Source organism: Polypterus senegalus, chromosome 5 (genome assembly GCF_016835505.1).
Source record: "Polypterus senegalus isolate Bchr_013 chromosome 5, ASM1683550v1, whole genome shotgun sequence".
NCBI lineage: Eukaryota > Metazoa > Chordata > Cladistia > Polypteriformes > Polypteridae > Polypterus > Polypterus senegalus.
The window spans coordinates 149,386,552-149,674,909 of record NC_053158.1 but is presented as its reverse complement, the minus strand read 5'-3'; the positions used below and the strand labels follow the sequence as shown (position 1 = coordinate 149,674,909).

The 288,358-nt window shown below is 37.0% G+C and overlaps 1 protein-coding gene across 3 annotated transcripts; it reads right to left on the bottom strand.

Annotated features, from left to right (window-relative positions):
- Positions 1-74,143: 74,143 nt before the first annotated feature.
- Positions 74,144-228,109, bottom strand: vstm2a (V-set and transmembrane domain containing 2A). Of its 3 annotated transcripts, none has more exons than XM_039753490.1 (5): positions 227,552-228,103; positions 225,980-226,146; positions 119,106-119,156; positions 107,649-107,988; positions 74,144-76,186 (listed from the first exon to the last, which is right to left on the bottom strand). In XM_039753490.1, the coding sequence occupies exons 1-5, from the start codon at positions 227,628-227,630 to the stop codon at positions 76,098-76,100; spliced, it is 726 nt and encodes a 241-aa protein (XP_039609424.1). In that variant the 5' UTR covers positions 227,631-228,103; the 3' UTR covers positions 74,144-76,097. The 3 variants fall into 3 exon arrangements, with proteins under 3 accessions (XP_039609424.1, XP_039609426.1, XP_039609425.1); XM_039753492.1 differs by having other exon boundaries at positions 76,095-76,306; positions 227,552-228,108; XM_039753491.1 differs by lacking the exon at positions 74,144-76,186 and adding an exon at positions 76,339-76,449 and having other exon boundaries at positions 227,552-228,109.
- Positions 228,110-288,358: the final 60,249 nt, after the last annotated feature.

Below are 288,358 nucleotides of genomic sequence, written 5' to 3'. Positions count from 1 at the left end.
CTAATCTCTTTGCCTTTCTTCACAAAAGTGTTCATGTCTATTTATAGCAAAACCTTTTTTTATCTTAAATATATATATTTTGGCTTCTGTTGTTTGCCATTGTAAACACCCCCACTATACCCGTCTCCCACATGTGTTACAGTACCGATCCTAATGCCAGCATTTATCTTTGGTGTCCACATTTGTTTGTGCCTTCACTTCACTGCAATGAAATAGTGTTTACTTTTAGAGAAATGCTGGGGTTACCTCACTGCTGTCTCGATTGCAGCTGATATCTCCACTGCTTTCTGGAACACTAAATATACACATTTGTGCAGCTCCTACTGAGATTGGAATTCATGGAGACATGGCTGTGTCCTACCACATTCTTCTTTTTGTTTGTTCCTCTCAGTTTACTTCCTCAGATTATTTTCTTTATGGTGTTTATGGCTAATCTGTTAGTTGTCTTCTGAAATGGGTGAGTCCCAGGACTGAATGTCAAATGAGAAAGTGTCTTTGATTACTTCTAGAAAACTTTGGGTCATTGTTGCAGATATATGCTCGGATTTTGTAATAAGCCCAACTTCATATAAAATATAATGGATGACACAAGCAACCCCAGACTTGTCGTTCTACTATGGAGCAACTTGCATTATATAAACATGTAGCACATGTTCACATGAGTGCAGTAGTTTCTGTTATGTGCTAATGGAGAAGGGTGGTAGAAAAATAGCACTTTCAGAAAAAGGTATGACTTTATTTTGAATATCAATTCAAATGCCTTTTTGAATCCCTTGCTAGATAAAATGCCAGCTCCTGTTTGCTAGCACATTCCTCACTCACTCTCGCTGAAAATTTTCTGATTTAAACCTGGTTGAATCTTTCCAGTTGCTGAATCCCTCTGCAAATATTCCTTACATCCTGGCATCAATCACAATCCAGACTTGATTATTTTTTATCTCCCATTCACTGGCTTCCCTTCTCACTAACATGCTATGGTCATTCTGGTGGATTATAGGTGTACTTTGTTTCATGTGCACCCTTAGTCCAAATTAATGAATTGTACAATAAAAATGATTTCCTCTTAATAATTAATTTTTCCTCTTTGTGGTTTGAAATTTTGTATACAAGTGGATTCATAGTTTGTATGTCTTTATTTGTGACTTAGACAAAGCAATGTAATATAAGTGTTTCATTAGTGAGAAACAGGGTTGGGGGAAGTGCCTAAAACCAGTTTGGCAAGTGATTCTCAGCAGGATATTCTCTCTCAATCAACTCCCACAGGAAAGCCAGACTACCTAGCTGGCAAGAATCAGCTCAAAAATGGCAATGGGGCAGGTGCGAAACCATTATGACACCCCAGAAATCTATTGGTCTAAAGTTGCCTGTTTGGTTTTAAATCAGAAGCCTTAACTACCACAACACCTTATTGGCTTTAGAGTTTGGAGAAAGAATCTATAAATGTGCTTGCTTTACCCCTCCCTCTCTCTCGTACACCATCTGATGAAGGAGCACCTCACACACCATGAACTGAACAGGACAACACAATGAAGAGAACAGCTCGGCAGCCATATTGGGACAGGCATGCGGCCTATTCTGAAGAAAGCCGACCAAAAAGATGCCTTAACTAGAGACATTTTAACTAACAAACAAGTCTGTGTGCCGCCTGAAACTACACATCAGCATTTATCAGGTTGTATGGTTGCCAATATTCACTTGTACTTTGCTTATTGTTATTATTTATGGATATTATTAATAATATATTATTTAAATTGTACCTTAACTCCTGCTTATCTTTTACTACACCTAATTGCCTGAGGTTATGAATCTAGAAGGGAAGGTGGGTGAAGTTATATACTACAATACCTTATAAACAGTGGTAAGTCTGTGAGATCTGAGGCATTGTGACAAAGGTTACACATTAATAATACAAAGGGAAAGTAGAGTAATATAGTACTCTACCAAGACAAAACACTCTTAGGTCAAAATATTACTGTCATTTCTGGTTCTGTTGATGATTCTACATATATGTGGATGACCATAAAAGCTTTACTGAGGATTTATCATTCGTCTATGCCAGTAGCTAGGTTTGTGCTCCTTGAAATAGAAATCTCAAATTCAAATTGCATTTCTCTTCTTTGGAGGAAGCTAGCCGAGAGAATGACTATTGATTGTAATATCTGAATTAAATGATTTACTTCTACAGAAACTGGAATTCAAGATCCACTGCAGTTTCTGTTCCTGGAGCAAAACCTATTAGATCACTGCTGTTAAGATTACAGAAATCTGACACATTCACATCCATTGCAGCCATTTAAAAGCAACAACCCTTTGGAGATTAATAAAATTTTTTTAATTTTTATTTTGAGTTATTTTCTGAAAACTCTAAACATTCCCCTTCCTTCCCATTTCCTTGCTTTACTGAAAATGATACAGACCCTATTTATGGCCATTCTGAACTTTTGTGTATCCTTCACCAATCCTTCATCCTTCAGTTAATTTGGCCATGATCATCCATTTTTTTAAAAGAAGGAAAGGAACTATCAGACTCTTCTGATTGTTGCCTAATTTCTTTGAAGCTCCTTGTGCATCAACTGCAGCTGGTTGTTCACAAATCAACTAGTCCTGACCTGACCTGTTTAATTTATTCTTACCATGCAGTAGAGAACATCTGTTATCTCCTGCATATTATACAGTAGACGTAGCTTGAACACTGTCAAACAGCCCTTCTTTAAAGATGTAGAAGGATTTCAACTGCATGAAATGGAATTTTATCTGGCAAGTTTTCTACTCAAGTGGTTTTACTGAAAATTATATTTACATTATTAAAATGCTCTTTCCCTATGATGGTAATTCTCACCACTTTGACTAATTCAAAACAGTTTCACAGTCTTAAAGGTGCCAGAAAAACGGGTCCCTTATCTCTCTTACTTTTAATCTTTCACTTGAGTCCTTTGCCATCACTCTTCACAATCTTGACTTAACCACTCCTATTGCTGCTTATGGCTCCCATTATAAAAGATCTCTATATTGGAATGATATCTTTCTTTTTGTTTAACATCAATTATTGATTGATTACAAAAAAAAATAAAATAAAATAACCGAGGTTCCAATGTATGTAATTATAACGATAAAAAGTCACAAAAAGTTTTGGGGATGGCCAACCCATATACTTGAAAAAAGTTTGAGAAGGAAGATAAACATGTCTTTACAGACAGGAGTCCAAAAACAAACCAGTTTAAAGCTACTCTATAAATAGGGTTGAGCAGTCAAAAAAGGTGGAGTCATGGAGGTCAGAATAGGAACTGCCTTGGCAAAAAGCTGGATTCTGGGTACTGGATCAGACGTCAATAGAGGGTGCTGAAAGTGACGTCAACAGGGCCCAGACTGGTGGTGATGAAATTGAGAGGCAGGTTCTTCAGCAGGTCTGCAGAGGGACAAAAGGAGAAAGGATCAGGTGATAGCACCTTCCCCAGGTCAAAATGAGAAATAACACTATTTGAGCCTGTAAACTGTCTTCTGTGCACACGTGTGTGACATATATTAAATGCTAAAATTGCTACATACTAAATTAAACAATTAAATTCACTCAGAAGGGCATTTGAGAAGACATTCATGCATACAAAACTAAAAATGATTGTATTTTTTCCATATAGATTTCAAAAATACACTATTAATATGGTATTAATATTAAGTATGATGGCAGAGTATTAAGTGTTGGAACTTCTAAACATGTCTATGGACTAAGGCAACACACCAACATTAAGGAATCTGTGAATTAGAATCTCATTAGATTATTAAACTTACAAACAAGCAATCATGGAAATGTGTGTGCTCAGTACTGGTATTTCTTATTAGAAGAAGTTCAGTAAAACACAGACTACCAAAGTTCCATAGTCTGATGCCCCTGACAGAAAATTACAGTAGTATCTAGTAAAAGAATCTAGTCATGTTGAGAATGTCCTTGTTCCCCTGTGATTATTAGGCACACTGAAACTGTTTTAGTTTTATAATCTTATAGGAGTTTTTTTTTCTTTTGTAAGAAAAGATTTTTATGACATCTTCTATTGTGGTAGCTTTTGATTTATAACTTTCAGCTCCCCTTGCTCATCCTATTATTGACCCACGGTCTGTTTCCTTTCTGAAATAGCTTTTTGTTCTAAGAATGCCTTTTCCCCTAAGCACATTACAGACTCTATCCATATACCTCATCTGCTGAAATACTGAGAAAGGTTTTCACAATATTTCATCCATTCATTTTCAGACCTGCGTAAATAAACACATTTTGTTTAATGCCCGCAGTAGCTGCATGATTAGATTTTTTTTGAAGTGCTAATGTGCCTTTCTCTCATTTCTTTGAGCGACTGCTTCTTAGAGGGAGTTTTAGCTGTCTCTGAAAACTAGTCTGTGAGATTCTGTCTGATCTTCCATGATCATGTCTACTACCTTAGTGTACTGTACCTTTTTTTCTTTTTTCTTTTTTGTAACTTTAGCTTGTTTCAGATTAACTGCACTCATAATTCATCAAGCCTTAAGTAATGCTTTTTTATTTTGTTGATTTTATTAAACTGCGGTGGGTTGGCACCCTGCCCAGGATTGGTTCCTGCCTTGTGCCCTGTGTTGGCTGGGATTGGCTCCAGCAGACCCCCGTGACCCTGTATTTGGATTCAGCGGTTTAGAAAATGGATGGATGGATGGATGATTTTATTAAAATCAAATAACATTTCCATACAAATAACTCAAGTTTTACAAAAATAGGTTTGTTGATTTGTTTTGAACCTAAGTACAGTAATTCTTTTTTGTTGGGTCAATAGTCTTATGTCTTTGCTCAGTTTCTTTTAATTTGCATCTTTGCTGTATTAAATATGATTTCTCCTGCTCCTTGTTTATTCTACTTACTTATTTGGCTATATCTTAGTATGCTTCTCTTTATTTTTATTTTTTGCTTACTTGTGCTCACACTTTTCTGTGATGTTTCATTGTGCATTTTGCATTAATGAATCTATCTTTAAACAAAACTTTTTAGAATATTTTGTAACCCCTTTTCTGAATCTGTATCACATGCCACTCACACACTGTATGTGTGCTCATTTTTCCAAATTACCTAGTTTCTTCTGAAACCATATTGCTTGTTCAACTGAAACCTGCTATTGATTATCTTGAGAAGATCCACTGGAAAACAAGTCTATATTAGATCAAATTAAGGAAAAATATTAAAGCTTCAAAGCAAAGTGCTAAATCTCAATCATCTTTGGTACAATCTATTCAAGCTAGAATCACAATGAGCTAGCAACTATGGGTACAAATTAGGAAGTGCATTTAATGACACATACTTCTGCTGGGAAGGTTTATTGTGACCAGGCTCTTTTGCATCAAAAAAAAAAATTAATCCTTGCAGATAAACTATACAAAAATGCAGTGTTGTTTTTGACTTATAGCCCCCATCTAAAGTTTTACCAGAATTGTCCTTTATGTGTATAGACTTCTCTAACATTAACTTACCTAACTAATAATATCCACATTCTTAGTCTAATGACTAGCGAGACATGCAATGCAATGCTTATGGCTGGTCTGTCTCCATTATATGCCATCATGGAAATACCTTTTGATATAATCTTCATCTGACAAACTACAGCAATATAGATTTAAATGTCAAGTAACTAAGAGCTTCACAACTACCCACTGCCCAGGAAAATCTATTGGCTATGAATGAACTTATTTGAAACACCTCAAATCAAGAACAAATGGCTTTGAGGTGAAATTGGATGAGATACAATTTCATGGAAAGAATATGCAGACTACACACTGCATGACTCAAACAAAAGACACTGGGGCTGTCTGGCTGTGACCAGCCGTTTGCTGTACAACGTAAGGCTGGAAAACAATTTAAATAACAATTTTCTGCTTACCTGTCCTTTTCACACCAGGAATCTGTGCTTATTTAAAACAAGGGCATTACACTGCTGTCTTTTCCACCACAACTGGAAGGAGCACACCTTGGTGGCCTTTTCAGCTCCATGATATGGTCCTCCTCAGCAGAGGGTGAAGGTAAAGGTGGAATTCAGCCTCACCAGTGTAAAGTCTTGTGCTTGATGCATCTCTGATACTGATTTTCTCTATGTATTTTCAAATTATTGTTGCTTCCTTTAAGTGTGCAAGTAGCGCTGAACTTTTTGTACATTTTTGCTAGCTTTGACTGGAAAAATCTTAAACGAGAAGTGGAAATACAACATAAAAAAATGCAGTGTTCATTTTAATGGTGGGGATAAAGCCCCCATAGCTTAACTGTAAATTTCAGTTGGCACAAGTGCGCATATAACAAAAGGTAAACCACAAACACTGCAGGGCCAATAGAGCTATCATCTTAGCTGGTAACAGGCTGGCAGCACCAAGTAACAATTTCACATACTGTATTAAAAAAAAATCAATCAAAATATCTATTGAGTGTTTTAGGAAAAATGGAAAAAATCACTTATGAACACACAGTCAGGGATTGTTCTAAGTAGTTTATTAATTACTGAGGGAAGCTTATTACTTATTTTGCACAACACCTATGCCCCACTGGCCCTTAAATGCAATTGCCTTCCTCCTGTAAATCAACTGGAGAATATGCAAACTTGACAAAAAACCTAATCCCACCTAGAATAAAATTGCAGCCTGAGTGAGGTGGCAGTGCTGGCCATTGTACAAAAAGAAAAGGAATTGTATACTGCAAATGTATTTCCCTGTATAAAATGCTAATGTCCGTCCATCTGTCAACTAATGAAACTAAAACAGTGGTTTTGGCCTAAATTGAAAGCTTATGACCTGATGCATTCTGTAAATTCAAAAAAAAAATCAGGTAGTGGAAACCTTGTGGGCACTTTACTGGTTGGCAGAAAAGTTTATTGTAATTAAAGTATGATCCTCGCAAGCTACTGATAACCCCTCAGGGCATGGTAAATACGTACATAAATTCATAAAGAAGTGTACGGTCTTACATTTGTAAAGAGTGGGTGAAGAGTTTGGTGTTGTTTATATCTAGCCTTTTGTAGCATTTTGCTTTAGGGCCATACACATTTCACAAAAAATAAATCTAATCCAAATGAAAAGTGTTTAAATCATAACGTTAAGTTAAAGTTTTCTTTATTGTAAGAATTATTGACTTATCCAAAAATTTGTATTTATGATTATTTAGCATACTTTAAGAAATCCTGTCAAGGAAATTTTCTTACCCCTTTGGCAGATGTTTTTGCTAAATATAAACAAAACAACTCCCATTTAAAGTTTTTTTTGGCCCATTTTTTGCATATGCATTTTTGGAAGCGTAGGTCCACGTATTTCACTTGCATATCTTACATTTATGTCAATGTATAAAAAGTTAATAAGGACCAATGTGGTGGAATAGATTAGTGATTCATGGTAATTCCATATAATTCCAGAAGACTGTCTTTGAATCCCATTCTCATTGTCAGTGTGAAGTATGCATGTTTTCCCTGTGTCTGTGTGTGTTTTTTTTCTTATAGCCCAAATTTCTGAATAAAAGGTTAATTGGTGGCAATAAACTGGCCTGGTGTACATGTATATGTCGAGTGCCAGAATTAATCTGTCACTCCAAGAACATGAATTAGACAATGCAAGTACATATGATGAATATATGAATCATGTTAAAAACAGTAGTTTATGTCTAACATATGTAAAATGGCACACAGTACACGTTGGAATATAGTTAGCTATTTAAATTCTATTGCAATGGGTGCTGTCTGTTTTGAAAGGTTTAATAGTTACCATATTAACATATATTGCAGATCTCATAAAATTATCTTAGCTCAGCTGAAACTGGCTTACATATTCATTTTTTACAGCTGCTGACAATTAAGAAAACAGCTACCAGGCTAATGAGGTAAACAGTCTATAATAATAAACTAGTAGTGATTTTATATGCACTCTGCAGTAAATTCATTTTAGAACTATGCATCATATAAAATTACTTTCATTTAATTTTAAAATTTGCAAGTATCTTTCTCTCTCTCTCTCTGTTACACACACACACACTCAGAAGGATGGAGTTAACATAGAGATAGGCGATATCAAATCCCAACAAATCTAAATAATGAATGTCTTATTTTCTCACTTATGCCTACTGTAAGTAATCAAATATGTGCAACTAACATGGGGCTAGATGAAATATGTACTGTAGATATTAAAATGTTTTATGCATATTAGTTAATAATCTGTAAATATTTGTATAAATACATTGCCATTAGAATCTGTATATTTTTCTGTCTGTGTCTGAGGTTGCCAGTACTCTGAATAAGATCAAGCAGATTTGAGAAGAAATGCATGTAAGCATTAATTCTGTTTGCACTTGAATTGTTTTCTATGATTGTGGAATGATTGAACATATACTCTCCTACATTATTTACAGATCAGAGACATGCGAGGCATGCTATATGGTTGCGAGACATGGACGCTATCCAGTGACCTGAGATGAAGACTGGACTCCTTTGGTACAGTGTCTCTCTGGAAAATCCTTGGTGATGAAGTCCCGAATTAGGTACATTACCTGCATTGTGAGGGAGTGTCAGTTACAACAGTACGGACATATGGCACATTTCGCCGAGGGTGATCTAATTCATAGGATCCTCATTGTTGGGGACCCGAGTGGCTGGCCCAGGCCAAGGGGTCGCCCACATAATACCTGACTGCGGCAGATAGATGGTCATTTCCGGAGGGTGGTACTGGACCATGTGTCTGCCTAGGGGGTTGCCACCCGGGATCCTGAGTTGTTTCGTCGTGTGGTGGGTGCGGCAACACACTGTACCAGTGCATTCTCCCCAACTTGAACTTGAAACACAGCTGATGTCTATAGTCAGGAAGTCCCCATACATATATTCAGGTGTGTTCTGGTATGGACAATCTTCAATTTTTCAACTGAAAACAATTTATATTAAATTTAAATTATTTTGCTCAAATGAACCAGGATGAGCTGAATTTACAGGACTTTAATTACAGGCACTGCAAGCATCCTTTTGCATTGTGCAAGTAATTTATGCATTTGTTCCAGTTAGTTTCTTTTCTAGTTACTTTATAACCTGGGAATGTGAAATAAGCATAGATGCCACAGAACATGTTACAATTCATCTATAACCTGCAAACAGATGGATGCCATAGGACAAGGAATTACAGAATTAGTTTAAATCTTGAGAAAGGAAGGAGTGCGGAGGTACTTATATTTTCAAAAATCAGAGTCATTTGTCAACAGGATGGGATAGCCAATCAAATGTGTGCAATGTCACATTTCTTGAAACCCCACGTGTACATTTAAACATAAATACAGCTAGCCTGAGGGACCAAAAATAACAACAGAATGGACAATGTCAGAGATCAAGAAATCATCTTATCATCTGACATTGGATATTAGAAAATGTAACCCTATGAATAACATCAATCGCTAAATGAAAAGCGAACCAGGCCATTAACCCCTTCACACGTCTGACTTTCAGTAATCTTTTCTAAGACCGTTTATATGCAGACTTTGCTATTTTATTTTCTATTGTATTTTCTTCTACTTGGTATTGTTATATGTTAGTATTTTCTACACTTTGTCTTTTATCTAGAATGACTGAAATAATTAAAGGGTACCAAGTGTGAGATAAATGGTTGCTCTCATTCACAGGGTTTATCTCAGCTATTGAGATCACTCCTCAATAATTACAGCATCTGCGGTTAAAGTAAGACATTGTTTGGTTAGTAAGTACTTGTAGCTTGCAACCAAAACAGTTGCACTTATATGCATGTCACAATGACACCCGGATGTTTGTTAGAGCGGATGATAATGAATCCCTCATTAGAAAATCTTATGCAGAAATGATTGCAGAACGACTGGCAATTGGTACTACTTGAGACTTTGTCTGGATAAGATTGCTATGTATGTGTATGTGGATTTTAATCTTCAAGACCAAGAGTAGATGAACCAATAAACGTTCTTGGTAAGTCTAACAAAATTCACAACATAAAAGGTGCTGGCTGGTTTTGTGTACAGTTGGTATTTTGTTTAGACGGGTAATATAATTTCTGAGTGCAGAAGAAACTGGGCTGTTTTAGATTACAAATATGTATCTTTGTTGAGTAAGTAATATATCTGGTAAGTCTTTTTTATAAACTGAGATTTTATCTGCTGTTATTGCATTTATCATTTTCAAGGACAGTTGGGCAACTTGACATTTATGCTGGCATGTGAAATACTTGGGAAGCCAAGCTATAATATCAGAATGCTATAGCTGAGGTGACATTCATCTGTTAACCATCAAACAGGTTCCCATTTATTTAATTTTTTTTCCAGAATCTGGCACCTCTACATTTTACCAGTTTTCTGTACTGTACTGTCATTCCCAGCTCTTACTTTAAAGACCTATTGTTAAGGGGCTCTTTAAATACAGCATCATGGAGAAAGAGTGAAAGACAGAGTAGCATAAAGGCATTCCAGCCAGTAAAATGGATTCTTTAGGTGAAACAGAAGTTTTCACATCTTGCAATTTCAGATGCAATTTCCTTTTCTGTGAGGTTGTGCATCACGATGCACAAAATGTTCACAGAATGGCAGACCATAAAGAAATGAAGAATTTTCCGAGAGCAGTATCTCTCTCAAAATGTAACACACATTTGAATGCATAAGTAAATGTTTTTTCCCCCCAATCAGTTTTGCATAGAAGTGGAAGTCTTTCAATTAATCATTCAGTCTCTCTTATGTATATGGTATTGATGGCATACAAAATCAAGAGGTGCTTCACAGAACAAAAAATCTAATAGTCTCAAATATACAAATTATTCTGTATGATAAAAATAAATAGGAAGGGGAGCCTAAAAGTTTACCTGACATCATGGAAACAATGAAAAATTTCTGTGACAAAACGTAAATAGTAGAAATGGCAGAGGCACTCTTATAATATCCAATACATCGACATTTGCATAATAAATATTTCAATAATAATAGTTAAAAATACGCACATTTGACAGCTAAATGGTTGCATTTTCATTAAGTTTTGTGCATTTCCTTTTTTCATGTTAGCCTGTTTTAACATTGCCAGACTCTTTTCTGTTTGAGTCCTATGACTCCATAAATACCAAGGGTCTCATTTCCAATGGTTCATAAACACAAAACAGTGCATTCACTACTTTTTAAATAACTGGTTACAATTTACCAAACACAGCATGTTCAGTCACATATCAAATGGTATGGGGGACTCACTAGTACATGGTAAAATAGCAGAGGAAAAAAACTAACTGTATTTCCAACTACAATCCAGCAAAAAGTTAAGTAATTCATCTCCAACTTGTTAAGCACACAGATGGTGGAATGAAAACACTCTGCTCATAAGGTTAAAGATTTTAATCCAAAAACAGTAAGCAACACTAGTTATCACAAACACTTTCCTTTCTCAGCAGGAGAAGTAGGATGGAGTCTAATCTGTATGTGGCACATTAGCCCAAGCAGGAAGCACTTACACACACACATTTGGCATGTACATTTTATTATTCTAGTACAGGATTCCAAGAAAACAAAGCTTAGCCAGATAGCATCAGACACAATTTCAAAAGCAAAAAACAATTCTGAGTTTTTTTGTGAGGTTATAATAAAAAAAATGATAGTTTTTATTGTGGAGGACAGGCCGTGACCATAGGACTAAGGAAATCTCACATAGCATTATTGAAATGGAATGCAGCCTACATCCTACATTTTAAAAATGTAGTTTTTTTATTATAATGTACTAGTATATATATATATATATATATATATATATATATATATTTCTTATACAGTGTATACAATATATATATTGTGAACACAGTGAACACGGCCAAAAGAGAACGTGGCTGTTCCTCTGAAAACCTCTCTTAAACAGTGATACAATGGGAAACATGCACAGCTTTTCATCTCATCTCTGTGGGATCAGCTGCTAGCCTGCTGCTTGCTGCTTGCTGCTGTACCACATAATCTGTATCTCACGCGGGGCTTTGAACATTTAAAAGACCACAACGCCGCTGCAGTAGTGTCTTACTGTCTTGTCTCTCTTCCCCCAGACATCCTCTGCTCCAGTCTGCGCTCCCAAGCTGCCACGCCCCTTTGAGGAGGAAGATTTTGTGTTATTTTGATCAAGAGGCGGAGCTATGGTGACCGGTTTGACAATGTGCCCGGATCCTGAAAGAGAATTATGTTTGTTCCGCCGGTATTCGAATAAAGTCTCTTGAAAACCTTGAATCAACCTGTGCAACTTTGTCACCCAAGTGTGACAAGATATATATATATATATATATATATATATATATATATATATACTAGCAAAATACCTGCGCAGAAAGGAGAAGTAGTGTGTTAAAGAAGTAATGAAAAGAAAAGGAAACATTTTAATAATAACGTAACATGATTGACAATGTAATTGTTTTTCATTGTCATGAGTGTTGGTGGCATACACACACACATATATATATATATATATATATATATATATATATATATATATATATATATATATATATATATATATATTGTAAAAGATTCAGAGCAAAACAGAAAAAAGGTTTGGGGTTTTCCGGCCCCGTATATTGTCTACAATCCACAGCTCAAGTTAAAAAACGGGTCAAACAGAAAAACAAAACATTCATCTGCGCGGCCATTTTATATGGGAGGAGCCGGAAGTGGAGGAATGCTGGGAAGGAGGCGTGAGGGATGACGGGACTGCTGACGTCAGGGAAGATGGCGGAGAAAGGGTTGAAGTGGACGTACTGCAGTACAGTGCCTTATGGCGGGAGCGTCTTTACTTCTGGAAAAGAAAGGAGAAAGGTTAGTACCCCACCATTCCCCGCCGGCGAACGTCTTTCGATGTGTTTTAAGGTCCCTTCGCGGCCTCCTACTCGCGCATGCGTGACAATATATATATATATATTGTCACACACGTGCGAATAGTAGGTTGTGTGGACAAAGTAATGGTAATTCCACACCAGGCCAGGGGAGGGCGGGGTGCATTAAACCTTCTCCTGCTATCTCTACAGACCAGCCTGAATCAAGAACGTTACTTCCAGTTTCGGCGCCCAGGAAAACGTCACTTCCAGTTCTAGCGCCCAGAAGATTGTCACTTCCTGTTCCGGTGCCCAGAAGATTGTCACTTCCGGTCCCGGCTACCAGACTGATTTCAGAGAAACATCACTTCCGGTTAACATTCGTCACTTCCTGTCTGACCATTTAAAACCACCATCAAACCTTGATCAGTTCTGTTTTGGACTCCGTACTGTCAACATCATTGAATGAACTTAAAAGAATCCTTTGCAGCTAGGAATATTATACGGGTGGCTGCTCCAAACCTTTTCTATGTGTGTCAAGTTGCTTCTTTTTACAATATATATATATATATATTGTAATGGATGGCCGGCCATTTATCCCGGCCAATACCCCCAAGCCGCCAGGTGGAGCCCTCCTTGCAGCGTGGAGGTCCCCAGAAGACCAGCAGGGCATCATGGACATTGGAGTTTTATGCAAAGCCCTGCTGGATGCCGTGGGGGCCACAGGAGGGAGCTGCAGGGAGGACCGAGGGCTTCTTCGTGCCCTGTGACCCGGAGGTTCGTCACAGGAAGAGCGACGGACTTCCGGGTTGAAGAAAGGGACTATTTACCCTGACCCGGAAGGGAAAAGGACTTGTGGACTATTGGGCAGAAACACTTCCGGGTCAGAGATTATAAAAGGACTATGGGAACTCCCAGACAATGAGCTGAGCTGGGTGGTAGGAGGGCAACGCGTCTGGGAGCTGGAGGATTGGTTTATTGTATTATTGTGTAGTATTGGTAATTATATGAGTATTGTGGAGGAGAGTGTGCTTTGTGCACTGTGGCGACAAAATAAAGTCAACTTAAAGGACTTTTACCTGGTGTCTGGAGTCGTGGACAGGGGTTCAAGGGAGCAAGAGCGCCCCCTATCGTTCACAATATATATATATATATATACACACACACGCATATAAACATATATATACATATACACACACACACACACATATATATATATATATACATATACATATATATGCATATATATACATATAAACATATATATACTCAGCAAAAAAAGAAACGTCCTTTGACTTTCAACTGTTTTTACTTTCAGTAAACTTAATGTGTAAATATTTGTATGAACACTAAAAGAGTCAACACAATAAGACATAAACTAAAAATGTTTCACAATGTGTCCCTGAATGAAGGGAGGCTCAAAATCAAAAGTACCAGTCAGTATCTGGTGTGGCCACCAGCTGCTTGAAGTACTGCAGTGCATCTCCTCCTCATGGACTGGACCAGATTTGTCAGTTCTTGCTGTGAGATGTTACCCCACTCTTCCACCAAGGCACCTGCAAGTTCCTGGACATTTCTGGGGGGAATGGCCCTAGCCCTCACCCTGCGAACCAACAGGTCCCAGATGTGCTCAATGGGATTGAGATCCGGGCTCTTCCACTGCGAGGATGATCAGCTGTCCTTCCTGTCTCCCTGTAGCGCTGTCTTAGGCGTCTCACAGTGCGGACATGGCAATTTATTGCCCTAGCCACATCAGCAGTCCTTATGCCTCCCTGCAGGATGCCTAATGCACGTTCACGCAGATGAGCAGGGACCCTGGGCATCTTTCTTTGGGTGTTTTTCACAGTCGGTAGACAAGTCTCTTTAGTATCCTGCGTTTTTAGAACTGTGACCTTAAATGCCTACTTTCTGTAAGCTGTTAAGGTCTTAACGACCATTCCACAGGTGCATGTTAATTAATTGATTATGGTTAATTGAACATGCATGGAAAACATTGTTTAGACCCTTTACAATGAAGATCTGTAAAGTTATTAGGATTTTTAAAACATTATTGTTGAAATACACAGTCCTGAAAAAGGGACGTTTCTTTTTTTGCTGAGTATATATACACATCTACATATATAGCAAAATACCCACGCTTTGCAGCGGAGAAGTAGTGTGTTAAAGAAGTAATGAAAAAGAAAAGGAAACATTTTAATAATAACAGAACATGATTAACAATATAATTGTTTTGTCATTGTCATGAGTGTTGCTGGCATATATATATATATATATATATACATATATACATTGTGAACGATAGGGGCGCTCTCGCTCCCTTGAACCCCTGTCCACGACTCCAGACACCAGGTAAAAGTCCTCAAGTTGACTTTATTTTCTTGCCACAGTGCACAAAGCACACTCTCCACCACAATTCTCATTAAACTCACAATAATACAATAATAAACAATCCTCCAGCTCCCAGACGCGTTGCCACCCTTCCACCCAGCTCAGCTCGTTGTCTGGGAGTTCCCATAGTCCTTTTATAATCCCTGACCCGGAAGTGTTTCTGCCCAATAGTCCACAAGTCCTTTTCCCTTCCAGGTCAAGGTAAATAGTCCCTTTCTTCAACCCGGAAGTCCGTCGCTCTTCCTGTGACGAACCTCCGGGTCACAGGGCACGAAGAAGCCCTCCGTCCTCCCTGCAGCTCCCTCCTGTGGCCCCACGGCATCCAGCAGGGCTTTGCATAAAAACTCCAATGTCCATGATGCCCTGCTGGTCTTCTGGGGACCTCCACGCTGCAAGGAGGGCTCCACCTGGCGGCTTGGGGGTATTGGCCGGGATAAATGGCCGGCATTCCATTACAACATACATATCTACATATACACACACACTTGATGGCGAATAAAGTATCCATTATTCATAAAGCTTCAATTGGTGATCTGTTTTTCTGCGTTAACCTCATATTTTTTCATACTTCTTCTCAAATCAAGGGGGTGCGAGTGTAAAATGAATTGGGAAGTGCTGATATATATATATATTGAATATATTAAAATAGTTTTACTGCCAAATAATGCAAACAGTACGCGGCACGTGTTTCGCCCTAATTCTGGGCTCATCAGGCAGTACACACTCACTGCACCCCCTTCTCGGGAATCGAACTTCGGACGTCAGCGCTAGAGGCGAAGCATCTCATGTTGCACCAGGGTGTGTGGTTCGTTTATTTGACAGTATGTAGATCGGGGTGTGTATGTATGTATATATATATATATATATACATACATATATTACTTTTGAGAATGCAACGTATAGTGTTGTCCAGGAGGAAAGCAATGTTGCCTCAAATCAATGGCAACCTTTTGTAGGGTGTGTCCCTGAGACTTATTAATTGTCATAGCGAAGCAGAGCCTTACTGGAAATTTGAGGCATTTCAATTGAAATGGGAGATCAGAGGGTATAACGGTGATGCGAGGAATACATTCAGAGTGTGGCGCTCTGCTGTTTTTTTGTGTAGCTGCCTTCACACAGCTTCTCTGCTGCTTTATAAACGAACGCCATATAAGGCCATCGTTTCTCCTTGCTTCGCGGTTCTGTACTGTTTTATTGTTCGTTTATTACGATTCTTATAGTTATTGTGTAGCTATTCGAGACTTACTTTACTGTTCAGGTACCCATTTCCTTTATTTAATCCGCGGCTTGTACGTTATTATTTGCTCGTTTATTACGATTATATAGATATTTATTGATTCCCTTCTTTAGCTGACTGCCTGCTCATATAAGACGCTTCGCTGGTTTTTTGTGAAACAGCCTTTACACAGCTTCTCCGCTCTTTTATAAACGAATGACATATAAAGCCATCACCTTGTCAATTGTGTAATGCATTTTTGAACAGGTTTGATGCATGGAAGTGATCACTCGTACTGCATTCAGTAAGTTCACGTGAGCTGCTCTCTTGTGTGATTTTGCGATGTCCACGGCTTAATTTAATGTTAGCTAAGACCTGGCACTTAAAAATTTCTGGCTGCACTCCGGTTGTAATATGATGAAGCTGCGCGAGATCACTCTTGAGAATGCAACGTATAGTTGTCCAGGAGAAAAGCAATCTTGCCTATAATCAATGGCAACTTTTTGTAGGGTCTGTCCCTGAGACTTGTTACTTGTCATCGCGAAGCAGAGCCTTACTGGAAATTTGAGGCATTTGAATTCAAATGGGAGATCAGAGGGTATAACGGGGATGTGAGGAATACATTGAGTGTGGAGAAACTCTAGAGACAGCGTGTGTATTAACTTGTGGATTTTTCTGTGAGTATTTGGTGGCAGCGTGAAGAAATTGGTTCCACAAGACCGCGTTAGCTATGGAGCTCAGCTCGGAGCATAGTCTTTTCCTACCTTGTCAATTGTGTAATGCATTTTTTGAACAGGTTTGATGCATGGAAGTGATCACTCGTACTGCTTTCAGTCAGTTCACGTGAGCTGCTCTCTTCTGTGATGTTGCGATGTCCACGGCTTTATTTAATGTTAGCTAAGACCCAGCACTTAAAAGTTTCTCGCTACAGCAATTTGAACTCCGTTACAAAGTGATCCAAAGTCTTGTTTATACCTTGTGTCTTCTCATTAAACTTGTATCTCGCGAATAAAGTATTCAGCGTTTTTCTTCAGCGCTCTTTGGGAGCTGTTCCTTCTTTTCTGCGGTCACAGTCAGTTCACGTGATTACATGTGAGGCGTGATGATGTCACATGCAGCTCCGCCCCCCACGGCAGTCGAGCTAACCTCCATTACAGTATATGGAGAAAAATAGGTTCCAGTTATGACCATTATGCGTAGAATTTCAAAATGAAACCTGCTTAACTTTTGTAAGTAAGCTGTAAGGAATGAGCCTGCCAAGTTTCAGCCTTCCACCCACACGGGAAGTTGGAGAATTAGTGACGTTGGAAAGTTCAATATGGCAGCTGACACTGGCATCATACCACCGAAATAAGTATGTACATTGGTTTCCATTAAAAGTTCAATATGGCGGCCGAAAGTGGCATCATACCACCGAAATAAGTACCAAACTTCAGCCTTCTACCTACACGGGAAGTTGGAGAATTAGTGATGTTGGAAAGTTCAATATGGCAGCTGACAGTGGCATCATACCACCGAAATAAGTATGTACATTGGCTTCGGTTAGCGCATTGGAAGCCGCCTACTAAATTTCGTGAAGATGGGGCCATGAATAAGAAAGTTCAATATGGTGGACGGTGTTGACCTTTATGCGTAGAATTTCGAAATGAAACCTGCTTAACCTTTGTAAGAAAGCTGTAAGGAATGGGCCTCCCAAATTTCAGCCTTCTACCTACACGGGAAGTTGGAGAATTAGTGACGTTTTGAAAATTCAATATGGCGGCCGACAGTGGTGTCATACCACTGAAACAAGTATGTACATCGGTTTTGGTTAATGCAGGGAAGCCACCTACCAAATTTCGTGAAGATGGGGTCAGCCTTCTACCTACACGGGCAGTCGGAAAATTGGTGACATTGGAAAGTTCAATATGGCGGACGACAGTGGCGTCATACCATCGAAATAAGTAAGTACATCGGTTTTGGTTAGCGCAGGGAAGCCGCCTACCAAATTTCGTGAAGATGGGGCCATAAATAAGAACGTTCAACATGGCGGACGTTGTTGACCGTTATCGACCGTTATGATCGTTACGTGTAGAATTTCGAAATGAAACCTGCTTAACTTTTGTAAGTATGCTGTAAGGAATAAGCCTGCCAAATTTCAGCTTTCTACCTACATGGGAAGTTGGAGAATTAGTGATGAGTCAGTGAGTCAGTCAGTGAGTCAGTCAGTCAGTGAGGGTTTTGCCTTTTATTAGTATATATATATATATATATACTATATATACAGTATGTATACTATATATATATATACATATATATATTCTCTTAAGAAAGACACAAAGACATCATAAAGGTTTGGGGCAGCCACCCATGTAATACACCTTGGCTGCAAAAAGGGTTTGAAATAGTTGTGAGATATTCACATGACTGAGTCCAAAACAGAACTGATAATGTGGAGACAAGATGGCAGATTTAAAGGCCAGGGCAGGAAGTGATGTAATCAGGGACGGAACCAGAAATTATGTCATCTGGACTGGAAGTGACATCATTAATAGTCCCAGACCCCAGGCGTAACATCTTTGGGACCAGAAAGTGACATCATCGGTGGCGCCCTAACCGGAAGTTATCAGAGGTGGCTGAACCATGTGAGATTTCCTTTAGAATGGTCTACAAAGGATTGAGAAAGACAGCTAGTGCACCTTGCCACCCCCTGGTCTGGCATAGAATTACTATTACTTAGGCCCTTTAGCTGTCTCCTACTCGCACGTCACAGTTAGAAAGCGTCATAGAGCCCACAAAAACAAAAATGGAATTAAAATACACTGAACAGAAACTCAGATCATCCAGCCTTAAGAATGATTCTCATTAATAGCTTATTTACTTCAGACAGCTCAGGAGATCCTTCCACCTCAATGTCTGAGTCTAGAATGAGACACTTCTCTCTGTAAACACCTCTTTTTATATTGCCCCAATCAGAGGTGGGGCCTTCCCTGGGCTCTGCAGGCAGGGTCAGTTGTTTTTGCTGGGGTACTTCTTGGAACTGCAGGTGGAAAGGAATGGACAGTTAGTGACAGTGATTCCTCTCTGTGTGGGGTGGTATCACCTACATCGTTTAAGGCCTGAAGGTTATAACCAGATGCACATGATTAGCTATATAGCTATATACTTTTATGCTTACAGTATATCTATTTTTTTAACCAGAGGCTACTAACTATTGGACATGCTACATACAATTTGTACATGAGTGAAACAATACTACCATAGATCAACTGTTGTTTTTCCTAGTGCCTTGGTTTTGTTGATGGTCATTGCACAACAGAATTTTACAAGAACATGTATTCTTTTGCATTGACACAGATTATCAGTAGAAATAATGTGAATTTTTAGTATTTTTTGTATGCTCAAGCTTCTTTTCTTTTTGCCACACCCATAACCATGCAATGAAGTTGCAACACTGAATTATGTTTTACTTTAACTTATTATAAAAAATAATAACATTTATAGGCTGCTCATTTACCTGGAACATGTAACAAACTGCATATTTTAGGCATTGTATTTTGTGTTATCTAAGTAGTTTTACAATTTAAGAGAAAAAAAATTACACAAATGTCTTTTCATTACTCATTTTCTGTATCCTCAGTACTTTGACCATTACATGGCTGCAAGATGATTGCTGAATACTACGTTGTCAGAATTGGCCACCAGGAAGGAACCATGAACAATGCACTTGGTCCACTGCATTTCCAATTGTATGTTGGGGGCATTTATTTGCTTGATAGTTTATTGATTATTCCCTTTGCATCCTTTACAATTATGTCTGAGTGATGTGATCAATTAAAAATAGATTATTTGTTAATTATTTAATAGAATATTATCCAGTTAGCAAACATAAACTAAAATGTCAAAACAATTTGAACACTACTAAAATTGATTTGTAAATAAATGAATGAATAACTTTTTATTAATTCTTTTCATATGTACCTGTAATTATAAAATTAATCCTATCTATGAACCAGCATTGAATGGAATTTGAAGGGGGAATTGCAAAAAAATTAAGAAGCGCTATATTTTTAAATTACTTACAGAGTGTTGTTAGGCTGGATGGAGAGTGCAAGTATTATGATAAGTTTTTTAGTAATAGTTTCTCATTGCACATACACATACGCCAGTCCAAACAGACCCAGTGTCTTGAAGGCTTTTTTTCCTTACCATATGTATATATTTTGCCTCTCCTTTATTTTGTTTGTCCCCTCAGACACTTTTTGTTATATGTTCTAAAACATTAAATATAAATACCTAGTTTAAAATGTGTGAATATATGTATTTGTTGATTTAAATCAAAAACAAATATATTTAAAAATCCAGGCAAACACATTTCCTATTAAATGTCTAGCTTCCATTCCAGTCTGGAGTCCCTTTCTCCTCTCTCCTGCCACTTCAGGATTATTTCCTCAATGTCATCTCACGGTTGATCTTGAGGAACTGATATGCCAGCATGTATGAGAAGAAAAACAGCACAGCGGCATTCAGGTGAAAATCTTAGACACCCCTAAAGACTTGTGCAGGTACCGAATGCACATCTTCCACATGCCCAGAGCACGCTTTATAAGGCTACATGTGCTTTAGTGTGAGGTTTTGTACCTCTCCTCAGCCACATTTTGGGGATGTTACACTGGAGTTAGGTATTTATGAAGAGAACTAGCCACCAGAAAATGCACCATCCTTTGCCATCTGACACATTCCAAAGTTTGACCAGATATACTCATCATGTGTACTACCAAGCCACTTGGTCACAATGTCTGTAGAGAGTCCCTTATAGCTGTATATCACCTGGACATTTAGCACACAGAACCCTTTCTGACCTGTTGTAGTATGAATTCAAGTGGCAGGGAGTGTGAATAGGGATGAGCATTCCAACCTCTGCAATGGGATGAAAACCAATCTTTGTGACTGTGGCGGATGGCTGGGGACCCTACCCAGCCGGGATGCCAGGAAGGACTAGGAGAGAGACAATACCTTTCCTGGGACGTGAGAGGGCAGACGTCCTGGTTAACCTGGGGACCATGGGAGCAGAGCTTGGAAGCTCAACCTTGTTGGCGCCCATGGCCACCGACAGGGGGCGCCCGGAAGATGGCTACAGATCCTTGGATTGCAGCACTTCCGCCACAACAGGAAGTGCTGCCAGAACAGGAACTAAGTACACTTGGAGTGCCTCTGGATGCAAGGGCAGCAGTTCCGCCACACCAAGAAGTGCTGCCGGAAGATCTTCATGGAGCACCTGGAAAACATCCGGGGCATTATAAAAGGGGCCACCTCACTCCATTATTCGAGTCGGGAGAAAGTAGGCACAGCTTGTGAGAGGAGGAATGAGGTTGACAGAAGAGAAGAAGAAGGAAAAAGAAAGGGATGGAGTGCTTACTAGAAGGGCATTGTGAGGTGCTGTTTACTCTGAAGAAAATATTAAACGTGTGTGTTTATTGACATCTGGTGTCTGTGTTCGGGGCTAAATCTCCACATGTCATGCAAGGCAACCTGTCCTGCTGGAAACTGTATGTAGCTGCATGTAGAGTGCAACAGTAATCTAGTCCCTACATGTAGAGATTTAGACACAGTAGCCTTGCTGAGGCTAAGTGCGTCACTGACAGTCTGCAAGAATCCACCGGTGGCGCAGAAAAAGAGAGCTGTCAAAAGCTGCACAGTGGGACTGAGTACAACTTTGCAGCATGCTTCTCTTACCAATTTGTCCTGCACCAAACCAATAAGCATCATAATTTCACCCCTGGGCAGCTTGTATTTTTTTAGTAAATGTTGATTATTACTAAGATGAATCAAGGGGTTCATGTTTGCCCAAAACCAGCATCTAGACCAGCAAATTGACTTCTTGGACGGTGCTGTCTCTAACAGTGGCACCAGTTGAGTTGCACTATTCTTTACATGGGTGCTATTGTAGTTGCCACTACTAAGGGGAGATTCACCTTCCAACTTTAAAGGATTTGACCAGTGACATGGTGGGTTTGATTGGTTACTCATTAATTCACTACATGCGTTGAAGGAACAAAGAGACCCTTTTGTGGAATTTTATAGCTTACATTATAATTACAGTACATATTGAATCATTGTCCTATTATTATTAATAATAATATTACATTGTTCAAATAAGAGCGTCAGTGTGTTTTTTTGTTTCACTTAGGACAACTTCTGTGCCTGTGTGATGTAGTTGCAAGAAATAAGGCAAAATAAAGAATGACATTTCTGCAAATTTGTGAACGACAGAAACCTAACATGCATATGAATATCCTAAGGCATCAATAATGTTGTTTACACTTTAGTTGGGTACTGTAAGCTCAGTGACCCTGTAGTTAGGATATAGCGGGTTGGATAATGGATGAATGGATGGATGTAAGCTCAGCTGCAAGCTTTCTAGACTTAATCTATCCAATCTCTCAGATGAGTTCAACAGTTTTGCTTCAACGTTTGAAGCAATACCGGAATAGCTGCCACTGCTGGCTGGCCAAAGTGTCAAAGAGCCCTGTTAGCTTTTTTTTAGAGCCTACAATCTAGAAAGCATTGTCTCCATTTACAGTAGATTTTTAAATTATCTTCGAATGCCTGATCAGTACAGTTTCCATAATAAGAAATTAAATAACCACTCATTGTTTAAAATACACAAGGCCATTTTGAAGGTAAACTTTACATGTACTAGGAAACACACTGTTATGTGGTGCCACAGTAGCAAAATGATATTCCAAGTCAACCACTAAATAAGTTACATTTGTTTAATAATATTTTTGACTGAAGTATACAAAGTGCTGAAATCTTTTGGGGGCGACGCTTGAATTCTTACATTCGCAGTTTTCATGGGACGGTTGTGGCATTGTTGTAGCCAAGGCTTTGTTTGTGCAGCTCTGTATTCTTGTTTCTTGATTGGTAAAAATATGAATTTTACAGTATAACTTTTTTTTTAAAGAAGTTTGTTTTCATTGAATCAATAATGTACCATAAAACATTTAAATTAAGGATTTAATAACTATTTGTATAATTTCCCTTTGTAAAATATAGTACTTTTAAAATGTTTTATATTGGCATAGCCATATGAGTGTGGGATATGACAGTGGAACAAGGAAATAATGATTTGAAGAGGTATTCACTCAGCTAGGACTTTATTTCTTCCTAATTACTGAACACTGAAATGATATAATAATATTTAAAATGAATCTGGAAATTATCCCAGTAATTAGGTACATAGTACTAAACAACAATGTATGGATAGTATCATCTATGGTGCAAATTAAAAAAATATAAAAATAAATCTTAAAAATCAAGATCAATTCTGCTGCTGATAGAGACTGAATTTGGTATGCAAGTTCATTACACTGGTGTTGTGTTCCGCTCTGTAAATTTTACTATCTTGTCTCTTGGGATTTGAAACATATGGCTAGAGTTTGTTTAGTGCAGTTTTAACATATATGTATTTAACTTACTTAGAGTAAACATTGAAAACTCAGGAGAATACATGCTGTTTAATGAATAATCCATCTGCATAACCCATCTTCAAATTGGAAATCTAAAAAGCATAACCTGGCTGTGATAAAATGATACTAATTACCATAAATAAAGTCTAAAATAATATGTAAAATGTAAATTTGTTTATTAATGCATGTTACACTTGAAATGTCAAATGCATAATTATTGTAGAATTGCTGACAATGCATTTTAATACAATTGCTAAATTTGCATTTCCTGTGTAATCGTTTACTTTCTGTACTGAAAAAATGATCAGAGGTCTACACAGATCATATTCCTTGTTAATTGCCCTTATTAATACTAAGTTGGGGAAGGACTGTGAATAATTACAAACTGTGTGTGTTTCCCACCTCTTATGCATGCAAGATATTGAATAGACACATAATAGTGATAAAAGCATGTACTAGAACGCTATCAGAAAGTTTAGGGTTAAATTACTTTGTCTAGCAATTATTCTATTATAAGATTTGCTGAGCTGCTTGGTAAAGGATGGGAGTTTGACATCAGCATGGGCTGAACATGTAAAAGCGCAAGTACTGTTCAGTATGATGTCCAGTGAGAGAGTTGCTATGGATAAACATTGACTAATGGCAGAATCGAAAAGACCTGGATGGGAATGGTCAAAGGTACAGAGGCCATGATAGGAAGGGTTTTATCCCTTACTCATCGATGCTCCATTGGCCCAAAAATGCCTCAGGAAAGTGTGAAAATGACATACATACCATGGCAATTTCAACAATCTGGTTATCACTCCAGCCTTTTCAGCCAGAGGTCCTGCCAGAAAGACTGACCAGCTCACTGCATAATGCAAGAAGACCTTCTACCTGAGAACTAAGCACATTGGTTACCTAGGTATTGATAATAAGTACTGATACTGTTTCCCAAAAACAGTCCATCTTAGTGACTAAAGATGTTGATAAAGAACAAGTGCATTTATGAGTGTTTCCTGAAGCTCTTCATTATTTAACTTTTAACAAGTGAGTTTAAAGTACTTCTTTGTTGGGCTCCTCCCCAGTGTCCACATTAGAGGAGCAAACTATTGATAACAAGAACATCAAAGTATGTGACTGGTTACATAGTGATTTTTATTAGTTAACTCATCATCTAATTAATTATGTGTTCAAATTGTTTACAGGTTTTAAAGCTATGAAGACTCCCTTTTGTGCTAACTTATAACCTACATTATATTTTTATGTTTACTGTATGTTGCAGCATTCAATTATTGTTATTATTATTACATTGTCCAAATAAGAGTGTCAGTGTGTGTTTTGTATTTCACTCAGGGTGACCTCTGTGCCTCTGTGATAGAATCGCAAGCTAGCCTAAATAAAGAGCAAAGTTAAAAATAATGAGTGGGTTGGATCAATCGTTAATTTACGAAGAGATTAAATACTACTTTAGTTATAAAATGTTTTGTGAAACTATTGTTAATTAATGAATGATCTTAAGTACAACATAATGAAATATTTAGCATTATGAAGCTTTTGGGAAATTAACCGTAGATTGGATCTGGGGTAAAGGCCCACACACATATGATATCAATTCACTTCAACTTTAGGTATATTTTAGGAATTAAGAAAATGTATGGTTAAAGCATAATGAGTGAATAAAACATTATGCCTTCTCTCCCTATTGATTAATACATAGTTTGTTTGCTGTCTCTGAGTAAGGTAATGATAAATGACTTGTGTAGTTAATCCTGGTGTACTCTGTCTATGATCGGTGTCAGTGAAAGGTATTGTACTCTGTCACCTTACCAATACATAAACAAGTTGAGGGTAAATTGGGGATATTATAGGTGAGAACAGGTCCTTGTTTATTAAGCCTATGACACAACTGACAGCTTAAAAGAAACTGCATTCATCAACCTTTTTTTTATATTACAATTTATACTGTCATCTTATTTCAGTAGATTGTAGCTAAATTGTCATGAAACCACAGTGTTTTATGGCATCTTTTAATGCCAATAAAAAAGCCAAAAAGGGTGTATTTATTTTAAAAATACTGTACATCACAAGTAAAATCTAGTACAGAAAAATATAACAAAGCTGGAAAACTTTCGGCTCCTCTGGGCCGTATAATGAAAATTCTTGTACTACACCATACCTATTTGCTGCCCTGTAGAAGCAGTTAAATAAACAATCTGGTTCCATTTTTGTTTGCTAGGAACACTGTGCTATCATCCCTCCACACCCTACATCTCTAGGAAAGCGTCAGACACACTGGATATCTGTTGCACCATCTGTCATCAAGTACCCATGGGCAGAGTTTCTTAAACTATGGTTTGCAGTCCAGTTTTTTTTTTCCATTGGGTTACATAATGTTTGAGAAGTAAAATTAGCCTTGCTTATTGGCACGAGAATTCTCTGGCCGAGTGTTGGCCAGCTTTCTATTTAACATACTGATTATTGTGGTAATATGTAATGTGAGACATAGCCTATAAACAATGGCAAGACACACCACAAACAGCTTTTGTTTATCTGGTATGAAAATATATTAAATATTCCATGTGACACCACAAACCCCCTAATAACTTGTGAAACCATCAAACGTAGAAGACTGACATCAAAGATGTAAGGAAAGCGGGAGAGAGAGGAGGGAATAACACACACTTTTGTGTTGAAAAGTCCACAGTATTAGATTTAGATTTGTCAAAATAAAAACAACATATGTGGCAAAAGGATATGACCATTTTCTGGATGTGGTGGGAGGTGAGTCAACAGGGTGAGAGTGTGTTATGTTAAATACACTAGTACTAGTGTATTATCGCATGTTCAGTGTTACTATAAAATGTTTATAGTAACCTAACTTTCAGTTTTATTACTGGGCAGCAATCATACAAGCTATAAAAACCTGGACACAAATAGAAGAACATACACAGGCCTGGTCCGCAATAGAACTAAAATCCTGCAGTACTTCTTTATATTCCCTGCTCTGTGCCCCAATAAATGCAAGCTATCGGCAATATACTAATAACCCAATTGTGCTTCACTCACTCAGAATATGGAACCAATGTAGAAAGCATTTTAAGATGGAGAAGCTTTTATCTGTGGCACCTCTGCAAGAGAACCACCTCTTTCAACCTTCACAACATATGCAGTTTTCAATATCTGGAAAAAATTTGGGATTAACTTGCTTAGAGATCTTTATATAGACAACATCTCTGAACAATTACGTTCCAAATTTAAAATTCCAGCTACACATTTCTTTCACTTCAAATTAGGAACTTTGTTAAACAGAACCTGGCCGATTTTCCTCATCTTGCACCCTCGTCCATGCTGGAAAAAATATTGCTCAATTTCAAGGACTCACCCACCATCTCTGCAATATATAAAATTATTTTACAGTCCCTCCCTTTCAAAGATCCAAGAGGACACTGGGAAAAAGATCTCTCAATTAATATATCAGAAAAGGAGTGGAAAATAGCAATGCAGAGAATTCATTCAAGTTCCATATGTGCAAAGCATACAATTATTCAACTCAAAATTATATATCGAGCACATCTGTCTCGCCTAAAACTCTCCAAAATGTTTCCAGGGCAGGATCCAACCTGTGAATGCTGCAATCAATTCCCAGCCTCACTGGGTCACATGTTTTGGTCCTGCAACAAATTAACATCATTCTGGACCAAAATTTTTAATTACCAGCTTTTGTGTCACAATCCCTTCTAACCCACTAACAGCTGTGTTTCGGGTTCTTCCAGATGGGTTTAAGGTGGAGAAGGACAAACAAACTGTGATTGCATTCATTACATTTTTGGCACGCAGACTTATTTTGCAAAACTGGAAGAATCCTAACTCTCCTCTTATAAGTTAGTGGGAAACCAATGTTTTATACTATTTGAAATTGGAAAAAATGAAATACTCAGTTAGAGGTTCTGCAAAGATTTTTTTCAAAACATGGCAGGATCTAATCATTAACATTTTAGAATAAGCTCTTAAAACACAGAGGAAGCAATTATTTAAAGCTTTCTGCATTTCTTTTTCTTCTCCATTCATCTCTATTGGCTTATCAAACTCATCAATTTAGGTATGTTTACAAGCCTTAAGTTTTACTCCGTTGAACATGTTCTCTCTCTCTCAGGGGTGGGGGTCGACTTGTTCTCAATCCTACTTTTTGTAAAAATTGATTGATTTGTATGGAATGATTACAATAAAATTAATACAATTTAAAAAAAAAAAAAGTTTAGTAAATATAGATAAAAATCACCACATTTATTTCTGAGGCATGGAGTTCTCCCAAAAGGAATTTACTCTGCATATTTGTGAAAACAAATGTGATTTTGATAGGTTCAGTCCCTTATACCAAACACTAATGTAGTCACTTTTCAGTGTTAGACAGATATTAATTTACTTTCAGTCTACCTTCTAGTCGTCATGATTAGTCATGAGTTTTGAGTAGTAATGAAAAAATCATTGTTAGTTCAAATGACCAAAGTGTGAAAACGCCAGAAACCTGCAGAGCTTAGTCTGTGTAAGAAGGTGATGAATTTTGCAATCTGGGATCATCCCAGGACAACGCAATGGCTTTATTCAGAATAAGTGGAGCCAACTGATCTGGATATATAGTGAAAGATGCCTCCAGTGTACCTCCCATCAGAGGTGTGCCTGACACTACCTACTGTAAAAGGACCAGGATGACTTGTAGGAAATATATCTCTCATTGGACCTGAAATGGTCTTTTAATTTAAAAGAACAGTTAAATTATATTGCTAGAATAAGGAAAGCCTATTAAGCCCTGCTTAGTATATTTTTTTCTCTTTAATCATTGCCAAGAGAAATGGAAAGAAGTGTTCATATTATTACTTAAGTTTAATATGGTAAAAAAATCAATGCATTATTTTAACAAAAACAGCTAATACTATGATTATTATAACCTTTATATATTATTTACTTATGTAATACTACTGACCTTTTCAAAGTTTTATGCATTGTAATAGTTATTGAGGGAAAACTGGATACATAAATATGTTATGTTGGGTATTAGGACCCCCATTTACTTTGACTTTCAATGTAACTCCTTCTTCCTCAACAGATTTTACAACCAAAATTGTTTTGCAGCTTTGCAATAATACATGTACACACTCAGTCACAGAGAATAGTTTTATTAGGAATCATTCAGAATTTTCCAGGATTCACACACTAGGTTTCTTTGCTCATAAACAAATAAAAGCACCATGCAGCTACTTAAAAAGAAACATTTCATTTAGATGCTTCTCAAGGTCAAATATGTGTAAAGTTAATTTACAGATTACAGAAAAGACACATTATGCATTCTATGACCAAAGTATATTTTACCTGGTTGGATTACACAATACAACAGTTATTTTAAATATACCACATAAAACTATAGCTGAATGCATCTTTCTTTGTATACACTTCCTTGGCTAGATTTGTGTTGAGCTCTGTTAGACAAAATGAATACAATCTTACAAGTGTTTTTACTTCCCACTTTACATGCACTCCTGGTGGAAGAGAGAAAAAAGGAAACTAATTATTTCACAAAAGTTCTTTTCTATCTGCTTTTCAGTATGCAATTGCTAGCAGCAAGCAAAAGAGAAAATGACTGTTAAATTCTCCTCTGTACAATGTGCACTCTGTGTAACCAAAAGCAAAAAGACAGTTTTAACCCATTCTGGTGTGTAGTCAGCTGCGGCTACAGTATATTTTTCCTTCATTTCATCCTTGAGGTGATCATATGCTAGGACAAAAATCTGAATTGCCTGTGAAAAGAATTAAAAATATTTTTTGGAAAGAGTGTCAGTACATCTATGTAGGGCAACTCGGGGCCTACTGTAGCAGAAATACTCCATACCCTTGAAACACGATTTCAGAATAGATAGGAAACATTTGCCTTAAAAATGAGAAAGTCATCATCAGAAACTTGTTGTAGATCATTACAATTACCCCCATTGTCGACTCTCCGGGAGGTTATTTTTCCTGGAATCTATGAGTACTAGACTCTTTAGCTTAAGATATTCATAATTTATCATTTACTTATTATTACGAATATATATATTGTGATGGACGGCTGGCAGCTCAACCCGGACAAAACCCCCAGGACGGTAGTGGGCGACTTCTCTGCAGCTTAGCAGTGCCCCAGATTCCCGCAGGGCACTATTGGAGATGGAGTTTGGCTTCACAGCCATGCTGGGTACCGTGGGTGCCGCCAGGGGATGCTGCAGGGAGACACGGGAATTTCCATTTCCAATATAGCCCAGAAGTACTCCCAAGTCATGGGGATAGAAGGACAGAAGTACTTCTGAGTCCAAGACTATTTAAAGGACAGATGGGAACCCAGCAGGTGAGTGGGAGTTGGGAGGGAGTGTGACAGAGCTGCTGGGAGGAGAGGAGACAAAGTATTATGTTTCTGTAGTGATGTATTTGTTTTTGCTGTGGGATGGGTGCTTTGGATGCACTACAGAGGGAAAAAAGAATAAAAAGAATACTTCTTAGTGCTTTTACCTGGTGTCAGTGTCTGTCTGTTGGGTCTAACGGGGCGATAGCGAACCCTGGTGTTCACATCTGGCATAGCCGGCAGGATTCAGGCAATCAGTTTGGTCAGAAAACCTTTAAAATTAACATGAACACTAACCCAACAGAGAGCACTGCAACACAACGGAGGCCTCACTTTATATTGGTCCAGCATGGGGAAAAAGAAGACGAGGCAAATTGGCAGCACAACTAGGAAACCCACATTCGGAATTGTCGACGTCAGTGAAGAGACAGGAAGAGATCGTCGTATTCAGGGAAATAATCTTCCGGATATTAACATCCAGGATGAGGTACGTGCCGGGGAGGGACTCGAGAAATTTTATGAGTTAATAAATTTTGTCACGTGCACGTACCTCACAGATGAAGACTGGTGAAGAGCCTGGTACAAACCTGAAGACGAGGAATGCCTCTCCGATAGTCAGCCGAGTGACAAGGAGGGTTTCCTGCAGTTTGCCAAAGCAGGACATGTGACCTGCCCCAAAGGATTGTGGGGAGGAGAAGGTCAGCGTTATCCGAACTCCCTGAAGGGGAAGGGGGAGGTGAGTTAAGCACCACCCGCTATATACAGAGTTAAAGAGGGATGAGATATGACTGAACAGCCCGCCGATAAATTAGAACAGGCGGATCGTAGTCAGCCAGTGGTGGCACCCCAGAATTCTAATATTAGAAACTCCAACTCCCAAGAGTCTGTGCGAGTCCCAACAGTACATGCACTGGGAAATGGCATGGTTGCCAGCTCACGGCTGGGGCTTATGAAGGTCAGAGCATGTCACCAGTCGATCAAAATAACAATATTGATGTGCAGGAGCTGGAAAAGCTGATCTAGCCCGTACAAAGTTTCTTCCAGGTTTTAAAATCAATGAAGAAACTGATCAAGGAGGAACAATGGCTGAAACGCCTTTGAAACGGGTGGAGGAGTACCTTTGGCGATTTAATCAGGAGCTCCCTGAGATGGTTAATTCGGCGTTACAGGTAAGTGCTACCAGTACTGTACAAGAAAGAGGGACGCAGAGTGAAATAGCCCCATGATCTATTATTAGATTAGTAGCAGGTATCAAGTAACCTCAAGCCCTACAGTTGAGAACATAATGATGACCAAGTGTCCGGTGGAAGGATCGAACGAGGCGGAGCAGCGGGGTAGTGTTGACTCACGGATTGATTCGATCCTTAAGACATTGGCACCGGTCATTCATAAATCATAAGAGGTACAAACAGCAAAGGGTCTCTCTCTTTTGCATAGAGAGACCCAGATTGTGAGAAAGCCCCAGATCAAAAAGGAGATCCGAAAGAGAAATGAGGGTCTCCTGAGATAATACAGCGTGGAACTGCGAGTTTATGTGCGACTGATGGTTCATCCTCAGCTGTTAGAGGGGCGGAGCAAGCGTTTCCAACTTGTTTTTAGTCTCGTAGGATGAGACTATCAGGGAGAAGGTGGCTGTGCTATGGATGCCCCCAACCGGGCCATGTGTGGAGAAATTGTCCACGGAGAACTGGGGAGGATGTTAAACGACGTCATATGTACAATGTCTCCCCATGGTTCTCCTGTGACTGCTTCACAGCCCTGCCTGGTACCGTGGGTGCCACCAGGGGACACTGGAGGGAGACACGGGGATTTCCATTTCCAATATAGCCCAGAAGTACTCCCAAGTCATGGGGACGGAAGGACAGAAGTACTTCCGAGCTAAAGAAAATACAAGTCTCCATCTGACCCGGAAGTGCTGGTGAATCACATGGACAGAAGGACAGAAGAACTTCCGGGTCAAAGATAATTTAAAGGATGGACGGGAACCCAGCGGGCGAGCTGGAGTTGGGAGGGAGTGTGACAGAGCTGCTGGGAGGACAGGAGGGAAAGTATTGTGTTTTTGTTTTGATTTATTTGTATTTGCTGTGGCTAGGGTGCTTTGGAGGCACTACAGAGGGAAAAAAAGAATAAAAAGAATACTTCTTAGTGTTTTTACCTGGTGTCAGCGTCTGTCTGTTGGATCAAACAGGACAACAGCGACCCCTGGTGTTCACTGTATATATATATATATATATATATATGCGTATTGTAAAAGAAGTTTGACACTTCAACAATTTTACTTAAGAACACTGATATTTTCTATGATATTCTGTTCATAAGAATTACTTACGAAAGCTTTGAAATTTCTTAACATTTTCTTGTCCAGAGCCTCCTGGCTAGCCAGTACTAGAAATGCCCCACATATCATAAACCATTCGACTCATCTTGATGCGTAGTTATGCAAGACAACAAGCATTTTGGGGTTTCTCCATAGTTTTGGCAATCTAGATAAAAAAATAATAGTTTTAGGCTATTTTGAACCATGTTGTGCACAGGACATTCCACCCCAGTGATAAACAGTAAACAAATAGGTGCCTTCAGCAGAAATGATCTGGAGAACTTGAAGTTGTGCATGCCAAATCAACTGATTCCAAGTGTTTATCTCTTAATGGGATATAAGTGGTCAATTACTCCTTTTCACAAAACTTCAAAAAAATGGGGATCAGTAATATAGGCTTGTGTAGAGTTGTTTATGCTATTTCGTATTTGCTGATCACAAATACAATAATATATTTCCTTTTTGATTCTTTACCGGTGGTTCTAGCCCTCTAACAGCCACTTTCAGAAGGTTAATAATAACAAATTTCAAGTATGGGAGGTATTGTTTTAGACCATGTCTTGGTCAGTGGGTACGGATATGATGTTACTTTTGATTTTTTTATCCTTTATTAGGGATAGCAAAATACCCGCGCTCTGCAGCGGCGAAATACTGCCTTAAAATTTTTATTAGGAAGAAAATTAAACCTTTTTAAAGTGAGGGAAAATATACCAATAATTATTTGTTAAGGATCTCTTTGTATACCACCTTGTTAGTTCGGCCCTCTGGTTGTAATATGACCAAGCTGTGCGCGGAGCTTACTCTTGAGCATGCAATGTACAGTTGGCGATGTGAAAAGTAATCTTGTTTCAAATCTCACAGCTTGGATTGATGCTGTCATAATCGGTTTGACTTTCATGGTTTGTTTCGAATACGACAGTATTTGCAGGACTTGTGTTGAAGTGACATTCGGCATCTGTCAAGCGTTGTAAGCACACAACCAGTTTCATTGATAACTTCACATCTAGCTTTTGAGAGTTTAAACATTCATAAACATCAAAGTGTCCACTACTGAAATCGTCACCTGTGAATCTAAGACGTTTAAAAGGCATTGGCGCTTGTTGAAAGGTGTAAAATATTTGACCATTTCGGTACACTTGAAAGCGACAACCAAGCAATTCAGCGGCAGCCATCAACTCACATGCAGAACCATAGGTGAAGGGCTTAAGCATTTCACTCTTCTAGTGCTCCTGTGTAGTATAATTATCTCCTGTAGTGTCATCAGTCCACACCTTGGACCTGTCCCAGTCATTCAATACATAAGACACAATGTTCCTCCGGATATCAAGAGTGAGCCTGATATGGCCGTGCAATATGTAACAAAGAAAATGGAAAAGGTAGGTGCCATCTCTGTTCATGGAAACCACTCAGTAAGTGACAGTTCTTTGATCGATGGTGATCACCTCGATAGACATGTTAATGGGGGTACGGTTGGAACGATAAAGGAAATGGGTATCTGAACAATGTAAAGTAAGTCTAAAATACCTACGCAATAACTATAATCGTAATAAACGAACAATAAAAAAGCGGAGAAGCCGTGGATTAAATAAAAAGGCTGTAGTTATCAGCTGGGAGACATGAATTCCGTGGCAAAGCAAGGAAGGGAATGTAGAGACTGTAGCGATCGACGGCCTTATATAGGCAGGCAGCCAACAGCGTCGGAGGCGTTGGGATGGGGAACCCAACGCCCCTCACACCGTGAACGAGCTGCAGGCTATGGACGTATATATGTACGTAAGTAGGATTCAGTTAGCGTTGGGAACCCGCGTACCAAATTTCTTGAAGATGGGCCCATAAGTACTAATTATTTTTGATTTAGTTCTGCCCATGCCAGCGCACTCGCAGATTAAAACAAAGACAGTGCGACATCTAGATTGTAATTCTGCTTCAAAATTTATAGATACCTTGAGTAAGTCGAGTGTAATTGTGGAAAACCATTTAGATCAGTTAACATCAAATGTAAACGTGGAAAACAATTTAGATCAGCTAACATCACATTATAATGTGACCTTGAGAGATGCTCTGGACACAGTGGCTCCCCTTAAAACAAAAATGATCAAAGCACATAGAAACTCTCCCTGGTTTAATGAAAACACTCGAGCTCTTAAATTAGAGTGTCGAAAACTGGAGCGCAGATGGAGAACAACAAAGCTACATGTCTTTCAAATTGCATGGACAGAGAGTGTTAATAAATATAAAAAGGCCCTCTTTAAAGCTCGCTCAGAATACTATTCTACATTAATAGATAGCAATAATAAAAATCCTAGGGTACTTTTTAGAGCAGTGGCTAAATTAACAAATGGGAATTCAGATCAACAGTGCAAAATACCAACAGATATTAGCAGTACAGACTTTATGAACTTCTTCAATGAGAAAATTAAAAATATAAGATCCCAGATCTCAGCATCACAGTACAAACCAAATACTAGCTTAGCAGACCCTGTCTCACATTGCATTCAGCACTTTAATAATTTTAATCCTGTAACTGAGCAGGAAGTCTTAACTTTAATTTAAAATGAAGCCCACTACTTGTTCCCTAGATCCAGTGCCAACAAAACTAGTAAAAGTGCAATGGATGTTCTTGTAGCACCTATTCTAAACATTATCAATAATTCATTATTGCATGGCACAGTACCTGATGCACTAAAAGTGTCAGTCATTAAACCTTTACTTAAAAAGTCAGACCTAGACCCACACATACTAAATAACTATAGGCCTATTTCAAATTTACCATTTCTCTCTAAAATACTAGAGAAAGTAGTCGCCAGTCAGCTTCAGTCACACCTTACGCATTACAATTTATTTGAGAAATTCCAGTCTGGCTTTCGCACTGGTCATAGTACAGAAACGGCACTAACACGGGTTGTAAATGACATTCTGATATCCTCTGATGAAGGAAATTCCACTGTAATTATGTTGTTGGACTTAAGTGCAGCATTTGACACCATTGACCATTCTATTTTACTGCACAGGCTAGAAAACGATGTTGGGCTTACAGGCCCGTGCTCGCTTGGTTCAGTTCTTATTTATCAAATCGATTCCAGTATGTACAGAAATGTGCTGACAGTACTCCATCATTATACACAGAAGTTCAATATGGTGTCCGCAGGGCTCAGTACTGGGACCTTTACTGTTTTCACTTTACATGCTTCCACTGGGATCTCTCATTAGGAAACATAATGTTAATTTTCACTCGTATGCAGATGACACCCAGTTATACCTTTCATTTAAATCAAATGAAGTTTCTCCGATGTTGTCTTTAATTAGTTGTGTTAGTGAATTAAAGGAATGGATGAATGAGAACTACTTGTCTTTAAATACAGATAAAACAGAGATGTTAATTGTTGGAGGGAATGACGCTGATCACAGCAATATTTTGTCGTCATTTAACTCAGTTGGAATCCCAATTAATTTTACTGAATCAGCCCGCAATCTAGGAGTTATCTTTGACTCTAGCATGTCATTTAAAGCATATTACAAAGTCGTCCAAAACATGTTTTTTCCATCTTAAAAATATTAGGAAATTAAGGCGCTTTCTAAATAAACAGGATTGTGAGAAATTAATTCATGCATTTATCTCTAGTAGGATTGACTACTGCAATGCGGTGTTCACTGGCTGTTCAAACTGTTCTCTATACAGCCTCCAGTTAATCCAAAATGCGCTGCAAGAATTATTACAAGAACAAGAAAATATGAACACATAACCCCAGTTCTTAAATCTTTACACTGGCTCCCAGTTAAATTTAGGGCAGATTTCAAAATCCTCCTTTTAACATATAAAGCATTAAATGGCCAAGGTCCGCTTACTTGTCTGAACTTATCATGACTTACAAACCTGAGCACATTAAGATCTCAAGATGCCGGTCTGCTTAGGATTCCAAGGATTAATAAAATAACAGTGGGAGGTCGAGCTTTTAGTTACAGGGCCCCTAAACTGTGGAATGGTCTTCCTGCTTCCATAAGAGATGCCCCTCGGTCTCAGCCTTTAAATCCCGGCTGAAGACTCACTACTTCAGTTTAGCATATCCTGACTAGAGCTGCTGATTAACTGTACATACTGCATCTCTGTTGTTAGTCATTAGCACTATAACATAAGTAACATGATAATTATATTTGAATACTAACCCTCACCTATTCTGTTTCTTTCTCGGTACCCAAATGTGGCCATTGGTGCCACGGCCCACCTGCCAAGTTGTTTGCCTGCCTATGGTAAAGTCATCCCTGATGGAGGATCACAGGAATCATGGGAAAGAGGGGTCCTTTCATCGGAGCAATGTTTCAGCCGTGGCATGGCCAAATGGAGATGCAGCTAGATGGATGAGGTCTCCAGGACTCTAAAAATATCGAAACCTAATTATGTCATATCATCTACTGTTAAACCGTAATTCTAAAATTTTTATTATGCTGTCTTAAGGAATTGTTCTGTTGTGTATATTGTATTGTATTGACCCCCTACTTTTGACACCTACTGCACGCCCAACCTACCTGGAAAGGGGTCTCTCTTTGAACTGCCTTTCCCGAGGTTTCTTCCATTTTCCTACAAGGTTTTATTGGGAGTTTTTCCTTGTCTTCTCAGAGAGTCAAGGCTGGGGGGCTGTCAAAAGGCAGGGCCTGTTATAGCCCATTGCGGCACTTCCTGTGTGATTTTGGGCTATACAAAAATAAACTGTATTGTATTGTATTGTAAGTAACAAAGACAGTTGGAAAGTTCAATATGGTGGCCGACAGTGGCGTCATACCACCGAAATAAGTAAGTACATCGGTTTCGGTTAGCGCAGGGAAGCCGCCTACCAAATTTCGTGAAGATGGGGCCATAAATAAGAAAGTTCAACATGGCGGAGGTTGTCGACCGTTATCAACCGTTATGACCGTTACGTGTAGAATTTCGAAATTAAACCTGCTTAACTTTTGTAAGTAAGCTGTAAGGAATGAGCCTGCCAAATTTCAGCCTTCTACCTACATGGGAAGTTGGAGAATTAGTGATGTGAGTGAGTGAGTCAGTGAGGGCTTTGCCTTTTATTAGTATAGATCTGCCCTTCTATGGATATCTATCAGATGGTGAAAAATTACAAATTTCTGTTGCAATCAAATATTTAGACTTTAAACATCTAGATTAAAGCACTCATTTTAATATTTAAAATATTTGATGCAATTATTCCAATTAATTGTGCACTTCTACCTCATGAAGTAAATTACAATTTGTATTAACACAAATTATGGTGGCTAACACTAATTCAGACTTTTTTCATTTCAAAACACTGAAACTCAGAAGTGTATTTTTAATGTATTGTTATATGTTAGGAAAAAAGAAAAAGAAAAAATTCTGTTGCATAAGTAATCTGTCCCCAGGGTTTAATATTTTGAAGAGCCACCCTTTGTTTCAAGTCTTTTGTGGAACTGTACCTATCAGTTTTGCATGCTGTTTGGGAGTTTATGTTGCATTTTTTTCCAGACAAATTTGCTTCAGGTCATTTGGGATAGTCGGATGATGTTTGTGTACTGCAATTTACAAACAGTGTCACAAATTATCAATTGAATTAAAATCAGGACTTCAATTGGGTCATTGTAGGGCATTCATAATTTTGTCATTGGGACACACCACGTGGCTTTATGTTTAATATCTTTGCCCAATTGGAAAATAACCGTTCACTCAAGCTTTGCTTTTTTTTAGTAAACTGAATAACATTCTCTTGTAGTATCTGCTTGTGTTTTTATTTATCCATTTTCCTTTTATCTTAATCAGATACCCAGAAAAGCAATCCCACAGTATAATCCAGCCACCAGCATAATTCTTTGTAAGAATGATGTTTTTTGAGGTGTTGGTAGTGTTACAATTGCTTCCCAGGTATCAATTTGAATTTTGACCAAAACATTCTCTCTTTGCCTCATCTGATTGCAAAACTTATTCACATATCTCTCTCTTGTTGCTTAAATGCTTTCTAGCAAACTTCTAACATGCTTTCAAATGGTTCTTTTTGAATGATGGCTTCTTTTGTTCCACTTTCACACAGAGGTCAATGTAATGCAGAACTGGTGCACCTTTACTCGAGTCTCAGCTACTTAATTCTATAGCTCCTTTGTTACATGTATTTCCCTTTTGAAATAAAATAAATATTTGCTCTCATCTGACCCAGGCAAATTACAAACAGCATTTAACAAAATTAAAAAAGAACTATCATCACATGTGTGATTTGCAATGCCATTTTTGTAAACAAAAAAGTAGCAGAACACAAACTTTGCGTTTAGATCAAGTTTCAGGTACTGTGAAGGCATATAGAGGCAGCGAGTCCTAGAGCTTCATGTATTGTTCATTTAGTGAAAAACGTTTAAAATTTGAAATTGAGAAATCATCAAGTATAATAATAATTATTATTTTTTTACATTTATTCAGCTCTTTACTTACTACTAAAAGCACTTTGCAAACTCTGGATGCAAACCTATGGTCGGCATAGTTGTACTGTGCTGCATAATAATATGATTGATAGTTTAAAATTACAAACACAGAATTTCTGAAATTGAACAAGCTCTACATTCTACAAAAAAAGTTGTTATGTAGTCCCACAAAGCAATCAGAGTTTTAAAGAAAATTCCAAACTTTTTGTATGTTTTCATCAAATGCAGTTGTTCTAATTTGTTCTTTGCTTCGACTGTTAATGGTTGATAGTTGTCCTTGTAACAGCCATGAAGCTACAGGATCAAAGCGTGTGAGTGGAGGGCCAACCAATCATATGAAGAGAAGTGTGGAGACAGTGCTTGTCAGTAACGAGGCTGGCTCTGGAGTAACAATTAGATTCATTTGCGAAAACCCACATTTGCACTCACTTGATTTAGGGTGACCTAACCAGGGGTCATGCTAAAGCCTGGATAGACCATTTTGAGCAGAGCTTTCCAAGGTTCTTTTCTGATGGCCATCCTGAATGATTCCTGTTTCTGTGAACTGCTGATCCATCGCTGTAAGAAAGCAGTGCAAGCTTTAAGGTATTTTCTGTTATATTCTAGTACCCCCCACAGGCTCCCCTTCTACATCTACACTTTGGCTCTTGAATAGGTGGAGTGAAACAGGACAATACTATTTTATACAGATTGTGGGTACAGTCAGATGAGTGAAAGAATTGCTAGCAGGAAATGGCTAAAAATAGGGCATTTGCTTTTTTGTTTTGAAACAATGAGGAACTTGTGTTGGGTGGAATGTTAATATAGTTCCAGGGCAAAATGTGGTGGTGTACCCTGTTTATGTAGAAAGTGGCCCTTGACATAATTACTTTGTAAGCACAGAAGTAGAGAAATTACAAAGAGGAGCAGACAATAGATTAGTATCATTGCCCTTGTGAATAGGAGGAGAAATGTAAACCAGCAAAAATGTTTATCGACCAGTATTTCACAAACTACTTGGAGGCTATCAAGAGTCCCTCCCCCTTTCTCAGATTTTATGGTTGGTATGTTGCTTTACATATTCATAAAAGTAAAAATTAGAAAAAATACAAGACATTGAATGTTTTGTAATTATCCAAATATACTCTTTACATTAAAAAAAAATGCTTAAGATAAAAAAAATTAGTGATAATTGTATAGTTCAGAAAATTACAACTTATTGTAACAATATTCCAAACCAATCTGCTCATTTTATGTAATTCTAAGAAAGGCAGGTTATTTACCGATCACAGCAGGACTACATGCCATATACACTCACCTAAAGGATTATTAGGAACACCATATTAATACGGTATTGACCCCTTTTCGCCTTCAGAACTGCCTTAATTCTACGTGGCATTGATTCAACAAGGTGCTGAAAGCATTCTTTAGAAATGTTGGCCCATATTAATAGGATAGCATCTTGCAGTTGATGGAGATTTGTGGGATGCACATCCAGGGCACGAAGCTCCCGTTCCACCACATCCCAAAGATGCTCTATTGGGTTGAGATCTGCTGACTGTGGGGGCCATTTTAGTACAGTGAACTCATTGTCATGTTCAAGAAACCAATTTGAAATGATTCGAGCTTTGTGACATGGTGCATTATCCTGCTGGAAGTAGCCATCATAGGATGGGTACATGGTGGTCATGAAGGGATGGACATGGTCAGAAACAATGCTCAGGTAGCCCGTAGCATTTAAACGATGCCCAATTGGCACTAAGGGGCCTAAAGTGTGCCAAGAAAACATCCCCCACACCATTACACCACCACCACCAGCCTGCACAGTGGTAACAAGGCATGATGGATCCATGTTCTCATTCTGTTTATGCCAAATTCTGACTCTACCATTAGAATGTCTCAACAGAAATCGAGACTCATCAGACCAGGCAACATTTTTCCAGTCTTCAACTGTCCAATTTTGGTGAGCTCGTGCAAATTGTAGCCTCTTTTTCCTATTTGTAGTGGAGATGAGTGGTACCCGGTGGGGTCTTCTGCTGTTGTAGCCCATCCGCCTCAAGGTTGTGCGTGCTGTGGCTTCACAAATGCTTTGCTGCATACCTCTGTTGTAACGAGTGGTTATTTCAGTCAAAGTTGCTCTTCTATCAGCTTGAATCAGTCGGCCCATTCTCCTCTAACCTCTAACATCAACAAGGCATTTTCGCCCACAGGACTGCCGCATACTGGATGTTTTTCCCTTTTCACACCATTCTTTGTAAACCCTAGAAATGGTTGTGCGTGAAAATCCCAGTAACTGAGCAGATTGTGAAATACTTAGACCGGCCCGTCTGGCACCAAAAACCATGCCACGCTCAAAATTGCTTAAATCACCTTTCTTTCCCATTCTGACATTCAGTTTGGAGTTCAGGAGATTGTCTTGATCAGGACCACACCCCTAAATGCATTGAAGCAACTGCCATGTGATTGGTTGATTAGATAATTGCATTAATGAGAAATTGAACAGGTGTTCCTAATAATCCTTTAGGTGAGTGTATTTTAAGGAACATTTTTGTATGATTAAACCATTTAAACATGTCAGTTTTATTTGAATATGTCAAGTCTTGTGAAAGTAGTACAGGTTTTAAATAAAGCAGACTTTAAGGTTTCAGTTTTAGGCATTACTATTGGGTGTTACTTTTTGCTGAATTTGAGGTATTTAACTATTTTTACATAGAACATGAAGAAAACACTTATATTTAACAGGAATATTTTGACCATTTTAAATTTCCAAGTAAAATTTCCCTCTAATATATTGTAAGAACTGGAGACCAGAGGTGTGGAAAGGTTTGGGGCAGCCACCCGTTTAATGCGGTTTCCCGGCTGCAAAAGTCTTTGAGGCATTTTCAAACAGTTATTTACACAACAGAGTCCAAAACAGAACTGCCTGCCTAAGCAAAGGCAGTGAGCTTTATAGCACAGAGGGCGGAAATGATGTCGTCCTCTGGGCCGGAACTGGAAGTGACATCATCCTTGGGGCCGGAACCGGAAGTGACCTCATTCTTGGGGCCGGCACCGGAAGTGATGTGTCCTTCCTGGAAATGGCGGCTCCTGGTGGGATTTCCCGGGTAAGACCTGCAGAGAACTCAGAAAGAGCGTCAGCGTACCCCGCCCCCCCCTGGGCAGATGTAGAAACAGTATAGTCTAAGCCCTTCAGCTGCTTCCCATGCACACGTGTGTGACAATATATTAAATAGAACTTGCAGCCTAAGAAAAGAGTGATGATGTGTGACTTTTTGCATCTAGGTTTCTTAGTCATCTGAGTAAAAATATTAAGGATTTATCTGTTGATATTCTAGATCAATAAGCAGAGGAAATAGTATCTGGGACAGATGCCTTTTGACCCAAGTTTTCTCAGGCTTTCAAAAGAACTTTAATGCTGAAAGGTTTTACAGGTTATGTTTAGTTAATATGATAGGAATGGATTTGACCCTACAACATAATGAAAGCACGTACTGACAATGAGATGGTGCAACTGGAGAATGTGTAGTGGGTAAGAAATATGTACATCACGGGTCAGGTCACTGCCACCGCCGGGCTGCGAATGAAACAGTCACATGCAGCATCTGCTCAGGAATACACCATCCTTCTCATGGCCCTAGAAATAGAAGTGTCAGTGTGCCAAATTCACAGTATGTGAAAATAAACTCCGGTCACGGGTCTGTGCAAAAAGAAGCCTCATTAACTAATATTGCATTGTTTAATTCGAGATCTCTTAATAGCAAAGTATTGGTGCTGTCAGAATTTATCATTGACACCAGACTTGATATGCTGTGTTTAACAGAGACTTGGCGAAAACCGAGTGAATTTACGTCTCTCACGGAGGCGACACCACCTGGTTACACTTTCCTCACAGAACCTTGTAGGTCAAGACAAGGCGGAGGACTTGCAGCAATTGTCAGAGTGGATTTAAACATCAAAAGAATACCAATTGATTGTCCATTGTCTTTCGAGTGTCTGGCTCTTAAACTAATAATGGAATCAGGTCCTGTCTTACTCATTATTCTTTATCGTTCTCCAAAACACAATGCATCGTTCTTATCTGATCTGACTGAACTATTAACCCACTTAAGTTCCTTTTCCCAGAGAGTCATTCTTCTTGTTGATTTCAACATCCATATTGACATCCCCACATCTAAACTGAGAAATTAATATATATATTTACTGGAATGTTTTGACTTGACACAACATGTTGATTTTCCCACCCACTCTGGTGGTCATATATTGGATCTGATCTGTACATCTGGACTATCTGTTGCCAACATTTACAGCACTGATTTGGGACTCTCTGACCATAAAGCAATGCTTTTCAATTTCTCATTACCTCTCCCTCCTCTTACCTGTATACAAACAAATTTCTTACAGAAATCTTAAAAATATCTGTCCCTCTATTCTTTCTGGATCCATTTCTGATCTTTTACTGTCTTCACCTATTCCATCAACACTAGATAGTCTTGTTGATCACTATAACTCAGCCCTTCATTCAGCATTAGATAAAACAGTTCCTTTAAAACATAAGAAGGTTTCCTTCAAACATTCAGCTCCTTGGTATATTTCAGAATTGCGATCTATGAAAGCAGCTGGCCGACGCCTTGAGAGAATGTCACGTAAGACTGGCCTCACCGTGCACATCCAGGCTTTCTCTGACCACCAAAGAGCTTGCAGAGAAGAACTAACTGCTGCCAAGAGCACCCATTATGGCAGAGTAATAGAAAGTGGCTACGATAACCCAAGGGTTTTGTTCTCTGTAGTTAATAAACTACTCCAACCCGCATTTGCCCAACTGCCTCTCCTGCTGAAGTCTGTGAGAAATTCCTCCACTTTTTCCGTAACAAAATTAAAGATCTAAATAATTCAACTAACATAAATACATCATCTGTTTATATCTTTCCCTGTTTTCCCACTCCATACAGCTCCTTCTCTAAGTTCTCACCAGGCACATCTGCTTTTGTTAATGACCTGCTTTGTAAGATGAGGCCGACTACTTGTGTACTGGACCCCATCCCCAGCACACTATTTAAGTCCTGCCTTTATGCCATAATCCCAACTATTACAACAATAATAAACTCATCCCTTGACACAGGCTTTGTGCCGCTCACTTTTAAAATCGCTTCTGTAAACCCAATGTAAAAAAAGTCTGGTCTTGATGCTAACAATCTTAACAATTTAACGGGGGTTTGCTAGAGGCAATCCCAGCCAACACAGGGCGCAAGGCAGGAAACAAACCCCAGGCAGGGTGCCAGCCTACCGCAGACTCAACAACTACTTAACTCCTAATAATTTGATGGAACCCTTTCAGTCTGGTTTCAGAGCACAGCACATCTGTGAAACTGCTCTGTTATGACAATAATCAATACATCCCTCGACACTGGGTTTGTGGTAGCCACTTTTAAAATCGCTTTTGTAACACCCATGTTAAAAAAGTCTGGTCTTGATGGTGACGATCTTAACAATTTTTGGCCTAATTCCCACTTACCTTTTCTGTTAAAAGTTCTTGTGCATGTTGTAGCCTCCAAGCTCACCAATTACTTAACCTCTAATAATTTGATGGGACCCTTTCAGTCTGGTTTCAGGGTGCAGCACAGCTGTGAAACTGCTCTTCTTCGGGTAACCAATGATTTGCTTATGGCAGTAGACTCTGGACAAACCAGCATATTAATTCTGTTAGACCTCAGTGCAGCATTTGACACTGTCAGACATGACATTCTACTGTCCAGAATGGAAAACATGCTGGGTATCTCTGGCATTGCCCTCCAGAGGTTCAAGTCCTATCTGACTGATAGGCAAGAGTTTGTTAGTCTTGGCAACAGCAGATCCAGCTCGGCGCCAGTCACACAAGGAGTTCCTCAGGGCTCTGTCCTTGGCCCTCTTCTCTTCTGTATTTATATGCTTCCCCTTGGCCATATTATTCATTGCTATGGGCTGGGCTATCATTTTTATGCAGATGATATTCAACTCTACTTCAATGTTAAAAGTGGAACTTCATCAGAGCTTTCTTAGGCTTTCAACCTGCCTTAGTGAAATTAAAACCTGGATGGAGCAGAACTCTTTAAAATTAAATTGCAACAAAACTGAACTCCTGCAAATTGGGACTAAAGTGAAACTTAATAAAATGAGCTCCCTACCAGTTCCTCTTGGCAGTGATCTCATCAGAACTGTCTGCCCACTAAGGTCCTCTGATTCTGGCAATCTTGTTGTGCCCCACGCTAATCTACACTCCATGGGTGACAGGACCTTCAGCTGTACAGTCCCAGACTCTGGAATGACCTACTGAAATTAATTAGATCAGCTGACTCCATGTATTCTTTTAAAAAACAACTCAAAAGTCATCTGTTCAGGAAGACTTTTAGCTCTACCTGACTTTATTATCCTTCTCTCAGTTTACCTCTGTGTGTGTGTGCTAGACCCTCAATTATGTTGTCTGATAGATTTTTTTATCTGAATTTACTATCTTACTCTTCTTTATTAATCTGGTTTAGTACAATGCTATATACTGTATACCCTGTCGTTCTTTCTTAAACTCTGTTAAGAGCCTTGAGCATAGGAAAGGCACTATATAAAAAAATGTACTATTATTATTATTATTATTAAGAAGAAATTATATTTTCGTTCAATCACTAAATTTCTTCCTGCCGTTTTACATTATTTTTAAAATATCCCTAAAGAGTCTATTTGAAGGATTTTGTTTTCAAAATAATTTATTTCAAATGGTGGACTGAACAGTCTTATTAATTAATTCAAAAAGAATGAATCTTATATTAACAAATAACACAGAATTTTTTAAATTAAGCTTTGCAAAAATAATATTGTGTGATAAAGCACATTGACATTGTTACAGTATTAGCTCTCATGTTTTGCAGCTGTAAACTCACTTAAAAAAAACATCACTGCTTTGGCTAATCTGGTTTCTAATCAATTTCCACCCTTCTTGACTTTACTTAAATAGAGGTGAGAGGAGGTTGGGAGCATGCGCTGATTACAGTACATTACTGCACCCACCACACGGCAAACCACCCAGATTGAGCCTGTACATTGTGAGGTTTTTTTACAGTGGCTGGAGTGCCAGTCCTGCCACCAACCCCCAAATTTTCCCAGCAAGTTGGAGAACCTGCTTGCTGGGATGGATGCAGATTAACATCATACCCAGGGTGAAGCAATTGCAGGTTAAGGGCCTTGCTCAGGAGTCCAACAGAGTAGAGTCACTTCTGGCGTTTATGGAATTAAAAGCAGCAAACTTCCAATTGCTGTCTCAGACCCCTACCTTCAGAGCCACTACTCCACACATTTCTTAAATAGCTACTCTGTAAATACCCTTGTTGCTGTAACTCTAAAATTCTATTCCAAAAAAAAGCACTGTTTTGTTTCTTCTAACAGGAAAGACTCTTGTTTACCACCACATGCAATGCATTGCTGCTTCTCTCCTGTGACTCACAGGATATTCATATATCCTTTTTGCCTTAAATATTTTCTCTTTCCATTGTTATTGACATTATTTTATATTGTTCTGTGTATTGCTGCTTGCTATTGCGTTTAACATATTAATCCCAAAAAAATTTCATATTTATTATCACTTGCTTTGATTCACTATTCACTATTCACCATAGACAAATCTGAAAAAAATGTTTATTCTCTAGTTATTGCTGTAAGGCAAAAAATGTGCATAATCTAACATAAAACTATAATGTATTTGAAACAACTTGGAGTAAGAAGGATAAATAAAGTACCAGTTTCCAGATGAATAATCAAAAACATGAGATGACACAGAACAGAAGAAGCCAGCTGCTGGAGAAAAAAACAATACTGGAAGATAATTCACTTACAGTGTTTTCAAAGATACAAAAGAACCAAAAATATATGTAACATGTGAGAATAATAAGTCATTTTATCTTCTTCTGCATCCTATAGGTTCTGACATACACAAGGTCAGTGATCAATGTATTACTCAAGTCAGTTGATATGATGCCATATACAGTGCCCTCCAAAATGCTTGGGACAAATACACATTTTTTCTTGCTTTCCCTCTCTGCTCCTTGGTTTAAAGTCACAAATTAAACCATTTAGATGTGATTAAAGTGCACACTGCAAACTTTCATTTAAGGGAATGTGTATACATTTTGTTCACACCATGTAGAAATTACTACATTTCATTACATAGTAATGTTTGGAACAGTTGGTATCACAAGTGTGTTTCATTGCTTCATTAGTGCAGGCGTAAGATACCTTAGGAGTCTGCAGTTGCCAAAACGAGGACAACAGCTGTGCCAATGAAAACCAAAGAAGCCATTATGAGGCTGAAAAACAAGAACAAAACCATTAGAGACATTGGTAAAACCTTAGAATTTCCTAACTCAACAGTCTGGAATATCATGAAAAAGAAAGAACCCACTGGTGAGCTTAATAATCACAAAGGGACTGGTATACCAAGGAAGCCCCCACTGTTAATGAGAGATGAATCCTCACTTTGGCAAAGAAAAAGCCTCAAATGCCTATTCAACAGATCAAAAACAATCTTCAGGAGGTAGATGTGTAAGTGTACTACTACTATCAGCAGAAGACTTCATGAACAGAAATACAGAGGCCACACTGCAAAATGTAAACCACTAGTTAGGCACTTAAACAGAATGGCCACATTACAGTTTACAAAAAAGTATTGTGGCTTGGGCATGTATGGCTGCCACAGATGTTGACACACATATCTTTATTGTTGATGTCATTGCTGACAGCAGTTGCACAATGGATTATGAGGTGTAAGGCTGCAACTAATGATTAATTTGGTAGTTGACTAATAGTTACATTTTTTTTCCGATTAGTCATTATTATTTCATGCCTGATTATTTTGATGCCTGTGACCTGTGGTTGAACATCCTGTTCTGGGCTCCAGTGCATGACTTACCTCATCTACTCAACTCTGTCCACCTGTGAATGTCACCCTGATGTCTCTGCATTAACATGATTAAAATTAATAATAATCAAATTAAAATAACAACCAGAGAAACATATGACTTTGAAAATAATCAGGTGTTTTTATATTAGTGTAACCATCACAATAAAAAAGAAACACATTAAACAATACAAATTAAAGTGCACATAGTCTTTAAACAAAAAAAAGTGCATTTAACCAAAAATGGCCACGGGTGTGTCTTAAAGTCCAAAAGGTTAAATAATGCTTCAATTCAAATAAAATAAAACAATATTGTACAATTTATAAAAGATTCAGTTCATATATTCCTGATGGCAGTGCAGGACCGGAGCATTTCGACATGCTCTGGTGTGAGGCTGGCTCTCTTCTTTGAGACAGTGTTCCCAGCTGCTGAGAAGAGACGCTCAGAGTGAGTAGAGTTAGCAGGAATACAATCTAGTAGAGATCTATTTGAAGTTCTCTCAGCTGAAGTTGAAGCACCCTCAACATCTGGTCCTGTTGCTTTTTCATGCCCCGTGGCAAGCTGGTTGTTTTGAGTAATACTCCCATTCATGGACTGGAGGGCTAGAGCCTGTATTTTGTTCTGAACACAGAATCTCTCTTCTGGTTTCAGGAATTTCAACTTTCGAAAACGTGGGTTTAGTGCATTTGCATGATCAGTTTGTTTGGATCATCATCTTTTAAGCTGACCTCTCTTGACCAACATGCAGTGATCTCCTCTGAAGCAGCTGCCTGAAAGGCCTGCACAGCAGCTGTATCATAAGCAGTGTAGGTGGATTTCAGAAGCCCTTTGACCAGTGGAGGCAGAGCAGAGACAATCACATAGCTTTCCCCACTCAAGTAGACTGTAGCGCATTCAAAGTCCTGGAGTGCTTTAGCCAGCTCCTCTAAAATAATCCACTGATCAGCTTTGAGGTCTAGGTGTTGCAGTCAGTAACCATTTTTGTTCCAGGAGGAGAGTTACCATATGATAAGTGCTATTCCAAGTGCTATTTTGGTAGAGACATCTTGGACAGGTTTGTACTCCTGGGTCCCCATCTGTTTCTGCCTGGTCTTCAGCTTGCTTGAAGCCAGTTCACTTCATTTAAAGTACTCTACAAGACACCTTGCTGCTCCAATTGCTTTACTGATCTGAGTGTGTTTCAGTGTATTATTGATCACTAACTGCAAAGTGTGGCCTGCAAAGTGGACGGACATCCACCCATGTTTTTCCTGCAAGATGTTAGCAGCCAGGATGACATTGGAGCCATTGTCATGAACAACTGTAACAATTTTGCTTGGCGGGATCTCAAACTTTTCCACAGCCTGCTCAGTCCATGCGGCGATGTTTGTCTCAGTGTGTCGTTCTTCGAATGGCATGGTTGTGAGGCTTATAAAGTGGCAAGTGATACCAAGATAAGCCTCTGTGGCAACACTGGTCCAGGCATCAGCTGTCAGGGCAATCTTGCTCCTGGCTGATTTAAGAACAGTTTTCATCTGAGTAATAGCAAATTCATACTTTCCCTCAATGAGCTTTGTAAAATGAGTTCTGGAGGGTAAGGTGTAGCCTGGATCAAATGTGTTGATCATCTGCTTGAAGACCTGATCTTCAACCATAGATATAAGTCGCATGTCATTGACAATCATGTTCAGGATGCTTTCTGTAAACACTTCAGCCATTTGAGCAGTGCAAGAGCCTCTCTTCAGGGTAAACTTGTCTACACGGCTTGGCTTAGTACCACTGAAACATAAAGAGCAAAAGAGAAATATGTTTTAAACATCACACTCTGAAGGAAAAGTGTTGTAGTTTATCACATCATGTACTATATTATGCCAAAATAAAAAAATAACGGACTAAAATATGTAACAAGCTAATTACTGATATGCTCCAAAACACAAGTTACCTAACCTTAGTTACAGATTATTTACTATTCATATGAACTCAAATATTATACGAATAAAGAAGAAAAAAAAAACTAGAACGGCTCAGCTACTCTTATTCACTCGTTTACTATAGCTCCAAACATGTTAGCAAACATAACTGAAATTATATTTACTTAACTATCATTATCGAAACCTTGATATACACATTATAGTACAAACATCAACGTTAACACGTGACACTAACTTTACTCGCTAAAACTTACCTATCAAGAGACGATGGCATCACAGCTCCAGGATGCTTGCGTTTCAGATGCTCATGCATCGCGGTGGTGCTCCCGTGAAAAGAAAGCTCCGCTTTGCATAATCTGCATTCAACTTATTTTTCTTTTTCGGTGAAGTGCTCCCACACTTTAGAAAGATTCTATTTCAATTTTTTTCCATCTCCTTCCCCCAATTCTAACCAAATCGCCATTGCAACCACGTTTATTTTCCTCTACATTCTTCTTCTCCTCAGATGTTCTTCTTCATTGGTAGGACTGTGTGCCGTCTTGACAAACAATAACAAACGATACTGCCCCCAGACATTCATGTAGCGCATTGCAGTTACAAAAACAAATGTGGTTCTTTGTGACTGGAACCTCTATTGAAGGTTCTGATTATGATGTGTCGACAATAAAAAAATCTGCATCGTCGATTTTTTGTAGTCGATGTCATTGATTATGTCGACTAATCATTGCAGCAATAGTATAGAGACATCTTATCTGCTCAAGTTCCAGTGAACTCAAACATACTGCTAAGGCAACACATGAGTTTTACAAAGCTAAAAAATGCTAAATTCTTGAATGGCCAAGCCAGTCAACCAATTTAAATCCAATTGAATGTGCCTTCCATATGCTGAAGAGAAAACTTAAGGAGACAAGCCCCTGAAACAAGCAAGAGCTGAAGATGGCTGCATTAGAAGCTTGGCAGAACATCACCAGAGAAAATAATCAGGACCTGGGGCCTCATGCATAACACCGTGCTTAGAACTCACACTAAACCATGGCGTATGGACAAAAGCGGAAATATGCATACGCACAAAAAAATTCAAATGCATAAATCTGTGCGAATGCCAACTTCCACGTTCTTCTGCTTCATAAATCCTGGTCAGCATGAAAAGTAACGCATGTTCACGCACCTACTGCCCCACTCCAACTCCTCCCAGAATTACGCCTTTTTAAATATGCAAATCAATATAAATAGCCCTTAAGCTTAGTGTTCTGTGAAAAGGCAATGGCAAAAGCATGGGGGAAAATAGAAGAATTTCAGCAAATACCAAGTGGAGGCAAGGAATAACATACTATTTGTTGGTTTAAACAGTGGTGTAAACAAAAAAAGGAAGTTGATTGAGTGACATTGAGTGTCGGAGAAACTCGAAAGTTCAAGTTCACAAAGTTACACAGTGCCCAAAATAAAAAAGAAGTTGTCAAATATCAAAGTCACCATGAAAATGCGAGTCATAGCCCACCGCTTGAGTGTCATATGAAAGCTTATTAGGGTACAGAGAAAAAAAAAAAAATAGGGACACAGTGAGAAAAAAGCTTGAAATGTCAACTTTAATCTCGATATTTCCACTTTAATCATGTAGTTTATTTTGTCATTAAAGTAGAACATCATAAATGTCATCTTTAAATCATTTCATTTACTAGTTTCTCAGATCCCATCGTAACTAAACTAGCATGTTAAATGCTTTGTTTTGTATGTGTTTTTCTATGTGCTCTGTGTGTGTGAATCACTACATGCTTCTTAAACAGGCTTTCTCTTCCTCCGACAGGACACAGAATCCATTATATTCGTGATATTACAGCTCTCTGAATAATTAAAATACTGAGATGTATACTTCATATCGTTTTCATGATGATAGGAGTTACAGAATGTTATTAAACATGGGAACACGGTGGCGCAGTGATAGTGACAAGCTGGCACCGTGTCCAAAGATTGTTCCTGCCTCCTGTAAGATGCTTGCTGCGCTGTGTGCAAATTTCTATGAAATAATTTATTTCAAACGTACTAACCTCCAGTTCCTGTCATTCCTTTTTTTTCTCCAGGTAACCAATTGCCACACAATCAGCTCTGTAACAGATGTTAAGCCATCTGTAAGCTTAGAACGCCGATTCTTCAAAACTTTTAAGGAACATTGAAATATCGTCATAGTACATGTTTAATAATTCTATCCATCTATCCTTCCAGTGTTGCGCCAGCCCTAGCAAGAATACAGCATGAGGCAGGAACAATCCCTGAAATAGCTAGCACTGCGACACCATGTCCTCACATGTTTAATTATTAACAATATAGATTATTTAAATGGTGATAACATTTTATCTGTATAATATTTTGCTGCATTTCATCTTAAAAATGATATTATCATCATATGTAAATGCACACTCTATAAAGTGGCTCAGGTTGTGCAATATTATAACTGTATCGCAAGTTTACAGAGGTAATTTTACTAATATGTACAAACAGTTCTACAAGGAGCACTTGATGGACTGATTGAGTGCGTTTATAGTTCTTGAAACTGTTCCTGAACCGCGATGTCCCTACAGGAAAAGCTTTGAGGTGTTTGCTGTATGGGAACTTTTCAATAGACAGTGCGCATGGCTGAGGCAGCGTGTGCTTGATGCTGTACTGTATACCAATAATTGTCTTTCCGATCAGCTGCTGTAGAGGTGTGATTCCACACTCAGATACGGTGGGATAAATACTGAGTGGTGCATTGAGCGGAACAACGCTAAAGCAGCTATGGTATTTGAAATAGTTTGGCCATTCTATGGACCATTATATTATTACAGGTTAATTACAATCAGATGCCTTAAACTAATAAACAATATGCAGTTAATTTCACTGTATTTGATAAAGCTGTTTCAGGAATGTGTATCTAAAAAGAAAGGGTGCTGCCAGTTTGCCAGTTGGCAGAGTGTGTGACTTTATGCCAAGTTTAGGTTTTATACATCGCGATTTGAGTGTGGAAATGGGAGTACGCAACATTTTTGTGCGTATGCACCATATATTCATTAGGCTCCTGGTGAAGTCTATGAATTCAGTCATTGCATGCAAGGCATATACAACAAAGTACTAAATAGGAATGCTTTAATATATTTGCCATTGCTGTGTCCCAAACATTATGGTGCCCTAAAATGGGAAGAACATGTATAAAAAGTTACATTTTTATCATGGTGTGACGGAAATGTATGCAAATACCCTTAAACTAAAGTATGCACTTTAATCACATCTGAATTATCCATCCATCCATTTTCCAACCTGTTGAATCCGAACGCAGGGTCACGGGGGTCTGCTGGATCCAATCCCAGCCAACACAGGGTGCAAGGCAGGAACCAATCCTGGGCAGAGCGCCAACCCACTGCAGGGCACACATACCCACACCAACAGCACACATTAGGGACAATTTAGAATTGCCAATCCACCTAACCTGCATGTCTTTGGACTGTGGGAGGAAACCAGAGTACCTGGAGGAAACCCACTCAGAGAACATGCAAACTCCATGCAGGGAGGACCCGGGAAGTGAACCCGGGTCTCCTAACTGCAAGGCAGCAGTGCTTCCACTGCGCCACTGTGCCGCTATCTGAATTGATTAATTTGTAATTTTAAACTGTAGAGCAGAGGGGTAAATCAAGGAAAACTTTGTTTTGTCTCAAACATTATGGTGGACACTGGATTCTAGACACATTGGTAATAAGAGTTGCTGAGTTATGAACTGATGCCTACATGTTGATAAGCAAGCTCAGATGGAAGGAGCTCCCAATAGCTTGACTTTCAAGACCCGAACGAGAAGTGAAACTGCCATGTGAATAACCCAACTATTGCCTCAGAAAAGTTTCTTCTGAATTCGGTGAGAGATCTGGGACACGGAACCTGAATATACAGTACCTTTTTTAAGATTTCAGTAGTAGAGGCAGCTGCTCTGTGGCAAAGAAGATTGTCCATGTCAGGATCGCAGCAACTCTAGTACTAGCTGGTGGTTACCACTGGTAAGGAAAGCTGTCAAATTTAAGAAAGATGACTTCTGTGCAATGCTAGCAAGCGGGTTTCTGGATTTGACTTGCAGTGTCTTGCAGGCCAAAAAAGTTTCATTTGCAGAGGTGGCTGAAACAAAGACTTGTGAATGCTGAAGTTTAGTGAATCCATGAAGAATTACATTTGGATGCCTTAGTAGAGGTTCTGACAAATCAATCAATAACTTAAGGCAGACTTGTTTTTGTCCATCTACTGTAAGGAATTTTTGACCTACACTAATTTGAAGGGTGGAAGAATAATTTTTGCAGAACTTATAAGGAATCAAACTCAGGATATTGAATTTGTGAGGCAGCGACGCTAACCACTGCTAATAATAAAAGTGTTTTTAGTATCTTCTTAGGAAATAAACACATGTCAGAAATGTTTATAAATTCTACTTCCTTTTAAATATAATACTTGGTAAGCTATATTTGTTAGGAGCTTATGAAATATGCTTTGTTGTAGATTTTTAATCAGTGATTAATTTTATTGATTGGTAAAAGACTATTAATAAAAAGACAGCCTTTAAACTGATAGGTTATACAGCATGACATTTATAAATAGGAAAGCTTCCAAGGACCCTTTTTCTTACATTTCATCAAAGCCATTTGTTAGGACTAAGTTAATCATGTTTATTTTCCACTTCATCCATTATGCATGTTTAAAATCTAATCATTGATAAGTATTGCTGTAGAATTGGGTTACAAAATAATAGGGTAAGCAATCTAACGATGAACACGTCTATAGCATATCAACTAATGTGTAAAATGATATAAGCATTTGGAAATATTAAAAACAGCAGGAAGACAATATTTTTAAGTGTGATCAGAGATTTTGGAAAATCATCATACCTCAGTAATGAATATGAAACACGCATCTTTCCTTTTATGGTTTTAAAATAGTTTTATCTATCTACAAAATTCCATATACAGTACTACTGTATGTTTGTAATGCAGTGCTGCTATTTTTACATTTCTTTTTGTTGACTAAGCTGCATCTGCAACTCACAACCAAGAACAAAAAAAGATGAGACCTTCAACCAGTATTTTGTTTTTTATTTTAAAAAGCATCTTTCAGGACTGCATCCCCAAATGAATTTAGTACATATTGGCAGGCTGACAGGCTTTCCTTTTAAAAGAAAGGCCCATGGCTAAGCTTTGTTTGCCTTGAAGCCTCATACTAACCTTCATAGACAAAGAAGCCAAAGTTTACATTGCAGTAAAAGATGTAACAAGAGTGTACAACACGTTAGAAAGAGTTTCAAGAAAAAAGAGAACATACGATAGTGAGTTTAAAAATTATTTTTTGTACTTGTAACCAAATTTTTAAGTATACTCCAATTTTAATTCAGTCACCTTTTCCAGTAAAAATTCTTAATTTTCAATACTTGTTTGTTAATATAAAAGTATTAATTTAATTGATTCTTTATATTTTTGACTGGTATTGGTGTTAATAACATTAAATGACTGCATATAGTTTTAAAATACTAATAAACTTAAAAACAGGCTGCATATATACAGTATATTGTAACAGCGCTGCCAAGTTACATCAGCCAGGAATAAGTCATGAGCTGGCATGACATCACCAGTATATAAATGGCAATTCTTCAAAGTCGCCAGCTTTTCCAACAATTGCAGCAAAAGGTAAGCTGTCCTTTTAAGGTGAGCGAGCCCCCTCAAAGAGTCATGTAAACAGTAGAGAGTCCATCCATTGTGGAGCTTAGCGCTACATTGGAATCAGAAGTGAGAAGAGAAGACCTACAGTCCAAGGCCTTTGAGGCCTAAAAACGACCTGCTTGGTTCTTCAAAGGAACTGTTGGAGAGTCTTGAGACTCAGATCCATAATTTGGAGTGCCATTCGCAGCAAAATTTAGAGGACTCTACAGCTCCACACCGCTTCTCCATCTCCTAAGATCTATTAGCCTGGGTGTGCAGATGTCGGTGGAGCTTGGAGCTCATGGAGTTGGGGAAAAGTGTGGTAGACGGAGTTGCCACTGATCCCAAGTGAGCTGAGAAAAGCAGGTGATAAAAATGCGCAGGCAAAAAACAATAAGATCATAGAGGCATTATAAAGCGACCAAGGAGGAAGCGTCAAAGCTGAGATCTAGACCTGAAGAACAGTTTGCAGCTTCAGTTCAGTGAAGGAAAACAGCCAAGAAACTGGTAACATCTCTGTCTCCACACTAGAAGGTTTGTCTGTTTGCTTACAGTTGACCAGCATTGAATACCGCTGCTGTACAACATTACAGTACAGCACTCAACATCCCAGCTGTACCATTAGATACCACAACGCTCATGTCACCCGCTGCACGACTGAAGTGGGAGAGAAGACCATGCTGCCATTTCAACAAGTGTGTGTGCTGTTGCAAGGAGTGTGGGACAGTGACTTTAGTGGGTGGACTATGTCACAACGCTGACAAGTTGCATCTGCCAGGGATTTGGTGTTAATAACATTAATAACTGCATATAGTTTTAAAATGCTTAATAAACCTAAAAACAAGCTGCCTATATATATTGTAACAGCATTGCCAAGTTACGTCAGCCAGTGATAAGTCATCCAAGTATGAGCTGCCATTAATCACCAGTGGCAGGGGCGACATATAAATGGCAAGTCTGTAAAGTCACATGCTTTTCCAACAGCAGCAAAAGGCGAGCAGTCCTTCTAAGGATAGACACCTCAAACTGCCATGAAAGGAGTAGCGAATCCATCCACTGTTGGGCTAGGCACCAACACTATAATATATACATTTATACCCATTTTTCACTTTACTGTATGAGAATTTTTCCTTAATCAGACTATCTTACTTCTAAGTGATTAACCTTCATGAAGAGTACCCATAAATCAAACTAACTCAGTCACTGTAATGTCAATTCTCAAAGATTCACCTGTGGCTTTCCAGATATCCCAAGTTTTAATATTTGTTTTCCAGGAGGGGGCTATTGTGCCTTCCTAAACTTTCAGCAGGTGGCAGGTGGGATTTATTTCTTGACTTCCTACTTCTATACAAAAAACAACTAATTTGATTATATCTCATAGAGAGCTTAAAGTCATAGGGCTGAACTCTTGTCCAGTGCTGGATACAACGAAACAAGGAAAGTGATTTCTCTGAACTGTGCAAACAGAGGAGAGACTTTTGAACTATGGACCCACCACTGATGTCCGCAATGTGTGCAATATGAGGTATGGAACAGTGATGAACAGTTGTTAGGTAATTGTATTGAGTTTCAATTCCTGCAACTTCTAGCTGTAAAATTTAACGGTATCAGAGGCAACAACATTTTGCAACTACAGCCACTAAATTTCACATGCTGTCTGACCTGAAGTCATGTTGATTCTACTGTGACACTGGCCTAAAATCTGCCCAGGACAAGAGCCAATCCTTTGCAAGGCTCACATGTGTAACTTTCATGCTTACACAGAAAACAAAGTGAAATCACCAATCAATTTTATCTACATGTTTTTCGGGATGTGAGAAGAAAAACACAGTTTCTGAAGCAAAACCCATGTCTCCCTTGAATAACTTGCAAACTCCAAAATACTGTAGAACTATTAGACAGCAAATGGAACTATGGGGCAGCAATGCTTACTGCTGTAACATCGTTAAAGTGGTTTTAGTTATTGACATTAAGCACAATACTTTATCTGTTTTCATAGTGAAAACTGGCATAGGCACACTCATTACTCCTTTATTTGAGGTATCACTTAAAGGCTTTACTTGTTTCAATAAATCACACAGTAGAGGCAATGGTGAAATGAACAATTTTTTTTATAATGAATTTGTATATCTTTCAGATATGTAGTCAATGTTATATTCTTTGAAGTTCTTTTATTAGGCGGTTAAATCTAAATTAAATTTAATCATGACTGGTGTTCTATCTGTCCAAAGCAAGAATGGAAGAAAGTCATCTGGAACCAAAGCCTGTCAGCAACTGGACAAAAGGGAGGACACAGAGCCCTGAAAACAAAAAAAAGGATGAGTAATTGAAGAGTGCAGGAGATCCAAACGAATAAGCAGAATAGAACAGCATGAGAAAGTGGAAAACTGTGCTGATTAGATCAGTGAGTGAGGCCATAAGCCTGGTTTCCTTTTTATGATGTGCTAGGGACCTTAACATCAGGCTGACAAGGGGGAAATTGCAGTAGGGACTGAACTGAGTTAATAAATCAAGGTTCTCCAGCATTCACCAAAAAGCCTTACCTGGTGTCCTGAGTGGTGTCTTCAAAGTTCATTGTTATCAATCTACAACTCTTTACTAACTGAGTCTTTGCTTCCGTGGACTTAGACTTGACTGTTACAGATTGTGAAAGCAACAAACATATTACCTAATTGTAGCTGAGTTTACCAACCTTTTATCCAAATGATCTATGTCAGTGGTTCTCAACATGTGGTATGCAAAAAGTTACAGAATGGTATGCAAGAGAAAAAAAAAGAAAAAGTTTGCCCTAGAGAAGAGCTGTCACAGTTTCAGTTATGCGTGAAGAAATGCATCATATTCTCTCCCTCATTTGTTGGTCAGGAATCGAGTCTTCGATTCAATAAGTCAGTCCCATTAGGCTTTGGTTTTGTGTTTTATAATTTGTGCTAATTATCCAGGAAGTAACTACTTAACGAAATATTACTAAAAAAATCAATTGTTTTGCACATTTTGAGCGTATTACTGGATAGCTAACATGTGGATTATGTGAAATGAGTAACATGAGGGTTTTTTTTTTTTTGCCTTTCACTTTTTTCACATAATTTCCTGTTGTACAGCATTGGGTACTATTGGCTTATGTTATATCATAAACTATTTTTCATTCCATTCTGAATGAAAATATGAAATAAAATAATTTCTTGTCCCCAACTACATGGGTTAAGTAACATAAAAATAATATTTTTTGGTGAATAATTCTTTTAATATTACTTGTAGTTGCTTTATGAATTTCTTAAATTAAAAAAATATATAATAAATGATTACATGCTGCATCATAACATTTTACCCACTAAATCTTATAAATAAATAAATACTTTTGATTTTCAAATCCTGGACCTGCCTATGTGAAGTTTGTTACTTCTGACTGTGCCTGTGTGCATTATTTTAGGTGTTTTCATTTAGGTTTTCCATCCATATTTAAAAATGCCTATTTAAGTTAATCAGCTGTTCTAATGTATGTTTGAGCATGTCATGCATTAAAAAGGTGTCATATCTAGGAGAACGCACTTGTAATATTGCTGGTATATCTGCCGTCGTCCCAAAAAAACTGAACTCTGTAAGCAAGTTGGAAAATGGAAGAATTTATTTATTTATTTTTTTTTAACTGAACTTACTACCAATACTTCTTTCGGCTGCTCCCATTTGCCACAGAGGATCATCTTTTTCCATATCTTCCGGTCCTCTGCATCTTACTCTCTTATACCCATCATATGCATGCCCTCTCTCACGACATCCATAAACCTTCTCTTAGGCCTTCCTCTTTTTCTCTTGCCTGGCAGCTCCGTCCTTAGCATAATTTTCCCAATTTACCCAACATCTCTCCTCTGCAAATGTCCAAACCAACACAATCTCGCCTCTCTGACTTTGTCTCCAAATTGTCCAACCTGAGCTGACCCTCTAATGTACTCATTTCTAATCCTATCCATCCTCATCACACCCAATGCAAATCTTAACATCTTTAACTCTGCCACCTCCAGCTCTGTCTCCTGTTTTTTGGTAAGTGCCATCATATCCAACCCATATCACATAGCTGGTCTCACAGCCGTCCTGTAGACCTTCCCTTTCACTCTTGCTGATATCCATCTATCACAGATTACTCCTGACACTCTTCTCCACCCATTTCACCCTGCCCACACTCTTTTTCACCTCTCTTTCACAATCCCCATTACTCTATAGTGTTGATCCCAAGTATTTAAATTCATTTAAATTTAAATTCATCCACCTTCGCCAGCTCTACTCCCTGCATCCTCTCCATTCCATTGACCTCCTCATTTACAAGCATGTATTCTGTCTTGTTCCTACTTGCCTTCATTCCTCTCCTCTTTAGAGCATATCTCCACTTCTCCAAGGTCTCCTTAACCTGCTCCCAACTCTCACTGAAGATCACAATGTTATCAGTAAACATCATAGCCCACAGGCACTCCTGTCTAATCTCGTTTGTCAACCTGTCCATCACCATTGCAAATAAGAAAGGGCTCAGAGCCAATCCCTGATGTAATCCCACCTCCACGTTGAATGCATCCGTCACACACCTCACCACTATCACACTTCCCTAATACATATCCTGCACAACTCTTACATACTTCTCTGCCACTCCTGACTTCCTCATACAATACCATATCACAAATACTCAATACAACTCCTTCTGGTCTTCTTTATATTTCTCCATCAACAACCTCAGAACAAACATTGCCTTTGGTGTTGCTCTTTCCTGGCATGAAACCATACTGCTGCTCACTAATCATCACCTCCCTAGCTTCCACTACTCTTTCCCATATCCCCCAGGAGTTACTACTGTTCTGCACATCCACCCTTATTCTTGAAAATTGGTACCAGTACATTTCTCCACTCTTCAGTTATTTTCTCACTTTCAAAGATTCAATTAAACAATCTGATTAAAAACTCCACCGCCATCTCTCCTAAACACCTCCATGCTTCCACATTTATGTCATCTGGACTGACGGCCTTTCCATTCTTCATCCTCACAACTGTCCTTACTTCCTCCTTGCTAATCCATTGCACTTCCTGATTCACTATCGCCAGATCATCCAACCTTCTCTCTCTCTCATTCTTTTCATTCATAAGCCTCTCAAAGTACTCTTTCCGTCTGCTCAACACATTCTCCTTGCTTGTAAGTACGTTTCCATCTTTATCCTTTATCACTCTTATCAGCTGCATATCATTCCCATCCGCACCATGATAGAACAATTTGAATCCACCTCCGATCCACCTGGCCTCACTCCCCATCTATTTAGTCTCTTGCACGCACAATATATCAACCTTCCTTCTCTCCACTACATTAGCTACCTCTCTTCCCTTACCAGTCATACTGCCAACATTCAAACCCTCAGTTCCACTTTCTGTACCCTGTTTCTCTCCTCCTGCTTCCACACATGTCTCCCTCTTCTTCTTCTCCTTCTTTCGGCCAACAGCAGCCCAGTTTCAGCCAGCACACTGTTGGCTTAACAGTACTGGTGGCAGCCATTGTTAACCTGGTCCTCGACCGATCCGGTATGGAAATCTATATTGTTGTCCATTTATTAATCTTTCAAAATTTTACACTGGATGCCATTCCTGCGGTAACCCTCCCCATTTATCCGGGCATGGGACCAGAATGACGAAACACATTGGTTTGTGCATCCCCTGTGGCTGGGTTGGAACTTACCACCAATATATTAGACTAAATTCCATCTTAACTTCTTGCTTTGAAATGGTCATGCCAGGCCACTTAAATTTATATATCTTCCTATGAGATTATGGGACAAAAGCAAATATGTTTTGAAATGTCTCACTGAATGATGGCTTAATTAATAATAATGAAATTCAGTCAGATCATTCTGCAAGTCTCTGTCCTGCTGACTAGAAAATGCACAAAAAAAGCTTCCAATAAAATGACCTTAAATAGAATTAAAGAGATTGATCTTTGTTCCATATTTGTCATCATATAACTTGGTCTGCCTTCTTTCTGTTCATAAAATTACTATATGAAGTTCTGTTCTTGTTATTTAAATAGTATAGTGTTAGTGGTTTAATAGGTAGATTGCACTCAATAATTATCTGTGTAATACAAAATCAGTTGGAAAACAAGAAAAACTAGGACAAATTGTTTTAATTAACTTATTTCAGTGGTTTGCCCTTGTATTGCTGCAGGGCAGTGGCTTTGCAGCCTCAGTTCTTGGGGACCCCTGTGGCTGTAGATATTTGTTCCAATTTGTCTTCTCTCCTTCATTTTCCAGTTAATATCTTTCTTTAGTTAATTCAGAAATATCCAGCAGAACCTGTTTATTGTTAATAAAACATTTTAAATGTTTATAGCAGTTTTGAAAGTGGGGAAACATTACTTGCAAAGTTTGCTTGTTCAGATTTAGCACTTTTACATTCACCACAAGAACAAGGTTTTGAAAATGCATGATGTATAAAGCACATTGTTGCAAGGCATTTGTGCTTTCTCTATGGATGTTGCATCATCCCAAACATGGTTCCAACGAGTTTTATTTGGTAGCACATTTTCCTTCCACAGTCCAAATAAGTTTTGGACTGCCTAGTCTTGTAGTCTCTAGTCTTGTGAAACTAGAATACTGCAACATTATATTAGAAAAAATGGATTTATTGGATAGATGGATGGATTTATGTTAGTTAAAACAAATTTAGACATTATTCTAACTTTACTGCTCTGTTAAAACATCCACTGTCAGCTTTTTCTTAATGTTTATATCTAAAAAAATATTTATGCAATTAATGTTGCAAATGTACAGTACAACAGAAAATCTGATGTGGCTAGTACATGAGTACAGTATAGAATTTGAAATTACCAAAATATATGAGAGATGCAACATTACTGATGATTATTTTTGACATTTTAGTGTGCTTTAAGGGCAAATCTATTAAAGAATGTATGTTACTAAAATACAAAATAGTTTGACTTAAATAGTTTGGTCTAGCTTTCAAGAATTATTAGTGAATCAATTCACATATATTTATGTGTATTTTGTATCAGTTCTATTATTCATAGTGTTTTTCATTTAAGATATGTAGACTATGAAATGAAAATTTTAACTTGTCCACCCAGTAACATTCAATAAAATGTAGGAATTGAGTACATTTTAAGTTGGTTAATTAATTATTAGATTTGCTTTCAGCAATACCGGTAATTACTCAAATAATTCTACAAGACTTCAACTTTATTTACTTTGCCTTTCTCTGTTGTAGGAAATGGGTCTCCGACCTTTAGACTTGTATCAAGATAAATGAAGCACACTTCTTGTTTTAGAAACAGAAGACAATTTATTAAGAAACACAATGATTATCGAAGTATGCTAAATATGTATATATAGTATATAAATATATATATATATATATATATATATATATATATATATATATATATATATATATATATATATATATATATATATATAGACTATAGACTAGACAGAAAATATATAACTCAGGCTGGCTGTTTTCTGGGCACAGATGACTAGTTTTACGATGCCAGGTCTTTAAAGATAATGTCCAATGTTATGTGGAGATGCTGGTTTGTTGTTTTTAGGGGTTAAAGTGAAGGATTCTTCTCGCATTACAGTGCACTCCTCTTTGCTGCACTGCTTGTCAGTGCTATCTATGCTGCTGCTTTCTCGACTTAATTTCTACTGTTAGGCCCTTTGCTGTACCATCTGCAGCTTAAGGGAATAACTTTTATATAACTCTTTCTGGCACAAGAGTTGAAATGCTGAAGTACCCTTCTTGAAGTAATGACTGATTATCAGACTTCAGACTGACTCAATGTTTAGCTTGGCAAACTAGATCTCAGTTCTAAGGTTTGTCGGAAGAGCAACTCATAATTTTTTAGGTTTCAGAGACCAGGTTTCAGATTGTTGTTTTGCATATTTCCCCATTCCCGAGAGAATCCCTGAGGTGGTGCCCTGACAAAATCTCCAGGGAGTTCAGTAAGTGTCCAGTGAATATCCCAGAGAAATTCTTCAGGATGTTGCAGAGTTTTAAGGGAATGCATAATTTTTTTAAGGGATTAAAGCCACTTCCAGTTACAAAATCAGAGTCTTCTAATAGGTGAGTTATTCTGTCCATTCTAGTTTCTATCTCTTGAATTATTGGTCTTTGTCCTTGCTTGAGTCAGTTTTGAACATTGTGGCTCAAGAGTTCTTCAAAGTGGCCTCTGAAGAGATGTCAGTGCAACTCTGATTTACAACTTTGTTATCAGATGAAGTCCAGGCAGGTCCTGATACAAGCTGGTGTTCAGTCACTTAATTTAGAATGTAACTGGGGAAATGCACATCTTGATGCCTGCTTCTCTTTTATATCTGAGTTCTTAACAGGCCTGATGTGCCACTAAAGCCTAGCAGAATTGACAAAGCCCACTTTGTCCAACAGATATTAAAAATAAGAGGGAAGGAATAGAGCCTCCAACTAATAAACTGAAGGAATCAAGTTCAAAACTTGAAGTAGCAAAATATTTTTGAATGAAAAGGTAATTACTTTTATCAAACAAACAGACATCCTCGTAATTAAATCAAGACAATAAATCTAATCAATGATGCATTGCAATTAGAGAATAACTGCTGGGACTGCTGTGTTTTCTCAAAACTTAAGGTAGAACTGGGCACTAATTTAATATCAGTACCACACCTTCAGGATTTGCTTCTTCTTGCACAAGTAAAACTACATTTGTAAATACTAGTGCATGAGTGTCTGTTCAGCTTATCAATCTTTTCGATTCCTTTTTTCGATGGCATTTCATTACTTGTGCTCCTCCTTCATCTGCACACACACCTTCTATTAATATATGTCTCTCTATTATAATAAAAAAAATTCTGGGACGAGACAAGACTTTTTAGCCAGGGACAAGACGTGACTTTTTCAGAGAGATACTTTCACATCCTGCGAGACAAGACTTTGTGCCAAAAGACTTAACCACACCTGGGGCCCGAAATAAAAGACAAAGAGTAGATGACAAAGTAGAACGTTGTAAAGAATTCAAAAACGTTGGGGCGATACACATGCAGAGCAGGTTACAGATAATGAAAGTACTAAAATTCGAAAGTCTCAAAAAAATGATAGTAAAGATCGCATTAGCGCAAACAAACAGAAATTATTAATCAGTGAAATAACGGAACAGTGAAAAGAGATCGAATATATTGTTCAGATTTAAACTTTAACACAGAGACTTATATGTCGTCTAATTTGTGTTGCCATCAGGGAAAAGTAATGTTTCTTCCCAAAGAAGAGGCATATCCGCAAGTATTAAAAGATTTGTTGTTTGGTGAAAGTGAAATCCACATATGCGAGTGGCAGAGACGCGAAGTGGCTGGTGCATAGCACAGGCCGGGGGGTTGGCGAGCAAATGCGAGCAGGGGGCAAAGTCCCCTAGTATTGTAATAAAAACAAAATGAAATGAAAAGGAATGTGTTCCCAGCAAGGAAGACTCAGTGTCATGGAAGATTTTTTACAATGTAGCAATAAGAAGCCACTTAATACATCTCATAAATAGCGCAAGGTGACTAAATGTTCCTCAGGAGTACTCCTGGTCAAATGACAACAAATTCCTGAAGTCACCTTCTTGTGAAGTCAACTTCACTAGAAAGGAATGTGAGGAAGAGATACAACTAGATGTGTCTTCAGACAGAAATGCTATGGGAACAGGAATGGAAATTTCAGTTATAAAAGGTATAACCCTCTCTGATGTCCCAGAAAATTGTGGCACTCATAAAGTTCACATGCGTGACAATATGTATATGTATACATTCCTAAAAACTATGTATTCACTACTATAATCCAATGTTTTCTTTTTCTCTCTGATTTTTATGTTAAGGTATACTCTTCTTCTCCCTTTTCACAACTCACAGTTTACATGTTATGAAGTCTAGTCTAAGTTTTACTATGACTTCCTAAATATAAAAAACCTATTCTCTAGGCCAAGTCTTTTTCACATTATTATGTTAATGTTTCTAAAATGTTTTGTCATGGAACAAAACAAAGGCTTTAAAAATAAATTAATTATAAAAACTAATTTTCTAAATATTTAGCTACTTTTATTTAAGATATAATGTACATATGCAGTATTCTGAAGTAACCATTTATTATAAGTCCTGTAATTAGTTTTTTGGTTATTAGTTTACCAAGGTTTACCTATATTCAAGTGAGATATAGTGTTGGCTAGTGCGGCATATCACAAACAATACGTCATTAAAACAGAATTAAAAGTCACCAGTCAAGTGGTTGTGTAAAAGAGGGTTTCTAAGCCACTGAAAATCCCATAAAGCAAAGTAAAGTCCAATGTTAAAGAAGTGAGAAAGTTCTTGTACAGTGATTCTGTGTAGATTGGGGATCCACCATGGAGGCCATCAAAAGGCCTTTAACAATTGTAAAGCAATTATAATGCTTTGAAACATAAATGCGGGACAGCACGGTGATGCACTGGTAGCATTTCTGCCTGACAGTAAGGAGACCAGGGGTTCCACATCCCGTGTTTTTATGTTCTTCCCATGTCTGCTTGAGTAGATGCTTTGGTTTCCTCTCAATGAACAAAGACATGAAGGTCCTAATGCTAAATTGGTCCTAGTGTGTGTACGGTGTGTGGGTGTGTGTTTGCCTTGCGATGGACTGGCTCATTGTCCAAGGTTTGTTCCTGCCTTGTGCCCAATACTAGCTGGCATGGACTCTGGGACCACCTGCAACCCTGGTCTGGACTGAGTGGGTTAGAAAATGACATGACATGAAACATAAATGCAGTATGACAATATTCACAATTTGCTTCTCAAAAATAAATCAGACTTTATTAGAGATTGACATATAAAAATATTTTTTGAAAAAATAAAAAAGATTTTTAGGAAGCGTCTATGTTTTTCAGGGCAATGATTCACATTATTAGCTCCAATGTTATGTACATGCTATGTTTGTCAATAAGTGTAACACTGCATATCACTCAAACACAAAAACAAACTACATAGCATTGTGCTTGGGAATGTCTATTCAGTTTACAGCCTGAAAGACTGTGAGGGGTAGAAGACAAAAAAAAATAAAACTTCTGGCAGAAAAGCCTGGGAAAAACACACTGTTATAGTTTGCAAGAGACTTAGGGCTTTACATTTGGGGGTTTACATTTCAATCAGTACAATGACCCAGAGATACAGGAAACATTATGCTGGAATGTCCTGCAAAACAATCAAATTTAATGCTTTGGTTTGGTCAAAGCCTGATTTTTAATCTAATTAAACCTATAACAGATAAGCTAAATTGCAGTGTTCTAATGTGCAAACCTGCCTTACATTGCAACATGAGCAACTGACATATTATTTACAAAAGCATTCAGATTGTTTCTGTTTAATACTTCTTGTACTTTTAGTAATACAATTTTGTTTCCACTACTGTACACTGTATCCTCCAGATATAATCACCTGACTTTAATTTTAAAATGCATTTTTGAACTTCAACTCAATCTTTCAAAATATTAATGCATGTTTCAAAAGTCCTGTTCATCAGTACATTCATTTTAACATTATTTTTTTTTATTAAAAGCTTACAGTTGCAGCTACAGTTTGTTCATAGATTCTGTTGTAAATCCCATGTAATGGAGCTGTCACCTGATCCCCAAAATCAATTTTATCCTTTAATCTCATCTAGCACATTTTTGCATTTATTTTAATTTTGCCCTTGTACAGCTTGATATATGTGATTGTTTATCTTAGTTAATGAAATTTCCACAACCTTTCACTAGATTCTTTCAGCATCTCTGTTACCTCCTTTTAGTTAAGAGTTGTCTTTCTTGGTTCTCACTGTGAATTTTGTAATTTATTCCAGGCAGATGTACCCCCACTTAGTACTTATAAACCATGGCTGTATTTCCTTTCATCACTTAGTTCAGGTGGAGTTTAATGTACTGAAAATAAATAATACCTCCTGTACTTCTGTTCAAATTTTGGATAAAGCAACCCCAGAAATATAGGACAAGATGGTCCTGACACCTTCAGACTTCTCTATCCTCTATGTTACTTGTGTAGAATCCTGGGTATGATGGCTTCTTTCCAAATGCCATTTCCTTTGAAATCCAAAATGGCAAAGAAAAATCACAATCGGTGCCTCAGGGCAAGGCCAAGGGTGAAACATTGAACTTTTGCAAGTGATTTAACTTTCTCATTATATACTATTTTTCACCTGGCTTTTATATTTTAGGGAATAAAAGGTATTACACAACAAAACAATTGAGACTGGGGATTCTCTGTTCACATACAATATAAATAAAAGTTATTTAGCAAGAAGACTGAGCAGGGGTCAGACGTTTGTTTATTCATTATCAAACTGGCATTTTTTCATCCTTTATATAATAAGAACATTAAAAATGTCAAGAATTGTTAAAGGAGAAATGATCTGTGAAAGCGCTTTAAAATTATTTTTTCAGCTTATTTAAAGACACTTTCTGTTGTTGTACTTTGTTTCATAATGCTTGTGTTGTCCTGGGACTGTGCTCATTCTCCCATGATTCCTTCACCACACCTAAACTATCATTTTGTTTCCAGCCTTACTCATTAAACATTTATTTCTTGAATTCAATATAGATGTTTTATTTGTAAATTGTAGTGCTGAAACATTAACACTGCCCAATCAGTGCCAACATGAATATGATAAAGATTGTCGTATGGTTTTAACTTCATGTATTTATAGTACGAGCACTGAGCTTATGCCAGGCTCTTCTTTCTAATCACTATTCATTTTCTTTCCAGGTCATTTATATACAAAGAATCTGAGACATGTCATCCTTTCTCAAAATTACCAGCCATATCTTGTCATTTAGTGATGATCACATATGTCTTTGTGTAGATGCTAATGTAGTCCTAATCTCGAAAGCTGAAGGGTCATTAGTTATTTCTACTTCTCATTTTCCATTGATGGAATTTGTGTTTCATAAATTAACCCCAGATCTTTATGTAATTGATAGGTACTGGTTATGGGTAGAGAATTTCTCTTTTGTTTTATTACCGAGAAAAAACAACTTGTCACGAATAAATTATATATATTTTTTGCCAAACCATTTTCCACTATATAACTAATGTCATCTTAATGTAAAATTTTCGTTGATCTGTACTCATTATTATTAGTATCCATTCTTCAATATCCATCCAACTACAATACCTAAAATTGTACTTTGATAACTTTGTGTCAAATAATAATTGCTATGACGATTTCTCATTCATTTTATTATTTTATTACTCATGTATTCCAATACATTCATTCACAACATGCAAGTTTTTGGGTTACAAGAAAAAACAAAAGTACTTGGGTAAAACTGAATAAAGATAAAGAGGACTTTAACATTACACTTACTGACCAGGTATTTAAACCCAGGACTCAGGAGGTGAGAGGTAATAAAGATAAACAAATGCATCAACAACTTCTGATATAATCTTTACAAAATTATTGGTAATATGTATGCTTCTTGAAAAGTGTGAAAATAGTACTGTATACAGTAGATATGTTATAAAACGGCACTATATACATAAAATATATTATTATTATTTTTTTTTTTTTTGCAAAATGAGAAAGAAACATTTTAATTTTGGACAGGGTGGTCCAGATCTAATTATGCAATTTTCATTATGCTAGAACTTATTAAGTTTATTACATAGAGAATTCACAACTGAATGAAGGACAAGCGAGACATTACATGGAAAATCAGTGAAATAATTCAATGTAAGTCCATTTTCGTTTATTACAAAATATTTCAAACAATTCTTTTGTCTTGCATTGTTTTCCTGCATTGCATTAAAAGTTGCATAATTAGATCTGGACCACCCTATAATTTATGTAGCCTATTCTAGTACAAAATGCCTAGACCATCTGTGATATACTGTAATAAATTTTGGCAAAGTGTAAATAAGGAAAACATCAGATGTTAATAATAATTTTATAAAATAAAATGAACATATTTATTTTATTGGATTAAATAAATAACATATTTTTGAAAAGTAAGGAATTGTTTTAGTCAAATTATTAAAGAATTAAAAGGATTATAAACTTATCATAAAGAAAGGTTTGTATATAATGTTTATTGATTTAGAGAAGGCTTGTGATAGAGTGCCACATCAAGAGGTCTAGAGGTGGATGAGAGAGAAAAGAGTACCAGAGAAATAAGTGAGGATTGTCCAGGATATGAGTGAGGACTTGGGTTGGCTTCAAAATCAATACTAAACCATACTTTCTCTACTGTTCTTTTTCCAGTTTTCTGTGGTGGCAATCTACGCCACCACCACCTGATCAAAGCACCATGATGTCCCTACATTGATGGATTAAATGTCCACATTTCCACATGACCATCATCGTCAAGTTCTTCCATGTGAACCCTGAATAATATGAGGACTGATTGAGGTAATTTATGTTAAGAAGAAAGCCTAGAGGGGGCTGGGCGGTCTTGTGGTCTTTCTCCAGCCGCCTGGAGTTTTTTTTTTTTTGTCCCCCCTGGCCATTGGACCTTACTTTTATTCTATGTTAATTAGTATTGCCTAATTTTATTTTTTATGTATTTTGACTTTTTTTCTCTTTCTTCATCCTGTAAAGCACTTTGAGCTACATCATTTGTATGAAAATGTGCTATATAAATAAATGTTGTTAAAAGCAGTGTTGGGGTAACAGATGAGATACCAGTTAGAGTAGGTCTACACCACAGATCTTCTTTCACTCCTTACCTCATTGATCTGGTTATGGATGATTTGTCATAGGATAAAAGACCAATCCCCTGGTCCAAGCTTTTTGCTGATGACATTTTGTTGAAAATGAAACGGGGGAGGAAGTTAGAAGAATGGAGAAGGGCTTTGGAAGATAGCGAATTGAAGATAGAAAGGTAGAAGACAGAAGTTAGCCTGCAGGGAGAGCTACTGAAAAATGGATACATTTAAATATCTAGGATCAGCGACAGCCCATGATGGAAAATTAGACGCAGAGACAACTATTAGAGTGCAATGTGGATGGAATAACTGGAAGAAGGTATCAGGCGTATTGTGTGATCAAAGAATTAAGGCAAAGGTTAAAGGTAAGACCAGCAATAAGGTATAGAGCTGAGATATGAGCAGTTAAGGTAGTGCAAGAGAAGAAGTTAGATGTGGCAGAAATTAGACTGTTGACATGGATTTGTGGAGATAAAAAAATGACAGAATAAGAAATCAGACAGTCAAGGTATAACAAAAATGGGAGAAGTACCTAAGAAAGTACAGTAAAGTAGGTTGAATTGCTATGGACATGTGATGAGGAGAAACAATGAATATGGTGGCAAAGGAGTGAAGGAAATGGAAGTACAGGGGGAAAAGAAAGTGAGGTAGGCCAATGCAGAGGTGGATCAATAAAGTAAAAAGATCTGAAGGAAAATGGTCTGACTGGGGATGAGGTACAGGACCAAGCTGCATGGAGAAGGTTGATCAAGCACATCGAGCCCACATCGAAGTGGGAAAAAATGAAGAAGAAGAAGAACAACAAAATTAGTAGAAAATAATGTCAATGTTTAAATAACTAATCAATAACTTACAGAAACCTTGCTTAATGCAAAAAAAAACTAGTAAATCACTCATAACTACAGTGTATTTTCTTTTTCACACAAACATTTAATGGGCTGACATTTTACTTTTGCTGTACAGTTAACAAATGTTTGCACAGTTCCTATGGCGTAAGACAGTGTTATTGTTGTTGTAGCTCTCTGCTTAAAGCTAACAATTGCATTTTATTTCTCCACTTTAAAAATATCTGATTGAAAAGTAGGAAATGTTTTAACTAACCTGAACAATGATAGATAGTGTGTAAAAAACAACACTTTGGGTTTATAATGTCAAAGCAGTATATGAAAAGCTCAAGAAATCATTATATCAGGTGTCTAGATAAGGTATAAAATGCTCAATTTCATACTTCCCAGTAATGTACCATTCCATATTATGGTATTGAGTGAAAAATGTAATCTGTTTGAATTTTTAAGTTCATTTTGATAATGCAATTATAGTAGCTTTTTATCTACATGTTGGATGTAAACTTCATGGTAAGCTGTTTTAATCTCTCATGATTCACTTATCTGCATTCTCTAACCTTGGGAAGTCCACTTACCTGCTAGTGATGAAAGTGTTCTATTATGCACTTGTGGTCTGTAAGTATCTAAATTAATAAATATAGATATCAGAAACAGAAATTACACTGATACATCTTAAAAATAACATTTTACCTGTGTATGATGAGTAATTAGAATCTTTTTTGGGCATATTTGTGCTCTTGGTTTTTTAGTCAGCACAACATTTAATGGTTTATTTGTTTTGCATCAGCAGTAAAGCAATTTCCATGCGGTTATATCTAAAATCAAACATTCAAGACAATTAGACTGATTTAGGTCTTTTAAATGAAATTCTTCCTGATAATCACAGTTGATATGTCATGGTGGAGAGTGGGGTGGGAAGGTAGAAAGTATATTTGCGATGTGTTTTTTAATGCCCCTGGTGCCCACAGCCTTGGCATTACCCATTTTCTGGGACATCGATAATCATGAACCAAGGATGGCTTTGTGTAATAATGACACAAACAAGCAAGACTGGTGCAAAGTACTTTTTGCAATTTATTCACAGCAATCAAAAAAAGCAGTTCCCAAATAAATAGTCCATTACAGTTCAATAGATAAATAATACAATAAATTATCCTTTAAATCAGTGCTCATTGTGAGAGTTAAAATCAGTCAATAAATAAATAGATCAGAATAACTGACAAAATCCAGTTAAAACTGGGTTCCTTTGTCTGCCTTTTTCCTGTGGGCCTCAGTGAGTCTTTCTCTCTCTCTCTATCTTGTCTCCTCCACTTACCCATCTGGTTTCCACAGCTAGCTGAGACACCAGCAAGTGTGGTCCTTATTCAATCAGTTTTTGTCCCAGCTACCTCTGCCAGAACTTGCTGGGACACCAAATGCCTGACTTCCATCATCCCACCCATAAGGTGTCCATAAGATGTTCCAAGAAGCCAACCGACTACTCCAGCTCTTCTAAAGCTCACCAGGAGCGATTCGACCATGGAGTTCCCTAGGGCCTCCCAACCCCCTTGCCTCATGTTCACAGCACCTATTCATACTCAAAAACCTTTCTTCTTTTTGTTCACAATCTTTTCTTTCTTTTTCCATTCTCTGTCCTACTCCGACACCTAAATATCCTGTGGATGTAGTTGCTTTGCTTATCAACCTTCAGAGCATCAATGGGGAATGGCTGTGATACTTTCATGTAGACGTAAATATGCAATGAGACAATTTTCTCATTGTACACCCTGCGGCCTCACAACTATCCAGCAGTACGCATCCACATGAACCAAGTCTGAGCTGCACTGTTTTTATTAAAACTCCCGCATTACCATGGACCCCTAACTCACTTTACAACAGTTTGTTGGTTAATGTGTTAGCTCTGCTTTAATTGTCACATTGATAAATGCATTGCACAGTCTTTATTGAGTCATAATACTGTATGTCCATTCAATGTAAACCAAATAATCTTATTAATGTTTTTCTAATACTCATTTTACACATTTATATGTAATTTTCATGTGTAAGAGTGAAAAATATATTTGATATTTATGTGTATCAGTCATTCAGTTTTCAATTGGAAATTTTTTTTGCATTCTGTTGACATACAGAGGACTCAACAAAGAAGCACTTTAAATTGTAGCATTAAATACCTGAATAAGCCATTTGAGACATGGTAACAAGCATGACAAGTACTTTTGGTTACTCCTTTAATTTGTTTGTAGTTCACTAAGATGCATGGCTTTTAGAAAACCCAATCCTGTATTTCAAAATATTTTATTATACCACTTGAATGTCTGAGGATCACAACAGATTCCCAATACTACTTATGTAAGTATGTAATACTATATGTAATACTACTTATGTAAGGCTTCATTTTATAATTATGATTTTATCAGTTCTTGTTTGTATATAGTTTGGCTTACATTTGTATAATGTGCACCATTAATTACTAGTGTTTGGCTACCTAGAACACATGTAGATAAACAGTTTTCTTTTTGGAGTTTCTCTGACACCCTTCTGTACACCTTATTTTGTTCTTTTTTAACGTTAGGTATTTGCCTTTAATTGTTGATTATGATTCTCTGTTAAATTATCATTTTAACATAAATTGTCAGTCTTGTAAAGGGTTTGACACATGCTTTGTAGTATGGAGGGTGAAAATATGATAATTTGAAATGAAATTAGATATTGATAGATTGCTTTACACTGCATGAACATATTTTTTGCCTGTCTACCTGTAAAACATAGATGCTTCTCATGCTCATTCATTGAAATGACATTGCTTACCTCATTTGTTAGGCTTCTGGGATCCTTGTTCCAAAATTTTTGTTTTGTTTCTTCCAAATGGCTTTCAGGGTTATAGTTATGTTTCTTCAAGACTACTGGATTATTGTGTTAATAAAATTTCACCACCTACATTTAAAGAAAGAACAGCCATCCAAAATATTTTACCGTGTATTTTTTTTTCTAGTAAAACTCAACTTGCACTACAACTCAGTGTTTATTAACTTAAACACAAAATTATATTTATGAGTTTCATTAAATTTGAGGAGAAACTAATGTTGAGGTTGAAGAGAAAGAATAAATGGAAACAAAATAGATGCTATCATTACTTGTGCTATCGCAAATGTATTTTATTTTTTTTTTAAATAAAGACAGACTAGCGACCACCTGTTCATGAATGTTTAAAACAGTAGAAAAAAAGTATTAGTATTTATTTTATTGATTTTCATCTGTTTGAGCTGATACCAGTGGACAACATTTTGATGGAAATCTGCAAAAAGAGTTCTATTTCACAGGAGACATTCCTTAAGGTCTTATCAGTACCGTGTTAAAAGTAATATGTAGAAGAATACACTTTTATGTTACATAAAATAAATATTTCAAAAAGAAGATTGCAATAAAAAAAATTCTAAATGTTGATTTTGGAAATACTTCTAACAGCATTCACTCGTAAAATGTAAGACTCTAAACCTTGTACAGTAATGTAGTATTAATTAGTTGGAGGTTCATATGGAGACAAGAAAAGGAAAAGTTAACAATAATCAAAACAAATCTGTAATGAAAAGGTTTCTGAAGATATAGTAATATTTATGACCTAGTATTTTGGTAGAAACTTTTTTTACAAAAGTAATTTAATAACAAGGTAGAGGAAAGTCAACACTCGATGTATCCATGGCGTCTAAATGTATAAATTGACCACAATGTATGCTCCTGTAGTAAAAATTTAAATCCTTGCACTAAAAATGTTTTTTTTTTTCAAATGCAATTTTAACAATTAACATTGATAGACAGTCTGTTCTTCTTCATTTCTGATATTTATTGTTATAGGAAATTTCTTTTGTGTTTGACTTATTGTTGACACTCCTGTAGCTGGCATGTCCTCTATTTATATGATTTTTACATGCCCTCTGTTTTAAATATTGTCATGTTTGTCAATAGAATGTCTCCAATTAGTGACAATAAAGTTAATTCCTGTACTGCAATTTTAAATAATTGTAAGTGGTTTTAAATCATAATTTATTAATGTTATGCATTGTATAAATGATTGAAAGTAATTTCAAAAATATATTCTGCACTTAAATTGTCTGAAGTAACTTGAGCCTACATTTTCTCAGGTGGTAGCGTCTGCTTTACCATGGCATTTTTCTAATACTCTAGTACATATAGATATCCACAGTAGTTAATGAAAAGTTACGAAAGATCCAAGTGTTGTATATTTCAATGGTGTGTGGCATAAAATCCTTAGGTATACAGTAGTTGTCTTTTATGATTATTGAATTTACTCTTTATCATTGAATCCTGTTCTTCACTGAAATTTTAAGTCAATTAAAACTGACATGGTTTCATTTAGCATGTTTTGTAGTTCATATATTCTAAAAAATATAACATTTGGTTTTGTTAATTTGTAAAGTTTTCATTTTCTAAAACAACATTTCCATTTTTAAACAGTTTTTACATAAATCTTTAATTGATTTCAACAACCAAAACAGATAAAAGTGTAATCTTTATTATAATCATGTAGTTATTGAAACAAAGAATTATGTGCTATTTTCTTTATTAATACAGAATATTTCTGCAATGACAAGGACCAAGAATTGTTTTGCAGAACATTTAATACAAAAGATCCTACAATAAAGCATCAGCTTTTTAACTGCTTTAGGATAACAACATACACATATATATGTACCATATATTTATATATATATATATATATATATATATATATATATGTCTGTGTATATATCAGAGACAAATGCAAACATTTTTTCCCTTTTACAGATACATGTATAGCATGTGGAAGCAATACATTTTAGGTTGTCTTTAAAGAAAATACATTGCCCAAAAAAAAAACACATTTAAATATATAATACACAAAGGTCATTTTTAAACTCCACAAAGTGACACAATGGCTATAAAATATTGAAAAAACAAAAATCTTGGTGAAAAGACAATAATATATTAAGTAGACAACAGCAGTTCTCAATTGTCATGAATTTATGATCAGTACAAGAGGTTCTCTTCTTCATTTTACTTGAAAAAGGTGCTTCTTGTGTAGATTATTAGAATACATTGGGTGCAGAGTGGTGGTTGGAAGTTAGGGCCAACTGTGCTGTCCGCTCCGTGGAAATAGCAGGCAATTTTCTCTTTGCTTTAAGAAGAGAAAGTGATATTGGAAAAAGTCAGCACTTAAACTATAGCAAAGCACCCTTGACAAAGCCACAAACAAGAAGCAGGACAGCAAGTCCGTAGCTTGTAGCTATCCTCGCACCTGCGGAAGAAGTTATAAGATATTCGCTCATCTTGCAGATTTCCAATGCTTCTTATTAGGCCGTTAAATACAAATATTTATATTTTTATAAACACAGTATCTTGCCATCTTGGCTCTTGTGCCCATGACTCTGTTGGCATGCACTGTAAATAACAACACACACAAATTTCCTCAGTTCCATTATTAATGAGTGGACTAATTTTAAATCCATTGTTTCCAGATTAGCACATGTTATTTTATACAAATTAAAACATTGTAAATGAATATTCTGAAATTTAACCCTGAGCCATTAAATCCATTATATTCAACTTTAAATATAGAGAGATTATAAAACTCTAACACATTTTTAAACCATGTAAGTTAGCTACAGCAGATGGCTAGTATTTTTAGAAGGTTACATCAAGTTATCTTTAGCACATCTAGTACATAAAGAAAGCTAGTGACAGGAATTAACTGAAAGAAGCATTCACCATTATTTATTGAGAATATTAAATATTTCTTGGATTTATTTGGATTTATATTTACTACATTTTGTTCAAAGAGGAAATACTGGCCTGGCATACTAAACTTATTGTTCTCATTCAATGCTATGGAAAGATATTGCCCCATTAGATTTGCTGCATGGTTTTATAGTTTTCACTCTGAAAGTTAAGAAAATCATCAAACAATCTAATTTATGATTAAACTGATCCTGAGTGAACGAACACAACAAAATGTAGCTGCTTCTTTCCTTTTTTTATTAAATAACTTATTCATACCCCAAAACACCAGGGCCCACTGTTAGCAGAGATAACTGCAATTACACTTTTTTTTTTCTGTGGTTCCATGGATGCATTTTTCAAAGAACTGTGAATAAATTTTGTCCCATTGCTTGTTACAGAACATATTTTACTATGTGAGCCTCTCACTGTACAGTAGGATTTGCCACAATACATCTATCAGGCTTTGTTTAGACTTGGACTGGGCCATTCCTAAGTTTTATTTTCTTCTACCATGACTGTTAGTAAAAGACTCTTACTGTGCAATGCAACTGGGCACATTACAGCAAAAACAAAATCCGCTTTTCACCTATCTGTCTATAGAATATCATTCAGCTGTCCTTATTTAGGGATTCTTGTACAATTACTTTGATCATATGTAGTGAACCTGAGTTTCTGACTTGCAATTTTGGGATGAATGCAGTTCTTGTGCAGTGCAACTACTTAATATTAGAAATGCTTATGGATCACCTTTATTTGGAGTTGAGATGTAACATCAGTGAGAAATAAATGGCATTCTTTTAAAAATAATTTCAAAGGATGAACATTTCTGGGAAGGGTGATTAGTAGAAACATTTTAAACATTTCCAGACCTGTAGTTTTTATGAATGATTTTTGATTACGGCATGATGTGATTTAAGAAGCTCATAAAATAAATATATAAACACACACACAATGGCCTGTACATGCACCAGAATGACTAAAAAGAAAGAAAATTAACAAGAAAGAAATCTTCTGATTTGGCTGTCACAGTGAGGTGTTATACATGTGCATTACTGTTGGCATAAAAGAGCCCCAGTAGTGTTTCCTGACACATATCTAATGAATAATTCATTGGCTAAAATTGTCATTGTCATTGTGTCATAGAGAGGATTTGCAGCATTGTTCATAATGACACTCAGTTTTGTTTTAATTCTCTCCTTTGCTACTACCTACAGGGGGTGCATAACTAAGTCTGCTCTTTTAATTAGTTTGTTGATTCATCAGGCCTCTCATGAAGTGATTTTACCAGCCTAGCACACCACACATAGAAAATCACACTGGCCATTACAGAATTGCAAAATATGTGAAGGATTTCACTACACACATTAAAGGATTGTAGTCTCCTAAGAAAAAGGAGTCTTCCCTGCCCTCTCTTATATAGTTCCACTGTGTTATGAAGTACACCCAGCCTACTACTGATGTAGACCCTTAAGTACTTATAACAATGCACCACCTCCACATCGACTCTTTGAACAGTGACTTGGTGTAAAACCTCTTTGGTACAGCAAAAGTCAATAACCAATTCCTTAGTTTTGCTGATGCAGACAATTCTTTCTGTATCAAGAAACAAAATTCTCTATCTGACTCCAATGCTTTGTCGATCTCTCTCAATACGGCGTGTATCTACAAAATGAGTGCAAAAATAATATGAGAGTGCAGGGAAAAAGTTAGTAAAATTAATAATAGACAGGGAATGCCTAAATAAGGCCTGAGTGTTAATCAAAACATTCAAAATAACTAAAAGTTGAGGTCATTAGTGAACCAATTACAGTACTTATTCAAATACTTTTTTTTACAGCACTATTCATGTAGTATGAAGTCAATATTTTATTTTATAAGTATACAGTCATTTGGAATGTATTTCCATGACTTTCTTACAGACCATTCTTTTAAAGGTATATTTATTATTAGGTCAAAATAATCGTAGAACTTTGTAACTATAAAAATGAGTAAAATCTGCAGGGCAGGTACAATACTATAGAAAAGAAAAGAAGGTAAATATATTAATTGTGAAAGGGATAAGCTTAAGAATTAATTATATGTAACATAGTTAAACATTACTGTAAATAAATTACAAAAGGATATGTTCCAAAACAATAAAAAATAAAAGTATAGTACTACAAATTTCATGTTTTGTAGTTATCAGAGCTTATCCCCATGCACCCTAAATAGCAGCTGACAATAAATAAAAAAAGATATTATAATGAGAAAATGTCCTATACTGTTATTAAAATTAAACTTTGTATAAGTATAGTATAATATACAAAATCAAAAAAAGGGAAGCAAGAAGAAGCTAGATAAACTCCACTGAATAAAACCTTGAGAATAAACATACTCTATCTATAGTAGCCTCTTTTAAAACTGAAATCTACTTACTGCTCTAAGTATGATACATTTACAATGGGAATGTCTGATACACCATACAAAAGGGCAGATGCTGCTTAAGGTTAAACACAGAAATGCGTGCCCTACACTCCTAAAATGTAAAATTCACAGAACAATTTTATAATTAAAGTCATATTTAAAACTTTTTATGCATGTTTATATTGTATATTTTCATTTAACTCCAATGAAAAATAATAAGTAATAATGGTGAATGTTCACATTTAAATTACAGTCATTTAAAAAAGGAGTAATTCATTGCATGACTTGCTACAGATCATTTTTGCAAAATACAAACTTTTGAAGTAGATATCTGATTGTAAAAAAAGAATAAAATATGATAATACATTTTTCTCTGTAAGATTTTATTCAGTATCTATGATGGCATTTTTTAAGGATTTTTACTTTTAAAGCAGCCATTTTCACTTGACTTTTCTATTAAAATATTGGTTGCTAAAGCAACAGCACACATCTTGTAGACCTTACACATTATACTTCCACACTATAACTGCATTTTATTATCCCATACGCCATTGCTGCTGGTACAGGCTCTTGCTCCCTCTGACCCTTAGTTGGATTAGGCAGGTTCAAGAAATGGATTTAATTTAACCAACTATTATCTGTGACTATACCATAATATTTAAATTAACAATGCTTCAAAATACACACTTGCTTCTTTACTTAAATCTTACCAAATAAATGAACTGCATTAAAATGCCAAAATAAGGTTGAATCCCGAGTTATATGTACATTTCCTACTACTTTCTCTCAGGCATATTTATTTAGTTATTCTCAATATTAAAGTATGTATTATGACAGGTAAAGCCATTCAGGGGTTGAAATCATTTATATCATATTCCATAGTATATTTTCTCCCACCCTCTAACAGAGTAGTGTAATATGAAATAGTAGAGCAATACAAAGTGTAAAAGCAGATGCTTATATTTGGTGTACTTCATAATTGTTCTGTTTATTTCTAGATGGTATTCATAGAGGTAGAATCTTACTAAATCTGACATATATTATACAGTGGTGGTTTAATTTTTAACTTCAAAAGCTGCTTCACTATCAGACATCCCTGAGAGTACATGGAAGTTCAGTGAATTATTCACTCAAAATACATTCCTCCATGGAAAAAGACATTGAATACACTGAAGTTTATGTTCAATATCTAGTTTTCTTTTACTTTCTTAAGAAGTACATTAAAAGTTATTTTAATGATACATTTGAGATCATTAAAGAACATTGATAATACATTACAGGTTTAATTTATGTCCATGCTAAGGGGTGTTAAATGGAAAGTGTAGTTCTCAGTGTGAATCCCAGACTTCAAAGGTATTAATTAATGCCAAGCTGAGTGCTTATATGTGAAAGACATAAATTGTATAAGCCTTGAAAGATGACACTGTGTACAACAGAAAATTTTAATGTAGATGAAGACAATTACCTGTATGTGTTTATAATATTTTTCTTCAAACATGAACTTAAAAATATAAAGCGCAAGCGACTCTTATGTCATACGTATGTCCTATTACCTTTTGAGAAGCTGTCTATCACAACAGGCAAAATATTGGCAATGTGCTTACTTCTGCATTGTTTATGTTATTGTAAATATAATTATTGAAAGATGTGTTAGGATTTTATCAGCACCTCAGTCCCACCTACAGATTTACTTCCTGATTTGGGAAATGTGCATTATTTTGCATATGTCTAATTTTATGACTTTAGCTGTCTCTACATCTAAGTTCCTAAAAGTAATGTTCTCAAATTGTACTTTAGAAAATACTATGGTGAATTCTCCCCATATTTATTAAATTTGCCTAAATTACTATTTCCATACTTAAAATAACCCAATCCATTTTGTACACCACAATTTAGTCCATTACAAAGTCTCAGGCACCTGGAGGTTAGTCCAGCAGCAACACATGACAGAAACCAACCTTGAATGGCATGCCAGGCCCACACATTTGGAAAGTGGTGAAAACACATGAGATTTAGTAATTAAAGCTACACATGGGCCAGGCCAAGATAAAACCAGATTCCTAGAAGTGCAAAGTAACCCCACCAACCACAGCACCATTCTGCTCCATGTTTTTTTTTTAACTGGTGAGGATTAAGCTCTGTACATTTAAAACCAAAAAATATATATATTGTATTACATACCAAAGTAATTTTATTTTACCATAAAGTAAGCTTGATAAATTTAAAGAAGCAAAGTAGTGTACTGTATTGTGCACTGATTTAGGAAATGGTTGCATATGCACTAGTAAGGCTTTGAAGATGTAAGATGTTAAAATTCTTACTTCTATATAATTCTTTCATATAACAGGTACATTAGCTTTTGGTCTTGTTAGACATGGCAATGTATCAGAAGCAAAATTCAACAACCTAAGTATGGCTAAATTAGTACTGATTTCTTTTTTTTTTGGTTAGGAATGTACCAGATGGTTGATCTATTGTGGTGTGTGGTAAGCAAGCAGAACTACTATGAAACTAATGAAACTTAAGCTTCAGGGCCCCTAATCCTGGATTGGACTCAGAAGCGACTTTAGTCTACAATACTTAAACATTTTGGGTGTGTACTGTATGAGAAGGGTCTTTTATAAAATAAGAATATTAGTAATATCACGTAATTATAAAAAATAATAATAATACAAATAAAAATAAAATGTAAACTGTGCTTCATGTAGTATGTATTCTCATAATTGTCTAAAATAAAAGATAACATTGACTATGTTCTTTTTTTTTGTTTTATTTCACAATTTTATGATGCATCATGCATGTATATAACATGTCCCTAATTTTCATCCCCCACAACTTGAAAACTATAAGGCATTGGAAATCTTTATTCATACCAATGACTTTAAAATTGAAGAAACTCCAGAACAGCAACTTTAATTAAAATCTAAGATTTAGTGGTTGAATTAAAAAAAAAAAAAGTTGTGATCTGTCGTGGAATATCCCCGTTGAAGAAAGTAATAATTGTTACCTGAACCTCACTGCTGGTTGCAAAGGGGCCCCTACAACATTTCAAGCTTTAGGGCCCCAAAAATATAGATCTGCTACTGGTGTTAAGACAAGAGGGTGTTTATAATTGTTTAATTTTGGTTTAACTGTAACCCTTTAGCCTGTGTTGCTGTACTGTGCTCACATAAAAGCAGGCACCTGCTAAATGAATATATTGCAATACGGCATATTAATCAGCAGTTACCTCCTGCAGCAAGGCTAGAATAAAAGGGGAATGAGTTAGCATTAGAGGAAGGATTCTTGTGTGTTTTTGAGTTGTGTTGGTGAAGTGATTGCTGGTCAAAGAGGAAAGGAAGTGTATAGGAAAGGCAGCATTGACCACACTAATGGCTGTGAGAAAGTGTAGAGTTGAAGGCTGCAAAGTTCTGGACGATGACTGCTCTTGATTGAGCAGAAGGAAGGAAACTCTAGAGTCCAGAGTCTTGTAGATGTACAAGGAGCCCTGGGAGCTTTTGTGACCATTCTGGGGGCAGTTTGGATACAGCTTCTAGATCGGTGATACAATGTGCTGCATCTTGAAAGGAGCCAGACATAGTGGCATTCAGGGATGGGAAGCAACAACAACTCTGATCCATTTTTTGTATCAGGAATGCGATGGGCTGCAACAGTTTCGGTCTCCTGTCATCCTGACAGTTGAGAAAGGAACATAATTAAGGCCTTTAACTCTCCAACACTTGGGTTTTTAACTTTACTTTTTGAATCACTTATTAATAGAATTTTTTTATTGTATTGTTTTCCACTTTGGGGTATTTTGAATCACTGTTCTGTTAATAAACTGACATAAACCTAATTTCAAAGTCTTGTTAGCCACTGGTTTGTCTCAGTCATGACAAGCAATGCCCTGGGGCACAGGCAGATGCCAGGTTGTGTGCACCTTAAGCATCATTATCATATAACCTGCACAGAAAGTAATCAAAAGCCAGGGAAAAACGCATCTCAACAATGAACTGAAATTCAAGTGCTTCACTCAGTAATGTTTACTCCTTTGCTATTATTCTGTTTCTGTCAATTAATCCTTTATTCTAAAATGCTCATGAATTACATATTGTTAGACATCGCACAGACTGCACTCGGAACATGTTCATGACAGAAATTACCTGTTCATATGTCCATTTTTTTATTTTATTATTTTTGAAGGCTGGACTGGTATATACTGTTTTGTGTGCTATAGTGAACTGAAAAATAGTAATGTCAAAGAAAACGTGACATTGTTATATATCGGTTCCAGAGTTACACAAATAAAATAAAAAACACATATTTATTCTTTAACTTGTAGAAACAATCTTTGAAGTCTTTCAAAACAAAACTAAAACTTAATTAAGAAAAAAAAAATTCAAGTCCAATTGTAATTTCATGAAATTAAAAGAATTCAAAGGGATCCTGCTGAGAGCTGTTCCCTTCCAACAGATGGGTATAAGCCAATTGCATCAAACAATCAATCACTTCTAAAGGTTTTATTTTGCCATGAGATATATGACTCAAGTATGAAAGAAGCTGATCCTGCTTTTGTTTATGTGCGAAAGTGTATTTTCTCTGTAACTGAAGCATTTCAATTACTACCCCATATGTCACAAAATATAAAAATGGCTGAGTAAGTGAGTAAGAGAGACAGACACTGTATTTTTATTAGTTGAAGAGAAAGATAAATAGCTGTGATCGAAATCTCTCTGACTAACAGAGTATTAACAAGTGTTTCAATGGATAAGAGGCATGTAATCAAGATAGTACATTGCTTGCTATAAAATACTTTTCAGCCTGCCACATGTGAAAGATTTACATAACATAAAAATGGAACTAAATTCCTTAATGAAAAAAAATTAGCTTACTTGTGAAAAGATATGATTTTGTATTTGTAATTTTCTCTGAAAACACGACAAACAGGTCTTTTGAAAAAAGTCTTTGTTTTCCAATCAAAGTCCCCATGAGCTCTGCGGGGGAATGAGAATTCCGTCTATGATCAAAATACACCCCCCAACCCTAGCAATGCCTATGCTATGACACAAGGTGACTGTGTTTGTCGCTTATTCATGATCAAAGCAATGTCAGTCACTGATCAGCATAACCAAATGAGGAAATTGTAGGAGGTATTTCTACTGCAGATTAACAGAAGTGTGGACTTCAGTTGCTAGCTTTGACTTTAGTGTATTACCTACACCATTTCACAAAGTGCTTGCACTTGTCTTTAAGTGCAGTTTTTATGTACTCTGTCTTTCATGTATAGCAGCAATCTGATGCTACTTACATTTCCAAACAAGATGTAGGAATCACTCAGTGACAGAAATTCCTGTTCTCATTTTTTGGTTAAGGTCTAAGTTGGTGTACATTAAGTTATTAGTAGATAATTTTAATTTAGTACACCCAAGCAATATGGCAAAGTCATATAAAGATTATAAACAGAATGAGAGAAACACAGTAAAAAGTATATATTGTACATGTACAAAAAATACATAGTTGTTCTCAAGGAAAACAATAGTCTCAAAAGAACAATAAACATGGACAATGTCTCTCATGACACTTTAAACAACCTGTGAAGCACCTTCAGCACAAGGCTGATTCAACCACAGTGCTAATGGAAGTGCTGGTGGTGGTATTTTTTACCAGTTTCCATTAACTGTAACAACATAACTACTGGTTTGACTAACTTTTCTTCCATTTACTATGTTAAGTTTTAGACCATTATGATTATTGTTATGTTTTATTATTAAATTTTGATTGTTTTCTGTGTAGTTTTTGTTTATCTACTGCTACAACACTGCCATTTCCTCTTATATTCAATAAACTATTAGTCTATTAAATAAATCAGGATTAAAAATTGACAAATACATGCTAAAATGGGGAAAAGATGATAAATAAGTACATATTTTACCTAATAACAATCTTAGGCATGGCCTTGAGATTAATGAAGCACCAATAACAGACAGTTACATCTTTACTAATGAGATTGCTGCCTTATCAAAGATTACTCAAAGGAGCAGTTTCTTAAAAATTATATTCTAACATGATGTGGCACACGTGTCCTGAAAAGCAGTATGCTTTTGTGAATATTTGTCTATGTAGGAATATGATTGTAGAGGAAAATTAGTAAAGCATCTAAAAAATTAATTAGTCAACTCAAGGATAAACTGAAATCTTATAATGCTTTCCCAAGTGCAATAGATAAGAACAAGGACATTACTGATATGTGAGAAAGGAATAAGGCTAAGCCACATATTCAGACATTTCCATTGTAACATTGTAGAAGTCGCATTTTGCAGCAAGATCCTCCAAAAGAACAGTGTGATGAGCGTAGCTTCTAAAAAATGTGCCTCCAATGAGCACAATCACAGAAAATTTTGTAGACTTTCAGCTAACAATGATATGTGTCCTAGTTTGCCTTATTAAATGGAAGTTAGATAGCTAAGGCTTTGACTACTGTAGTTCCTTTTTTTTAAAGTGCACAAAGAAATTATTGAATTTCTATACCACAAAAGAAGGTATTTATGACAAATGAAGGACCCATCATGTTTTAGTGCTTTCTCTGAAATAAATTTAAATAAGTTCCAGTTCATATATAAATCTTGCCAATAATATTTTGAATGATGCTTTGAAACGGGGCACTGTATAACCACAGTAAAACTGCTTATGTCCAATTAACAAGTAAATGTTGGGGTGCATCATCAAATTAAATTAAGGGAAATATTGCAAGTTTTGTTCTCATGTGATTTAAAAAAGATATCCTTGTTGTAACTTGATAAAAAGCTGGACTCCACTGGTGTTATCCATAGTTAAATACAGTAGTTGTTGTAGTCAAATTAGATGAACTGTATATTTTCTGGATTTGTGCTTATATTTGACAAGGGGGTTAGAAATTACTTATAAGCCAATGTAGTGTACCACCCAACCACATATGAGTTTGATACATTCCAAACATTTATTTATTGTTTTGTCATAATCTTTTAATATAATTTAAGTACTTTGAGTCAGACAAATACAGAGTATCTCTCACTACATGTGGGCCAGCAACATTTCTTCAGCAACATTACAATTGGTCTAAACTGGAAAAAGGAAGACTGAAACGTATTTTGATGACATACTTTCTCTGAAAGATTGTCATCTGTCCTGCCTATTATGTGCCCATTTTATTAGCAGCTGCAGGAGTTTTACTCCAGGAGCTCATCTGATTAAAGGAAAGACATTTGTCCATACTATAGGCAGTACAGATGAATACAGGAAAATGAGAAGAAACATAGGTCAGTTTTGAGCAACTTCATTAGAAAATCTGAAATGATGCCATGATTTTTTTTATAGAAGAATCTGATATCTCAATCCTTTGGTGTTTGTAAACATTTAAACTATTTTATAAGGAAATTAAAAGAGTTATGTTTTAATTAATGTGACAACACTTGCTAGCTTCCAGTCCTTAGGAATCTCTCCGTCCCCTGAAAAAAGAAGCATGAATGGTTTATAAATGCACTCAGTAACCTCTTTAAGTACTCTTAACATGGCTTTCTCTTAGCTTCATTTTAGTTTGATGCTCTGTATGTTCTGTATATTCAATTAATTATCATTATCATTCATGGTGGTTCTGAAATCCATACTAATCCCTACTTTCTCGTCTGTTCTTTTTCCGGTTTTCTGTGGTGGCGATTTGCACCACCACCACCTGATCACTGCACCCTGATGTCCCTACATTGATGGATTGAAGGCCAGAGGTCCACATGACCATCATCATCATCAAGTTCTTCCATGTGAACCCTCAATACCACGAGGACTGTTTGAGGTCATTTATGTTAGGTAGAATGCCTCGAGGGGGCTGCCTGTCTTGTGGCCTCGGAAACCCTGCAGATTTTATTTATTATTTCTCCAGCCGTCTGGAGTTTTTTTCTCTTTTTTCTGTCCTCCCTGGCCATCGGACCTTACTTTTATTTTATGTTTATTAGTATTGCCAAATTCTATTTTCTTATTTATTTTGTCTTTTTTCTCTTTCTTCATCATATAAAGCATTTAAGCTACATCATTTGTATGAAAATGTGCTATATAAATAAATTTTGTTGTTGTTGTCTAATTTTAACTGTTCATGGCAAATTGTTACATTTTAGCCTATTTAATCCACACAGTACTTCTTTCTTCTCCAACTTGATAATATCTGTTACTGTTTGAAGGTCATTATGTTCTTCACAAATGTAAACTTTAAAAAATTCTAATTTGGACCATTCATTATTTCACTCTCTGTATATTTTAGTTTGCCTATACTAGTGTTGATACACCTCTATTTTCACTACTGTTCTTTTAAAGGCATTTTGACTCCTCTCAGTATTTCTCTTTAACTGCCTTCCAGCCTTCCTAATATCCTTTGTAATCATTGCTCTCTCACTCAACTGTTTTTTCCATTACAACTTCTTTTTCAGCTCCTTGTTAGCTGCCATTGAATTCTTTTTAATCTCTTATTGCTCTTAAATTTCTGACTAAACATGTCATGCATTGTATGTAAAACGATTTTAAACCTGCTTTTTGATCCGCTAACTGCTAAAAAGCTTATGGCAGGTTTTTTTTTTTTTAGACTTTGCTTCATCTTGCCTACAAAATTTCAGCATAACAGCTTTTGTTTTTGAATATGCACTGTACCAAAACACTGTCAAATATATTATATTATGGTCGCTAGATACTAATGATTCAATTACATGTACCCCCTGAAATGTGTCCTGATTGTAACAAAAGAATAAATCTAGACAGTGATTTAATATACTGTGTTAAAAAGCAGTCATTGATTACATCTAAAAAATTTGGCTAATTAAAGTTTCTCATGACTATAATCTCCCACTCTAAGTGTGTTTTTTAATATTATTAAAATGATGCATAACAACACAATAGTCTTTAGGTTTGCCTATCCTTCCAGAAATGCACAGCAATCTATATAAATACTCGTCCCGTTTATCTATTATTTAGGCATAGTCTCTGTTATTGCTGGGATATCATTATTATGTGCAATATTATGTACATACAGCTCCTAGTCACTCTGTTTAATTCCACATACTTCTAGCATTAAGGCAAACATTTTTAATATATTAATAATTTTATTTAAGCTATTTAACTGTGTGCTAGAACTGCCAAAGTTATTTTGTAATAAAGAATTTTTATTTATACCACTGTTTGTCCCTGTGTCCTAAACTCCCATCTCTCATTGCCTAGTTTAAACAATTCTTGACTGAACTACTTGTCTGTCTCCCTAATACATTAATGACTGTTGGGTTCAAATGTAACTCGTCATGGCAGAGCAAAAAGAATCTCAATGTTGCACTAACCTATGCCCCTGTAACCTACACCAAGATCTGAGCCACAATTTAAACCTTGTGATTTCCTCTGTTTTATCCGGACTGGCTCGTGGCACAGGCAGAACTTTAGAGCAGCCCACCTTCTCAGTTCTTTTCTTCAGCTTTGTACCAGTCTCACTGAATTTGGATTATAGACCTGGCAGCCGGCCCTCATGAATGTCATGTGTTCCAACAGGGGCAATGACAAATGGATCCACTCCTGCTCTGACCAGAACCTCTGTCTGTGTGGAGTCTACTTTGTTTGTTACCCTTGAGTCTATGTGGGCTGGACATTCTCTAGGGTGACTGATTTTTTTTCCACATCTCATTGATGTGTATGGTATGTTAATTAGTAACTTTAAATTCAATGATTGTGTGTAAGTGTGTCCTTTAGTTGACCGATTCGCTGTCCACACATGATTAATTCATACTCTGTCTGCAGTGCCGCCAGGATAAACACCCGCTCCCTGTGACCCACTGGTGAATGATCAGGTTTGAAAGTGGATCATAATTTTTACATTAAAAAACATGCAAGTAAATAACTAATAAGTAATAGACCATGCTGTAGTAAATGCTTTACCCAAATATAAAATTAATCCACCAAGTTAAGAGAGCTTTGCTTCACATAAAGAGGTTAAGTCCTTATGCAAATGTATCAAAAAGCTACCCTTATCACTTCTAGATGCTTCTTTAATAAAATACTATAGTGGGTGTTATGGATTTAACATTTCTCTCTTGCATTGTTTAGTTGTATTTGCAAGTTAATTTTCCTCTGAATACCTCCTAACTCTTTCACAGAACCTTGCTGCCTCTCTTACTAGAACATAAGCTCATTTATTTGTAAACTTTCTGACCGAACACTCCTGATTTTTATTTTATTCTGCAACTTGTTGTCTCTTTGAAACTGATACAGCATTGCATTTTTCATTGCTTCTTCCTGATGCACACTGAAGCTGCTTTTGCTGCCATATGTGTCATGTCCTGAGTAGATCTGTCTCTAGTTTTGGTCTCACTTTTAAAGGCCTATCTACTGCATCCTTGCCAACATCTGCTTTTTCCTTATTTGATCCTTTTAACTCGCAGATGGGTTATGAAATCTATTTTTTAATAAATATGCTTTTGCTTGATCTTTCAGATTTTCACTTAGAATTGGATTCATTTGCCATGATTTTGTATATACAGATTTTTACTTTTTCATTTTTATTCATCTTACTTAAATTTCTGCTTTTTATTTTATTTGTTTAAAAAGCTTGTTAAATGTTAATCAGTATTATTATTTTTGTTTGTTAATGCAAACAGAGAGTACATTTTTCTATGTAAGGAACAGATCATAAATCATTTAACACTAATGTTTCACAAGGGATTATAATGTATTTATAATGAAACATTTCATTTGCAACTTGTACAACGGGAGTGAATAAGTGTTTAATATTTTATAAAACTGACACATAATCTTTAAACATCTCTGCAATAAGACAGTAAAAGCATTAGATTGCTAATCCTTCCTTCAGACTTTGTGTAAGCAAACATTTCTTCTATGTCATGCAAGGCTAGAGCAGTATCTGAAAATGCTGAGGAATAATTAAAAATAAAGTTACCATGTTCTTTCTGAAAAAGACAATCATAGGTTTACAGGGAATCACAGTAATCTAAAATGATAACGTTGTTCCAAATCATTTTTCATTATTTATTGGGATTCATTCTGTATTTAAGAGTTAGTTTCAGGCAATCTGTTAATCTGCAGAAATAATCATTTATACTTTTATTCTTAATATCAACCAGAATCTGTTTGCAAACCAACATTTTCTCAGAACATGTGGCTGCATTATATATTGGTGCTTAGTCGTCTTGTCATTTTTTTCTGCATGTAAAAATAATTTTGATAAAACTTTAACAAGGCATCTAATAATATTTACAACTTTGATATTACTCTGTGATTGACTGGCCCCCTTTTCAGGGTTTGTTTCTACCTTGTGCCCTCTGCTAGCTGGAATAGGCTCTGGCAAACCCCACAACCTTGTTAAGCGTTTTAGAAAATGACTGACTGACCTTGATATTATTGACACAAAAGTAGTGGCTTCAGTTTTTTATGGCATTTCTACCTAGCAAAGTCCATTAAACTGTGCTTTGTGATTGATCTATGTAGAATATATAATCAAACATAGTCATTTCACTTAATGTTCACAAGTTACGGTTTTACAATTGTTTTTTCAGGCATCATTGAAGGGTCTTTCAGCTTATTTGAACTTTGACAAAACTTTAATTTGAAAATGAGTCCATTTTACAGGATATTCCTTTTGGATGAAAAACAATCACCTGGAAGATTTTCAATGAGCTACCTCTAGCTCTAGACTGGAGATATTACATTTGTCAAAGCCACCAAAGTTTGATTCCTTTCAGATCAAAAGGTTATGTTCCACAATAGTAGCACACGAATATTGATTAAGAAAATAAAAAATGTAAATTGTGTAATCTCACTGATTAAAGTTATACATGCTCACTGAAGCTATGCAGCAACATATTGTTATCCTGAATGATTTAAGTGCATCTACAGTTCATGAGCTGCCTGCAGGTAGTAATTCTGTGCCACAAGCTGATGCTGCCACCATAAATCAGATCATCTACACAAGTAAGCCAAAGATTCATCCTCTGAGCCATTAGGAGAAAGCTATTCTTTCTGCACTTCTCATTATGCTGAGACAAATTAATTCTACAGATATATTTCTAACTTCACTAAATTACAGCAGCAGAAGCAAGGTGTTCAATTTAAAGAATGCATGACTTAAAGGCAGTAATTAATTTTTTAATTAGGAAATGAGAAGACAAACAGCCAAAGTGATAGTAATTGGGAAATTCTAACATTTAAAATTAAAATATGCTACCATATAACTAAAAAGCTCCATAAATCCTGAGTGGGTTTGATCAAAAGCAGGAGGACTGATTATGTAGCTCAGACGTACCTCCTTAATAATTCCCTTTGTTATAGTGTGAATGCTTGATTCAGATATTTGGATTGATGGTTAATTTTGTTCTTGTTTGAGAAACAATCAATCAATTTCATTTACATTCAATTATTTCCTGAGCCGAAGTTTGTCTAATTTGGTGTCACAGGAGCTAAGGCCTACTAACAGTATTGGGTGCAAGGCAACAACCAGCTTTGCATACATGCCTTTCCATTAGAGTGAAACAGGCAGTTGCCTAAGATGGCAAAGTTTTTGGAGGGAGGCAATTTGTTAGCTAATAGTTATTAAAGCTCAAACTCAATACAACATGAAGGTAGATTACTCCCACCACCCCCTTTCCAATCTCTGCTTTAAAGTATGTGTAAGATTGCACTCAAAACTGCTAGGAGGGCCCAACTACCCCCCACACACACTTTTTTAACATTTGCTTCAAGGACACTTGGGGGTGGACCTCTCCCTGCTTTTCCATTCAATATCCATATAGCATCTGCCTTCACAACTCTGTGGCATGGGGGGGACATTCCCACTTTTGTCTAGTGCAGCAAAACAATACCAGCACATGCAGTATTTATATTAATTATATTTGGAATCAATCAATGCTTATTCAGTTTATTATTGGACTGAGTAATTTATAAAAAATATACTGAAGTGTGAAATCTAAATATGTGGTCTATCACGGATTAACATTATATTTTGATTTTGGTTCCTTCTTTTCTCGCAGTGTATCATGAATTTGATTAATGGATTATGTTCTGAATTAATAAAAATTAATAAGTGTATAACAAAAATCATTCTGTTTCTGTGAATACTCAGCAAATGTTCTCATATACATATTGTGCACTTTTTACTGAGGAAATTATTATTTATAGTCATTTCAGGTATTGAATTTTGCCTATGTTTTTATCTAGGAGTATTGAAAAATAATAAATTAACTTTTCACTATTTTTCAAAATTGGTTCTTAAAGAACAAAGGTATACTAGTCTGTCCGTATCCTAACAAATAAGGGCCAGTTTCCTCAATATCTTACTTTGGTGAGAATGGCTTGTGAGACTCTCACTGGCATTCTTAAAATATTAATGCACACAATTGTGGAGGAGAACTGGATCTCAGTTTCGAATTGTGCAGATTATCTATGACAGCAAGCACATTATAAGGAGCAATGTTATGGCCAAGTTGTTAGAAAGTAAATAGGATGCAGCAATATGTGTAAAATCTTATATATAAACGTTTACACGTGGCAGTGTGTGTTTCTGTCCGGCCCAGAAGTGAGAGGTGGAGTCGGGGTAAGGGCTCCACTTCCAAGGAAAAGGAAAACTCACTTAGCCATTAATAACACAAGCGAGGCCAGTTGTTAGCAAAACGTAACCTTAAAAGAAAGATAAAGTCGCTTAACGGCTAACATCGGCAAAACAGTATCTCTTTTATTTTTCCTTCTGCCGCTAATACACAAGCGAGGTGAGCATGTTGGCAAAACAAATCCTCCTAAAAGAGAGATGCCCAGAGTAGTTCCTTTCAATTACCTGACATCTCTACATTTTAATTTTTTTCTGACGATTCCAATTGTTTCTAGGACTCTGGGCTTTTTACAGCACAGGCTTACACAGCTAGTATAATATAAAAGTGTGCAGTGTTTAGAAGACAGTCGATATCCCCATCTTTTATACTTGCTGACACTTGTGCAACACCCAGAACAGGAAGAGATACAGAGATACTTAAGAACTTTGCATCACTCAGATAGTACTCTACAGCTTTCTCCCAAAAAGTGTGTGATGGCAACTAATCAGTCTGCCCTACCAGCTGCAGTTATGTTCTGGGCATTTTGCATACACTAAGGTATCTCAGAGCTTTTGTGCTTCATATCACTAGAATACAAACTGCATGTTGATCATACTGTTGTCTTTGCAACATCTCCCTTCTCCCAAGCCAGAATGTATTTATACATATTGAGCAATGTCCATAGTCTCATCACTGAAATGTTTAAAAAAAATGCTATTTTTATTGACCTTTAAATTTGTATCTTAAGAAGAGTTTTCATTTTCTTGCATATTTTGTGTGTACTTAGTGTATCATATTTTGAATGGCCTCATTATTTATTTATTTTTTATTTTGAACTGTTATTTTTGTGAATGCTTTTAGACAGCTATGTTTTTAAATGATTTTTTTGTCTATCAGGTTTATGCTTCACTGTTGTAAGTTTCTCTCTTCTCACCAATATTTTTGTAAGCTTTCAGGAAACTGACAAAAGCTCTTTATGAGAAACTTTTAAGAAGAGCTTGAGTGAAGATTGTTATCAAGAAACAAGGCCAAGCTCCAATGATTGTTACAAACTGTAAAACTGGATCCAAAAATCTAGAAAATATATTCCTCAAGTTAAATGAACATTTGCTGAGAACAGTGCCTCAAGCGTTTTAACGCTTTCTGTATTAAAAGACAGTCAACAATTTTTAAAAATTATTTAAACTAGAGTATAGGTTACCATGAGATTCTGAAAATGTAAATTGGAGATAAAATATCACCTATTAGTACTTTTCAATGACAATTAATTTACTTTTCTTCTACCTACCACACATTACATTTAAACGTATATATATTTACTTCATTTTGCCAGTGGTCTGAAATTTAAAGTATTATGTGAACAACCATTTGAGTCAAAGTTAATGTTTTTATTATTTTATATACTGTATTAGATTATGAACCTTTTTTTTCCAAAAAAGATATTTAATGTGGCAGGGATAAGTAAAAAAGGTATTGCATGTTACAAAAAAATAAAATTTGCTTTATGTAGTGGTGTGTTACATACTAACAAAATCTCTAGGCCTGAAAATTGTGCCAGTGGCCCTAAAAGAAATGAAAGGAAATGCATTATCTACGTATATAACCTACCACTAAACTTGTCCAAGAATTTAGTTTAAATAGGAAAAGTACCTGATGACTGAAACATTACAGATGTGACTTTTGAATTTCATTAGTTCTAGAGCAGTAAGCCAATATTGGAAAAAAATGGAAATAAGACATGTGCTCATCTGTATCTTTGGTAACAGATTTGTAGGTGCTATCTATAGGCATTACATTTACAAATTGAACACTAATTCTCAAAATTCTACTTTATAAAGAAATGAGAAAGACAATGAAAACATTGCATGTGTTGCTCAAAATATCCAGACAGCCTAGTAGCAATTGCAAAGTCAGTACATTTCTAAAGATGCCCATTAGAAATTTTGCGACAGTGACATTTTCTTATTTATATTACTGAGACAGAATCTATAATAGTAAATAAAATAGTAAATATTCAGGGTATAGCAAGAAAAGCAAACACTTAGAAAGTGCAGTTAATGCTTCATGTAGATAAAAGAAACATTAATTATGAATAAAGATGGGTGATGTTGATGTACAGAAAGTTTATACATATATATATTTAATATAAATATGTTAAGGTTTTATGTTGAGTCAATGCACAGAAGCAATTTAAAAGGAAAATAAAAGGTTACATCATATCATTAAAACTACTGAATATACATAAGGGGTCTTTTTTTATTCTGGAGTGTTTTGTGCATTTTAGTTGCTATTACAAAAAAAGAGAAAGAAAAATACAGTATTGAAGTCATGAAGTGAGGGGCAACTAAGTGTATTCTGGGACTAAGGGCATGTCTGTTTTTACAGGCTAATGGAATTAAGCCATAGGGCAGAGTTGTCTTGCATGATTCAAATGTAGTTTTTCAGAATTATCGAAAGCATTGATAAAACCGGTCTACCAGGATTCTCTCAGTGAAACAGTTAATTGTGAACCAGAGAAATACCCTAAAAAATTAATAATTCTTCACCCAAACAGTTGTAGGAGTTTGGAGCAAAACTAGCAATCCATGTAGTCAAAGTGGTGGATGACATCTATCATCTGTCTATAAGAGATATTTACAACAATTAGCCATTAGCTAACCAAACAATGGTAGACTGAATGGTTTAGTTTTGAAAATGAAACGCCAATTTTAAAGTGGATTCTTCTGTCAATAATGCTATAATGCAACGCTGTGTTGATAGTAATCATGCCTATAGTATTTGCTCAATTAGCTTCCACATATAAAAAATACTTCAATTATTTTCACAGAATAAAGTGAATATTTCAAAATGCAAATATGCACAAATGGCCATAGTTACCTTTGATACCCTATGGGTCATGTACCTGCGACTTGAATAGTTTTATGGTTAATAAAACATATAAAAATGTATTAAATTACAAACTGAAATTCTACCTTGACTATTAGATTATATAAAGTATGGTACAGAATGAACCTTAAAAGTTTGTCTGATATTACTGAAAAGGAACACCATTAAGTCTGTTTATTATTCATTTAAAACATATATATATATAGTAAAAACACGGTTCTGCAAATATTTCTTTAAATATTATAAAATATATTGTGCAATATATTGCAGTATTTCTTCCTAAATGAAAGCAATTAACGCTAATGCAATGTTTACATAATCTTTTTTACGTAATGTGAAAATATTCAATACAAACAAGAAAATTTAGGATCATATTAACATTTTACTTTTACAGCGCATTCAATTTTTATATAATAGAGAACTTTCCTTTCTATTTAAAGTAACTCAAGAGTGTTTGTGAAAAATGAGTAGTATGGTTTAATTTTCAAACTGATATATTTTATTAACAATTCAATGAAATTAGCACATTTATCTATTGCCATGCAAAACTGCCTCACATTTATTTTTGCATCCTGCATTCACCCCCCTGGCCCTCCCATTATATTGTAGCAAAACTGTCTAAAATAATGAGTTTTCATCACTTCAACATTCAGCCAAGCTGAAGAGAGGCTCTGCCAACAACGCAAATGCTTACTGTGTTTGTATATCTGCTAAATATACTGTGTTGTGAATGATAATAGCGCTAGACTAGTTTTTGATTCATTGACAGAGCAAAACAGTAATACTTCAAAAGTTAGATTGTTTCAATACAATGAGACAGTTCTTGAAAGTTTGTCCACCATGACAGCATGCTGATGATCACCCATGTGTGTTAGTAAAACCTGGAAAATGGAATACAGAAGAGGAGGGATACTTGGAAATATTCAAAGCAAAAGTGTTGTGCATGTGAATTATGCCATTTCCACCTGCTCGATATTTTTTATGCCTTGAATGCATGCAAAAACCTTGAACTCAATGCCCTAGTCAATTTCAGTTTTTACAGAGCTTGAATAAACTGCATATGCTACAATTTGCCAAATTGTGCAACACAGTAAAGGGTCCTTTATTGACAAGCATGACATATGTCATTCCTTTACAACATACATATTTTCTTTAGAAGGCAGGAATTAAACATGTACATAAATGTCACCTTCAGCATGTTCCTGAAATTTCCATTTTAGACTTTGTTGTTGTAATGGTTCTATGTGTAACTAAGCTTCTAGAGCTCTCTACAGGGAATGGCACTATTAGGATTGTTTGAAAGGACACATAAGAATGTAGACTACATACCTTGCATTCCACCAACAGACTTACAGTATAAGTGCAGATGGTTCTTATTTGTTATATTTTTTTCAGTTACAAATAGCAAACATACTCATACTGTATTACAAGAAAAATGAATTTTTCACAACTAATAGATTTAAGTAAGACATTCAAATGTATGCAGTGAATTTCTGCAGGCTTTTTACTTAAGTATAAAGAGAACCAATAAAGAAAAAAAGTTTGATTTCATCTCTTTATAGATATGGAGTTTTCCATATATGGTATTTACAAAGTACACTATATCCATTAATCTTGTTTAATTTCTTTTGAGACAGTTTGCAACCAAGAAGCACATTACACTTCACTACATAATTTCCTTCAGTCACACCATAACTTGGTGCAGCTATATACAATAACTGAATTACAAGGAACATACCTGTCCTAAACCGCCACTCATATACTGGCCCATGTTGCCACATGTCATTTTAATAAATAAGTACTTCATTTTCATATTGCCATTCGTTTCATCTTTAAAGCACACGTGTTTATGAATATTCGTAGATATATATTTTTTCAGCTGGATTCCACGTGGAAAGACTATGATCTTATGCAGTATTTTTAGTGATATCAGTGTATCTGTTTTTTGTTCATAGTTTTTGGAAGATGTTTATCCTGTTGTGAGAATAGTACTAGAAAATAGTACTGCAACAAAGTGAGCAATATTCTTACATATCTTGCCTCATTAACTTCTGAAAAAAAATAAGTGAAACAAAAAAATTAATTGCATTTTCATACTTTGAATGTGCAATTTATTTTCCTCATTTAGCTGGTTGTTGCAGTTATTTATTTCAGGTGAGTTACTGATATGTAAGATGGTCTGACTTAAAACAGTAATCCTATTCATCTCCTTTGACCAGTCATCTGTTTGAGACAACCTGTCCTATCTTACTTAGTAAAGCAATGCATCTTGTTGAGGCTAGTCCTTACTCAAAGCTTCATTCTGCATAGAACCTCAACACCCATGATAGACTGCTAGCGTTCCTTAGTGTTCTTAAACATTTGTGCCATTTGAAAAATGTTATCTTTATGGCCAAAAGCTTTGTATCTACTTCTCTGAAGTGATGTTTACTTGGTAGGCATTAAAATTAACACTCTCTAGCAATTTTACCTAAAGATTAGTAGCCAGTGTCCTGATAGCACTGTTTAAACCACTCAATGAAATAATGATTCTGTATTAAGGATTATAAACATGTAGAGTGGTTAAACAGATTAATTGGAAGCTGTGCTCTATTAGCACCGTATTTTTAAAGTGAATTAGGTTAATTGGGTCCATAGCAATTACATAATTTGCTGCTCACATTCAACTTAACGGAAATCTGTCAACTGTACAACTGTTCTGGGTATTTTCCAAAATGCAATTGTTTTACATAACACTATTAAATCTGATGGTAGCTTTCATTACAATGAATATGTAAAGTATGCTAAAATAAATGATTTTATGTCAATGGTGTGATGCGCCTGTAGCTTTAAGATGTCTAATTAGCCAGATCAAAAGTTGCTAACAGTATGACGACTGCCAGAAGCAAGGGTCTTGGCAATAAATTACTTGGGTATGGGGAAAAAGCATGTCGCAGTTACTGACCCATTTTCTATTTTCACCCTAAGTCTGCAAGAGAATACCCTGAAGAAGAAAAGTCACATTATTTGCACGCTCACTACAAGTCCATCTCCTCCGGCTGACATAGTATATTGAAGTTTAGACAGCATCATTCATTCCAATATCTAGTTTTCTCATCCTACTTCAGACTTTTTTTTTCAATGGCAATTCAATGGCATACTCTCACCTGGGTCTCTAACATTTTAATATCTCTTTGTCAACAGTGTAACTTTTGTTGCATTTAATATATTGAAAGTGCTGCAGATGTGTTTATTTTATTTTCTTTGCCTTCATAATTACTCAAAGCATTCTGGGCATATTATGGTGCAATGCAAACCAATATTACGTAATGTATCAATGGATGTGTTTTTGCAAGATATTTAGCAGTGCTGACAGCACATACACATATTTAAGCCATCCATCAATTACTGAGCTCTCATTTTTAACAGAGGCAGTGTGGTAAGGACTAATCCTCGATGGGATACCATTCCATTGTAGGGACCACTTACACATGTGCATAATTATTTAGCCAATTTAGAGAGTACCAATCAACGCACTGCTTTTGCATATGTGGGTAAACCAGATTGTATGCATTAAACTCATATAAGCAAAGATACAAAACCAATACAGGTGAGGTGAGGTTGTAAAAATACAAGCAAAAGAAGAACTGTTTTTACAATTACAGGTCACTAATGCCAAACTAGCACTTAATATCTAGTCACTTAAATCTTTAAAATAAAGTCCAAATCTGAAGCTTAAACAAGACTTATCTTGCACAAATTATGCAACTTGACAACTTATTAGCAATCTTAAAACATTGTCATTTCTTCAGCATACTGTTTGGAGTGGTCTGTTATGAGTTCACTGTTATTCCCAAACCCATTCCATCCAGTGTACTTTCAAGTTTTATACTCCCTTTTATATAGTTATATCTAATATTTTTACTTCCTATGTATAAAGTATTACATACATGTATTTAATTAAAGCTCATCTGCCATATACTGTATTTCTTAAGGTGTTCCTACATTGATTTTTCTCATTCCAGAGTATCTGCCTATCCCCCACTTAAGTGTTATCTCTAATAATAAGCAGATTGTTAGTTACATTCTTATCTATATCATCTTTATAAATAACAATAGGGGCATCCTTATTACTGAATCCATAGGACCCTTGTTTTAGTATCAACTTATATAGAAATGTTCTATGAATGGTTAAGTGCTGCTCTGTGTAGGTCAGAGCCGACTATACTTTCTTAGATGGTTGGCATCCTTCAACATCTGCAATAAGATGCTACAGATGTTCTACCAGACGGTTGTGGCGAGTTCCCTCTTCTATGCGGTGGTGTGCTGGGGAGGCAACATAAAGATGAAGGACGCCTCACGCCTGGACAAACTTGTTAAGAAGGCAGGCTCTATTGTAGGAGTAAAGTTGGACAGTTTAACATCTGTAGCAGAGCGACAGCATTAAGCAAACTCCTGTCAATCATGAAGAATCCACTGCATCCACTGAACAGTGTCATCTCCAGGCAGAGGAGTAGCTTCAGTGACAGACATTTGTTACTGTCCTGCTCCACTCACAGACTGAGAAGATCGTTCCTCCCCCGCACTATATGACTCTTCAATTCCACCCAGGGGAGTAAATGCGAACATTACTCAAAGTTATTGTCTGCTTTTACATGCATTTTTATTATTCTTTAATTTAATATATACAGTATTTTTTTGTATCAGTATACTGCTGCTGGATTATGTGAATTTCCCCTTGGCATTAATAAAGTATCTATCTATCTATCTATCTATCTATCTATCTATCTATCTATCTATCTATCTATCTATCTATCTATCTATCTATCTTTAATTGCTTGCTGTGTTTCAACCAGTTTTACACCCATTTGGAATTCCCACTTCTAGCTGCTTGTTAGCTTGTCATGGTGTACCTTGTCAAAAGCTAATTGAAAACTGAAATACATTATATGTACCCTTCTGATTAAAAGTTTGTGGTAATACCTCATAAAACTTCTTGTATATTTGTGAAACACTATCTCCTCCGTGTAAACTCATAAAGACTACTCATAAATATACCAGTAGCTGACATGTTTTGGTCGGTTTTATCTTTAATAACTGCTTCAATTAATTTAACCATAATACACATGAGGTTAAGTGGCCTATAGTTACTTAGATCAGGTAGATTACCTTTTTTAAAAAATGGGATGACATATGCTATATGCATTGTGGTCCCCAGCCCGGCCGGGACGCCCAGGAGGACCGGAGGAGGGCTTGTGCCTCCTCCAGACCGCGAGGGGGCATCCGCCCTGGTTATGTTGGGGGCCTCGGGTAATGGGCTTGGAAGCCCAGCCCTGTAGGGACCCGTGGCCACCGCCAGGCAGCACCCCAGTGCCTGAGTATCCCGGGAGCCCAGCACTTCCGCCACACCAGGAAGTGCTGTGGGGAAGACGACAGGGGACACCCGGACGGCTTCCCGGTGCGCAGCTGGCACTTCCGCCACACTGGGGCATGGCTACGGAGGAAAGCCGGGAAGCAGCTGGAGCCCATCCGGGTTCCCATTTAAGGGGCCGCCTCCCTCCAGTCATCGGTGGATGTCGGGTAAAAGAGGACGGAGCTAGAGTGAGGACGGGAGGCGGCCAAGAGAGAGGCACAGAGACTGAGAGGCCTGGACTTTGGGGGATCGGTGCAAGAGGCACTGGGGTTTGTGCACTGTAAATATTATTAGAAATAAACGTGTGTTGGGTGAAATATGATGTCCGCCTGTCTGTGTCCGGGCCAGCGTCCACAGCATCTTCTTTACCTTTCCAGAGTACTCAAGTAAATGCTGCCTTGTCACAGTAATTTATTTGATTTCATTATTTTAATTATAGCAATAATTTTCTCTCTCCACTCTGAAAATCATTAAATACTTCATTAATATTTATAATTACTCTGACATTTACAGAACCTTTACAGTTTAATTCTTTAGCAAAATAAAAATGAGTATTAGAATTTATTTTTTAAGTGTTTCACAATCACTGGCCATGAATTAAAATCAGGTCTGAACCCTATATGAGGTGTGACAATTTAATCCCTAGAAGTGGCGTATAGTGTCGCCCATGCTACAAAGTGTTACTAACACTTTGGAGGTGTGTACTGTAAGGGTGCTATGAAAAAGTCAAGTGTCTTTAAGTGGTATAACAGGTTTAAGGACAACTGAGAATATGACAGTGCCAGAAGTTGAGTATCCATCTTGCCCCAATCCATGATGTACTCATGACTTAGAAATTTATTATCAAATTGGATCATCCACCCTATTCTCCTGACTTGTAAATAGATCCTTCTGATTTCTGGCTCTTCCCAAAAATAAATACAAGGGTATTCCAGAAATCCAGAGTCCCAGGTATGTTTCTAGCAATGGCAACGTCATCTAACTAAATGCCTAGCTGTGGAAGGAGGTAACTTTGAAGATGACAGTAGACACTAGTGCACAAATATGCTCACATTCTTTCTGCAAGTTCATTCTAAGAATTAAATTGTCATACCTTGTATGTTACATAATGACTTGGCCACAAATTAAATTCAGGTCCTTGAGTCTGTGAAGCAGCAGCACGAATCTTTCTGCTAACAAGGTGCTTATAAATAAATAAAGCCATATATGTGAAAGAAAACACAAACTGTGTTTTACGATTGAAATGATGCTTGCCATTGCCATGAAATTTAACTTTTGTACAAGTTACCTCTTTGTGAATCATGAGACTTCAGTGCTGTAAGAACTTGCATATTGTATAAACATTTGGAGCTTATTTGATTAATTCACAATTGAGAAAGTCTCAAGTAATGTAAGAAGCCAGAAATCTAACATAAGACATCTTAAAAAATAGAAGAACCCCCTAAACTGGCTGGACCCCCTTTTTGCTGTTATTATGGTTGAATTGCTGTTGCCAAAGGACCACAAGTTCTTTAATTGCAAAGGTTACCTGGGAAGATCTTCTCCAGAGTTCAGTATTAGGAGAGGTATTGTGAGTGACCAGTTCAATCTCTAAACCAGCGGTGTACTGTAATCATGTATGGGGGCTGGCATAAATTCCAGGACAGTTATGATCACTTGTTCCACTGTAACTGATGACTCAAGAGTAACATAAGACTTAAAGTTGCTTCAGTAGACTTAAAAGGACTTCAGAAGTGATTCTGGAGTTAGCCCTGATAATTATCCTAAAGAAATAAGCAGTGTCATTGTAGGATGCAATACACTCTGAATATAGCTGAAAAAGAAATACAGTAGGGATTGTGGTGTCCTGGGATTGCTCCAATAGTTTGCAGACCACTGCCCTTCTAGGCCTCTAACAGGCAGGATGCAGTTCTCTGAATGAGATGGAAATTACTGTGGTGCACTTTTAATAGAGCAGGTACTGGAGCTGTTTACCTCACAAACCAGTTGCTCTTAAAACTAAGAATGCCCCAGGATGTAGATAATGGTGTAACTGTGCACCTAGTTGGTATTGTTCTGAGTGTGGAGAGATTTGTAAGTAGTAATCCACTGTTAAAAATTGTGATTTATGGCTGAACATTTTTAATGAGTAGAAATGGTCAATCCACACACTTAAAAATATTATGGTAATGGCGCTGAAAAATAGCTTTCATGTGCTAATGTCACAACTAAAGAAGATAAGAGTGAACAGCCCTTCACTTTGTATTACACATGGAAGCTTCAGATGATTCATAGAACTGTACATCTTATCAGCAACATTTAGGTTTAATGATGTCTGCAAGATTATTCTGAAATAGGCAGAGGTAAATTGTAGTTTATCCAACTAAGTAGATACATTTTGCTGACATTTACAGTCTTCTGGGACTATAGCTCCAGCATTATGTACGCACTAAGTTCTGATATTAAGGGAAAGGACGTTGTTCTGCTCTGGGTGAGAGCCAGAAGGGATATGATAAAGGATTTCTCTCTGTGTGAGATGAAAAGATAGAACTGATACATCCAAATATTTTTCACAGCACTTAGAAAAATATTTTAGCAATGTGTGAATTTATGCTTTTCTTCAAATATAAATGTTACTGGAAGTTCAAATACAAGGTAACTTATAATTAAAATGAGCTTAATTAGCTTGACTGAATTGGTAAAATGTTTCATGCTATTATATGAGGAAGATATGGGATTTTAAGAGCTCTTTTACCATCCATGTTTCCAACACTGCAAGTAATTCTAAACAGAATTGTTTCTTAACATCAGGGGATATTTGTAACATACTTTTCTATAATTTTATAATGAAGAATTGCAAGAATGCATTTAAACTGAAAGAAGTAATATATCTGTGAAGTTGCATCAGTAGTGAATCCTCCATGGCCATCTGTTCTCATTGCTGGAGTTTTTTTTTATTTGCTTTTTTTCCTACTGCAGTACTGATTAACCTTTAATATGATCTGTACACAAATTTTGTATAAAATTTGGAAAAAAGAGCACTACTTTGTTTATTTATAGGTTTTATCTCAATAAATAATCTTTATGTTCAGAGTTAAGAGGAAATACTAAATGGTACAAAAACAGGAATTTCACGATGGCGGTGGGTTGGCACCCTGCCCAGTATTGGTTCCTGCCTTGTGCCCTGTGTTGGCTGGGATTAGCTCCAGCAGACCCCCGTGACCCTGTGTTCGGATTCAGTGGGTTGGAAAATGGATGGATGGATGGATAGTTATTTTAAATGAGAGAAATGGCCATCTTCATTCATTCTTTGAATGTTTATGTAATACAAAGAGCAAATCCAGGACATTCCCTAATCATGATTTTTTTTTTGTTGTTAATTCTTTAAACAGAAAATAGAGTGATACAGTCTTAATTATTTAGCTAAACGTGACTTCAGCCTACCATGCATGTTTTTTTATTACTAACAGCAGGATGAACAACAACAAAAATGAATAAGATGAACATTCTCGGAAAAGGCACAGAGTATCTAAAGTTGGAAGGCGAAAAAATCTTCTCCCTATTTATGAACAGTACCGACAAACAGTGGGGGCACTTCTGTATATTGCAACCACCATTTGTCCAGACATTGCAGCTGCAGTTTCAAAGAGACTGGCATTCAATCAAGAGGGTCATAACGTATCCCAAACAGACAAAAGACTTGAGTTTAAAATTGTCTGCAACTGATAACATCAACCTCATAGTATATGTGGACTCTGATTGGGCAGGTGACCTCAACACTTGTAAATCCACAAGTTGTTACTTATTCAAATTAGGAGAAAGTCATCTATCCCGGTCCAGCAAGGCGAAAACTTTAGTAGCTTTATCTTTGACAGAGGCAGAATTTATCTTGGCTGCCTATTCCAGTCAAGAAGTTGTTTGGTTGCACCAGTTACTAGAAGGTCTTGGAGGGCCAATATCTACATGTGGACAATCAAATGCATTAAGCTTGCAAGTAGTGAGAAGATCAAGGCAAGGATAAAGCATATTGATGTCAGACACCATTACATTCATGATTTAGCAGAACAAAAAGTGATTGTGTTTTCATACTGTGAGACTGATAGACTGATTGCATTTGCTATGAAAAATCCACTCACATAAAACAAATTTGTAAACCTAAGATCCAGAATGGGACTGAAGTAAAGGGTGCTTGTTGAGTAGGGGTGTTGGAGGAAGTTAACTCTTACTTGTTGCAACAATTACAATATATATAGTTTAGTAGTAAATATAATATCCTGTCAGTGGGTGGACAATGTATTATATTAACTACTAAACTACACTCACTGGCCACTACTAGGTGCACCTGTCCAACTGCTTGTTAACGCAAATATCTAATCAGCCAATCACATGGTAACAACTCAATGCATTTAGGCATGTAGACATTGTTGGGACAACCTGCTGAAGGTCAAACCGAGCATCAGAATGGGGAAGAAAGGTGATTTAAGTGACTTTGGCATGGTTGTTGGTGCCAGAAAAGAAAGACAACAGTAACTCAGATAACCAGTCATTAAAACCGAAGAGCAACTCTGAATGCATAACATGTCGACCCTTGAAGCTGATAGGCTACAGCAGCAGCAGACCACACCAGATGCCACTCCTGTCAGCTAAGAACAGGCAACTGAGGCAACAATTTGCATAGGTTCATCAAAATTGGACAACAGAAGATTGGAAAAATGTTGCCTGGTCTGATCAGTCTCAATTTCTGCAGCAGCATTCAGATGGTAGTATCAATGGTTCAGTCTGGTGGTGGTGGTGTAATGGTGTAGAGGATATTTTCTGGGCACATTTTGGGCCCCTTGGTACCAACTGAGCACTGTTTAAATGCCACAGCCTACCTGAGTATTGTTGCAGACCATGTCCATCCCTTTATGACTGCAGTGTACCCATCTTCTGATGGCTACTTCCACCAGAATAACATGCCATGTCACAAAGCTCAATCATATTAAACTGGTTTCTTGAACATGACAATGAGTTCACTGTACTCAAGGGGTATCCACAGTCCTCAGTTCTTAATCTAATAGTGCATCTTTGGTATGTGGTGGAATGGGAGATTTGCATAATGGATGTGCAGCTGACAAATTTGCAGCAACTGTGTTATACAATCAGGTCAATATTACCAAAATCCCTGAGGAATGTTTCCAGCACCTTATTGAATCTATGCCACAAGTAATTACTGCAGTTCCGAAGGAAAAAGGGGATCCAACCCTGTAGTAGCAAGGTGTACATAATAAAGTAGCCAGTGGGTGTACATATATTGCCACTGTTAACATACTCCAACAGTTTTCATTGCTAAGAAATATATGAATAATTGTTTAAAACAATTAACTATTTAAATGATAAAATATCTATAGTAATTTGTTATTTCAGTTTCCTTAATGATTCATTTTAGAGCAATAAGAAATTTTGTCTGGGTTCATTTGCAGGTGGAGAGTTCAGGCGGCTACACCGGCCACACTGTCACGCTGGTATCCTAAGAAGATGGGTACGGGTCTTGAGTCTTGAGTGTTACTTAATACAAATACAATTTTGATATTAATGTTTTTAAGGATGTAGTGACTACAGTCTTGAATAAACTATATTTAACTTATTGTAATGTTAGCTATACTATAAAAACTTACTAAAGAACATACAGCAGCATTTTGAGATTCACTGTAATTAATAAAGTCTTATAGTCTACCATTAAATTGGGAGGAACTGACAGAAATTGATTACTTTTCAAACTTACTACACCTTGTAATTTTTCCTGAAAATAATTGGTGTTTGATCATGTACTAAATAGCATTACTATGCAAGAACCTCTCATGACAGCAGCAGCAGCATGGTCTGAAGGAAAGCAACCTTCATCAAGATCTCTCCGAGTTGACAGCTCTAAAGGTGAGCCCATTTCATTTTGCTTAATATATACCTGTCAGTACTAGCCACTGTCATGTCAAAAGATTTACTGCTTGTACCTGTAAGACTATTTTTATACTTTAGATCACAAGCATAATGCATTTGTATAGTCATGGCTCAAATTTGTATTATGCTGTATAATGATAAATTGTGGACTATAGTATTTTTATTGCTTATGGCTTCACAAGACACATAGTACAATTATGGCTTTGTACGTCAAATAAAAGACTGAATGGTGGCGGAGTGTGGACACATTTCTTTTGCTGAAGTCTTGTTTTGCTGAAATCTAGTCATACAGTCTGTGCAAGCAACTTTTGAAATATAAGAACTGCTGGAGAGGCTGTGGGCAATGTGTTAAACTCCCATAAACAAGGGATCTCCAGCCTTACAAATAAGCGCTGTTTTACATATACATATTGTATATATTGAAAATTTTGTAATTCTTTTTTTTTTTTTAATTGAAGTGTATTCAACACAAGTACACGTCTATATACTGCGTATATGAAAATGTGATCAATTAATACAATTTGCAACAAAAGTATAACAATATACTTTCATATTTTATTCTTTAGTTTATACATTTTCCACATTTGAAAATTACAATAGATCTGTATGCAACTCATGTTTTCAGTATACATTTGTACATGAAAAAATTAATAATATTCAAAAAAGTTTGAAAGAAGCAGATATCATACCTGAACCAGGGCTGTGTTTGAGAATTTTGGATGCTGTAGTATGAGAACTGGAGGTTGCATGAAGTCGCTGGTTATCTGAACTCACCCCAGTATTGGCCACAGCAGCTGTGTTACTCCTGCGTGATTTTCCATCTTGAAGGTGTAATGGTGAGGATTCCAATGCTTGCATGTTTCGTGAATAACTGCTGGCATTTACTTTCAAGTAAGCCTGAGCTTTGTATTCCCGGAGATCTCCATAGTTGGCATCCGTGACCCTGCATTCATAAAGACCTTCATCATCTTTCTCCACTTTGGATATTTGTAGCTTGTGGGAGATATCATTTCCTTGTACCTTTACTGTCTGTAAGAAGGCAAAATATCAAATAAGAAAAACATGCAATTCTTATTTCAATTGAATATTATAGTTGGATTTATTTTATCAGACTTATGCTATCTTTTCTTAATTTCAAATTAATTTAAAATTGCTTAATGTTAACCTTTTAACATTACTAACACATTGTAGAATTATGTATCTTTTTATCTGTTTTTTTCTCAGAGTTTAACTATTTACTAATATCAGTGCATTGCACTTATTCTTTTGTTGAATGAATGCACTGAAATTGAAGTTTTGCACATTTCAACTCTATCCCTCATACACATACGTTTCTAGTATATGTGATGCAATACATTAATGCCAATATGTTGGACTATCACAGGAAAATACCAAAGCTCCAACATATCTTTCAGAAAATAATCTGGGATGTATGGACATATGGACTTTATAATTTTGTCTTTATAGCATAAGTTTGGAATATTTCATGTTGAAGTTATTCATTCACAATCATAGTACATATTCATTTTCCACATTAAATTGTGTCATAAATTGAAGCATGTATTATAAATATTGAAAATACTCAGACCATTCTTGTGTTTTTATATGAAGGAGCTTACCAAATATGTCAATATTTTAAGCCAAGAGTGTTATTAAGTATTGATTTGTGTCCTTAGATTACACACATATTGTAAAACAGTGTATGCATGTCATTTTAGGAAGGACATTTTTATGAGATTCAGCCATTTTAAAAGGGGCAAATTTTCAGCTCCAGGGGCTATTTTCTTCTAGCATGTTCACTTCACTTGCTAAAAAAATTGCTTTCTTGCTGCTGTTATAAAAGAAATGATAGAATGCTGTTGCAGGAGAGAGTTGCTATTTCTGTCATGTAGATAACTAGAAAATCACTTAAAAAATGCCACACTTACAATAATTCACAGTCTTTCACTGTGTGTGACAAAGATCACAGACAAATATAAGCCACCTGTCAATGCTCCATTTATTTCAGTCATGAGTAGAAGAAATGTTATGGGTTTGAATAAATGTCAAGAAGAAACATATGAAATTAATTACATTAACTCACTCAAAATGTTTCCCTCAGCTGTTATTTTGTTACTAAATCCTCAGACAAAGTTGCTCAGCATGTGCTATAGTTTAAGCACATAGGACTAGATATTTCAGTCTCCTAAGTAAACAGATCCTAATTCGGGTAATAGTATTGGGATCTTGAGGTGGGTTTTGAGGGATGGCAGATGCTTCTCAGGGGTCATCAGGTGGGCCCCCTCCTTGTCATATGTTTCATTGAAGCCCACTGTATAGCCAGAGGCTTCAAATGGACAAGCTGGAATCGCAGGTGAGGCCCACTCCACATCTGAACTCTCATTGATCATTTTTGTGCCCAGCTGCCATCATTCCTCTTCATTCATAACAAGCGGTTGCCTTGCTTATCTGTCCCCAAAAGCTGTTTTATAAGTTTCTGTTGGTCCTGGCCTTGGAATCCCAACTCTATTAGACCATGGAAGTAGCCACAGTCAATCCTCTGCAGTAAACCACTACTGTTTAGAATCTGCACCTTCTATCCATGCTTGTATGCCATTCATGTCGCAGTGTACGACACTGATTCTTGTGGAAGACGAATGTTCTCTTTGTTCCCTTGTACTAATTCATGTCTGAGAAGTAAGCTTTACGAAACCAAGTAACAGCATGCTTTGTTTTAGCAAACAGAAAAATGTTTGTGCAAAGGACTCAAGGTCTGAGCATTCCACACATGAGTCTGCCTTATCACGTTTTCCCTTAGCTTACATCTGAACGCCATAACAAAAGGAGCCAAGAAATCAAGTTTTACAAGGGACATTAAAGGGGCTCAAGGTTTGTGTATAATAAATGTGTTGACTGTTGCATTTTATAATGATATTAAATCACGCATTCTAGGGTTATAAAACTGGACCCCACCCAACAGATGGGGTTCAGAAGAGCCCTGACGCTGTCATGTATATTTGATTGTCTGCTTTTCTGAAACTCTTCTCACCGTGACTCTGAAAAATAAAGCTGCTTTATAGCCGCACCTGCTGTCTGGTCTGAAACCTTCGTCCACATTCTCCTTGCTGAACAAAGGAGATCCTTGTTGTTCCAGTTGTAGAGGGTGCAAAGTTGTTCTTCAACCTTTATATTTCCTCAGTGGATGCTAAACACCCAAGGAAATGGTTGTGACTCTATGTGTGTCTTTTTTGAGTAAGACTTAATTTGCAGGATTGGAGGGCGTGCTTGAGGTTTGATGTTCCATAAAGTGGACAAGCAGGTGCATTACAAAGCCACTGATTAAGATGGCAGAAAGTCATAAACATCTCTTATAAGGAAGGTTATATTTCTTCCTTCCTTCCTTTTCCCATAAATTTTTCCAATTTTCTCAATGTTTTTTCACCTCTCCCATTGTCCATGTTGTGCCTGAGAAACTACTCTAGCATACTTCATTTGCCCCTCCTGTTGCTGTACTTCATCTACCACCATAACACTCCTTTCCCTTTGTGTTGCCTTTTGCCACCTGGGCCTATCTGAACCTTTGCCAAAATACCATCTTCCAAATTGCACATAGCCTACAATGTCTGCAAATCTGAGTGCTTATTTTGCCTGTTTAATGGACTTTGCTACTTCCTTCCTGTTAAGGTCCTGGGTGCAGTATCTTTGATAATACTTTCACAGGATTCTGAAATTCTTTTGAGTCATCTCTACCCTCACCTTGGCACTCTTAAACTTTTCTAGCAGCTCTGTGACAGTCAACTGCAGAGGCCATTTGCAATAAAGATAGATATTGCTTCACAATTTTGGTAGGTTAATCCACATTTTAATGAATGAACTGAATGTCCTCTCTAGCTTTTCAACATGAGTGATGGAAACATCATTTCTGTTACATTAGGAGATATCATTCCCTTCCACATGGAACTCATGAACAACCAGCCTTCCCTTGACTACAGAAATGCTCCTGCACGTCTTTGTTTTAATCTTCATTTGTCCCTATTTAATGTTAGAATGGATCTTCTCAAGCAGCCATTTAGTACATGGGGTGGTTGTTGTCAGAATGTTTAAGTCATCCATAAATGCCTGCATCACTGGTAGTTGTAGTCCTCACGTCTCTCCTCCTACTACCCTTTTAGAAGCCGTAATGATTACTTCTATTCCTGTGGTGGTAGCCAGTGAAGAAATGGTGTACCCTGCCATTATGCCTAACTCCACAGGATCCCAGGTCATGTTGTATTCTGCAGTTGTCATTGAGAACTTGAGATCTTGAAAAAAGGCTTTGACCAGAGTTGCAATACACTGTGGTATATGGAAGAATTCAGATGAAGACCATCTGAATTATGTGGGACTGACTCAAAGGCATTGGCCAAGTCTAAGGACAGGACATGGTTGTTCCTTATTCCTTTTTAGCAGCTTGTATTTAAAGAAAAATGATGGTTATTTGTTCCACACTGCTAGAGACATACAGCACTGCCTTCTGCACAGATGTATCAAAAAGTTATTCTTCTATAAACAAATAGACAACCTTTAAATAAGAAAGAGAAAAGAGAAAGTAAAGAGGCAGGACTGTAGTGTAGCCAGTGCTGTGAAGAGGAGGCAAGTGGTCGGGAATTGTCCTGTGAGGATGATGCTCAATAGGCAGGTTTCTACATTGACAGGGTTTAACAAGTTTCTAACTACATGATATAGTAGCCTCTTCAGGATTTCCATGATCCGTTGTGTGAAGAAGTGCTTATTGGCTATTAAATGCGTTGTCCTTTGATTTCCACCAGTGTGCCTGAATATGTGATGCACAATTTTGCTGAATAAAACTGATGGATCAACTTTTTTCAATTATGATCACCTGGATTAGGTTCCCCCACATCATCCCCTGATTAAGACTAAAAAGTTCTGTCAGATTGAGACATGCTCATTATTCCTTAGGTACTCATAGTTGCTCTCCTCTTCACAGTCTCTAGTGCTGTTACAATATTTACTTTTTACAGTGTGGTGACTACAATGCCACATAGCACTCCAGATGTGGTCCCTCTATTGTATAATACAGTCTTAGAATAATGCCTATTAATTTATAAAACATCTTTTAAAATATTAAAATACTGCTTTTTAAATTGCTGCTGTACATTGCCTAGATAAACAAAATGTTTTATCATCATAAAGCCCTAAATTCCATTTCAGAGAGTGTTTAATATAAGACCATATTTCTCATCTTGTATTCATAAACAACAGTCCTTTTATATATATTTAGCACTTTGCTCTATACTAAATTAAACTGCATTTTCCAGGTCTTCTTCAATTATTTGTGTTAACTTTTCAGTATCTGCTATCTCTCCAACTATTTGGAGCATTCTTCTTTAATTTGAGCACTCTGCCTACTCCTGAAAAAACAACCTGAGAGACTTTTTGTAAGTTACAAATGCCAATGGCTCATAATTTCAGAATTAACCTTTTGGTATGGAACTGTATCAAGGCTTTTTGAAAGTCTAAATAAATTATGTTACATGGTTTGCTTTGCTTTTCTCTACTACTCCAGGTGACAGCTTTATAAAGATTGGTTTGAAATGATTTTCTCCTCATAAATGCATGCTGCTATTTAGTGTAAGTACTCTTATAGTTCACATAATTTATCATGGTATACAAGTAATACTTATTGGTTTGTAATTGCAAAGATCCATTTTGCCTTTTTCTTGAGGATAGGACTCACATTTGTAACCTTACAGTCATCAGGCACTTCTCCCATCTGAAGAGAGTGCTGGAATAAGCTCAATAAAGATTCATAAATAACCATCTTTCAGTTAAACTGATAAAATCCCATCAAATTTACAGGTTTTATTAGTCTTTGAAGGCCTGAACCACATGCGACCCTTCTATTTTAAAATCAGTACATTTAGAGCTTGTCTTTACTTCAGTCTGAGGCATTCCATTTATATAGTCTTTTAAAAATACTTATGTTAAATATTTGCTTAACTCACTATTTCACTTTTAATTTTCAGAGTTTTCTCCTTGTCCATCTCTGAGGTTTCTTATAGTCTCTTTTACTTCTTTTCTTCTGCTTAAGAAGTACTGGAAAAATGGCTAAAGATTTGTTGTTGTGATCAAGTTCTCTCAAAATAGTGAAAAGAGTATGAGGATTCCACAAGCCAAGCCATGACTTTCACCTCAGATAAGCCTGGCCCTATGCTTCAATGACAGGCTTCGGGGTATACAGGCCCAAAATGAGGAGTTGGCTTTAAAATTTCAAAAATATCTTAAATGTCCCAAAATACCCAAAAATCACCTCTACAGGTAACAGGAACCATTATGCCTCTGGCTTGAGAGACAAGTTCAACAAGAAATTGTTACAAATGCAGCAAACTGTAGAAGAACAAAAATGAAAAAAAGGCAAAAAAAGAGAAAAAAATGTTTGCCACAAAATCATAATTCAAAATTCAATTATTAAAATAGGCAGAAGCCAAAAACTTCTGAAAAATGAAAATATAATACATCCGGAGATGCCTTATTCAGCAATCACATTTAACCTCTAAAAGACCTGTTCCCACCATGAAATATAAATGCCGAGGATGTCCCTTCAGTAGAGATATCAGGATGTCCCTGTCTCTTGAGTTCCATCAATAAAAAACAAAGAATTAAAGAAAATAGAATACATGTACAATGTGTAAATACTAAATAATAAATAAACATAACCATATTAACAAAATGTACATAATAGCAAAAATATGAAAAAATACTAATTAAAAACATCAAATAAACTAACCCTAGTTTGACCATAACAATTGTTTTGACTTCCATAGTAGCACCCATACACTTACTTTACAGGAGCATCAAATGAGACGAGTGCTCAAATCAGTAAACCAGAGGAAGGCTGCTAGTCCCAATGGAATACCTGGGAAGGTGCTGATCACCTCTCACACATTTTAACAGGCATCTTCAATCGCTCCCTGAGACAAGCCTTTGTTCAGGTCTGTCTGAAGTCAGCCAACATCATTCCAGTTCCCAAGAAATCAGCCACTGACAGTCTCAATGACCATCGCCTAATAATAGCACTTACATCTCTTGGCATGAAGTGCTTCAAGAGGCTGGTTTCACACTACACCAAAGCCTGTCTCCCTCCCACTTTTGATGCACACCAGTTTGCTTACAGAGCAACCCGGTCCACTGAGGATGCCATAGCCGTAGCTGTCCACACTGCACTGAGCCACTTGGAACACAGAGGAACTAAGTGAGGATGCTTTTTATTGACTATAGCTTAGTGTTAAATGCTGTTATTCCAGATATGCTAGATACTAAACTGTCTAACCTAGGTTTCCCCCAATCTTCTGTGCCTGGATAAAGGACTTTCTTATCAGTCAACCTCAGACCCTGAAACTTAGCCCCCACTTTTCCTCACTAGCTCTCCACAAGGCTGCATGCTAAGTCCATTGTTGTTTGCCCTCTACACCTATAACTGCAGTCCAGACCACCCTAATAACATCATTATCAAATTTGGTAATGACACTATAGTGATTGCACTCATCTCAGAGTGGAATGAGTCTACCTACAGAGAGAAGATCCTGAAATTGACAGCTTAGAGCTCAACAAATAACCTGACATGGGTGCAGACCTCGAATCCCTTTACATCAACTGTGATTGTGTAAAGAGGGTCCCTGCCTTCAAATTCTTTGGTACCATCATCTCTGCTGACCTGTCTCGATCTGCAAATAACAAAGCAGTTCTTAAAAAGGCACAGCTGAGACTTCAGTTCCTGAGACTGCTTAGGAAGAATAACCTGGATCAAAAGCTGCTTGTAAACTTTTGCCTTTCCTCCATAGAGAGCGTGTTGACATACTGTATTATAGTGTAGTACAGAAGCTGCACTGCAGCATACAGGAGGGGGTTTCAGCATGTCATTAGTGCAGCTCAGAAGATTGTTGGCTGCTCTCTGCCCTCTCTACAAAACTTATATACTTCCCGCTGCCATGGCAGGGCAAAAAACATTTTGAAGTACCCCTCATATCCTGGTTTTCACTTGTTTGATCTGTTCCCCTCTGCTAGGTAATACATGCCAATCAAATCAACGACAAACAGGCTCAGAGACAGTTTCTTTCTCTGAGGCATAACTAGTTTGAATCTCAGCATGCACTGACCATCTCTCTCTGTGTCTCTGTTTTCTCTCTCCTTCTCCCGCCTTCCCTGCTCACCTTTTCTTGGATGTGTAAATATATTCCTTTCCTCTGTAAAATAATTACAGTCCAGCGCAATATTTGCTCTATCTGTCCAATGTGCAATATTTACATTATTATGATTCTTTGTGTAATATTTCATATCATTTGTAATTTATTGTGCAATAATCACAGCCTAGAGTAATATTGTTCTATTTGTTGTATGTTCAATATCTTACATTATTTGTATTTTTCTTGCGCAATATTCATATCATTAGTAATTCAATTGTTGTACCTGCATGATCAGTAATATTCTTTTTTTGTAATTCCACATTTTGGGCCAGCAGTCAGCACCTATTAATTACTAATTTTTATGTTTTTTATTTAGCAGTTTTTATATGTAATAATTTACTGTCACTTGTATAAATCTTCTGTTGTTTTTTTAGCATCTGAAAGGAGTAGCTGCTCTATAATTTTTTTGTATATAGTATAATGACAATAAAGGCTTCTAATCTTATTTACATATATTGAGTTTAGCATCACTGCAAGACTAATAAACACATAATATAAACCTACTTAAAAACCTTATTTTAAGTTGTTCTGAAGTTGGTGTCTCTGTATTTTTAATCAACATCTACAAGGTTTTGTAATATGAAATCATGGAATATACTGTATATTGTATTATTCTCATATATAAATGTTGAAGTTCTTATTAATCATTTTTCAAACATTTATTTATTTCAGAGTAAACATGCATGCTAAATCTAACATCTGAGAGAGACGTAAATTCTTAGACTTGTTAATGTACACAGGAGATGATACAAAGGGTCTATGATTGAAATTCATATTTAAATAAAATTAAATATTAGGGTTGAAATAATAATGAAATGACAATCTAACTACATAGGTGCTTTTATGTGAAAATGCACCATTGCGGACACAATACTCAATGTTTTGGCCTCCTTGAAACCCAAAAGAAATAGATGCATCATCATTGTAATGACAACAAGCAATAACATTCAAATATAAATAAAAAGAGTGAAAAAAAATCTTAAACATACTGTGAATGATTATTTACGAAATGCATAAATTTCTGCAAGACAAATTCAAATAAAAAAATAGACAAACAGCCAAAGCTACCAGTAAATACAAGAAGCAAAAACTGAATCCCTATTCTCTTCAACAAACATAACTTCTGAAGTGAGAAGATTCTGTCAAAAGAAGACTAAAAAATATGTTTCTCAGATTCATCCCTTGCAAGAAATGTAATATGTGAACTGTCACCCAAGATCCCATAGCATTGGAATACAGTAAGAAACTGTCTGAAATATCAAACTTCACTGCAAAGGTTTATGTACTTAACAAGTGGCTCCAGAGACACATAGACATCCATACAATTGTCAGCCCGACAAGACTAACAATTTCTAAAATAGCTATTTAAATCAAAGACAATGGCAACAAGTTGCAGACTAACTACAAAGCCAAGAAAATATAGTATTCCATCATCAAAAAAGTTTAAAATAAAACATATACTCTGCTGAAGAAAACCTGAAAAACAAATCTTTCTTTTGAGTCAAGCAAAGTTAAAATGAAAATGATGCATAAATAAGTAGTAACAGTTTTTGGAAATTTTATTCATTAGAAGGTGCAGCAAAGATTCTGAGTCACCAAATATATATTTTTTAACAAGAGTGGTCATTTTCCACATCACTCAAAAATTAGACTGGCTTCTAGTGGTAATACAGGGATGAAGGCATGCTACAAACATGAAAACAGAAACTATTCATTTACCAATGAGACAGAATGCAGCTACAAGAGCATAGCTCAAATATGATGTAAGCAAGGATCTTCAGAGAAGTTACAACCATTTAAACTAGAGTGTATAAAAGAAACCTAATAAAAAAAATATAGGGCTAGTCAAATCAACCAGCCAAAGGCACATCACATAAATTCCCTTCTTAAAATGTTATTAGAAATTAGAAATAGAATACATGATCTAGAGGCAACAGTACTAGCCAGGGTTTATGATATAGTGGTAATACGCTCGTAATTACAGAATCATGACTCACAGTGATGTCAATTAATGTACACGTGAAATTTTATTAAAACAAATACAGCTATAATCAAATTCTTAGTTCATTGATTTTTTTCTGGACCCTTCAGAAGTACACATTAACATAATACTAAGTAAATCTCATAAGGACAAAGTTTGTTTGCAAAAATACAGTGAAACAAAGGAACTTAATAAAAATAAAATAAAATAAAAGACAGCAGTTTACCTTGGACCCTGGGAAAAAATTAAAATGTGTCTAACGAATTTGTCATTTCACAATTGACACTGTCAACATTCTTGAAAGGCCATGATAAAACTGAAGAAAATGTGTGTTGGGTGAACTTTGGATTTCACCAAAAGGAGATTTGAGGTGATGCATTTGAAAATGTCAACAATGCACGGTTCATGTGGTTTCAAGAAGTTTGTTCAAAAAACATTCCTGTCATTGGACCTTTGATCCAAGAGAAGGCCAAGAAGCTGGAAATTTACTCACCCAGTTCTTTTAAGACCAAAAACATGGTAACACCTGTCCAGTTCTTGTCTTTTTAAACAATAAAAACAGGATGATAAAAAACTTATTTATCCCTTAAGATATAGTGATCACAGTAAAGTTAAATATGAAAACATTTTTGAAAACACAAAACTGAAAACCAAAACAAGTATTATTGAGGCCAATTGAATGAGACTGGTTGTTGATGTTCCATCTCAAAACATGCAAAGAAGCAGTATTCCCTGCCACACATGCTAAGGGTCATTTTCTGAGACATCCATCTTTTATAGATCACTTTAGCTTTTTTTATTCCTCTTTTTAACTCAGCTCTAATAGCACTATACAGAGAGCACTGCCACCTGACCTGAAAACTGTCTTTGAGGAGGGACCTGACCTTGCTGGTCATCCAGGGTTTCTGGTTACAGAAGACACAGATACACTTCTCTATAGTGACATTATCAGCACAGTACTTGATATAGGAAACAATAGACTATATTAAGTTCCTTTGTTCAAATATGTCCCGATCATTGTTTGCAAAACAGTCCTATAGTCAAGAGAGTGCATGCTCAGGCCATGTTTTAAGAGACTTTATATGTGGCTTTGTATGTCTCCTACAAGGTATGCGGGAATGAGGAGCACAGGAAGGTTGTCTGACCGGCCAATGTAGGGGAGAGGTGTAGCTCTATTTCCGCATTTAATATTGTTGTAGACATGATCAAGTGTATTTTTGTCCCCGTCAGACACTTCAAATGTTGAAAGAATTTAGGAAGACTCAGCTTTGGCTATGCATAACTCAAATCCCCCACTATAACGTGAAAGCCATCGGGGTAAGCCTGTTGGTGTTTGTTTAAATCATTTAGCAGGAGATCGAGAGCTATGCTAACTTTTTCATCGGGTGGTATATAAACAACAGTGATAATCATGACTCCTAGCTCTCTTAGAAGAAAGAATGTTTGCCATTTAAATGAAATAAACTCTAGGTCAGGAGAACAATGACTGTCTATGACTATATTGTTTTTTGACCAGTCATCATGCTCATATATGAAAAGACCCCCTCTCTTTTCTTACGAGAGTCTTTTTTCTGTTCCTGCAGGGGATTTTGCAGCCTGCTAGCTGTGCAACTGCGTCCAGGAATCATCAGGTGAAGCCAGGTTTCAGTTATCATTACATAGCAGTCATGGAATTAATGATTTCCAGCAAAACTTAAACTTGCCATTAAATTTTATTTTTAATATGAAAATACTGTATATGACTTTTTCATGCCATACAAATCCACGAGGAGCATGGATTCCAGTGCATGTATAGTCCATGACAATAAAGCAGAGCTCGGAACATTTAAACAAAGTAATGCACTGCACAAAGATGTTAATTTTCATTACAAGAAAATATGCACATTCCAATGTCGTACTAAAGTATTTGAATTTATAACATAAAACATTTTTAAAAATCTTACACTTATTTTAGTTCCATCATCATCTGGATCTCTTTCTGGTAAAACTTCCACCTGAAAATACATAAAAAATACAATTGTTCATCTAAATACATCCTTCCTTAGGCATTTAAAATAGTGTTTTATTTCCTCTTTAAATTTTTTTTTTTTTGCAATATCTGGTTTAGTTTTATTAACCCCAAAAGGGAAACAACAGACACTTTTGGCTTTAAGGAAATTAGACAGCTTCGGAAATATAGTGTTATTAGTTTATGATTGTAAAAAACAGGTACTAAATGTCAATGAAATTACTGAATTTTCCTGTAATAATTGCTATTACTTTTAATCAAAATAGTAGTAGTATTACCTTGTAGTTGTTATTTCTGTTATATCTATAAAATTGTATGTTATATATTCTCTTCAGCAGTACAAGGATACAGTTACATTAGGAGAAATATTTTCTGACAAAGCAGCTATTGTATAAATGTTGCTATTGTTTCAATAATTTCACCAATAACAACAGTAAAAATGCCCAAAACAGTATGGAAAAACTAGTTTCTTTCACAAATGTTTGTGACTCAGCCGAACATTTGAACAAATTTAACAAAAAAACATCAATCCATTTATACTAGTAACCTAATTTATCATTGTGTTGTATTGCTAATCTGAAATTAATGCCCAATGTGTACTGACAAGAGCTTCAACATGTTTTTCCTTTTTTTAATCCACACTCTTATTTACAGTATATTTTATTAACTAAATGAATGTTAGGACATGTGTGAAAGATTTACAAGAGGCACATAGGATATAAAATGTTCATTTTATGTTATTTCATCTTATTAGCTTTGTTCACATATTTAGTCACTTAAACTATGCAGTAGTCATTGAACAGCATGTACAATGTAAACTAGTGGATTACAGTTACTTAAGAATAAATCAATAAGCTGCTTATCTAATCTGATTTGTGGTGATGACAAACTGCATCATTCAACAAAAAATGTTTCACACTGATGGTATTTCTAATTAACATGTTTTGAACATCTGAGAAGGAATTAGTGCAAAGGGGAAGGTTCCAGCGCCAGGGGATAGTCAGAATCATAGTTGTAGTTCAAGCTAAAGTCCGAATACCAAATAAACTGTTAACACCAATTGTCAAGCCAAAAATGCTATACTAAACACAAAGAATGTCCTAACTCTAAATTATTTGTGGAAGTGCCTTATATATCCCTCTACACTAGTGAAAATGGTTGTAAAAAAACAAAGAGAATCAATGTTTGGATACCAAATACCATGCACGGTCATCTTAAATAAGTTATATACATTGACACATCACAATGACATGCAATCACATGACTGGCATTGAACCTTATCAGTGCCAATAATACGGCCAATGCCATGAGAAAGTATAATAAAATGGTGGTTTCTATGGTGAACAACAATCCAGGATAGCAACAGGGTGGTGTCACCATCATAATGTTAAAATTTTTAAAAAAAAAAACACAAAAAATTCTAAAAATTCAATTTATAAATTATTTAGAACAAAGACTAAAACAGATACATCATATTAAGCAGCATCTGAGGGGAAAAAAGTGGGACACGCTATCACTTGCAAAATCAATCCACAAGGGAAACAGGTAAAGGAAAGAAAAGAGGTAGTTTTGAGGGACAGTTGAACATTACTTTGCCGATTGTACACTTGCTGGCCTAATTCTTCAGTTAGAAAGAACTGCAGCTACACCAGAGAGTAGATAACATCCTTTTCCAGCTTGCTTCAAGTACTTTAATAGATTTGTATACGTAAGTGTATGTGTGGTATCTAAACAAAAATAAATGAATACAATAAGTGCACAAATACAAATGAAATACATATATGAAAATAACTAATTAAATGTCAAAGTTACATAGTATTCAGGAAGAGCAATGTTAAACATCAATTACTCAACTTTACGTATTGTTTAATCAAACCAGTAGATGTCACTATTAACCAAAATAAAAGGTACAGCGTAACGGCCAAGACGGCATTCGTTTACAAAAAAAAACCTTTACGTTTAATACTGCAAGAATCAACACATTTTAATATCCTGGAGCGAAGTAAAGTACAGCACATCTCTCCCCAAATGTCAACAGTGCACAGACTTAACAATATGTTCATTCGTAAACGGCAAACATAGCCATAATAGTGCTTTTGTATACTTCCACTGACCGTCAACATAAGTCGCAACATTAACTAAGATATTAAGTTACAGTGAACACTGCAAAAAAAAAACAATTTACTTTGTCAGTAACGCACAACACACATTTACAAAAGGTAACAGCAATCTATAACTTGGAAAAACGCAAACAAGCAGGTAGAGACTGTGAGCACGCTACAATTCAGGAACAAAAACGCCATGCATGCGCAATACACTGTGTGCACAATTATTAGGCAAGTGAGTATTTTGACCATATCATCATTTTTAATGCGTATATTCCAACTCCAAGCTGTATTAACTTGAATGCTTATTGGATTTAAGCACGTCAGGTGATGTGTATTTGTGTAATGAGGGAGGGTGTGGCCTAAGGAGATCAACACCCTATATCAAGGTGTGCAGAATTATTAGGCAGCTAGTTTTCCTCAGGCAAAATGGGCCAAAAAAGAGATTTAACTGACTCTGAAAAGTCAAAAATTGTAAAAAGTCTTTCAGAGGGATGCAGCACTTTTGGAATTGCTAAGATATTGGTGTGTGATCACAGAACCATCAAACATTTTGTTGCAAATAGTCAACAGGGTCGCAAGAAACGTGTTGAGAACAAAAGACGCAAATTAGCTGCCAAAGATTTGAGAAGAATCAAACGTGAAGCTACCAGGAACCCATTATCCTCCAGTACTTTCATATTCCAGAGCTGCAACCTACCTGGAGTGCCCAGAAGTACAAGGTGTTCAGTGCTCAAAGACATGGCCAAGGTAAGGAGGGCTGAAACCCAACCACCACTGAACAAGAAACATAAGTTGAAACGTCAAAACTGGGCCAAGAAATATCTGAAGACAGATTTTTTTCAAAGGTTTTATGGACCGATGAGAGTGACTCTTGATGGACCAGATGGATGGACCTGTGGATCAGTAATGGGCACAGAGCTCCACTCCAACGTGGAGGTGGGGTACTGGTATGAGCTGGTATTTTTAAAGATGAGCTAGTTGGACCTTTTTGCATTGAAGATGAACTCAAAATCAACTCCCAAACCTACTGCCAGTTTTTCAAAGACACTTTCTTCAAACAGTGATACAGGAAAAAGACCATGATTTTTATGCAGGCCAATGCTCCATCACTTGCATCGAAGTTCTCCACTGCGTGGCCAGCCAGTAAAGGCCTTAAAGATGAAGGAATAATGACATGGCCCCCCTTCCTCATCTGACCTAAACCCTATCGAGAACTTGTGGGCACTTCTTAAACGCTAGATTTACGGGGGAGAAAAACAATACACCTCTCTGAAGAGTGTCTGGGAGGCTGTAGTCACTGCTCCACAAAAAGCTGATCGTCAACAGATCAAGAAACTGACAGACTCCATGAATGGAAAGGCTTATGACTGTTATTGGAAAGAAGGGTGGCTATATTGGTCATTGATTGATTGATTTATTTTTTGAAATGTCAGAGATGCTTATTTGTAAATTTTGAGGTGTTTGTTTATTATTCTCACTATAACAGATGAAAATAAACAAGTGAGATGGGAAAATTTTCATTTTTCCTTTAGTTGCATAATAAATCTGCACACTAATAGTTGCCTAATAATTGTGCGCACATATGTATTCCCCTGATGATGTTCACACTCACATTTCCGTTGTGAAACATTCAGGTTTCAGGTTTATTAACATTTTGCATTGACTGATAGCACTGTGTTTGTTCCATATTAAAATTAATCCTCAAAAATACAACTTGCCTTATAATTCTGCACTCCCTGTAGTCTTGGGGGGGGCGTGTCTTGCCTAGGTTCAGAATAAAGCAGGGAATTTTGTATAGCCACCCCACAAATTTACACTGTAAATCCACAAAGGTCCCTGCTGAATTTTCAAATAATTATGTTCTGATCCTGAGGCATTTCTGGTAGTTCAATTAGTTTGGCCACTGGTCAAATGTATTTATTCACTTTAATGTATACTTCTTCATCTCTTATTCTTCCATCGTCACTTGGTAAGACCTTCATAACCCGTCCGGCAGGCCACTGAGTCCTAGGTAACTGCGGATCCATTATTAGAACTACCTGTCCAACCTTAAGATCCAGATTAGAATTTTGCCAATTCTGTCGGAGCTAAAGATTTGGAAATTAAGATTGAATCAACTGTCTTTAAAAATGATCAGCAATGACCTGGCTCTGTCTATAATGTTGGAATCCCAGAATTTGACTATGTCCATACACTGCTTGAGGAAGAGATGCATCCCGCCGCCCCCTCCGCAGCAAGCTAGATGGGATACGGTCTGGGTCGGCTATGTCCAATGACACATACCCATACCTCAATCAGCACAGTCATCAGAACTTCCTCCGATACAACTTGGTCCTTCAAAATGACTTGTAAGGAGAACTTGACAGATTTAATTTCCCTCTCCCACACTCCACCAAAATTTGGAACATGAAGTGGATTAAACATTAAATTAATTTTTTGATAATCTAGTCGGGCTTTCAGATCTGGTTCCAATGTAGCAAAGGCTTCCTGAAATTCCCAATCACCCCCTCTGAAATTGGTGCCCTGGTCACATAGGAATTCATAAGGTTTCCCTCTTCTTGCCACAAAGCATCTGACTGCAAGTAAAAATGAATCTGTATCTATGCTGTATAGCAGGTCCAGATGTACACACCTTGTAGTAAGGCACTTGAATATTATATCCCACCTTTCCTCATGTCTTCTGCCAATATGGATTATATAAGGGCCAAAACAGTCAATCCCTGTTGACCAGAATGGGGGATGATGAATTCGTAATCGGGCTGAGGGGAGATCAGCCATTTTAGGTACAACTGGTTTACTGCGCCATTTCCTACACTCCACACAATTTCTCTGCTGTTTCTTTACAGCCTGATGACCTCTGAGTATCCAGTAGGTTCTCCTTAATTCGGCAAATACTCTTTCTGGACCAGCGTGTAAAAGACGATTGTCATAATCTTGAATTATTAACATTGTTACTTGGTGGTCTGGGGCTAGTACTATAGGATGAAGTGTGTCTTCAGGTAGTGCAGTAGCCTTACGGAGTCTGCCTCCAACTCCGAGTAGACCAAAGGAAGTATCTAGTAATGGAGCAAGTGATATTAAACGGCTGTTAGAAGACACAGGTTTGTTATTGCTCAGAGCACTGATTTCTTGAGGGAAGCACTCACACTGTGATCTCTGGAGGACAGCAATTTCTGTTTCTATGTGTGCTTCTGCAGAAATTTTTGAAGCAGCCGCCCCATGTAGGGCTCGATGTGTGGCCATAATGAGATCATCCCATGTTTTACAGTTACTCCAGTCAAATGTGGAAGTGTTGCTAACTGATACATTACCACAAAATGCAGACTTACGGAGCTCTTCTGATTCCTCTGTCTTCATGATGGGGCAAACAGGCCAATGACCTGGAGATTGATGTAAAAATGCTGGACCATGATTCCATCTGCTAGGCTGAGATAAACTCAACAGGGTTTTGCCACAATTAATGTCATCAGCAGGATTACTGTCTGAATCAACATAACTCCAGTTCTCAGATCCAACCAAATCCTGTATCTCAGCAACTCTTGTCCCCACAAACACTTTATACTGGCATGATTCAGACCTGATCCAGTGCAGCACTGTGGATGAATCTGACCACATGGTTGTCCGAATGATTGTCAATGGGAGTTCCTGATTCAGCATCTTGCCAACTGAGCTCCAGACAGTGCTGCACTAAGCTCAAGAAGGGGCATAGATAACTGTTTTTTAGGTGCCACTTTGGATCTTGTCATGACAAATACCACATGAATCTGGTTGGGCTCCTCTATCCAAAGATAAGCCACAGAACCATATGTCCTTTTAGAAGCATCACAAAATACATGTAGCTCGATTGCAGAGTAAGACTGGTTACATGCAGGAGTTTAACAGTGGCGAATGGTTATGCTTTGTAGGTTGGGAAGCTCCCCCATCCATTCCAGCCAATCTTGTAGGAGGTCTTCTAGTATAGGGTCATCCCAGTCTACAACCTTCCTCCACAACATCTGCACCAGGCTTTTGGCTCTGGTAGTGAATTATATACCCCAGTCGGTCATATTGAGTTGCCAGTATCCGATACACATTCCTCATTGTAAGTTTTGTGATAGCAATAGGGCAGTGTTAGTATTTCAAAGTGTTAGAGGGGCAGTGCCACATAATCTCAGTGTGGATTCTTGGGAGTCAGCTTTGTTTGTGGTAAGCCATAGTTCACTGCCTTCTGATCTAGTCTCAGTGGGTAGGTGTGCTACATACAACCTCAGGGAGATTGCTGGCCCACTGTCGTATTTTAAAACCTCCTTTTGCCAGTAAGGATCTCAATGTGTTAATAAGCTTTATGGCCTGGTGTTGACTCTGTAAAGATTGTAAGCAATTATCAACATAGCAGGTCTGCAGTATTGACTCAACCACGTTCTCACTATCAACTAAGTTGTCTTTTATGTGTCTCTGAAGGGCCTATGTAGCTAAGAATGGACTACAGGTAGTCCCGAAGGGTAACACTCGCCATTCATAGATGTCTGGGATGTGCTCTCTTTCCAAGTTCCGCCAAAGAAAACATAGGAGAGGTTGATCTTCTGGAAGTAACTGGACCTGGTGTAACATTGCCCGTATCCACTTATGGCAGTGTTGTGCTCTTGGAACCTGAGCAGTACTCCAAGTAGTCCTAATGTTGGTCCAGGCAAAAGGTTGTCATTTAGATTCATTTGCTGGTAGCTGTAAGAGCAGTTGAACAAAACCCTGGCCTTGCCAATGTGCTGTACAATATGGTGTGGAACATACCATGATTCATGAGATCTCTTAGCATCTTCCCTTAGTATCTTCACCATATGACCATCCACTATACGCTTGTGTATTTCTTTGTTATACACAGCTGCCAGTTCTGAAGTATTGAGTAGGCAGCACTCTGTGGCTCTTAAAAGAGCCATAAGTGAAGAAGGTGGTGCATGAAGGAGGGTAGCATCTTTCTTCAACAGGAGTAGTGTTGCATAGCGACTCACATCATTGACTATGATACGAGTTGTTTTTTCCTCCAGAGTGTTCAGTGCAGCTTTATCCTGCTTTGAGAGAATGATCTCCCTTTCATTCCTGTGTGGCAGTATATCAAGCTGCCAAAGTCTCTCCACATGATGATGCAGTTCTTGATTGGGAGAGAGTAATGTGGGGTGGAGACAAGAACTTTCATTTGAAGGGCATTGCAAAAAGGTTGTGGGCCCTTGGACTGTCCAGCCTATTAGTATCTATACTGCTACAGGGCCCCCAGGTGGTCCCATCCAAACTGGAGCAGTAGGAGTAACCAGCTGAGGTTAATTGGACCCTATGAGAAGCAGGGGTTGAACTCTGCTGAAGCCATGGATTGGTATATCTCTTAAGTGTTTATACTTTCTTTTCAATACTTCAGTAGGGCAAGATTGCTCAGCCAGGTTCAGTTCAATGGCAGTAAAAGCTCTTTGAATACAATATTTTACTTTCTGGTCTTCTTGGGCAGATATCTCAAAGGAGACAGCAGCACCTTTCAATTGAATAATATTATGTCTTATTGTTCTCAGTGACAAGATCTCCTCAGCTCCTTTCAGTTCAAGATGCTTGGTAGCTACTGGCAGTATAATTGTCCTCTCAGATCCGTCATCTAACACAACATATGTATCTAATATTCTTGATCCACTCCATTGCCGTACAGGGACTACCTTTAGCATCACCCTGCCTGAGTGGCTGATTTGATCGACATAAAAACGAGGTGACGATGTATTTACTGTAAGAATGCTCTGATAATCTGTAGCAGAAGTAATGTCATGAAGTACAGGTAAATGTTGACCTCTACATGTTGAACAGGGTTTCTTAAGTGTACAATTATTCTGTTTGTGACCTCGGCCGCACCTCCAGCATCTATCTTGTTCCTTAACCCATTTCTCCTTTTCTGTATGGCTCAATTTTCTGAAAGTTTCACAAGCATCGAGGTAATGCTTACGGTTATTGCAGTTAGGGCAAAACAGTTTAAAACAGTCCTGCTTCTTAGCTGTACTTGTTGCCTTAGTGTCGGAGCAGAGGATATTGAAGCAGAAGGCACGCGCTGCTCATTTCCTATAAGAACTGTGGCTGTTTTGGTTTTAGTAAACTTGAAGAGCTTCTGCTCTCTTCGGTAGGGCTCTGCTTTAACTACTTCCGTTGCACATCTGGATATCTGCATGGCCTGAGCTTTCTGGTCAAGCCACTCTGCAAGATCAGGTAGAGTTTATGTTCTGGCACTGCCACTCATAATAATGTGTTTATAAAAGCAGTTTTCTATAAATGAGTCACAGGCACTTTAGCTAGCAATGTATCTACATGGGATCCACACTGCAGCTCAGCTCTAGAGGACCCATCCATAGTATTAAGCATGCCCACCAAAGTGTTGACAGCAGCATCAAAGTCTTCAAAGCCATGAGCATCACCTGGCCGTAAGGCTGGAGTGTTTAGGATTGACTTTAATTCACATTGAACTAACTGTCTTGGTTGACTGTTTCTTTGCTCTAAAGCTTTGCATTGCACTAGTGCAGTGATGGCAAACCATTTAGAAACCAAGTGCCCAAACTGCAATCCAAAACCCACTTATTTATCGCAAAGTGCCAACATGGCAATTTAACCTGAATACCACCTAAAACTGAACACCAGCATAACCAAGGAGCTGGTGGTGGATTTTAGGAGGCCCAGGCCCCTCATGGACCCCGTGATCATCAGAGGTGAGTGTGTGCAGAGGGTACAGACCTATAAATACCTGGGAGTGCAGCTGGATGATAAATTGGACGGAACTGCCAATACTGATGCTCTGTCTGTCTGTCTATCTACTGAGCTTTTAGTTTAGAAAAGCCACTCATACATTAACATATTTTGTCTTAAAAGAAAAACATAATAACGGAGCTTTCAATGATACAAAGAACTTTTTGTTGAAAGGTAAAAGTTTGCATTCGGTATGCTTTTAAACAATTAATGTGCTTTTTGCTGTTGTATGCATGCTGATAATTTGTCTAACCTTGGCTCATACTTTGTAAGCTTGAGAGCAACACATGCAGCACTCAGGTCATCTGTTATTCTGTTTCTGGTGTCAGATTTGATCTAATTCAAAGCTGAAAACAGCTGCGCACAAGCATAAGATGTTCCAAACAAAGTAAGGAAAGCAATCTCAAGTGCCTTCATTCTTTGTCATCCCTTCGATCCTCTCAAGTGTTTCACGCAGGTCTTCCCTATTAAGCTCCGCCAACCCCCCACTTCTATTATATATTACGGGGTCGTGGATCAGGTGTGGCGATTAGCAACTCCCGGCAATAATTACAGATGCGGACGACTCCTCACCTGTGCGCTTAAGCGAGGACTGCCCGCATCACAAAGCTCCCGGAAACCGCTCTGGCCACTCTACCATAACCCCCTTTAAGCCGCGAGCGGCAATTATCTGTTAAAACTGGCCTTTTCAATTTTGAGCTGTGGACCCGCTATGCCACATCCCCTCCAACCCCACCACGGGAATCACAGACTCAAAAGGCTGCAGTCCGTGCCGCACACTCAAGCAGCATGTGTGTCGCCCGCCTTACCCCAGACAGGAGAGGAAGGAAGCGCTCCCATTGGTCTGCTGGGCAGAGGGGCGGGTGATGTGAGAAAAGTCCTCCGGCGTGCGTGAAGAGGGGGAGCGGTGAGGGGAGCAGCCCGGCCCCGCATTCTTCTGGCTTTATAGTAACGAACTCTGTGCTCGGGCGACGGCGCGCGTGCCCACTGAGAGGGCTCTGAGTGCCCCCTTTGGCACGCGTGCCATAGGTTCGCCACCACTGCACTAGTGTATGGGAATAGGTGATGGACATACCTTTTAGCAATCTGATAAGCAGTGAGTAGCTGTAGATGATCCAGCAATATTTGGTACAATACAATCCCTCTTAACCGGCCACCTTGGGACTGGACTCAAGGCTGGCTGCCATTTTGGCCGGTTAATCTGACACATACAGTACCTATTTTCATGTAGAAAAATATTTCTAAGGTATGTACCGTACCTCTTCAACGTTCCTGAAGAAACCATATCCACAAGGCTTCACCCACGATTTCACAAATGTGTTTTTTTCTCGTACAACGACTGGACAGTGTGGTGTAGCGGGTCCACAGCCCAAATCAAAAAGGCCACTTTTTAAATAAATAATTGCAGCACTCGCTGCTTAGGGAAATTGTGTGCTTAAGTGCACAGGTGAGGAGTCGTCTGCATCCGTAATTGTTCCCGAGAAATGCTAATTGCCACATCTGATCCATGTCCCCGTGATAAACAGAAGTGCAAGGCAGCTAGTGGGAGAACAGGAAAGAACAGGAGGTTAATGGAGAAGGAAGCAGACTGAGGAAAGCCGGTGCAGGAGAGAGAGAGAGAGAGAGCAGATTTGATGGAACAAAGGCAGGCAGCTGGGAGGTGAACCCTTGCAGATGAGTGTTTGGCCAACACTCAGTGGGGCTGAAGAAAGCGGTCTTGGTATTGAAGACGACTGGCCATCGAAAGGCAGTGGCAGTCGTGGAGGCATTGGGCTGGTTTAGCCCCAGCATGAGCGCCCTGGCCGCTGGAGAAAGAACCTAAGTGTCGGTCTGGATGGAGCCCAACGTACCCAGGGTTCGGAGGGCTACCAGACCAGTGTTGAAGGCAGCTGCACCTTTAGGTAGGCTGACTCCCCTGTTGCGAAGACCGATGGGAGTATCAGGGGAGCCAACAGGTAGAAAGAAGAAGGCACCGTGGAAAATTCATAAAGGAATATGTAAACAGACATCACTCTGAGCGTAGGAGCCCTTTCACCTTCCAGGAAAGAAGGAAGTGCATACATATAATATAAAGAAGAACTCAGGATTAAAAAATGTATTTTTTATTTTATTTTAACAGGCCGGTTAATGCGAGGCCAGTTAAGAGGGATTGTACTGTACTTATAATCTTCAGTTAAATAAAGATAAGGGCCAAGGATACTGTCCAATCCTTTCTTAATCATGAGAAAGTCACTCTCTTTGCCTGAAGAAAAGACTGCTAAGTTTGGTTTTGGAATCCCATATGATGATCCAATTGCCATTTCCATTAATCCAGGCACACTGGGATCAGTAGGAGTTAAAATGTGCAGAGGAGGCTGCCTTTGGTAGTGCTGATACGGAATTAAATTAGAAATTGAGGACTGTGGCAATGGTTGAAACGATGTCTGCACAGGAGCTGGCTGGAACTGTGGTTGCACTGGAGCTGGCACAGGCTGCACAGGAGCTGGCTGGAACTGGGGGTGCACTAGAGCTGGCTGGAACTGTGGCTGCATTGGAGCTGGCACAGGCTGCACAGGAGCTGGCTGGAACTGTGGCTGCACTGAAGCTGGTGCAGGCTGCTTAGGAGCTGACTGTGGCCAAGAATATGATCTAGAGAATCTAGTTAACTGTCCACAAGATTGTGAACCTGACAGGGCTACTTTACTGGCGTAAGGAGCTGGCTGAGAAACTGACTATACCCTGTGTTGTGGATAATGGGGCACAGGACTCTCGGAATGGAAACAATCCTCAGTTTCCTGCGTAACACTGTCCATAACAATCCGAAGCTCCCACATCTCATTACTCAGAGCTCTCCAACGTGACTCTAAGAAATGTATGCTCTCCCTCTTCACATTAGGAACCTGCATTAAATAGCTCCCATATGAAATACAGTATAGCTTGAATATGTAACTGCTGTTCTTGTGGGCACACCTGCAATCTCAGGAAGGATGTCACGTGGCAGTGGAAGATCAATCACAAAATCCTCCAAGTAAGCTTGCAAACACCGTGTGTGACTTGGACAAGGATTTGTTGTCTGAGTCCCACTGTAAAAATCTCTAGATGTAGCCATAGTGCCGCCTGTGTACTACCCGGCTTGAAGGACCACTTTTTGATGGACAGTTGTATGTTACTGTGCTGATTGTACAATTGCTGGCCTAATTCTTCGGTTAGAAAGAACCGCAGCTACACCAGAGAGTAGATAACACCCTTTTCCAGCTTGCTTCAAGTACTTTAATAGATTTGTATACGTAAGTGTATGTGTGGTATTTAAACAAAAATAAATGAATACAATAAGTGCACAAATACAAATGGAATACATATATGAACATAACTAATTAAATGTCAAAGTTACATACATTAGTATTCAGGAAGAGCAATGTTAAACATCAATTACTCAACTTTACGTATTGTTTAATCAAACCAGTAGGTAGCACTATTAACCAGAATAAAAAGTACAGTGTAACGCCCAAGACGGCATTCGTTTACAAAAAAAAGCCTTTATGTTTAATACTGCAAGAATTAACACATTTTAACGTCCTGGAGCGCTGTAAAGTACCTCCCCAAAGGTCAACAGTGCACAGACTTAACAATATGTTCATTCGCAAACAGCAAACATAGCCATAATAGCGTTTTTGTATACTTGCACTGACCGTCAACATGAGTTGCAACATTAATTAAGAAATTAAGTTGAACACTGAAAAAAAGAAACAACTTACTTTGTCAGTAACACACAACACACAGTTACAAAAGGTAACAGCAAACTATAACTTGGAAAAAAGCAAACAAGTAGGTAGAGACTTCGAGCACATTACAATTCAGGAACAAAAACGCTGTGCATGCGCAATAGTCTTGTGGGGCGTGTCTTGCCTAGGTTCAGCATAAAGCAAGGAATTTTGTACAGTAGTCAATACATGAATGAGGTCCTAAAACATAGGTCTGGAGCCTGGTGTTACTGCTTTATGGAGAACAAAGTAAAACAGTTTGTGTGTGTGTGTTTTGTGTTTATCTGCACAAAAAATGTGTCCCTTGTTGTTTCCATTTTGTTTCTGTTCCTGTACATTTGGCTTTCAAAGAGTGAATAGTGGTTGTCCTGTTCTATTCTCCTTCTTATCCTCATCTTGCTCTAAGTACTGACTGCCTTCTTTCTGTCTAGTCATGTAAGTAAAAAGGCTGCATTGGTTTGTTGATGTCCAATGATTAATACAGTAAGAGCCACTGTCTTGACTGGACAGATGGTTGACCCCACAACCTTGGATATGGTTGTGTTGTTTATTTTTTGCTCTCCAACCAACAAACTAGTTGAGTCTTGCTTTAGCCTTGCATCCATCACTGCCTGACCCTCAACAATGAGAATCCTGGAAGCTGGATCACCCTCAGGGAATCGCACCATATGGCTGTAATGCTGTAACTAGCGCTCCTTCACAATGCAGGTAATGTGCTTCATTTGGGACTCCATGAGCAACCACTCATTTGACACAGAGTCAAACCAGCGGTACCCAAGGGTTCACCAAACAGACACAGTACCAAAGAAGTCCAGTCTTCATCTGAGGTTACTGGATAGCATCCATATTTTGCAACCATGTAGCAAGACAGTAAGCACCAGGACTCTAAAGACTTGGACCTTTGTCCTTTTGCATAGATATCGGGAGCGACATACACCTCTTTCCAGCGACTTCATGACCCCCCATGCCCTCCCAGTCTGGAATGTCACTGTCGAGGTAAGTAAACCTCTTGACAAGGTCGACACTCTCCACGTAGACAGACACATTGCTGAGGGCTGTGCTCAAAAGGTCATTAAAGGCCTGGATTTGGTTTTTATCCAGGATACTCGCAAGCCCAGACTCCGATTAGAGCCTCCATTGACTCCACAAAGATCACAGCATTGTCAGCAAAGTCAAGATCAATGAATCTTTCTTCACCAACAGATGCCCCACAGCCGCTCCATGCAAGCATTGAAGAGTAGGAGCAAGAGCACACCACTGATGAACCCAAGAATAAACTGGGAAAAACACAGAGGTTCTGCACAGCACTCACAGTACCAATGTACAGGCCGGCCATGATATCCAACAACCCTGAGGAGATCCCACGAACCCTCAGGATGTCCCACAGGGCAGCTCAATACAGTGAGTTGAATGCTTTATGAAAATCGACAAAGGCTGCAAAGAAACTCTGCCAATATTCACGTTTGCGCTCCATGAGAACCCTCAGCGCCAGGATGCAGTTGATGGTAGACTACTAAGGCGTAAAACTAGACTGCTTTGGTCGCTGGCAAGTGAGCAAGTGATCATGGATCCTGTTGAGGATGACCCTAGAAAGGATTTTACCTGGCACCAAAAGCAATGTTATCTCCTTGTGGTTGCCGCAATCCAGGTGATTTCCTTTCCCATTTTCCAGTCACTTGGGATGACGACAGTCTCCCAAATGGAAACAAAGATTGCTTGCAATGACAGGAGGACAGCCTTACCACCAGCCTGGAGAAGTTCATCCTGGATACCACAGTTCTTTGCAGCCTTCCACTCCCTCAGCTGGTTCACAACCTGTGCAATCTCAGTGAGATTGGGTGGTTCACAGCTACTTGGAGGATCAGCCCTCAAGAATTGTGGACCCAGAGATATCCAGCGTTCTAGCTGGAGGATCAGTTTTGAACAGCTGCTCAAAGTAGCCAGCCCAGCAGGTAACAAATGCAGTGTCATCCATAAGGACCGTTCCATCAGCCACCCTTACTGTGACTTCCCAAGGAACAGATTCGGATGTGCGTAATGCTTTGATTCCTCTGTAAGCAGGATGTAGGTCTCTAGACCACAGATGGTGTGTCACCTTCTTACAGATTCCTCTCACAAATTCCTCTTTATCTGCCCTCAGAGCCCTCGCTGCCGTCCCTCTCAGTTCCCAATGCAGACCAGAGTTTCCATCAAGCCATTGCGCTGCGACTCCTCTCTATGATATACAGGTTGCCCTATGAGATGAAAAACCTCCTTCTGAGAACACCAGTAACACCAACACAATCACTAGTGCCATATAATATAAAATATATGTGAAAGAGAGGTTCTCACTCTAAACGTTGAAGTTGACAAGAAAATGGTGACACAGATTATCAAAACCATTTTTTATTTTGAAGAAATAAAGGATTAATCCTGTGTTTGCAGGCAAAAACCTTAAAGTATTTATTCTGTTTGGTGGTAGATTGGGATTAAAGGTGTCAATAGATAAAAAAAATAAAGAAGGGATGAAATGAAGGAAAGTGCTAGTGTTTAGAGAGAGGGATAGAGAAAGAGAAAGAAAGAGCTAAGAACAAATACTGTAACAAAGTCAAAACATAGGAGCAAGATAGGGATGTCTTGCCTATTTTTAGACAACGAAAAGCTTGAGTTTGTAGGTAAAAGAGCTGTGAAAAAGTTAGTGTGGAGAAAATTATTTTTATGCATTTTTGTATATATACTTTTATATATTTATACAGTTTATAGTTAAACATGTGCACATGGGAGACAGCCTAAGGTTCCTTTTGAAAGTAATCATCTTCTGGTCCAGGGGGTGTCCCTGTTGCCTGATGCCTTTCTTGTTTCTCCTTCTACAGAATGGAAGATCAATAGCCTGACCATCTATAATGACAGTCTTCTGCCCTCCTGAACCTATCTCTTTCTGCCTGAGTCATGTGAAAACCAGCTCCAATGCCATCTTTGGACGGTCTGCAATATGTCTCACATATGAGATGCTATATGGCGATTTCCCTGCAGCACCCTCAGCAGGATTTCTGCAGGGCACCATGGGATCTGGACTGCTGAGAACCCAGCAGGCAGCCAGAGTCGGGTGGAGTTGGACAGAGCTTGCTGGGAGGTGTGGAGGAGATAGAGAGAGAATTGTATGGTTATTATGGCTATTTACTTGCATGTTTACTGTGGCTGTGATGCTAGGGTAGCACTATTGGAGAAGAAAAGAATTAAAAATACTTCTTCGTGCTTTTAACCTGTGTCTGTCTGTTGGGTTTAAAGGGGCAACAGTGACCCCTAACATCTTACAAAACACACATATTCATATATATATATATATATATATATATATATATATATATATATATATATATATATATATATATATATATGCATACTCATGTTCAGTATATTGCTATTATAGAACAAAAGATTTCTATTACATACAACCAAGTTGTTGAAAAGTTGTATTCTTCGAGTTTCTAATATTCCCTGTAAATTTTCACAGTCTGCAGAACAATTAGCTGCTCTTTGATGTCATTTGTTATGTGTATCTATATAAGCATAGTAACGTCATTGCCTAGACAGAATGGCTCAAACAGAATGAGAGTTCACTTGCCACTCACTAATACATGTATCCATCTATTTCCTATCCAATTTTTCCAGTGCATTATTATATGGGACATGAGAGAGTACAAAAACAGAATGGTTTGAGGGGTGAAGAACATAGAGGGTTGGGGTGCGGGATCCAGTAGGGTACAGACTCTGTATATTCTCAATGCAATGACAATAAAAGATATTCTATATTGCACATGGTTAGCTCAGATGATTGCATTGAGAGAGATAGAGGTTAAGACTGATGCAGCGCATTGCTGCACCCACCACATGACAAACCAACTCAGGATCCCAGATTAGGACCCAAGTGCAGCCTTGCAAAAGGTGACACCTCAGCACCACACTAGTTCAGATGGAAATTGAACAGTGTGAGTTTTTTTATGGTGGTTGGAATGCCAGCTCTGCCACCAACCCCCAGGTTTTCCTTGCAGGTTGGAGGTCCTACATGCAGGGCTGGATGCAGATTAATGTCATACACAGGACAGAGCAATTGCAGGATAAAGGCCTTACTCAAGAGTCCAACAGAGTAGAGTCTCCTTCGGCGTTTACAGGATTCAAACTGGCAACCTTCCAATTGCCAGCGCAAATCCCTACCCTCAGAGCCATCACTCCACCCACGATTGCTTTGAAAAAGAAATTAATCATAAATTAAAACATTGTGAAAGTATTTGCTTTGGCAATGACCTGTCCTTCTTTCAAGTTTTAGATTTCCCTTCACAGAAACACTGCTCTGTACTTGGTCCATCTTATATTTATCTGAATATAATATCTAATAATTTACTGGCTATATCCCTTCCTCTAAACAGGATTTGTTCTCCCCCAATTAAATACTTTTTGATTCTGAAGAGCAAAGTAGTTAGAACAATTTTGATTGTGGTTTTGCCTAGATTAAGTGACTCCTTTCCCTCAGAATTAAATAAATGATCTAATATCCATTAGGAAAGCATTATTATTTGTTTTAAAGCCAACATGACTGTGATTTCTCAATGAACTTGCTGTTGATGACTCTAAAAATGTGCACCTGATATCTCATTCTGCTGCTTACATTGCTAACACCTTTCAATGCACAGGGCTCTTATATGGTAACTACACAACCAGCAGTGCCTAAGGAAGAACAGCTGCTAACCCACTCTTTTTTTTCACTTGGAGACCAGAAGATGAGACCCACGACAAGCCATAACCCCAATTCCAGTTTTGTCCCTTAAGTCCTGCTTCTTCTGCCCTTTGGGTTATTGAAAGAATGACACCTGAGGTTGATGTTGATTGACAAACCCATATTTAGAGGGAATGGAGCTCTGCAGCAGACGGCAATTATTAAGACCTGAGTGAAAGGAAATCAGATTCCTGAATTCTTTTTGATTTACATTTCATTACAGTTTCTTATTAAATGGGGCACCTGACTGGTCCGAAACACTTCATTGTCTCCCTCTTATTATTTCTTACACTGTAGCATTCTTGGGCTTTACAAAAACTTTCCAGCCGAAACCACATCATCTTTTAAAGTTGAACTGTTCTTGAAGTTACATTAAAAATGTTGTCAACCACTGTCACAGGCAAATCAAAATTTGTGTACTTACAACTGTTTTTATTCATTCATTTACTCAAAAGTTCAAAAAATATTCAGAAGTGATAGTTTCAAAATGTTTAGAAAACCCTGCGGAATAATTATTAGTTAGGTTTACAATATTAATTCACTATGCCTTCTAAAAAAATAACTTCATTAAGCATTGAAATTTTACAAATTATTGCATTTTGCAGCATGTTTTCAGGTGTTGATACATTTTACTGAGACACACACAGAGGATCCTATAATATAGCATTTAAAGAAATACCACTTCTGATATGTTCAAATGGTAAGTAAACTTAATTGCTTCCCCAACTGTACATAGTATGGGAAAAATAACAAGTACACAACATGTGTATGGATGCCGTGATGGACTGTCCTTTTGACCAGGACTGTTTCCTGCTTTGTGCCCAGTGTTGTGTCGCCCCCATGATCTTGATTGTATTAAACAGACTACTTAACACTAGAATTACCAAAGCTTATGAGAAAACTCATAAATCCGGCCCCAATCCCATTTGGATAATCCCAGATAATCCCAAGTAGCAAGCAGCCTGCTGACGTGCTATAACAGAGGTGAACTCAGATCGTAGAAAGAGAACAGAAGCACTTCCCGCAAGAAACATCCACTCACATATAAGAACAACGCAGCTGCACCAGGTGTAAAGGCAAAAGATGCCACCATTTGGATACAGGACGAAGTCCAGCGACATCCTGCCAATCACCTGTCCTTCAAAGAAACAGCACGGCTTACAGAGCTCGCCAACGTGTCGCGCAAACTCATGTTTCTGATTATGTTTTGTGATGATCTTTACATAAGAAGCATTTATATGTTACTTACTTAAATGTTATCTTACACTAAAAGTGTAAAGAATATATGCTAAAGATACCCACAAACAACTGTCAGACCAAGGCCACAGAAAACAATAGTTTTTTAGAGAGGCATACAGTGAAATAGAAAAATGTAATTACTTACAGCTTCAACATAAAAGTTTGAATTCCAATAGGATCATTAGTAGGGTAAGTGTAAACACTGAAGATGCCATTTTTCATATTAACGATTTATTTAATACTGCGGTGGGTTGGCACCCTGCCCGGGATTGGTTCCTGCCTTGTGCCCTATGATTGGCTCCAGCGGACCCCCGAGACCCTGTGTTGGGATTCAGCGGGTTGGAAAATGGATGGATGGATGGATTTATTTAAGAAAGTCAATTCTTAACTTAACAAGTCAATTACACATAACTATTGCATAAAATAAAATGTCATCAGTATGCAAAAGATTAATTCTAAGCTGAGAAATACAAATAAATCTCAGTTATACCATTACAAAAAATATAAAATGCTTTATTTGCAACACTATGTATTACACTGAATTCATTTTGAGTTAAGTTGACACTCATTGTCTCAGTACAATACAGTATGAGCTCTGCTATAATTCATGCAAACATGTAAAGGCAAATATATAATGCATGGCAACAGTTTATGAAAAAATGTGAGACACCATTACAAAAAGAATAAATTCTAAGATTAAAAAAACATATATATATATATATACAAGGTGCAATCCAAAAGTTCCCGGAACACATTTATTTAAAAGCATACACACCAAATAACAATTAATGGTGAACAGTTCCTTCAAAATAGTCACCCGCTGAGTTGATACACCAATCCCAGCGGGATTTCAACCTTTCGAAGCACCCCTGGAAGTCATTTTTTGTCAGTGTGTTCAAGACATCGGTTGTTACCGCTTGGATCTCCTCCACCGTCTCAAATCTGCGTCCCTTGAGCCTCATCTTCATCTTAGGAAATAAAAAAAAAATCAGACGGCGCTAAATCAGGGGAGTATGGAGGGTGGGGAATGGCAGTAAACTTTGTAGAAGCCAAACATTCGCACACAATCAGAGATGTGTGAGCTGGTGCATTGTCGTGATGCAAAAGAAATGACTTGTCAGCCCACATCTGAGGACGTGTTCGGCGAATTCGATTTCGCAAACGCCTTAGAACATCCCTGTAAAATGCTCCATTCACCATCTGTCCTTGTGGCACAAATTCCTTGTGGATGACACCCTTCACATCAAAGATGCAAATGAGTATTGACTTGGTGTTACTGTGAACTTGTCGAGCTTTTTTGGGTCTTTCAAATCACTCATTTTCATGAACAACCCTTCACAGACACAACCGAAGTTTAAACGAGAACTGCGACTTGAAAAACAACTGCGCTGACGTTATAATGCGTGATAATACCTCTCAAGGACAACTTGAACTGCTATCTAGCGCCAATTAATATAACCAAACCCTTCTGGCTGCAGAATAAATGCATTACAGGAACTTTTGGCTCGCACCTTGTATATATAAGAAAACTTAAAAGAATTTAACCAACCCCATGAATACATACATAAAAGTAATTAAAAAGGGAAAGCATGGGGATTTTTTCAAGAAAATCTAAAATAAGGCTAGGAAATTCCATCAATTGGTAGGAAAAAGAGCACATGCCAGACAAAATAAAATAAATGGGAAGAAGATTGTAATGATGTTAGTGTAATGACTGGTCATTGTGGTAGTAGTTTTAAATAGGATGGAATCAGGAGACAGAGGAACATAAGGGTAATTATGAGCCAAGGACAAAGGTGGGAGAATGAGAATAAAGTAAACAGTGGTCAGGATGTGAGACAAAATCCTAAATGGAGAGGTTTCGTAAGTCAAAAAACTAAATAATTTATATAGCCTAAGCCAAAATGCAACACTTAAATCAAAGCTGAAGAATAGTAATCTGGTCATTACCAGGTAAATCTTTAACAATGATGATGCTAGAGTTTTAACTGTTGAATTAGTCAGAAACTTGGACAGTAAAGGACAGAATGATGCTGAGAACTTTATACTGTCGCAGTGATTACATCTCACATTGCACAACTGTAGACGCCTTGTCTAGCAACAGCCTGGAATCCTGCATTACAAACAACAAAAAATAGTGGCATTGATATTCACGACAAAATGGAGCTTCAAGAACACATATTTCAAAATTAACATCTTCAAAAACATCCTTAAGCAAACAACAGACCAGACCATGAAATTCCCTGACCTCTAAAAGCCCCCAAATGCTATCTCCATTTTTTTTATAGAAGCCAAGGGAAAAGGCTGTAAAAAAATTAAAGTGTAACAAAAAGAACAAAAAAACAAAATCCAGATCATTATGACAGCAACTATTACCTGTTAACCATCTTTCCATAGTGAAGTTGGTTGTTCAAGTTAACATTACATAGAAGATAGATTTTTACAATCTGGAATATAAAAATTGTGGGTGGTCCAAAGGTACTGTATGTGTATAGATGGTATGACAATAAAACCCACTTAACTTGACTGAATTGTACAAAATATAAGACGTAAAACTCAGAGAGTCCAGAAATTGTTTGCAAATTAGTTACATGAGCACTTCTCCACTAGGAATATGGGAAGTATATGTTCCACTGCCAAGTCAAAATAGGAAATTTTTTAATTGTCTTGTCAAAAACCTAAAGCCAAAAGCACAGACCTCCACTTTTGTGCATGCTGGAAAGTCTATGATACATAAAGAGATTGAATTTCATATATTTGACATGAAATGAGAAAGAGAAACAGAAAGAGATTGAGATCACATCAGTAGGAAAGAATGCAGAATGGTGAAGTTGCTGATGCCTGAAAACTTGAAGGAAAATAAAGGATAAATGAAGTCTGAAGAACTGAAGTACAGTGAGATGCAATTTGAATGATTGAGATGTATGGTCAGTATCTCATAAATTAAATACTTTCTAAGTACACAATTATGAATAAAATAGAAAAATAATCAGATGGATTTTTTCTTAAATTCAATTGTGGTTAAAATGTGGTAAGGTTTTAAAAAATAATAATGGAAAAATACCTAAAAGTATAAGAATGCTAAACAAATGCCCACCCTAAAAAATGTCTACAAGAACAAAGAAGGGCATATCAAGAATTCTCCTGTAAGGCATTTTCTGGTTGTTTGATTCTTATTTTTTATTATTTAAAAAATCCATCCTTTCAAAGTCATCCGGGAGGGGCTCAGAGTAGAGCCGCTGCTCCTCCGCATCGAGAGGAGTCAGATGAGGTGGCTCGGGCATCTGATCAGGATGCCTCCTGGACGCCTCCCTGGTGAGGTGTTCCGGGCACGTCCAACCGGGAGGAGGCCCCGGGGAAGACCCAGGACATGCTGGAGGGACTATGTCTCCGGCTGGCCTGGGAACGCCTTTGGGATTCTCCCGGAAGAGCTGGAAGAAGTGGCCGGGAGAGGGAAGTCTGGGCCTCTCTGCTTAAGCTGCTGCCCCCGCGACCCGACCTCGGATAAGCGGAAGAGGATGGATGGATGAATGGATCCTTTCAAAGCATCTCCCAGAATCAGGTCCCACGTCTTTCAACATGGGATTGCAGTCAAGGTGGCACAATGGTTACTGCTACTGCCTTTCACGTTCTGCATTTTGGGTTTGATTTCTGCTCCATTTATATCTCTACAAAGACTTGGCACATCATTATTCTGATGTTCAGTTCTACTAGACTTAAGAGCTGTACTCCAAATGGTGTGGTAACAGTTGGTTTAATGTGCTTGATAGATTTGTAATGTTAGAGAATATTAGTAATTTAATTTGTTCAAGAGATAATTATGAAAAAAATAAAGCAAATATTTGTTATATTCATAAAATAAGATTTCAAGGTGTAAAAATGCATAATAGAGAAGCGGTGACGGAAATATCCTGGTGTGGTGTGCTTATGGTTACTTGACACAGTGCTAGCTGAGTCATGACATTCACCTCTAAAGATGTCTAATACTGTGAAAATGAAAGAAATTAATTTAAGAGAGCAAGCAGTATCAAGTTTAGTATTGACCATTAAACTGGTTGCTATTATTATTGTCTAGATCTTCAGTACTTATGTAGGTGTATGTTGTATTCATTGCAATGCAATAACATCATTTGCATGTTTTCATATTGATGGATTTCATATGGATGCGCCATAAAAGGCTAAGAGGTATACAGTTGCCCAGATAACTGCATTGGAAGGAAACAATACAGTTTAGAACGTAAATTTGTTCATGACAGTGGTTTTTGTAAATTCAGTAATATATTGTATTCCATGAATATAGTAATGTGTTTACCAAATTGATACCCTCCCCTCTCCCTCAATAAGTAAAAGACCAAATATTTTTTTAATCTGACAAATTATGTTTCTGGACTACAGGGTCTCACAATGTTCAGCAAAATTCTGTAACATAGTTAAGAAGCTTGAGGAGATTTAGAAGAGACATGAATGGTTGTTTGTAGCACTATTTTCACTGATTTAATATCTCTATGAAAAATGTAAGTTATTAACCAATAAGCCTATAGTGGCTGACCTCAAAGTAAAATCTCAGTATGTAACTACAGTTCTCATTAACTATTACACAGCAAAGAAATTCTCTTTTCAAAGATTTCTTTAACCATCACTTTATTACTTTTTTATATTTCTTTTTTATTTATGATTAGAAGTACATTATGAATTGTAAGATGTCATTCTGAAGCTAATATTCCTGAGACATCCTTATCAGGGTATATTTGAAATGCTGTCTATCACACTGCACATTGGAATAGTCTGACCAGTGCTGCTTACAAAGTTATGTTTCCCTTACAGCATGAATTCCCTATTTATATGCAGGTTTCCCATTATTAATGTATTGTACTTTAAAAGTGAAAAATGTTGCTTCATTGCAAAATGGGAACATAAAAACAACAATTTCTATAAAAAGTGCTGTGCAATTATCATGGTAGAGAGTAGCAGCACAAGAGTAATTTTCGAAGATAAGCCATACTCTTTACTCTTGTCTTTTGCAAGATGACACAGTAAAAGTACATTTGATTTAATCACAGCGTGAAGTTGATTTGGTCCAGTTGGGTGTTGATTGAAAGAAATGTATGTCTCAATATGTGTGTATATTTCAGTTAAGATCAAGCAGTTACTTTAATTTTATTCTAGCTGCTGTTGATTCTATACAATAAACTATTTTGATTGGGCAGTGATTGGTGCTAATGCCTTACAGCTCCACAATAATGGACTACAATCAAAGGCAGGTTGCCATCTCTGTATAGTTTGCATATTTGCCCTGTGTCTAAATGATTTTTTTTTCTTGACTTTTCAATTTTTCCAATAGATCCCAAAGATCTGCAAGTTTAATTTACTGGTAGCTCCATACTGGACCATTATGAATCAGACTGCTTCAGTATGTCCAGCAAATGGACTGCCATCCATTCTAGGGTTGGTTCCTGCCTTTTTCCCAGTGCTGCTAATATAGGTTCTAGTCTCCCATAACCTTAGTATTAGATTAAGCTGGTTCAATCAATGAATGGTTAAGTGGTTAGAAATTTACTCTGAACATAATATAATTCTACATCTTTACCAGCACATTATTGCATATTTGTAAAACCAAATGCACAAATTTTCAGGACATATATGTAAATTTATATGTATATCTATTGTGGCGAGTTGCTGGGGCTACGACCCGGCCGGGATGTCTGGAAGGACCGGAAGGTGGCATGTACGTACTTCGGGCCACGAGGGGGAAACCGCCCTGAAACAGTGGAGGACCACAGGAGAGGAACAAGGAGGCTTATGCCTATTGGAACTTGTGGCCACCGCCAGGAGGCACCCCGAGTCTCAGAGGGCCCGGGATTGATTTACTTCCGCCACACCAGGGAAGATGGATGAGAATCCCACCAGGGACGCCCAGAGTGCTTCAGAGAGCTCTTCCGCCACACTAGGAAGTGACGTCAGAGGGAGCACCTGGAGTATATCCGGGTGAAAATAAAAGGGCCCGCCTTCCTACAGTCTATGAGCTAGAGTCGGGAGTGGGAGCACGACAAGGCTCCCATAGAGAGAGGAAAGGCGGTTCAAGGGACAGAGTGAGAAAGGCCCAGTATTAAGGTGATTGGGGCAAGAAGACCTAGTGGACTGTGCGGGACTGAGTTGTGTATTTATGATGGAGGACAAAATAAAAGACCTTTTTTATAAAGATGCGGTGTCTGTCTGATGGTGTCCAGGCATGTCTCACAATATACAGTATATATATATACATAACAAGTAAGCTACTTCTTTAGATCTGCACAAGTAACTTCTTGAAAACATTTAAAGACTATATTACGTTATAAAAAGTATTAAAATAATAATAATAGACATTTTACGGGCAAAATATACACTTTTATTATTGTACTATGTGACCAGCAGGAGGGTATTACAGAACCCCAAACCTCAGACACAACCAGCATGACACAAGCCCCGGTACAACAAAAGGTTTATTTATACAAATATCTTACAAAAAAGTTTCTTGTAAAGATACACACAGGTACAATTCTCTTTATCTCTCTTTTTCTTTCTCCTTCCACTCCTCCAGGTGAGTTTTGTCCTCTTTTGGAGTTGAGTGGCTCTTTCATCTCAGACCCAGGAGTACTTCTAGTGCTAGGACACTACTGCCCGTTGGAAGTACTTCCAGGTCAAATGGAAGGCCAACAAACTAGGGATTATTAATCCCGGCAGCTACCCCTGGCAGCCCTCACCACACCCAACAGCATGCCCTGCGGGTACCTGTGTGGCAATTTTGACCCAGAGATGTTGCCCTCTAGCAAATCAGGGGAGCATGTATTCCTGACTGGTTATCTCCCCTGCCCTTCCATTATACCAACACACTTGACAACCCGGCAGGGTTGGACTGAATAACAATACCCAGCCTGGACACCGGCATGTTCACTTCTGCACTGGCATCTATTACAACTGATCGATACATGGATTAAAGGTTTAACCTTAAAATGGCACTAACATGAATTCATTTTCAGTCATTGGTGTCTTTACCAATAATCAATCTACAACCAGGATTGCTGGTAATTAATTCCCATGCAAATACTATATGAAAAAATGTAGACGGCTAAAACTTTTGGTTTGTTTCAGAACTGAGAAGTTTTAGTCAAGACTGAACAGTTAATAGAAGCATTTAAAAACTAAAATGGGATTAAAAAGGATGAATGCCAACTTTTTTTTTACACTTTGTTCTTCACCAAGAAAGCAAAGATACAAATGGTTATTGGCAAATAATGCACAAATGGTAGGTGTCAAGATCCAGCTAGGATATTAAAAAATCATAGTTTGGCAAAATTTAAAAAAAATCAGTTTGCCAATGTGGCATAGTAATTTTCTCTGGGATGAAAAAGTAAGTAAAGTTGAAGGAAAAAGCAGGCGTCCCTGGAGAGCTGAACTAGTTAGTGTCTATACAGCACTAAGGTCACGTGATCCCCCTTGTGATTACTTATATTTTTCCTGATATTCTAAAAATTAAACTTTGTACTTTGTTGTTGGGGTAGTCACTACCATTTTCAGCAATCTCTGAATGGCCACAGCCATATTCTTTACATTTGCTATGCCTGCCATTTTGTGTCATCACGTCCTGTCTATATAAGATGGCGTAGGTAGTGTAAAATATTAGCTTTGAATTGAACTCTTTTTTCAATGCAGAAAAAGGACATTAGATCAAGGATTACACTTTTTGAATGATTTTTGAAACATAATTTTTTTTTTGAGGCTTGGTTTTTATCTTTAGGTATTTAGACCCCTTCCTGCTCTTTGGACTTCGATTTTTGCCTGGTCATCTTTTCTTGAATTTGTTTTTTTCCTTTACACTTACCACCGTAATGTGTCCATAACACACACGGTACAGCATTGGTTTTACGTGACAAGCAATTAGTATCACAACCAGAAACAACACGGTCATTGCTATTGTAACCGGTGCTCACTGCGAGTGCTGTACTGCTGCACTCTGGCTTTGATTCTGGTTCACAATTTTCTGTGAAAAACAAACCACCATGAAGGAGTAAGGCAAAAACACTGAGCTCCTTTGTCTGTTAAATTAGAAACATGCTTCTCTCACAGATACACACAAAGAACATTGGGGTGCAATGCTAATTTATAAAAGCATACAAATTCATGCACCAATTAGTATACAAATACAAAAAAAAAGACATTCTTAAAAGAGGAAACACAAAATATGAATGCTGAAGATCTGTCGATACAATTCCTATTAACAAAAAAAAAAAAATGTGGAAAGGTCATTGGGTGCTCACATTAACACATAAACAAAATTAATATAAAATCATTCAAAATGCTTCAAAGCAACAACTGTACATTCTTGAGAAGATTGTATTACAATTACTGTTGCAAAAACTTTAACAATTTAAAAATTTGCTTTCAGAATTGTTGTGTCTCTGACTCTGCTTTGTTTGATGACAATGTAACCTTTCTCTAGTGTTCTTTTATATATAAAATTTTATTATTGTTCAGTACAGCTCTCTAATTTATGAATTAATTGTATTTTTTTATTGGGTTCATAAAATCATTCTGTATACAAGAAAGTTGTCCTGAAATTCATAGCAATGCCACTGGTTGAAATGATGGTATACCACAGATGTTACAGGTAAATATTTATGCCTCTGAAATTAGATAGTTTGCAATCTAACTGTAGTTTTACCCAGAATAACATTGTTTACCTAAGTACACACAAATTTCAAATTACTTGAATTAAAATGCATGGAAGTTTGCATGTGAAATCAGAAGAATTTCACTTGGTACTGTAATTATAAACTGGAATTCGCTTGCTCAAGGTAATATCAGTTAATAGCAGACTTTATGGCAACATTCTGTAACAAAAAATGTTCTCCTGTTAACTAAGATGTTTCTGTTGTAAGTCATTCTGTAGAAAGTATATTGAAGTTGAAAAAATATGTTTAGACTGAACTTTACAGTCCTATTCAGGAAAATATTTCAGTCCATATTTTCATCCATCCTAGGTTCACACTGGGTGAAAACAATATTATAATTCATTAATTAATTACTACACTATACAAAACTATAATTACTATTACTATATAATACTATAATTTATTCATTAATTCATTAATTGTTTTTTGATTTTGTTTAGTCTAAGAATGTATATTTCCAAAGACACTTCCCTTTGTAAGTTCTTGTCTGTACAAAACATAATATTTAATCTGTATTGCTTTTTAACCAAGCATAATTTGAAATGAATATGCATCGTTGGGATTTCCTTTTTTATTTAGAGAACTGATAACAATCTGGAAACTTTGATTAAACTGATCATTGAATGTGCCAGAACTGATCTACTTGTAGGTTTCTGAATCTACCGTTTCAAAGCTCTTGCTTAATTTATGCTGCCAGCATGTTATACAAATTCTGCAAAAGAATGTGCTAAATGGCACAAACCTTGCTATAGGCATCATACTTTGTTACGCCAGTATAGTCTTCCAAGCAAGTTAAAGCTTACTGTAACACTGAAGTTACCATCCTAAAACCTCCTACAAAATTTTACAGTTTGCATAAAAAACATGAAATAATAGCTAATATTTTTTTATACCACAACAACCGTACTAAAACTATACTTGGCATCACAATGTTACAGTGGAACCTTGGCGTAAATCCAGAGCCCGTGGTTGTGTTTGTGTAATCAGCTGATTCTCTATGAGGTTGCTTGAGTTTTCTTGGGATATCTCGTTCTTCAAAAATATGTATGTTAGGTTGTATAACATCTCTGTGCTGAAATTAACTGGTGTCCCATGGTTTATACTTTGCACTAGATGTTGTTGGGACAGGTTTTGTCTCAGTCCAATCCTCCTTAGAAAATGGATGAATAGATGCAAGTATCATGCCTGGAATTTTTTTGTTTCATGGACTTTTGCATTTTGCAGACAGAATTGTTATTCATTAAGAACACACTCATACACACACATATTCACTTTATCTGCAATAATTTAGAGTCACCAATTAAAATAACCTGAACATCAGTGAAATATTTGGAATGCAGGAGAAAAATCGACTAAATCTGGGAAGTGTTGTCAAGCATGTGTGTCTGAGGTTCACTCTCCTTATCTTGGGTAAGCAAGCCTACCCTGGGACCAGACCTGATCACTAGAGTAGTGCTTTACTTTGTTTCACTTTACTTTACTTTATATGTTTCATCATTAGCTGTTTCTGTTTAAAGTTTTTCCATTCATTAAATGGGGCAACCCAGCTGGTGCCCCAGCATTTATTGGGATCCAGTGTCATGACCATGTTTACATTTATTTTGCACTTCATAATCATGGAAACAGTATTCTATTTATTATTTATTCATATAATATTTATTTAAGCTTTTTGCAGTTTGTTTTGTTTGTATTTTGATTGATAAGACATCTATTTCCAATGCATAAGGACATTTTTCCACTAGTATTTTAAAAAGCACACTAATTCCAATATAAATTTTAAAATCTTCTGTCACTTTTTCATATCCTTAGTATTTGTTAATTACCAAACAACTCTGAAGCCTTCTACGGGATTGATTATGTTAGGCTCACTCAAAGTTCTAACACATTTCAAGGATTGAGATCCAATATAGTTTCAAAGTACTACAAACTCCATACAATATTTAGATGACCAAAATGTTTAAAAACATATTGTTATTGTTATTATTATTCTAGCATCTTTAATTTTCATTTTTTCTTGTATTAATTTTTAAACCTGCTTTATCTCATGTATTCCTTTGAAGATTTGAAAAAAGTGGTATGTGTAATCATTTAATGGATTTGTCTGTGCCAAATCCATAGTCACTACATCGACATGGTCTCTGTTAGAAATCCAGGCAAGGAAACTAGAATGTAGTGTTTAGTATAAGGCAGTCTTAGCGGTGTAACTAGGGGCGGGCGGAGGGGACAGTCAGTACTGGATGGCACATTTTTGGGGGTGGCATTATTGGCCAAAAGGCTCAGTATAATTTGTGTGTAAGCAGCAGGGTTCAGTAAAATATCACTCATGAATGAAAAAAGAAAACTTTTTTATCCATAAATGCTTCAAAAATAATTTTCAGGCTGTCCTTCTGTGACGGCATCAGACACAGCAGTTGAAATTTGAAAGTTGAGGCAATAATAAAAATAAACATAAACATTACACCGATAATAATTTTTAGTATGATAAACAACTAATTTAAGATGAATAATTTCATTTTGTTATCAATACGAATACGTTCTTACTCTGTGCAGAAAACATCCACACCTATCACTTGTACACTACACTGGTTCTGGTTTTCACAGCATAATTATATTAAACTAATAATTAGAACACCGCTTATCAGTGCGTCTACACCGGTGATTCCCAACATTGGGCGCTTTTATAAGTTTGTTATAATATTAAGAATTGTGTCACTGTATCTGTTTTATATCTTTTTAATGTATTTTCATTCTTTTCTGTGTAATATGCCATGAAGAGCTGAGCCAGATTTAGCACAGAGTGTCAGCAGTCAGAAGTGCTGGGCCAAGCAAGGCATAAAGACAGACAGGGACAGCTGTTGTCAGCCCTAAAAGGACTAAGTGTTATTTGACCTGCCTGTCTAATGTACAGCACAAGTTTGTCTGCCTTGTTTGGTACTGTACTGGGGATTTGGTTGTGTGGACACAATATAAAAGAAGCTGGAACCTTGCCAAGCTTTGAGGACCTGAGTGAGTGAAAGCAATAGACTCAAAACCCACCTCCGTTGTGACAAAAAAAAGCAGTTTCTACACGACCGAATCCCCGAAAGAAAAAGAAACTAACAAGAACTCTTCGGTGAAAAAGATGAAACTAGCTGGTCTTCCTTGTCTGTATAGCAACGTAAGCCGCATTAAACAAGCTAAGTATATTCTGTCTTTTCTGTGACTTTGTCGCCGCCTATCGCTGAAAAGAGGGATATCGCCGTTATAATTTATAATTATTTAAATAATGGTTTATTAAAACGCCGCAATATAAAAGAACATATTTCCAAGGAGCTAACACTCCCATCAGAAACAGGCGCACGCCCCAATGGGGGGTAATTTGATTTTTTAGGGGGGCAATTTGAGAATTTAGGTACATTTAAAATGAATAATTCAATAATTTAAAATGAAAAAACAGAAATTCACTGTTAAAAATGAAAGAAAAAAATAAAATTATTTTTATTTTTACAAAGACATTTATATATTTATTTAAACATAGAAGGAATGGTGAAGAACCCTTTAATTTATGATTTTACAACCGGCTTGGGTTTTTTCTACATAGAAATCGTTTTTACCATTAAAATAATATGAATTGTAACAATGATTATAAAACTTTGCAATATAACAAAAATCTAAAATGATCAAAATATTACAGAAAAAGCTGTTATTAAAGTTATTTTATTTTTATGAATATCACATCTCTTATTATATGTTTTCAAAACTGTATTGTCATATTACTTCATATTATATTATTTTTTTAACAATTTCTTAGTGATTTCTTTGTCAGTACTTCAACTATCGTTTCCCTCTTTTGTTTCCATGTTCTTTGGACGCTTGTTTAGACCAAATTCATGACATTATGAGCGTCCTCCACGTGAGTAGGAGTTCACTTTTTGAATAGGTAATAATAAGAATAAGGTATATGTTATAGTGAGGGACATTATGATTTTAGAGAGGCCTAGGTGGGGCATGGCCAAAAGAAGTTTGGGAACCACTGGTCTATACTATATTCTTGTTTAGTTGATGCTTATAAATAATTATATATGAAAAAGTATTGCTGTTTCTCTATATATGAAGAAATCTATGCAAAATTTATATTCAATTTTTCTTTATACGTCATTTTAATTTTCTATTTAAATAGGTTAACATATTCAGATATGTTGGAGGGCGGCAAATTGATGCACCCCCCTGCCCCGAGCAGCACAAACTCTAGCTACAGCACTGGGCAGTCCTATGTTCAGAGTGTGCCTGTGACATTACATTTTGCAGTTGCACAGGTGGTTGACCTTGTTGCAGCACTTGGTATATCCTCAAAATAAGAAAATATGGGTTAGTCAACATTTAATGCAATTTCTGCTTTTTAAATGGAATTCAGAGAAATAGTTATATGCATCATATAAACACACTCAATGTTCCTGCTTAATTATTGCTTCATTAATAGTATAGATTCTCATGCTCAATTGTGACAATCTACTGGGTAAAGTGTGGTACTCAGAGAGCTTTTTTAAAGACATTTTTATGGTATGCTTCAGTGATCAGTTAAGGAAATATTTATTTATGATATGTTTAAATGCCTAGCAGGAAGCATATTTTTGTACCAGATAAGAACAAATAGAGGCTAGCTATACCATGTCTCCAAAGCACTCAATCAATTCATCACACATACTGTTCACAAGTTTTAAAAGAAATGTTCAGTATCAGTTTTAAACAGTAAAAACATAACATGGCAGATTATTCACAGTGAAAGATAAACTGAAGATATTTTAATACCTGGAATCAACTAAGGCTCAAAAGCACATTCTAATAATCTATCCTTGTATCAATATGTCAGCTGCTCTTAGTTTTGTTAAAGCATAATGACTCTAGCACTGTGCAACTTTTCACAATACACTTATTATTAGACCCATCACAGGATATCTCCTTAGACAGTTTATCAAACCTAATATAGCATATACTAAATCAAGGTTGGTAAGAAAATCATTTCAGTTTTGCTTTAAATAATTTAGAAATAACGTTTAATTCAGCCAATATAATACTTTTAATTTCAACTGAGTATTGCATAGTAGCACACCAGTGTAGCAAGACTCAATTTTGAGTTGTGAATGTAGATTCTGTGTTATTATTGTGGATGTAATTTTTTTCTTTGGGTGCACTGGTTATATCCCATATTATTTATGTATTATAGTGTATATACTGTAGCTATAGTATAGCTATTTACCTGTCTTGCACTTGTCCTGTGTTTATGTACTGTATATTTTGCACTGTAGTCATTGGGAACATTATTTTATTCCGCTGTATGTTGCAATACTATATCTGAATGGAATGACAATAAAGTCACTTGACTTGATAATGCCCAACAAAAAATTAAGATCTCGGCAAATGTTGATATTCTGAGATCCAATGCACAGAATCTTGTACTCTTGTACACACAACTGTATTAAGTAAGACAGTAGACTGCAGGCGGAGGTTCTGCTCAGCACAGCTATTTGAAGTTGGCTTTCTTAGCACAAAGACTAAGCCTTGAGTACAAAGGGCAAGACTGACTGTTGCACATACAAGTACAATGAGTACACCTGAATGAATATGGTAGCAGACATTGAATGCTGGGAAAGAAAGGAAATACAGAATGATTTTATGATTGTAATTTAAAAAGAGGGAGATAGCTATGATACAGGTATGCAGATGAAAACAGATAAAGGTATTCAAGAAAGGAAATACAAAACACAGATCCAAAGGAGTATCTGTAACAGGTCTGGACCGTGAACACTGTTTCAATGTATGTCATTTTAATGTAAGAAAATTCATTTTTTAACTATATGTTTTCTTATTTGAAAGCAATAAGTGAAGATACATCATTTTTTAAAAAGTAAAAATATATCATATTAATGGTGTCTGAAATGATCCAAAGGATTACAAAGCAATTTTGTTCCACTCACAATGTTAAAGAAAGCTTTTTTACACTATTCACATTTCTTGTTAAGTTGTCATGTACAATTAATTAGACCTCTTTTTAAAAAGCTACAAAATCCATCCATCAATCCAGTATCCAAACCACTATATCCTGACTACAGGGTCACGGGGGTCTGCTGGAGCCAATCCCAGCCAACACAAGGTACAAGGTAGGAAGAAAACCCCGAGCCGGGCGCCAGCCCACCGCAGGGCACGCACACACACCCACACACCAAGCACACACTAAGGACAATTTAGAATCACCGATGCATCCTAACCTGCATGTCTTTGGACTGTGGGAGGAAATCAGAGTACCCGGAGAAAACCCATGTAGACACAGGGAGAACATGCAAACTCCACGCAGGGAGGACCCTTCTTTTATGTGAAAAGAAGTCAGTTTTATAAAATAAAACAAACTACTGAAGACGTTGTAAGTGATTTCCTGCTGTACTGCTTTTATATTGTACCATAGTTTGCAATTAGTCTTTTCAAAAGGTTGTTTTTATTTTAAATATTTTAATTACATAGATCTTTTTTTAATGGTATCTCTACTCTGTCTGACATCTTTTTGACAAGAAATTACAGCTCTTATGGTATGTTTGTTCTACATTAACTCAATTAAGACAATTACACAAGCAGCTGTCCATTATTTATGAACAGAGACTAGCTTGTTAGGTTTTTTTTTGCTTTTTAAGAGGAATAGACTATTAATTAAAGTCTTTTACTTAATCTTTTGATTTGCTAAAAAATTGCATTTTAAATAATACTTTTTTCCTGTATTAAAATCTGTTAGACAATAGTATAACATTACATTCCCTCTTCTTCTTCTTTCGGCTGCTCTGTTACACCATCACCTGCATGTCCTCTCTCACCACATCCATAAACCTTCTCTTAGGCCTTCCTCTTTTTCTCTTGCCTGGCAGCTCTATGCTTAGCATCCTTCGCCCGATATACCCAACATCTCTCCTCTGCACATGTCCAAACCAACGCAATATCACCTCTCTGACTTTGTCTCCCAACCATCCAACTTGAGCTGACCCTCTAATGCACTTATTTCTAATAATATCCATCCTCGTCATGGCCAATGCAAATCTTAGCATCTTTAACTCTGCTACCTCCAGCTCTGTCTCCTGCTTTCTATTCAGTGCCACCATCTCCAAACCATATAACATAGCTGGTCTCACTACTGTCCTGTAGACCTTCCCTTTCACTCTTGCTGATACCTGTCTGTCACAAATTACTCCTGACATTCTTCTCCACCCACTCCACCATGCCTGCACTCTCTTTTTCTCCTCGCTTCCACAATCCCCATTACTCTGTACTGTTGATCCCAAGTATTTAAACTCATCCACCTTCACCAACTCTGCTCCTTGCATCCTCACCATTCCACTGACCTCCCTCTCATTTACACACATGTATTCTGTCTCGTTCCTACTGACCTTCATTCCTCTCCTCTCTAGAGCATATCTCCTCTCCAGGGTCTTCTCAACCTGTTCCATACTACTGCTACAGATCACAATGTCATCACCAAACATCAAAGTCTACAGGGACTCCTGTCTAATCTCTTTTGTCAACCTGTCCATCACCATTGCAAATAAGAAAGGGCTCAGAGCCGATCCCTGATATAATACTCATAGGTGGAGTGGTGGCTCTGAGGCTAGAGATCTGCACTGGCAATTGGAAGTTTGCCAGTTCTAAATCCTGTAAATGCGAAAAGGGACTCTGCTCTGTTGGGCCTAGAGCAAAGCCCTTAACCTGCAATTGCTCTGTCCTGGGTATGACATTAATCTGCATCCAGTCCTGCATGTAGGCCCTCCAACCTGCACTTTGAGTAGTGAGAAAAGCACTATCTAAATGCAAAGAAAAAAGAATTATTATTATTATCCCACCTCCACCTTGAATGCATCCGTCACTCCTACCACAGACCTCACCACTGTCACACTTCCCTCGTACATATCCTGTACAACTCTTACGTACTTCTCTGCCTCTCCTGACTTCTTCATGCAATACCACAGCTCCACTCGAGGCACCCTGTCATATGCTTTCTCTAGGTCCAAAAAGACGCAATGCAGCTCCTTCTGGCCTTCTCTATACAGGCAGTCCCCAGGTTATGGATATCCGACCTACAACATACGAAGGGGGCCGCAGCTGCGACGCATGCACCTCAGTAACTGCCGCTCTGTCATCTTCGGCCTGGGGACGCTGCAAGCAGTGGCTGGACGGAGGCTGTAGGGGGGCAATTTCACTGCCCGCGCAGTGTAGTGTCTCTCGGGTGGCTCCTGGTGGCAAGCGGTTTCACTGCCTGTCCACCACACACGGCTGTCCCATTTGTTCTCGGTGTGCGGCTGGTAATGCTGCAAGCAGTGGCTGAATGGAGGCTGGAGGGGGTCAATTTTGCTGCTTGCGCAGTGTAGTGTCCCTCGGGCGTATCCCGGTGGCAAGCGGTTTCACTGCCCGCCCACCCCATGTGGCTGCCCCATTCGTCTCAGTGGGCGGCTGGTAATGCTGCAAGCGGTGGCTGGATGGAGACGGGAGGTGGGCGATTTCGCTGCTCATGCAGTGTAGTGTCTCTTGGGAACCTCCCAGTGGCAAGTGGTTTCACTGCCCGCCCACCACACATGGCTGTCCCGTTTGTTCTCGGGCGACTTGTTAATGCTGCAACAGTGACCCAGTTGTGGCTGAACGGAGGCCATAGAAGGTGAACGGGGTGGCAGGGGGTTACATTGTAGTGTGCATCGGATGGCTGCCTATTCCCTTTGGCTGCACTGTGTTTGTTCTTGGTAGGCGGACGCTGGAGGCAGCATACCGTAGTGGAGGTGACTGTGAGGTAGGCTGGTGATGAACCGCCCATTTGCCCCCATTTATTCTCAATAGCAAGCCTGCTTGTACTTTTACGCACATAGCAGGAAGTTGTCTCTTGTCAGTATATCAGACGTGTTGACGACTGGTGCCTTCCTGCTGTGATAGTATGTACAGTGCTGTGAGGATGAGCTCGTCTTAACCTTTTATCTTCACCCTTCAACAATGTCTCTGAAACATAAATCTGATATAAGTGCTGGTGATACAGTAAAGAAGAGAAAAACCATCACCATTGAAAATAAAGTAGAAAGAATAAAAAGGTCAGAGAGAGGTGAAACTCCATTATTCATTGGCAGAGCACTTGGATACAGTCGGTCAACAACAGCATTTATTAAATGTATGTACCTGTTCCGACTTACATACAAATTCAACTTAAGTACAAACCTACAGTACCCATCTTGTACGTAACCTGGGGACTGCCCGTACTTCACTCTCTATAAAATCACTTTCCGAAATATGATTAATTGAAAAATGAAGCCTATCTTGCCGGCAAATAACCCCTGACATCACACCAGTCCATTGTTCTTAATACTTGTACTTAAGTGGCAAAAGGAAAAAAATATAGAACTTTACAGATACATATTTGTAAAAGGACTATTATTTGCAACCTATTTTCAACCCTGTTTCTGTAATAAAATGTGTTATTTGGCTTTTTCAAAGCAGTCTGTTTTTGTCAATATGTAAATGTAGCTGCATGGGGTATATCTTTTCCATTCCTGGAGGGATGCAGCAGCTTTTAATCAGAAACTAATCATTGTTCTATCTGAAGCCCCTTCCTTTAGTAGATAGCCTGTTTTCTCTGTTTTCCAATGTCTTAATTTAAAAGTAGTTTAACTGTTTTTCATGTTCATTAACTTCAGTGTACAGAATTGTATTCTGCTTCTTAAATGTGCTGATTTGGTCGGGGGGGGGGTCTTTTGTTTCTGCTTAAACAACATAATTCATTACAAAACAGTCAATTTCAAATATAAACATAAAGGGAATGTATAAGATGGCATCTTGTTTAGCATCTGTTAATAATTTGTACAGCACGCCTGCCTTTGTTCTTCATGAATTAACTGCCAAGCAATTGAGCAAAATTAAGGCAGATAATCTTTTCTCAACTAGAGATACTTTTATGTATAACAAATAACAGAAAATATAACTCTAATAAACTAAATAAATATATTGCTAAGTGAAATGAAAAATTTCATATAACTCAGCTGTAACCAATACTGGATGTCATAGTTTTTTTAAAGTTAGTTCACCTTCTGTCAAGTTTTATGCCTAGTCACTGACATTCAATGTTAGTTCTGTGAACAAAAGGTGCAAAGGGGAAAGGAACAAGCCATGAGCTGCTATTGTATTCGTATCATAATACCATGACAGAAGTACAATGAAAACATATAATAAGATGAAGAAAGCACCAAAGCCACAAACTAATCCAAGCACCGAAAATCAGCACCTCTGTGCTCTAAATCATAAAGTGTGACATCAGCAAAAGAATTCTTATTCAAAAAATATATTTATAAAAAGGTGGCTGGTCACAAAAACCTTATAAAACAAAAGGGAAGCAGTCAAGAAATTTTTCATTGATTTGTAAATCCCTTTCTATAGGCAGTGCTTTTCAACCAGTGGCACAGTGGTGTACCGTGAGACCTACCCAGGTGTGCCGTGGAAATAACAATGTAGCATTCCTGGGTCTAAACCTGATAGGTACAATCTCCACTGAAGGTCGAGACCTCCTGCCTGGAGAAGCTGGGAGAAAAGCAGCTCAGCAATTGCTGTGTTGCAGACATAGCACTTAGAGCACTTCACATGCATCTTGAGGCTGCTAGAGTCCATCTGCATGGGTGTGTGGTCGCCACACAGGGCTGGTGGATACGAGAAGCATACTAGTTGCCTCTGAGGCAGAGAGGGATGTAGCAGCTTGGAGATGCCACCAAACTGCTCACTAAGTGCTGTGTCTGCGAAAGCTGATCTCAGAGCTGCTTTTCCATTGGCTTCTCCTGTATTCCTGCCCCTCCCCTTCAGACAGTTGGACATGAGATATGTGTTTGTGGTTAATACAACAGTGGTGTGCCTTACAAAAAATGTGCCACCTCAGAAAAAAGGAATTGAATGAATTATTTTTTTCATCCATAGTAAATATTCATTACAAAGGGGTTGCAACTTCCTAAATCTCTGATACCAATTAAGACTAGCATTTGCTTGCAATCACTGAATAACTTAAGACACGTCTTAATTAAAAATACAGACATATTTTATTTAAAGTATAGCTCCAAAGAAATATTAATGAAGTGAAAAATACAAAACAGAACATAAACTAGTGAAGATGAGCAACTATGACAAAATGGTTTCAGCAATTCAGAGGCCGCACTAACTGGATACTACAAAATACTTAGGCTCAACAACTGCTGCATAAATACTAAACCACTGGACAAATCTATTCCGAATGATGCATTAAAGTTCCACATCTTCATTTTAGTGAAGGTGAATGGTTAGAGCCATGGCAAGATGTGGTATAACTGGTTGTTTGTGACCCTCTGTGGTAAGATGCAGTCACGCAGACCTAAGGAATATGTACCTTCAATTTCAGGTCAGCGGCAGCAAATGCCTTTGTTATGCTCTTTAAGTGGTTTATAGCTGTTAAAAGCATTCCTGCTGTGCCCAGTTTTATGACTGACACATTCCATGTTTTAGCACAGCAAATAGCTGCTTATGTTTGCTATCTGCACAATGAAGTTTACAAGTTTGATATTCTGAATTGAAAAAGTTATGTGTTGTTAGCATTGCATCTGTGTTTAAAACATTTGATTTCTTCTAAATCTCACCTTACAGATGAGAACAAAATTATTTTTTTTTCTTCTTTTTGTCCTTAATTAAAGGTAAATTATTAAACATAACACATAACCTTTCTTTTTTGTGGAATATTAAAATATTTTGATTCAACATTAAAAAAGGGATAATAGGTAAAAGTTTTTGAATAGAAACTGTTCTATTTTACCCATAAAACTACTGGGGTTTGTAATATATGTCACTATGAACACTACATAGCGCCTGATGTTAAAGTTAATGACACAACATGTTACCTGCAGTCCTTGGAGAATAACTTACTCTTGTTTGCTTTGCAGTCTAGCGCTTCAGTGATTCCACATCTTTTTCTGGTACATCTGTTATTATCATTCTCCAAATAATATATAACTAACAATCGTATGCTTCACTGAATCCAGGTTTACATTTCTGTTGCTGATTGTGCACTTTTGAAATAATGGTGCTGATTGTGCACTTAGCCTCTCTGTCTGGGCTGTTCTTTGTTATATTGCTGTATTCCTATTTTTTTCTGAAATGCTTAGTTCATGGATCATTAGATCATTTGTTGCCCATGAAATATTCAAAAGATTTTTTATAAATTACATTTTTTCAGTAACCTGGGAGGGGAAACATTTAGACAGCATGGAGTTTACTTACCCTTGTTTTTGCAGATTGTAACACTAGATTTTTTCTTCTTTAAAAAATACTACTGTATGCAACGAGCCTCTGTTAATACATTCCTTTGTTAACTGAATCTCATTAAATCTTATTATAATTATCTTTTGAAAATATATGCATACATTGCTATTTGTTAGATGTAATTTGCACATTTTTATAAGGGTGGCATGGTGGCAGTGCTGCTGCCTTGCAGTAAGGAGACCTGGGTTCACTTCCTGGGTCCTTCCTTTCTTGGAGTTTGCATGTTCTCTCCGTGTCTGTTTGGGTTTCCTCCCACAGTCCAAAGACATGCAGGTTAGGTGCATTGGCAATTCTAAATTGTCACTAGTGTGTGCATGGTGTGTGTGTGTGCCCTGCAGTGGGCTGGCACCCTGCCCGGGGTTTGTTTCCTGCCTTGCGCCCTGTGTTGGATGGAATTGGCTCCAGTAAACCCCCGTGACCCTATAGTTAGGATATAGCAGGTTGGATAATGGATGGATTGCTATTTGATAGACGTAATTTGCACATTTTTATAAGAGTGGTGCAGTGGGTAGTGCTGCTGCCTCGCAGTTAGGAGACCCGGGTTCACTTCCCGGGTCATCCCTGCGTGGAGTTTGCATGTTCTCCCTGTGTCTGCGTGGCTTCCTCCCAAGACATGCAGGTTAGGTGCATTGGCAATCCTAAATTGTCCCTATGGTGTGTATGTGTCCTGCCCAGGGATTTGTTCCTGTGTTGGCTGGGATTGGCTCTAGCAGATCCCCGTAACCCGGTGTTAGGAAATGGGGGTTTGTAAAATGACTGACTGACATTTTTATATTAGATTATTATAATGTACTTGTTGCTTTTGTGGATTCTACAGTATATTATAATGATACGTCAATCCTATCCTTCCATTACTTTCTTTGAAAATGTGCCTGCCTGTTTCACTGGGTATTGCATATTTTTGGGATACATACAAAAAATGTCAGCTGGATTGCTTTTGAGTATCAGAGTTAAGCATCAAGACATTATAAAACTGTGGTGAAAACAAATCAAGGGATCATTATCAGGAAGTCTATTTCAAACGTACCAATCCACAGCCTATCTATTGTCCCGAATTCACAGTCAGGGAAAGATACAAGATTAAAAAATCAAACCAACAACCAGAATTTCTAGGACTCAGACCAGACCAATAAGTCTACTAGAATCCAAACCTGAAATATTTTGCAATAAGAATTGTGTTCAACCCTACAGCTCAGACATTGATACAAAAAAAACTAATTCCTCCTGCCAGATGCCCTACTAGACAGAAAACAGAAATGACAGAGCTGCTGCCTATGCTGGATGGGTATACATGACACCCGATACCAAGATTTTATGTTGGTAGGCTCCATTGACAGTGCATAAACATAACAGCCATCATACAGCATATTAATTAACTTAATGTGCGGATAAAACGGAAAAAGTAGTCACCAGTCAGACATGTCGGCTGATTATGATTTTGTACCTTTTTTCTCAAATATTTCTTAACGTTTTACACGCTGTTGCATTTGGCTACAGATCTCTGATTTTTTTTCTGAATGAAAGTCAAAGATGGCTGCAAGATAATGACATCATGTACCGGCATTTTCTCCTATAAAAGGAGGTTTGAGGACCCAGTAGCAACATCTTTTTTTTTGGTAAAGCTAGAGTATGTATTTTAATGCCTTAAACAATCTGTTTTTTTTAGCAAACTGGATCATATTTGTGTTTGACTGGATCTATGTTGTGTTTGACATCTCTAAGCATATTTATTTTCTGCTTTATTTTTATTTTTTCCTTTTTAAGCACGGTGGTGGCTTGTCAGGAACTAGTAATTTAGGCAAATATTCATATCTAGCCATGCAGGTCAGATTTTTTTTTTTTCTGGCAAGTGTTGGAGTTTGTAAGGGAAGCTGTTTTTTTTTAATTAGATACATACATAAAACTTTATTTGTCCCCAGAGGGAAATTTGGGTCTTGAAGTGATACTACTAGCCCAGCACACCACAGCATTGCACTGGCTATCAAAGTTATAGAAGATATGATGGATGCCACGTCCCACCTTAAAGGAACACAGACACCTAAGGAAGAAGTGCCTGCTCTGCCCTTTCTTATATAGTTGCTCTGTGTTCATAGGCCAGTCCAACCAGTCATTGATGTGGACCCCCAAGTACTTGTAGGAGTGGACCACCTCTACATCCACTTTTGAATAATGCTAGGACACAGAGGCTCTTTGGTGCGGTGGAAGTCAATAACCAGTTCCTTGGTTTTGCTGATGTCAAGGTGCGGACAATTCTCTAAGCACCAAGAAACACACTTCTCCACCTGACTCCTATACTCTCACACCCCTTATCAATACACACCCATAAGTGCAGAATCATCTGAGAATTTCACAAAAAACTAAATGGCAATTTTTTGTGGTCCTTGCACTTGTATTTAATTGTTTGCTTTCTGCATGTTTTCATGTTGAACATTTTGCTATAACACAGTCATGGACATAACTTGGGATAAAAACCATAGAGCTGGCCAGGATTTCTAATGTTTGCTTTTCAAAAAGGATACTCGCCACACAGTTTTTTATTAAAGGATGCTCGTTGTTCAGTATTGCACAGCTGGCATCTTATGAAGGGGATGGCCACCAGTCAGCATGACAAAGACAGTTTAACATGATAGAACCACTGTTGCTTAATAAGACACAGGCGACTTTCAGACGCTGTAACAGCAGCTCTGAATTAAACAATTCATAACCTATAGGTCCTTAAACTGAAAAACAAAAGGAAACGTTGTTTTGAAACATCTAGGGCAGAAACAAAGTTCTTTTCTTTCAAAATAAACTCAAAATTATTTCATTTTTTGAGAGAGCTCCTTTTCACATATCTTTATTAGACAGAAAAACAACAAAGCAACTGCCAGAATGACATGTGTATTAAAGTAAAGGAACATATATGCACGTATAGCAAAAACATCCACAGTATGGAAATACTTTATACATAGAATACCGAATGACATGAATATTGCATTGCATAATGAGAACCAAAATACAGAAAACAAAAAAGCAACAAAACTAGAAAAAATTATGCAACAACACCAGAACCATTAAAACCTTGAAAAATGTTTTCAGCTTATTTTGCACTTGTTCAATAAAAGTAAAATACAGTGGTACTTCAGTATACGTCTGCTTTGGAATAAGTCCAACTTGGTATACATCCTGTTTGGACACGAAAAATTTTGCTTGGTATACAACCTTTGTTTGGAATACGACTTGCATGCTAGAACACCGCGCGCTACCCTTGTTTAACTTTCTCGAGACAAGCCACAACTGCCCACGAGCGTTAGTGCGCCAGTTGCTAGCATACAGTGAACAACCTGCACAATAACTCTATGTGAATTTTCATGTGTGTGGTATAGCGGGTCCACAGCTCCTGTCAAAGCCCAGTTTTAAAATAAATAATCACCGCGCTCACGGCTTGGTGGTTTTGTGGCTGAAGCGGTTCTCTGGGCGATTCGCAATGTGGCCGTTTCTCACCTAAGTGCACAGGTGAGAGACCACCCGCATTCGTGATTTTTCCTGGGGCTGCTTATCTTGATAAATAGAAGTGCGAGTCAGCTAGAAGGGAAGGAAAAATAAGAGTGAGAGCGCGAGCGCACACATGAATGAAGTGGCTGAAGTAGGCAGAGTGAAGGTCAGCTGCAAGTAGAGCTGTTGGGAAGCAGGGGGGCTGCCAGGTAGAAAGAACCAGGCTTCTCTTGTTTTTTTTTTTTGTTTTTTTTAAAGAATGCTTCCTGCTGTATTTTAACCTTGTTGTTTTTAAGAAGACTTTTTTCTGTTGTTTTTAACCTCCACGTTTCACTTCTGATTTTATGGATTATTTATTGGAACTTTGGAGACTGCACTTTAATTTGAACACCTTGTTTTGTTGATTGTTTTAATAAAAGCACTTTGCACTTTTCACCATCCCCCTGCTTTGTTATTACCGATGAGGTTAGCGGTGAGGCACATTACCAACGGTGTAGGGTTCAAGGGCTCATACAGCACACCCGCATCATCACAACGTGATTTTGTGTTTTTTCACGTATATTTGAATTGATTGTTGAAAAGTATGAAGGTGGCATGTGTATCTGGGACATGGCTGTTGCATACCGTTTGCCGAGAACGACGGTATCTACGATTGTGAAAAACAAAGACGCTATTAAAAAGTAAAGTGAGGTTAAATTTTCATTTATTTTATCTAATTGCTTTTGTATTTATGTATGTTAGTATTAAGCAGTGTTTAAATTATTTTATACAACCCCACCAATGTATGATATGCCAATAACAATAGGATTTTTTTTTCATGGGAACGGATTGATCATTTTCCCATTATTTCTTATGGAAAAAATTAGTTTGGTATACGTCCTGTTTGGTATAAGTCCAAGGACCTGGAACGGATTAAGGACGTATACCGAGGTACCACTGTTTACACTATTTTTATTATAGTAGGTTTGTAAAAACTGTAGTAAAATTTCAGAAATCCTGGAGGGGAAACTAAAGCTCCCCAAATCTCTTGGCAGGAAAAATAAGGTAGTAACTAGCTTTGATATTTTGTTAACAACTCATTTTCCAACAGAAATTATAAAAATTACCAGTAAATGGTACATTTAAAAAGGGTTGGAAAATTCACAAAATGAAGTTTTGAACCTCAGTATATGGATCATAATCCCATCCATAGAAGAGTCTGAGAATTAAGAAAACACAATAAACACTCTAACCTGATTCCGGGTATCCATATTTGCATTCCACCTCTGGCATGAGAAAAAGAAGGAACTAAGTATCCAAATCTGTAACTGGATAGAAGTCTTCTTTAATTAAGTGGCAGGATTGGTGGTTCCTATTCCAGCTCACTTTCCACCATGACTCAAGTAATAGAAAGAATGTTAGCCTTAGTTTTCTTGCTGTTTACAAATACAATGAAAAGAATGAATTTTCCTGAAATTCATAAGCAGGGTGTGATCTTGTAAATGTATATTTTGAATATGTAAGCAAATAAATGTATCTGAGTCAACGTAATATAAATAAAAGTTTACTATATTTCCACACAATCTGTGTTGCTTTGCATCCTGCATTTGATATCTATATCATACTAGCTTTGGAGACTCTGTGTTATTATTTTTTTATCAGTAAATGGTCTACAGTATATATATTGTGATATCTTTTCCTGTTGCTTAGGCTTAACAGGAGTAATACTAGGATACTACTTCACTATTTTGTTTCGCTTCACTTGAAATACATTTTTGAGCTCTCTAAATAGTGTATTTTTTAGTTGTAGTTCTTTGCTTCACCTGATTTGCACTTTGCTATTTAATAAAATGACAAAAAGATGGAAATCTCTTTAGTGTCATATAAAAACAACTCTTCAATTAATACCCTATTCACTTCTTTAGGCTGTTCTTTGAACGAAGCATCTCCCTGAAATTACATCAGTGTTTGTTTACAGGATAACTATATTTCTGATTTCCCATTCTTTATTTTCTTCTGTGTTTCCTCAATTCCAAAAAGTCTGCTTTCACAAATTATTTATATATATTTTTTATTTAGAGTGTGTATTTGTATATTTTAAACTGCAATTTTGTGATCACTTTTGGTTACTTCTAGCTCAACTACTCTATGTTTGTAGTTACAATAATTGAGGTCTAGTTCTAGTTTGGACTTTAGATAAATTGTAGAAGACAGAATTAACTTGTCATGAGCCTCATTTAAACTTATTTTTCCTACCAGACATGTGCAAGTATCTGAGTCAATGCTTTAAGAAGTTGAAACTGGCCACTACCACATTTTCTTTGCATTGAGCAATTATACAAGTTTTCTGTTGTAAATGTCAGCCACTCAATTTCTGGACTTTTTTTTCTTGCTAACCTCAGCAGATATTCAGACCTCTTTTCTTCTCTTTTCTTCTATTCTATTGTGTTCATTTCTGGAGTCTGAATATTAATATACATAACATTCTTAATGCAATTCAGGATTTCAGTGTGCAATAGTCTATCCTGGAAACAACAGGCACAATGAGCCTTGGAAGGAAATAGAACACCTGAGACATGGACAAAAGGACAACGTGCAAAACCCAACACTGACAACAAATAGGAAAGGACTTGAACTCAGGATGCTAGATTTATGGAGCAGAAGTCATAACTATTGTACCATCATGCCATTAAAGAATGAAAATTGTTTTTGACAAAGGATCGTGTGACTTCCCTCTTGCCATGCCTTTCTTTCTTGAAAGATGCAAAACTACTCATATTTCTTTTGTTCTTTTTCAGCAAGTCATGATCCAGTAGAACTAAACATAAAATATTAAAAATATGCTGTTTGCTTCAAGTTATAATAAAGTCTGCCAAACCTAAGCTTATATTACAAACATATCTGACATCCATACAGCAGACTTATGACTCAACAAGAAACTTTTCTTTGTCCTTCCTCACTTTGATTTTGACTTTATTTATTAATACCATTTTCTAAACTGGTTTGGTATGTGTAATTGTGAGTGTAAGTGTTGATGGGCTTGCATACTGTTTAGGATTTTTTTTTGCGTTATATTGTAAAAATGTTTTTGAAATGAAAGAAATCTTTTTGATTTGCATAAAGCAGAAAAATAATAGGAAGGGACTGGTTGTTTAAGTGTGAAATAATTTATTTATTTCTTTTTTAATAACAGAAGATATCTAGTTGTTATTTAAATTCTCTGGCTTGTGCTGTGATTAGTTACTTTGTTTCAATCTTAAGTTACTTCTGGTTGAGTTTCAAACAGCAAACATCATATGCATGTAATGGACTTTTTTCATTGGGCAGAAATGTTTTTTTTCCAGGGAGAATTGATCATGGTGGGTCGACAACAGCTGTGTTTGTGCAAGGCCATATCTGTTGTAATTATGTAGTTTGTTTGCCAGACACAGTTCTTTGAGCAGAAGGCTGAATACAGGAAAATGATGCATACTTTTCATACTGCATAAAAGACACATTTAAACTAGGTCATCTCTACAGAACATGACAAGCTCAGGTGAGGGCATAAAATAAAGTGCTTCAATTTCATTTAGGCCCTAGACATATCAGGGGAGTTTCGTGTTACTGTATGATGCAACATATTTACTCTTCAATTGCTTACTATATGAAAGTAACCAATATTTAGCTTATTTGAATTCACATGTCTACTGTCTTTTCCTGTTAATATTTTTAATAATCTTCATATTGGAATGTCTGATTAAAATTCGCTTCATAGAATCAAACTTAATGTGCTTTCATGTGCCTGAAGAGGAATCGCATTCAGAGGACGTCCCATCTGCATGCACCACTCTTGTAGTGTAAGATTAGTGGATTTGAGCCTTGGTCATACAGAGTGCTGCTATTCGTTTCTCAACACCTCTGAATTTGGTTTTATTGACCCAGTCTCAATTAAATTTACAAACTTTATCATGTGGCCACTTGCTGTATGATCATGAGAAATACAACTTCTAAGCCTCAATAAGATGCTAGGCTTGCTCCGACTGGTTCATGTGCAAGCTGTTTTACACTGATGTATCTTCATTTCTTATTACGTATTTTTATGCTGAAATTGGCTAATTACCAGCAACAATAGCGTAGCATGACTACCACTGCCCCTACAAATATATTACCAATAATACGCTGCATTTCTTGTAGTTATATTTGTCTCAAATATCGAACCAAGATGACCATTTCTAAAGGGTCTCAGTCCAGTTGTTTTGGTGTATACCAGAGTGCAAATGCTCTGTTTACATATACCTAAACAATCTGAACTAAAGAAGAAGTCCATACAAAGTTTGAAACTACTGTTCCAAACATACTAGGTGTGTGAAAACACTTTAGACTTTTTCAGTGATGGATTTCCTTTGTCTGGCTTCTATTACTTGAAGCAAAGCACAATCAGCTTAGTCCTTTTTTATTTCTTATTTTAAAGGGTGATACATGATGAAATATTGAGTTTGCTAGCTCTTCAATATGTTGGAGCAGAGTACTGACTTTTAATCCTAATGGCAGGCACTAAAGTATGTACCCATGAACTTAAAATTATGTCAAAAAATGTCAACATTTTTGCTGAAAGTACCATGTATATCAGTATATACTGTGACAGATAGGGGGCGCTGTCGTCCCATTGAACCCTCAGATCAGACGCCAGACACCAGGTAAAAGTCCAATTATTATTTATTCGGACAATACAGTAGTGCACAAGCACCCTCCACTCCACAATACTCATATATCACAATCAATAATCAATACAATAAACAATTCTCCACTCCCAGGCGCGTTGCCACCAAGCTCAGCTCAACTCTGGGATCTCCCACAGTCCTTTATATAGCTCATGACCCGGAAGTGCTTCCAATCCCTCAGTCCACGTGACTTCCTAGCTCTTCCGGATCAGATCAAAAGTCCTCTTCTTCATCCCGGAAATACGTCATTTCCCCTGTCGCTGTGACTAAGATGTACTTCCGGGTTATAGGGCACATAACAGTCCTTGTGCCTCCCTGCAGCCTCCTCTAGGGGTTCCTGTGGTATCCAGCAGGTCTATAGATGAAAACTCCAATATCCATAATTCTCTTCTGACATTCGGGGCACCTCCATGCTGCAGGGAGGGCTCCACCTGGCGGCCTGGGGGTATTGGCCAGGATGACTGGCCGGCCATTGTCCACAATATATATAATCACACACATGCGCATGGAAGGCAGTCAATGGCTTTAACTAAGGATAAAACATGGCTCGGGGGTTGACAAAGTGCACTAATGTCTTTTCTTTTTCCTCTGTAGATCACCAGAAGGAAAGACCACCAAACCAACCAGGTTCCACTTCCATCTCCAGACCATGCCCTCCTACTGACCTCACTTCCGCTTGTTCCTTGTTGGACCCTCTTCTTCCTTTCCACTAAATATAAAGCCAGCCATTTGCCTTTCCCCAGTCAATCCAGTCTTGGACAACGGTTTATGGAATACTGTGCACAAGACTGAAAATAAACTGTGTGATGGGTGCAAAACCTGTCTCCTGCCTGACTGTGACCAGGTTGGCTCTCACTATATTATAATATATAGAAATAACAGAAAAACAACATTATGTTTGAAATTAAACCAAGCAGAGTCAGCAAAACAACTTACAACTTTTTTATGCAAACCCATTGTTTACTGAGGTCAAAGATAAGTCTGTCGTCCAAATAGTACTCAAGATCCACTGACATACTGCCAAAAAATATTTTAATGCCGCACCTACACTACTCACTACTTTTAACATCATAATGTGCCATTTGCAAACAGCACAGTACTATAAAGATGTGTAAATTGCGTACAACACCACAAATGGTAGATACTATGTTTTACAATGACAAGGGTTTAGCCATTTTGTTCTTTTAGAGGTTGTGTGGTTGCCATTAGACTAACACTCAGTAGCTGCTTATGGCACCTGTTCTTTGCAAATAAGCACCAATATACTAAATAAAACATTTTTATAGCAGTATAAAGATGAACAATGTCACAATAAATCAGTATAGATAAGAGGTTCTGATCATGTACTATGAACATATGCTTTCTTAATCTAAACAACTTATTTTTTATGTAAATCTATTTTCCTAGCTTGAATGAGTGATTAAAATATCCCACAGTTTGACAAATGACTTGCTCTCACTTTCTATTCCATCAGGTTGCCTACTTCTACTTAATGCTCAATAAACGTCAGATAAGTGTTGCCATGCCACTGTGAGGGGAAGAATCCATCATTGCTGCTTGAATGAACTGATTAGGCCTTTGCATTTCAGCTTTAAAAGGAATACCCAAAAAGGTTTCTTTGAGAAAAAAAAAATCTATTAAAGCCTCTTTTTTGTGAAACTAACAGTCTACTTTGAAATTTTTTCCCACATGTTGTATAATAATTATAACATTCTCAAACCTGCTTTATCCTGTAAAAGGTAGTGAGGGGGTGGGGCTTTAAAAAATATGTTATTGTATATGCTAGGTAGGCACAGTTGTCCAGTGGTATTGCTGTTGTCTCACAGTAAGGAGACCTGGGGCTTGTGTCCTGGGTGCTTCCTGTGTGGATTTTGCATATTCTCCCCAAGGGTTTCCTCCTGGTTCTCCAGTTTCCAACCATTTCAGGACATGCAACTTCTCATTGACCCTAGTCAGTGTATGCATGTGTGTGTGTGTGTGTGTTTTCACCCTGGACTGATACCCATCCAGGGATTGTTCCTGCACTGTGCCTAGTGCTTGCTGGCATAGGCACCAGCTTTCCAGTGATACTGCTGTAGATAAAGGTTTAAATGGTGAGTGGATGGATAGTATACGCTACTCTACTTTGTATATTCTCTCCATATTTACAGTACATTGGTTTCTACTGTACCTTGTGATGGATGGCCGGCCGTTTATCCCAGCCAATACCCCCAAGCCACCAGGTGGAGCCCTCCTTGCAGTATGGAGGTCCCCAGAAGACAAGCAGGGCATCATGGACATTGTAGTTTTTATGCACATTCCTGCTGGATGCCATGGGGACCACTAGGGGACGCTGCAGGGAGGAACAACGGATATTTTCCCTACGCCCCGGAAGCACACATGGACAAGGGGAATGACGTGCTTCTGGGGTGAAGAAAAGGACTTTTTACCTGACCCGGAAGTGATTGAGAGTCACATGGGCTGGGTATTAGAACGCTTCCGGGTCAGGGTATTTAAAAGGATTGTGGGAGCTCCTAGATGGCGAGCTGAGCTGCGTGGAAGGGTGGCAACGCGTCTGGGAGTGGAGGATTGATTTATTGTGATTGTTTGTGATTTGAATGAGTATAGTGGAGGAGAGGGTGTTTTGTACACTGTGGCATTTGAGTAAAGTCAATTTGTGGATTTTTACCTGGTGTTTGGAGTCGTGGACAGGGGTTCAAGGGAGCGAGAGCACCCCCTATCTGTCACAACCTGTATATAGAAATGTATATGTTAGACTCATTTGGAGACTCTAAATGTGTGTCTGTGTCTTGCAAAGCAACAGTCCATGGTTAGTTCCTGCCTTGTGTTCACTGCTGCCAAACTAGGTTTCGGCATCTGCAACTTTGAACTGGATAGAGGAGAGATACAGAAAATTGACAGATGGATGATATTCTTTACACTCAACATGTATCTGTGGCATTGGTTGGTTTCCATTTGACATTTCCATCACTGTCTGAGCTTTCACTTATCTAAGAATAATGACTTCATTAGAATGTCTACAAAGTCAAAGACAAAAGCATAAAATGTCATAAAATAATACAACAGGCTGTAACAGGCTGTGCTAAAAGTATCTTCTAAAACTCAGGCAGCAAGTATCACTATTGCCAATTTAAATGTTACAAACCTGATTGGATAACTTACTGAACACTGTACAGCGTGTATTTTGTATGTTATAAACCACTTTTTAAAAAGAGGCTCTTAATAGATTTTTGCAAATTCTTCAGCTATTTTCTTTTGTAAAGGACTGCTATGTCATCAGGATTTGCACCATCTGCTACCAACTTATAATTCTCCAACATGGATTACTACATTTTGTATTCATGATATTGTTAATGAAGATTATTATTATTAATTTTCTATTCACTTTCAATACTTCATGAAAAACAGAGGCAGAAGCTGGAGAATTACCAATGGATTAAAAGAAATAAAATGCTTTGTGAGCTTGAAGCATGAGTTATTTACTTGAAGAAAATTACAACATTTTATTCCTGTCTTGGCCTTCCTCTAGATTTCACGCCTACTAGAAGTAGTGATACTGTGGAATGAAGCTGTGAATGAAAGCTGTAATTGTGGGATCTGGTGCAGGGCAAATTGCCTTTACAATTATTTTAATCCATTTTTCAAGTATACTTTAGATGCCATATAGACTATATGTAACTCTTGAGGCAGTTACATTTGAAAAATGATGGCAAGGGTGCAATTTTGATTGCTTGATTGCTGTGCTCAGTATTGCTTCACTTTACGAGTGGCAGACAGGTTGTAAATGACTGTACAAAAATACATTTAAGTAGTCCATTTTTGTCTTGTAGTTAATTTAGATGATTAAGTTGATTACTGAGGAAGTTAACTATTAAACTATAGGTGAATAGTCGAGCACATAATCAAAATCGGAATGTAATAAGGCTGTATTTATAAAATGGCCAATAAAGGCCTAGAACATCTCCAGTTACTACTTTTAACTGAGAATGAATAGCTTCATACTGTTTTTTCAGTGAATATACAAAAATCATTTATTTTTTACTTCCAGCAGGTGTAAAGTATTCACAAAATGCATTGTTTGTTTTTTCCAAATGCAGGTGTAATCTACCTCTCACATAGCAGTAATACATGACTTTGTTGGCTGTGTTTACAATTACATAATTTATACGTATATTTGATTTGATATTCCCTGAATTCTTGATGAGGACTGCCTTAGACAACTTCTATGTTTGGATAAAACCTACCTGAAAAGCCATGATTGTTGTTACATGGTAGCAATGCATGCTAGCAAGAGATGTGTATTCCTTTAGATGGTTCCATTAATTCCATTTGAAAAATACTTTGAAACCTGAAAGGGGGCATTAGGAACATACTGTATATATGTTATTTCTGATTCATAATTGTAACGGTGATAAACTTTTGCTGATTTCTCATGGGTGCTGCCAGTTTTGGACATCTGGCTAGTATGGTGCTGTGTGTCACCAGGCACGTGGGGTTAGGTCTGACATCATCTGAAATGCATACATCTTTTGGGTAATCAGTGACTCAAAAGGGGAGAAGGGGCATTACATTTTAATCCTGGACACAAATTAGTGCTCGCTTTTTTTCTGTGTTTTTGATTTCACCAGTTCAGTGGCTGTTTTCCACCCCATATTTCTTGGCTATGGAAAGTCCAGACAGAACGTCTCCTCTACAATATTCTTTACAGTCAGTCTCTGAAAAAATCAAACCGTTGCCTGTATATACTACTGCAGAGAACCTTTAATGTTTCTATTGGAACAACAGTCAGTTCAACAACCCACTCGTGTATGCTGAAGGACAGTCTCAATGTATGGCTGGTAAGTCACTGCTCCCATAACTTAGTTTACTGTCCTCAAATGGGTAAATGCCGTAGAGGAAGGGCAATGATTTTCTTCTCTGAGTCCTTAAAAGTCACTGTTCCTGCTATGGCTTACTGGAGTGCACTTATGTCTTCTCCTTTTAAGTATACTTTTGACTATAATTACAGTTTCTGTTGCACAACATCAGATTCTGAGCAGCACCTATTTATTCTTCTTATGTTCTTAGTACACAGCATTAACAGAGAAGGACCAGTCTTGTCCTTTAAATGTGAGAGAGTCTATATAGTATGTAGCAAACAGCAACATGTTCTTTTCTCCAGTCAAATTATACAATTTTTGGAACCACGTTATGTTCAAGTTTAAGAATTAGTTCTAAATGTGCTATAAAACCTCTCCAAAATCCCAGCTGACTCAGGTATGTTTCAGATTCATTTTCATTATGTGAAGCTGTTAATTTTTCAACAGAACTACTTTCTGTGCCATCTCTTTTTCAGGTACTCCAAACATAATTGCTAAAGCTAGTCTCTCTTCTCCATTTTTATTGTCCTGACCTGATGATGTCACCAGAATACATCTGAGTACAAGTCCAACCATCAAATCATTACAAAATTTGGAGCAGTGTAATGTCTACTGTCTGTATTCCAGACACATGCAGACATATCCTGAAGGTTTAAGCTACAACAGGTATAAAGAGTTGTGGTGCTTAAAGTTAAAAGGACTGCTCTTGAGGGATGAATAGTTCCCACCCACTAAAATGCTTCCATTGTTTCCAATATTTCTTTATGTTCCTCTGCCAGTATAGGTCTCAAATTCACATTTGTGTCAAGTGTTGAACTCACTAAAGACACCCATTTAATTTCTTGTTTTCTATTGCTTCACTGCTCTGTGCATGCAGATTACTCTCTTGTTACTTCTGAAATCAATGCAACTTCTGTAGAATGGTTTGACTTTAATTTCACTAATTGCTATCAATAGCTTTAGTTGGAGAACCTGATCATCATCAGTATATGTACTTATTATTAGCTCTGCAAATCTTTGTGGATTAAGGCTATGTTAACAGGCACCAACAGCACTTAACAAGAACTGCTGCCCTTCTTTTCTAAAAAGAGTTATATTATTGCTTTTCTCCTCTGGCTGTGAATTGGTTTTAACTTGTGAAAACTTAAGTGGATTAATGATTTTCTTTCTTTATTGACATTGTTTTTATTCCACATAATATAAAATATGCAATTAAATGAAAAAAAAATATTATACAGTCACTAAAAAGATAGATATATTTATTTTTTTCTTTTTCCTTTGAGTGCATTCATTTTTAGTAAAATGAGTTTTCTAAATAATTTCTCTAAAATCATTTTAAAGTGCTCTAATTCAATTTCTGTCAAAAGTACTTAATGTGTAATTTTCCACTTGCACTTATATTTATTTATTTTTACAGCATTCATTTCAGGACTACAAGTATACAAATCCAGCCTTTACTAATTTACTAATTGCTTTAAAGACGATGTAATTATCATATTGTGTACAGCCACAGATTTTGCGCGTGACCTTAAGAAGACAGGAAAAACATTTTTTTTAGGTTTAGCTTATTTTCTCTATTTGGTTTTAAAATTTAGAAAAGGAAACATTTACTGTAGATCTAAAAGAAAAATATTTGAAAACCACATTATGTAAAGAGATTCTAATAACACTCTAATACAGCCGATAGGAATGTGCAACGTTAGATAAACTGAAGAATATGTTAGAAAATATCTTTTCCTGTGCTTAATATTTAGCCATTATGAACTAACTAATATGTTTTGTCATGGCAGGGAAATATTCATATTATAAGTATTTTCTATTATAAGAATACAATGTAGCGATAAATCAAAAATATACTCAAACCATTTACATTATAAGTGTCTTACTACTTGTCCTGGTATAACCTTTATATTCGAATAAAGCCACACGACTGCATTTGATTTAAGCATTAGTTTGCTTTCTGCTCATGGCTTCATCTTCTGTCTATATTTACTTGTTCAGCATGTGACATCTTTCTCTTTTTCTTTATCATATAGCTTGACACCACCTCTGTAGAGCTTGCTGTCGCATCCAGTTTGTCCCAGATATAGGTCTCTGTGTCTTGTTATCTCATGCTTACAATGGCTGTTTTCTGTATTGTTATTAATCAGCCATGCAGTGTATACATGATTCTGTATTTGTTTTTCATTTTTTCTCCCAGACTAGGATCTCAACACCTGAACACACTAGTGAACAGGTAAAATGAAGCAAGAAAATAGGGGAAAATATTCATGAAAGAATTAGCTTTTGAACCTGATTAATCATGTTTAAATGTTTACTGTAAACAAATTTAAATTTTAGTACTTGGAGGTCATCTAAATAGAAAATTGTCTCAAAATTTGAATCTTAATAAGTTATGCAATGGAACAATTTCTTAACATTTTTGGCCAATCTCAGTTGATTGCTTCTTAAATTCTATCAGTAATTATTTTTTATTTTTATTGGCAGACAATCATTTCATTTGTTTAGAATATCACTGGAACTCTGTTTACAAAACACAATTAAAGTTTGTGTAAATTAATAATGGTGATAAAAATAGATAATGGAAATTTATTAGACAGATAAAGTGACACGGGCAATTTTTCATATACTATTGGTGAGAAAGAGCAGGCTGAAGACTGCAAATGTGGACTTAATCCTTCTATCTTTTGCACTATGTTCAGTCAGTCTGGTACCATTCACTAGTAACTAAAATGCTCAAGATCAGCCCATAACACCAACCCGACCCTATGTTTCTTGTGTGAATCGCTAGTTTTGGTTCAATCCAGAATGGGAATTGTATCATATCTGTAAACTTTACATTTGTGAATTTTGACTTAAATAGATGCTTGCTGTATTGTTGTCCGCATGATGATCTGGCAAAATTTTACACCGGATGCCCTTTCTGACGTAACCCTCCTCATTTATCCAGGCTTGGGACAGGCATGAAGAAACACACTGGTTGACAGAGCAAGATGCAGAAGACAGAAAGATATGGAAAAAGATGTTCTGCTGTGGCAATCCCTAATGGAAGCAGCTGAAAGAAGAAGAAGATGCTTGCTCTAATCTCATGTACTTTTCATCAAGCTTAATCTGGCCATAAAAATCACACTGGAGAAGTGGAGAAGTCCAGGCAAAATAAATAGTAACCTCATATAAAATGGGAATACCTATGGAAGAAGAAGAAGAAGAAACCACTAAAGTGTTTTATAAATAAGTATCTTATCTGTGTCCTGCAAGTTATTTTCACTTTATTCACTACTTCTTATTAAGTTTTACAGAAACGTTTGACTAAGTACTACAATAAAAATCATTTATAAACCATCACAGAAACAACGTGAAAGAAGATATATGCTACAACTATTCTGTCTATAATATTTTTTAGTAAACGTGATTACTTTGAGCACGGTGGTGCAGTGGGTAGCGCTGCTGCCTTGCAGTTAGGAGACTTGGGTTTGCTTCCCAGGTTCTCCCTGCGTGGAATTTGCAGTTCTCCCCATGTCTGCGTAGGTTTCCTCCCACAGTCCAAAGACATGCAGGTTAGGTGCATTGGCAATTCTAAATTGTCCCTAGTGTGTGCCTGGTGTGTGGGTGTGTGTGTGTGTGTGTGTGTGCGCCCTGTGGTGGGCTGGCACCCTGCCCGGGGTTTGTTTCCTGCCTTGCACCCTGTGTTGGCTGGGATTGGCTCCAGCAGACCCCCATGACCCTGTAGTTAGGATATAGCGGGTTGGATAATGGATGGATGGATGATTACATTGAAGCGTACAGGTTTTTAGAAGTTTCAGTGAATGTATGAACGAATGTCATAAACAGGCAATTAAATGTTTCATATGATAATTTTTATATTGACTCTGTATTGCTAATTCTACAAGACACTTAAAAACAGTTAATGATGTTACAGAATATTACAGAGTATTAATACACGTTTGTCTTAAATATAAAAATTTGAACATGATACTAAATTACGAAATTTGAGATATAAATAAAGTAGAACTCAAATTAATACCTTCTGTCCTATACTAGCAATCTGAATCACAAAATCGTCTGAAAGACAATCATCTTTCCATTTTGAAAACCTCCATATTTCACCCTTGATGAAGAAGCTGCAGTCTTCCCAAATATTATCAATTAAAATAAATACTTGCAGTTGTCAATCTTTTTTGTCATAGTTAAAGTACTCTTGTACAAAACAATAGCATATAAAAATGTTCAACAAACATTACATATTGTCAAAAATGAAACTGATACCTTAGTAAAAAAATTTGAAACAACTATTTGCTTTTAAGGATTGTTTCTCTCCTTCCATGATGATAAAGCTAATGTCACACATGCGCTCCAGAGGGTCACCTTCCAGGCTCACCTAAAGTAAGTGGTACCACCCAGGGACAAGATGGGGCAATGTCACAGACAGTCTTGTCTGCTTTTTCCCTCACAGCTTCAAGAAACTGTCCTTTGAGGGCAACGAAGCAAGGGAAGCCCCATATATTCTGGTCCACCCAGTACATAAGGAAGATGCCCCTGGAAGGTAAGATAATGTGTAAATTGAGACTACAATGTCCTGTTGTGCAATAGCTAAAGAAAATGATACTTCACAAAGAGCAAGTGTATACTTTCCATCAATTTTTGTCTTTTGTTTGAATTAAACAGGGTTTTGCCTGGTATGCACCCCAAGCATTTGGCTTTAACACTGCCTCACCATTCGCCCTGGGAAATGTGAGAGTAAGATCTGCACCACATATATTTGCATGATGAAACTCACTCTAATCAGTAACAGAGATGACCAGCTATTAGTGATAATGATACATATTACGATATACATTCAGATTACATGATTGTCCATGATTCCTTTATGTAGAAAGCCAATGATCACTGGCCCTAAAAAGTCAACATGTAGTGTACCTTTACCAGACTTTTAGTTTGATAATCTTACTGAACAATTTACCATGACTTATCTTGCTCACCTGGCCCTACACAATTAATGTAAGCACATGCCTACCCAGTGACCTCTTGGTAAATAACAGTAGAACAACACTGCAATGTAAAGACAGGAGTCAAAAAAAACCAGCAAAACAGTAAATGAACACAAAACTCAATGTCTAAAATAGGCCTGTTATATAACAGCATGGAAAACCGTCATGTACAAGGCCACAGCAGGTTAGATAAATATGAATAATTTGGATACCTGGACATAATTATTTGCCATGCTAGTTTAATACAAATTAGATCACTTCTTCTGGGTGCAAATTATTCACCTATTTTATACTTCAAAGTAGAACTGGACTGCTTATTTTTAAATTCACCATGGAGTTTTTAGTTTTTTCCTGTGGCCTACTTTACCTGTCAAGAGACATAATTTTAATAAAAATAAACCTTTTTACTTGCTCTTAATAATATTTCTGTGCCTCACAATACCACACACTATTAAACATTTTTAAGTCTTGTTTTTCAGGCTGCCGTTATCTTGTTTTTATTTTCAGACAGTATCTATAATTATTGTCCTTCTATACCTTATCCACTGCATTTTTGGTGGAAAAGAAACAGGAGGATCTGTAAATATGTTTGCATGAATTATATTAAGCATAAATGTTTTGGACAGCCACAATGTCTCATTGTTCTTTTTATCAGTTTTTTGCAACAGGTAACCTATAGGGCTGTATAAAACACAATTTATTTGCAAGTGAACATAATAAAAATCGATACTAAATGATTACTACTAATAAATGAGCACTAGAACAGTTAGGTTTTCTGTTGCTCTGAATTCCTCTCTCTTGAAAAGCCAGCGATCTATAAGATTGATTTCATACATGAAAACACCACTTTAAATATGCCACAACAAACATTACAATAAAAGTAGTCAGGATTAGTACCAACAAAAGCCTCCCAATACAATTTTTCATTAATTTAATGTAAATTACATTTGCTATAAGTTTCGAAAGGTATTTGGCATCCAAGACTTTATCCCAAATTGGAAAACCAGTGTTTTTGCATTTTTCTGATTTTATGAAAAAAATGACAATTCAAACTTCTACATTGTTTAAAGTATGTTTAGCACAGGACAATGAATATGAAAATGGTATTTTATTAATGTTACTTTCATATTCTCCTCTTATTTTGTCATTTTCAAAATCTGATAGAAAGCTTATTTTAATATACAGTATAGTTATATTTATTTTAATATGTGGTAGCTGTTTTTACATAATTATACTGGTGTATAAGGTCAACATTTTTCTAATTTATTTTAAAAAGTCAACAAAAGTGACTTTATAGCCTGTTTCATAGAATGCTAGTTAAAGAGTGGTAAGTGTCAACCTAACAAATAAAGAAAAACTTTATAACTTCGGGTCCTAAAGTGAACACCTCTAATTATGAAGTTAAAGTATCCCACCTGCAGGTTTGGAAATTAATGCTGTCTGAATTATTGTTTAACTAAACTTTCATCAAAAAACATTCAGCCAATCCAGGAACCAAAATTCGATGCTGAAAATCTTACTTAATTTCCAAAACAGACAGAACTTCTTCATATAGACATGCAGCACACATCATGCTTTAAGGGTGATGATGTTCATTTTGCAACTTATTTATAAAGATAAACTAATTTTCAGAAACCATCATATAGCATGTTTTGTTCTAGGACTTCATTATGTAGAAATAAAACTTAATCCACTGAAAAATCTAACATTAAATAGTCAACAGCAGAACATGCATCAAAACCTGCCACCTTTATAATTAAAGTTCAACAGCTCAACATGTGCACAACAATTTTTATATTTTGGTGTTATTTATTAAATTTTGCTTCCCATAACTGTCTCTCAAACTGAAAACTAATTTATTTCTGCATATATATTTTTTAACCAGTGTTATGCTACTATTACAACTAGCACCAATAAATAAACCTCTTGATTGATAACCCCAGTTACATTAGCACAATTACAAGTTGTCTCATTATGTATAACTTTCTAGTAATATTCACAATGATTTTTATGTAAATGTATGTAAATGACATAATCACTGGGAGAATAAATTATAATATTCCAGATAACCTAGACCTTTTCAGTTTGCCTTGCCAGTGAAATGTTTATAAACAATAGCTCAGCATCTAATACTGCTGTACCATCAAAATGGATCATCAAGTTCATAGACATAAGACATTGAGGCACTCTCTGCAACTTGATTTGGACTTCCAATCTGGACCCTTGTGTGTATCCATTGGCTGCAGCACTTTTCCCACACTGATCATCAACAAAGTCAATCCAACAAGGTAATGTACTGAACCCCCTGCTATATTTCTTGTTTGCCTATGATTGTGTGAGCCTACCACGCCTGTCCTGATCATCAACAATGGTAAGATTTAAAGTGAAGAAGCTTGCTTTATGACACATTGGTGCCAGAGCAACATTCTCTCTATTAATGCCTTTAAAATTAAGTTGATCAAAGACTTCAAGACACAGAAGGCAGACCACACTTCCATCTAAATTTAAATTTCTTGGAGTCGCCATCAGTGACAACTTCAAATGGGCTCCACATATTTCTCTTATTAGCAAGCCATTTCACCAACACTTTCATTGTCTCAGATGCCCAAATAAAGCTCGGCTGACAACAGTATTATTTAAGACCTCAGTCATCCTGCATGTCACTTTTCTCACTCTTCCATTCAGATGAATGAAACAGGCCTATCAACACTCACACCATTAGTTTCAGGGGTGGTTTTTATCTACAGGTCCTATGGTTACTCAGTAGCTGCTTGTACTAATAGCTGCATTAGTTAATCTGTTGCTTTTTTGTGTGTGTTTGTCTTATTTATATATTCACAAGTATTCCTATACATAATATTCATATTATGTCATGTGATGTTGTATTTAATGTTTGGTACTGAGATTATAACACTGTCACTAGTCTATTGTAGCCAAACATTTTACTACATAAATATGACAATACCAGTAACGGCGCACTGCACGATAACGTACAGTGAATACACTTGACTTGAGCATTCATAGTTTTCATAATCTTTCTCTGTAAGTTTAGCATTCGTTTGCTCAGAGGTTGATGAGCTTGCTGCTTCCTGAACAGCTCTTCTTTTCTCCACCCTAGCAGCCCGCTTCTTCTCTTCTTTCGTCGACATCTTTTCATGTTAAAAGTGATTAAGTCAGTGTTTGTGTTGCAATTACTTAGTATGCTTTCCTTAATTTTTCACGTAAGCTGGCACTTAAGTCTTCAATCTGCCTCAAAAATGATTTAAGATATCAAGAGGTAGGGGAAGTGATAGCTAAGGTGGTAGAGAATGAGAATGGCACCCGTACACACCTACTGGCCACTGCCAAGAGTTGATTCTACAATAAAATAAAATTAAAATAAAAAGAGGAATAACCTTGGAGGTCAATCATCACCCCGAAAGCGGATAGTAGACGTCACGTAGTATATGTGTACCAAATTTCAGGTCAATGGTTCAAACAGTTAGTGAGCTACAGGTGATTTAAAATCCTGGACAGACAAACGGACAGCCACGGTAGCATATTATATAAGAAGATAATTAAACGAACATAACTTCACATATTGATAAAACCACAGACGTTTTTAAATGGACAAAATGCTACAAGAAAAACATTTTGTACTGAATTGAAATACCCATATTTGCAAGTTTAGCTAACAGATTCATTTTAAACGTATTAAATATGTCAAAATAATGGATGTGAACTACTTTGTATTATATGCATTTTACAATAACTGTAAATATTAAGGGGATGACACAATGGTTAGCACTGTTGCTTTTAGAGTTAGGATTCAAACAAGATTTGTGTTAACATTACACATTTGTCTCTGTGTCTGTGTATGTTTCAATAATACTTCTTTCAAATATAAAAAATACATGTGGGTTTGGCTATCAGGCAACTCTGAATCAGCCCCACATGGGTGAGTGAGAGTGTCCAGTGATGGGTAGACGTTAGAACAGTGATAACCTCTGGCCCATTGGGACCCTATTTAAATTAGTGTTTTTTAGAAATACTAGGGTGTTGTGCAGTGTTAGCCATTATGAATGTAGTGAGAAGTCAAGCAAAATGACACCTTTTATTGGCTAACTAAAAAGATTACAATATGCAAGCTTTCGAGGCAACTCAGGCCCCTTCTTAGCCCTCAAAAGCTTACATATTGTAATCTTTTTAGTTAGCCAATAAAAGGTGTCATTTTGCTTGACTTCTCACAGGTTTTTAGAAATAAATTATTGCATATCGTCAAGTTAAAAATGCATTTCTAAGAAAAACATTATTTAGAACACAGCTTTAAATGAACTGACCTGGGCATAACACTCTTCAGCTCTTAGAAGACTCAACAAGATCTCAGCAAGATCAAGATAATAAAGTTTTTTTTAACTTAACAAATCTTCAGCTAAGAAAATTGATAAAATGTTTTGGCACAGTCAGTTCAAAGATAATAGTGCTATGTATAGATTAATTAATATCATATGTTAAACAAAACATATATCTAAAAGCAAGAGTGCACCTTGTATGCCTTGGTGCGGAGCTAAATTGATTGATAGATAGATAGATAGATAGATAGATAGATAGATAGATAGATAGATAGATAGATAGATAGATAGATAGATAGATAGATAGATAGATAGATAGATAGATACAATTGCATAATTTTGATGTGACAGCATTCAGTCAGGATACTCGCATACTTTAAATATCAGATTTTTGATTCATTTTGAACCTCTTATCTCTGATGTACAAGTGATTTTGTTGCATTCTTTGTAGTTTTCCAAATATTTAAAATTACATGTACATGTGGTCTATAGCAGTTTATAGTCATTTGAGTTAATGCTTATCAAAAACATACCAGTCTTCAGAAACTGAAACAGGGCACTTGGCTCCTTTGAACACATGCAGATGTGACTATCTTTCATTTGTTTTTTTTAATGTTGTGGCTAGGTGGTTTGATATGCTGCTGGTTCACATTGTGAAGGACGAGCTGCATGTAGTTTGAGTAATATTAGTGTTGTGAACTATTCAATGGAAACTATTTGGCATACTGGTAGAATAATCTGTTTCATTTTCCTGAATGATCTTTCACACTCTACTGACCTAGAAGCACAGAAATGTGTGCAATTTAACATAAGTCTGAGTTCATCACGAAATAAGTTTCCATCACTGTCAAATCCCTAGCTGTTTGGCAGATTGACTTTCTTTACTGAATATTTTACAGTATTAGCTAATTCCAGCAATATGGCAAACGTTATGCTTAAAAAAAATACTGGATCTTGCAAATCAATACAAAATCAAGGCACACTGATATGCTGACATAAAAGTGTTGAAGCAAAAGGTACTATATATAACATGTAATTTTATACATGCTTTAAATTTCTTTCATGCACCAAGTAGTAATGGTCTTGTGTTTGACTGTTCTTAATTATTATTTTTTGCACCTACCATTAAAAGATACATTTTTTAACATAAATGTGAATTGAACAGGTACTCGGGGTACCTGTTTGCTTGACCACCCCTTTCTGTAAGTACAGTAAAATGTTATTAAAGCATGCCTGAACAATCAAGATTTTCTGTATTGGAGGAGATTAGGCTTGTGAAAAAGAAATGAACCACTTTTAAGAAGATAGTGAAGAAACATCTGAAAAAGGGCTCCAGCAGACCCCGTGACCCTGTGTTAGGATATAGTGGGTTGGACACTGACTGACTGACATCTGGAAAAGAAAACAAAATACAATAATAGACAGACAGATAAAGACATAGGATGCTGAAACTCAATCATTCATAAGTCTTATACAGTACACAGTGAATGAGCTTGACAGATTAACAACTGGAAAATCCATGCAATATCAAGCAAGATTTCACAGCAACATCTGTTGTAAACAACTTGTCTGCGTGACAATAAGTAACAGATAAGTGTTTGAGAAAAAAAAGCATCTTGTTAACAAGAAATGTAATTGCAAAATGCCTTGAAGTGAATTACTCAACAGCATTCAGGCCTTCATAAAAAATAATGACAATACTGTTAATATAATACAGCCTCTTTCATTTTCCTGACAAATTTCAGACCCCGCTGATATTCTATTTTGTCATGATTTAACTGAAGATCATAACATTTTGATTCTCATAATAGTATTTTTTATCATTATTTTCCATTTTCACAGTGCATGATGATGTTAAATAACAACTGATGCATGATATAGAGTTAATACTGATGTTTAGTCAGTAAAGAAGTGAAAAAAAGTTTTAAATTACTATTGATACATGATATGGAGCTCTGGTGCGCTGGCTCCCTGCCTGGGGATTTATTCCTGCCTTGCGCCCAGTGCTGGCTGGGATTGGCTCCCGCAGACCCCCGTGACCCTGTGTTAGGATATAGTTGGTTGGGCAATGACTGACTGACTGACATGATATGGAGTAATACTGATGTTTGATGATAGGAGAAGTGAAAAATGACATTGTCCTAAAATGGACACCATACGGGTGTGATGTTTGGGTTGCCCGCAACTGGAATAGCAAACATGAACATGGGACATTGACAGTCATGGCCAAAGATGGACTGGGAATTGATGTCCCAACACATCAAGAGGTAGGTAAAAAAGTGCTTTGGGCTTTTACTCTCCAAACAATATCCCAGTCAAACAGTGCAGGGTAAAGTTTTTTCCATAATAAATAATCCATAAAAACAGTGCATTAGTGATCATAAGAGCCATTCACAAATACAATTAAAATGCAAGTTAACATCCACAAATAAAACAGTCAAACATTGGGTCCTGTTTTCTCTTAATTCTGCTTACAGCCCTGTGTGTCTTACTCCTTCTGTCTTCCCAGCTCGCACATTTATCTCCACCTCTCTATCAAGCTGGCTGTCTCTCTATCTCGATATTTTCTTTGAGCCTTGTTCTTTCCATACTTTTTCCCTTTCTAACCTCCTTTGATATTAATGTAGGTGCAGTTGTCTTAATTACACTCTTGGGGGTGTCATTAAGGAAACTGGCTCAACCAATCACGCTTTCACATGCAACTATGGTTTACCAAATCAGCTTTACCGCTACACACACTGACACTCATACAGTCTGAGTGCACTGTTTTTATTCTTAAAACTTGCAGCACCACAGACCTCAGTCTTATTTACCATACCACCTTTATCACTTTGAGTGTGATTGCTGTAATGTCAGGTGCCAGTATATTCTACCCGAAGGCTGATAGTGAACCAGGAGATCAAACATAGTCAAACCAGAAAAAAGTCAAAACCATACCGATGGAACCTTTTGCACCAAACCCTAATTGCTGATCAGTAATCAAAGTCAGTGGGAAAACAGTAAGATCAGGAACCAGAATTTCAAGAAAGAAATTTGCATTACATTTGTGTTTTTATCCAAACCATGGATATGAATGAATTGTCATGCTAGTACTTAAGGGTTCACAATAAGATGGGGAGCTATCTAAAACAACTGGGAGAACCTGGGCGATAACAGAAATAATAACATGTTGGCACCCGTATGCAAAACAAAATAACGTTGCAACACCAGTAAAATAAATATTTACTATTATGAGGAAACATTACTGTATAATGCAAAGGTAACTGTGCAGGAATGTTCCAGAAATACAGAAACTTATATTCCAATTTACACTTTTACTTAGAGAAGAGAACAAAAATACATTTTTAAAGTGTGCACCTCATAACAGCTAGATCAAAGTCTTATGTAGAAGTACATGTGTGATGCCATCTTGGCACTCTTATATAAGAGCAAGGCACATGCTTAGTTATTTTCTAAATGTTCTTGAAAGCAAAGACTTTTACTGATCTAATTAAGAACATATTGACTGAATAATTGAATATTTATTTTATATTAGTAGTTCTCTTTCAGTATCCATTTTTTCATGGTGTTCATGGAATTTTTTCATCTTGTTCATATTTTTTTAATATCCGTTCGCCAGTCCATTAATCATTTTTTTTTATAGTAACATTGCCAGCATTCATAACACTATTGCACCGCACAAGTACTTGCTGGCACCAGTGTCAATAAATTCTTGCTCTTTACATCACTCTTTAAAAATAGAAGGGTCGCCCGCTGTTGTCTCATTAGTTGGAATTTATGAAACTTTGGTTTGCCATTTTTATGGGATCCTCTGAAGCTGCTCATTTGCATGATGAAATACCAGGTCATACTGTTGGTGAGTCATCCCCAAAGTGATGCAAATCGTCAGCTCAGTTTTAACAATTGTACAGAAAAGTATTAGAAATAAATACACTCTTGACAGATGCAAGAAATGTACATGTGTTATACACAAAAAGACCTTGGACAGAATTTACTCAGCAAGCATCAAAAGGAGTAATAGATGATGCACAATTAAAGATCAAAATACATCTCAGAACTGATACAAAAAGTTAAGAACTATATAGGTTATGTACAGCTACAGTAAAAAATAGGACAAAATAAGGGAAAAAATAATAGAACATTTTAAATTAAAAAAAAATCCAATAAATTAAGTACATGCTAAAACATTTAAAATAGTTTGCTATTTAATGCTTTAAGGCTTCATTTTTATAGAATATACTCCACCTAATGGTTTACCCTGGGTACTAAGGGCAGTGATTTATAAATAGGCATAGTGTTATCTATAGCAAGTGTAGACAGACAAAATGGAGAGTGTTGGCCTAATCTAGTCATTATAAACAGAAATGTTTATTAGTAGTGGCATAATGACTGGGATAGCAGTTTTTGTACATCGTTTAATTCATTCTTTACAGAAAAACTACATAACAGAGGGAAACAGTATCAGTTTATAACAAAAGAATGTTATCTTTAATTGTCTGATTGAAATCCGTAAGTACTGGCTTGAAAATGTTATTGCTGTATTAAAATGAAGGTAAGTAATTAAAAAAATATTCTGAGTGTTTTTAAAGTGAACTGAGGTACTGCAAATTTGAAACAAATTACACTATACTGCTGAGTAATGCCTCTCCTCAAGCCTCTGAGGCACATTAGCTTGGCATTCATCTTGATGAGCTTCATAAGAAACAATACACTTTTAGTTTTTCTATTACATACTTTAAATTACAAATGAATTTTAGAAGATTTAAGCTATAAAAAATCCCAAATTCTTCTAAGACAACTTAGAATTTATTTGTAAATAGTGTACAATTCTTAATAAATGTTCACTGTATTTATTATTATGGACAATGTGTTTATTTTATATAGCGATTGAAGGTCATAGTACTGAAGTAGATCATTTAAAAGCTGAGTGTATATTCTCAAAACTTGATAAGAATCTTAGTCATTAATTTCTGATTTTGAAATAACCATCATTAATCGTAAAGATAAGAAAATTATTAGAGAAAAAAAATCTATGTCTATAAATGTTTACTCTTGAGTAAACTTCATAGTTCTTATTTTTTCAATCATAAACCAATGAAATTCTCTTTTTCCATTTTGGGGTCCACACATTCTATACAGATTCCTTTTCTGATGTTTCTGAGATCTCTTTATTAGAATGAAGAATGACCAGATCAGTCATTCTTACCTTTTATTTGCCTTTCCAGGAACAAACTGAGCTGTTGGGATTCTTATGTACATTCAATAACGTTTTATTTTTGGAATGTTTTTATTTTATGAAGAGAACAAAACACAATTATAATTAGTTCAGTCGAAAATACCGTGGTACAATCAATACAAGAAAATGGAAAATAACTTGTCTTCCCCTACACAATTCATAGGTTAGCAATAACCCTGCATGCTTATTTAACAACTGCATTAAAGAGTTCTTGCCATTTTTAAGAAACACTGGAACCATTCAATGCAGTGAGAATTGGGTTTTAGAATTTTACAGTTTATGATCACAAAAAATATAGTAGGTGGGTTACAATTCATCCAGCTAAGGAAGATAAGGCTCTGAACAAGCAATGTAGTATAAGGTACCACACTATATTTTTATCGTGAAATGTTACCCCATTTCGGGTTATTCTGAATATTACTATTAAAGGATTCAGGCAGTTTTAAAAGAAATACATGTGTACAAAGTACACTTTCTATCTGAATTATGGCATAGTTTGCTTAAGTTGAAGAAGTATATAATTTTGCAGGTGGCTGATTTCATTTCTTATTGGAAAGTCTATCCTGTCTATGAAATCCAAAATGGTTTAATTTCAAAAGCTACACAACTCCAAATATTGGCCACAAGTAAAAATCACCCTGGTCCCAAACTCATCCATCAGATTTAATGACCTGCAAATGCGAAAAATGCCTGCACCCAGACTGGAAAAAAATGTCACAAAATGTAAAAAGGCAACTGCTAAAACCCCTGTCTCAAATGAACAAATCAATAAATATTTTCTTATTAAATTTATTAAATCAAACTATTTCAAAACAAACCAAAAGCAAAGAAAAATCTCAAAATTCAAAAATACAAAAAAATTTAAAGAACAAAGAATCAATGTTAAAAATAACCAAGCTAAATACTAAATAAGCCAAAAAAGTCAGTATGAGAACAACAAAAGGACGTCTGCAGAGCCAATGGAAGAAAACCAAGAACAACACAAAATGAACCAAGAACAACAAAAAAAAAGCAGAAGGTAGGAGCTGAACAATAGCAACCAAGAAAGCAGCAGAGAAATGATTCCAATAGATTGGTACATACATTATAGACCTGTGCCAGTGTTTATCAACCATCTTAGAAATATTCCTAGAATTTACACTAAGTCTCTGGCTAAGATAAGAATGTGTCCAACCTCAGAGTAGGACATGAGAAGTAGTTATGAAGTGTCCTACACATACTCCCAGGAAGTTCACATTTGAGAATGAATGATGTTACACTGTTACAACACCCCAAGCTACAAAATGAAACTAATTAAGCATTTTGTATTTTCCTTGGAAATCATGGTGACATTCTGTAATTTTCTCACACTAACACTAAGGCTTCATGACATAGATAGTGATAATAAAAATAATATTCAAAGTAGTAGTAGTAGAAGAAGAAGAAGGAAACAATAGTGTAGGATATTGGGCTAAGCTGAACATAACTGTTGCTATTTTTCAACAACATCAAGAATAATGTTGTACTATGCACCAAGATGGAAAGACCGAAGACACACACTGAATTAGAGTAAAGCCCAATAATGGGCATGTTTATTTAACAATGAATGATTCACAGTTGTACTTTCAGAAGAACCACCTTCCTGCTGTTATGGCCATGGGAAACACATCATAAAGTAACAGCTGTACTAAAACTAGCGTTGGCTATTCTGGCAGGCTCTGAAGTTGTGTTCATTCACCCAGTGTTCCTGATCACCTTCCAGAAGTATTCGCTTAGCCTCTCATTATGATCCCCCTTATTTTCTATGAGGAATATAGAAAGCTGGAATATATGATTGTTATATAAGGGAAGCTAATAAAAGCACCTGTCTAAATATATGTCCTACAATGTTACTATCACTTATATAAAAGATGAACTTTTTGGTTGCTGGAAAACTAAATGTAATTAGTGGTAACTGTAGAACAGATCTGAGAACACAGATAGGATTTTGAACAAAATGTCTCTTCCATACCAAACTAAGTTACATTATTTTGCAAAAACTAAGTTGTCTTGTAGTTTCACTTGTAAGTATTTAAATTGTTCTGAGGAAATTAGCAGAAAGTAATCTAGTTTAGTCTGGTGTGTGCGAGAATTCAATGGGAAAATAATTTTCTTGTTCAAACTAACATAAGTCTTATGAAACTTATGTGTAAGATTTAACATGAATGGTAATGATGAGAGTAAGTCAGAGATATAGTGCACCATTTCAACCTAAAGTGGCACGTTTTGTTGAAGCTCTTCCCTCATGAACAATTTTAAGCAATCTATTCCACATGTTTTGTAACAAAACTGAAGTTTGCCCGATGTACAAAATAGCCCAATAAAACTTTACAATGGTCACATATTTGACATTAGAAGTTTGTCTTTACCACTAGAATCTGCATCTTAAGAGTAGCAACAACAAGTCTGTGGTCAGAATTCACAAACAGGGCACTTCTGCAGACCCTACAGTTCTTTCAGAGCCTCAAGCATATACCCACAAGAATGAGATCGATCTTCTTCACCACACCACCAGTATTGGAATACCAAGTCCAATGAAGCGGCTAATAGTGCCGGCACCTAAATATGTAGGAGTGTTTGTTAAAAGAAACCAGATTTATTAACTATAGAATCCCTGAAGCCTATGAAAAAAGTCATAATGCTGGGCCATCTCAAATTCCTTCACACCTTTCTTCATCAGTGTCTTTGCTTTGCAAATGTGTCAAGCAGCACAAGCAGCAAGCAGCTTACTATCCCATCCTCCACCAACGCAGCTCAAGTCAGACAAAAACTTCTCCCAGCTCAAGTCTGTTTATCTGGGTGTGAGGTGCCTGGAACTGCACAGAGTAAATAATATATTGTTATTTGGAACGCATGCATTTCATTTCACTGTGTCTACAACAATCTGGGTAAATGTAGGATGACAGGAAATGCGAGACAAGAAATGCTGGACACATAGCTAAAACTGAACCTTTTTTCATGTTATAGTACTAATAACAAAATGTTGACGTAAAGTGTATAATGTGCCAAGACTGAAGTCCAAATATCAAATAAACACCTTAACAAAAGGTACAAGTATAACAAAACAAGTACACTTTTATTCCAGGATATAACTGAAGAAAACTAAAATGGGTTAGGATACAAAAGGACAAAGGTCCAAGTCTTTAGAGTCCTGGTGCTTCCTGTTTTGCCGTATGGTTGCAAGACATGGATGCTATGCATTGACCTGAGACGAAGACTGGACTCCACGGTAGTATGCCTCTTTGGAGAATCCTTGGGTTCCACTGATTTGACTTTGTACCAAACAAGTGGTTGCTCAAGGAGTCCTAAATGATGAAAATTACATGCACTGTGAGGGAGTGTCAGTTACGGCACTATGGCCATGTGGTGCGATTCCCTGAGGTTGATCTAGCTCGCAGGATCCTTATTGCATGGGACCCAAGGGGCTGGACCAGGCTAGGGATCCCGAGCTGTTTCGTCGTAGTGGTGGGTTCAGCAATGCACTGTACCAGTGTGTGCTCCACAACCTGAGCTGACCTTCACCAGGATTTTTACATATTGTTCATAAGAGAGTGGTCTATAGAATGGACACTCAGACGGTTCTTTATTTTTATTTAGTATGACAATGATTGACACCTGACATAATATCTTTGGTAGAATGTTATGTTCTCTTCATTTGACCAATATTTATAACTTTAAAGGTGAAAACAATTAACAGACAACCAAAATGTAGTATTCCTCTGGGAGGTCATCAGGACCTGCAGCTTTCCTGCATTGCAGTGAGTCTACACCGTTTTGAATGTCAGAGAAACCCAGGAGTTTATCCATTTTAAACTTGAACATGAATGGTAATACTTTGCTAAATGCATATTTAATGCTATTATATTTGCTGATGCTGACATTGCATCATGTCATCTATCCCTCAGCTTTCCAAACTTTAAAAAGCATATTTTTATGGGAAATTCTGACCTTGGTGACTTCTTTAGTAAAGTTTTGAATCTGAACTTTGTTCATAACAGAAATATATGCGAATGATTGCCATATAATATATAGTGAATTTCTATAAGCATATTTGCGTCATGTGCTATATGTCTGGAATAGAAACACTTCACATTATTCATTCAATGATTGATATGTGATCAAGTCAAAGTCAAAAGTCAAAGTGAACTTTATTGTCATCTCAACCATATACAAGTATACAGACAGATAAAATTGCAAAGCACAGGGTCCACAGTGTAAAAACATGAAGTGCAAATAATAAATTAAAAATAGAATTAAAATTTTAATTTTAAATTAAAACACAAACAGGACAAGGCATTGTGTAAAGACAAGACAAAGAAGTAGCAGCAATATATACATGTAGTTAGCAATATGAACATTGATGCAATGTATGGTATTTGCAATCTAAATACATAAATATAGTCAATAGATATGTAATATAATAAATAATAGCTATAGATGATACAGAAATTATGAGTGTATGATATAAGTTGTTTAAGTTGATTAAGACAATGTTCTATCTCTAGATTGTCCATGCTTTACTGTTACACCTGTGCCAAAATCTTTGTTTTCTCAGACCAATTGCATATGTGTGCAAGCATAATTTTATTCTATAAAATCTTATGAAATATATCCAGAAGTTAAGACTATAGCATATTTCACTTCTTGCATTCACACATAGCAATCAACTCAGTCAAGCACACAGTCTGAGACAAGGCTAGGAATTAAACCTGACTTGCTGAAACTATGAAGAACACTAACCACTGTCTCACCAGATCAATTAATAACAGGGTTAAAATTAACCTAATTTTTTAATGAACCTTTTCTTGATTGCCCACAGAACCCTTCCTGAGCTTCCCTTTTACTTGAGTTTATATGTGATTTTTCCCTGGAAATGGATGGCCTGCTGGGATGATCACTGGCTCCCTGTGACCCTAAACTGGACAAATGTAATTTACTCACCATTACATATCCAAAAAAAAACATATTTTAGCAATTGAAAGTGGTTGATGACATATTTCTAGTATTGAATCAAAAACAAGTCCTGTAACTGTCCACAGTTACACATATTCACTCATACCAAACAATCCACACTATCGGGAGAACTTTCAAACTCTATTCATCACATAAGTATTCTAGGAATCAAACCTATTAGCCACTGCTTCACCCATATTAAACATATGTACATGATGAACACAAATGTAGCATTGGTTTGGTTACTGTCAGTTAATTACAAGCTACACATCTTTTTCTACCTGTCAGTAGAAGATGCCAGGAGGAAGCAGGCAATATCTTTGCAATTACATTATTTTGTTTTTTTGAGTGACAGTAATAACCTTCAGTAGGTCAGAGCTTCTGTATAGTGGTGATTGATTTTGTAAGGAATGTCCAATAATGTGCCCACAAAAAACAAAAAAAAAGAGATCTACAAAGACAGTGGGTACATGCATGATATTCAACACATTATTTGAACAATAATCTTAATATTATCCTGAGTCTTTTCACTTCATAAATTGAGAATTTGACTTTATGTAGAACACTAAGAATTGACTCAATATATTAAATTTCATTTTATATATCCACAATTTGACTTTATATATTCATGATTAACATTATATATTCTTAAGATAACTTTATATATTTAGAATTGACTTTAAATATTCTGAAATTAAATATATGTACCTATTACTGCCTCATAACATATAAAACTGAAATATATCATAAACATATAACTTATCTTAATATTATGCACATATATAATATAGAATCATCCTATCCTGTGAAGGACTAGAGCTGTCCCAGAATTATTCCTGACTTGAGCCTGAAGCTCCAGCTTTCTTGGAACTCTGCCATGAACAAGAATGGTAAGAAGTGGATATTTGGATGAATAATATTAAATATACTGTAGTAAATATCCATCCATTATCCAACCCGCTATATCCTAACACAGGGTGACGGGGGTCTGCTGGAGCCAATCCCAGCCAACACAGGGTGCAAGGCAGGAAACAAACCCCGGGCAGGGCGCCAGCCCAAAGCAGCTGTAGTAAATAAATAATATTTAAAACTGTACCAAAAATTGTAGTTTGTTCAATGTAAAAGTCACAAAAGGGAGGGATACACAGTAACAGATAGGAAAGAAATCCTTGCTGGCTTTCTGTTGGACTACACTTGTTTCATGCTCTATTTTCTGACAGACAAAACAGTGCTGCAAGAACCAAAATACCTCTCGAATTCTGGCTACACTCATGGTCACAATAAACATATGATAGAGGCTTTTAGATTAGGAGAGTACATTGACATAACAGGCTTATTTGGTTGTGTTCAGGCTGGTCATTGCAGCAGCCTAAGAAGACAGGTCCATGAAATGAGCATTGAATCTAGAGGGTATGGTAATGTAGTGTTGTTCAAAGCACTGCCTCATCTATAACAGGAACAGAATGAGCTAGAAGAAAAATTTACCAGGACTCATAACAAGGGGTGCCTGAATCATGAGAGTATCAATTGCTACTTTATGACACAGAGAAATAGTTTTAACATGTAAATTTGTCTGGACGCTGGGATAATTCACAATGAAAAATAATTTGGAAATACACACACATTCCACACAATGTTCATCTTTTATCACCAGGCCAAAGCAGAAGATGGCACACTTAAAAAAAGACAGTGGTACACCACAGCTGACAGCAAAAAAGACTGTACACTAAACAGTGAATGACAAAAAGCAGGTTGACGCTCCAGCTGACAAGGAAAAACTGAAGAGTTCTTGCTTAAAGAACACAGTAAAGCACCGCCGCTCCTGCAAGATATAAGCAGCACCCCAGCAGAGGTCAAGAGCCGTGCATTGTAGCAAGTGCCAAGAAACGTTATGCTACTGGCCTGTAATGGTAACAGTGAGCCACATCTGTGAATAAGAAATCCTCAGCTCCTGTCAGATGAAATGAGAATCACACTGCAGATGAAAATGTTTTTAAAAAGATGTCTTTGTATGAAAAGCAGTCTGCAGTGTTCCAGTCCTGACAGGATTAGAAGTTATTAAAACATATACATAAATCTAAGAAGAGTACATTACACCTTTCACAAGAGGGGCTGCACCTTGAAATTGAAGGGAGTAACAAAACTGTATGCAGTATATCCTTGAAATCCAGATGTGGGTTAACTAGGCACCAAATCAGCCCGTTTGAAATCACTGCAAATAAAAGAATATGGTGCATAGTGCTTTTGATGTTTCATCTTTTCTGAATATATTAACACTGTTAGGAAAAAAATAAGAAAAAATACATGTAAAAAATTTGATTTAGCTAAGTATACAGTACTCCTTTCTGGCAGTACTTATTTTTAAGCATTTGCAAAAATTATTCCATGCTTTTATAATCCTGTTTGATTATTGGTTGGGTATTCCAGGAGGAACAGTTGTTCTCTGACATCAAAAAACACAGATCCACTGAAACATCCTTAAGAACCACTTCAGGGAAATAAAACCTGTATTGATGCAATTATTTCAAAGTTCTTTAGATACACATACAATTATTTTTTATTGTTATTGTAATTCTTTCCTTTACTAATTGTAAAGCACTTTGAGCTACACATTCTGTATGAAAAGGAGTTAATAAATACATTTTATTAGTTATTAATGGAAGTCCTCTCCAATTATTTTTATTCCCAGAAATTCAAAGCATATTGAGCTTAATGATTTAAGGCTTATTGTATTGACCCCCAGAGATAAAAAGGTTTTGGAGATATTTTTCTTAGTCTTTTAAAAACAAAAGCACTGCATCACCAGACTTTCATCATTAGCACATCACATGCAGGAGTACTACTGGGATATGTTTCTTTTCCTGCTACACTAATAATTTAACAACCTATCAGGTAATTTTATACTAATCAAATTGGATGATTATGCTGTGCCGGTTGTTTTCCTCTCCTCATTTGTCAATAACAATTCTGAATACATCAACAGAAAGGAAATAAGATGAATTATAAGATGGTACAAGGAAATTTCATTAGTTTTGAATATAAAAAAGATCATAAAAATGATTTTTACTTTTACAAGAAAAGTCAAACATAACCCTGGGCCATTTGTCTTTGACAATAACATTAGAAAAATAGTTAAAATACATAATTTACATAATTTGGCAGCCAAATTGATGAAACATTATTCAATACTGAGGCACAATATGCAAAAGTCCAACAACATTGCATCTTTTAGCCAAACTAAAGAGATTCAATGTATCTACAACTGTTTAAACCATATTTTCTAATAGGTTTGCTAAAAGACTAACCAAAAAGTTTCTGTTTTTCAACCAAAGACTGAAATGATGACCACAAAATGCTTAATATTTAGAATAAAAATATTGTAGAATTTTGAAAAAAGCAAAAATGTGTCAAATATAGTAATTGGACATAGCAAAATTGTGGTACTAAATTCTACCCCAACTGTTCTCTCTAACTGTGAAATATCCTTCTGCCAGTAGACAAGGAAAAAGAATCAGAATTTTCGGCTCACTAAGATTCTATGGATGGACTGACTTCTCTCATTGGTAACTTCACATGCTGTTTGTTTGGTAGAGAAGGGAATACCAATAATAAAGCGGTACCAAAATAAGAAGTAAATAACTACAAAAGGTACTATATATAATTCAAAATCTGTCTTTTATATTGCGTCACACTTTCACATATCAGAAAACAATACAGCATTGTGTAGACATATTCTGAAATATGCAACATCCAATGCTCTCAAATGCTGGGAACCTTGTACTTCTGGACTCTACACAAGAAATCTTTAATCAACAATTTAAAATACAATTCCCCAATTTCCTTAAGTAGAAAATGTATTTTCCTTAGGCTACTCCTTTGTAGAGATTAAAACATATGAGTTTGCAGATTGTTCATGTAAAACATTTTTAAGGCCCACTCAATGTCACAAATGTTTATTTTTTTATATTTCTAGCTGGTTGGGCATGGTGGCACAGTGGGTAGCGCTGCTACCTCACAGTTAGGAGACCCGGGTTCGCTTCCCAGGTCGTTCTTGTGTAGAGTTTGCATGTTCTCCCTATGTTTGTGTGGGTTTCCTCCCACAGTCCAAAGACATGCTGGTTAGTTGCATTGGCGATCCTAAATTGGCCCTAGTGTGTGTGCCCTGCAGTGGGCTGGCTGGCGCCCTGCCCTGGGTTTATTTCGTGTGTTGGCTGGGATTGGCTCTGGCAGACCCCCGTGACCATGTAGTTAGGATATAGTGGAATGGATGGATATTTTTAGCCGTGAGCTTATTACTTTTAAGCAGTCCATACTTGGCAACATACCAGTGGGCTCATAATGTTGCTAAAGGTTTGGATTATTGCAACCTGCCACTGGGTTAAGAACAGAACAACAAATAAAAGAGATTTAAAAATTATATAGACTTTCTAGCTGTGATTTTACAGATGTGTTATTTTGTGAAGTCTAGCCACTTCTGTAATTTCATCAGATCCTACTGATCAGAAAAGCCCAAAAGTTGCAATGCATACTTAGTGAAGTCATAACCAAATTTGCTCTATGAAAGTAAACTTCAGCATCTATGGTAACATTCCCAAATATTCTAGCCATTCTTGGCGATGGTGTCATGAACTTTTAAATGATGTGAGTGGCTATTAGAGAAGAAGAATTCTAGAATGCTCTAGGTATTTTTTATTTCATTTTGCTGCAGATGTAGTGATGTTGATTAAAGGTAAGTACAAGATGCTATGTGTCAATAGCAAGTGCCGTTATTGACATGAGTTACTGAGTGTTGATGCCCAGATGCAAATTGCATTCTTTGTTCTGCGAACAACTAGACAGCAGTAACTGAAAAAGTCACACTTATTATTGGTTATATTCTTTCACTATATGGAAGCATATTTCATTATGTCGCAAAGATATTCCCTGTTGCTACTGGTTCCAAATATGAGACTCACTGGCCGCAACACATCAGGGCCAATGGACTCTAGCAGCTAGGAGATGCTAGAGCTTCTTCCAAGTTTTTCCAGGTAGCACAGACCTGTCATTCTAGACTCATGTATTTACAGTTTGATTGGTATGAGTGAACGTCAGTGTGTTTACTTATTAAAAACAAATTCCCTAAGTTCTTTTTCTACCATATCCCCAGCAACAGTGATTGGTGCTTTAAAAAAGTCAGTAACTAGTTTATGCCCCTTCAGTCGGCTCTATCACAAACTCTGCTTTTTCATTATTTGGGTGTTTTTCTTATTTTTTTTTATTATGCACATGCACAATAGTTATTTTCTTAATTTGTATTGTGTTCTTATAGGCTATGAAAAAGAAATACTGCTTCATACATCATTCAAATGTACGAATGACTACAGCAAACACTGAATAGACTGAAATGTTTTGTGAAATGTTGAAATGTATTAAATAATTCAGACTTATATAATAGGTCCAGGGTAGGCAATGCCAGTCCTGGAGGGCCACAGTAGCTGCAGGTTTTCCTTCCAACCCAATATCTTAACTGCAAACCAATCCTTGCCAATCTCATACCTTTTTAATTTTATAGCTTGTTTGTCTGCAATATTAGGTTCTTATGGTGTAGTTTTTTTTTCCTTTGTAAGGATAACATCCAAAAGATTTGAAGCCAAACACCAGTAATTTTCAGTCTGTCACATTTTTCTCTTATTTTATTAAACCAAACAGTGCAAATTGAAACACGTTTGATGGAGAACTGTTGGCTCCTTTGTCATTTACAATTTTTTGTAAATAAGGACTCATTATAAATAGTGAATGCAGCTGTTTAAGACTAAAATAAGCAATTAACAATGGGGAAACTTAACAAGTGACACCACTAAAATGGAGAAATAAGGTCAGAACAAAAACTTGAAGCCACTGCAGCCCTCCAGGACTGACGTTGCCCATCCCTGTAATAGGTGTTGTAAGGAATTAAGCCTTATAATTGTATTTGTAAATTAATGTAGAGCATCATATGTTTGTGCTAGGTTCACATCTTGGTGCTGGTACTGCCCTGGTTGATTTTTCCTGCTCCTGTGTCTGTGTGGGTTTTCTCCAGGCACTATTGTTTCCTCAACACATCTCTAACAAATGCAGGAAAATGAATTAGCTTCTCAAAAATGACTCTGTGTATGTGCTGTGAGTGTCTGTACTCAGTAATGCACTGTCTCTCCATCCAGGTTAGTACCTGCCCTCTGATTTTGCCTTAATGTCATCTTAAAGCATTACTTCTACTAATGCAGTTTGCTCAGCTATAACATACCTGCCACACAGTATCTTTTTAAACCTACAAAAATGTATACTGAAGCACATTCGCTTACAAACACACACAAAATGAAATTGCACATAAATGTTCTGAAATGATGGCAGCAGCTGTTAAGATGCAATGAATGTCTAATGCAGTCTCTCACCACATTGACTGGAAATCCAGCAGTGGAATATCATTTAACAATATGAAACCAATGAACCTTGAATAAAATGACAGGAAATCAGCTCTCATACTTTATACCCAAAATAAAAACTATATGATCCTCTCATATAAAAAAGGAAAATAAAGAGTGCAACACTAATTCTTCTATATCTGTAAAAGCTATTATATAGCCATCCATTCACTTTCTAACTCAGTTATCAAGTTCAGGATAGTGGGAAGCCAGTATTTATCCTTTAATCACTGCATAAAAGGGAGGAAGCAGCCACAGTTGGGGTGTCAATACATTGTAGGCCACACACAAAGACAAACTCACATATTACGATAACTATTTACAGTTTTACAATTTGACTTTAATCCGAAATGCCAAACATGCCCATGTTAGGTTAGGTACTTATAATATCCAAGTAAATCTTTAACTTAAAACTTGTATATTATGGCTTACTGCAAGGTGCCTTGTCTACATTTGTTCATACTGATTGACAGGTCTGGTTTTCAAGCAATATTCTGCCTGAAAGTTGTTTGTAGAACTACAAGGATATTAAAAATGAACTCATTCGAGGTACATCATAAGCAGTTATGAAACCTCACAGAAAAACAAATCTGTAGTGTATCAGCACTATAAGGCATTTCTGTAATCCTTCCTGTACTTTCTTTTCAGATGCAACAAAAACTAAAAATGTATACCTCAGTCATATTGTTTCATTACTTCGAAACAGATGTACACAGCATTCCACACATCAGATGTGAGTGCACCAAAACACTTACAAGAAGCAATATGGAAAAATCAGAAGAACCGCTTTGTGGTGTACAAAGTACATTATGAATGGCCAACTTCCTTATATTAGATGATTCTTTCTTGAATTGAAGAGGGTATTCATCATTGGCATGAGATGCAATGACATCAGCATGTAGAACAGTACTTTCTAATTTGGATGAATATGTACAGTATTTCTGGTGCCTACCAGTGTTAGTTAAGCTTTCAAGAAAAGCACTTCTCAGAATGTGTAGCTTTTCTATCACTTCTAAGCTTGAAGGATAAGCTTACAAAGTAACTTCTCATGTGGCGGCAGCTGCGAGCAGACAAGCAAATAGGAAATGTATCCTCATCTTAAGAATCTGTGATAAAGTAACTATTTCTAGGTTCCATTTGCTATCACTAGAGGTTAGGAGCACATGCTGATACAGTGCATTGCTGCACCCACCACGTGATAAATCAACTCAGGATCCCCAGATTAGGACCCGAGTGTAGCCATGGAATGGATGACATCTTAGCACCACACTAATTCAGATGGAATGGAACAGTGTGAGATTTTTATGGTGGCTGGAGTGCCAATTCTGCCACCAACCCCCAGGTTTTTCCCTGTAGGTTGGAGGGCCTAACAAAGTTAGAGTTACTTTGGGCGTTTTACGGGATTTGAATCGGCAACCTTCTGATTACCAGTGCAGATCCCTACCTCAGAGCCGCCACTCCGCTATCACTAGGAACCCTCATAAATGCAGAATGCATGTTTTCTAAAATCAAAAAATTTGCAGCTCAAAGTGGATGAATTTGGTAAGTTTTAAGGCTTTTCCATTTACTTATGACCTGTGAAACTGAGGCTAAATGGAACTGTGTACCCTTTATCCTCATTGTAAGCAGTAAGAACAAAGAAGGTATTTTTAAAATGTATAAAAAACACTTCACTTTAGAACACAATTGTATGTTGCAAAATAGTATATAATTGTGAAGCAATAACTTTAATGCTGCACTTAGCAAACACTTTATAAACAACTATGCATTTTTACATGAATATTAGTTAGCTACTGATTATTGCTGACATAAAAGATTTGGCAAGGAAATACATAAAATAGAACAACATACTCTGTTATTACTGTGCCACATACAGCAAATATTCTTTTATTTCTTTTCTTTTTTTTTTTTTTTTTGCAGGAATAAGTTTTGAATCATTTGAAGATCATCTGTTGCAAAACAGTATATAATGTGACCTAATGTGCCCAAACCATTTCAACCTATTATTTTTTATTTGTACATTTTCTTTAAAAAAGTTTAATTGACTGGTTTAAATACATATTAAATATTGCCAGTGAGACATGACATAATGTAGATATATAAATATTGCCTCTGTGTTAATAAATATGCTCTAATAACGTACAGAATAAACTGGAAGAAATATTAGTAGTAGAAAATACCAGCGACTGAAAAGTATTAATATACTGTTGAAATAGAAAACAGTAAAGAAAGACTTTGGAGCTGTGCAGTTTTTGTGATGCAGATATCGTTGAAAGTTTATTAAGCTTTTGAGACATTATTTCTGAGTTCTCCTTACACATTTTGAACAATATGAATGTGAAGGAACAGTTTGGTATAATTATTTGGTCATTAGAATTAATAATATTTTATTAATATTGTACTTTTGTTTATCATGATGTCAATTTTTGTATTATTTTGACCGTCCTTTTGTCAGAATAAAACTCCCAGTCGCCAAGGAGCACAGTTCTTGAAGTCATTTATCTATTTGCATCTCAGATTGTGAATAAAAAAAAAAGTGATGTATGTTATTTTCATGAATTCTGGTCTTGGAAACTATTGCAATTCTTTTTGAATTCAATTTTGGGTTAGTGTTTTGACAATTTATTTTGACGTGCTGGGTAATGACTCTTTTCTGGCTTTAGAATTTTGATGCTTATCCTTGTCTGTTTAAAATTCTAAAAGCTACTCAGTTTTGTTCACTGGCAGAACAACTTGCACCTATATTTGTATCAATAAAAAACTTAAATTTAAATAATAGTGGGATAAGATATAATTTAATGTTTTTAATATGTAAACTAAAATAAAGCTGCTAGTGAGTAAAAGGGAATTATTTAGGATTATTTTAACATTTATTAATTATATAAGATCTTTCAGTAGTGCAAAAGGAAATACATAAAGCATATACAGTTTTTGCACTGACATGTCAAAACCTTTAGAAAATATAGTTAGACTTGTAAAGAATACATAGGTATTAGAGCAATAATTTAAAATATACACAAACTTACAACAATTGGTTCAAAAATTTCACGTTCTCTTCCATGGCCACACTTAATGAATCAGTGGGCCTTAGCTTTTGTGTTGGTATGGAGTGCTTTCTAAAAGTGATAGATAAAAGCAATCAGCTGCATTGCATTGAGACAGCCTGAAGCGAAGTAGTAGGTAGGTAAGGGAATGGTGCAAACAACAAACAAGAAAACATAAAGGACAAAACAAATTTCAAAGTAAAAATGCCCAGGACCAGAGACAGGGAAAGGCTCTATGATCAACTACACAAACAATGCTATTCTTGCCTAAATGCTAATATCAGAAAGAACTAAATTATAAAAGAAAAGGCATGTGACTTTAAGAAAGTGTCACAGACACATTAGCCTGCCAGATCAGAATATAATCTGTTATTAATTGGATTCTCTTCTGTCACTTTTCTAAGAATTTACTAGCTATATTAGGCTTAACTAACCTTTCCTATTAATACAATTAAAATCGTTTCATTTGTTCCCAAGTACCTGGGCCAAACAGAAGCATTTTCCCTTTAGATCTCTTTTAAAATTTAAAATGAGAACTTTTCAAAAAGGAAAAAAATAAATCCTAATAGCACGATCTTATTTTTTTTGTGACAAGCAAGATTTTTTCTGATTTTCCCAGATATGTAAATTTTGTATCCTAGCAACAGATTTTATACAGCCTTCTGACACAGATGAAAGGAGCTGGGAGTAAAATTGCACAAATTGCCTGCTAAATATTTCCCTAACATCCTTGCAGCTTTCACTTTTTTTGGCACTTTTTTATATGATTCTTAAGCAACATGGTTCCTTCTTCTATACAGTTGTTTCAATAACAACTTTCTTTGCCTCTGTGTCTCTGTTGCACTATGTTACTAGTCTGCAAGTCATGTAATTTAATTTACAATGATATGATTAAACAGTTCAAATTCTAGAAATAAAACTTTTGATTTAATTATCTCAGTTTCTTTTTTGATTAAGGGTGTCCTTGCACTGTTCCTCAGAAAACATTGCTTCTTTTCTAGGAAAAGACCTTGAGCTATTTTCAAAAGATTGATGCCATATCAAATTCAAAGCAGGATCCTTACCTTTGAAGTTTATGAATCTCTTATACAATGGGTTTCAGCTTTAATATATATAATATCTCTATTTACAAGAACATGCATTTGCATTCAGAACAACCTCCATATGTTAGAAATAGGACTCAATAAATCATTGATGATGACACTCAGATACTGTATATGCTATGTTGTTGCAAATTAGCTAGCTAGTTATGGATCTCATCTCTCAGTAAATCCCGATATGATCCAGTGGCCAAGAAAGCAATTGTATTCAGCTTCATTTCTTATCATCCAGGGACCATTTCAGGTCTAATTTAGGTTTGTGGGAAAGAAGCACATTTGCAGATGCATACCCTGTTTCCATTAACAAATTCACAAGACTTTCAACAATGTTCCGGTGTCCTGTGATATTCAGATTTTGTCTTTCACATATCATAAGACCGATGTATATATGAATCAACAGATTCTACCATTCTTCAGAGCAGGTACTTTTACCAGTGGTGGTGTTCCACAACCCACTGAACTTAACTTGCCTAAGTTTCATTATGAACACTGTAACTTGTTTGAATTCTAAACGTCTATACCACATTAGTGACACAATATGACATCTTGTAAACTTTGATATTTACCACCATCGTTGAACTCTGCTGGTACTTAATTGAGCGTAACCTATTTGTTACTTTGTACATGTCCCTTTAGCCTTTCATCTAAGGCCTATTTATGATCACGTGACAACCATTGATTGGATGACTTTTTTCATCGTGGCCCATTTTAGATGTACAAGTAACAAAGCTTTGCATGAAATCCCTAGCAAGGTTGTTAGTTGCACCTAATACGGTCTGGTGCCCGTTATCATGCCTTGTTGAAAGCCATTTAAAGTTTTAATTTAATCCATTTTTCATCGGAATTGATCTGTTGGTATCTGCATATGTGCTATAAATAGTAATCTGTTAACATTATGCTGTCATTGACTGAGCAGTCAATTAAGAGTTTGAAACAAATGTTCTTAATGAAGTATGTATAATAAAGTAAAGATATACTGTACAGCCATTGTAGACTGAGTAATCTAGGGTACTATAATTAAAATTTATTTAAACAGTATAAATAACAAACATTTTACTAATGTCTTCTTAACAAAGCAAGTTATAAAATTCTGTTTTGTTTACAGAGATCATTTGACATAAAGGTTGATGGACACAAGAGAAGCTTTCAGGGACAAATATTTTTACATACTTTTTCAAAATGCTTCTTTCCAAATCATGACATAAAAACTTAATTTTACTCACACATGTGTCTGTCAGAAGATCCCATTTTGAAGGATTCAGCCCAGTGAAAAAAAGCTTTCTGCACCAAGGCCTCCTCAGATGATGATGCCAGTAAGATTAATATGACTACCTTCAGCAAGAGTTTACAGAAGTTGGAAGATCAGCTTGTTGCAATGCGAGACTCTGTACAGCTCGTCTTTCAAGAGGAGCATGGAACTTGACACCATAATAAAACTGAAGTTAAAAGAGAGCATGGGGCATTTGAGAACACAATGAGCCACCATGACAATAATATTCATGGAAAGAAATAAAAAAAATGCATATTAACAGATTTCCACATCATCATAATTTTTGGTGTAATAGCCATTTCTTGGGCTTGACTAGGTTAGGCAGTTACCTCTTAACTTTGTTTCCTCCTCTCCCCATGGTCCTAAGTATTTTTTAGGATGAGAACCACATGGTTCATAAATAATGGATTTCGAAGATAGAAATTAAAGAAATAATGTAATTAGATAGACTGAACTTTATTTGTTGCTATAATTGCCATCAAAGAAAATGCAAAGAACAGTAAGCCAAAACATTTTTACACTGTGACCAACTATGTTTCTCAGTCTGTATGTTTTCTCTCCAGTGACTGAAAGATGCCATATAATTTATATTCCTAACAGATATTATTTGCATCTTAAGCCCCTGGTAATGAGATTTTTCAATTATACTGACTCTCAGACTGTTATCCACAATGCCTGGAAAATCCCCAATAAATCTTTTGCAGGCCAGCAGATTTGATTCTTCCCTGCCTTTAGTGATGGCTATTAAAGTAATAACTCCTATGATGAAAAGAGTTTGTGCAGTGGGGTTGCAGCATTTCTTTTGACCTGAAGCAAACTCTTGAGCTTATTGACCATTTGCAAGTAACTGATAGATTTTGACTTTAATGGTTCCTTTTGTGGTAACTTTTCCACAAGTCACTACAACCTCTATGTTTTTTCCCATGCATGTGATAGCATTGCTGGTTATCCTGTCTCTCTTCTGCAATACAGACTTAAAGACTTGTATAACTTGTCTAGTGACTACTGAAGTCCAATGAATCTTTTCCCAAAGTTCTCTTTCACATCAAACCTATGTTGATTGATAATGTTATTCCAATTCCATTTCCAATTCTGGAGTTATAACTATTTTGTATCTGACATATTCTTTCTAACCTCACCCCTTCTGTCATACTATTGCTGATAGTAGGTTGGACCCCTTCTGTCTTTCTATATCACAACTTCTATTCCTTTTGCTTTTCTCTTTTTTGGGGTACTGAAAGTAGTGCCCACACTGCCAAATTTACCTTTGGGAATCAAGCGCTATAGAGCTTTTATGTTTCTCTGTTTTGGTTTATTTTTAAGTTGCTCAAGGTATTTATTTTGTTCTAGTGTGCCTAGACTGTTAATGTTGTGGACTCTCATTCCCAAAGTGTCTTCTTTGCTATATGTTTTTTAATGATGTGGCTGAAATGACGCACAGTCATATGGGATATAGTGGGCAAAGTTTAAATGCGATGTGTTTACTTGTATTATTCTGCCAGGTATGGCCATGTGGAAGGTAATTTTGTTATAGTTTTAATTGGATCAGGTTTGACGTGAGTGGGGCTCTGGGTAGGGGCTGTGAAAGTGATTTGTGTTTTTAATTTTGTCAGTTGGGAAGAAGTAAAGTAAAATGGTAGGCCATAGTTTCATTTGATATTCTATTTGTTTCTCTCAGTCTCTCGTTTTACACTCACATTTCTATCACCCTGGGTACCTATGGGTGATCTAGTTGTTACCTCCTGAATATAAAATATTAAGATTAAATGTTCTTGACTAACTCTCGCAGAAAAAAAAAAGAATGCATTCAGAATGGCTATTAGCTATAAATGCACCTCTAAGTGTACATTATAGCTACATTTTTCTCTGCAAGTTTGTACTCGTGTCATATGATTATTTTATTTTTTGTGACTTAACCTGCTCCTGAAAACATACAGCTCTGGTGCTGATGATGCTGACAGATGTTGTCACTTGCTGCTGAAAGCTGGGATTCATGTCTTCTACATCTAGCCAACTTAATTTTACATTTTAAAGACTTTAAAATGGTACAGCCACCCCTTATAAGTGCTGAATGGACCGTTAAGGAAACAACTACACTCTGAGTAAGCCAGGAAAGAAAGAAAAAATGAGGAGGAGAAAACTGAGGTTAAAGCGAGAAAGAGAGATGAGGATTAGGCAGTCAGGCCAGTGCAATGGAGAGGCAGCGAAGAGGTTGCGGATAACAAGCAGTGGAATAAAGGGATTTAGTACTCCAGAGGTGGAGCAACCCTGCTGAGCAGTTTGGAACAGAAGTGATTGTGGGTTCCTATAGAGACCAACAGAGATGGTAGAAATAGAGAGATGGGCTTAGTGGGTCCCAGCTGGCACCTACAAAGGTGTTTGGAATGGAAGCCAGATGGAAAACCACTTTTGCCTGTGTCTCAGGTCTGTGCAGCAGATTTTATGGGTGAGCAGGGGAGAGGAGAGCGAATGAGAGAGGAACATTGAAGATTTTATTCTGGGTTTTAACGATTTATTATGTTTACTTATTTATTGGTTTTTATCTTCACTGTACCTTTAACACTGTTTGTTGGCTTTGATATGAATAGACTTGTACTTTGCATTTTTACACTGTAAGGTTTAGGTTGTGTCTTCACTCACCCTGGTTCATCCTCAGCTACGAACTACTGATGCTCCAATGAACTGGTGATGTTCATGGCTGAGGGTGTGCGACTGTGCAGGTCATGTTCCATGCTCCATGTTCTTGTTTTGGGAGCCTCTTAAACTCAAATCACACTTGGAGCAAGGGGATGGTGTAAAAAGTGTTCTGTGCTTTTATTAACAACAAAAAAAACAAAACAGTGTTGAAATAAATAGTGCTGGTCTCAAAGACCAATAAATAAATAATCCATAAAAATAGAAAAATCCAAATGTTTAAAACCAGGCTAAAATGAGACAAAAAGTCAGTAGCAGTCATTGGGCCAAATGAGCCAAGCACAACTCCTTCCACTGATTGTGTGAGGAGTGGGTACTATCCATTCCTCGAGCACCAAGCCCTCACTCCAAAACAGGACCCCTGACCGCACTGACCTCTTTCTAACTTCAGCAGGGTGGCTCATCCTCTCTCTCTTTCTTTTGCTCCAATGCCACACTCTCACTCTACAAGCCTTTCTCTTTTTTGTTTCTTCCCCCTTCTGCACTGGCCTGTACTTATACAGCTCCGTGGGTGCTACGTCTCAATCACACACCTCAGGAAGCCGATGAAGCAATTGAGAACGATCACACCCTTGCGTGCAGGTGCATCTCGTTCCAATTGCCTCATCAACTCCCCGCAGCTGTGCAAGCACACCCACGAAGACTGACACAGACAATGGATTATTTAAAAACCCAGCCATTCTTTTACGGCCACGGACTCGCTATTCCAGAGGGCACAGAAAATCCAGTATTCCACTAATTCACTCTGCAAATTAATTTCCAACTTAAATCTGAACAACTCATTCTAGCTGTTAAACCGTTCTGGACCATCATTCCCAATCTAGACTGTACTGCATTTTAAATTCCCAGTATCTTTCACCCTTAATTACAAATACTGTACTTTCCTTGCATCTCTCTGTTTTTCCAAACATATATTTAGTTCCAGAGGAGATTCTGCAGCTCCTGAGTGCTTCATGCCTACCACTCAACAGCAGCAGTGGGCTGCCACTGAGACCCAGAACTACTTGCCAATAGGTTGGGTGTAACACTGGAAGTCGTCTTAGGCCAACCTTTAAAAAGGAACTCCTAACCTCAACCAGGTGAAGAGAGGAGCAGTGACAGGGCTCATATAGAGTAAATGAGAATGAAGTGGAGGAAAAGACAGGACTCATGAGTCAAGGTGAGATTGTGAAACAGGAGGGTGTAACCTGAGTTAGGCTTGTTTTCCTTAATGTAATATGTTCATGCTTTGTTATTTTTATCCTTCCTGATCTCAATAAATCCCTTCTGTTTGAAATGAAATGAAAATGTATCTAAAATAAGAAAATAAATTTTTACCAACTAGTCAAAATCACAAAAATATTTACGAATTCAGGCAAATCTATCTAAATCTCAACATTTTCATATTTACAGAGGTGCCAGTCAAGACTGCCTCTACGCACTTTATTCTTTAATCTCTCTCTCTTCCTCAAAATTTTTGCCATCACATTCCACAAATTAGACCTGATCACCTCCATCATTATACTCTATGTCCACCATAAAAATCTTTCTGTGTTCCCTGCATTCTTTAATTCCAAGGAAACGCTGTCCAATGATAAAATGTATTGGTACAAATCAGCCATTCTTTCCATAAATTATATATGTCTTCATTCACCTTTTCTAACATCTATTCAATTGTCATAGTCATTAAGGTATGTTGACTTTTGTATTTCTATATCAGTGTTAGACATTTCAGTTTCTATCATTGTATTCTAAAGTGCATAAAGGAAATTCTTTGTTCCTGGTCCTCTCTTTCCCTGTCTTTTCTTTGCTGGCTGTTATTAAGATTCTTTTTTTAATTTTGTCAGCGCTCTACACCCTTCCAATGATTTTCTTACCCTGATTATCCAAGTCAGGATCTCAGAGCAGGTAGAGCCTGTCCCTGAAATAATCAGGAACAAGGTGGGAACAATGCCTGGACAGATGCCAGTCCATCCCAGGGTGAACACGAATGCAAAAACACATACATTCTCCCCAACAGGCAAATGCTTGGACAGCAGAAGGAATCCAAAGCCCTTGTAGGAAACCTATATGAACACAGAGAGAATACTCCAAATCCAAAAAGGAAGAACCTGGAGTTCTCCTTACTCCACCCCAGAATCAGCAGTGCTACTAATGCAAAATAAGGAATGAAAAAAGACCCTCTATAAAGCATTTATTTTGGAAGTAGCAATTGGGGTTTTTAAAGAACAGAAATATATTTGTAAAAACAGTGCTCTGGGGAATAGGAAAAAGGATGTGAGGTCACACTTACATAATGATAGAGGCCCACAGGCAGTTGTATGTAAGACACTATTCAGGTCAGAGAAAAGCTTTGAATGGGGAGTTGGAGGACAAGGTTTAGCAAAAACATGCTGAGAGAACAGGAGAAAATAGCCAAAAACTACATATCTTCAAGACTGTTTTTATTTAGGGTTAAAAAAGAAAAAAGTAAATCTAGATTATGCCCTTTTGAAAGATCTCTAGTTAAGAGCCATCAAAACAGTGTTAAAGTGTAGGCCCATGACATTCAGAAGATGGAAGTCTACCAAATCTGTGTCTCAATGATAAAAAGGCCTGGGGCCCCATGTATAACGCCATGCGTAGAATTCAAACTATAACATGGCGTAAGCACAAAAGCCGAAATGTGCTTACGCACAGAAAAATCCAGATGCAGGAATCTGTGCGTACTCCAACTTCCACGTTCTTCCGCTACATAAATCCCGGTCAGTGTGAAAAGTAACGCTCGTGCACGCGCTTTATGTAACGCCCCAACTCCTCCCAGAATTACGCCTCTTTGAATATGCAAATCAATATAAATCGCCCTTAGGCTAAGCCTTCTGTGAAAACACAATAGGAAAAGGAAGAGGGAAAATGGAAGAATTTCAGCGAATACCAAGTGGAGGCAAAGTCGCCATCAAAAGGTAAGACGTAGCCCACCATCTGATTGTCATATGAAAGCTTATTAGGGTACAGAGAACAAAAAGGCACACAGTAAGGAAAAAGCACGAAATGTCAACTTCAATCTTGAAATTTCCACTTTAATCACGTAGTTTATTTTGTCATTAAAATAGAACATCATAAACTTCATCTTAAAATCGTTTAATTAACCAGTTTCTCAAATCACATCGTAATTAAAGTAGCACGTTAAATGCTTTGTTTTGTATGTGATCTTCTATGTGCTCTATGTGTTTGAATCACTACTTAAACCGGCTCTCTTCCTCCGACAGGACACAGAATCCATTACATTCATGATATTACAGCTCTCGGAATAACTAAAATACTGAGATGTATACGTGATATCTTTTTCATGATAATAGTTAAAGCACAGTATTAAAAATGGGTTTCACGGCGCAGTGATTGTGCGCGACCTTCGATGAAATTATTTATTGCAGCAGTACTCATGGGCGACTCTATGTCCAATAGAGAAAGTCCAATGTCAATATGTTATCTTATGCACGGTGGATCACCACACAATCAGCTCTGCAATAGACGTTAAGCCATCTGTAAGCTTAGAGCGACAATTCTTCAAAACATTTAAGGAACATTGAAATATATTCGTAGTACATGTTTAATTATTCTATCCTTCACGCCAGTCCCAGTGAAGAATATAGATTATTTAAATGAAGTTAAAGTTTTATCTGTATAATATAATAAACATGTTTTGCTGCATTTCATCTTAAAAATGATATTGTCATCATATGTAAATACCCGCTTTATAAAGTGGCGCAGGTTGTGTAATATTATAACTGTAGTGCAAGTTTACAGTGAAGTAATTGTACTTATAAGTACAAACAGTTCTACAAGGAGCACTTGATTGAGTGTGTTTAAAGTTCTTGGGATGAAACTGTTTCTGAACTGCGAGGTCCGTACAGGAAAGGTTTTGAAACGTTTTGCCATGGCTGAGACAGCGTGTTCTTGAAGCTGTATACCGATAATTCTCTTTCCGATCAGCTGCTGCTGTGATTCACACTCAGATACAGTGATATAAATACGAGTGGTGCAGTGACAGTAATATGGAAAAAGATAATCCGCTGTGGCAACTCCTAACGGGAGCAGCTGAAAGAAGAAGAAGGTGCCGTTAGAGTAACAACGCTAAAGTAGTTATGGTATTTGGAATACTATTGCTATTCCCTGGACCATTATATTGTTTCAAGTTAATTACAATCAGATGCATTACACTAATAAACAATATGCGGTTAGTTTTAGTGTATTTATAAAGCCGCATCAGGAAAATAAGGAGTAACCACACAGGAACAGTAGCATTGCTTTGATGCTGGGTGCCGCTAGTTTGCAAAACCGAGCGGAGAACTTGCGTACGACAAGGTATTAGGTACCGTGGAAAAGTGCGTGGCTTTACGCCAAGTGTAGGTTTTATACATCGCGATTTGAACGTGGAAAAGTTCTTAAGCTACATTTCTGTGCGTACGCACCGTTTATACATGAGGCCCCTGGACAGTGTGGTAATCCTTTGCAGGGTTCACACATACACACACACGCACACACACACACAGCCAATGTGAAATCACCAATTAACTCTTTGAAGACGTGAGAGGAAAACAGATTATTCAATGGAAACCCCACTTAGACATATAGATTCCTCACTGATAATGACTGAGCATGAGATACAAACAATAAACACTGACTTCATGAGACAGCAACACTGCCCACTGTATAACAATACTGCCTGCCTCCTATATTGCTGTTTTGTTTTTTTTTAAGATAGGGTATGTTTTGTAGCAAAAATCTTAAATGTAGTGAATCCAGCAACCCTAGGCAAAAACATAATTTACACTGTGGGTACTCATAATCTCATAGGTGAAGGTGAAGCTGTAGATTGACCAATAAATTTACAGCTTCATTCAGGATTTAGCTATTGCTTCACCTCCAAAGTCCAGAACCACATCAGCAAAACAGCTGTACCTGCATTGATTCCTTGGTCAACTCATGATCACCTCCACCCTCACTTGTGAATGAGACCACAAAGTACTTGTTAAATTCCTCCACTTGAGGCAACTGCTCACCCCTTACCTGTAAAGAATATACCTCTAATTAAGAGATGCTAATTTTCCTCATACTGAATACAAATCATTCTAGTGTGTTCTAAAGATTACATTGAGAAGCAGTCAAACGGAAAAACATCTGCAAATGGCAGAGGTGCAATATTAACTTCCCAAAATGTAGGTGATGCAAGTTTAATTTTTTTTCAGAATCCTACACATACATTAAACATTTTCGATTTACTACTAATTATGGTACTACAAAACTCGCTCTGTCAAAATATGGGCCAAATGGTTTGAGGTATGTTCCCCAAAACAAAATACTCTTGAAGCACCTTGCAAAGTTGCTCCATGAATTTGAGGTAGATCACTACCAAGAAGTGACTATTTGACAGTGCTGCACTTCTCTTTACCTGAAAATCCAAAACATAAGGACTCAAATCAACACAACTACAAGGTTGATCACTGACCTTTGGCCCAAAGTACTCTAGTACAACATACATTTATAAGCAACCTTGTTTTTGAACATTGTGTTTGTCATGGACAATCTAGTAACAGAGCTCTAGTAACAGTTTACTGCTCTGATTCAGATTAGATAGGCAAATCCCCCTGATCATCCCCCAGGTGAAAACTGAAGTCTGCCAGCAAGACTACAGAGTCAGTAGATGCAACCATTTTGAGCATCAAATCCAATGTCACTAAAAGACCAAATACTGTGAAGTATTGTTAGTTGTATACATATAAACAGCTTTCAAGGTTTTCCTCCCCGCAACTCAAAGTAACATTGAAACAAGCATCTTATCCAGAATAGCTACAAATGTAGTTCACCCAGCAGGGGGATTTAGAGCTCTCCTACACCCAACTACATCCTCCCTTGTGGGCGAAATTCAGAATAAGAGAGGAAAGAGCACTTTAGATCAGAAAGTGTGGTCCTAGAACCATTGCTGTGTACAGAGGTGAGTATGTCTATTGCTTGCTGTTATTTTTCACACTTCCATAAGACTTCTGGGTCCTTGCCAAGCACCAGTTTTCTTTGTAAAGATCTGGTATGCCTGGGTCTGTCCTATTCTTACATGTCCCCTAATTGGCACAGCACCTGACCCTCACTATTTGTCTTGTGTGTGGGTTGTGAAGCTAAATGGAAGCTCCAAGCAGATATTTTGGACTAAGTTTGACCAGGCTCTGGCCAACCAAGTGCTCATTGGTGAACACCACTCCTTGGCCTAAATCCAGGAGTGGGTTCTAATACCCCTGTTGTGGGCAAGGGTCTCTTTGATTTAATCACAGCATTTATGACAATTGAATTATGGATTGTTATTTGTCTGGCCCTCACTTTAGACCAATATAATAACCATAAGTGACATGCATATCTCTAAGACAATATAGTTCATTTGATCGTGTCACAATCTGCCCCAGCCACATCAAGGGATGAATCCTAGGAGTGGACATAGAGAGACCAGGAATATAAAGTAAAACCAACATTATATAAATCTATAATATTATTCTCCACATCTATTTTATGAAACTTATGGAACAATCCTGATATGTCACAGATTATGCTACAGTAACACAAAAAGAAACCCACTTTACCCAAAATTTACATACATGGATTATGGAAGAAATGAGTACCCAGACAAAATATATACAAAATGGACAACATATGCTAATTCCAGGCTGATAGTAATCAGGTCAAGTGCAAATTTCCAGAAAATATACATTACCATACATTTTTCAGAATCTAAATACTGTATTAATGAATCAGTGTTAGTGTCCTGTGTTTTTATGCTGTCCCTGAGACAAGATTCCTTTCTGTATTAAAGTCAATTTCTTTCCTTCAATGTTAAAGCCTTTACTGGTTTTTACTGCGCAGGCAGTTTTTGAAATTAATCAAACAAAACATCTAATTAGAAGAATAAAATTTTTTACAGTTGCTGTAATTTGTATGTCTGAATTTTGGCATATTACTAGTTATTTTTATTGTACTGCAGAGCTGTTAATCTAAATGAAGAAATTTATAAAGGAAACTATTAAACTAAATGTAACAGCTGAGAAGGAATGCTATAAAACTTTGAAAGGTTGACTTTTTAAAAGCCTTATAAGTACTTGTGTAAATTATGAAAAGAAATAAGTTCCTGTCTGCTTCCTTTAAAGATTCATGGCACACGTTTAATTACTTTTTGGAGGAACCCAGACGTACAATCACAGAATAAGTTTGCTGCAGTCAATGAGAACAAAAGCTCAAATCGGTTAAGTCAATATATTTCAAATGAAAACTAGATGACCTACAGGATACTGATGTGGCAGTGTGTATCTTTTTATAAAATGGCAAAGCATTAGAGGACAATATTGCAATTCAGGATCAGTGTATTCTAAATTAAAATTGTCCTGCAATGTCTTACAATAAGGTAAAATAGGCAAATTAATAAATTCAAATTGCTTTACTGATTATAGGTTGCTTCAAAAAAATGTATAGAGGTAGCAATTTTCTTTCAGACAGAAGTTTTAGAAACTGCTTTGTTTGAAAATTTATTTCAGATAATGAACTCAAACAAACACTTTAATATTGTATATTATAAAAATCAGTGCTCCCAAAGTAACAATAATTTTTCAGACAACTAATTTATTGGATTAACTGAATAACATAATGGATAGCTGAATGAATATTTAGTTTTTACATGTCACGCAGGGCTAGTAATTATTACCATATTAATTAAAAAAAATTTAATTAGAAAAAGGAGTTTATTATCTAAACCTGCTCAGACTACATACTTTTTACTCTAGAACATTAGGCAAAACCCAGCCTTGCTGGAATATACACTTACTATTTATCAAATACAAGCTGAGCAATCCTACAAAATGCTTACTTTGGACACTTAATTCTGCAATCTTATTCTTTTGGTCACTGAAAAGGGCTAATCACTGCAAGTGAGGATGGAGGTTTAGATGACTGGTAGAGAAAGAGCTTTGTCAAAGGAATTGGGTGCTGCTTCTCTGTCACTGTCCAGTACAATGCCCACTGGATTACAGTACAATGTCCACCGGATTACAACCTCTAAAATGATGCCAAAACCAATCAAAAATCAATTAATTTTGCCTTCATGTTGGGAAAAGTCTTTAATGTATTTAAACTCCTGTAATTGCAACAGCTGTCTTAATTCTTACCCACAGTGAGCTAATCACTTTTTACCAGAAGAGACTTGCTGATTCTCATTCTGGACATATCAGCCTTGACTGTGAACAACAGTGCAATCAGATATGGACAACAGTACAACATGATCAGCAAAAAGCTGGAATATCTTAAAATCACAAGTAAGAAGGCAAACGAGATACATCCCCAAAGAATGCTTTGACTTAAAACAAAACATGCATACCATCTTTCACTATACAAATCCAATGGCATTCAGCAGCCACCTTCTGATCCTATAACCTTGAAGCACTTCTCAAATTAAAAATAAATAAATAAACAGACAAACAAATAAATAAATAAAACAGTAACAGAAAGAATATAAAAACAAGTACATATGCAAATAAATAATCTTTAACAATACTGATAGGATGATGAATATGCTTTCTATTAACCACTCACAAAGTTAGGATTTGAGAAATGTCGGTTTGGTAACAGAAAGGAAAATAAATAATAGTGGAACCACACCATAATGCCTGCTTTCCAAAAAAAAAGTACATGTGTGTTATATTAAAACCTGCTGTTTGAACACATTTGTCCACCTATTTTTTATATAATGTACATTATGTATTGTACATACTGTATAATAATACAGTTTCAGATTTCTATATATTAGAAAAATATAGTTAGAAAATGGTTATTTCACAGTGTATCTGAAAAAGTAAAAAAAAAATGGTTAAAAATTAATTCAGTCATGAAAAGCATAAAACAATGAAACTCAATTTGGGCATATAAATGTGTTTAGAAATGTCTTTTTAATTTTAAGTCATATTTGTTTCAGTGATTTATAAATATATAAAGAGTTCACTGAACTTTAATGAAGAGTACTAATAACATGCTGCAGTTTAGAATTGGCATATTAAGCAATCCAAACTGCAAAGCTACAGGAAATGCTTAATAAAACAGGCATTTCTGCCTGGAGCTCATACAGGTGACTGAATATTACCGGCTAGATACAGTCAAACTTGTCTCTTGGTTCTCAATTCGACTTCTCAGTCAAGGTTGGACTCTCTCCCCTTCTCTGAAATTTTCTATAGAAGAGGCACTCAATGCCACTTGGAACAGCAATGTCTTACAAAAAAGAAAAAAAAACTGCTGGACTTACTGGAGCCTCTTATCCAGGAGGAACAAAAAGAGCACTGTCCAGGATGTGGAACACTGGAGCAACTCTTTGTCTTTACATATATATTTGAGGGGTCATGGGACTTTTCCATTCCTGCCTAGGTCTGTTATGTGAGCTTGAGAAAGACATGGTAGTATCTTGTTGAATGTTTCTGTTTTCTAGGGCCACTTCTGCGTATTTCTTTGTCACTGGATTTGTGAGATTTTTGTTTGCCAAGTAGGCATTAAGTTAAGTTTGTTTAATATGGAGGTTGGGCTCTGAAATAGGTGAATCTTGTCTCCTCTACTCTTCATGTTTTTAATGGACAGGATATCAAGTTGTTTCAACTTTGAAAAATGTAACAATTACATCTCTGTTGTTTGCAGATGATATTGCCTTCTTGGCTTGACTATCAAGTGACCTCTAGTGCACTACAATGGTTCACAGTCGAGTGTGATGTGGTTTTGATGAATATCAGCACATCCAAAGAAAAAAAAAAAGCGTCTTCTCTTCAGGTCAGGGGTAAACAGCTTGATAAAGCAGAGGAATCCAAATTCCACAAGTTCTTGTTCCCAAGTGAAAGAAGTAGTAATTGTGACACTGAACAATGAATTGTTGTAGTAAAAGCAGTTTTGTAGATGTTGTACAAGACCACAGAAGTGAAGAGGAAGCTATATCCTTGATTTACCAGTCAGATAACATCCCTATCCTCTGCTATGGTCAAGAGCTCTGGGTAGTTTCCCATGACTGTGAAAGGACCTTAGGAGCATGGGAGACAACTGCTTCTTTGGATCAAGAACAGTTAGTTCAGATGGCTTGGACATGTAGCTAAAGGGACTCAGGGGTACACCCAGGACTGACGTCACCATTAAGGCAAAATAGACATTCGCCTAGAGTTCAGATCATAAAGGTAAGGAACCGAGCCACACAGGTTAGCTACCAAACAGTCGGTTGGTGCACTAATAGGCTTGGCCTAGTTTGCAATATAACATAGCACCTGGAATAGTTACACCCTGGTCTGACTGCAGAGATTATATATCTTGGCTACTTAGGGAATGTCTAGGAATTCTACAGTACCTGTTGCAAGAAGCTGATGTGGGCAGGGAGGCTTGGCCATATTACTAACCTGTTTTATGTATTTCCCTTAGAGACTAGTGCTATTAAGAGTCACTTTCTTACTGCTGCCTACTTCAAAGAGCACTATAGGTTGCATACTTTCAATCTACAATGTATTAATACATAATATCAGTGTATTTAAATTTTTGTTATTCAAACAAAGGCACTGACAGTAATACAAAAAACTACAGTGGGATGCAAAAGTTTGGGCAACCTTGTTAATAGTCATTATTTTCCTGTATAAATCGTTGGTTGTTACGATAAAAAATGTCAGTTAAATATATCATATAGGAGATACACACAGTGATATTTGAGAAGTGAAATGAAGTTTATTGGATTTACAGAAAGTGTGCAATAATTGTTCAAACAAAATCAGGCAGGTGCATAAATTTGGGCACCACAAAAAAGAAATGAAATCAATATTTAGTAGATCTGCCTTTTACAGAAATTACAGCCTTTAAACACTTCCTGTAGGTTCCAATGAGAGTCTGGATTGTGGTTGAAGGTATTTTGGACCATTCCTCTTTACAAAACATCTCTAGTTTATTCAGGTTTGATGGCTTCCAAGCATGGACAGCTCTCTTTAACTCACACCACAGATTTTCAATTTTATTCAGGTCTGGGGACTGAGATGGCCATTCCAGAACGTTGTACTTGTTCCTCTGCATGAATGCCTTAGTGGATTTTGAGCAGTGTTTCGGGTCGTTGTCTTGTTGAAAGATCCAGACCCGGCGCAGCTTCAGCTTTGTCACTGATTCCTGGACATTGGTCTCCAGAATCTGCTGATACTGAGTGGAATCCATGCGTCCCTCAACTTTGACAAGATTCCCAGTCCCTGCACTGGCCACACAGCCCCACAGCATGATGGAACCACCACCATATTTTACTGTAGGTAGCAGGTGTTTTCTTGGAATGCTGTGTTCTTTTCCTCCATGCATAACGCCCTTGTTATGCCCAAATAACTCAATTTTAGTTTCATCAGTCCACAGCACCTTATTCCAAAATGAAGCTGGCTTGTCCAAATGTGCTTGAGCATACCTCAAGCAGCTCTGTTTGTGCTGTGGGCGGAGAAAAGGCTTCCTCTGCATCACTCTCGCATACAGCATCTCCTTGTGTAAAGTGCGTCGAATGGTTGAATGATGCACAGTGACTCCATCTGCTGCAAGATGATGTTGTAGGTCTTTGGTGCTGGTCTGTGGGTTGACTCTGACTGTTCTCACCATTCGTCGCTTCTGTCTATCGAAATCTTTCTTGGTCTGCCAACTCGAGCCTTAACTTCAACTGAGCCTGTGGTCTTCCATTTCCTCAATATGTTCCTAACTGTGGAAACAGACAGCTTAAATCTCTGGGACAGCTTTCTGTATCCTTCCCCTAAACCATGATGGTGAACAATCTTTGTCTTCAGGTCATTTGAGAGTTGTTTTGTGACCCCCATGTTGCTACTCTTCAGAGAAAATTAAAGGAGGAGGGAAACAAATACTCTTTCTCAGTACATGATTCACCAGTGTATGTAGGTCAGGGGTCACTGAGCTTACCAAACCAATTTGAGTTCCAATAATTAGTTCTAAAAGTTTTGGAATCAATAAAATGACAACGGTGCCCAAATTTATGCACCTGCCTGATTTTGTTTGAAGAATTATTGCACACTTTCTGTAAATCCAATAAACTTCATTTCACTTCTCAAATATCACTGTGTGTGTCTCCTATATGATATATTTAACTGACATTTTTTATCGTAACAACCAACGATTTATACAGGAAAATAATGACTATTAACAAGGTTGCCCAAACTTTTGCATCCCACTGTATGTCACGTTGTAAACATAATATATATTAATGTAAATTCAAAATGTGTTTTACTACTTTCATATAGACCTTTTTTGCTTAAAACAAGCAAATATCAGTACATATCAATGTCAGGTTTAATTTAACCTTCTTGTACAACACTATTATGTTGATGTTCTGCACCATTTTTTGTCTGATCAGTGTTTGTTTGGCATTTTAACTTCAGCTGTGCTAGTTATTCTATCCTAATTTAAAAACATATATTGTCTCTGAAGATCAAATATCTTTGAGGAAATGAAACCTTACTAAGGAAGAATAATCACTCCCATCTTTTAAATATAAGGATTAGTGATGAGCGAACCCTGATGAATGTGCTTTTTCTTGAGTTTGGAGAAATCACTGAAAAGGTTTTGAACTTCACCAAACTCTGCAAAATGCATTGAACTCAATGGGAAAGGAGGAATTCTACTCAAGTAGGATCATTTAGATATTACTCTAAAATCAAGTGAAGTTTTTTTAAAACGTGTCAGCAAGGACTGTAACAGGCAGTAAAATATTTAACTTGTTTAACTACAATATTGGTTTCCATTGACATATAAAATCCCAAACATATTAAATTTTATACTCCAAAGCACACTATTATCACAAAATCATTTTAATTAGCCATTTAATAAGTTTAACTATCATTTTGATTGGCTGTTACTAACTCCTTCTCTTTCTCTTTCTTAAGCTAGAGCTGTGCAGTACAAATTAGTGTCACTGCTGCATTGATCAAGTTACCGCTAATGATCTTGGAATGAGACTTTGAAGTTGATCAGTTATCACCAATGATAGACTGAATGTTGGACCTTCACTGCATTTCACTGGCATTATCAATATTTGCTTACGTTGTGGTGTACACTGCCATGCCTATAGTGGGGCTGGAAACCCTGCTGAATAAGACATTTGAAATCCGGGACAATAATTTTGTTTCTTTAATACTGTATAGGGGTCTCATTTAGGGTGGCATGATAGCGCAGTGGTAGTACTGCTGCCTCGCAGTACAGAGACCTGGGTTCGCTTCCCAGGTCCTCCCTGCATGGAGTTTGCATGTTCTCCCCATGTCTGTGTGGGTTTCCTCCCAAAGACATGCAGATTAGGTGCATTGGCGACCCTAAATTGTGCTTGGTCTGTGTATTCCCTGCGGTGGGCTGGCGCCCTGCCTGGGATTTGTTCTTGCCTTGTGCCCTATAGTGGCTGGGATTGGCTCCAGCAGACCCCTGTGACCCTGTATTAGGATACAGCGGGTTGGAGAATGACTGACTGACTATGTCTCATTTATTAGTAATTTGGATAAATTTTCTTTGCATTTTATTAAAAAGGTTAATGATATTAAAGTTGAAATGTCACTACTGATTACACTATCAATTAAACAGTTTAATTTTTCTCTCCCTGTCAGTGCTGATGCACTACTCAAGATTATGAATAGCATAAAATACTCCACCAGCTGAATTTGTTAAAGTGATGATAGTTACTATTAGTTGTTATATTTTGGCATTTGTCTTGCGTGTTTCAAAATACGGTATATAAATACGAAAAATATTTTTAAAACCATTTTAACTAGTATTCAAGAAATACGAATCCCTGAAATTGTGCTGAGTAATAAGTCTAGCAATTAGGTTTAAATCAGATATCTCATGAGAACAGGTCACTAGCATCAGATGCATTGTTTCTGAAAGAATACTGTGCACAAGGTGGGAAGATGAGACACCATTTATAACACCATGAGTTGAGAAAAACACCTGTTTATTCATTTACACTTTTCATAAGTCTACTATATTGATGTATTTCATCATACCCAGCCGAAAGTATGACTCATGTTCTTTTAATGTTCTGAAAATTGTAACAGAAAGCATTAATATGGACAAAACATATTACAAATCAAGAATGTGTTGTACCCAAAACAGTAAAACAGACTTCATCTATTATATGTAAAACTACCTTAGACAGCCTTCTACATGGTAAGAGGGTGCAGTTTATTACATTTTAAACACTGGCCAATCACAAAACTATTAATTGCATTATACTGAAATGCATATTTGCAAACAGCTGCATAATTTGGTGCCTACATCCTAAGAAGCACCTAATGGCATTGTAAAGATCTACCAGCACCTAGATGTTATACACTTTTCTTCACTCTCCTGTAAACATGTCAGCTGAGATGTAGGCAGTTTGCACAGTTCCTGGGCATACTTGTATTATACCTGCTGTCATTAAGCTGCTCTATTAGCACTGGAATCATTGAATGTGCCAAATCAGCCACATAAACCAAATGATTTGGGAATATGACTTGTCAGATATTAATTCTGTGATGCACAGGAGACCTTCAACAATAAAGAGATATCCATTTATGATTGTAACTAAAAACCTTTAGGTTACTGCTCCCAAACAGTGCATTACACTGTTAAATCCCTCCTTTGAATACAGGTATAAATGGCAGGGAGTGTTTTCTCTATAGAACAGAGTGACAAATATTGATTTTTGATTTTGATTTCTTTTTATTTTATATATTTTATTAATCCCCTTTAGGGGTGAGAGCGCAGGCTCAGTCATTGTACAGCACCCCCTGCAGCAATTTTCAGGTTAAAGGCCTTGTTTAAGTGCACAACAGAGTAGGATCTCTTCTGACGGTAACAGGATTTGAATCAACAACCTTCCAGATACCAGCGCAGATCCTTAACCAGAAAGCCTTCACTTAACATGCATACTGAATGTTTAACAATGTATTTTTTATAATTATTTTTTTCATGAATGCCTAAAACCGTAAAGTTGAAAAAGGTGTGACTCCTATCTGAATATATGACATACAGTAAATAGTACCTAGTAATATCACTCTTTTTTTTTAACCATACACTTCAGGGTTTAAGAAAACCTTCAGCAAATTGTACATATTCTGCACTGTTTCAAAAAATGGTGGAATGATCAACAACACCCAATAGCAGTCCACTAAAACTTTGTTCAGCTTTAGGTAATGAAGACTACATATAATGCTTTAAAAGCTTCATTACTGAAAATGTTCTGTATTGACTTGAAAACTCATATAGCTAGGTAACTAATCACATGTAATTGCCACCCATAAGCACTGAAAGTTGTTTTGAAAGAGTGCATTTAACCTAAAATGAATTTATGTGTAGGGGTACTAAATAAAGCCAGACAGAATTATATGGACCACTCAAGACAGTAAAAGTCATTCTTTAGGTGATACTGTATATGAACACTGGACCTATTCTTCCTCTTGCTTAAGCACCAGCTAGCCCCTTATCTATCATTTATGTGTATTGTAGGTTTAGTAATTCTGCTGATATTATATACACATTTTACAGCTTTACACTTTTATGAAAACAACACTTAGCTCTACATACAGTATATCTTTTAAGCTTAGTGATTAGTATATGTAACAACAACAACAACATTTATTTATATAGCACATTTTCATACACACAGTAGTTCAAAATGCTTTACATAATAAAGAATAGAAAAATAAAAGACACAATAAGAAAACAAAATAAGTCAACATTAATTAACATAGAATAAGAGTAAGGTCCAATGGCCAGGGGGGACAGAAAAAACAAAAAAAACTCCAGACGACTGGAGAAAAAAATAAAATCTGTAGGGATTCCAGACCATGAGACCGCCCAGTCCCCTCTGCCTTGCATGAGTGCAGTGAAGGCATAAGCTGCTGCATACCCCAAAAGTATTTAAAGTTAGACAGATTGAAGAGAAACATTTTAAATAGTGACCCCTTACAGGTGACATGCAGCATTGATGTTCAGCTTTTAGCCCAAGCCAATGCTGAACAACCCCTTATTTTCATTCCAAATTAAGTTATAAACTACATAAGAAAAATGTGGTGTAATTCTGCATAATTCAACTCAAACAAATATGATTTAAAATTGCATTTCCACTATTATTGATTAAATTAAATATATTGTTTATATTCTCCACACTACACAATTAAAATTACTCATAAATATGTTTGAACTTCTCAGTGCTATGTTAACTGCAGCTTGTGTGAAACATAGCATTGATAGGTATGAGCATTAGACTACCATTGTCCCAAAGAAATGGTTTAAAATACAATTGATATCTATAAGGTTTTATACAGTCTTGCACACACTTGTATTGCAAATATTTGACTAGGAAAAATCTTAAACTAAACTCAACTTTCTCATTCAGGTTTCAAATCTTATGGAATGCTCTTCCATTAGAAAATCTGGATTCTGAACTCTGCTTATTTTAAGAAGTTGTTTAAAACATTAATTAGCATTTTATTATTTTAGTCTTCATTTAATAATAGTGCTTTGTTGAAAGACTTCAGTCTTGTTTATATTTTATATTTCATTCACAGCTTTTTAATTATATTTAAAACTGTCTAAAGTGCTCTGAAAAATATACTAAAAGTACTAAATATATCTTACTATGGTGATAATACTGTAAATACTATGAAAGGGTAGCCAGCCACATTAACTCTTGATCTCCACAATCACTTTACAAGTCCATTAATTGATCATTTTATTATACTCGAAGTCACCCTCCCAAAACTTGAAAGACATATATTTTACTTCATGAACAATAACAATTTTTAATCTGTTATGACTTTAACAAAAAAGCCCATTAATTCACACATTCCATGCATTGCCATAAAGCATTGTACAAAGAAATGAACATTACAGTACAAATTGACATACTGCATTGCAGTTACATAATATTATTTTATACACTGAAATCTGTTACAACTGTTCAAATAAGGAATGCTTTAATTTTTCAAAATATTAAAAACTTTGCCATTTATATAAATACTCCATGTATTCTTCAAGTATGATAACGATGCAATTAATGTACAGTATCCTATAATATTTCTTATATATCTTAGTTATATAACATTCAGCCTATAATATAGTGATTCTTGACGAAGAGTTAAAACATCTGAAGAATAAAAGTCAATTTTCCTCTGCAGCTAAAAATGTTCATAATGAATGAATGCGCACAAGCAGAAAGCATTTTTGATCAAATGGATAAATAGGCCTCTCGCCTCATAAATCTCTTATGAAAGCCAGGCTTTCACAGAAGAAGTACTTCTCTCACTTTATTTTATATAAGGACTTAGTGCCAACCTGCTTTAAAATGAATTTTGCAAATACAGGATATGAGCAGCTCTCAAATGCACTAAATGAGTAGAAGCACCTGTCTCATTGAATAATTTGTTTATCAGTCTGACAAAAGAAATAATGCAGAGATGTCATAACTCACAGGAAAATGTGTATTGTCAACAGTGGGCTACATTAAGTTAAAAATATAATAAATGTTAATTTTTGCTTTAACTGATAATAAATGAATGCATGGACAACATCTACTATAAAACTCTGTTTTACTTGCCCTTTATAAATATCATGGGCACAGTTGTAATGCTTACTGCCTTATTGTAAGAAGAATGGAGTTCACATCTCAGGAGTTCCCTACGTGTAGTTACATGTGTTCTCCCTTTGTCTGTGGGGGTTTCCTCTGGGTACTCTTGGCTGTACCCACAGTTCAAAAACACACAAGATAGATGAGTTGGTGTAGCTAAATTGTCCATAGTGTGTGTGTGTGTGTGTGTGTGTGTGTGTGTGTGTGTGTGCGCGCACGTGTGCGTGTTGCTCTGCAATGGATTTGTTCACCCTGTCCTGGTTTTGTTTTTGCCTTGCACCCTATGATTTCTGGAATAGACTCCAGCTGCCTGAGATCCAGTCCTGGATAAGTGGGTTAGGAAGATGGCGATAAAACGATAAATATATATATAACACACTAAATTTGACATCAAACTGTTTTCTCATTAAAATTCAAAGTAATCAGTTAATTTTTCAAAAAAAGAATTTTAAATCTTCAAAATTTGTAAGCCAAAACTCATATGACTGACTGACTAAAATTACAATTCAGTGTTTCTGTTTTTATTAAGCAAAATGTTCCAGACCTATTTGGTGTTAAATTAGAGATTTGCAAATTTCCTAGCATTTCCTGCTAGGATCTTCTCCTGGACTGTATATTTGTGTTTCAAACAACTATTATTTAGAGACAGATTCACCCTTTAAAGTATTTTAGATGTCTAATTTCTACTTTAACTGCACATAGTGTAATTCAGTTAGAAATTTAAAATATTGGGTTGTTGTAGCCCCCAAGTTGGTTGATCAAATTCCAAACATGAATGAATCAATATGCATTTGTATATATTTCATAGCTTTCTGTACACAAGATTTTCTTTATACACATTACTTATTTGCATTTATAAATCACCGCCATGCTAATGTGTGTTTTCTTAGCCACTGGTTTCTTAAAAAAAACGATTGCAAATTCTTACAAGCACAGTGGTACCAAGTCTGTAAACCCCTGCTTTATAATCTCCACAGCAAAATCACCAGGGTTAAATGAACAAGTGTACTATGAACCCCCTGCGGTGGGCTGGCGCCTTGCCCGGGGTTTGTCCCTGCCTTGCGCCCTGTGTTGGATGGGATTGGCTCCAGCAGACCCCCGTGACCCAGTGTTAGAATATAGCGGGTTGGATAATGACTGACTTACTGACTGGCTATGAACCCCATTTCTATATAACCATTTTAAAGGGTTTTTATGATACGATTTTGGGTGCTTGGTGTGTGGGTGTGTTTGTGTGTGTCCGGCGGTGGGTTGGCACCCTGCCCTGGATTGGTTCCTGCCTTGTGCCCTGTGTTGGCTGGGATTGGCTCCAGCAGACCCCCGTGACCCTGTATTCGGATTCAGCGGGTTAGAAAATGGATGGATGGATGGATTTAACACTGGCAAATTTGCTCCATACTCATAGAAACTCTGCAGTTCATTTGACAGACGTTCGTCACTGATTTAATATGTAATCAGGCCAACCAATTTCTTAATCAAAATGTCTGTCAATTAATGTTTTTGGCCACGAACAATTTGTGTAGGTCGTAAAAGTTTCTTGCAAGCGGCGTCACTAAATAAACGCGTAAATAACGTAAGAGGTAAACTTTTTGTTCTTGGCGATAACTAAAGAACCTCAATAGTTTCCACCCCACTGCGACCCAGAACTGAACTAAACCGGGTCCTAAGAAGGAGGGGTTGACAACTGTTATATCATCTCTTTAAAAAAAATGAATGCGACGAAATTCCAAAGACGCCAAAGATGTACAATCATGGAAACTGCCGAATCAGCATCCTCCAAAAGGTCTTTCAGGATCTCCAGAGACTTACGGTAAATATAAAAGGCACTAGCCGAAAAGGCAGATGGGCGGTACCTTGACGCAATGTTCGGGCTTATGTCGTATAGCTCTTGAACACTGACAAGCAATCAAAACCAGGCACTGTTTGGAGCACGCCCGTTCTTCCCAAATCAGCCAGGATTTCATTAGGGTAGACTAGACCGGCTTTTCCACCTCATTCTGAAGATATCAGCAGATTAGGCTGATCGGTGCCTCTGAATCTCTTTTTTTGGACCTGCGGTGGATTCGACCCCAATTAAGGACTGAATCTCGAATACCTAGGCAGTCAAAGGTTTCTCGCAACACTTAATGAAATATATGGTTTCTTAAGATTGATTAATTTATTTACAAAAGAGGTATAATAAAAAGTAAAGAAGTAAATGAGAACATTTGTTTCATTATCATATTGGGGTTTCTAAAATTAAGTGAAAATAGTGAATAAGTGAATAAAAAAATATTATAATAATAGTAATAATATATATATAATATATATACATATATAAGTAAACACGCGTTAGTAATATATATGCAGAACGTGAATCAAACTATAATGTACGGTTACATCATCCTTATTTCTGTACACACACTGACATATACAGTATGTATTAATCTAAGTATGTAGCATTATGCGCATATATTAACATGGGTAAAAAAAATTGTATCAAAATACCTGAGTCCCAGTAACCTCTTCACTGTTATTTTGCTCATCAGGAATTCTTATAAACCACCACTGAATCTCCAGATAGACAGATGACAATCCACTTTGGAAAGCGCATGACATCTCCACGTTTTGGCCTTCTTTAGCTGTCACATTTGTAGGCAGTTCAGTAAACTTTGCTGTATGTGACAAAACAAGTACGTCTTACAAGTCATGCATTACACTTTAAAATAAATAGGCAAAACTTTTCACATTAAGTGCCTATACCAAAGCTGAGAAACGTCCTTTATCTTCCGTATTTGGATTCTAATACAAACTTAAAATAACTCTTGTATAGCTCTGATCCAATTACTAATGCAAAATCTGGAATCTAACGACTGGGGCATCTATACAAATGCTTCAAAAATCACCTCCTTTTTCATAGTTAAAATGCGCACACACAAGTATAAGTCGAAAGATTCACGATTACACACTCGGATACACATCTAATGTGGTGAATTTGGCTGATCATATCAATAAATAAACCCACGTAGGGCTAATTACATAAATAAACATTTACAATGTAATTTAATTAGATTACGTCAATGTGTAATAACCGTATAGTTCCATTTTCCCAAAATCGAGAGTAACGTTTTTACCGAGATCCCAAACAAGACTGCAACAGACAGGAAAGTTTTATTTGATTCTTTATTCTTAAAGAAAAATGCGCCACAGGTTGCGAAATAAAGTGCTTGATTTTCATCAGTCCATAAAATGAAAAGTGCAGTGTTCCAATAATCACGTGTTAAGAAATAAACTGTATATACACGCAAATTTGAGCTTCTTTTCAATATCGAAACAATGAAACTGTGCAACATTGGAGTCTTAAGATAAAATATGGAGTATATTCATGCCTTTAAAATAGCTATGCACCTTCGACATATTTCTTTGGCATAATACTATACTTAAACTGCGCCATATAGCAAACAAACCTGGAAGGTTATTAAACGCAACAGCTCACATAGCTGGACTGTTTATTTGCTTTTAACAAAATAACACGCATAGCACTTTACCTTATTTTAAGTAAAAATACGTGTAAGTGGCATAATTATTAGCTTACATTCCCTTGTATTATAAATGCACTTTTGGTTCAGTGCCTTTAAATGAGCAAACAGTCCTACTGCAGTCTTCAAAAGATGAAAAGCATCACGGTTTCTGCAGATGTGCTACTTAGGATTCTGGTCTCGATCTCTCTCTCGCTCTCTTTTACTCGTTTTTTTTCCCAAATAAGTTAATCTTGTGAATTCATCGATAACTACCTGAAAAAAACGAAACTTAACGATGCAGCAAATGCTGGTTACACCAAATGAATGTGGTTATTTAATGCAACAATTGCATCTTTCAGCTGCATTCAACAGTTGAGTGTGCACATTTTCCAGTTACAAGCCTTTCCGATTTACATGACCTTAAGTAAAACATCAGACCACACTCAGCTTAAATCTCAAGTCTCTTCTTTGTGAAGAAATATCTAAATGAGAGACTCCTTCCGATGCTTAACGTTTTTATACACTAAACTAATAAAGATGCATTTCAAATGTTACCCACCATGCGAAGAAAATACAAGCTGAATGCAGAAACTGGCAAAGAAAAGAAATCCAACACAGTCGTGAAAGCTCCACATCATTCCCCACGAATAAAAAGGTGAAAATGTCACATCGGGTATTAAAAGTCACTCTTCCGAAACAGATCGAAGAAATGAAAACCAGAAAGATGTCGCTCTTATGTAAAGCTTGACCGCCAGATCTGTGGCATGTTTCTGGACTGTCGACAGTTAAGAAGTTGTATACAGGGACCCAGTAGTTAAATAAGATGAAATAAACGGTACATCTGCAATTGATGCGCTCAAGGTATTGTGAAATACAAAATCATAAGCGTCGCTCCTTAGCTCGTTATACGTGACAACCGATTTGAGCGTTGATCTGCAGCTTCTTATTTCCTTCCTTACGATGGACACTGAGTGTCGCACGATGGGCTGCGATTGTTAATCTTGGAGAAAACCGAAGATATAGGTGCCTGTTTGCATCTCCGTGTGTGCGCGTGTGTATGATAATTCGGAAGGCAGAGAGAAAGAGCGAGAGCAAGAGAGAGAGAAAGAGCGATAGAGACCGGGTGGGGGAGTTGCTTTGGTGTGCGGATAGGGGAAAAGGTAGCGGGGGTAGTTTAGTCTTCAGAAAGCAGTATTTATGTTTTTTACAATTTGTTATATCGCTTACTTAGCGTTGTTTCAACAATACCAGTTCAGCGTTTATTGGGTATGCCCGTATATATATATATATATATATATATATATATATATATATATATATATATATATATATATATATATATATATATATATATATATATATATATAATCATCAATAAGATTGTTTCTGGTTGCTGAATGCCTTTTCTGAAAGAAAAAAGTTTACATGTTACATAAAAGCGACCGTTGTAAAATGTTGATCACAAACCGGAATAACTGTTTAAAGCATTCCCTATAGTGTTGACAGTGTTTCATTTTTAATTTGCATGAAAGGATAATAACACAGTGAATGATTTATAACGAAACAGCTGTTTTCCGTTAAATCTTCCAAAATACAAGGGTAGGGCATATGTAAAAGTGACACAATGATATTTAATCTGTCGCTTCGGGTTGCAGGTCAGATTTGCTACGTTGTGTGCTCGTCTTTAAATTACACAGTAAAAAAAGGCTGATGCTATGTTAAAACTAATATTTCTTCCCAAAATATATCTACGTAAGTGCTTCAAATTGTTTCTTGATGTGGCAGTTCTGTATGTTAGCAAACCTTGAGCTATCTTGTGCAGTGCAAATACTCATCGGTAGGTTAACTGTAAACGCGCTGGTGCTGAAAGCAGATTTAATTTAAAATCTCCTAATGATTAAGTGAAAGTTTAAAAATAACAAGAATTAATGGCTTTCAAGAATAATGGCGTTCTAAATGCAACAGAAAATGCAAAGATTGATTTCTTAATTGCGATGCAGTATCTGAGCTGTTCGAAAAGAAGAAGCGCTATAAGAAGCCTTTTGAGACTCCTCGTAAGTCTTTAAAGGTCATGAAAATTAAGAAATTCAATTATTATTATAAGTAACCGTTATTGAAACGCACAATTCTTTGCAGGGAGAAGTGAAGATTGATCTAATAAAAGGCATACACTTTTGATTTAGGTTGGACTGTACGTGTTCTTTAAAATCTATAACACAATATTATAATATGTTTAAACTCTTAATACAGATAAGGTCAAAGGGACAGTGCTCCAGTCCATGCCGGCAGCAATGTTGACAAGGCAAGAAAACGTCGCTGGACAGAACCCATTCAATCACATCATCAAATCAGTCAAACCATCGCGGTTTTGGGGACGTCGAAAGAAAACAGGAATACATGGAGGAAAAACAGTGCAGATTCCACATGGACAACGACCAGCCATGGATTTCAAACTTTTAACAGTGGATCCATGTGGTGGCACATCACGTTCCATCCCATGTAAAGTAAAATGATACAGCGTCACTTTTTCAGTATCCATGGGTCAATTTAACAAGCTGTGGTGTACGTATGAATGTTTAAATAGAATAGACACTTTGATGAAGAAGTAAAAATAAAGAAACATTATATATATATATATATATATATATATATATATATATATATATATATATATATATATATATATATATATGTATATATCTGTATGCACTCAGAAGCATTTGAAGGACAGCGTTCTATTGGAAGTGTGCCAAGGTTTACATACAGTAGAAGCAACACTGAGTAAGCAAACAAAAATAATATTCTATAATCTATGGTAAGTATTACCATAAACAAATAAAATATCACATAATGAAAGTTTTAAATCACTAAAATATCAACACATAAATCTGAAGAGGTCATTAATAAGAACTAAAACTACAGAGTTAGCAGTATACTTTTGCAATTTATTCCAGGATGATGGCGCACTATAAACACCATCCTACCTTAGATTACTCTGTGGACATCGTAATTAAAGTCTACCTTAAGATCAACTCTGATGAGTTCCAGACCAGAAGAGAGGTAAAACAACATATTTAAAAAAAAATCCATGCTACTCTCTTATAGAAGGCCAGCCTACATTTCGGTAAAGAGTACAGTGGTGTGTACCATAGGACCCTCCAGTTATAAATCAAATAGCAGACTAATAGACTCCATTTAAAGGAATTTAAGTTGAATTAGATAATAATGCATGCATATACAATATATGACACATTTCCATAACCAGGGATTGAATTAAAAAAACACTACTCTGTTTATTTTTTTGCTTGCATGTCATGTTTGGACTGAAGTATTCTAATAACCCTGGCCAATTAGACCCCATAGCTAAAGGTGAAACATTTCATAGTCATTGGACAAAATTTCTTTGGTATTTCAACTATTTGTTTTCTTTTAAATATTATGATTATTATCTTCATGTGACTGTGTTATGATTATTATCTTCATGTGACTATGCTCGGCTGCACCCAGTAATTAATCAGAACACCTGTATCAAAATTACTTAATTGAGGGAGAACTATGTGTGGAGAGTTTGATTTTAGGTGGTCCCCTCCTCCAATAAACTAGGGGTGGCATAGTTTGTTTTTTTTTTTTCCAATTGGATGCCCTAGTGACCATTAGAGCCTACAATTAGATGACCTTGATTTAGGAAATAACAGTGTTTGCTATAGGCTTGTATTTAGCACACATTTCAAAATAAGAAGCACTCCTTGAAGACATAACACAATTTGTATTTGTTAAATTACTCAGCAATGGGATATAAAACTGTGTCACTAAACATAAAGATGGGCACTGCATGGACTGAGCCCAAAAATGGCATTTCTGGAACTCCTTTGGACATGATAAGGAAATCTCTTTACAAGTTACCTATTTTAACTGAGAGCAAAGAGAAAGGAAATTATAGAACTATTAATTCAAAACCAAAGCATTTTAAAGAGCATACTGCAGTTTTCTGTGAGCAGTGTAAAATTTAGATTTTTTTATTCTATGTACATTTAATTGCAGAAGCAGGGAATTTCTGTTAATACAATGATAAAACTATTTGTTACATCTCTATAATTCCAAGGTTTTGAGGAGAGCATATTTATCAAAAAGAGAATTGAATGTAAATGTGAAATACCTACATTCTATTTGAGAATCTGGAATTTGTAAAGTATAAAATAAATCACTATGGTAAAGGGCGAGCAGAAAACCTTGATCATTAAAGTGCCTAAGATTTCTCTTCTCTATGATTCAGAACTGATCGTTCTTTAGTCTCAGTTTCTAGAAGCACAAGTTTTGTTGATGATACAATGTTAGGGCTCCTCTCCTTAAAAAACAAATATGATAACATACTTGAAATACTTTCATAAATCAACATTTGGATTACCCTGTGGTAATATTTCCATTAATTAATCACATGAAATTGTATTAACTTTTTTTTTCCTTTGAAAATTCTGAAAGCTTAATGATTTACTTTATTCTTTGCAGAACATTACAGAAACACGAAGGAACAAGCAATTCCTTGCTCTGAACAAGAATTCCTTTCTTTATGTTTTTAACCTTACTGTTGTTTTTTTTGTTGGCTATCGATAAAAGCACTTCTAGCAGGAGTGTATAATGTACATCATTATGCACCTGTTACAGTGGGATGCAAAAGTTTGGGCAACCTTGTTAATAGTCATTATTTTCCTGTATAAATCGTTGGTTGTTACGATAAAAAATGTCAGTTAAATATATCATATAGGAGACACACACAGTGATATTTGAGAAGTGAAATGAAGTTTATTGGATTTACAGAAAGTGTGCAATAATTGTTCAAACAAAATCAGGCAGGTGCATAAATTTGGGCACCACAAAAAAGAAATGAAATCAATATTTAGTAGATCCGCCTTTTACAGAAATTACAGCCTTTAAACACTTCCTGTGGGTTCCAATGAGAGTCTGGATTGTGGTTGAAGGTATTTTGGACCATTCCTCTTTACAAAACATCTGTAGTTTATTCAGGTTTGATGGCTTCCATGCATGGACAGCTCTCTTTAACTCACACCACAGATTTTCAATTTTATTCAGGTCTGGGGACTAAGATGGCCATTCCAGAACGTTGTACTTGTTCCTCTGCATGAATGCCTTAGTGGATTTTGAGCAGTGTTTCGGGTCGTTGTCTTGTTGAAAGATCCAGCCCGCGCAGCTTCAGCTTTGTCACTGATTCCTGGATCATTGGTCTCCAGAATCTGCTGATACTGAGTGGAATCCATGCGTCCCTCAACTTTGACAAGATTCCCAGTCCCTGCACTGGCCACACAGCCCCACAGCATGATGGAACCACCACCATATTTTACTGTAGGTAGCAGGTGTTTTTCTTGGAATGCTGTGTTCTTTTTCCTCCATGCATAACGCCCTTGTTATGCCCAAATAACTCAATTTTAGTTTCATCAGTCCACAGCACCTTATTCCAAAATGAAGCTGGCTTGTCCAAATGTGCTTGAGCATACCTCAAGCGGCTCTGTTTGTGCTGTGGGCGGAGAAAAGGCTTCCTCTGCATCACTCTCGCATACAGCATCTCCTTGTGTAAAGTGCGAATGGTTGAACGATGCACAGTGACTCCATCTGCTGCAAAATGATGTTGTAGGTCTTCTGGTCTGTGGGTTGACTCTGACTGTTCTCACCATTCGTCGCTTCTGTCTATGCGAAATCTTTCTTGGTCTGCCAACTCGAGCCTTAACTTGAACTGAGCCTGTGGTCTTCCATTTCCTCAATATGTTCCTAACTGTGGAAACAGACAGCTTAAATCTCTGGGACAGCTTTCTGTATCCTTCCCCTAAACCATGATGGTGAACAATCTTTGTCTTCAGGTCATTTGAGAGTTGTTTTGTGACCCCCATGTTGCTACTCTTCAGAGAAAATTAAAGGAGGAGGGAAACTTACAATTGACCTCCTTAAATACTCTTTCTCATTTTAGGATTCACCAGTGTATGTAGGTCAGGGGTCACTGAGCTTATCAAGCCAATTTGAGATCCAATAATTAGTTCGAAAAGTCTTGGAATCAATAAAATGACAACGGTGCCCAAATTTATGCACCTGCCTGATTTTGTTTGAACAATTATTGCACACTTTCTGTAAATCCAATAAACTTCATTTCACTTCTCAAATATCACTGTGTGTGTCTCCTATATGATATATTTAACTGACATTTTTTATCATAACAACCAACGATTTATACAGGAAAATAATGACTATTAACAAGGTTGCCCAAACCTTTGCATCCCACTGTACATAGCCATTTCAAACACATTGCTCTCTCATTGGTACATTTGATACAGTGTATATCAACATTTAGTGTCGGTCACCAAGACTATGACTTTTGTCCTTTTGAATAAACGCAAAGCTCTAGAAGTTTACTTTTCACCAGAATTGTGGAGTTTTTTTCAGTTTCTTCATTGAAAATAAGTGTCACAATTAGCTTATTTTCCCATAGAATTCCTTATCTTATATCATGATGTAAGGGATCTTAATAGTTTGAAAGACTAGACAAATGTTATGTCCAAATACCTAAACATTGCATAGATGTTTCCAATTACTTCCCACTTATCCAAAGATGTAGGTTAAGATACAGTAATTGATAATTAAAAATGTACACAGTGTGAATATAGGTGTGTGTGTTTTTTTAAACTTATGATGGATTAACACCTTGCTGCTGGGAGAAAGCCTCAGTCCATAACAACCCTAAATTGAATCACAAGGGTTTGAGAATATATTATGTAATTACTTTGCACACACTAGTAATGTATTGGATTTGATTATAAATTAATTTATTTTAAATTTATTCTTGTTTAGGGTATTTCAAAATCTTCCAACTTAATTACTAAAGTGTATCAGTATTTTACTTTAGTGAACCATATATAGTGCTAAGAGTATGCAATCCTAAATTTGGTATGCCTTATCCATATATATTTTTCCTTTGCTGATTTTCAAGTACCAATATTATATACAGTATTACAATTCAGTAGAAGAAATACAGAATGGGAGAAAATAACAGTAAAGGTTGCATAGTAAAAATTTAAATGGCTAAATGGCTTTCATTAATTTAAGATATTTGGCAATTCCTGCAGAATATGAAAGCTGAAGATAGAATTAATCAGTGACTAATATATGGCAGAAAGGTTTTTAGAAGTGTGGTGCTAAGGTATCATCTGTTGTACAGCTGCACCCAGGTCCTAATCCAGGTGGGTCATTGTCTGGTGGGTGCGGCAACACACTGTATCAGCCCAAGCTAACCCCCTCTCCCCCCCAATTAATGAGGTAACATGAAGCATTATTTGCCATCAAATACTGTAGCTGGGTTAAGATAATACAACAGACATTTAATATAGTGTACATTGTATTAATAGTGACAGAAATCCACAAGGATCCCAAGAGTATCTGGTAGAAGGGTTAAAATTGTGGTCTACAGGGGTTGCACAAACCAGTGTGTTTCTTCGTGCCAGTACCAAGTCCGGATAAATGGGGAGGGCTATGTCAGGAAGGGCATTTGGTGAAAAATTTTGCCAAATTGATATGCGGACAACAATACAAATTTCCATACCGGATCGGTCGGTTAACAATGACCACCACCAGTACTGTTAGCCATCAGGGTGTTAGCGGAAATTGGGCTACTGTTGGCCGAAGAAGAAGAATAAAAAGGAGAAGAAAAGGGGGGAGAGGAACTGAGGGCAAGAGACTAAATGGAAGGGGAGTAAGGTCAGGTGGATCAGAGGTGGATTCAAATTGTTCTATCATGGTGTGGATAGGAGGAGAAATGGAGTAGGGGTTATTCTGAAGGAAAAGTATGTCAAGAGTTTTTAGAGGTGAAAAGAGTGTCAGACAGAGTAATGATTATGAAGCTGGAAATTAGAGGTGTGACGATGAATGTTGTTAGTGCATATGCCCCACTAGTTAGGTGTGCAATAGATGAGAAAGAAGATTTTTGGAGTGAGTTGGATGAAGTGATAAACAGTATACCCAAGAGACAGAAAGTGGTTATTGGAGCGGAATTCAATGGGCATGTTGGTGAAGGGAACAGTGGAGACGAGGAGGTGATGGGTAGGTATGGTGTCAAGGAGAGGAATGAAGAAGGTCAGAGAATAGTGGATTTTGCACAACGGATCGACATGACTGTGGTGAATACGTATTTTAAGAAGAGAGAGGAACTTAGGGTTACATACAAGAGCGAAGGCAGATGTACACAGGTAGATTACATCCTGAAGGAGATTGCAGACTGCAAAGTGGTGCCAGGGGAAAGTGTAGTTAAGCAGCATAAGATGGTGGTCTGAAGGATGACGTTGGAGATCAAGAAGAGGAAGAGAGTGAGGGCAGAGCCAAGGATCAAATGGTGGAAGTTGAAAAAGGTAGACTGCAAGGTTGAGTTTAGGGAGAAGGTGAGACAGGCACTGGGGGGTAGTGAAGAATTACCAGGCAGTTGGGAAACTACAGCAGATGTAGTAAGGGTGACAGCAAGAAGGGTGCTTGGCGTGATATCTGGACAGAGGAAGGAGGAAAAGGAAACCTGGTGGTGGAATGGGTAAGTACAGGAGAGTATACAGAGGAAGAGGATGGCAAAGAAGAAGTGGAATAGTCAGAGAGATGCAGAAAGTAGACCATAGTACAAGGAGATAAGGCGCAAGGTGAAGAGAGAGGTGGCAAAGGCTAAAGAAAAGGTGTATGATAAGTTGTATGAGAGGTTGGACACTAAGGAGGGAGAAAAGGACCTGTACCGATTGGCTAGACATAGGGATCGAGCTTGGAAAGATGTTCAGCAAGTTAGGGTAATAAAGGATAAAGATGGAAATGTACTCACAAGCGAGGAGAGTGTGTTGAACACATGGAAAGAGTACTTTGAGAGGCTGATGAATGTGGAGATAGTGAATCAGGAAGGGCAACAGATTAGCAAGGAAGAAGTAAGGACAGCTTTGAAGAGGATGAAAAATGGAAAGGCCGTTGGTCCAGATGACATACCTGTTTTTAACTAGAATGTTTAATGGAATCTTGGAAAGTGAGAGGATGCCTGAGGAGTGGAGAAGAAGTGCCAATATTTAAGAATAAGGGGGATATTCAGGACTGTAGTAACTACAGGGGGATAAAATTGATGAGCCACAGCATGAAGTTTTGGGAAAGAGTAGTGGAAGCTAGGTTAAGAAGTGAGGTGACGATTAGTGAGCAGCACTATGGTTTCATGCCAAGAAAGAGCACCACAGATGTAATGTTTTCTCTGAGGGTGTTGATGGAGAAGTATAGAGAAGGCCAGGAGTTGCATTGCTTGTTTATAGACCTCGAGAGTTAGCGTATGACAGGGTGCCTCAAGAGGAGTCGTGGTATTGTATGAGGAAGTCGGGAGGTGCACAGAAGTATGTAAGAGTTGTACAGGACATGTATGACAGAAGTGTGACTGTGGTGATGTCTGCGGTAGGAGTGACAGATGCATTCAAGGTGGAGGTGGGATTACATCAGGGATCGGCTCTGAGCCCTCTCTTTTTTGCAATGGTGATGGACAGGTTGACAGATGAGATTAGATAGGAGTCCCTGTGGACTATGTTGTTTGCTGATGACATTGTGATTTGTAGTGCTAGTAGGGAGCAGGTTTAGAAGAGCCTGGAGAGGTGCAGATATGCTTTGGAGAGGAGAGGAATGAAGGTCAGTAGGAACAAGACAGAATACATGTGTGTACATGAGAGGGAGTTCAGTGGAATGGTGAGGATGCAAGGAGTAGAGTTGGCGAAGGTGGATGAGTTTGAATACTTGGGATCAACAATACAGAGCAATGGAGATTGTGGAAGAGAGGTGAAAAAGAGAGTGCAGGCAGGGTAGAATGGGTGGAGAAGAGTGTCAGGAGTTATTTGTGATAGACGGATGGATATCAGCAAGAGTGAAAGGGAAGGTCAACAGGATGGTCGTGAGGCCAGCTATGTTATATGGGTGGCACTGACCAGAAAGCAGGAGACAGAGCTGGAGGTGGCAGAGTTAAAGATGCTAAGATATGCATTGGGTGTGACAAGGATGGATTGGATTAGATATCAGTACATTAGAGGGTCAGCTCAAGTTGGATGGTTGGGAGAAAAAGTTAGAGAGGCGAGATTGCATTGGTTTGGACATGTGCAGAGAAGAGATGCTGAGTATTTTGGGAGAAGGATGCTAAGGATAGAGGTACCAGGCAAGAGAAAAAGAGGAAGGCCTAAGAGAAGGTTTATGGATGTGGTAAGAGAGGACGTGCAGGTGATGGGTGTAACAGAACAGGAGGCATAGGACAGAAAGATATGGAAGAAGATGACCCATTGTGGCGACCCCCAACAGGAACAGCCAAAAAACGAAAAAGAAAAAGGGATTAAGTAGAGAACATTGCCAAAACGTGAGATCAAGAGAGTCTGGAGCATGAAATCATTCTTGGAAAGCAGGGTCTAGTCTTGGGGATATTTTTGACTGTTTAATTTGAGAGAAATGTTTGATATATAATATTAAAATACACTAAAACACACCAGTCATAAATTAAAGGCAAAAACAAAGTGAAATAAAATGTAAATTACTGAGGTATTTAATTGATAATGCCATCTTCAGTTAGGAACGAATTGTCCTCACCTTTTTCAGCATCATGAAAATGACAGTCTTCTTATTTTTACTTCAAGAAAGTAACTTGCATATAATCAAAAATATAATTTGCAGAAGAATACAACAAATTACTTCAAAATCAATCTAGAGACAACACCACAGAAATAAAAGAGAAAAACAAAACCTAATAAAACAAGAATTCAGCTGCCACCTGAGAAAAGGAGAGTCATCTGTTTGTTATTGTGTTTCACTTGCTCTTCATAGCTGACACACTGCCCTTACGGTCTAAGCTTTGGGCTTTTGAGATGATGGGCCGGGGATCCTGTCTGCACTCATTGTGACTAAAATTACATTGGTATACAGAATGAAAGTGTTACATTTAAAAGGGATGTTAACTTACAGACAGACTGTTGGGTATCGTTTTTGTGAACCTTAGCTGGTCTATGTTTAGGTAACATATAATTCTTAGATTATGCTAATCTAAGAAAAAGTAATTTTTCTAAGTAATTTTGCAAAATAAAACTGTTTCTATGAAAATGATAAAAAGAATAACATTGTATTTCCTGCTTTCACTAATTTTCAAGTACAATAAAATATACCTTTGACATCTACTGTATATTACTGTTTTGAAGCTTTTATGTTAGAGTCTTTATGAATATCACTTTCACTTTCAGGGACACATTCTGTCTGAAAAAATAAAAACCTGCAGTGGAAGGTAAAGAACATACAAAGAAAGCTATACAATTAACTGCTATGAAGAAGAATATTTTCAGGCTAGAATTAACTCCCACTCATTATCTGATAATCTAAGTATAAGGTTTTGTTCAGAATACTACATCATTTTCCCAAACTATATACACAAAGCCTAATATCAAATACCAGTTCTCCAAAACCTTATACAAACAAGGAAAAAAAACTAAATAAAAATCTACATACATTCTTCATAATCAAATAAGTTACTCAAAGTTGCATATAGACACTGCCAAAATATAGTTCACAGTGAACACAAATTATATACTGTTACAAAAAAAAAACAAAAACAAAACTATTGCATAAAAAGTATACTGCAGCTAGTACTAAAACTAAAAAATCACAATTATTTACAAAAATCCACATAGTGTATATTCCATATATAAAGTAGTGCAAAATGAAAAATGAAAGTGTTAAAATAAATACTGTTGACAATACAATACAAAAACCAAGAATGCTAACAGAGAAAATGAAACATACCTATAGAGTCTACTATACTTTACAATACAAAAAGCCCAGTGAAAAAAAGGGCAGAAGAAAATAAGAAGCTCAGGAATTATTTTACCCATCACGTTTCCAAATATATCACAAAGAATACTCTCCCTTGGCAAACAGTGAGATATGTAATGACTACAATGATGGATCCATATTTGACCAACCTCTGGAGTGATATCATCACAGGCATTGCCTCAAGAAGACTCACTTGCTTTTCAGGTTTCTGCTCCACCTATATGACTTGATAAATTGGTTCAGATTTTCACAACTCTTTGTAAAGAAGTGCTTTCTGTCATAAGTGTTAGTGTAAATGCACTACCTTTTAATTTCCTCTATTGTTTTCAAATAAACTGAAATAACTGGTATTTAATTGAAAGAACTTTGCTGAATAAAGTTTATCAGTACTTCTGTGAATTTTTAAGCTGTGGATTATGTCTCCCATGCAGTCTTTTCTGCTCAAGGACTTGGAAATGCCCTTTAGTCCTGGGAAGTGTTTATGTTATTCTACACAGCCTCCAATACAGGGTGGTCGAGATCTAATTATGCAGATCCAGATCGTCAGGATGACTTTGATTTATGCGGGGACGATTCCAGTTCGGCGAAAAGATGATTCTTCATGATGTCAGTTGGCACACTTCTCGATGGTCCAGGATTTTTCGGGTGATTTTCTATGTAATAAACTTAATAAGTTATAGCGTAATGAACATTGCATAATTAGATCTGGACCAACCTATATTTCTGTTTCTTTTTTCACTTCAAATATACTGTAAATTATGTTAAATGCAATGTTTTATTTGTCATTTTACATAGGTGCCATCTATGGGGAACCACTGAGTTAACACCCTTTTCAATCCTAAGTGCTCACTTCCAATCCTGCAGCAATGCTAGATAAATGCCATGATGGTAAAGTTAGTTATAAAATACATAATGTTTGTGTTTAAGCCAAAAGCAGCAGAAACAAACTTTTTGATTAAATTAGATTTTTCAAATTAATTTTGCTAGTGATCCAAATCCAATATGACTATATACAGTTTCTATCCTTTATGTGCCTTTCATGACCAAAATTAATTAATACAAATTACTCAGGCAAATGTAACCTAATAGAGCTTGATAAATAGCAACATACTGTCTGCTGTGCTACTTCACATCATTTCAGCGCAGGAGTCTTTGAATTTGTCAGCTCATCATGGAAAGGAAAGGAAACAGCAAATAAAAACCTACAGCTGTTGCTGTTGTTTTGATACTGGTGTACCAGTTTATAGACATAAACAAGATCCAGTAATTGTGGGAGCGAGATGTAGAATGGTTTGGTGCAAAACAGTGCTTTGATAATTGTTACAGTTTGATTATTCATGCCAATGTCTGTCTGCTGTGGTGGGGGATTTCTGTTTCACTTTCCAGCCAGGACACCAGTACTATGATAAGATCTGTAAAACTTAGGACCAAAGTTCATAAATGGGTAAATGTCTATGTTAAATAACTCTCATTTTGTGTTTTTCAATTTTTCAATAAATAATCAAAACATTCTTGCTGCAATAAACCAATTAACACAATTTAGTCATAGCATAAGAATAATAGAATATGGATAGATGCAAGTATATAAACATTAAGAATAACACAAAAAATAAATCTGTGATTTATTTGATATTTTTCTCACCTATAGAAAAAGGAACATAGATTATGAATGTAATTCCTTATCTAAATAATTATTCAGGAATCATTTGTTCTGAACCAGCTTTAAAATATTCTAGACAGAATTCTTGTCTTTCAGCTGGTTAGGTGGATAAGTTATTAGCTAGTTAAAAAGCTTCTAGTGCCTGCACTGTGATAGCAGCAGTTATTTCTTCACAGCTAAAACATTTGGAATGAAGAGAAATACTGACAGCTGTAAATGTATCCTTCAAAATGATTATTACTTTCAGTTTCAGTGATACCATTAACCAAAATACAATAGCTGACTTTATCCTAACTACAACAACAACAACATTTATTTATATAGCACATTTTCATACAAACAGTAGCTCAAAGTGCTTTACATATTAAAGAATAGAAAAATGAAAGACATAATTATAAAACAAAATAAATCAACATTAACAACGAATAAGAGTAAGGTTCAATGGCCAGGGGGGACAGAAAAAACAAAAAAACTCCAGACGGCTGGAGAAAAAATAAAATCTGTAGGGATTCCAGACCATGATACCGCCCAGTCCCCTCTGGGCATTCTACCTAACATAAATGAAACAGTCCTCTTTGGATTTAGGATTCTCACGGAAGGGCTTGATGATGATGATGGTCACGTAGACTTCTTCCTTTTAATCCGTCCAACTAATAAGTTACAATAAAGCATTTACAGAATCACAGTAGGAGTACTAATGCTTTGTATCCTGTTGACTACGGGTGTAGGTGATGCTAGAGGTACTTTTTGTTGTCACCTTTTGTTTTTTTTCTTTCTTTGCTCAGGGGCTCTTCTTTTACGCTTTGGTCACACCTTGTGGTTGCTGGTAGTACAGAACTTTGCTTTTGAGGTTTCACACACAGTGATCCCCATTTGCTAACATAAAACTTAAGTTGCTGTGTAATTGGTGATCAGTTGACTCCTTTCTTCAGCAAAACAAATGTGTTGATTTATGTATGGTCTCTCTTGCTTGTGCACGTTTAGTTTTCTTTTTTAAGGTTTGGAATCATTGTCCAACTCTGTTACAGATAGTCTTCCACTCTTACAGGTCAGCATCAGGCTATCATTCGAAGTAAATATGATCGCTCCAGCCTTTGTTATGACAACACTCTAGGAAACAGGTGTCCTGCTGTGAAACTGAAGTTACAGCCAACAAGAGAGCACAAAGATAGTGCTTGCAATAGGTTATGAAGAAATAAGTGGACATTTTCCCTTTGGTTTCTTAAGTGCACTTAAGCACACCCTTTTGGTTGACAGTTATTGCAATATTTTGTTCATCTTTGTCCACCAAGTGATGACCAAGAGTTAAATGGTGCATCATTGAGAAATCCCTGGATGCCATTTGCCTGTGATTGATCAGTCTTTCAGAAGAGAACAAGATACTGCATTACAAAAAGAAACTCTGTGAGGATGAACAGAAATTTTAGCTGAAGATGAGAAGGTCTGACAGCTGCCTTTTAAGCAAAAGACTTGTGTACCAAAGCAAAACTGGTTATGCCAGTCTGTCCTACACCATAAAACATTTTTCATTAAAACGCAGATCACTTTTATGTCCATGTCAAATTTAGTAACTTACTTTGACGACCATCTTAACAGGCAGCTTAGGGTGATGATGACAGCAAAATCCTAATCTTACTAAAGCAGATGTATAAAATGTAAATAGATACAAATAATTTAGGTCTCTGAAATAAACTGACTAGCCCAATGTAATATATATATGATATCCTGCAGGAATCATATAGTGAAAACATTGAGGAAGTTGTTGACTGCACTACTGACTACATCAGCTTCTGTATGGACATTGTAGACCCAGTAAGAACAGTACCCTGTTCTGCTAACAACAAGCCGTGGATTACAAGTGACATCAAGGGCCTTTTGAACCAGAAAAAAAGGGCTTTTAAAGGCAGTGATCAACATCCGCTCAAGCGCATGCAGAAGGAACTCCGAGTCCAGCTTAGGGCGGCGAAGGAGCAGTAAGGAGAAAGCTGGAGCAAAACTTGCAGAATAACAGCATGAAGGAAGTGTGGGATGGGATGAAGGTCATCACTGGTTGCAGCTCGAAGCATGGTGCCACCATCGAGAGAGACGTGGAGAGACCAAAACAGATGAACAACTTCTTTAACAGTTTGACCACCCTAACCCACTCTCACCTCGGAGTACTGCACCCTCCACCTATCCTTCTGCTGATACCAGCATAGGAGAGAGTTTTCCCCACCCACAATTACAGCAGCCCAGCAAAGCAGAGAGCTGAGGAGACTTCGTGCCAGCAAAGCAGTGGGGCCAGATAGAGTATCACCACAACTGCTGAAGGCCTGTGTGCTGGAGCTGTGAAGTCCTCTACAGCACATCTTCAACCTGAGCCTGGAACAGGGGAGAGTCCCGAGGCTTTGGAAAACATCTTGCATCACCCCAGTCCCAAAGGTATCACGTCCTATTGAACTGAATGACTTCCGGCCCATCGCTCTGACATCACATGCGATGAAGACCATGGAGTGGTTGCTGCTTCACAGCCTGAGGCCACAGGTCCGCCACGCCCTCCACCCTCTGCAGTTCGCATACCAGGAGAAGGTGGGAGTGGAGGATGCCATCATCTATATGTTACACTGATCCCTCTCCCACTTGGACAGAGGCAGTGGTGCTGTAAGAATTATATTTCTGGACTTCTCTAGCACCTTCAACACCATCCAATCTCTGCTCCTTAGGGACAAGCTGACAGAGATAGGAGTAAATTCATACCTGGTGGCATGGATCGTGGACTATCTTACAGACAGACCTCAGTATGTGCGTCTTGCCAACTGCAAGTCTGACATTGTGGTCAGCAACACAGGGGACTGTACTTTCTCCAGTCCTGTTCAGCCTATATACATTGGACTTCCAATACAACTCGGAGTCCTGCCACGTGCAAAAGTTCGCTGACGACACTGCTATTGTGGGCTGCATCAGGAGTGGGCAGGAGGAGGAGTATAGGAACCTAATCAAGGACTTTGTTAAATGGTGTGACTCAAACCACTTACACCTGAACACCAGCAAAACCAAGGAGCTGATGGTGAATTTTAGGAGACCCAGGCCCCTCCTGGACCCCATGATTATCAGAGGTGACTGTGTGCAGAGGGTGCAGACCTATAAATACCTGGGAGTGCGGCTGGATGATAAATTGGACTGGACTGCCAATACTGATGCTCTGTGCAAGAGAGGACAGAGCCGACTATACTTCCTTCGAAGGCTGGCGTCCTTCAACATATGCAATAAGATTCTGCAGATGTTCTATCAGACGGTTGTGGCGAGTGCCCTCTTCTACACAGTGGTGTGCTGGGGAGGCAGCATAAAGAAGAAGGACACCTCACACCTGGACAAACTGGTGAGGAAGGCAGGCTCTATTGTAGGCATGGAGCTGGACAGTTTGACATCCATGGCAGAGCGACGGGTGCTGAGCAGGCTCCTGTCAATTATGCAGAATCCACTGCATCCACTAAACAGTTCATTTCCAGACAGAGAAGCAGCTTCAGCAACAGACTACTGTCACTGCCCTGCTAAACCGACAGACTGAGGAGATCGTTCCTCACCCACACAATGCGACTCCACCCTGTGGGGGTAAATGTTAACATTATATAAAGTTATTGTCTGTTTTACCAGCATTTTTATCACTCTTTAATTTAATATTGTTTTTTATCAGTATGCTGCTGCTGAAGTATGTGAATTTCCTCTTGGGATTAATAAAGTATCTATCTATCTATCTATCTATCTATCTATCTATCTATCTATCTATCGAATAAAAATAAAAGTGTAATAAAATATTTAAGTATTTCTTAATTAATTAAGACATAAGTAATTTCTGTTTAATGTTGCCACCCCTATGTATGAAAAGAATTCAGTATTATCATCTACTTTATTTATGACTTCAGGGTTTTTTTCAATAAGAAAACAACTATGGAAAATGTTTTAATAAGCTAGGAGCAAATATGAAGAGTATCATAAATTACAGTAATGAACAATAATATTTGCCAATTTTTAACATGAGTTTTATTGTTACTCAACTTAGAAAGGTGCTTATACTTTGAATTAATTTAGACTTTAGCAATGCATTTAAAGTGTATAATTTGTAGTCCGGTTGCCATGTTGATTGATTAATTTTATTTTGTCGCATCTATATCTTCTAACTCCAGCTGGAATATTATTATTATTGTAATTGTATTTTTTGTTTTATAAAAATGCTACAAATACAAATACAAGTTTCAGGCAAAGAATTTACATTGAAAAAATGTTAACCAAAAAAATTCTAAGTAACTTGCATGGCCTTTCAACAAAAGTTCAGAACCTCCAACATGTATCAAAAAAAATTGTTTTTTTTTAAGTTTTTAAAGATTTGTTTGAATAATAGCACTACTGTTGTTCTCTGTTGCTGACTGCCTTAATACTAATGACCACTCTCTGAGTTCAGCAGTAAGTATCAATGGTAATCTGTTGCCAAATTGAATTAAAATTATTTATGTTCTTATGATTTTTTTTTCCAACCCCCTCCATGTTCATGACAAGTCTGCATCTGTGTATTTTTAATTGCTTCTGCATGTTGCCTTGAAAATGAAAATGTTGCATCAACATAAATTCCTTAATTCCTTTCAGAGGTTGATTTGCATAAGACAGCATATTGTATTTATGATTAATGATCATTTTACCAGCATTTATAACTTTGCATTTTTGTATATTAAACAATATTTTCCAAGTGTAAACTCAGTTATGAAGACACCCAGGTCTTATAATTATTTCCCATTGTTTCTAAAATACTTTGCTAAGCCTCCTATCCAAACTACTGCGAACTAAGAGACAATCATCTCTAACGTTCCAGTACAGCGGAAGCAAAGAAACATCGATAAACCAAAATTAACCTGTGACTGACAATAATTTAGCAGCAGCACATAAACAAATGCAAAGTAGAACATCGCTTCTAACAGCTAAATACAAAAATAAGAAACTAACCCATTTACCCTATCTTGCCAACTCTAGACATAACTTCACAGAAGGGTGCTATACAAAAATTATTGGAATTTAATTGAAAACTACTAAAGCTATGTTTAGACTCTTCTCTGACATACATATGATGGAAAAATGTTTTGATAATACATTCTATGTATAGCAAAGTTGTTGAAAGGATACATATTTAATACTGGTATTAAATTCTACAAAATATGTCAATGACATGTACTTCTAGTGTATTTTATGGAAGAGGAAAATACTGTGCGATATAGCTTCTAAAGGTGCATTTAAAATAAAATATACACCTTCACTTGTACTGATAACAAATTCTCACCATGTGTTGAATCTAAGGATTATTGCTGTGTTTGTAGACATTTGCAGATTTAAGTGCATAGAATACAAAGTATATGAAAAAGCAGTGCATGATTCTCTTCATACTTAGTCACGCAGGTATATGTTCAATGTGATGTGTCTGCTTCCCAAGTTTAAAAATATGGACATTTGTTACTCAGTAATAAAGCTCAAAACTAGATAGATAGATAGATAGATAGATAGATAGATAGATAGATAGATAGATAGATAGATAGATAGATAGATAGATAGATGACCCTATCTATCTATCTATCTATCTATCTATCTATCTATCTATCTATCTATCTATCTATCTATCTACCTTAATTTCCTTTGGGCTCTGAGGGAATTGCTTGTTTAGCAAGAACAAAGTTAAAAATGTGTCCAGTTTTAAAGGAAAGACATGTTTATGTAAACTGGGGTACACTGCAAACAGTATAGGCATTTATATAAGATATTTAATGCTCATTCTCCCAATGCAGTAAGGAATATAATTTTCAATTTATAGCTCTTCCCCTTTATATATTATAAAAAGTTACAAATGTCCAGTTTCAAATAAAGACTAACTATATTTATTAAAATTGAAAGACTGGAAAATATACAGAAGTTATTTATTGTGAATAATGTCAGATTAAGATGAGACCAGCTGCCACCCTCCAGAAGATCAGACCAGCTAACACACTCCAGAAGATTAATAAAGAGTTAAACATAAATTTAGGCAGATGTGTAAATTTGTCTTCAAGATACGTGACTTCATGCATAACACTGAAAGATACATTTACTTACTGAAGCATTAATGTAAAATAATATAATTTTTCTCAAGTTAATATAAAATTCCAAGATCTTGAGGAACTCATTCATTGCATTTCATACATATGGAAATGATGTAATCCAGGTCAGCTATATAAAGCACTACTTTATATTTCCTTTCATGCTCTTTATATACTGGAGTAATTCCTGGGTATGATAAGCATGATTTAGTACTGTATATGAAGGCTTGAAAGATTTTGCTGTCTTAAGTTGAAGAAAATCAGACCATTCTGTCTATCCTTTTTTAAAGCCCATTTTTCCAGTTTAAGACAGTGAGGTGCTGTACCCTGTCCTAATCATTTCTGGTATAACAGTTCATTGCAGACACGCCAGACCAATTTAGAATCACCAGTAAAGATATCATGCACACTGTATGTGGGAGGAAACTAGAGTACCCAGGGGTCCCAAAAACATGGGAAGATTGTGTCAGGCCAATATTGATTTATGAAATTTGCATAAGTATTTTTCACAAACAGTATGCTGTGTTTGCTGGTGGCCTTTTTTGCTGAATATTTTCTTGGAAATTCCCTTGTAGTTAGCTTAGTTAAACATTTTTTTTTCAGCAACCCATGATGCTTTGCATGGCCAGTGCAACACCAAGAAAATGTACAAGCCATGTGCAGAACTTTCATGCCTTCGTACTGTAAGATCATTGCCCAATCTGCTTTGTGCATGTGTGATGTCACGATGAGTTCCACTCAGATTTGCACCCCCATGCATTAAAAAAAAAACATAGGGATACATTAGCTGAGTAAATTAAAGTATTATGAGTACTGCCACCGAATATATAACACTGATCAATGTACATGGGCTCAGTCTCTAACACAGTACCATGTGGCTAATTAGCCATGTGCTACACTTATGAGTCAAAATAAGCCTTAAAAGAGCCCTCTGCTTGCAGTAAAAATGAGAACCTGTGAAATAATTATCATAATGAAAGATTTTACAAATTACAAGTACTATCTTCTTGATGAAAAAAGTGCAAAATATCTACAGAGATAAATTAGAAAAAAAAGCCTTTCTAAGTGTGCACAGAACTGTGACTTTAAACAATGGAATAAGCCCGTCTCATGCTGCCACTTCATAGCGTGGCCAATGTGTGACTAGATTAGAACTCTGTGAGTGCAATTATATACAGGTAAAATTCTGTTACAACGAACTCCCAGGGACCTAAAAAATATTTCTTTGTAATGAAAATTTTGTTGTAATGAGAATCTGTATTTGTTACTATAGTGCTTTCTTTAACTTGTGTCCAGGCGTTTGCAATCATTTCAATAGCTTCTGTAAGAGCCAATCTTAGAAAGTTAAAGTTTTGAGTTAAACTCGTATTAATGTTTGCTTAATTTGAATAGAATATAATTTCTTTCATAGTCATAGTTAATAGTATTGACCTTCCCCCCTATAAGTTAGTAAGAGATAGAACTTTCTTGCTATAACTGAGATACAGTGTGATAATTGTGTCAGTTGTGTTTAGAGCAGGTCCCAGTACTCAGAACTTTGACAATTTTGGAAAAACACAGCTACATTTCCGTCAGAAAATTTGCCATCTGAAGGTGTTGTACTGGAACTGGAAACTACCATCTGAGGACCGAGGACTCTTATGCTCCAGAACTTGTCAACGAAAGAAAAAGAACGGAGCAAGGTAATGTCCTCTAATCTTCTATCTCTGCATGATCGTAAATGAAAGCAAGTTCACCGTACCTGAACTTGAGATTTGAGAGACATGTGTTTTTGCCTGAGTCATGGGAGCCTCGCTGTAAGGAAGTTATCTGTTTTGTTGGAGCATCCCGATTGTGATGAAACTGTTTGGAAACACGCTGTCATAACAGACCCACGCTTATTGTGAACATGGTGATGTCTAAACAAAGCTCAAGTGAAGTTGCCGAGAGTGATCCAAGTATGGACTCAAAGCCAGAGAATGAGAAGCTTGTAATCTTTCGTGAGACACACAATCAGGTCGAGGAGCTGAATAAAAGTCTAATATCAGAGCTAAGTAAAGAAGGCGCTGTGATGTCTATGCAGAAGCGGATGTGGGGTATTGTAGGAGGAAAATGGAAGTATTGGTTGTTGGTGTGGATATTAAATAAAGAAAAGATAGTTAGGCATTACACATGTGTGAACTGCTATTTCTGATACAACAATTTGGCGACGAGGATGTCAGAATTTGGTTTACCTCCTCCTGCTTCTTTCTTGCCAGTACCTGGTGAACCGCTAGTTCCCTGGAGACACTGGTATCGTTCGTTCGAGACATACCTGTTGTTGGCCGGGTTGGATAACATTGAGATAGCAAGGAAAAGGGTGCTTCTATTACACTGTTTGGAAGCGGAAGGACAGAGCATTTTTTCTACCTTGCAACCGACTGACAAGTCTTTTGCAGCCGCGGTGGCAGCACTGGATGGCCATTTTGGTCCAAGCCAAAGCGTCCCCCTGAGTCGTTTTCAGTTTTGTCAGCGTGCTCAGCAGCTAGTTGAGTCAGTCATACAGTTTGTTTCAGCATTGCGTGAGCTTGTGCAACACTGTAAGTTCAGGACACTACAAGACAAGTTTAATAAGGGACCAACTGTTTGAGAAAACGTCTTGTGAACAGCTGAGAGAGTGTTTATTATTGGAACCAGATACCTTAACGTTAAGTAAAGCCATAGAGATTGGAAAACAAGACGAAGCAGCAATAGTGGCCACGTCTAAATTGTCAGGCACAGCAACAGCACCTCCTACTGACACATCATTGCTAATGCCAGTGCAGGCTTTAAAGAATGTCCCGCAGGCTTGACAACGGCATTGTGGAAACTGTGGCTCCCACAGACATTTTACCAAAGCATGAGACTGTCCTGCTCTCAGCCAGTGCTGTAGAAAACCATTTTGCTCGGTGGTGTCGCTCTGCTCCAAATTCACCCCTTCTGAGACACCTTCATCTTCAGCAATAATTAACTTGGTGTCCAGACCAGGAAACCCTTTCAAAACATGTGCCTGTTATGTAAACGACATTCTTCTCCCTTTACTCATTGATACAGGAGCCAAGGTTTCTTTGTTGAATAAAGTGACATATGAGAGACACTTCTTTCATGTCCCACTCCAACAAACCTCAGTACCACTTGCAGGATATGGTAATTCAAACATACCAGTTCTGGGCACTGTTTGTGTTGCAGTTCAGTATAAAGACCAAGGGCTTGGATCTGCTCCACAGATTATAATTTCATTTGTGTGATTCAAGTGGCACTGACATTATGCAGGTAACATCACAATGGCAACAGGCCTTCCTAATGTTATTTACTGGGTTGGGCTGCATTACTGGGTTCATCCATCGACCCATAGTGGATAAAACAATTTCTCCAGTTATCCAACCACTGTGCACAGTGCCGTTATCATTAAGAGACCAAGTTTCGACAGAGCTCCACCACCTCCTGGAAGAGGACATTATTAAACCAGTGGATCCTTCCCCATGGATTTCAAATTTTGTTGTGGCGAAGAGAAAATCAGGAGATTTGCGTATTTGCATTGATCTGCTTTCTGTAAATAAAGCAATTATTCCCGATAAATACCCTTTGCCAAATGCCGAGCAGCTGACCACACATTTTCATGGGTCTACAGTGTTCAGTAAACTGGATCTAAATCATGGCTATTTGCAGGTTCCCCTTGATCCTATAAACAGAGATCTAACAGCTTTCAGGACACACCTCGGTGCCTTCCATTATAAGAGGATGCCTTTTGGCCTCAGCTTAGCACCTAGCTGTTTTCAGAAGGTCATGTGTCTCATGCTTGCAGGAATTCCAGGTGTAGCCATTTATTTGGATCACATTGTGTTCATAGTACCACCCTGGGCCAACATGATGAACGCCTTTCTCAGATGCTCCACCAACTCACACGTTACCATGTCACTCTTAACTTGGGAAAGTGCATTTTCGGTGTGCAAGAAATTGAATTTGTGGGGTATAGGCTCTCAGGGCAAGGCATCATGCCTATAATGTCACATGTAGATGCCATCCACTCTCTTCCTGAACCTCAAACTTCCTCACAACTGGCATCCTTTTTGGGAATGGCTACATATTATCTTCGCTTCCTCCCACAGTTTGCCTCAACAGCAGCACCTCTACGCCATCTCCTTAAGAAGGATGTTCCCTGGCATTGGACAGCAGACTGTCAGAAGGCAATGGAGACACTTAAGCAGCAGCTCATCAGTACTCTCACTTTAGTCTTACAGCTCCCACTACTGTGACATGTGATGCTTCTGTTGCAGCTTTGGGAGCAGTCCTTTCCCAAGTACACAATGGCGTAGAAAGGCCTGTCGCTTATGCTTCACGGGCACTGTCTCCTGCTGAGTAGAATTATTCTGTTGGAGAAAGAGAAGCTTTGGCCTGTATATGGCTTGTCAACGAACGCTGGCACCTCTACTTGTATGGCAGGTCTTTTACTCTCCGTACTGACCACCAGGCCCTTACAACACTGTTGCACACAAATGGACCTGGCCATAAGCCCCTCAGGTTGTTTCATTGGGCAGACCGCTTATCTAATTGGACCAGGTCTACCAAGCATCTAGGGATGACCCTATTTTTCCAAACTTCGCTGTTTTATTAGGGATGGATTGCCCACCACAATTGAAGAAGAACTGATTCCATACTATAGGGTTAAGGATGATTTATTCTATTGGGAAGATGTCTGTATTGCTCGAAGCCATCGTACTCTCATACCAGCAGTGCTACGAGCACAAGTTTTGCGAATGGCACATGAGGGCCATATGGACATTGTTAAGCTGAAACAGCATTGTAGAGATATAATGTGGTGGCCTAATATAGACTGTGATGTTGAGATACTGGTAAAGGACTGCACTGCCTGTCTCCTCAGTGGCAAATCCCCACCTAGTCCACCAGCAGTATACTGATACAAAGAAACAATATTAAATTAAATAGTAAAAAAAAAAAAAAAAAATTTAGCATTTACTCCCCCGGGTAGAACCTCTTACTTCTGTTCAATGGCCACTTCCTCCTTGGAAGCACATTCAAGTCGACATTTGTGGTGAATTAGTTGGTGCTCCACACCACGCTCGCTATCTCCTAATGGTGCATGATCTCCATTCCAATTGGCCAGCTGCCCTGCCTCTTGCAACTGTGACTACCCAATCCATTATTAGGAGCCTGGATTACCTCTTCACTCGGTGGGGCTTGCCAGAAATGATAACTTCTGATAATGGGCCCCAGTTCACTTCTGGTGAATTTCATAACTATTTGGAAGAGAAGGTCATTAAGCTCAATAGAACTGCTGTGTATCATCCGGGAATCAAATGGCAGGGTTGAACATCTCAACCGCACAGTAAAAAATGGAATCCGGGCATGCCTGACAGAAGGTTGGCAGTTTAAGGCAGCTCTCCTCCAGACCCTGTTACATTTTCAAGCAACAAAACATACCACAACAGGGCTGTCACCTGGTTCCTTAATGTTAGGTAGAGATCTGACTCTTCCTTTGGACCGTCTTTCTTTGGGTGAATCGTTACCTATACCAACACTCTCACAGACACAGGCCCATGTTACGTCTCAACAGCAGCTTATGCAACAGCATTTCAGTCAGGCCAGAAAACAAAAACTGCCATTACTAAACGGACAAGACTGGGTGCGTGTGTAGCTTCCTCGCCATATCAACAAGATGAGACCCCGTTGGTCAGATCCATTGAAAATTACTCGGCAGCTTGGACCAGCTACTTTTCTTCTGCAAGATGGTTCTAATAGCCTGAAAAATTACCAAGTCAGCTTCATCATGGCCCAAAGATGCATAGCTGCAAGGCGTGGTATTCTGTCTGTTGTTAGCTCAGTATATGATCCACTTGGTTTTTTAGCACCCACTTTACTGCCAGCAAAAGCTTATTCTAAGAGACTTATGCAAAGAGAAATTTGGGTGGGATGAAGAAGTAGGCGTCAAACATATTCAGAAATGGCAAAAAATGGATGGACGATTTACAGTTACTAGCAGAATATAAAGGAACAGATGCTTCAAACCTGCCTGGTTTGGAACCATAAAGTCAGCACAAATGCACCATTTTGCAGATGCCAGTAAAGAAGGATATATGGAACTGTCATTTACCTTGTCTTAACCAACGAAGACGGCAAAAAGCATTGTTTATTCCTGATGGGCAAATCAAGATTTGCACCATTGAAGCATGTCACGATCCCAAGACTGGAGCTGACAGCAGCCGTTGTGGCAGTCAAAATGGACAAAATGCTAAAAAGTGAGCTTCAAATGCCCTTACAAGAGTCTACATTTTGGACTAACATCACCACAGTGCTGAAATACATTTCAAATGAAAGAACTCAATTGAAGACCTTTGTTGCCAACAGAATCTCCATGATCAGAGATCATTCACAACCTTCGCAGTGGAAGTATGTCACATCTGACATAGGGCTAAGCATAGAAAACTTTCTCAAAAGCACCACATGGTCACAAGGTCCAAGTTTCTTACTGAAGCCAGAATGTGTTCCGAAGCGTGATTGCAGAGTCTGTGGAAGATTGTTTTTCCGTGACACGCCACAGAAACAAATCATAAAAGATCGGGGTCACGCTATAAGTCCCTGTCTTGCACCCCAAAATACGAGGCTTAGTCCCAGTACTTTAGCAAAACCAGCTTTATTCAGCTTGAAACAGGAACGGCACAGTTATTTATTGTAGCATGATCTGCCACTCTGCTATACACAGACACAGCAGTCAGGCAGGGTCGTGGTCAGGTCAGTGACCAAGTAATCCTGTTATCTGCATTTACAATGTACGTGCTCTAATCCTGTTATCTGCATTTACAATGTACGTGCTCCTATCCTTGCATCACCCATCGAGATCTTTTCTGTTTACTTTGGCGGAGAGACGCAGCATAGCTCTGAGCTTGCTGTTGCCCCATACAGATGCGAAGATCGCACTTCGGGATGCTCCTCGGCGTGTTGTCTAGTTGGGGGAGGTCGCAAGAGAGTTTACAAACCTCACATTTTCTTGAATGAGTGCCATATTAATAGGAATGTTTCTTGAACGAGCATTGCTGAACCACATAAAAACTGCTTTTCCGACGTCTTCAAATGCAGCAGTTCACATACGTTTGCAACCCGAAATTTTTCTTCTTTTTTTGCTTTGTCTTTCAAGAAAGTTCACAGTGTCAATGGCAAAATTCTGAATTCATTGGCAACATCTTTTTTCTTTTTGCCACAATCGAGAGCTGCAAATAATTAGTTTATTAAAGTTTATTTTTTCTATTATAAACTATAATCGATCGGTGACAATGGGTTAAATTCCAATGGATGTTTTTCAAATGTTGACAAGCAATAAGCAAAAGGTATCATTGAAAACCGTAGGAAACAAAAAAGGCAAAAAAAAAAGTACAAGGACAGTTCTGTTTGAGGATCATTGTGCACAAATGAGCTGCGGCCACAGAACTAACTGCTCTATAGATGATTCATTCAGGCATTTCAAGGTCTTTTGTGCAGTTCATTGTATTGACAGTATCTGCTGAATGTACTTCATAGTAACGAGATTTCTATAGACTCATGTCAATGGGGAAGCTGTCGGGAACATAAAAATACTTTTTTGTAATGAAAATTTCATTGTAGTGATATTTGTTGTAACGGAATTTTACCTGTATTTTTTAAATGCTAATATGTAGCAATTTATTATATTTTGTTTGTGGTTAGTGTTCTATCTGTGTCTTTTGATGTTTGAGGTATGGTTCTGCAGTGGTTAGATTACATTTTTGCCCACAATGATCAGACAAACATAATTGGAAGACGTTTCTCTAGTCCTCTGGATAACTTTAAAGACCACTGTACCATAACAATCCACTGAAAACAAGTTCAGTTCCTCCTTCCCCATTGACTTTATTGCTTTTCTGTAATTCAGTAAAGTTTCCCAACATTTTCATATCTCTCCGAAGACATGGTTCCTGGGGTTAACTTATCACTAGTCAGGCTCACAGAGACATAATGATATAAGTTAGGGCCTTAAACCTGTAGGTCTGTTGCAGTAACAACTGCACTATCATACAATCAAACACAAACCATTAAGCAATTAATGCTCTATAATTATGTTTATGCATGTTTATGCACAGACCTTACTGTGACACTAGATTAATAATATGTTACCTAAAATCACACACTGCTAAATCAGTGTGAAATTGAAAACAGGTACTAACTGGATTTAGGGAAGAATAATCCCTTAAATTTTTCATTGGATGGGAAAATGCCATTCATCTCATTTCTCATTTATCTAAGATACTAATTTGAAGTATTTTAAGTATTTAAAGGAACCTATTTTGAAATAACCTGCCTAATTCAAGAAAATATTCTCATACTATAACTTGTGTTTTATATTTATAAACCATGTCTACACATACTTCTGTACTGCACTGTCAAACCATATGTCTTATGGATTGAAAATCAATTACCTACACAAAAACTTTTTTCAAAATCAATGTAGATAATATCATACACACTAACATAATGAAATGTTTTCTTGCTTCCTTATAAAATTCCAATATATTAGCAAAAGAGAATTTTCTCAGTCTAAACCCTTTCTGAATGTACACTAAGATACTCACAGCTGATCATTTCTTTTCTGTCTTCTTTTTAATGTTATTGATTTTATTGTAATCATGCCATAAAAATAAATCAATTTTTACAAAAAATAGGATTGAAAACAAATAAACCCCCACCACTGAGAAAGAGAGCATGGCCAATGGAATAAAACCGATACAGATAAATGGAGAAGAAAAAGAAATGAAATGGGGAGAGAAGCAATTCTAAAATTTTATTAATTAGATCCTGCCAAGTTTTGAAAAAGTTCTGCACAGATCCTCAAAGTGAGAATTAAATTTTTTCCAATCTCAAATAATATATAACATCAGTTACCCACTGACTTAAAAGAGGAGAGTTAGCAAAATAAGTCTGCGTGCCAATAGTGTAGTGAAGGCAATCACAGTTTGTTTGTCCTTCTCCACTTTAAGGCCATCTGAAAGAACACCAAACACAGCTGTTAGTGGGTTAGGCGGGATTGTGACACCAAGGCTGTCTAAAAGGTACTTAAAATTTTTTGTCCAGAATGATGTTAATTTGGTACAGGCCCAAAACGTGTGACTCAGTGAGGCTGGAACTTGATTGCAGCGTTCATAGGTTGGATCTTGCCCTGGAAACTTTTTCGACAATTTCAAGCGAGACAGATATGCTCGATATGCAATTTTGAGTTGAATAATTGTATGCTTTGTGCATATGGAGCTCAAATGAATTTTCTGCATTGCTACCTTCCACTCCTTTTCTGATATATTGAGTGAGAGATCCTTTACCTATTGTCCTCTTGGATCTTTGAAAGGGAGGGACTGTAAAATATTTTTATATATTGCAGAAATGCTGTCTGAGTCATTGAGACTGAGCAATATTTTTTCCAGCATAGAGGAAGGTGGGAGATGGGGAAAATCGGGCAGGTTCTGGTTAACAAAATTTCTAATTTGAAGATAGTGAAAGAAATGTGTTGCTGGAAATTTTAATTTGGAATGTAATTGTTCATAGGATGCAAAGATGTTGTCTATATAAGAATTTAATCCCAAATGTTTTCCAGATATTAAAAACTGCATATGTTTACGAGGGTTGAAAAAGGTGGTTCTCATGCAGAGTGCCACAGATCTTAAAATGCTTTCTACATTGGTTTCATATTCTGAGTGAGTGAAGCACAATTGGGTTATTAGTATTGTAGCGACCCGGCAGTCAGCGCTGCCGGAGTGATGCATTGTGGGAAGGTTGTACGTTCACTGCTTTTTATAATGTTTTTCCTGTTGTATTTATTAATGTCTTAACTTGTAAATAATTGTTGTGTTTGTGTTCAATTAGTTGGGTGGGTTTGGGTCATCGCCGTCCGGGGTTATTTATTTTGTAAAAAGTACCGGTTATGTGAAATGTGTCTTCGTGCATGACCTTGACCATGGCAGTGCAATAATGTCGAGCTTTGTTTACTGGCTATCTGTGAATAAAGAGATACAACAGGACAGAGCTGTTATTCATTGCTAAGATTTTATCTAAGCAATTAATGCCGAGACACTTGGAGTCGTGCGGTGTATGGGACCCGAGTGCTCGTTACTTGAGAAGCTGGGTACAGCTGCGTGCTGCCGAGACACTCGTAGTCATGCGATGTATGGGACACGAGTGCTCGTTACTTAAAGAGCTGGGTACAGCTGCGTGTTTAACGCTGGCAATCCGCTAGCCGACAGCTTGGGAAAGGTGCACGGCTGCGATCGGCTTTAAAAACTTCAAGACTCGACCCCAGGTCGCTACAGTATATTGGGGACTAGAAAAATACCCACGCCTCGCAGCAGCAAAGTAGTGCCTTAAAATTTTTATTAAGAAGAAAATTAAACCTTTTTAAACTGAGGGAAAATATACCAATAATTATTTGTTAAGGATCTCTTTGTATACCACATTGTTAGTTCGGCCCTCTGTGGACCGTGGGAGGAAACCGGAGAGCCCGGAGGAAACCCACGCAGGGAGGACCCGGGAAGCGAACCCGGGTCTCCTAACTGCGAGGCAGCAGCACTACCACTGCATTAAGGGTTATTTGTTAAGAATCTTTTTGGATACCACATTGTCAGTTTGGCCCTCTGGTTGTAATATGACCAAGCTGTGCGCTGAGCTTACTCTTGTAAATCCAAAGTGGACTGTTTCACTTATGTTAGGTAGAATGCCCAGAGGGGACTGGGCAGTCTAATGGTCTGGAATCCCTACAGATTTCATTTTTTTCTCCAGCCGTCTGTTTTTTTTTTTTCTGTCTACCCTGGCCATTGGACCTTACTCTTATTCTATGTTAATTAATGTTGACTTATTTTATTTTCTTACTGTGTCTTTTATTTTACTATTCTTCATTATGTAAAGCACTTTGAGCTACTTTTTGTATGAAAATGTGCCATATAAATACATTTTATTGTTGTTGTTGATCATGCAATGTACAGTTGGCCATGTGAAAAGTAATCTTGTTTCAAATCTCACAGCTTGGAGTCTAAAGTCTAAAATACCTACACAATAACTATAATCGTAATAAACGAACAATAAAACAGTGGAGAAGCTGTGGATTAAATAAAAAGACTGTAGTTATCAGCAGGGAGACGTGAATCCCGTAGCAAAGTAAAGGAGGGAATGTAGAGACCAGAGCGACGGACGGCCTTATATAGGCAGGCAGCCAACAACGTGGGTGGCGTAGGGATGGGGGACCCAATGCCGCCTCACACGGTGACCGAGCTGCAGGCAATGGTCGTATATATGTATGTAAGTAGGATTCAGTTAGCGTTGGGAACCCGTGTACCAAATTTCTTGAAGATGGGCCCATAAGTAACAAAGACCATTGAAAAGTTCAATATGGCGGCCAACAGTGGCGTCTTACCATCAAGTACGTACATCGGTTTTGGTTAACGTAGGGAAGAGCTGCCTACCAAAATTCGTGAAGATGGGGCCATAAATAAGAAAGTTCAACATGGCGGACATTGTTGACCGTTATGATCGTTACACGTAGAATTTCGAAATGAAACCTGCTTATCTGTTGTAAGTAAGCTATAAGGCATAAGCCTGACAAATTTCAGCCTTCTACCTACATGGGAAGTTGGAGAATTAGTGACGTTGGAAAGTTCAATATGGCGGCCGACAGTAGCGTCATACCACCGAAATAAGTACGTACATCGGTTTCAGTTAGCGCAGGGAAGCCGTCTACCAAATTTCGTGAAGATGGGGTCAGCCTTCTACCCACACGGGAAGTTGGAGAATTAGTGACGTTGGAAAGTTCAATATGGTAGCCGACAGTGCTGTCATACCACCGAATTAAGTACGTACATCGTTTTCAGTTAGCGCTGGGAAGTTGCCTGCCAAATTTCGTGAAGATGAAGAAACATGGTGGATGTTGTCGACCGTTATGACCATTACATGTAGAATTTTGAAATGAAACCTGCTTAACTTTTGTAAGTAAGCTGTAAGGAATGAGCCTGCCAAATTTCAGCCTTCTACCAACACGGGAAGTTGGAGAATTAGTGATGAGTGAATCAGTGAGTGAGTGAGTGAGTGAGTTAGTCAGTGCGGGCTTTGTCTTTTATTAGTATAGATAACTTGCATTTATTGGGGCACAAAGCAGGGAATATAAAGAAGTACTGCGGGATTTTATTTCTATTGAGGACCAAGCCTGTGCATGTTCATCTATTTGTTTCCAGGTTTTTATAGGTTGTATGTTTGCTGCCCAGTAATAAAACTGAAAGTTAGATAGAACCATGCCACCTTCTGTCTTAGGTCTTTGTAGGGCCGCTCTTTGGATACATGGATGTTTTAAGTTGCAAATAAATGAGGTTATGGTTGAATCTAATTGCTTAAAGAATGATTTGTTGATGTATATTGGATTGTTTTGAGATAAAAAGAGAAGCTTAGGAAGGATAGTCATCTTAACAACGTTAATTCTTCCAGCTAGAGTGAGATGGAGGGTTGACCATCTATGCAAGTCTTGCTTAATTTTTTCCATACAGACAGTGAAATATTGTTGATAAAGAGCTTTATGTTTACTTGGGATATATACCCCTAGGTATTTAAACTGATCTGCAATAATTAAAGGGAAGGTTTCCAATCTAATATTGTATGCTTGAGAATTCACTAGAAAGAGCACAGTTTTATTTAAATTAATTCTGAGACCAGAGATCTTTTGAAATTCTGTAAGTGCTGTTAAGACTGCAAGCACAGTGTTTTTTGTCTGATATATACAGTACCATATCATCTGCATATAGAGAAATTTTCTGTTCCAGTCCTTTTCTGATAATCCCCTTTACCTGATAAGCATTTCGACAGTGAACTGCCAGTGGTTCAATGACGATTGCAAATAGCAGTGGTGACAAGGGGCATCCTTGTCTGGTACCATGTTCTAGTTTAAAGTAGTCTGAACAAATGTTGTTAATACAAACTGAAGCTTCTGGATTGGTATACAGTAGTTTGATCCATGCACAAATATTCGGGCCAAACCCACATTTCTCTAATGTAGTGAAAAGGTAGTTCAATTCAATCATGTCAAATGCTTTTTCCGCATTCTGTGATAATAATATCTCCAGGGTGTTTGACTTTGCATGTGAATATATTACATTAAACAGGCGTCAGAGATTGGAAGCTAAGTGTTGGCCTTTAATAAATCCAGTTTGATCTTGTGATATTATCAAAGGAAGCACTTTCTCCATCCTTGTAGCTAGGACTTTGGAGAGTATCGTAACATCATTATTCAGAAGTGAAATTGGTCTGTATGATGCACATTGTAATAAGTTGTTCTTATTTTGTTCAGGAAAGACGGTGATTAATGCTTGGTGAAAAGTTTGAGGTAGAATTTGTCTCTAGCCTGCTGCTTTCCCGCTCTAAAATGACTTTATAGCATCTAGTAATTCTGATAGGGCCAGAGGTTTATCCAGTTCCACTGCAATAAAAGTATATATTTGTGGTATCTGCAATGTATCCAGAAATGCATTAGATTCTGTGTTGTCTTCTTTGAACTCAATAGAATATATGGATTTAGAGTAGTCTCTAAATGTGTGCATTATATTTTTATGGTCAATGATTTTATCTCGGGTGGCACAGTGGGTAGCGCTGCTGCCTTGCAGTTAGGAGACCTAGGTTCGCTTCCCGGGTCCTCTCTGTGTGGAGTTTGAATGTTCTCCCCATGTCTGCGTAGGTTTCCTCCCAAAGACATACAGGTTAGGTGCATTAGCGATTCAAAAATTGTCCCTAGTGTGTGCGCCCTGTGGTGGGCTGGTTCCCTGCCCAGGGTTTGTTTCCTGCCTTGTGCCCTGGGATTGGCTCCTGTGACCTTGTAGTTAGGATATAGCGGGTTGGATAATGGATGGATGGATGATTTTATCTCCATTCATGTTGGTGATTGCTGGGATTGTATTGCGAACATCTTGCTTGTGGATTTGTTGAGCTAAGAGCTTATTAGCTTTCTCTCCGTGTTCACAGTAATGATGTCTTGATTAAAAAATGAGTTGTTCAGTTTCTTTGGTTGTTAAGAGGTTGAGCTCTGAATGCAGAGCCTGTCTTTTCCTATGAAGAGCCTCGCTTGGACATGTTCTTGATCTATTCTAGTAATTTTGCTAGTTAGCTCTGATACCTTCTTGGTTTCTAATTTATTTCTGTGGGATAGATATGAAATAATCTGTCCTCTTAAGAAGGCCTTTAGAGTTTCCCGGAGTATTCCTGCAGAAACCTCTGAGGATGTATTTGTCTCTAGGAAGAAAGTAATTTGTTTTGATATAAATTTTGTACAGTTCTCATCTGCTAATAGAAATGGGTTGAGACGCCATCTGCAAGATAAGTATGTTGGGCATAATAATTTCAGCTCCAAGATCAGAGGGGCATGGTCAGAAATAACAATAGCATCGTACTTGCAAGATTTAATCGTAGGCAAGAAATTATTATCTATAAAGAAATAATTAATTCTTGAGTAGCAATGATGCACTGATGAGTAGAAGGTATATGTTCTTGAGTTTGGGTTTAAACCTTCAGGGGTCTAATATGTTGTGGTCAGTTAAAAACTGTGTAATTGTCTTTGCAGTGTTAGATGTCATCCCCCCTGTGACAGGAGACCTATCTAAGAGTGGATTTAAAACACAATTAAAGTTCCCAGCCATTATAATTTTTTGAGTGTTCACATTGGGAATAGATGTAAATACATTTTGCATGAATTCCCTATCATCGACATTGGGTGCATAAACTTTTATCAAAATCACTTTACAGTTAAATAAGTTGCCCATGACAATCACATATCTCCCTTCAGGATCAAATACTACATCTGATGCTACAAATAAGACTGTTATATGTATGAGAATTCCTACACCTCTAGTTTTCATTGTAAAGCTGAAATGGAACATTTAGCCAGTCCAATCTTTTTGCAGCTGGAACTAATCATTGCTTTATAAGTGGGTCTCCTGTAAAAATACTATTTTAGCGCTTAGACCTGTTAGGTGAGAGAATACTTTCTTTCGCTTTAATTCATGATTCAGGCCTTTAACATTCCAACTCACAAAGTTAACTGTCCCATCACGGAGAAATTGGTTCAGAATTTTTATGTCATTTTGTAGTCTTAACTGGAAGTGAGAGAGCTTTAACCTTAATTTCCAATTTTCCCACAAGTTATTGCAAGGCAGCCTATTGTTAAGATGGAGTTATAATTATAACGATTAAAAGGATAGATTAGATATACGAGTAGCTTGCTCTCTTTCTCTCCCCCCCCCTTATCCCCCCCTCCCATTTTGCCTCCCCATATGAGGCTGGACCCTGCTTCACAAAGTTCCAGTCCTATGGCATACCTAGAAACAGAGCATATCCAAAACAAAACAAGCCCACCAGCAGCAGCATTTGAGGATTAAAAAGTAGATATATCTATTGCCGATAAAGTCTAAATACTATAAACATAAAATATAATCTTCAACAGTCTTGAAATATTAAGACAGTAAACCCAGGGAATGGTGTTAAAAAGTGACCCTGGATAAGCATAGTAAACCCTAATGCAATAATAACAATAAACCAGGGGTATGATGTTAAACAGTCTCTTTCAGAATAGTTAAAAACAAAAAAAAAAAAGAAAGAACTATTTTAATTTCTTCCACACATACATGTGTAATTGTAATTAAAACATAATCAAAAAGTGGCTGAGAAGAAAAAATGATGTAGAATTATGGTACCCGTATAATTGCAAGCACATCAGACAGCAGGTAATATCTTCCTGCCATACTATATATATATATATATATCACTATCATATTTCAAAACAGCTTTCTTAATTCCTTTTCTGCTTCCTCTGTGGAGAAGATGTAATATCTAGACTTGGGTGTAGTTTTAGGTTTCTTTTCCGTTTCTTTCTGTCCCCCTTTATTGTTAGCCATATTTATATACTGTAGTAGAAACTCCTTGGGTTGGGTAAATACAGGATACCTCGGGATAATAAGAAATAAGAGAAACAATAAAGCCGCTGCAATGGAGCTCTGCTTCAGACGTCCATCTCCTGTAACGGACGAGACCAATTCTGTCCTCTTATGCACTGTCGCTTTCATTTAAAATATCTTCTCTGTAAATAACACTGTAGTATTGATTACCTTTTCTGATCATCGTATAATATTTCAAAACATCTGTTATTTACAAATGGCCCAGGTTTGCACTGTGTTTATTTATTGTATGGAGAAAAGTGAGTTTCTTTGTTGGAAACATTTAAACAGAGATGGTCTATGAAACTGGAGACATGTATACCATATAATTCCCTTTCAAGTGGTTCTAGTGATGTATTGGCATTACTTGGAAGTTTCAGTACATTGTTTTTTCCCCTTCATTTCTTCTGTCGATAGTGTTCTAAGGCACACATACTGAAATAAGCTCTGTGTGCGAGTGAAACACTGAATAAATGGCTAAAATGTGATGGCTTTCTGCCTAAGAGCCAGGTGTCACACAAAATGTAATTGTCTCTCCCAATCCAGCTGCAGGAAAAATATGTGTGATTGAAAAAAAATAAGGGTATGCACTGTGAGGAGTCTGACTATAAGCTCCAAAAGCAAACACATCAAAAACAGAAAATTAAGAGCTGCTTGATTTTTTCTATCTTGAAGTTTTGCCTCCATTTGTTCTTCTTTAAGAAAAGCTCATTTCAGAGAAAATGAAACATGCAGCTGCCATTATTATTTTAATTATTGCTATACATTCCTTAGGTAAATGCACTCATTTAATCTTTGCCAGTCTTGAATATCTTTGGCCCTTCTTCAGGAGTCTGAATATTATTTTGTTTTACAAATTTAAGCTCAGTGACTCTTTCTAAAGCTGCGATTTTACATTTTATTTACCGAAACACTGCCAATGGCACCTATTGTCTTTATTGGTTTTATTGTTAATTCAGCATGTTTGGTCTGCATTCTTTACTTCAAACATTGTGCATTATTGTTTAATAATGTTATTACCTTTTGAAACCAGGGAAATCAATAATGTTCACTGTGTATACAAAAAATAGTGTTTTTCCTCTTAAAATTTGCTGATATAATTTAAACATTAATAGAATATAAAGTTAAATGACACAGAATTAACCTTTTTCTATGCTTAACAACAAATAAATATATTAAAATACATTGGAACCTCGGTTTGCGAGCATAATTCGTTCCGGAAAGGTGCTCGCAATCCAAAGCACTCAGATATCAAAGCGAATTTCCCCATAAGAAATAATGGAAACTCAGATGATTCTTCCCACAACTCAAAACTATTCATATAAAAATGATTAATACAAAATATAAAGTAAAAATACATAAAAAAAATTAACCTGCACTTTACCTTTAAAAAGAATCATGGCTGGTGTGAGTGAGTTTCTAAACTCATGTGGGATTCCACCCAACGGGACGACATACAGAAGAGTGTCCCAAAACAATCGCAGTCTCCCAGCGCTGTAGCAGTTCGCCGTATAAGCGCATCCAAAAAGATCACAGACATGCTATAAGCGCCTGCCATCAATGGGTGATACAAGGAACTTTATAAAGATCCCGCTACAACAAATAACAGCGCTGTTGCTGTTTCAAGCTGAAGGCGGCTGGTGTTGTTAAAGTACTGAGACTCAGCTTCGTGTTTTGGGGCGCAAGATGGGGACTCGCACTTCACAGCACACACGTGTGCACGCGCACACACACATAGTCACAATGCTCTAGTAAACAGTATACGTTCGTACGGATGTTGACTATATGAGTGAGGCACACAGACTCAGACAGAGAATAGGAGACAATTTCCCTCAAGAGAAGAGAGAGACAGAGACGCGCTGTGCGCGAGCAAGAGAGATAAGGAGAAAGAGAGAGAGAGGCGAGTGCGAGCGAGCAAACGAGATAAGGAGAGAGAGACGGGCGCAAGCGAGAGAGGTAAGAAGAGAGAGAGAGAGGGAGACGCGCTGTGCGAGCAAGACAGATAAGGAGAGAGAGAGAGAGAGAGACGCGTGCGCGTGAGCGAGAAGAACCATCAGCTCAGTTGTGATCACATGACGCTAAGCAGAAAAAGTGTATCCATACTGCTTGTATAGTAAGACATCGTTAGTTTATCAAGTCAAAATTTATTAAAAAATTTTGCTCATCTTGCAAAACACTCGTAAACCAAGTTACTCGTAAACCGAGGTTCCACTGTACTAAAATTAACATTTTTGAAATATTAATATCAAGTTATAACAAAAAAATCAAACCCAATCCATTTATCATTCAGCTTATTAACAAATTATCAATTAATGTCCTTTGAAACCTTATGAATATTAAAGCTATTACAGAAAAGTAAAGAATGAGAGAGCTTAGGGTTTGTCATTTTCATTTTTAAAACCAAAGATTTTGCCAATAGACTGTATAGTGTGGATATGAAATTTTTCTTCTCTCCATATCTATACGCATATTTAGATAATAAACACAGAATTAATCTACCCATTCATTTTCTGTACCTGTTTATTCTATTACATGACGACTGGGAGAAGGACTGGGTGCAAGGCAGCAATAATTTCTGGGCAGGTAGCCTCTGTCATAGGACAGAGTCAGTAGTTTATGTTAGGGAGCTTTAATAAAGTTTATTGATTTATAGAATAGAATGCAATTTATTTTTGTATAGCCCAAAGTCACACAAGGAGTGCCGCAATGGGCTTTAACAGGCTTTTCTTTTTGTCAGCCCCTCCAGCCTTGACCCTCTAAGAAGACAAGGAAAAAAAAAACCCTTCTAGGGAAAAAAATGGAAGAAACCTTGGGAAAAGCAGTTCAAAGAGAGACCCCTTCCCAGGTAAGCTGGGCGTGCAGTGGGTGTCAAAAGAAGGGGGTAAATACAATATAATACACTGAACAGAACATAAGTAATCCTCAATACAATAAAATAGTGCAATAGAAATATTACAAGTACAGAGCAGAATTCAACAGTAGATAATATTACATAATATGATTTAGATTTGTTCAGAGCCCAGGTGACCTTGACCATCAAGCTGCCTCCCCCTATTGGCCATTCCAGAACTGAGTTAGCACTGGACAAGACAATCTGATGAAAAGACCGCTCTACCCAATGATTCCTGTGATCCTCCATCAGAGATGACTTTACCTTAGACAGGCAGAACAACTTGGTAGGTGGGCAGTATCACCAAGTGCCAAATTTGTGTACTGAGAAGAGAAACAGAATAAGTGAGGGTTAGTAACAAATTATAACTATCATATTACTTATGTTTTAATGCTAATAACTGAAAACAGATGCAGTATGTACAGTTAATAAGCAGCTTTAGTTAGGATATACAAAAAAGTAATAAAGTAGTGAGTCTTCAGTGGGGATTTGAAAACTGAGACCAAAGGGGCATCTTTTATATTAGCAGGCAGACCATTCCACAATTTAGTGGCCCTGTAACTAAAAGCACGACCTCCCAATATTATCTTAGTAATCACTGGAATCATAAGCAGACCGGCATCGTGAGATCTTAATGTCCATTCTATTTTGTAAGTTCAGACAAGTAAGCAGGACCTTGGCCATTTAAGGCTTTATACAGTATGTTAAAAGAAGGATTTTGAAATCTGCCCTAAACTTAACAGGTAACCAGTGCAAGGATTTAAAAACTGGAGTTTTGTGTTCATATTCTCTTGTAATAATTCTTGCAGCAGCATTTTGGATTAACTGGAAGCTGAACATCCAATGAACACCAAATTGCAGTCAATCCTATTAGACATAAATGAATGAATGAATTTTTTAGAACCCGGCTAATTTAGTAAACACATTAATTTCCCAACATTTTTAAGATGGAAAATCATGATTTAGACAACTTTCTAATGTGCGCTTTAAATAACGTGCTGCTAACTGATTCAGTAAAATTAATTTTGATTCCTTCCAAGGTTATCATAGTTTTGCCTTTTTATATTAGTTTTTATTTCTACGTTATTTCTAATCTTTCTTGGAAATTCAGTTTAGTTTTAGCTTTCCTTCACCGTGTATTTTTATTTTTAATTTCACAAACACATTTCTATTTTATTTTTATATATACAGTGGAACCTCGGTTCACGAACGTCTCGGTACACGTACAACTCAGTTCACGACCAAAAAGTTTGCCAAACTTTTGCCTCGGTTCACGACCACATACTTGGTATACAAACAAGCCAGTTTCCCTTTCGGTTTGTGCTCGCCGATGATTTCCGCACGTGTTGCATTGTTCTCGGTTAGACGCGCCTGCCTGCTGCTGAGAGAGAGAGCGAGCCTGCACGTGCGTGCCTGCCTGGCCTGCTGGTTCATATGTGCCGATTACTGTATTTAAGCACGTGTTGAGCCGCTCCCTGTTCATTGTTCTCAGTCAGACATGCGTGCTTTACCTGTGATCTCTTTGTGCTCTACAGTATTTTGTGTGCTTTTGCAGTTAACCATGGCTTCTAAGCAAGTGAAGAGTGGTGAGAAGAAAGTTTTGAAGAAAATTGAAATCGAAGTTAAGAAAGAAATTGTTGAAATGTTTGAGCGTGGCGTTCATGTTACTGATCTTGCCACAGAGTACAAGAAATCAAAATCTACGATTTTGACTATTCTAAAGCAGAAAGAATCTATTAAAGCAGCTGATGTTGCAAAAGGAGTTACAGCGTGAACCAAGCAGAGGCTTCAAGTGCTGGAAGAGGTGGAAAAATTGTTTACCAGTTTACTCATTTACTAATTTAAGAAACCTCATGCTTTGAAGCAGCACAATGTAAACAAAGCCAGACTGCCAGTAATGTGGAGGGCAAACACGAAGGGTTGGGTCACAAGGACTTTGTTTTTGGAATGGCTGCATGAGGCTTTCGCTCCCACCAGTTAAACCGCTAAAAACACCAGAAACCCAAGAAATCACAAGAGAGAAAACACCTGAAGGAAAACATCCCTCCATCGTGGAGCCAGATTTTCCCTCAAAACTGTAACCTCCTCTCCACCCAGTTCCTCCTCACTTCATGCCAGAACTCGACTAATGCAAGGTTAATTTTCTTGGTGGTTTATAGTTTTTGTATTACGGATTTTTCAAAAGTTAATTTTTCAGTTTGTAGCGTTTTCCCTGTGCTTAAAACACATTTTTAAAAAAGTGTTTACAGCGATTAGGCTGTAAGGCTAATAGTGTGAGCTCAAGCAATGTTACTTTCTTGGTTGCTTGTGGTTGGTTTTTAAATACATTACGGATTTGTTCTAATGTTCATTTTTTTCTGCTGTGCTTAAAACTCATTTTAAAAAAACTGTTTACAGCGATCGGGCTGTAAGGCTATTAGCATGAACTCCTGCAATGTTACTTTTTTGGCTGCTTGTGGTTGGTTTTTAAATTAAAGTTCGGATTTGTTCAAATGTTCCTCTCTGTTCTGAGAGAGAGAGAGTGAGCGATCGAGCGTGTGCTGCTGAGAGAGAGAGAGAGAGAGAGAGCGAACACGTGCTGCTGAGAGAGAGAGAGTGATCGAGCAAGCGCGTGCTGCTGAAAGAGAGAGGGAAGGCGCGTGCTGCTGAGAGAGAGAGAGAGAGCGAGCGTGCTCTTGTAGCTGAGCAGGGAGCCTGGGTGTTTTGTATCAGTGTTATTCAATGTTTTTACATTAGTTTACTATTACACTGTGCATTCTATGGTGTAATTAACTATACTGTATTTATGCTTAATCTTTACATATATTTGCATATTTACATATATATTTACATAAAATTCATACGGTCTGGAACAGATTAATTGTATTTACATACAATCTAATGGGGGAAATTGCTCCGGTTCACGACCAACTCAGTTTACGACCAGAGTTTTGGAACGAATTATGAACCGAGGTTACACTGTATTAGTTTCAGTTTTAATTTTAGTAGTTATGGTTAAAGAGCTACTATGGAGTTTAGTTTTGTGTCACAATCAGACAGAACTGCACACTTGAAATTTTTGGATATAATACAAGTTTAATGTATAACTTACCAAACCACATTGTTTACTATCTGGTTTTGTTTTGTCTGATATAAACAAACATAATGAAAACCAGATACTGAATATGAACAATTGTATACAATTTTATCTTTTTTTGTTTATATTTTGAAGGTTTTTTGTGCCAAACAAATGTGCGCTGACCTGTTGGCACACTTCTTTTCCTCTTCTTGCCCAGAATTGGCCAATTCGTCATGAAATGTAGGTAAATTTTAAGGTTTGAGAGTTTTTTACTCTAAATGTCTACAGCACACTATCCTATACTGCTTCAAGACAATGTGCTTAGAATTAATGCATTCAATATTGTATTAAAAATCTCCTATACTGTTCTTTGTTATTTTCTACCAGCCATATTGATGTCTGATCTCAAGGCACATAAAATTTATAGACAGAATTTTGCCACCTGCAGGCCTGAAAAGCTATAAAAATCAGAAAATAGATTATATTGTGTTCTGACAGGTGGGATCATGAAAATCATGGGATCTTAGGAAGAACAGGGCTTAGGCTTGAATCAGTGTGCAGAGCCCAGCTAGCTGTATTGAGAGAAACAAAGAAAAACAAGCATGTAGTGTCAAGGTTAAGGGTATTAAGACTTGAGTAAGAGCAGGTAATAGGAGTATGGACAGCAACAAAACAACAGAAGCAGTATCTGAGATTAGGTGCAATATATACACTTTCTAAACTCAGTTATCCAGAACAAAATCGCAGGGAACTTGGAGGCTATCTAAGCAGCTTTGGATGCAAGACAAGAAAAATCCCTGGACAGGGTTCCAGCCTATTGCAAAAACATTACATGTAATATGTATGACATGACTGAAGTTAAGAAAAAAAAATATGATATTTCAACTATCTATTTTGAGAGAGAGAAAAAGATTGAAAAGAGGGAGAAAAATATTTTAAAACATAATTCTGCCACTAAATTATTTTCACAATATTTGAGCTGTGAGTGTAAAACTAAAAAAGTTAAATTAATAAATACAGAATAAACACAAAAACACATTAGTAGGTTTAGTTTTTCAGTGTTGCCAACTCAGAAATTTTACAAGGTTTGTATCAGTTCGTTGTTAAACGACCTTTTTAAAGCAAAAGTGATTGTTCAGCAACAATATGCTGATCTTGTATGTTGACTGGAGCGTCATGGTGGTGCAGTGGTAGCGCTGCTGCTTCGCAGTTAGAAGACCCGGGTTTGCTTCCCGGGTCCTCCCTGCGTGGAGTTTGCATGTTCTCCCCGTGTCTGTGTGGGTTTCCTCTGGGCGCTCCGGTTTCCTACCACAGTCCAAAGACATTCAGGTTAGATGGACTGGCGATTCTAAATTGGCCCTAGTTTGTGTGTTCCTGTGATGGGTTGGCACCCTGCCTGGTTCCTGCCCTGTGTTGGCTGGGATTGGCTCCAGCAGACCCCTGTGTTCGGATTCAGTGGGTTGGGAAATGGATGGATGTATGTTGACTGTCAGTCACTCAATCAGTACAATTTTATGTTCAAAAAGGATTTCTCCTGTTTGAAGTGGCAGGTGAATTAATGTCAACAAAATGCAAACAACTGAGAAATAAACTGAAACGTTACTCATGATTTTTCTGCCCCTACAGTAAAGATTTTGTTAACCAGCACATTCTGACTTCATGTGTTTGCGTTTCTTATATATCAAGATGTAATTCAAAGAAATGCAGCTTATCATAATGGACATCCAACTCACGCACCCTGGAATTTTGTTTAGTGTGTGCTGCTGAATTAATTACTGTGTACATACTGTATTTTGGATTCAGTCAGAATTACAGCTAACATACCGTCATATATGAAGTGACTAAAATTCTGTAAGGGATTATCTGTATCTAGGACTCCTCTCTTGAGCCCTGGAGATGCAGTGAATGGCAGCTTTGAAAGTTGCAGAGCACATTCAAGACAAAATCATCACCTTGGTATGCTTCACTAACACATGGACCAGAATTTATCATGCTGTCACTATCAGCGCCTGAAGAACTGCCATTATTACCACAAAGTAAATCGCTTTCTTTATCACACGCTTTATGTGCCTGTATTCAGCCTTCCATCACCAGCCGCCATTCACTGGATGTATATATGGTGGCTCATGGTGGATTACTTTCTGTTTTAGAGTTAAAAGTTACAAGGGTTAAAGACTAACAGCAGGAATATTTATTCAAAAGCCAAGTATGAAATTCTTATAAATATATTTTGATTAATGTTTGGTTAAGCTCAACTTAGCCCTTATGCAATACCAGTTGTTATGAAAACAAAAAATTATTTTTGTAAATATCCATCCATCCATTTTTCAACCCGCTGAATCCGAACACAGGGTCACGGGGGTCTGCTGGAGCCAATCCCAGCCAACACAGGGCACAAGGCAGGAACCAATCCCGGGCAGGGTGCCAACCCACCGGAGATTTTTGTAAATAATTATTTTATTTTAGTTAGTCTTTTCAGCTACTTTAATAGATTTGTTTAGTTTTAATTTTTCCATTTCAGTTTTGTTAATTATTTTATTTCAGTTTACAAAAATGTTTTTTTATTAATAGTTTCAGTTTGATTCCAACTGAGTTAAATGAGGACAAAATATTGTTGCGATCAGCATCATTCCCTCCAATAATTAACATCTGTGTTTTATCAGTATTTAAAAAAAAAGTAGTTCTCATCCATTCACTCTTTTAATTCACTAACACAACTAATTAAAGACAACATTGGAGAAACTTCATTTGGTCTAAAAGAAAGGTAAAGCTGGTTGTCATCTATGTATGAGTGAAAATTAACATTATGTTTCATAATGGTAGATCCCAATGGAAGCATGTAAATTCAAAACAGTAAAAGTCCCAGTACTGAGCCTTACGGGACACCATATCTCAGTTCAGTGTATAATGATGGAGTACTGCCAGCACATTTCTGTATATAATGAATTCGATTTGATAAACAAGAGCTAAACCAGCCAAGGACAGTGCCTGTAAGCCGAACATCATTTTCCAGCCTGTGCAGTAAAAAAAAAGATGAAGGGGTAGCAATTAGTGAGGGGAAGTGTAGTAGGGAAGAGAAGTGTTTAGTGTTCTTGGATAGCTCAGTGTAGTATATTCACTGTTGTGTTAAGAAAGTAGGCAAGTAGTTCACAAACTAGGGTGACTGTCTCTGTGTGCCTCCCCACACATCAAGGACTTCTCTGCTACGCTAGGTCACTTGAAAGCCAACAAGAATTGACGCCGGTTTCTAGAAAGGTGAGAATTGTGGACTCCCTTCACCCGCTCTTACAGCACCGCATCCAGAATGTACAGCTCTTACAAAATGTTATTAGATTACCTAAACATGTACGTAATATAAAAGACACCAACTAATCTCTGAGGTTCTTTTTCTAACTCAGAATTAGGATAAAAAAATATCAAAGCTGGTTAAAAAACTGTTAACTGTAACCTCTCTTTCTGTCCATATTATACCTGAATATTCAACCTTAGGGACCTCAATGGCTGCCTACTTACTAACAAGGTCTGTCTTTACTTCACCAATACGAGGCTTGGCAAGAGCTTTGCCCTGTACCTGTAAGAACCCTTTAAAGATTTAAAGTTTCACTTAAAAAAAACTAAAAACCAAAAATAGCAAATTCAAAGCGATAAAAATGGTTTTACAATCTCAGTGGGTTAAGTCTTCACTTAGCCTCACTGACAAGACTCGAATGACACTCCAGGTGGTTCCGGCCCTTAGCTATCCAGATTATATATACTACATTAAAAAAAAAATTAATAATAGAAAATGGATTTCTGTTCTCTGCAAAATGTCTAGCAGCTCAGAGAGAGCTCCACTGTCATAAAGAAACAGACAGAAAAATGAAAAGTTTTTAATAAGAGTAAGCCACTTTCTCCCTCTTTTCTTGCCCAAACCATGTGCACACACACACACACACAGAAAACACCTGACTAAATTCTTTTTAACTCCAATAGAAGAGTACACTAACTTTTTTACAGTTTCTCAAAACACACAGAAAATGTTTCAAACATCATCACACTCAGTGCTATTTTCCCTTGGGAACTAAAACGTGCTATATAGCTAAGAAAACTAATCTGTATTCTTCCTGCACCTTTTAGCTTTCCCAGAATACACACTACATGGTTTAACTTGACAAAACATTTAGGCTAAGGCCTATCACCTGAAATCTGTCAATTGAAAGGTTAAAGTATCTCCAGACAAATAAATGGAAATCAAGCCAGGTCTTAGTGCCAAGTCGTTAGCACTTCATTGTAAAAACTAGCTTTAGAGTCTTGGGGTAGATTGTGTAGTTTACATGTTCAGTCTGTTTCTGTTTAGGTTTTCCTCCAGGTGCTTTTGTTTTACTCCATTCCAAACATGTAAAGGTTATCTAGCCTGTTGGGGGCACGTAATTAAAAAGGCAAAACCACTCCTAGTTTATTGGAGAAAAGAGACCCTCAACACCCAATCAAGTAAACTTTCTCATTCACATCTGTCTCATAAACATGAGTTTAATGCAAGTGCTTTGGCTTAAATATAACATGGCATGGTAAAAAATAAAGTAAATGATAATCAGAGTAATCATTAAAATGGATTACTTAATAAAAATCTAAATCTTACACTACAGCTAAAGTACAAACTGCTGAGTGATTCAAATGGGCTAAGTGAACAACAACAGCAAAAACATTAATGAAAACCAACTTGGTACAATAATAAAACAAGCAATGTTAAAACAAAAAAATAAATCACGTTAATCAGATACTCTACAAAATAAATTCAGAGCTAGATAACCAGGCTGCACAGTGCATGAGCAGAGAACCAATTCAAAATTTTATGATACTGCAAGAATATTTAAAGAACAAAAAATTTAAACCTGATATACTAGTCATTTTTTGAAAGCTTTACAGGTTTTTTTTGAAAGCTGTAAACAAATCTATACTAATAAAAGGCAAAGCTCTCACTCACTCACTCACTCACTCACTCACTCACTCATCACTAATTCTCTAACTTCCCGTGTAGGTAGAAGGCTGAAATTTGGCAGGCTTATTCCTTACAGCTTACTTACAAAAGTTAAGCAGGTTTCATTTTGAAATTCTACACGTAACGGTCATAACGGTCAACAACGTTCGCCATGTTGAACTTTCTTATTTATGCCCCCATCGTCACGAAATTTTGTAGGTGGCTTCCCTGCGCTAACCAAAACTGATGTACGTACTTATTTCAGCGGTATGATGCAACTTTCAGCCGCCATATTGAACTTTCCAACATCACTAATACTCCAACTTCCCATGTAGGTAGAAGGCTGAAATTTGGCAGGCTCATTCCTTACAGATTACTTACAGAAGTTAAGCAGGTTTCATTTCGAAATTCTACGCGTGAGGGTCATAACGGTCGACAACGTCCGCCATGTTGAACTTTCTTATTTATGGCCCCATCTTCGGTGGTATGATGCCACTGTCGGCCACCATATTGAACTTTTCAACGGTCTTTGTTACTTATGGGCCCATCTTCAAGAAATTTGGTACGCGGGTTCCCAACGCTAACTGAATCCTACTTATGTACATATATACGTCCATAGCCTGCAGCTCGGTCACCGTGTGAGGCGCCGTTGGGTCCCCCATCCCAACGCCTCCCACGTTGTTGGCTGGCTGCCTGCCTATATAAGGCCGTCCGTTGCTCCAGTCTCTACATTCCCTGCCATACTTCGCCACGGGATTCACATCTCCTTGCTGATAACTACAGCCTTTTTATTTAATCCACGGCTTCTCCGCTGTTTTATTGTTCATTTATTACGATTATAGTTATTGTGTAGGTATTTTACACTTACTATACATTGTTCAGGTACCCATTTCCTTTGTCATTCCAACCGTACCCCCATTAACATGTATATCGAGGTGATCACCATCGATCAAAGAACTGTCACTTACCGAGTGGTTTCCATGCCCGGAGATGGCACCTGACTTTTCCATTCTCTTTGTTACATGTTGCACGGCCATATCAGTCTCACTCTTGATATCCAGAGGAACATTGTCTCTTATGTATTGAATGACTGGGACAGGTTCAAGGTGTGGACTGATGATGGTACAGGAGATAATTATACTACACAAGAGCACTATAAGAGTGAAATGCTTAAGCCCTTCACCTATGCATCTGCATGTGAGTTGATGGCTGCCGCTGAATTGTTCGGTTGTCGCTTTCAAGTGTACCGAAATGGCCAAATATTTTACACCTTTTGACAACCGCCAATGCCTCTTAAATATCTTAGATTGACAGGTGACGATTTCAGTAATGGACACTTTGATGTTTATGAATGTTTAAACTCTCAAAAGCTGGATGTGAAGTTATCGATGAAACCGGTTGTATACTTACAACGCTTGACAGATGGCGAATGTCTCTTCAACACAAGTCCTACAAATGCTGTTGTAATTGAAACAAACCATGAAACTCATGCTCAAGAGTAAGCTCAGCGCACAGCTTGGTCATATTACAACCGAAGGGCCGAACTCACAATGTGGTATGCAAAGAGATCCTTAACAAATAATTATTGGTATATTATCCCTCAGTTTAAAAAGGTTTAATTTTCTTCTTAATAAAAATTTTAAGGCAGTACTTCACTGGTGCAAAGCGCGGGTATTTTGCTAGTCCCAAATAAAAAGTAATGAGTGCTCTCACACTCATGCCACTTTATTTTTAGGTTCAATGCTAAATAGGTTGCTCAAAGTTTACTTTATCCAGAACTGAAGTTTACAAGCTCTAGCAATTAAGAGTAATTCAATTCAATTGTATTCAATTTCTTTTACCAGGAAGAAGGCCTAGCTCTTCTTCCAAAGCCCTACAACCTGTTCTTAAATACTTTATATGCACAACTCCAACTAAATGTTCCTGGATCCTAGTGTCCCTTGTTTTACAGTTTACAAAAATGGTGACCCTAAACTTGTGTAGAGTGAGTGAGTGTAGGTGTGCCTTATGTCTGGTACTTTATGGATAGGTACTTGCCTCCTGCAATTCTGAACTAGACAAATGAGCTGCAATAAAAATATTATTATATAGTGATCTTATTAGCATGGCATTCAGTATTGCCAAATTTATGAAATGCTATTTACTGAGGAGAAATTACAATATTTGAACACTTTTTAATTCGGTTGGTCTAAACATTGGTTTACTGAATCAGCAAAGCAAAATTGAAACTGTTTCTAAATATTGAGGATACTGAAAAACTAATTTATGTATTTGTTGTATTGTATGATTGACTATTATACTGTATTACTCACTGGCTGTTCAAACTGTTCTTTATGAAGCTTTCGTTAATTCAAAATGCTGCTGCAAGAATTATTACTAGAACTAAAGAGTACAACCACATAACTCCTTTTTTACTTGTAACTGTCGTCCAGTTTAGTACTGATTTCAAAATCTGTACTAATCCAGTTAGGCACGGATTAATGCACAGGCTGGCTTAGGCTGCAGCCTAGGGGCCCCACGCGTGCAGGGGCCTGGGATTAGCCAAATTATTTTTAATTATTTTTTTAATTTACTAAAAGAAAACCACCTCCCTAACACCCATTGGCCAATAAGAAACATTTCAAATTTAAACAGCTGACTGGGTAGATGTAACCCAGCAGCAACAGCAACATTTATTTATATAGCACATTTTCATACAAACATTAGCTCAAAGTGCTTTACATAATAAAGAATAGAAAAAAGACACAATAAGAAAACAAAATAAATCAACATTAATTAACATCGAATAAGAGTAAGGTTCAAACCCAGTTAAAGTTAATTTTGTTTTGAGTTCACACCACACCACTGCGTTATTCTGGGTAACTGGACAGCATATTGGCAAAATGCGAAGACGGAAAAACTAGAGATTTCCTTTTTGTGTAACATGTGGCACCTCACACTGCAACACTTTTACAAGACTAGCACTGCTCTACAGGCAGTTTATTTGGATTTATGTAACGCTGTTGATCTCATTAGCTCATTGAGGAATTATGTAGCCATCCTGCGAGATGATTTTGTCAACTTTGAGAGTGGTGCAAAGAACATGTCACCAACTGTGTTCCAACACTACAAAGTGGACACACAGAGGCACAGAAAAAGGAACAAAAAAGCAGATGAATCCACTAAATCTGACTGTGAGCAATTAGGCTGAGACAAATTCAAAACAACAGTTTTTATTGCCGTCATAGACCGACTCGTTGCCGAACTAGACCGGAGGTATCACTCCTACAAAGACACTGAGCAGACATTTGGATTTTTAAACAATATTCCCTCCAGCTGTGTAGAAGATCTTCGAACTGGAGCGGCTTATCTTCAGAAGAAATATGCTGGTGATCTGGAGGAAGATTTTGTGGACGAAATTGGGCAATTCAGAGAATTTATTAAAGAAAACAAGGACATCTCAGCAAGGTGACTGCTGCAACTTATACAAGGAAGAAAATTATGATCCGTTTTTCCAAATGTTGATATAGCACTCTGGATATTTATGACTTTACTTGTAACGAATGCTAGTGTGGAGCGTTCATTTTTAAAACTGGGGCTAGTTAAAAACAGACTGAGATCCACAATGGGCCAAAAGAGACGGAATCACCTGTCTCTGATGTCCATTGAAAATTATATTTTGCACAAACTGGATTGCTCCAGCAGACCCCCGTGACCCTGTGTTCGGATTCAGCGGGTTGGAAAATGGATGGATGGAAGGATGAATGGATTTTACCAGCCTCATCAAGGACTTCTCTTTCAGGAAAACAAGGAAGAAAATCTTCTAAAGGTAGGAAAATATATATTTGTCATGTGATTGTGATGCTGTTGTGTTATTACTTTGTGTTACTGTACAGTGTTGTATTTTTACAAGTCTTGTTTTATTTGATATGTATGATTTTGCCTCAGTAATATAGTGTGGCCTGTATACTACTGCCATTATTGCACATGTTGGTTTAGAAAGCTAAAAGCGGTAATTAACTTGCAGATCCACTGTTAATGTCTTTTATCTGTGGAGTTGCTATTTATAGTAAAGACTGTCAAGGTATTTCTGCGGATGTTTGTTTATGCTAGTGCACCTTAAGCGGGTGCATTTTGGCTAGGTAATATTTCCAGCATGCTATTACACGTGGCATTAAATATTTTTTTTTCTGGTAAAGCATTATGAGTAAGTGGGGCTGTCTATATCCTCTCAAACAGGGGTCCTTCACAAAGAGTAGCCTAGGGGCCCATGACCAGCTTAATCTGCCTCTGAATCCAGTAACACTTTAGTTTAGGTACTGTAAAAGTACACCCATTATTAATTTACTCTTAAGTAAAAATTCCACAACAAAGGCTTCTTTTGGTCTTCATGACACTTATAAAACATCAGTAGATAGGTAATTAATCTCTGTGCAGCATGGTGTATTGACATGATGGTAAAATTGCTTGTTAATATGAAGGAGTCACAGGTCTTATACAAAATATATAATATATAGAGAAACGTGTCTCAGTTAAGCCATCTAAGGCCATTCTTAAGTGAAATTTTGTTAGTAGGTCAAATTGTAGAGATGAATAAACAATTTACTGAAGCTTTGTAATTGTTATGAACACTCAAAAAAGTGTGTATTAAGGTCTTCTTACATTATAGTGAATGAGTAACAGATACATTTTTGCAGTACCTCCACTAAAGTGTTACCCCAAATCCTCTTTCTTACTTACAAAGCTTTAAATGGCCAAGGTACTGTTCACCTATCTGTTCTGTTCACATTACTTACAAACAGAAGTGTGGGAGGTTGAGTTTTAGATGGGCCCCATACCGGACTATTTAGATAAGAGATGACTCTTCAGCCTCAGCTTTTAGCTCAGCTATGTTAATCTAGCCTTCAATTATTAGAGCTGATGATTAGTCATGCACTCTGTATCTTTGTTAGTCATATGTATAAAAACTATAATACATCAATTATGAACTATTACTAGCCCTACTTTAACCTTTTTCTTTTCTTCGGGTCCTGCTGTGGCACTTGGTGCTGCTGCTCTACTTTCAAACTGTTTTTCTGACCATGGAAAGATATATGAGATAGTTGAGCCTTTGAATAAAACGCATGGAAAGCTTCTGTTGTCAGATTAGACAGCTCAGCACAGATTTTACAGTAGAATGCCAAGGAGGGGACAGGTGACCATAATTCTTACTTTGTCTTATAAACTGACTGTGGACCTCCCAGAAGTTTATTTTCTTAAACCAACTGGAGTCTTTGTTCGCGTCTCCTCTGTTGTCACCTTGCCCTAGTACAAGAATAATGTTAATGGACAAATACTATTATGTTCCCTTTATGATAGAAATTGGGCTCGGGGCTTACAATCTGTTTTTAAAAAGTTTGTGATCAAATGGTTTAATATGTATAACTCTAATGCTACTTTGCATTATCATAGTGTATTTGCATTTCCCAGCATTCTGGCAAAAGATTACACTTATCTTAGGAATTATATATGCTTTAATTGGTTTGTCATTGTATTCATTTCAGCTAAATAGAGTATATGCAACCATACCTCAGATAATGACTTATAATAACACATACAGTTGTGTTAAGAACGTAAACACTGGTACTGTGTCTATGTATGTTTATCCTTTTTGCTCTTGGGATTCATGATGATCATAAGGCCAGTTCATATAAAAATCCATTTCTTACCTTTTTAAGTAATGTATGACCAATATGTCTGAAAAACTGTAATGTAAAAAATATGGCAAACAAAATATAATAAAGGTTAAGATCAAAAATGAAACCTATATTCTGAAAGAATTTGCACAATTTAATAAAAAATAATACTACATTTTACTTATATAGCACTTTTCCCATGGTCAAGGAGCTTTAAAGAATAATCCCTCTTAATTTTTTGGTGACATCATTGCTATGCTGTATGCTGCATTTGCCATCATCAATCAAAATAATGTTTAGTCTGAGCTTACAGAAAGGTAGAATAAAACCATAATTTATGTTTACAGATGAAAATAGGCCAGTGTTGTAAATATAAATGTGAAAAGGAATGTTAACTTTACCTTACCTTGTTTTCTGACAACATTTATTTATATAACACGAGGGATGTTCAAAAAGTTTCCATACTTTTTTTTAACTCTATTTATTAAGAATTTCAAAAACAAATTAGTCGTGTCAACTTTTTAATACCCAATTACTGCTCCTCCTTCCTTCACCGTATCCAACGAAAATATAAAAGTGTGGAAACTTTTTGAATATGCAAAAGTGTAGCTTAAAATGTGTTACAAAGAATTAAATTAATGAAAGCTACAAAGAAAATAAACTAATAAAAAATAATTAAATAATACAAACATAATTAAAAATAAAATTGGAAGAGTACCTAACAGAATTAAGCATAACTCAACTCATTGTTAACTTAGGTTTATAAGTCCGTAATACTAAAATACTGGTAAAAGTTAAAGTCTGATGTTAATGTAATATAGCCTGGGAGGGGAGGCAAACACAAACTAACAAGCTAATCAGCCAAAGGACCACCCCAAGCCTTTTATAATGCAAAAATGTTTTTTAATGATATTAATTATAGCTTTGATTCACCATTCTAGAAGTTTTAATATAGCAGGTCACATCAATAGTTGTAGCTTCTATATCCCTGTCAGCATCAACATGAGCTTCAGAGTACTTTGATCAGGTGGAAGTTTTTATGTGTCAGCCAGCATTCCTTCCATTGCTGGGGTTCCGATCTTTGTTTTATGTCCTTTTTTGTCCATTTTTAATTCTTTTGTTTCTTATTTCTATTTTTTGTTTTTCATTTTGTGTATGTATCAATGCCTTGGTTATGTTCCATGTATTTTGTTGGTGGTGCCCCACCCTACCAGTCACCACCAGGAACTACTTTCTACTTTATAAATCTGGAGGGTCTTCCACAGTTTCTGGAGGTCCCTTCGAATGTGCTTAGGAGTTTTGCTGAGTTTCTGTGTTTCTATTGTGCTTTTTGATGTATCAGGATGTTGACTTCACTTTGAACTTGTGATTTCTGGGATTGTGTTTGCTTTGGATTGCCTTATTGTCTAAGTTATTCTGTTTGTTCTCTACAGAGCTTCACTGTTTCACAGAGTATTTTTTGGAAATAAACCCTTATTTTTATCAAGTTCTGAGTCTGACATTGTTCCTAGTTGAGTTTGACAGTTTTCTGCTCTATTGAGCAATTTGGAGAGTGATTTTTGGGTCTTATGATCTTTGGGACTCTGAGGTGAAAACAGCAGTGGTGCAGGACACCACTGTACAAAACCAAACAAAAAGGAAATTGAGAAAAAAAACTGGTAAATGACTAGTACAAACCTGTTAAAGATGTGATTTTGTAATGCCTCTTACAATCCGTCACAACTGGCACAAAAAAGATGAAAAGTCTAAGTTAAAAAGTGGATTTCTGGAGGTTTTATAAAATATTTTGCAGTATTAGCCCTTGTATAGTTGTCACAAAATAAGTTTACATTCAGTGCCACACAACAATTACCATTTAAGCCAAAGTTACAGTAATGATTGTGTTTCTGAAAATCTCTGTATCTATTATGTAGAATATATTAAAAACCGGAAGGGGATAATTAGTATATTAAAACAACATGCAATTTATTGTACTGTGAATTACTTTTTGGAAACTTTTATACTATATTATCTAAATTAGCCAGATAATTCTTATTGCTTTAATAGTTAATACACTGATTGGTAAAAGGTGGAGTACATGAAAATTCTCCAAAACCATTCAGTCTGTAATATTTATCAAACAATATAATAAGGGTTATTATTTTCTAAACTGATATTAAATATGCACATGTATTGTGATTTAAAAATAAAAAGTATGTGTAAACTTCAAGCATTTTAGCCAATTACAAGCAGACCCCCGTGACCCTGTGTTAAGATATAGCAGGTTGGATAATGACTGACTGAATGACTGACAAAAAAAGTATTTAAAGTTTGTTTTTTGTGCCTTTCTTAGTTTACAAAATGTGTTAAATGCCACTGTGCCACATCCAAATGATCAAAACGTAATTAAAGATTTATAGTTAAATTGCATTAGAAAGTGGCTTTCTATTGCCACAGTTTGTAACATCAGCAGTTATTGAAGGAGGGAATGTATATTTATTGGAAATTACTTCAAAACAACAAGTGTGGACTGTGCAATCAGTCTGATGCTTTTCTGTGCTGATGAGACATATTTCAATTTTGCCCTCTTTCAGCTGATTGAGTTGAATGTTGTGGAACCAAAGAAGACTTTGTAAAGTGAAATAATGACCCCAACATTTTACACTGAACTAGATAATAAAACTTATTCCCAAATGAGACTAAATTAGAGCTTTAGTAAATTAATTGATCAAGTTGTAAGTAGTACATTGAAATTATTGGGTTCCTGTCATTTAGGAGAAAATAAGCCTGAACCAGTAAGAGCAGAGAGATTCCTGTAAAAATGCTGGTGATTATTACATTATAACAAGTAACTAACAGTAGAATGATACTGCAAGATTGTAATGAAAGCAATTTACAATAACCTATCAGCTTTTAATTATTTACTATATTGGTGGCTTATTTTGAAAAATTACTTTTAAATTAAAAATGATTATTAACAGCAGGAACACAGAGCAATGCTTAAAGTGGAACATTCAAACAGAATTTCTTTTCTACTACCCTTCATTGTCTTAAAGTACCTATATTTGCAACCCAGTAATAAAACTAGAAATTAAGTAAATTCATGGTACCGACTAATTTTGCTCTATATAAGAATATATATATATATATATATATATATATATATATATATATATATATATATATATATATATATATATATATATATATATATATACAAACTGTATATATATATCCTGGTCAAAGCACAAACCAGCCGCTGTGGCACAACGTCTGAGGTTCGATCACTGTAAGGGGATACAAAAGTACATACACCTGAGGAGCCTCAATAAGGGTGAAACATGTGTTGTGTACTCTTTGTATTATTTGTCAGATACTGTATAACATATCTATGATCTGCTTCTCACAACTGAGCGGACATGATGGATGTTTCCTGACTGGCTGACCAACCACAAGCGTTACCTGGTACGTAATCACCTAAATATTCAGATTCAGCACACAGCACCTTACACAGTACTCAAATCACCACCAACAAGCTTGGTCCTTTTCTTTGACACCATTCTTTCTCTTTTTCTCTTCTTCTGCTACCTCTACTTCTCCCTTCACAAGCTCTGTCCTCTACCTCCCGACTCTGGCTCTCAGAATGGAATAAGGCTGCCCCTTTTATAGTTCACCTGGATATGCTCCAGGTGTTCCCTGAAGATCTTCCTGCATCACTTCCTGGTGTGGCAGAAATGCTGCAGTCCAGGGCTCCGGGATCATCCAGATGCCTCCTGGCAGTGGCCATGGTCCCCAACAGGGTTGAGTTTCCACACTCCAGTCCGTGGCCCCAGTGCAAACCATGGGGGCTGCTCTCTCGTATCCCGAGGTAGGAATTGCCTCTCTCCCGGTTGTTCCATCGTCTAGGTGTCCTGGCTATATATATAAAAGCCAAATACCACTGACTCACACATCACGAAATCTCCCGAACCATGAGGACTTGAAATTTGGAATGTAGGTTACCCTTGCCCCATAGGTGCTCGCTAAGAAACGTTTTTTAAAAATTGGTCCAAGCATGTTCTGGCTGTATGTTTGTCTGCTTTTCATGAGAGAATAGCTTAGCGAATTTAGATCTAGTTTTTTTCTATTATTTGCTTGAACTTTCCGGTTGATTTTGGGACTTCTATCATCGCGCTAAGTACCATAGTTCACTTGTGGTACCAATGTATTTATGCAAATCCAAGAGAGTGGCTGTGGGCCAACAGCAGGGGAGCAGGGCCTTCCTCATTCACTTGCAAGCCTCTGTTCGAGTTGGTCTACGTCTCGCCACGTGTTGGAATGCACCTTGCCTCCACTTAGCTAGCGATACCTGTTTGTTCAACAGACATTATCATCTACAGATTGTTAAGGAGTAACATTTGACGTTTTTGAGAGACATCAGAGCTTCATGTGTTTTAGATGGTAGCTGCTGATTGCCAGAGATATCACACCCATGTGCTCTCCCAACACAGGGAACGCTGTCCCGTCAGAGCTGAACACGATCAGATATAGTGAATAAGTGTATAAGAGAAGGTTTGTGAAACACTTTGCATTTCTATAGATAGAAATCCACAAAGGGAGAAAATGAATCATGTATGTTAAAATAGTCTTTGATTTCTGAACTTTTGACACCAGGTTTCATCATCAGAAAACAATTATTAGACATAAGGGTATCAAGACAATATATTGCAAATAAGGAAGACTGGGGTAGGTGGGTGTAAGAGCGGGAGATTAGTAAAGTGGGGTTCAGGGACTGTTAGTCTTAAAGTCTTTTTTATTATTTGGATGGTCTTTTTTGTAAACACCGCATAGGCTGGGTTCGTATCCAAGGGTCTGTTAATGTCATTTTCATTTGATAGCCATGATTCAGTGATCTCTCTGGCACTCTTAATATTTGCCTTTAATTACACGTGTGCTTCATCCCAGTTAAACATGTCTGATTGACTTGTTTATATACCAGAGACCATGGGTCCTTACTTCAGACAGCGGTACTATGTTCCTGTATACATGTTGTGAGTGTTTTGAATGTTTGACCCACGTATACTGCTGAGCATACACTGCATGGTATACTGTATACTGTGTTTCAAGTTACTGCTACACATTTCTTGCTCTTGGCATTAAAAAGAAAAGAATGTTTTCCTGACTACTTTAATGTCTGATCTAGAGGGGATGTGCCCTGTTGTTTCTGATATGCTACAATAATAAGGAAGACTGACAGGGAGAATGGAAGATCGGGTTGGAGCCAATTGTTTGCTGAAGTCTGTGACATCTCCCGCATAAGCATTTTAACTAAATGTTTTGGATTAGCCATTTGTTGTCAACAGATGGAACAGATAACATCTTTCATTCTTGTTAGTTTCCTTTGTATTGCAGTGTACGTATGGCCTTTTGAATACTCAACGCATCCCCAACAGCTGGTTACTACGAAAGTGTAATATTTTGCTCGAATATCATTCTTTGTAATACACGATTGTATTCAAAAAGCCATTGTTACCTCTTTCAATGTAGATGTCCAGGAAGTTGTTGCGTCCATTCCTTTCTCCTTTCATTTCAAACTGAATTGCAGAGAATACTGAGTTGATATGGTTCTGAAATTCATTTAGCTGGTTGCTTTTTAATTTGATGAATGTATCATCAATGTAGCATATCCAAAGTTTAGGTCTGAAGCTTAGATCCAAGCTTTCAAAATACTGCTTAACCAGTCCTGATACCCGAGATCCCATTGGCATGCCTTCTTTCTGTCAGTAATACTTCCCATTAAAGTGGAAATGAGTTTTCTGGCAAAGTGACATTAAAAGCATTATTCCCTTCATGGTCAACTCTGTTCATGTCGTTATGGTAGTTTTGAGAGTAATGTCTCCATGGCCAGTTGAATTATTAACATGACACCACATCAAATGAGACTATCATTGGATATATTCTTCAACTGCTGCAATGCCATCTCAGCACTATTAACTGAATAATCCGAATCATACGTTAAAAGTTTGAGCACATGAAAAAGTCTTTTGGATAAGTTATGTTGGCTCACCTGTTAGGCTGATCACAAGTCTGAATTTCAAAGGAGTTTTGTTGATTTTTGGAAGTCCGTGGTATTCCTGACAGTTTGCATCATTAGATTTAATTTTGAAAAAATCCTGTATGTTTAAAGAGTTGTTATTACAAAACTTATTCAGAGTGGCATTAATTCTGTTCAGGGTGGCTTTTGTTGTTGCTTGTTGCTTGTAAGTAGTAGTGTCAAAGAGAATTTCCTGTATTGTAGTTAAATATTGCTTTTTGTCCATTATGACTGTCACGCCTCCTTTGTCGCCTGGAGTAATAACAATACTTTTATTATTTCTTAGCAATTTTAATGCCTTCTGTTCTTTTTTAAAGATACATACCATTGGATGTCTTGTATGTAGCTGGCCAGCCATTGCACACCTCATTTCCCATGCTTGTCCACTGGTATCTTTTCTGTTTGTATAATATGTTCCAGGGTCCCTAGGATATTCACATTGGAGGCATCTTTATAATTGAAATCTGGCGAGAACACCTTGTTCTGTGGAGGAAAGCTATTTTTTTAAGAAGCTGTATATTCCTTGGTATAAAAGAACATCGCAATGCTGTCAGAAGGAAGGACCCATACCCATACAACACCAGAGAATAATTATGTCAGCCAGAAGTGCCATGTACCACAAAAGGGTTTAGTGTATATATATATATATATATATATATATATATATATATATATATATATATATATATATATATATATATATATATATATATATATATATATATATACACACAGTGGAACCTCGGTTTGCGAGCATAATTCGTTCCGGAAACGTGCTCGCAATCCAAAACACTCGTATATCAAAGCGAATTTCCTCATAAGAAATAATGGAAATTCAGATGATTCGTTCCACAACCAAAAACTATTCATATATAAAAGGATTAATACAAAATATAAAGTAAAATACATAATACAAATTAACCTGCAATTTACCTTTAAAAAGAATCATGGCTGGTGTGAGTTTCTAAACTCATGTGGAATTCCACCCAACGGGACGACACGCTGAAGAGTGTCCCAAAGCAATCGCAGTCTCCCAGCGCTGTAGCAGTTCACCGTATAAGCGCATCCAAAAAGATCAAGGAACATTATAAAGATCCCGCTGCAATAAATAACAGCGCTGTTGCTGTTTCAAACTGAATAAACTGCTGTTTATTCAGCTGGTGTTAAAATACTGAGACTCAGCTTCGTGTTTTGGGGAGCAAGATGAGGACTCGCACTTCACAGCGCACACACACAGTCACAATGCTGTAGTAAACAGAGAGAGGCGCTGGGCGAGCGAGATAAGAAGAGAGAGAGAAGCGCTGTAAATAGAGAGAAGCGCTGGGCGAGCAAGAATAGGAGAGAGAGAGAAAAAGACACACTGGGCGAGCGAGCGAGCGAGATAAGGCGAGAGAGAAAAAGACGCGATGAGCGAGCAAGCGAGCAAGATAAGGAGAGAGAGAAAAAGATGCGATGAGCGAGCGAGCGAGATAAGGAGAGAGAGAGAGAGAGAACCACCATCAGCTCAGTTGTGATCACATGACGCTCAGCAGACAAAGTGTATCCATACTACTCGTATTGCAAGACTTCGCTCGTTTATCAAGTCAAAATTTATTAAAAATTTTTGCTCGTCTTGCAAAACACTCGTAAACCAAGTTACTCGTAAACTGAGGTTCCACTGTATATATAATCACATTGATTCCATTGCTTAGAAAGTGTAGAGTTGGGAGGCAACAAGAGCTCAGCTGGTTAGATGGAGGAAGAAGAGCCAATGTAGTGGATGATGAGCAGGGGAACAGGTAACAGAGTAGTCAGTGGTTTATTGTCATTTAGCTAGGCCCTGGGGGTCAGAGGTGTTTGTTATTTTTTGTCTTTTGTTGTACTTTGATGTTTCCTTGTATTATTTAAGCTTTGTTATTAAAGCCTTTTTTGTTTTGTGTTGTTTTTGGACTCCTGTGTTGGTGTTTGCAGTTGTTAGATCCTCCCTACAGGCCACATATGCCTTATCTTTTGTTCAAAGACATATCTTATGCATTGGTCTCTAAACATGGGATGGGTCTCTGGAGTAAGGGGCTAAAGATGTTGAAGCCTACAGCTCCTCTACTGAATCGATTTACACTCCTTACAGGGAATTAAACACTTTTTATTTATGAGCCAACTAGATTGCTGTAATGCACTTCTAATAAAACTTAGAATGACATAAATTGGCTGCACTTAGTTTAAAATAAAGAAGCACAAATCTCAGTAAAAACAAAATATGTCTGCGCACATTTCACTGGTCAGATTGTCACTACACTAGCTGCCTCTTTTACTATTGGTTTTAAAATTACTTTAATTATATATTGTTCAGCCAATTATGTAAAATGATGGGATGCAAAGGGAGAGTAAAGGATTGGGACAGGAACCAAAACCAGAAGAACAAAAAACTGTGTATAAAATTACAGTACTTAAATGAATCTCATAGTTAAAAGTACAGATTATGTAGTGTAGTGAAAAACACAAACAAGCATATAAAGTTGGGGGACCTGCAGACAAACCCTGTATAACAGAAAAACAAGCACAAAGTATAAATGCACTGAGAAGGAAGAAAGGTCTTCACAAAGACCTCAAGTCTCAAGAGTGACTGCTCTAAGATGGCAACACTTCTGATTAAGTACAGGTCAGGCAGGAATAAACTGGCCCAGGTGGATGGACACTGGAAGTGATGTCACAGGTGGTATGGCTGTCAATCGTTTGTTTGTTTGAGGGAGGAAGAAAAGAGGATTTAGTAACCACCGCCACCCTGCCTTTAAGCTGTTTCCAGTGTGTTCATGACAGTAGTATATTACTAGAAGAGGATTTTCTTCAGGTCCAGGTGAACAAAGTAAGAAGATCAGGGCTATGTTTAACTAATTTGCAGGTGTTTTTGCCATGGTTTGGTAATTATCTTCTGCTTAGTCAGCCAGGTTTTTCCTTGTTCATTATCAACAGTAGGCAGTTTATTTTTTTTGGAGTATCAGTAAACATTACTTTAAGATTTTAATCCTCATCCCACATTCTATAAAACACTACATTAAATCATATCAAAATGATTGTCACTATGGCATGGACTACAGAATTGTTATAAATATTATTCACTTTTGGGCTTATGAAAAGACTTTGAAATTCTTATACTGTATTGTACCATTCAATTTAAAAACAGCACCTAAGAAAATACTGAATAG

What these genes read in the sequence shown, in the direction of transcription:
- vstm2a (XM_039753490.1), bottom strand. Translation starts at nt 227,630, where the DNA reads ATGATGTGGAGCTTTCACGACTGTGTTGGATTTCTTTTCTTTGCCAGT. An exon ending in GCTTGTATTTTCTTCGCATG is followed by an intron (nt 226,147 to 227,551) that starts GTGGGTAACATT and finishes TGTCACATACAG; the next exon opens with CAAAGTTTACTGAACTGCCT. An exon ending in CAAACACAGCCCTGGTTCAG is followed by an intron (nt 76,187 to 107,648) that starts GTATGATATCTG and finishes CTCTTCTTAAAG; the next exon opens with CAAAGAGAAAATTGCCTGCT.